This window comes from Ranitomeya imitator, chromosome 5 (assembly GCF_032444005.1).
Source record: "Ranitomeya imitator isolate aRanImi1 chromosome 5, aRanImi1.pri, whole genome shotgun sequence".
Lineage (NCBI taxonomy): Eukaryota > Metazoa > Chordata > Amphibia > Anura > Dendrobatidae > Ranitomeya > Ranitomeya imitator.
In genome coordinates, this window is record NC_091286.1 from 113,122,709 (window position 1) to 113,411,066 (window position 288,358).

Genomic DNA, 288,358 nt, shown 5'->3' on the forward strand with positions numbered 1-288,358 from the left:
TTTGTAACAATTACACTTGTGGATGAAACAGAATGGTGAGATACTCACTCATATATATCTCACCATTCTGTTTCATCCACAAGTGTAATTGTTACAAAGAGCGCACATTTCCTTTATCCTTTATTTTTTATAAGACTCTACTTGTAACTGGTATTGAATAGGATCTGCAACTTACTCACATTATCACCAACGATATCCAACAGTAAGTGCCTTTGAATTCATATTCACTTTAATATCCAGATTCATTCCGCATTGCTCAGTTTAATGTAGACAGCGCACCTGATACAATACTTATTTCCCAGTGCTTGGTACAGTAGCATTGATATCAATTGGGAATGTCACTTATGTCTTTACAATTTCAGCAATTTCCAGATCCATGATAAGAGTCCATATGGTGAAACAACATAAAAAATAAACATCTGTTCGATCTGTATATTGATGTACTTGGCTCTGGAGCACATCTAGAAGAAAAAAAACATGTATTTTTAAAATTAACATTTTTCTAGCAATTAGCTAAATGTAAATTTAACAAAAAAAACTATATATTATATTTCTTAAATTCAGCAACATCAAGTATCCAAACTCTAAAACCATCAACCATTTCAAAATGAAAAATCTAATCATGACTAACTTCTCTGCAAACGCTAAGGGAGTTTTCCTGCTATGCAGGAAAATCAGACAATGATGTCTGTCAATAAGGGATATACATGTACAGTGGTGCTTGAAAGTCTGTGAACCCTTCAGAATTTTCCATACAGTCCTGAGCAGAAGATATGTCGCTTATCCATGTTACGTAAATAAAGGCTTATGACCTGACATTAAATTCATCCATTGGTTGAATAACTTATTCTTTTGAAAGCTGAAACCCTCCGAAATGTGGTTTAGGTTAAGAAAATAAATTGTCATCCATGCAGAAATATTGATCAGTTAATGGACACAGAATGGTCAGATTTTGGCAAGACAAAAGTTTTGTCGCCCACAGAAAGTAATGTGATATTCAAACAAATAATTAACTTAAAATACAAATATTTGTTGCATAACATTGGTAAATGAAGTTGTGGTGCTATTAGTCATATTTAATTTTTTGTGTGACTTCCATGAGCTTGAAGGACTGCATACATGCGGTTCAACAATACAATTTATTAATCAAGTAATCAGGAATAGCAAAGAATGCAGTCTTACATGCCTCCCAGAGTTCATCTAGATTCTTTGGTTTTGTCTTCCAAGCTTCCTCTTTCATCCTACCCCAAACATGCTCAATGGTGTTCATGTCTTATGACAGGGCTGGCCAGTCCTTGAGCACCTTGATCTTTTTTGCCCGGAGGAACTTTGTTGTAGAGATGGATGTATGAGATGGAGCACCATCCTGCTGCAGAATTTGACCCCTTTTATGATTTGGAATATAAGAGGTAGCTAATACTTCTTGATATTTTAGGCTATTGATATTGCCTTCCACCTTGCAAATGTTTCGCACATCTCCATACTGGATGGAACCCCAGACCATGATCTTTTCACCACCAAATTTAACTTTTCTGGGTGTATTTTGGATCCAGTAGGTCTCCTGCAGTATTTGCGGCAGCTGTGGTGTAATTCTGAAGATTCATCAGAGAAATCCACCTTCTTCCACTTTTCCAGCGTCCATCTGTTTAGCAGGCTGTGGGACTTTGCAAATGCCACACGGTTTTTTATTTGCCTTTTGTTTAGTGCTGGCTTCTGGGTATTGATTCGACCATGGAGGCCATTTCGAGACAGAATCCTACAAACTGTTCTAGTTGACACAGGGACTTGGGTGACCAGGCCTGTTGGAGCTCTGCTGCAGTGGAAGAGGGTCTTGCTTTGGATTATTTAACCAACAAATATTCCTCCTGAGCAGTTGTCTTGCGGGGTTGCCTGACCTGGGCTTGTCTAACATCTCCAGTCTCTTCAAATCTTTTTTTTAATTCTTTGTACTTGACGCTGAGACACATTAAAGGTGCCAGCCACCACTGCAGTGGATCTGGTGTTCAGCCTCTTGATATACCAGGATTTGGTCGCAGGGTGGATTTTTGGCATGTTGTCAGAGCTCAAGTTGCAGTTCAAGTGAAGGTCTGGGGTGCTGGGTTTCTTTTTATACACACACACTAATTCACTGATCATTTACTGAGCACAGGTAAGGATGTAAACTAGGACTGGGTGCATTATATGGCCAGGCAACAAAACTTTTGTCTTGCCAAAATCTGACCATTCTGTGTCCATTAACTGATCAATATTTCTGCATTGATGCTAATTTATTTTCTTAACCTAAACCACATTTCGGAGGGTTTCAGCTTTCAAAAGAATAATTTATAGAACCAATGGATGAATTTAACATCAGGTTATAAGCTTTTATTTACATAACATGGATAAGTGACAACTTCTGTCAGAGTGTATTTCTACATAAATTAGAGTTAAACTACATCAGATTTTTACATAAGTTCTAAAAGTAGATAAAGAGGATCAAATAAATGAGTCTTATTATAGTGCTTTGGAACAAAGCACTATATTGTAATCCGAATGTGGTTAACTTCTTCTTATTAGGCTTTTTTCAGCAATTAATGTGGCCCGAACCGCTGCACGCACAGACTCCAGTGAGGCGTCATTTCGAAGCCAGCGTCCACGAGAGGTGTGCTAAGTATTTTTCGTGTCGATCCAATTTGTAGTTTTTTTTAAAAATCACATTTTTTAAAAAAAATTTCCCATAGGAAATAATGGCGAACTTTCCATTACCCCCAACTTGACCTTCCAAAGATAGCAGCTATGCAAATGTACGGTGTCCATTTTAGGACATGATCATTTATCAAAGTCAAACATCAGAGTGACTATGACACCCTCTTGTCCCGTGTGTGAAAAGTAAGTGCACCCCCGGTCCCGTGTGTGAAAAGTGAACCCCCGTTCCCGTGTGTGAAAAGTAAGTGCACCCTCGGTCCCGTGTGTGAAAAGTAAGTGCAACCCCGGTCCCGTGTGTGAAAAGTAAGTGCAACCCCGGTCCCGTGTGTGAAAAGTAAGTGCAACCCCGGTCCCGCGTGTGAAAAGTGAAACCCCGATCCCGTGTGTGAAAAGTAAGTGCACCCCCGGTCCCGTGAGTGAAAAGTAAGTGCACCCCCGGTCCCGTGGGTTAAAAGTGCACCCCGGTCCCGTGGGTGAAAAGTAAGTGCACCCCGGCCCCGAGTGTGCAAAAGTAAGTGCGCCCCCGGCCCCCAAATCGGACCCCGAGTGACCCCGCCCCCCAAATCGGACCCCGAGTGACTCCACCCCCCAAATCGGACCCCGAGTGGCCCCGCCCCCCAAATCGGACCTTGAGTGGCCCCGCCCCCCAAATCGGACCCTGAGTGGCCCCGCCCCCCAAATCGGACCCCGAGTGGCCCCGCCCCCCAAATCGGATTCCGAGTGACCCCCGCCCCCCAAATCGGACCCTGAGTGGCCCCGCCCCCCAAATCGGACCCCGAGTGACCCCGCCCCCCAAATCGGACCCTGAGGTTCCCCGCCCACTAAAACGGCACCTGAGGTTCCCCGCCCACCAAATTGGCACCTGAGGTTCCCCGCCCCCCAAATCGGATCCTGAGGTTCCCCGCCCACCAAATTGGCACCTGAGGTTTCCCGCCCACCAAATTAGCACCTGAGGTTCCCCGCCCACCAAACAGCACCTGAGGTGCCCCGCCCACCAAATCGGTCCTGAGAGGCATCCAAGTGTAAAACTCTTGCAGGGGCAGCCTGGGCACCATTCCAAAGCACTATCTGTAGTTCCTTCAGGAAATACCAATCTAGTTAGAATTTATAATTTCCTATAATGGAAAATGATCCAATATCACATCTGTGAATGGAAAATTATATGATCCTTTTCTTTCAACATCTGTGACCTACATGTGCGGTAATAATCATCTGAATGTTTCCAGTAATTGTTGACTACTGCTGCACACCGGCTTGGAGGAATTTTAGGCCATTCCGCCCTACAAAACAGCTTCAAATCTGTGAGTTTTCTCCCATGAACTGCTCAATTTAGGTCCTTCTACAAGGATTAAGGTCAGGATTTTGACTTGGTCATTCCAAAACTTTAATTCTTCTTTAAAGGGAATCTGGCATCAGGTTTTTACCATCATATCTGAAAGCAGCATGATGAAAGGGCAGAGAGAGGTCCTGATTTCAGTGATGTATCATTTACTGGGCTGCTGTTACTGACATACCACTGGAATCAAGATCTCTGTCTTTACTTTATGCTGTTCTTAGATTAGATAGTAAAAATTTGTTGACAAATTCCCTTTAACCCCTTAAGCCCCGAGGGTGGTTTGCACGTTAATGACCGGGCCAATTTTTACAATTCTGACCACTGTCCCTTTATGAGGTTATAACTCTGGAACGCTTCAACGGATCTTGGCGATTCTGACATTGTTTTCTCGTGACATATTGTACTTCATTTTAGTGGTAACATTTATTCGATATAACTTGCGTTTATTTGTGAAAAAAAACGGAAATTTGGCGAAAATTTAGAAAATTTCGCAATTTTCCAACTTTAAATTTTTATGCCCTTAAATCACAGAGATATGTCACGCAAAATACTTAATAAGTAACATTTCCCACATGTCTACTTTACCAAAATTTTTTTTTGTTAGGGAGTTATAAGGGTTAAAAGTTGACCAGCAATTTCTCATTTTTACAACACCATTTTTTTTTAGGGACCACATCTCATTTGAAGTCATTTTGAGGGGTCTATATGATAGAAAATACCTAAGTGTGACACCATTCTAAAAACTGCACCCCTCAAGGTGCTCAAAACCACGTTCAAGAAGTTTATTAACCCTTCAGGGGTTTCACAGGAATTTTTGGAATGTTTAAATAAAAATGAATATTTAACTTTTTTTCACACAAAATTTATTTCAGCTCCAATTTGTTTTATTTTACCAAGGGTAACATGATAAAATGGATGCCAAACGTTGTTGTACAATCTGTACTGAGTACGCTGATACCCCATATGTGGGGGTAAACCACTGTTTGGGCGCATTGCAGAGCTCGGAAGGAAAGGAGCGCCATTTGACTTTTCAATGCAAAATTGACAGGAATTGAGATGGGACGCCATGTTGCGTTTGGAGAGCCCCTCGTGCCTAAACATTGAAACCCCCCACAAGTGACACCATTTTGGAAAGTAGACACCCTAATGAACTTATCTAGATGTGTGGTGACCACTTTGACCCACCAATTGCTTCACAGAAGTTTATAATGCAGAGCCGTAAAAATAAAAAATCATATTTTTTCACAAAAATGATCTTTTCGCCCCCAATTTTTTATTTTCCCAAGAGTAAGAGAAGAAATTGGACCTCAAAAATTGTTGTCCAATTTGTCCTGAGTACGCTGATACCTCATATATGGGTGTAAACCATTGTTTGGGCGTATGGCAGAGCTCGGAAGGGAAGGAGCGCCATTTTACTTTTCAATGCAAAATTGACTGGAATTGAGATGGGATGCCATGTTGCGTTTGGAGAGCCCCTGATGTGCCTAAACATTGAAATCCCCACAAGTGACACCATTTTGGAAAGTAGACCCCTTAAGGAACTTATCTAGAGGTGTGGTGAGCACTTTGACCCAACAAGTGCTTCACAGAAGTTTATAATGCAGAGCCGTAAAAATAAAAAATCATATTTTTTCACAAAAATGATCTTTTCGCCACCAATTTTTTATTTTCCCAAGGGTAAGAGAAGAAATTAGACCACAAAAGTTGTTGTGCAATTTGTCCTGAGTGCGACGATACCCCATATGTAGGGGTAAACCACTTTTTGGGCGCATAGCAGAGCTCGGAAGGGAAGGAGCGCCATTTGACTTTTCAATGCAAAATTGACTGGAATTAAGATGGGACGCCATGTTGGTTTGGAGAGCCCCTGATGTGCCTAAACATTAAAACCCCCCACAAGTGACACCATTTTGGAAACTAGACCCCCTAAGGAACTTATCTAGATGTGTTTTGAGAGCTTTGAACCCCCAAGTGTTTCACTACAGTTTATAACGCAGAGCCGTTAAAATAATTTTTTTTTTTTTTTCGCAAAAATTATTTTTTATCCCCCAGTTTTGTATTTTCACAAGGGTAACAGAATAAATTGGACCCCAAAAGTTGTTGTCCAATTTGTCCTGAGTACGCTGATACCCAATATGTGGGGGGGAACCACTGTTTGGGCGCATGGCAGAGCTCGGAAGGGAAGGAGCGCCATTTGGAATGCAGACTTAGATGGATTGGTCTGCAGGAGTCACGTTGCATTTGCAGAGCCCCTGATGTACCCAAACAGTACAAACCCCCCACAAGTGACCCCATATTAGAAACTAGACCTCCCAAGGAACTTATCTAGATGTGTTGTGAGAACTTTGAACCCCTAAGTGTTTCACTACAGTTTATAACGCAGAGCCGTGAAAATAAAAATTCTTTTTTTTTTTCACAAAAATGATTTTTTAGCCCCCAGCTTTGTATTTTTACAAGGGTAACAGAATAAATTGGACCCCAAAAGTTGTTGTCCAATTTGTCCTGAGTACGCTGATACCCAATATGTGGGGGGGAACCACTGTTTGGGCGCATGGCAGAGCTCGGGAGGGAAGGAGCGCCATTTGGAATGCAGACTTAGATGGATTGGTCTGCAGGCGTCACGTTCCATTTGCAGAGCCCCTGATGTACCCAAACAGTACAAACCCCCCACAAGTGACCTCATAATGGAAAATAGACCTCCCACGGAACTTATCTAGATGTGTTGTGAAAACTTTGAACCCCCAAGTGTTTCACTACAGTTTACAACGCAGAGCCGTGAAAATAAAAAATCCTTTTTTTCCCCACAAAAATGATTTTTAGCCCCCCAAATTTTTATTTTCCCAAGGATAACAAGAGAACTTGGACCCAAAAAGTTGTTGTCCAATTTGTCTCGAGTACGATGATACCCCATATGTTGGGGTAAACCCCTGTTTGGGCGCACGGGAGAGCTCAGAAGTGAAGGAGCGCTGTTTTACTTTATCAATGCAGAATTGGCTGGAATTGAGATCGGACGCCATGTCGCGTTTGGAGAGCCCCTGATGTGCCTGAACAGTGGAAACCCCCCAATTATAAATGAAACCCTAATCCAAACGCACCCCTAACCCTAATCCCAACTGTAACCCTAACTACACACCTAACCCTGGCACACCCCTAATTCTAATCCCAACCCTAATCCCAACTGTAAATGTAATCCAAACCCTAGCCCTAACCCTAATGGGAAAATGGAAATAAATACATTTTTTTTAATTTTATTATTTTTCCCTAAGGCTAGGTTCACATTGCGTTAGGGAAATCCGTTTAGCGCTAGCGGATTGCGCTAACGCAATGTCTTTTTAGGTGTCGTGTTTAGTGGTCACGTTAACGTCCCCGCTCTGGAAGATCGGGGATCGGACCTCGGGCGCGCAAGCAGCGTCCGAGGCGCGCCACAAAAGAACGGCACCTTGCTAGCGCGAGCCGAAAATGACACGCTCTAGCGATGCGCTACACCCGAAAATCACATTGCTGTCAATGGGTGTGCTAACGGACCCGTTGCACGGCGTTGTGACATTTTCGCCGTGCAACGCTGTCCGTTAGCGTTAACCCATTAACGCAATGTGAACCTAGCCTAACTAAGGGGGTGATGAAGGGGGGTTTGATTTACTTTTATAGCGTTTTTTATATCGGATTTTTATGATTGGCAGCCGTCACACACTAAAAGACGCTTTTTATAGCAAAAAAGTTTTTGCGTCTCCACATTTTGAGACCTATAATTTTTCCATATTTTGGTCCACAGAGTCATGTGAAGTCTTGTTTTTTGCAGGACGAGTTGACGTTTTTATCGGTAACATTTTCGGACACGTGACAGTTTTTGATCGCTTTTTATTCCGATTTTTTGTGAGGCAGAATGACCAAAAACCAGCTATTCATGAATTTCTTTTGGGGGAGGCGTTTATACCGTTCCGCGTTTGGTAAAATTGATGAAGCAGTTTTATTCTTCGGGTCAGTACGATTACAGCGATAGGTCATTTATATCATTTTTTTATGTTTTGGCGCTTTTATACGATAAAAGCTATTTTATAGAAAAAATAATTATTTTGGCATCGCTTTATTCTGAGGACTATAACTTTTTTATTTTTTTGGTTATGATGATTGTGGCGGCTCGTTTTTTGCGGGACAAGATGACGTTTTCAGAGGTACCATGGTTATTTATATTCGTCTTTTTGATCGCGTGTTATTCCACTTTTTGTTCAGCGTTATGATAATAAAGCGTTGTTTTTTGGCTCGTTTTTTTTTTCTTACGGTGTTCACTGAAGGGGTTAACTAGTGGGCCAGTTTTATAGGTCGGGTCGTTACGGACGCGGCGATACTAAATATGTGTACTTTTATTGTTTTTTTTTTTTTTTAGATAAAGAAATGTATTTATGGGAATAATATTTATTTTCTTCTTTATTTAGGAATTTTTTTTTTTTTTTACACGTGTGGAAATTTTTTTTTTTACATTTTCACTTTGTCCCAGGGGGGGACATCACAGATCACCGATCTGACAGTGTGCTCTGACATACAGCCGGGCAGGATTAGAGCTGCAGCTGCAGCCTGATCCTGACCCGGAAGTGCTCCCTGCAGGACCCGGATGCAGCCCCGCGGCCATTTTGGATCCGGGGACTGCAGGGAGAAGACACTCGGTACACGGTGAGTACATCACCGTGTACCGATCGTCTCAGGGAAGCCCGCAGGGAGCCCCCTCCCTGCGCGATGCTTCCCTGCACCGCCGGCACACCGCGATCATCTTTGATCGCGGTGTGTCGGGGGTTAATGTGCCGGTAGCGGTCCGTGACCGCTCCTGGCACATAGTGCCGGATGTCAGCTGCGATAGGCAGCTGACACCCGGCAGCGATCGGCCGCGCTCCCCCCGTGAGTGCGGCCGATCGCATATGACGTACTATCCCGTCACTGGGAATTAAGTCCCAGGTCACCTGGATAGTACGTCATATGGGATTAAGGGGTTAACCAATTTTTTGAAGAATTACTTTAGTGTCATGGTCTTTCTGTATGATCCACATTCTCTTGAGATTCTTCAGCTTATGGACGGATATCCTGACATTTACCCTTAGAATTTGCTGATGAAAGAATTCATTGTTCCATCAATGATGGCAAATCACGCTAGCCCAGCAGCAAAGAACAAGCCCAAATCACAATGTTACTATCACTGTGCCATGATACAATTTCACAAACCAGTGCTGTGAAGATCAGACTTTGATGGATCCCTGTTATTTAAAGGGAATATGTCACTTCCTGGGACACTTTTAAGCTATTACTATGGGCATACAGATGAAATAATGGTTAAAATACCTGTATGCCTGATAACTGCGGTCTATTTGTTGAGAAATTTAATTTTAAATATTTTATGTTAAAGTGAACCTGTCAGCAGGACTTTGCTAAATAAACTACAGACACTGTCTTGTTGCCGCTGCTATACAGGTTAAAATGATACCTGTGGTGATGAAATCCGTCTTGTGGTTCTTGCGTAATCAGTGTTAGAATTTTTCAGTTAATGAGATGCTCATGCTCCGGCGAGGGACTATAGACAGAGTCATCTTCCTGTTCTAAGCCAGATAAACCCGCGGGCCTGCACACGCCATATAAGACGACACCCGGTGTATAAGATGACCCCCGAAAAGTTGGGGGTCGTTTTATACGCCAAAAAATACGGTAATTAATGGATGGAGCTAGTTCATGGTGGTGTTAAATCATTCTTTATTAAGAAATACCTCAGATTTACTGACATTTAATTAATCATTTAACATGTTGGTTTTCCACCGACAGGGGCACTTCCCCTTTATTTCAGTTTATTGTACTCTGTACTTGTGGCTCCTTTCAGTTTCTGTATTTGTTCTTTTTATTGACTTCTGGAAAATGTTCACAGTGTAATTACTGGGTTTTTGTTTTCAAATGCTGTAATATAAAATTTTATAAAAATTTACAGTTAAAAAAAATAAAATTATGCCACTTTAGTGTCGTAAATTTTATCATTCCGTTTTTTTTTCCAAAATTAAATATTTAAAAATATACGGTAAACAGTTCACACAATGTCTTGTCAACAGAACTTGCAGAGAATAAAAAATGCAACTGATTGTCAAAAAACAGACATACAAGAAAGACAAGAGGGAAGAGAAAGGAGTGGAGGGAGAAGAAAAGAGCAAGCGAGTCAGAAAGAAACCAAGTTAGGTTTAGACATGGGGAACTAATATAAGGTGGGAAGTCAGTAGTGAGGACCAAAGTTTTTGATAAATGTAAGTGGGACAAGTAATGAGACAGAGGAGACGGGAATAAGGAAAGCAAGCGATGTGACTTGCGCCATTCCAAAATACTTCTGTAGAGGGGGTAGGAGAGAAAGGCCTCCCAGTGAAACCATTTAGAAGCAGTGGTGGTCTTTACTAATTGAGTCTGGGCAATCAGAGATTGCATACAGTGGATTGTGGCTATTTCAGCAGACCACTCTTCCAGAGAGGTGGGGTTTGTTGACTTCCAGTGACGTGGAATTATTATTCTGCCAGCCTGAAGTAGATGCTGCATCAGCCCCTGAAATTTCTGATGGAAGTACACGCCATTTGCAAAGATACGCCTAAATCAGGAGTGTTGCTACAGTCCTAAAAGATCAGGGGCCCAAGCCCCAAAGTACGTGTTTCCCTATACAACCTCCCCGCCACTTAAAAGAGGATCTATACATATATAATTACAGTATACCACTGTCGCTAATCTAAAATACTACAAACAAAATACCAATATTACCAAAATCACTACTATACAAGGACAAAATAATACTGTTACACAATGTCCACTACCATCACCACTACACAGTGACTACAGCACATATTATAATATGACCATTGCAGCTACATAACACACACTGTACAAAGACCAATAATCCTGCCATACACCTACCACTGCATGACCAAAATGTATTAAGCTATTAATAAAAGAAGAAAAAAGCGATATCGCCATATGGTAAACATGTCAGGTAGTGGTGGATTCCAGTCCTGCCAACAATACTACAGAGATTACTGTACAGATATATACAGTACAGGGACTTACAGATGACGTTCTTTCTGGTGGAGTCATTTTTCTCTACTTTTTAATTTTACCCAGACAGACATGACAACCTCTTCCAGCCAGGACTCGGCTGCACATATTACAGCAAAAACACTTTTGACTTCTCAAATTTCCAGCACCGTCCCCATCTATTCTCAACCTGTACAACCTCCCCATCCTGCCTGCTCTTCCAGCATGGAGGAGTGACCCCAATACTTAAAACATTATGTAATATCTAGGAATACTACTACTATTACCCTTCCATAAATTAATGCTGCAATCACAACTTGCCAGATAGAGGGGACCTATAAAATAGCGCCCTATAGAAAGTAGTAAAGCCCCCAATGTGCTACCTAGCAAGTAATAAAGCTAAATATGCTCTTCTGAAAGTTATAATACCCGAAGTGTCCCCTCCAAGCAATAAATACCCTTGAGTATCCCCTTTAAGTAATAATGCCCCCTGAAATCCACAATTAAGACGAATAATGCACTCATTTAAAAGAAATGATGTCGTGAGTGCTCCCTACACACTGCATGATGCCCCCAACAGATCCCTTCACACTGCATGATGGTCACCACAGTTCCTTATACACTGTATGATGGTCACAACAGCTCTCTATATACTGTATATTGGTCCCCACAGCTCTCTATATACTGTATGATGGTCCAGATAGTTCCCTACATTCTGTATGATGGTCCCCACAGCTCCCTACGCTCTGTATTGTCCCCAGAGGTCCCTACAGCTCCCTACGCTATGTATGATGCTCCCCACAGATCCCTATACACTGTATGATGTCCCCATAGTTCCCTACACGCTGTATGATGGTCCCCACAGCTCCCAACGTGCAGTATGGTCCCCAGAGGTCCCTACGCTCTGTATGGTTCCCACAGCTCCCTACGCTCTGTATGATGCTCCCCACAGATCCCTATACACTGTATGATGTCCAGATAGTTCCCTACATTCTGTATGATGGTCCCCACAGCTCCCTACGCTCTGTATTGTCCCCAGAGGTCCCAACAGCTCCCTACGCTATGTATGATGCTCCCCACAGATCCCTATACACTGTATGATGTCCCCATAGTTCCCTACACTCTGTATGATGGTCCCCACAGCTCCCAACGTGCAGTATGGTCTCCAGAGGTCCCTACGCTCTGTATGGTCCCCACAGCTCCCTACGCTCTGTATGATGGTCTCCACAGCTCACTAAGTTTTGTATGATAGTCCCCACAGATCCCTATGCACTGTAAGATGGTCCCTACAGCTCTCTACACTACGTATGATGCTCCCCACAGATCCCTATACACTGTATGATGTCCCCATAGTTCCCTACACTCTGTATGATGCTCCCCACAGATCCCTATACACTGTATGATGTCCCCATAGTTCCCTACACTCTGTATGATGGTCCCCATAGCTCCCTATGCACTGTATAATGGTCCCCACAGCTCCCTATGCACTGTATGATGGCCCCTACAACTCACTATATCCTGTATAATGGCCCCCGAAGCCTGATATATACTGTAAGATGGCCTCCCTTGTACACTATATTATGGCCCCCACCCCCTATAAGTAGTATGATGGCTCCACTGCCCCTATCTCATCAGTAGTGGCATGTTTTTATTTTTCAGTCGATGGAGCTGTGTGATTCCATATTTTCCGTGGAGCAAGACTATGTTTATTTTCATACAATTTTGGAATAGATGACATTTTGCTCACTCCTTACTGTATTTTTTTGCAGCTTTTCTTTGCATTTTTTTATAATTTATTATTAGAAATTATAATATTAAATAATATACATTATTCATTATGTAAAATAGGGGGCAGGTCAGTGAGGGATCAGTGACCTATTATAAGCCATACAGAGTAATATGTAAGCATAGCACATGAAGACCCCCCACAGGTCACCTGGGGGCACAAGCATATCATTAACTCAAAACTGAAAATAAACCCAGGTATCATCAGTATACCGGCGCTGACATGACAGTGTCTGCAGTTTACTGAGCAAAATCTTGCTGACAGGTTCCCTTTAAATAGACATCACATGTGAGGGCAGCACTTGTCTCTGCAGACCAGGTATTCTTACAATGTGCACTGACAATGCATTCTCTTGGCAGCTCATTAATTCTGATCAGAACCGGCGAGGAGCGCACTGTCACTTGTGAGGATTGTACAATGACAAGAATCTATTGAGCATCCATTGGAATTCACAAAACTCATGCTCAGTGAAGCATGGACTAGCCCAGGTCTCTGAAATGAGCATCATTGATGATGCTTCGTTTCAGGGAGAGGGCAGGGTCTGTGGTAGTGACCGCATCCTCTGTCCCTGATGACATTATGTTTGAGTATTTATTTATTTAATAGCTGCAAGCACTGGGATTCTCCAAATAAGTGTCATCAAAATAGAAGTAAAGTAGTAAAAGAAATAAAGCAGTTCGATAGTGTAGTGAGGTAATGCTAGGGAATTATTAAAGTATACTAGAAAATAGATTACAGTATATTTTGGTATTACATAGATAGGCATTTAGGATGAAAATTAATTTGTGCTTCAGACCACCCCTTTAAGTGACAGCACTTGTAGTGGCACAAATGTGGCAAAATTCACAATTTTAAAGGGAACCTGTCACCTGAATTTGGCGGGACTGGTTTTGGGTCATATGGGCGGAGTTTTGGGGTGTTTGATTCACCCTTTCCTTACCTGCTGGCTGCATGCTGGCCGCAATATTGGATTGAAGTTCATTCTCTGTCCTCCGTAGTACACCCCTGCGCAAAGTAATCTTACCTTGCGCAGGCGTGTACTATGGAAGACAGAGAATGAACTTCAATCCAATATTTCGGCCAGCATGCAGCCAGCAGGTAAGGAAAGGGTGAATCAAACACCCGAAAACTCCGCCCATATGACCCAAAACCAGTCCCGCCAAATTCAGGTGACAGGTTCCCTTTAAACAATACATCTGTAGAATTAAAAATGCTTAAAAACATATGATCAACATGGGGTTAACTGGTTTCCGCAATTATCCCCCAAACTATGCAACTAACACAAAAGTTTGTAAGGAGATGACAATGGCTGGAGTGAGCGCTGCCTGACCTGAATCTGGCCCTGTACTACACACTCCAAAAATACCCCCCCCCCCCCCAAAAAAAAAAAAAAAAAATCTGCACATGAATATACCCTGAAATTGGCCTAATACGGCAGTGTCCAGTAGAGCAATGTTTCTCAAACTGTGAGGCGCCCCCTAGTTATTAGTCAGGTACAGCAAGAGGATGTGGGGGCAGTTTTCACAGTAGTGATGTCTGTCTGTTTTTGGGTTTCGTGCTAATTATGCAGTAAAAACGACATGGCGACATGATTCTTCAGGTTAGTACGACTACAGTAATAGCAAATATGCATACTTTTTAAAAAACATTTTTTACTTTGATTTTTATTTTAATCCTCATAGTGGACTTGAGCCTGCAATCATTTGACTGTTTGTACTCTATACCATAGCAGCCCATCGGCCATCCGCGATGGATTCAGGGGGTTGATGGGTGCCTGGCAAGGCTCGTGTCAGCACCCGGGCAATTGTTGGGGCCTTGAGCAGGCGGAGGGGCCCACTCGCCGTCAGAGACACGGGCGCACTATGGGGGCCCGGCACCCGCGAGTGGGCCTACCCCCTTGCTCAGGACCCAGGCACTTGCAATAGTTACCTCTCCCTGTTCCACCGCTGTGACGTCTTCCGCGTCCTCTGACCGTGATGTTTCAGGTCAGAGGGCGCGATGACATCACTACAGTGCAACCTGTGCCTGATCAATCACAGTGCAGAGAGCTGGAAGTTGTCAATGCTGAGAAGTCTGGAGCAGAGCAGCGGCCAGCGAGAAGAGGTGAGTATGCCATTTTTTTTTTATTTCTTAATGTTCGGAGCATGTTATGGGGCTCATTATTCTGTATGGAGATCTATGTGGTGCCCATAATACTGTATGGAGGACTATACTGTCCAGTTTCTGAGCTATTGTAGAATTGATATCTACAATAGATATCACTCATGTAATGTAAGTAGTAAGTGAAATCTTTGGCATTTTACTATACCTGGATATCTCTGCTGTATCTGTGCATCATGAATTGTAGTATGTGTTAATGGGGCCCACTGAGACTTTCGCCCGGGGCCCACGAAAACCTGGAGCTGGCCCTGGTGCCAGGCACAGTCACCTGGACAGAATCGTATGATTTCAATGCTGCGGTAAATGATTGACAGTGATATTTAACAGGCTAACAGCAGCCACCGGACCTGGTAGTAGCTGCTGGAGGCAGATGTTGGCTGTGTAATACAGTCAGTATTTGCCTTACGGGGAACAGAGCTCAATCCATACACCAGCATCCGCTCAAATAAAAGTATGTCATTGGGTAGAAAGGGGTTAAACAGGCTGTTTGATGACATCACAATGCACATGACCATCATAGACATCATATGACATTACAATTGGCATAGAATGGGCAAAGTGTAACACCTGAGCCATCTTGTTTCATTAGAGCCTGACAGCTTGAAGGGAACAAGTTGAGGTAGGTAACTCTTCACTTATGTCCTGACTCACAAATTGTATAGATGGGGGGTTAGTAGTGGGATTAAGAGCTGCATCACTCACATTAAAATCGCTGTATCATGTGTCCCTTGTTGTGATTCTTAGAATGATTCTATGATTAAAAAAAAATGTTATTAATGAGATTCCAAGGAAAATATGCACACTTGGGCTCTTTAGTAAGTCAGTGTGAGCCCGGCCTGACAGGAGTTACCAATGTGAACATCCCCTCCCTTAATGTGGACTTGCTGGCGATCTACTGATCATGTGTCACTGGTGTTGAAGACCCTCAGCAATCGGCTGGTTTTTCCATCTATGACACCCATGTGCTCTAATAAAAGCATATAGAAAGGGATGGGGACCTGTGTAGACAACTCCATGTGGCTCCATTTTTGGGTAGCTTTGCCATTAATGTTGTCAAAACATAGCATTTTCATAATAAAAATGTAACTGCAGACTGCTACAGTTCTCCATTGTCAGCTGTCTGGGTCCTGTCGGATCAGGGGTGATCGGGACCTGACGGTTTGTCGTGGAATTGCAGTATGGGGTCCTGTGGTTTCCATTAGTTCGTAGAGCAGCAGGTGATATGGATTAGAATAAAAGGGTGGAAACGTTTAGGCTATATTCACACTTAGCGGTTTTTACCGCGGAACCGCCGCGATTTTGATGCTGCGGGTCCGCAGCAGTTTCCATAGCGTTTACAGTAACATGTAAACCCTATGGAAACCGCAAACCGCTGTGCACATGCTGCGGGAAAAACCGCGCGGGAACGCAGCGGTTTACAACCCGCAGCATGTCACTTCTTTGTGCAGAATCGCTGCGATTCTGCACCCATAGGAATACATTGAACCGCTTACTTCCCGCATGGGGCTGTGCCCATGTTGCGGGAAGTAAGCGGATAATGTGCGGGTGGTACCCCGGGTGGAGGAGAGGAGACTCTCCTCCAGGCCCTGGGAACCATATTTGGGGTTAAAAAATAAAAAATCTGGTTATACTCACCCTCTGATGTCCGGAGCTCCTGGGCGCTGCACGCGGCTGTCCGGTCAGAGTTGCTGTGCGACCAGGACCTGCGGTGACGTCGCGGTCACATGACCGTGACGTCACGAAGGGTCCTTCTCCCACAGCATCTTAGGAACCGGACCGCCGGGTGCAGCGCCCAGGAGATCCGGACATCAGAGGGTGAGTATAACCAATTTTTATTATTTTTAACATTACTACTGATGCTGCATATTGCTGCATATGCAGCATCAATAGTATAGGCGGAAACCCGCAGCGGAAAACGCGGAACAAACCGCGATAAATCTGCAGGGAGAACCGCAGTTGTTTTGCCCTGCAGATTTATCAAATCCGCTGCGGGAGAACCCGCAGGGACCCGACGCAAGGTGTGAACATAGCCTTAGGTTTTAACATGCGACTCAATTAACAATGAGGCTGGTGGTTATTTGCAGCCTGTGATTTTGATTCCTTGATGTTGGAAACTTGATACATAACAGCAGTGGATATTATTATGACATCACTGGGGGCATGACATCACAATTGGTACAGAATGCATGAAGGTCTAATCCTCAACCATCTTGTGTCCCCAGGGGGAGTAGCTTGAGGAAGTCCCGGTAGGTAGCTGTTCACTTAACACTAAGGCCCCAATCTCACATTGTGTAGCTGTAGGGTGTTTGTGGTAAAGTTCAGAACTGAACCATTTACCCCTAAAAAATCTTAGCAAACATCTCTGAGTGACATGTTCTCTCTTGTGTATCAGGATGATTCCTTAAATAGGTTCTATAATATCATTTTCTTTTTTGTAATGTGGTGTTATGCTTCATTTAGTTCAGATGAGCAGCTGTAAAGAAGCACGGACAGATGACGGTGGCGCAGCAGGATGGCCGAGCAGAAACTACGGAAAATGTTGGAGCTTTATGGCAGCAGGAAGACAAGAACTGGAACCACAGGATATCATGAGGAGAATTGGGGCAACGGAAACTAGCGCAATAGAGTTACAGACTCTAATCAGACTTTCATGAGAGAGGCATCAGTTTTTCTCAGATGTGCAGATGGAAAAAAAAAAAGGTTTCTCCACCTTCTCCATTCTCTCAGTCTATGAAAATCGGACCGGTAATGTCCAATATTTTCATGGCCCCATAGACTTGCATGACAGATTTTGATAGAACCCTCAGAGGAAAATTGGACTTATCTCCAATTTTTTTGGCAGACCACTCTGTCTGAGGAAAAAAGTCTGATGGAGCCCCAAAGAATATCATGGGTAGGAGTGCTAATCGTCAAAACCACGGTTAGCACTTGTACGAGAAAATCGTTATGTGCACGAGCCCTTATGTGAAGTGCATCAGTGGGGTACTGGGTCCTGGGAAATCCACTGATTGCTCAAAACAGCTGCTCTATAGCATGCTACGCAACAGACAGAAGCACAGAGCTTCAGCCTGAGAGGGCTCAGATCTATGTACGGGCTCAGGAGAAAGTCTATAGGCCTGAATTCCGCTCTGTGTGCAGGCCTATGTACTTGCTCAAATAAGCACATTATATGTATATATATATATATATATATATATATATATACACATACACACATATATATATATATATATATATATATATATATATATATATATATATATATATTACGATTTTCACAGACTGACAGAATGGAGTGGGTTGAGAGACTTATATCCTTCCCTTTCCATGTAAGAGAAAAACTGATGGCACGCTCATCAAACTCTGATCAAAGTCTGATCAGAGTCTACAACACTATTATATACAGTGGGGCAAAAAAGTATTTAGTCAGTCAGCAATAGTGCAAGTTCCACCACTTAAAAAGATGAGAGGCGTCTGTAATTTACATCACAGGTAGACCTCAACTATGGGAGACAAACTGAGACAAAAAAATCCAGAAAATCACATTGTCTGTTTTTTTATTATTTTATTTGCATATTATGGTGGAAAATAAGTATTTGGTCAGAAACAAAATTTCATCTCAATACTTTGTAATATATCCTTTGTTGGCAATGACAGAGGTCAAACGTTTTCTGTAAGTCTTCACAAGGTTGCCACACACTGTTGTTGGTATGTTGGCCCATTCCTCCATGCAGATCTCCTCTAGAGCAGTGATGTTTTTGGCTTTTCGCTTGGCAACACGGACTTCCAACTCCCTCCAAAGGTTTTCTATAGGGTTGAGATCTGGAGACTGGCTAGGCCACTCCAGGACCTTGAAATGCTTCTTACGAAGCCACTCCTTCGTTGCCCTGGCGGTGTGCTTTGGATCATTGTCATGTTGAAAGACCCAGCGACGTTTCATCTTCAATGCCCTTGCTGATGGAAGAAGGTTTGCACTCAAAATCTCACGATACATGGCCCCATTCATTCTTTCATGTACCCGGATCAGTCGTCCTGGCCCCTTTGCAGAGAAACAGCCCCAAAGCATGATGTTTCCACCACCATGCTTTACAGTAGGTATGGTGTTTGATGGATGCAACTCAGTATTCTTTTTCCTCCAAACACGACAAGTTGTGTTTCTAACAAACAGTTCCAGTTTGGTTTCATCAGACCATAGGACATTCTCCCAAAACTCCTCTGGATCATCCAAATGCTCTCTAGCAAACTTCAGACGGGCCCGGACATGTACTGGCTTAAGCAGTGGGACACGTCTGGCACTGCAGGATCTGAGTCCATGGTGGCGTAGTGTGTTACTTATGGTAGGCCTTGTTACATTGGTCCCAGCTCTCTGCAGTTCATTCACTAGGTCCCCCCGCGTGGTTCTGGGATTTTTGCTCACCGTTCTTGTGATCATTCTGACCCCACGGGGTGGGATTTTGCGTGGAGCCCCAGATCGAGGGAGATAATCAGTGGTCTTGTATGTCTTCCATTTTCTAATTATTGCTCCCACTGTTGATTTCTTCACTCCAAGCTGGTTGGCTATTGCAGATTCAGTCCTCCCAGCCTGGTGCAGGGCTACAATTTTGTTTCTGGTGTCCTTTGACAGCTCTTTGGTCTTCACCATAGTGGAGTTTGGAGTCAGACTGTTTGAGGGTGTGCACAGGTGTCTTTTTGTACTGATAACAAGTTTAAACAGGTGCCATTACTACAGGTAATGAGTGGAGGAAAGAGGAGACTCTTAAAGAAGAAGTTACAGGTCTGTGAGAGCCAGAAATCTTGATTGTTTGTTTCTGACCAAATACTTATTTTCCACCATAATATGCAAAAAAAATGATAAAAAAACAGACAATGTGATTTTCTGGATTTTTTTTTCTCAGTTTGTCTCCCATAGTTGAGGTCTACCTATGATGTAAATTACAGACGCCTCTCATCTTTTTAAGTGGTGGAACTTGCACTATTGCTGACTGACTAAATACTTTTTTGCCCCACTGTACGTGGCTGCTGAACAGAGGCATACCTAAGGGGCAGCAGCCGGGGCACATTCCCCAGGCGCAGCCTACAGTGGGGCGCAGTCGGGCCGCCTAATGTGGCAGTGTCTCCCTCGGCGGCTGAATTCTGCAGCCCCCCGGACTGGGAGTCAGCCGTTTTCCGAGCTGGATGTCAAGCTGACAGCCGCCTAACAGAAGCTGCAGTGCATCGGCTCCCAGAGAACAATTGTGCGCGGGTCTTACATACGCAAAACAGAGTACAACTGAGGCTCTGACCGCCGCGTCAGAGCGACGCCAGCAGTGATCAGGTCATGTGATCACACTGCCGATGTGGGGGTCATATTTTGTGCAGGGAATATAGTGAGGGGCAATTATGTATTCAAGGTCTGAGCATAGGGCAGATATTTTTATTCAGGAGCTTTATACTGACACTGCGGTGGATGGATACCATGCTTGGCATAGGTGGCTTTCCTTCATAGGATGCTGCCCTTCCCGTGGTTGTTCCTTCCCGGGGAAAGGCCTGGCTATTCACTGCTTGCGTCGAGAAACACGTGATGGTGTCTCCGCAGCTTCTTTACATGCATCTGCATATTTCCCATAAGAGATGAGGGCAGTGTTCTGGAATCACTGCGTTGAGAAACACGTGATGGTGTCTCCGCGGTGTTGGATGTTTTGGTCTCCCCGAGGCCAATCATCTGTGCCTTTACTGCGGTATTTAAGGGCATTGTGTGGGGAAGTCTACAGAAATGAGCTGTGGATGAGAAAAGTCATCATGGGGTCTGGACATAATGAAGATGAAAGGAAAGAGACGTTGTCTCTGTAGTTGTTCATCTAAAAAGGTACCTGGATGTTAAAAATGTTTGTGATACTAATTCTCAATTTTATTTCTGTTACAAACATTAAAGGGGTTGTCCAAGTTTGCAATGAGACTGCAGGCTTCTGAATTCTCACAGTGCGCACTGCACGCTGTCAGGATTCTCTTGTGCCGGCGATTTGCATACATGCGGTCACGTGCTGACTAGATATGAGTGGTCTCACTCAATGAAAATTAATTGAGCGAGGCCGGACATGTTTAGTCAGAATGCGGCCAGAACTATACAAATCACACACACATGCTCATTGCTCACATGACTGTCCACTCATGCCATCGGCAAGGAAGAGTCCTAAAAGTGTGCAGTGCATGTGCTGTAAGTATTCAAAAGCCTGCAGTCACATAGTGACTGCAGACTTTCATCTCAAACCTGGACAAGCTCTTTAATTATAAACTGAAGCCCTGTACAATGCCAATCCTAACAGCGAGTCATATAGTCACTGTCAGGATTCAGCTCTTTTTGCATGTTCCAGCCACTTCACTCATTGGTGATTTTCATGCTTAGAGTCACATGACAACGAGCGTTTCTTCCTGCTTCTTTCAGTTTTTCACTGAACATTGAATCAGGGTGAGCAGCTCGTTAGCACGTGACTGACTGCAAATCGCATATGTGCTTGGGGGGGGCACTAAACTTAACTCTTGCCCTGGGTGCCAGAAAACCTAGATACACGTCTGCTGCAGAAGCAGGGGACCGCTTTGTGAATTTGTGCCCTTAACTCCTGCCTTTCATAGGTGTTTAGCAGCCTTGTGGTGCAATAAATTACCCGAAGTGCAGCCTATCCACACTGGTAGACTTGGCTTCGGATATTCAATGAACGATTTGTTATAAATCACTCAGTGTGCATAGGCTGACAATATTCTTGGCAGCACATGTCCTGTTTACACAGTATTATGTGGAGTCAAGAACAATGATCTTTTTGAGCAGCACAAAAGATAATTTCACCTGATGAAAGAGTGTTTTGCTCATTGATTGGATGATCGACACCCTATTTAGACGGCCCAATTTTCTCTATCGCCTCATTGGGGGACACAGGAACCATGGGTGTATGCTGCTGCCACTAGGAGGCTGACACTATGCAAATAAAAAAGTTAGCTCCTCCTCTGCAGTATACACCCTACTGACAGGAAGTAGGATATTCAGTTTAGCTTAGTGTCAGTAGGAGGTGGACACGGGTCTTTTATTAGACCCATATCTACCTCCGTGTGCGTCGTTCCTTTTCAGGTACCACGGAGGGATACAGGGTGAGCAGTCACACCTGTACTCCCACAAAGAGACTATGAGTATGGCGTGTACTGCCACCCCGTATCCTCATACATCTAGTCGGCAGGACCCCAGCCCCTAACACAGAAGCGTGTTCAGGTGATTCGGACCCGGGCCTGCCTCCGTCTCCCACCCACTCGCCCACCAGAGCCTGTCGGTTCGAGGAGACACGGACGTCCCACTATGCTGGATTATCGGACGTCCGATCTTGGATGGGGAGGTACTCTCTCTCTCTCCCCCCAGGTACAGAGATAAGAAGATCACAGAAGATAGAAGATCGGGAAAGAATAATAGTGGGCCCCTTAATTCAGGTTACCTTTGCAGCAGTTTTAGGGCTCTCCTCAACACTTCCCCCGCGCTCCGGTGGTCATAATAATAATAATAATAATAATCTTTATTTTTATATAGCGCTAACATATTCCGCAGCGCTTTACAGTTTTGCACACATTATCATCTGATGTAATCTAGGTCCCGGCCTCTTCCAGGCCTAGCTGCAGAGTGGGGCATCAGGGGTCTTTTCCCCTTTAATTCTGGGGGTATTTGGGGCTGCAGGCATTGTTTTGCAGCGTTTTTCTATCCTCCGCGCCGCTCCCCCATCCTCCGGCGGTCACCAGCTCTAATTTAGGTCCCAACTTCACTCGGGCCTAGCTGCAGGGCTGGCTCCGCCCCTCTTCCTGCTTTTCGGGCGGGCTTTTTACTCACCTATCTCTTAGTCAGCTCCTTCCTGCCGGAACTTAGCTCCGCCCCCGGCACTTGGCTCCGTCCCTGGCCCAGCGGTTTAGCTCCGCCCCTTTCCCCTGTCTCAGAGCAGGCTTTTCAGCATGTGTCCCTGCAGTGTGCGCTTTTTCACTCCTGGACCTGGACACCCTCTTGTGACTGCCATTTTTCCTAATGATCCAGATTGTACTTGTTTCCTGTGGAGCCTTCTCTTCCTGGCACAGCAGCCCTACAGTCTGGAGCTGAATACAGGATGACTGCACCTACTGCGAGTAGCTGCTCTGCAGCCTGACACTCTCCTCGGCTCTCCTGTCCCCTAATGTTCTGGCATCAGTTAATGGGTCTGCTCATCATGAACCCACCGTCCAGGAGTTCCTACCCCGGGTGAGACCGAGGCCCCTATCCCTGGGTGGGCTTTCCTTCTGTCTCGGTCTGTGGCGGACCTCACCAGGATGTCACGACCCTGGTGTCCGTGCTTGACAGAATGTCCCTCCCAGCCCCCCGCAGTTGCCAGTGGGTCACAGGATTCTCCGTCCGGCCTTTTCAACACAGGTTACAAGAGATCCAGACAGGAGCGAAATTCTAAGTCCTTTTCCCGCTCCATCTCGCCCTCCGGTCTGGCACGGTGAGATCGCTCTACCAGATCCTCCTCTCCTGAGTCAGACGGGCGTCCTCGGTCATGTTTTCAGAGGAAGATTCAGACTTGGTTTCACTACAGGACTCTAGCATGAGTGATGGGGTACAAAGCCTTATTGTTGCAGTCAACCAGACCTTAGGCATCATGGATACCTCTACGGAACCCGCAGAAAAGACGGTTTCGTTTAGACGGTCAAAACTTCCAAGGTCTTTGCTCCACACACTGAATTTGTTGTGGTACTTGCCAGGGGAAAGGTGAACCATACCAGATGCTTTCAGACAGGGAAACGTCTCGGCATCCTGTATCCCTTCTCCCCTGAGCTCATCGCTAACTGGACTTATTCCTCGGCAGCGGACTCGTCAATCCCCAGACTGTCCGCCAGCATGGTCCTTCCACTTTCTAATGCACATGGATTCCAAGGATACAATTATAGAATTGCTGGAAAAATCAGCCTTTTGAAGTGGCTGCTTCTGCTTTGCGCCTCGGCCATTGCCTCTACCTGGGTCTCAAGGACCACAGCTAGATGGACCAAACAGCCTTGAAAGGGCACCACGGCTGGACCTCTTCCGGGGGAGCTGGCCGACCTGACGGACCAGATTTCCTATGCAGGGAAATATTTGGTAGCGGTCTCCCTAGATGCGCGTCTTGTGCAGCTCAGGTGTCCAGCAATATGGTGACCATCTGGCGGAATATTTGGCTCAAGACATGGCAGGTGGACTTGTTTTCAAAGAAGTCCCTTACCAGCCTCCCTTTCCAGGGGGCCCGTCTTTGACTACATGCTGAAACAAATTATTAAGGACGCCACGGGAAGCACGAGCGTCGTCGGCTTCCCCTGATATGGCAGTTCAGCTCCCTTTTTGTCCTTTCGCTGTTTCGCGGCGTCGGAATATTCCTCTGGCTAGCACAGACCGCGGTCTCGCCTGGCTAGAGAAAAGGCTTCCTTCAAGCCTACCCTTTCCTGGCGTTCCCGCAATACCCATGGTAGGTCCACCAGGCCCAGACCTGGCAGATCTTCCTTGGCATAACTCGTGGTAAGGGCCCAGCGTTCCTCCCAGTTTGGGCGGGTGTCTGTTTTTTTTTCCAGGGACGTTTGGCTTGCCTCGGTGGAGGTCAGGGAGGTGGTATCCTCTGGATACAAGATAGGGTTCGCTTCGCGGCCCCGGAATCGCTTCTTCGAATCCCACCCTCTAAAAAATCCTAATCTGATCCCAGGTTTCTTTGCGCCCATTGCCTTTCTTCTTTGTTCGGAGGTTATCGTTTCCATCCCAGAGTAGGAACGCTTCACAGGTTTCTATTCAAACCTGCTTGTAGTGCCGAAGAAGAACGGCGCAGTTCGACCCATCTGGTTCCTAAGTTAGAGAACAAAAGGTTCCGCCTGCGGCATTTCAGGATGGAGTCACTCTGTTCAGTATTGGCTTCCATGGAACCACAGGAATTCCTGTGCTCCATAGATATCCAAGAAGCCTATCTCCATGTTCTGATTTTCCCAGCACACCTGAGTCTCCTGCATTTCGTGGCGCAGAAGAGTCATTTCCAGTTCATCGCCCTGCCACTCGGTCTTGCGACCGCACCCAGTGTATTCATAAAGATCATGGCTACATTTATGGCCATTTTGAGGATCAGGGGCCTAGTGCTCATTCCGTACCTCGAAGACATCATCAAGGCTCCGCCCCTCTCTCAGGCACAGGAGAGTCTGACCATCGTCCTCGACTCCCTGTCCCGTTTCTGGTGGCTGGTCAGCAGAACAAAGTCTTGTCTTGTTCTTAGGCATGCTGTTCGACACCCGTCAGTCGAGGGTTTTTTTGTTAGTTTTTCTTCTCAAGGAGAAACGAGCAATTCTCCAGGACGGAGTTCTCTGTAAGGCCCTCGGCTGCCTTCCTTCCGTTCAGCAATGAAGGTCCTGGGACAATTGGTGGCAGCATCGGAAGCGTTCCTTTTTGTGCTGTTCCACTTCAGCAGGCCATCCTTTCTCAGTGGGACAGGTCTGTGCTGTCTCTGGATCGTCCGATTCGGCCTTCCGTCTGATTCTAATGGTCTCTCAGCTGGTGGCTGTCATCCCCTCTCATTCCCCAGGTCCGATCCTTCCTTCTCGCCCATGGCAGGTGGTGATGACGGTCACCAGCCTTCCCGGCTGGGGCGCGGTTTCCCGCAATCCATCAGTGAAAGGGGCGTTGGTCCGAGCAAGATTCTCCTCTGCCGATCGACATCCTTGAGATAGGGGCCATTCTTCTGTCCCTGAGTGTCTGGGAAAGGGTTCTCAGAGGTCTGCCAGTCAGATTCCAGACGCCCATTGCCACGGCTGTGGCATATGTCAATCACCAGGGAGGGAATCAGTCTCTTGGAAATGGCGGAGGTATCCAAGATCCTCTTCTGGGCAGAGGCGACGGTTCTGGCACTATCCGCAGTGCATATTCCCGGCGTTGGCAACTAGGCCGCGGTTTTTTTCTCTGCCATGAGGGCCTTTCTGCAGGAGAGTGGTCCCTGCATCAGGAGGTCTTCCTTCAAACTTGCCTTTGATGGGGATCTCCGGACTCGTATCTCTTGGCGTCGCGACTGCTTAGGAAGGTTCCACCGTTTGTTTCCGGGTCTGCGATCCGTTTGTAGTGGAGACCGATGCTTTGGCCATTCCTGGGTCGCATTTTGTATTTCCCTATCTGTTTCCTCCCCTTCCCTTCTTCCCAGGCTGTTGAAGATCATTGCGGAGGGGGTGCCGGTCTTTCTGATCGCACCAGATTGGCCCAGAAGGTTCTGGTTTGCTGGGATCGTCAATCTCCTCGCGGACTTCCACTGGAGGCCCCAGACAGGCCAGATCTTCTGTCCTAAGGACCGATCTGCCACCAGAGTTCTTGGTTGCTCAATTTAACATCTTGGCTGTTGAAACCTTCTATTTGGCCTTTTCTCAAGGTGGGACGTGATGCTGGCCTTGCCCTTAGTTCTCTAAAGGGTCAGGTAGCAACGCTTTCCATTCTCTTTCTGAAGTCCCATTTCAGAAGTCCTTGGCTTCCCGTTCTCAGGTCAGATATTTAGATCTGAGAGACCTCGGTGGTTGATACCTCTTAATGACTAACTGAAAAGATGGTAGCAAATTGCAAACCTTCGAGACTTCTCAGGCCTCTTCATCAGGCATAGACTAATTCAATTCCAAATATTTGTCTAACTACTGGCTATCACGGTACAAGGATATATATCCGTCCCGTTCTCAGGTCAGAACTTTTCTTCAAGGAGTGGTGCATGCAGCTCTCTTGTACCGGACTCTCGTGGATCCCAGGGACCTCAATCTTGCTCTGGAGGCTCAGTGGGGTTCCCCCCCTTGAACCTCCCCATGAGGCCTCACTGTCTGTTCTGTCCTGCAAGGTGTCGTTTCTGGTGGCAATCACCTCCATTAGGCGCGTCTCGGAGTTGCTGGCTCTCTCCTGTCGCCCCATTTCTTGGTTCTTCACCAAGATAAGGTAGTTTTACAGCCATCGTCGCCTTTTCTTCCCAGGGTGGTGTCCTCCTTTTTACTTCAATAAGATCATCCTTCCCACCTTTTGTTCTGCTCCGACCTATTCTCTGGAGCGTTCGGTGAACAGGCTAGACCTGGTCAGGGCAGTGAGGGTCTATTTGTCTAGGACCGCCTTCTTTAGGAAGACGGACCGTCTATTTGTCACTCCAGACGGTGCGCCAAGAGACCTGCCGGCCTCCAAGGTTATGATTGTTCTCTGGATCAGAACTAGTATTCTGGAGGCTTACCGGGTCAGGAATAGAGTGACTCCTCCTGGGATTAAGTCTCACTCTGCCCCGGGCAGTGGGCGCCTCCTGGGCGGTACACCATGGGGCATCCGCCCTACAACTTTGCAAGACAACCTGGTGTTCCATTCACTCATTTGCCAAATGTTATAAGCTCCATACCTACGCTTCGGCAGTTGCCAGCCTAGGCGGAAGGATCTTGCAGGCGGCAGTGGTGAGTTCTCCGACCTGAATGGAGTTTTTCTGCTGTTCCCACCCCAGGGACTGCTTTGGGACGTCCCATGGTTCCTGTGTCCCCCAATGAGGCGATAGAGAAAACAGGATTTTTGGTTGCTTACCGTAAAATCTGTTTCTCAGAGCCTTCATTGGGGGACACAGCATCCTCCCAAGTTGAACAGCTCTGTTTTATTGTGTTATATTGTCACAGTTTGACTTTCTATCTTTAACATGTTGCTTCTCCTACTGCTTTCTCACTAACAATATCCTACTTCCTGTCGGTAGGGTGTACACTGCAGAGGAGGAGCTAACTTATTTATTTGCATAGTGTCAGCCTGCTAGTGGCAGCAGCATACACCCATGGTTCCTGTGTCCCTCAATGAAGGCTTCGAGAAACAGATTTTACGGTAAGCAACCAAAAATCCTGTTATTGTGAACGAGCGTCCCTAGGAAACTTGTTTGCAATAATCATGCAGTGTAAATGCACCTTTGGCAGCAGAATATCTATTGCTTATTAGATCATCAAAGTATTCATGGCATTATATTGTAAACTCCTAGGAGCAGGGTGTAGATTAGTCTGTAAACTCTCAGGAGCATCCTATATATTGTATATTAGATTGTAAGCTCCTAGGAGCAGAGTGTAGATTAGTCTGTAAGCTCTCAGGAGCAGCCTGTATAGTGTATATTAGACTGTAAGCTCCCAGGAGCACGGTGTAGGTTAGTGTGTAAGCTCAACAGTAGCCTGTATAGTGTAAATTAGACTATAAGCTCCTAGAATCCTTATAATCCGTCACAATGCGTCGTTTTGGGGAAAAAAACGCATCCTGCAAATTTGCCCGCAGGATACGTTTTTTTTCCCATAGACTTGTATTACCGATGGATCGCGACGTTTGGCCACGCGTTTCGCGGTTATGCACTGGTTGCGTCGGATTTTGGCGGCCCGTCGTCTGGAAAAAACATTCAAGGGAACGTTTTTCTGTGCGTTGTATCCTGTTTTTCCGTCTGCGCATGGCTGGCAGTAAATCTCTCTTTGTCTCTTTCCTCCCCGGGACTGCAGATGGAAATGTGAAAGGACACACTTCCGTCGGTAAGTCGCGCCGACGCTTTGTGAAGGGCGACTATCGATGGAAATGTGAAAGTAGCCTTAAGGTACCTTCACACATAACGATATCGTTGCTTTTTGTGACGTAGCAACGATATCGTTAAGGAAATCGTTCTGTGTGACAGCGACCAACGATCAGGCCCCTGCTGGGAGATCGTTGGTCGCTGAGGAAAGTCCAGAACTTTATTTCGTCGCTGGACTCCCTGCAGACATCGCTGGATCGGCGTGTGTGACACCGATCCAGCGATGTCTTCACTGGTAACCAGGGTAAACATCGGGTTACTAAGCGCAGGGCCGCGCTTAGTAACCCGATGTTTACCCTGGTTACCAGCGTAAAAGTAAAAAAAACAAACACTACATACTTACCTACCGCTGTCTGTCCCCGGCGCTCTGCTTCTCTGTACTCCTCCTGCACTGGCTGTGAGCGTCGGTCAGCCGGAAAGCAGAGCGGTGACGTCACCGCTCTGCTTTCCGGCCGCTGTGCTCAGTCAGTGCAGGAGGAGTGCAGAGAAGCAGAGCGCCGGGGACAGACAGCGGTAGGTAAGTATGTAGTGTTTGTTTTTTTTTACTTTTACGCTGCTAACCAGGGTAAACATCGGGTTACTAAGCGCGGCCCTGCGCTTAGTAACCCGATGTTTACCCTGGTTACCCGGGGACCTCGGGATCGTTGGTCGCTGGAGAGTTGTCTGTGTGACAGCTCTCCAGCGACCAAACAGCGACGCTGCAACGATCGACATCGTTGTCGGTATCGCTGCAGCGTCGCTGAGTGTGAAGGTACCTTTAGTCTGTAAGCTCTCAGGAGCAGCCTGTATAGTGTATATTAGACTGTAAACTCCTAGGAGCAGGGTGTAGATTAGTCTGTAAGCTCCCAGGAGCAGCCTGTATAGTGTATGTTAGACTATTAGCTCCTTTGAGGAGGGTGTATAATAGTCTGTAAGCTACCAAATGTAGCCTGTATAGTATATATTAGACTGTAAACTCCTAGGAGAAAGGTGTAAATTAGTCTGTAATCTCTTTGCCTTTTCCTTCCTAGGGTTGGTTCTACTGATCTTATAACTACATGCAGATATACAGCAATATGCAGTAGGACTGACATGATCCAGGGAAATATCCGATCGCCACAAGTGGGGTCAGGAAGGAATTTCCCCCCCCCCTGAGGCAGAACTCTCCGGGGGGGTTTCTTTGCCTTCCTCTGGATCTTTGGATCCAGTGGCTCTCAGCTGGTTCTCAATTACCACAGCTAGTTCTGTGGTCTCCATGGGGCCTGACCTGAGAGTCATTGTGATCATGGATTTATATCTTAAAAGGCCGGTAATATTTTTATTACAATGTTGCTTATTGCTATTCCAATAAAAAAAAGAAAGAAAACAAAAGTGTCATGTGAGTTTTTTCTCTTGACTTTTTTTTTTTTTTACACAGTTACAATGATGGGAATGATCATTACTACTCTCATTATTCCACAAGTAGAGCCAGGAATTATGGGGGTGTCATTTACAGAAGGCAGATCACATACAGTATAACTCCACCGATTGTGGTAACAATGTCAACTCCTGTCCCAAGTTACATTATAAGTGTTATAGGGGCCAATCTCTATGAAGGAGCAGGGTCCTAAAATAGTATATATCCTACACAACAACAAACTACATGAGAGAACACTGAGGACCGAGACACAGAGACGCTGAATACAAGAGACACAAGGTTCTTGTATAAAAGTAGGAAACAGATTAAAGAGGTCTGGAACAAATGGTCATCGGGGTTCATGATGTTTACCTTTCAGGTTACTTAAAGCACCACTCCAGCATTTTGTTTTCTTTCAGCGCTGAAGTGGTGCTGCTAATATAAGTTCCCTGCCTCTAGTCTTATATACTTACCAGCCGCCGTCTTCAGCTCTTCCCGCTGCCGCTCCTGTCCACTACCTTGTGACCACACCTTCTGACTGACCGTAAGTCTGAGGTGACAGTCACAAGGGCTCAATGTGAGGCTACGAGAGTCTCGTTCTGGCCTCGTCCTGCCTCTCAGACTTACATTGAGTTGTAACCTCCGGATCGGCCATCAAACACTGCACGGATCCGGCAGGTCACAAAATGCTGGAGACCGACTGGAGCGGTGCTGGGAACAGATGATAGCAGCAGCTGTTAAGTATAAGGCCACGTTCTGAATTTGGTGAGGTTTTTTACCTCAGTATTTATAAGCCAAAACCAGGAGTGGAACAATTAGAGGAAAAGTATAATAGAAACATATGCACCACTTCTGCATTTATCACCACTCCTGGTTTTGGCTTACACATACTGAGGTAAAATACTGACCAAATACTGCTAGTGTGACCGTGGCCTAAGACTAGAGGCAGGGAATTGAGATTAGTGGCTCTACTCCAGCACTGCACTAAAAAAGAAATGCTGGAGAGGGGCTTTAAGTTGTTACATTGACAGATTGGACTTTCATGGATGCGGCGTTATCACAGATGTGGATATTTTTCCTTTTTTTAATATCTTTTCTTTAATGGAGAAATAATTTTAATTTTTTTCATTTTTTTAAACTTGTTTTTTGTACTTTATTTATTTATTTTTTTTACTGTATTTATTAGGTCGCTTAGGTGACCAAAACCTGTGCTTGTCTGATCGCTTGTGCGAAGAAGTCATCTTTGAAGCCCAGACGCACCCGAGTTTCAGCAAAACTCTGTTATGGCAGGCATGGGGGTCTTCAACAGACTCCACGCTGTCATAGCAAATTATTACAGCCCCGCGAGCACGACGCAGGGACCCTGATGCGCATACATTGTTAAAGGGGTTGTTCAGTGTTTTTGCTAAAACTCATTGTATGTGTCTGCGACTGCTGAATCATTTTATCACGTGCATCACGTGTGAGGATTCTCTGGTATTGACAGTAAGAGAGGGCTGTCATGAGACCACAAATATTTGATTTCTACATTTCTGGCCATATTCAGACTAGACGTGCCTTGCTCAATACACATCTAGATGGAATGTGGCTGGAAGTATAGAAATCTCATACTTATGGTCACATGACCGCCCACTCTTACAGTCAACACCAGAAAATCCTCACAGCATGTGAAGCTCGCTGTGAGGATTCAGAAGTCTAAAGACACAGAGTGACAGCAGATCTTTAGAATAAGACTGGACAACATCTATAACTGGACCGAGCCTGCACTATAATGCTGCACTATAATGCTGGCTCAGCCTGTGAGACCGCTCAATGTACCTGCTCCCGACTTGCACCGTACATGTATGATGAATGTCAGGAAGGGGTTAAAGTGACCATGATGCTTGATAACAGATATGAGTGGGGGCTAGTTTTGTGCAGGATAAATTTGGGTTTTTATTGGTAACATTTTGGGGTACCTAATATTTTTCAATCACTTCCAGAATAAGGTGGGGATCACATTCTTATGTTCTACGCTTTCCGTGTAAATCACACAAAAATGTGATTCAGGCAAAAGCCCCAACAGAACCAGCCATCATGAGGCAGATGGAGACACTTCGTACTCCATTGGGTGTCTGCTCTGGTGGTCTCCATCTTTCTAGACGTGCACAGATCTGTGATCGCCCACACTTGTGCTCTAAAAAGACGCCTAAAATAATGGGACACCGCTGGAACAGAGACCAGTCCAAAGTGACTCCATCTGCATCTGCATCATAAGTGAGTGGTTCCATTGGAGGTTTTGTCTGAATCGTGGTTTGGGGGAATTGACATGGAAACCCCAACGTACGAGATAAGCGGAGAGCGGAGGATAAATGGGAGGTAAAATGAACAAATAGACAGCAGTACAAGAGTAGTTCTTTTTATTTTTGCGCAGTTCACTGTGCGGTATAAGTGATAAGGCGGATTTATTCTTCGGATTAGTGCGATTATAGTGAAAATACTTTTTTTTATAAAAATTATAATTTTTGTTACCATATTCTGAGAGCTGAAACTTTTTTATTTTTTTGGTGAATCGAGCTGTATAAGGGCTTATTTGTCGCACTACTTGAAGATTTTTTTAGTACCATAGTGACTCTGAAAAATATGAATAAAAAGCTACGTTACATTTTTTGATCACTTTTTATCAAGTTTTTTCAGACTCACAATGAATAAAGACCAGCTGAATTGCTGTCATTGTTTTTATATTTATTTTTTTGTGTGGTTCACCGTGCGGTAAAAGTTATTAGACGACTCTATTCTTCAGTTCAGCGCAATTACAGTAAAGCCAGATATATATATATATATATATATATATATATATATATATATATATATATATATATATACTAGACTGTGGCCCGATTCTAACGCATCGGGTATTCTAGAATATGCATGTCCCCGTAGTATATGGACAATGATGATTCCAGAATTCGCGGCAGACTGTGTCCGTCGCTGATTGGTCGAGGCAACCATTATGACATCATCGTCGCTGTGCCCGTTGCTGATTGGTCGAGGCCTGGCGGCCTCGACCAATCAGAGACGCGGGATTTCTACGTCGATGCTGTGCCAGGCCTCGACCAATCAGAGAGCCGGGATTTCCAGGACAGACAGACAGACAGACAGACGGAAAAACCCTTAGGCAATTATATATATAGATATATATATATATATATATATATATATATAATTATGCTAAAAATTAATTTGTTTTTCCATTGCCATATTCTGACAACTAACCTTTTTTTATTTTTTTGCTGAATGAGCCATACAGGGCTTGGTTTTTGGAAGACGATGTGGTGTTTTCATTTGTACCATTTTTTTTCTTTTACATATGACGTTTTGATTACTTTTTATTCCAGTTTTTGTGACAGTATAATAAAAAAGTGACATTTTTGGCATTTTTTTAATTACCGTAACTTTTTCATGAATGGAATATATAACATCACGTTTCATAGATTGGATCGTTCCGGATGTGTAGATACCAATTATGGGTACTTTTTTTTGTTTATATTCATTTTAACACAAACGCTGCATTCTTCGTGGTGAAACAGCTTTTTGTGATTTTTGTGCAGATTTTTTAACTTTTTTTTTCCATCTTATTTAACTTCTTTTTACTTTTTCACTTAGTTCCACTGTGGGATATTAATATTTTTTACTTTGATAGTCGGTCTCATACACTGCAGGACTTACAGTCATGGCCAAAAGTATTCACATCCCTGCAATTCTGTCAGATAATACTCAGTTTCTTCCTGAAAATCATTGCAAACACAAATTATTTGGTATTATTATCTTCATTTAACCCCTTCCCGACCTTTGACGCCACGTAGGCGTCATGAAAGTCGGTGCCAATCCGACCCATGACGCCTATGTGGCGTCATGGAAAGATCGCGTCCCTGCAGATCGGGTGAAAGGGTTAACTCCCATTTCACCCGATCTGCAGGGACAGGGAGTGGTAGTTTAGCCCAGGGGGGGTGGCTTCACCCCCCCGTGGCTACGATCGCTCTGATTGACTGTTGAAAGTGAAACTGCCAATCAGAGCGATTTGTAATATTTCACCTATTAAAACTGGTGAAATATTACAATCCAGCCATGGCCGATGCTGCAATATCATCGGCCATGGCTGGAAACACTAATGTGCCCCCACCTCACCGATCGCCCCCCCAGTCCACCGATCAGTCCTATGCACCGCTCCGTCCTGTGCTCCGCTCCCCCCGTGCTCTTGTCCGCTCCCCCCGTGCTCCAATCACCCCCCCGTGCTCCGATCCACCCCCCCGTGCTCCGATCCACCCCCACCATGCTCCGATCCACCCCCGTGCTCCGATCCACCCCCCGCTCTCCGATCCACCCCCCCATGCTCCGATCCCCCCCCCGTGCTCCCCCCCACCCCATCATACTTACCGATCCTCCCGAGGTCCGTCCGTCTTCTCCATGGGCGCCGCCATCTTCCAAAATGGCGGGCGCATGCGCAGTGCGCCCGCCGAATTTGCCGGCCGGCAGATTCGTTCCAAAGTGCATTTTGATCACTGAGATATAACCTATCACAGTGATCAAAATAAAAAAAATAGTAAATGACCCCCCCTTTGCCACCCCCATAGGTAGGGACAATAAAAAAATAAAGAATTTTTTTTTTCCCACTAAGGTTAGAATAGGGTTAGGGTTTCGGTATGTGCACACGTATTCTGGTCCTCTGCGGATTTCATAAATCCGCAGTGTTAAACCGCTGCGGATTTATGGCAGATTTACCGAGGTTTTTCTGCGCATTTCACTGCAGTTTTACAACGGCGATTTTCTATTGGAGCAGTTGTAAAACCGCTGCGGAATCCGCAGAAAGAAGTGAATGCTGCGGAATGTAAACCGCTGCGTTTCCGTGCAGTTTTTCTGCAGCATGTGTACAGCAATTTTTGTTTCCCATAGGTTTACATTGAACTGTAAACTCATGGGAAACTGCTGCGAATCCGCAGCATTTTCCACAGCGTGTGCACATACCTTTAGAATTAGGCTATGTGCACACAGTGCGGATTTGGCTGCGGATCCGCAGCGGATTGGTCGCTGCGGATTCGCAGCAGTGTTCCATCAGGTTTACAGTATCATGTAAACCTATGGAAAACCAAATCCGCTGTGCACATGGTGCGGAAAATACCGCGCGGAAACGCTACGTTGTATTTTTCGCAGCATGTCAATTCTTTGTGCGGATTCCGCAGCGTTTTACACCTGTTCCTCATTAGGAATCCGCAGGTGAAATCCGCACAAAAAACACTGGAAATCCGCAGGTAAAAAGCAGTGCCTTTTACCCGCGGATTTTTCAAAAATGGTGCGGAAAAATCTCACACGAATCCGCAACGTGGGCATATAGCCTTAGGGTTAGGGTTGGAATTAGGGTTGTGGTTAGGGTTATGGCTACAGTTGGGATTAGGGATAGGGGTGTGGGGGGGTTAGTGTTGGAGTTAGAATTGATGGGTTTCCACTGTTTAGGCACATCAGGGGTCTCCAAACGCAACATGGCGCCACAATTGATTCCAGCCAATCTTATATTCAAAAAGTCAAATGGTGCTCCCTCACTTCCGAGCTCCGACGTGCGCCCAAACAGTGGTTTACCCCCACATATGGGGTACCAGCATACTCAGGACAAACTGCGCAACAATTACTGGGGTCCAATTTCTCCTGTTACCCTTGTGAAAATAAAAAAATGCTTGCTAAAACATCATTTTTGAGGAAAGAAAAATGATTTTTTATTTTCACGGCTCTGCGTTGTAAACGTCTGTGAAGCACTTAGGGGTTCAAAGTGCTCACCACATATCTAGATAAGTTCCTTGGGGGGTCTAGTTTCTAAAATGGGGTCACTTGTGGGGGGTTTCTACTGTTTAGGCACACCAGGGGCTCTGCAAACGCAACGTGACGCCCGCAGACCATTCCATCAAAGTCTGCATTTCAAAAGTCACTACTTCCCTTCTGAGCCCCGATGTGTGCCCAAACAGTGGTTTACCCCCACACATGGGGTATCAGCGTACTCAAGAGAAACTGGACAACAAATTTTGGGGTCCAATTTCTCCTGTAACCCTTGGGAAAATAAAAAATTCTGGGCTAAATAATTATTTTTGAGGAAAGAAAACGTATTTATTATTTTCACGGCTCTGCGTTATAAACTTCTGTGAAGCACTTGGGGGTTCGAAGTGCTCACCACACATCTAGATAAGTTCCTTTTGGGGTCTAGTTTCCAAAATGTGGTCACTTATGGGGGGTTTCTACTGTTTAGCCACATCAGGGTCTCTGCAAACGCAACGTGACTAGGATAAAAGCTCAAGGCAAGGGATATAAAGATTCATAATATTCTTAGTAAACATAAGGTATGCAATTTGTGTATATAAGATATTATATATATCCCATAATGGACGAAATAACGGACAAATCGGAAAGAGATATATGCAAAAGAAAGAGAACAAAAAAACCGAACAAATGTCCAAATAAATTAAATAGATTTATTAGAAATAAATATACCAAATGGTAGAGGGGAAGGAAAACCAAAAAGAAGGCACAATACCAAGAAGACGGGGGCAAATATATATATATATATACATATAATCACATTGTAATCATCACTACATGATATAAAAAATCTGTTCAAAAGAAGCCCTACAACACTGAAAATTATTGAATACAAAAGATTGCACAAAAAATAAGAAAATAATTTATCATATATGTCCATGCACCTTTTTATTAAAAAAAGAGAGAGAGAAAAATGGCCCAGAGTACTGAATTGTGTATATGTAATTTATACTCACTTAGAGTGCAACTAGTGCTTGATACATGCCATAAAAAATATATATACAATAGTATGCTGGCATAAGGTGCAACTAGTGTTAAGAATGTGCAGTCACATGACCTGGAGTACTAAGTTATCTATGTGTAATTTTTTCTGACTTAAAGTGCAATTAGTGCTTAATATATGCCATGTGAAGGTACTTATAAACATAGGCATGGGCCACACATAATATTAAATATTAAATGATCACTGTTGAAAAGAAATATTAGGCCAGGAGCATATGTTACCTATAGTGCTGCCGTCTCTTGGATGTGCCACTCCCCGACGCGCGTTTCGGCGTCAGCCTTCGTCAGGGAAACAAAACGCGCGTCGGGGAGTGGCACATCCAAGAGACGGCAGCACTATAGGTAACATATGCTCCTGGCCTAATATTTCTTTTCAACAGTGATCATTTAATATTATGTGTGGCCCATGCCTATGTTTATAAGTACCTTCACATGGCATATATTAAGCACTAATTGCACTTTAAGTCAGAAAAAATTACACATAGATAACTTAGTACTCCAGGTCATGTGACTGCACATTCTTAACACTAGTTGCACCTTATGCCAGCATACTATTGTATATATATTTTTTATGGCATGTATCAAGCACTAGTTGCACTCTAAGTGAGTATAAATTACATATACACAATTCAGTACTCTGGGCCATTTTTCTCTCTCTCTTTTTTTAATAAAAAGGTGCATGGACATATATGATAAATTATTTTCTTATTTTTTGTGCAATCTTTTGTATTCAATAATTTTCAGTGTTGTAGGGCTTCTTTTGAACAGATTTTTTATATCATGTACTGATGATTACAATGTGATTATATGTATATATATATATATATTTTTGCCCCCGTCTTCTTGGTATTGTGCCTTCTTTTTGGTTTTCCTTCCCCTCTACCATTTGGTATATTTATTTCTAATAAATCTATTTAATTTATTTGGACATTTGTTCGGTTTTTTTGTTCTCTTTCTTTTGCAAACGCAACGTGACGCCCACAGAGCATTCCATCAAAGTCTGCATTTCAAAACGTCACTACTTCACTTCCGAGCCCCGACATGTGCCCAAACAGTGGTTTACCCCCACATATGGGGTATCAACGTACTCAGGACAAACTGGACAACAACATTTGGGGTCCAATTTCTCCTATTACCCTTGGCAAAATAGGAAATTCCAGGCTAAAAAAAATCATTTTTTGAGGAAAGAAAATTTTTTTTTTATTTTCATGGCTCTGCGTTCTAAACGTCTGTGAAGCACCTGGGGGTTAAAAGTGCTCAATATGCATCTAGATAAGTTCCTTGGGGGGTCTAGTTTCCAAAATGGGGTCACTTGTGGGGGAGCTCCAATGTTTAGGCACACAGGGGCTCTCCAAACGCGACATGGTGTCCGCTAACAATTGGAGCTAATTTTCCATTCAAAAAGTCAAATGGCGCTCCTTCCCTTCCGAGCCTTACCATGTGCCCAAAAAGTGGTTTACCCCCACATGTGAGGTATCGGTGTACTCAGGAGAAATTGCCCAAGAAATTTTAGGATCCATTTTATCCTGTTGCCCATGTGAAAATGAAACAAATTGAGGCTAAAAGAATTTTTTTGTGAAAAAAAGTACTTTTTCATTTTTACGGATCAATTTGTGAAGCACCTGGGGGTTCAAAGTGCTCACTATGCATCTAGATAAGTTCCTTGGGGCGTCTAGTTTCCAAAATGGGGTCACTTGTGGGGGAGCTCCAATTTTTAGGCACACGGGGGCTCTCCAAACGTGACATGGTGTCCGCTAAAGAGTGGAGCCAATTTTTCATTCAAAAAGTCAAATGGCGCTCCTTCCCTTCCAAGCCCTGCCGTGCACCCAAACAGTGGTTTACCCCCACATATGAGGTATCAGCGTACTCAGGACAAATTGGACAACAACTTTCGTGGTTCAGTTTCTCCTTTTACCATTGGGAAAATAAAAAAATTGTTGCTAAAAGATAATTTTTGTGACTAAAAAGTTAAATGTTCATTTTTTCCTTCCATGTTGCTTCTGCTGCTGTGAAGCACCTGAAGGGTTAATAAACTTCTTGAATGTGGTTTTGAGCAGCTTGAGGGGTGCATTTTTTAGAATGGTGTCACTTTTGGGTATTTTCAGCCATATAGACCCCTCAAACTGACTTCAAATGTGAGGTGGTCCCTAAAAAAAATGGTTTTGTAAATTTCGTTGTAAAAATGAGAAATCGCTGGTCAAATTTTAACCCTTATAACTTCCTAGCAAAAAAAAATTTTGCTTCCAAAATTGTGCTGATGTAAAGTAGACATGTGGGAAATGTTATTTATTATCTATTTTGTGTCACATAACTCTCTGGTTTAACAGAATAAAAATTCAAAATGTGAAAATTGCGAAATGTTCAAAATTTTCGCCAAATTTCCATTTTTATCACAAATAAACACAGAATTTGTTGACCTAAATTTACCACTAACATGAAGCCCAATATGTCACGAAAAAACAATCTCAGAACCGCTAGGATCCGTTGAAGCGTTCCTGAGTTATTACCTCATAAAGGGACACTGGTCAGAATTGCAAAAAACGGCCAGGTCATTAAGGTCAAAATAGGCTGGGTCATGAAGGGGTTAATTTGTCTTAAATGAAAAAAAACACAAAAAGAATTGTTCTAAAGCTAAATTGGGTATAATTTCACACCAAATATAAAGGGGGTGGACAAAAGTATTGGCACCCTTCGAAAAATCATGTGATGCTTCTCTAATTTGTGTAATTAACAGCACCTGTAACTTACCTGTGGCACCTAACAGGTGTTGGCAATAACTAAATCACACTTGCAGCCAGTTGACATGGATTAAAGTTGACTCAACCTCTGTCCTGTGTCCTTGTGTGTACCACATTGAGCATGGAGAAAAGAAAGAAGACCAAAGAACTGTCTGAGGACTTGAGATACCAAATTGTGAGGAAGCATGAGCAACCTCAAGGCTACAGGTCCATCTCCAAAGACCTGAATGTTCCTGTGTCTACCGTGCGCAGTGTCATCAAGAAGTTTACAGCCCATGTCACTGTGGCTAACCTCCCTAGAATTGGACGGAAAAGAAAAATTGACAAGAGATTTCAATGCAAGATTGTGCGGATGTTGGATAAAGAACCTCGACTAACATCCAAACAAGTTCAAGCTGCCCTGCAGTCCGAGGGTACAACAGTGTCAACCCGTACTATCCGTCAACGTCTGAATGATAAGGGACTGTATGGTAGGAGACCCAGGAAGACCCCACTTCTTACCCCGAGACATAAAAAAGCCAGGCTGGAGTTTGCCAAAACTTACCTGAAAAAGCCTAAAACGTTTTGGAAGAATGTTCTCTGGTCAGATGAGACAAAAGTAGAGCTTTTTGGGCAAAGGCATCAACATAGAGTTTACAGGAGAAAAAAAAGAGGCATTCAAAGAAAAGAACATGGTCCCTACAGTCAAACATGGCGGAGGTTCCCTGATGTTTTGGGGTTGCTTTGCTGCCTCTGGCATTGGACTGCTTGACCGTGTGCATGGCGTTATGAAGTCTGAAGACTACCAACAAATGTTTCAGCATAATGCAGGGCCCAGTGTGAGAAAGCTGATTCTCTCTCAGAGGTCATGGGTCTTCCAGCAGGACAATGACCCAAAACACACTTCAAAAAGCACTAGAAAATGGTTTGAGAGAAAGCACTGGAGGCTTAAGGTGGCCAGCAATGAGTCCAGACCTGAATCCCATAGAACACCTGTGGAGAGATCTAAAAATGGCAGTTTGGAGAAGGCACCTTTCAAATATCAGGGAACTGGAGCAGTTTGCCAAAGAAGAATGGTCTAAATTTCCAACAGAGCATTGTAAGAAACTCATTGATGGTTACCGGAAGCGGTTTTTCACAGTTTTTTTGGCTAAAGGTTGTGCAACCAAGTATTAGGCTAAGGGTGCCAATACTTTTGTCTGGCCCATTTTTGGAGTTTTGTGTGAAATGATCAATGTTTTGCTTTTTGCTTCATTCTCTTTTGTGCTTTTTCATTTAAGACAAATTAAATGAAGATAATAATACCAAATAATTTGTGTTTGCAATCATTTTCAGGAAGAAAATGAGATTTGACAGAATTGCAGGGGTGTGAATACTTTTGGCCATGACTGTATGTACTGCAATGCCTGAGACCTGTCAATTCTTTACTGATTCAGCCTGTTAGAACTGGCTTATAGCTGGGTCTAACAAGCCACCATCAGATGACTTCGGGGTACCATGACAATGATCACGATTAAGATTGCGGAGGAACTATGGTGTTAAAGGAGGTGTTTTAACCACTTCGATGTTGCTTTCGCAATTGACAGAAAGGTTTAAGGGTTTGCTGCAGGGTGTCAGTTGTCATATATAGCTGTCACCGAGGGATTTTCGCCCACTGGGGACACGTTACACTTAATCCTCGGCGCCGTGAGAAAGCAATGCTAAGGATTAAGGTCCCTTAATAACCTCTGTCATAAGATGTATCGGTGGTTGTTAAGGGCTGGTGCTTACACATATTACATGTGCAACTACTCATTACATGCTACCATAAATCCACACACTCACACATAGAAACACACATTCACATATAAAACACACTCATATACACAGACAATGATATACACACACACACACACATCTATAAACACAATGATACACACACACACTAGTTTATACACTCATATACAAAGAGAACAAGACCAGCACATCCAAGCTAGTGTGAACAGGCGCCAACCAACAAGCTCCCAGTGTTCCAGTTTGTCATACTGATAAAATAGATATTATCTACTAAAATAGATATTTCCACGTACAGATTGCATGGTGGCCATGACAGATGAACACGAGTATATTGCCTTCCTGGAGTCCGGTGTTCGCAGGTGTTGTCTTTGGACAGATATGAAGAGTTTGTATGTTCAACCTGTGTTTGTGTTAATTTTACAATGGCACAAGCCTTGGAAAATAAATATATAGATCTACACAAATCTGTATACTGTACAAGGTAAGGCAAATACGGTATATAACTTACCATTTCTTCTTGGTTTCCCATGTTACAGCATCTCGCTCCCGGACTCCCTGGACGCCGGCCCATTCATTGGATTTGTAGTAAACTATTCACAAACCAAAGAAATGTGCAAACAGTCCGTTACAGCTTCTGTACTGATCTGCATCAATGAAAATTTTGCTCTGCAGGGAAATATTCCAGGAAACGGCATACACATAGAAAATGACTAGCTGTGGGCAGTGCTATTTTCCAACTCCAGCTTAGAGATCACCCCTTCACTCCCAGGCGAATTTTAGTTTTTGTGCTTCCGCTTTTTTCCTCCCTTAGTTGGAAAGCCATGATTTTTTATGTTTCCACCTACAGAGCTGTATCAGGGCTTGTCTTTTGCAGGACGAATTGTAGTCTTGAACGCCACCATTCATTTTGTTATACAATGTACTGGAAAAAGGAAAAAAAATTTCGAAGTGCGGTGAAATGGTAATAAGAAGATCTCTCAATTCCAACCCTTTTTTTCTTTCACGGTGTTCATTGGGCAAGATTATTTTCCATGTTAGTACGCTTACATAGATACCAAAAGAGTAACGGTGTTCTTGGGGAGGCGGCAAGCTGACATTTTCATCGATACTTTTTTAGGTCACGTTCAGTATTTGATCAGTATTTTTCATCAGTATTTGTAAGACAAAACCAGGAGTGGGACAATTAGAGGAAAAGTATAATAGAAACACGTCACCGCTTCTGTATTTATCACCCTCTCCATATGTTTCTATTATACTTTTCCTATAATTGTTCAACTCCTGGTTTTAGTTTACAAATGCTGATGTAAAACACTGACCAAATACTGAATGTGTGAACATGGTCTTCTTCAGATACAAAGTTTTGATCGCTTTTTCTTGCAATTTCATTTACAGATGCTTGGTGAACAATAAAAACGAGATAAGGAGCCAAGTCTGCTCCTAAAATGCCGACATCTACAGTGCCTTGCGAAAGTATTCGGCTCCTTGGAACTTTTCAACCTTTCCCCACATATCATGCTTCAAACATAAAGATACCAAATATAAATTTTTGGTGAAGAATCAACAAGTGGAACACAATTGTTAAGTTAAACGAAAATTATTGGTTACTTTAAATTTTTGTGGAAATTCAAAAACTGAAAAGTGGGGCGTGCAATATTATACGTCCTTTACTTTCAGTGCAGCAAACTCACTCCAGAAGTTCATTGTGGATCTCTGATTGATCCAATGCTGTCCTAAATGCCTAATGATGATAATATAATCCACTTGTGTGTAATCAAGTCTCCGTATAAATGCACCTGCTCTGTGATAGTCTCAGGGTTCTGTTTGAAGCACAGAGAGCATCATGAAAACCAAGGAACACAACAGCCAGGTCCGTGATACTGTTGTGGAGAAGTTTAAAGCCGGATTTGGATACAAAATGATTTCCAAAACTTTAAACATCCCAAGGAGCACTGTGCAAGCGATCATATTGAAATGGAAGGAGTATCATATGACTGCACATTTACCAAGACCCGGCCGTCCCTCTAAATTTTAATCTCAAACAAGGAGAAGACTGATCAGAGATGCAGCCAAGAGGACCATGATCACTCTGGATGAACTGCAGAGATCTACAGCTGAGGTGGGACAGTCTGTCCATAGGACAACAATCAGTCGTACACTGCACAAATCAGGCCTTTATGGAAGAGTGGCAAGAAAAAAGCCATTTCTCAAAGATATCCATAAAAAGTGTTGTTTTAAGTTTGCAACAAGCCACCTGGGAGACACACCAAAACGTGTGGAAGAAGGTGCTCTGGTCAGATGAAACCAAAATAGAACTTTTTGGCAACAATGCCAAACTATATGTTTGGCGTCAAGGCAACACAGTTCATCACCCTGAACACACCATCCCCACTGTCAAACATGGTGGTGGCAGCATCATGGTTTGGGCCTGCTTTTCTTCAGCAGGGACAGGGAAGATGGTTAAAATTGATGGGAAGATGGATGGAGCCAAATACAGGACCATTCTTGAAGAAAACCTGTTGGAGTCTGCAAAAGACCTGAGACTGGGACGGAGATTTGTCTTCCAACAAGACAATGATCCCAAACATAAAGCAAAATCTACAATGGAATGGTTCACAAATAAATGTATCCAGGTGTTAGAATGGCCAAGTCAAAGTCCAGACCTCAATCCAATCGAGAATCTGTGGAAAGAGCTGAAAACTGCTGTTCACAAACGATCTCCATCAAACCTCACTGAGCTCGAGCCGTTTGCCAAGGAAGAATGGGCAAGAATTTCAGTCTCTCAATGTACAAAACTGATAGAGACATACCCCAAGCGACTTGCAGCTGTAATCGCAGCAAAAGGTGGCGCAACAAATTATTAAGTTAATGGGGCCAAATAATATTGCACGCCCCACTTTTCAGTTTTTGATTTTCCACAAAAATGTAAAATAACCAATAAATTTCGTTCAACTTCACAGTTGTGTTCCACTTGTTGATTCTTCACCAAAAATTAACATTTGGTATCTTTAGGTTTGAAGCATGATATGTGGGAAAAGGTTGAAAAGTTCCAGGGGGCAGAATACTTTCGCAAGGCACTGTACATCTAACTGGGGCAGATCGCTGCTGTTAATCCATTAAATAACCAGGCATCCATTAAAATGCTGCTGTCAATTATGGATTTAAACCATGTAATTCTTTCTGGGCGCCAATACTGCGTCTGTTCTGGGCACTCTTGCCCCCAGAAAGACAATTGCAGGGTGCCGATGGCTTTCCATAGAATTAAAGTTTTTTTGTTCCCTGCAGTGCTGCAAAAATGCAATATTAAACTATTACAATGTATCTACTCCAAAATGGTATCCACAGAAAAATCAGCCCCTCCATGCAAAAAAACAAGCCCTGACATAGCTCAATCAACGGAAAAATAAAACAGTTATGGATCTCAGAAAATAGTGGCACAAACCTAACATATATATATTTTTTTCTACAAATGTGTGATTTTTTTTACCACTTAAAGTAGAAAAATATAGGGATTTTTGTGTACTCACCATAAAATCCTTTTCTCTGAGCCAATCATTGGAGGACACAGGACCATGGGTGTTATGCTGCTGCCACTAGAAAAACACTAAGTGAATATAGAAAGACACTAACGTCCACCCACTGCCGCGCCTCTTCCTTCAGCTCCGCCTACGTCTGCATGTGTCCTGCGCACCCTATCTTTAACATTGGGAACGCATGCCATGCGGATGCCTCGGCATGCGTCATCTTGACGCTGCAGTGACCTGTGTCAAACGCAATGTTGCATTTTGCTGCGTTCAGCGCAGCTTCAAAACGACGCGTGCGGAGGCTTCCGCATACATCTGCATGGCCTGCGTACCAAATGTTAAGAATAGGGTATGCAGGACGCATGCAGACGTAGGCGGAGCTGAAGGAAGAGGTTCGGCAGTGGGCGGGGCTTCACGAAGGAAGAATGCTTTTGTCCGCAGCCCTGTCGAACGCTAGTGTGAAACTAGCCTAACTCCTTCTCTGCAGTATACACCCTCCTGCTGGCTCTAAGTGAACCAGTTTAGTAACCAAGCAGTAGTAGCTTAAAACCATTAACAAGAATAAACTACGACCCCTGGCAAAAATTATGAAATCACTGGCCTTGGAGGATGTTCATTCAGTTGTTTAATTTTGTAGAAAAAAAGCAGATACCAGACATGGCACAAAACTAAAGTCATTTCAAATGGCAACTTTCTGGCTTTAAGAAACACTAAAAGAAATCAAGAACTAAAAATGTGGTAGTCAGTAATGATTACTTTCTATAACCAAGCATAGGGGAAAAATTATGGAATCACTCAAGTCTGAGGAAAAATTTATGGAATCATGAAAACCAACCAAACAAAAAAAACACTCCAAAACCTCACTAGTATTTTGTTTCACCACCTCTGGCCTTTATAACAGCTTGCAGTGTCTGAGGCATGGACTTAATGAGTGTGAAACAGTACTCTTCATCAATCTGGCTCCAACTTTCTCTGATTGCTGTTGCCAGATCAGCTTTGCAGGTTGGAGCCTTGTCATGGACCATTTTCTTCAACTTCCACCAAAGATTTTCAATTGGATTGAGATCCGGACTATTTGCAGGCCATGACATTGACCTTATGTGTCTTTTTTCAAGGAATGTTTCCACAGTTTTTGCTCTATGGCAGGATGCATTATCATCTTGAAAAGTGATTTCATCCCCAAACATCCTTTCAATTGATGAGATAAGAAATATCTCATCAATTGTTGAGTGAGCTAAGAGCGAGACCTGACTCCAATCCGGTCTGTTGAAATTCCAAAATGGAAGGAATGGGAAAGTCAAGAGGAGAGCGTCCACGGTCTTTGCACCATGAGAAGGTCTTCCAGGTGCGGTGATAAATGCGCATAGATGCGGGCTTCCTAGCACTTAACATGGTGGAAATCACTTGACGAGAGAATCCTGCTTGAGCTAGAACCCAGGATTCATTTGCCACGCCGTTAAACACAGGGCCTCAGAATTCTGATGGTAAATAGGGCCCTGGGACAGCAGATCTGTGCGATCTGGCAGTCGCCAGGGAACGTCGGCGATGAGTTGAACTAGTTCCGCATACCACGCCCAGCGCGGACAATCCAGCGCAACCAGGATCACTGGTGCCCCCTCCGCTCTGATCTTCTTCTGATCAGAAGTAAGGGGAGTGGGGGGAATACGTACGGAAGCCGAAATTGATGCCATGGAAGGACCAATGCGTCTGCTCCGATGGCAACTGGGTCGAGGGACAAAGCTATGAACTTGGGAACTTTGGCGTTTAGTCTTGAGGTCATCAGATCCACATCCGGAGTCCCCCAGAAACAGAAGATCTGCTGAAAGCCCTCCGGATACAGAGACCACTCTCCCGAGGTGAGACCCTGGCGACTGAGATTGTCTGCCGCCCAATTCTCTACGCCCAGGATGTAGACTGCCGAGATCACCGAGCGGTTCCTCTTGGCCCATCGGAAAACGTGACCTAATTCGATCCTAGCTACCCTGCTGCGGGGTGCCTCCATGACGGTTGATGTACGCCACAGCTGTAGCGTTGTCGGACTGAATCCTGATGGGTCGACCTGCCAGTAGTTGATGAAACCACAGAAGGGCTAACTTGATTGTTCATATCTCCAAAATGTTGATCGGCAGACTCGAATTTCAAGAAGACCAGTGTCCCTGTGCCGTTGATGGCGGAGCACTGCCCCCCAGCCAAGAAGGCTGGCGTCTGTGGTCACCACTAGCCAATGTACTGGAAAGAAGGACTTCCCCTGATCCAGCGATGACTTCAGCGTCCACCACCTGAGGGTCTGTGTCATGATGTGACTGACCTGGTATGAAACGACCCAACCGTAGGTCTGTCACAAACAACACAACAAACAAGGGAACACCGGGGACACAATTACAACGGTGGGCCCTGTCGGTAGGGACTTGGGGAATGGGCACCTCCTGCACTGGCCTGCAGATATGCCCTGATCTTGCTACCGTCCTTATACGGGTTCTTTCACTCCGTCGCCGACCAGGATACCTAGTTCCTCACTTGTCCTGCACCTATCCCTACACAGGGAACTGGCAGGTGAGAGCACTGGTCCCACCGCTGCACTAATACAACAAGGGGTAAGGAAAGACAGGCAAGGTATAGGGAAACAAACATTTAGCTTAATGCTGCAAAGCACAACACAGCGGGAAGAAACACCAGATACACCGGACTCAACATTCGAACAACTGCTCCCAGCAAGCTCCTTCTCCCAGCTTGGTCGCTGCAGAATCAACCAACACCGACAGTCAGCTGATGCATCAGGTGACCTCTTAAAGGATGGTGGGTTAGTGGTCACCACCAACATCAGCTGACCCAGCAGCAATGAAATAACACCATCGGCCACCGGGGGGCGGGGCGGAAAGTGCATTAACCCCCGATGACCAGAAAGGAAAAAACGTCTTAGGCTGCCGTCACACTAGCAGTATTTGGTCAGTATTTTACATCAGTATTTGTAAGCCAAAACCAGGAGTGGGTGATAAATGCAGAAGTGGTGCATATGTTTCTATTATACTTTTCCTCTAATTGTTCCACTCCTGGTTTTGGCTTACAAATACTGATGTAAAATACTGACCAAATACTGCTAGTGTGACGGCAGCCTTAAACTGAGGGAAACCAGATGTGCCACAAATCCAGAAGTGGATCGTGACAGTCTGCTTGACCCGCGGAGAGAGCTGGAATCGATGGTCGAGAGAGAACGGATTCCTGTCCCAAGCCGCAGGAAGGGCATGTTACAAGGGGCAGAGGTGTAGCTGTGCGAATGGAACGGCCTCTATAGCTGCCACCATCTTGCCAAGTACTCTTATACTGAAACGCAGAGAGTGAGAAAAGAGCGAGAGAGCATCTGTGTTCATCTGTGTTCCCCGCTGTAAGGCCAAGACTTTTTCTGGAGGAAGGATCACCAACCCTCGGGAAGTGTCCAGAATCATTTCCAAGAAAGGAATTATCTGAGCTGGTACTGGCAAGGACTTTTTGAGGATCTGTGTGATCTGGCTCCCTTAGGTCCAGGCTGTCTAGGCCTGCTCTTCCAGGAATGGGTTGGTCTGTATGAGACCTGGGAACCTCTATCCATGCGCGGGGCCCGCCCTGGTCCCAAAGAGACGGTTGTAGAGGACCAGCTGGGGTTGTTACAAAAATATCGGGTCCAAACTTGTTGCTGTTGGTTCCGAAATGGTCAAATAGGCCTCTACTGGGGAAGAAACTTACTGTTCCCTCCAGTAGCGTCGGAGATTAGTTGATCACGCTTTTCTCCAAATAAGTGACCGCTCTGATAGGGCAGAGAGGTTAAGGACTTTTTGGTAGCAAAATTCGCACACAAGTCTCTGAGCCATAGCGCCCTCCTATTGGTGATGGTGTTTGCTGCTTGTGAAGTGCAGTTAGCCGCATCTAAAGAAGAGGACACTACGAAATCCCCAGCCCAAGATATCTGGATAGCGAGGCATGCCACCTCAGGCGGGAGGTTAGTTTCCTGAATGGCTGTGGACAAGGCCTCAGCCCAATAGACCATAGCCTTAGCCACCCAGGTTGCAGCAAAGGATGGAAAGAGCGCAGCTCCAGAGGCCTCAAAGTCTGACCGAGCAAGATTGTAAATTTGGTGGTCACCAGCATTTTTGACTGCTGAGCTATCGGACAAGGGTAAAAGAGTTTTAGATGTTTAGCTGCGATACGGGAGGATCCACTGGGGGGGGGGACTGTAACCAATCCTTTCTTAAAGAAGGAGCAAAGGGATATTTAGACTCTTCTGCCCTGTGAGGCGCTTGTCCGGTCGATCCCCATGTCTCTCAACGATGTCCTTAAACTCGGGGTGGTTGGCAAGACACGGCGTGATCTGGGATAGATATGGGTTCCTCGTCCACCCTCAGAGCCTTGTTGACTGACTCAATAAGGGAATCAACTGTCTCCTGATAATTCTGCGAGTCCTGATCTGAGGACGCATCAGATTCATATTCTGAATCATGTTCGCTACCAACCCCTGGAGAGGGGAAGCGAGAAGCCAAACTTAAGGAGGCTGAAGCACGAGAATGGTCGGGGGACGTGCCATGTGTCCTTTTTCTAGAAGCATGAGCACTTTTTGATAAAGCAAGACCCCTGCTGGATGATGAATCTTGTCTGTTGGAAGGGTTTTTCGCAACTGACACCCTGACTTGAGGAGGGGTCCCGGAGAGAGTCTATTGCCTTAGCCAGAGAAGCCATAGACCGTGAAAGGGAAGTAGCCCACTCAGGGGGACTAGGTTTGCTAGGGTCGGTAGCAGTGGCGGGTGGCTCCTGGGCAGATACCGGGTCACAGGCTGTGCAGAATGCAGTATTCGGGGCAAAGATACCTTGCAAGTGGTACATGAGGCAAGAAACACAGTATGTCTTTTGTTAGCCTTTTTTGGATGCTTTAGGTTGAGACATAGTGTACCCTGGCGTCCCTTGGAAAAGAGAGAGAGAGGGAGGATGTACATGGAGAGAAAGGGTTAAGCTATGATTCTGCAGCTTACCCAGGTCCTGTGTCTTGAGCACCCAGGGGAAATGTCCCTGCCGGTGACCAGGCTCCCAGAGGTGCAGAAAGATGGCCGCCGACTTAAGGAAGGTGCTTCTTGTTTGGAACAAGAAGCGCCAGAATTCAAGCACGGCGCCACCACCGGTAGGCGGGGCCATAAAAAATGCGGCCTATCCCGGCTAGAAGCCGGGGACTAAATTTCTGGAGCCGGGTTAAATTGCGGGCCGTGGTCGTTCACGGCAGCGCCCGCCGAGCCTGCAGCCTATCCCGGCTAGAAGCCGGGGACTAAATTTTTGGAGCCGAGTGAAAGTGCGGGCCGCAGTTGTTCACTGCAGCGCCGGCAAGCCTGCCAGAAGCTGGGGAGGAACCGGAACCCCGGCGCCGCTGGGGGGGGCAAACTAAGAGGGGCTGTAACGGTGTACAAAACACCACCGGACACAGACACCTCCCCCTCCCCGGGACCCCCCTTCTCTGTACCCAGATGGAGCCTCTTCTACCAGCTGCAGTCTTACTCACGGAGTGCCAGGAGATGTAGCAGAGCTGAAACTGAGGTTCACTCTCAATCCACCACCCCCATAGACAAAGGAGGTGGAGAGAGCCTTTCTGCAACCTTCCATCATCCACTTAATATAAGTGGTGATGCAGTGGGGGCTGTACGGACGCCAATGGAGGGCCTCTGTACATCCAGTGGGTTCACTCCCATAGGATGGGACAGGGCAAGTTGTCCAGCTATAGGCCTGGTTCCAGGAGAGGGTACATAGAGGCGACACTATGTGCTCGCCCGTTGCTGGTGTAGGGAGATCGGGACCCGAAGGAACCGTTGCCCCTAAAGAGAGCTCAAGTATGGCATCCCACGTCGCAGGAGAGGGTACGGGGAGGCCACACTCCGTGTTCTCGCCTGTTGATGAGTCGGGGGGGAGAGTAGAACCTTGAAAGGATCCATCGCCTCCTTCACTCCATTAAGCAAAAATAAAAAAGGAAAATAAAAACATTGGGGTCTGAAAACCAGACCCAAGTGCCTCCTATAGACACTAAGCAAGAACTGGTTCACTTAGAGCCAGCAGGAGGGTGTTTACTGCAGGGGAGGAGTTAATCTTTCTATATTCACTTAGCGTCCTCCTAGTGGCAGCAGCATAACACCCATGGTCCTGTGTCCCCCAATGAAGTGTAGGAGAAAAGCAAATTTTTTTTTATAATATATATATATATATATATATATATATATATATATATATATACACACACACACACAGTACAGACCCAAAGTCTGGACACACCTTCTCATTTAAAGATTTTTCTGTATTTTCATGACTATGAAACTTGTAAATTCACACTGAAGGCATCAAAACTATGAATTAACACATGTGGAATTGTATACTTAACAAAAAAGTGTGACACAACTGAAATTATGTCTCATATTCTAGGCTCTTCAAAGTAGCCACCCCAAACCATCTCGATTGGGTTCAGGTCTGGTGACTGTGGAGGCCAGGTCATCTGGCGTAGCACCCCATCACTCTCCTTCCTGGTCAAATAGCCCTTACACAGCCTGGAGGTGTGTTTGGGGTCATTGTCCTGTTGAAAAATAAATGATGGTCCAACTAAACGCAAACCGGATGGAATAGCATGCCGCTGCAAGATGCTGTGGTAGCCATGCTGGTTCAGTATGCCTTCAATTTGGAATAAATCCCCAACAGTGTCACCAGCAAAGCCCCCCCACACCATCACACCTCCTCCTCCATGCTTCACGGTGGGAACCAGGCATTTAGAGTCCATCCATTCACCTTTTCTGCGTCGCACAAAGACACGGTGGTTGAAACCAAAGATCTCAAATTTGGACTCATCAGCCAAAGCACAGATTTCAACTGGTCTAATGTCCATTACTTGTGTTCTTTAGCCCAAATAAGTCTCTTCTGCTTGTTTCCTGTCCTTAGCAGTGGTTTCCTAGCAGCTATTTTACCATGAAGGCCTGCTGCACAAAGTCTCCTCTTAACAGTTGTTGTAGAGATGTGTCTGCTGCTAGAACTCTGTGTGGCATTGACCTGGTCTCTAATCTGAGCTGCTGTTAACCTGCGATTTCTGAGGATGGTGACTCGGATAAACTTATCCTCAGAAGCAGAGGTGACTCTTGGTCTTCCTTTCCTGGGGCGGTCCTCATGTGAGCCAGTTTCTTTGTAGCGCTTGATAGTTTTTGCAACTGCACTTGGGGACACTTTCAAAGTTTTCCCAATTTTTTGGACTGACTGACCTTCATTTCTTAAAGTAATCATGGCCACTCGTTTTTCTTTACTTAGCTGCTTTTTTCTTGCCATAATACAAATTCTAACAGTCTATTCAGTAGGACTATCAGCTGTGTATCCACCAGACTTCTGCACAACACAACTGATGGTCCCAACCCCATTTATAAGGCAAGAAATCCCACTTATTAAACCTGACAGGGCACACCTGTGAAGTGAAAACCATTTCTGGTAACTACCTCTTGAAGCTCATCAAGAGAATGCCAAGAGTGTGCAAAGCAGTCATCAGAGGAAAAGGTGGCTACTTTGAAGAACCTAGAATATAAGACATGTTTTCAGTTGTTTCACACTTTTTTGTTATTTATATAATTCCAAATGGTTTACTTTGTAGACTTGATGCCTTCAGTGTGAACTTACCATTTTCATAGTCATGAAAATACAGAAAAAACTTTAAATGAGAAGGTGTGTCCAAACTTTTGCTCTTTACTGTATATATATATATATATATATATATATATATATATAATATGACTGTAATGAAATTAAGCAACAATTGGAAAAACAGGATTTTTGGTTGCTTACCGTAAAATCTGTTTCTCTGAGCCTTCATTGGGGGACACAGGAACCATAGGGTGTATGCTGCTGCCACTAGGAGGCTGACACTATGCAAATAAAAAAGTTAGCTCCTCCTCTGCAGTGTACACCCCACCGACAGGAAGTAGGATCTTCAGTTAGTGAGAAAGCAGTAGGAGAAGCAACGTGTAAAAGAGAAATAATAATAATAATAATACACTTTATATAGCGCCAACAAATGCCGCAGCGCTCCACAGATTAACAGTTTCAAACACTCAAAGAGTGTTCAAAGAACTCAAACGTAAACAGTATAACACAATAAACAGAGCTGTTCAACTTGGGAGGGTGCTGTGTCCCCCAATGAAGGCTCAGAGAAACAGATTTTACGGTAAGCAACCAAAAATCCTGTTTTCTCCATCGCCTTTCATTGGGGACACAGGAACCATGGGACGTCCTAAAGCAGTCCCTGGGGTGGGAAAAACAGGCTTCCATCAGGTCAGAGGACTCACCACTGCCGCCTGCAGGATCCTTCTGCCCAGGCTGGCGTCCGCCGAAGCATAGGTATGCACCTTGTAAAATTTGGCGAACATGTGGATGGAAGACAAAGTTGCCGCTTTGCAAAGCTGTAGGACGGAAGCCCTGTGGTGCACCACCCAGGAGGCGCCGACTGCCCGGGTAGAGTGAGCCTTGATCCCAGGAGGGGGCACTCTGTTCTTGACCCGGTAAGCCTCCAGAATTGCCGTTCTGATCCAGCGGGCAATAGTCACCTTAGAAGCCAGTTGGCCTCTGCGCGTGCCATCAGGAATGACGAAGAGAGAACCTGTCTTCCGGAAAGTGGACGTTCTATCCAGGTAGATCCTCACTGCCGTGACGAGTTCCAGCTTTTTCAACGATCGCTCCAGAGGATGAGTCGGAGCTGGGCAAAAGGAAGGTAGAACGACGTCCTCGTTGGAGGTGGAAACCACCTTAGGAAGGAAAGAAGGAGGAGGTCTGAGGACCACCTTGTCCTGGTGAATGACCAAGAACGGAGGTCGGCAAGAAAGGGCCGCCAATTCGGAAACGCGCGGATAGAAGTGATGGCCACAAAAAAAGGCCACCTTCCAAGATAGGGAGATTCCCCTGTCAGTTCTGAGAGGCTCAAATGGGGAAACCTCAGAACGTCCAGTACCATGTTTAAAACCCCATGAATCCACAGGGGCCCTATACGGAGGGACAGCATGGGCTGCTCCTTGAAGGCAGGTCTTAACCTGTGGCCGAGAAGCTAAAGTCTTCTGAAAAAGGATGGGAAGCTCAGAAATCTGGCCCTTGAGGGAACTCCGGGCAAGGCCCAAATCCAGTCCTGCCTAGAGGAAGGCCAAGATGGAAGGCAGGGAAAAGGACATAGATGGGTACGATAGTAGAGTCTGGGAAAACGAAGGCTTCCGAGCCTGGATCATGGTGAGAATCACCTAGTCCGAAAGGCCAGACGCTCTTAGAACAGCGGACTCAACAGCCACGCCGTTAAACTGAACGACCGAGAATTTGGGTGGCAGATCGGACCCCGAGACAGCAGATCGGGACTGTCTGGAAGGCACCAGGGGGCGTCCGCGAGAAGATTGACGATCTCCGCAAACCAAGCTCTCCTGGGCCAATCCGGGGCGATCAGAATGACCGGCACCCCTCCGCCTTGATCCCTTTCAACGGCTTGGGAAGCAAGGGAAGAATGGGAATAGATAGGGGAGCACGAACTGCGACCAAGGAATGGCCAGAGCGTCGATGCCCACTGCGAGAGGGTCGCGAGACCAGGAAACGAACACCATGTTCATTCGGGACGCCATGAGGTCCACGTCCGGAGTCCCCCATCGAAGACCAGGCTGATGTAAGAACCCCTGATGCAAGGACCATTTCCTTGCCGAGAGGCCCTCGCGGTTGAGGAAGTTGGCGGCTCAATTGTCGACACCGGGGATAAGCACTGCGGATATCACCGGAACCATTGCCTCTGCCCGGAGGAGGATTTTGGATACCTCGGCCAAGGAACTCAGTGTCTCCCCCGATGGTTGATATGCCACCTCCGTGGCGGTGTCCGCCGAGATTCGGATAGGTAGACCCCTGAGAATCCTTTCCCAGTGGCGAAGGGAGAGAAAGATGGCCCGAATCTCAAGCACATTGATCGGCCAAGAAGACTCCTGCGCCGACCAACGACCCTGAACAGTCAGGTGGCGAAACACCACGCCTTAGCCGAGCAGGCTGACGTCCATCTTCACCACCTTGCCAGAAAACTGGAAGGAAGGACCTGCCCTGGGAGATGAGAGGTGACGTCAGCCACCAGTTGAGGGACCGATTGACCCGGGGAGAGAGATGGATTGGTCGATCCAGGGACAAGACAGACCTGTCCCACTGTGACAGGATGGCCTGCTGAAGAGGACGTGAATGAAATAGGGCAAAGGGTGTCGCTTCCAATGTTGCTACCATCCTCCCCAGGACCTTCATGGCCGATCGGAAAGAGGGAAGCCGAGGACCCTGGAGCAAGTGTACGTCCCGACGAAGGACGGATCTCTTACCCTCGGGAAAGGAAGACTTTGAACTGACGAGTGTCGAAGAGCATGCCCAGAAAAAAAGGAGGCGCTGCGAGGGAACAAGACAGGATTTCTTCTTGTCGACAAACCACCCTAAACGGCTAGTGTCGAGGACGATGGAGGCTCTCGCGAGCCTGAGAAAAAGGACGGAGCCTTGATGAGGATGCCGTCGAGGTACGGAAAAGGTACCAGTCCCCTGACCCTCAAGATGGCTATCAGTGCCGCCCTGATCTTCGTGAAAACCCTGGGAGCAGTTGCGAGACCGAACGGCAGGGCGACAAACTGAAAAGGGTCCTGGAGCACCGCAAAGCCCAGGAATCCATGATGTCCTGGAATATCGGGACATGGAGGTAGGCGTCTTGAATATCTATGGAACACAGAAATTCTTGAGCCTCCATGGAAGCAATTACTGAATGAAAGGATTCCATCCTGAGGAGTCTCAGATGAATTCTCCTGTTCAGCAATTTGAGATCCAGAATGGGATGAACCTTGCCTTCTTTTATCGGTCACACAAAGGATTAGAGTAGAAACCTGTGAACCGTGCTTCTTCTGGGACGGGAAAAATTACCCCCGGCTTTGAGAAGAGAAGCAATGGTTGCGAAGAAACCCGGAACTAGAGCGGGGTCTCTTGGAGGTCGGGATTCAAAGAAACGATCCCAGGGTCGTGAAACGAACTCTATCTTGTATCCCGAGGATACAACTTCCCTGACCCCTGTGCCCTCTACTGAGGAGATCCAGAAGTCCCTGAGGAAGAGGAGACAGCCGCCCAGCCTGGGAAGTGGGCTGAGGTCTAGACGAGAGTTATGCCGAGGTGGATCTTCCAGTCCTAGACCTGGAGGATATACCTTGGGAGTAGCGAGAACGCCAGGAAGGAGTGGGTCTAAAAAAATACCCTGTTCTTCTCTGGACGTGCCTGTGGCCTTTGCTGCGTGAACCCTGAAAAAGGTCGGCTGGTAAGTGACTTTTTGGAAGACAAATCCGCCTGCCGGGCCTTGAGCCAATGGTCCGACGGGAGGGAACAGCATTGCTGGAAGCCTGAGTCGCACAAGACGCGGCATCCAGGGAAGCGGAGGCCAGGTATTCACCTACAAGAGAAATCTGGCTAGCAAGCTCAGCTAGCTGTCCGGGTGGAGCCCCGTCCGGGATGCCCTGACGGAGCTGTTTGGCCCATTTGGATACTTCGCAAAGGATTCTATGATTATCATTAGAATCCTTCAGAGATGCTCCGCCAGCTAGAGAAAGGACAGTGTTGGTCTCTCGACAGCCTGGAAACCCGAGGATCCACCGAGGGGGAAGTCCAATTAGCGGTGAGCTCCGGAGAAAAGAGATAAAACGCCAGGGCGCTTTCCTCTCTGAAAGCGTCTGGCCGGATTCTCTCCTTCTCTCGTCATGATTTCCTCTAAATCAGGGTGAGGAGCGAAAACCTTTGAAGGTGGTTTAGCCCGTCTAAACGAAACCGCCTGGTCTGCGGGTTCCGTAGCGGAATCTTTGATGCCACAGGTCTGATTTATCGCTCCAATGAGGTACTCAACCATATCCCTCATGGATTTGGTTCAAATCCAGCGCCGAAATATCCTACGAAGGCGCATCAGAGAAAGCCTCGCCTGACGCAGGGGAGGACCGTGGGGAAGCCGACCGCAGGAAGGACCGTGGGGCGAAATGGAATGGGAAAAGGACTCAGACCAGCGTTCCTGTCTGGACCTTTTGCGACCTATAACGGAAGGCTCAGACGGAGTCTCCTGCGACCCGTTGGCTACTGCGGGAGTCTGCAGGGGCAACCTATCAACCACAGACACAAGGGTTTTAGACACCCGTGTTAGATCCGCTATGGATTGTGATAGAGAGGACACCCAGGCTGGAGTGGAGTTTTCGCTCTGTAGCGGAACAGCGGGAGGGTCCTGGGAGGGGGTTGCTACACGTCTGACAGAGAGCAGAAATACCAGAAGGTTAGGGGCCAGAAGGGCAGAGGAGTGTCGGTCTGCAGAGCAGAGCTACTCACGACAGGCGGAGCGATCTTCGGACGGAAAAGCTGCATAGCTGCCCAGAGGAGGATCTTGATAAGGATCATCGCTGATGTGCATCTTCTAACACAGAAAAGCAAACAGACAGCAGACTTCTGGGACACTGCTGTTTGGCCCCTTCAGTCCGGGACCAGCTGCAGCCGCAAGAAGTGGGGCAAGGCGTTCCTGGCGCCGAAAAACAAACTTGGGGGCACAGGAGAAAGTGGGCGGGGCTAACCGCCGTGTCAGTACCGCCTGCTGTGTCCCCCAATGCACCGAAATGAACCAGTCGGGCGGGAGAAAAGCCCGCCCGATGGAGAGAAGGAAGTGGGCGGAGTCGCGGCCGGAAGTAGGCCCCGGGAGAAGCCGGGGCCTAAAATAGAAGTCGGCGACCGCCGGAGAGGGCCGCGGCGACGGTGGAAGTGCAGCCAGGAAGCGGCGCGGCCGCCCACAGACAGAAAGGAGCGCAGCCGCAGGAAAAGGCAGCGCGGCTGCCTGCAGGCCCCACAGAAAAGCGCGGTCGCCGGTGGAAAACGGCGCGGCTGTGTGCGCGCCAGAAAGGGAGAAGCGGCCGCTGCAAAAAGACAGCGCGGGTGCCAGTAGGGCCACCGCGCCACCCAGAGCAAGGAGCAGCCGCAGCAAAAAGGGGGCTGTGCGGCTGCCTAGACAGTGCAGCGCGGCCGCCAACAGAGTTGAGCGGCCGCAGTAAAATTAAGCGCGGCTGCCAGAAGGGCCGCCGCGCCACTCGGGTACAGGAGCGGCCGCAGCAAAAAGGGGCTGTGCGGCTGCAGAGACGGTGCGGGGGAAGCAGCGCGGCCGCCATGCGAAGGGGCGGCCGCCGTAAAAATCAGCGCGGCGGCCAGAAGGGCCTCCGCGCCACACGGGAACAGGAGCGGCCGCAGCAAAAAGGGTAATGCGGTCGCCCAGATAGTGGGACCCAAAGGGCCGCCACGTGAAGGAGAAACGACTTCTCCCATGTCACCCCGAGAAGGACCCAGAGGAAGGGGAGCAGGAATACTCACCTAAACATCCCACGCCGTCTGTTACTAACCTCAAACCGGTGAAGGTATCAGACGTCCAGGGAGCTGATGGACGTCCTCGTCTCCTCCAACCGACAGGCTCTGGTGGGCGAGTGGGTGGGGGACGGAGCCAGGGCCGGACTTCTAAGCACGCTTGTGTGCTAGGATCTTGGTCCTGGTGTGGGATCTATGAGGATACGGGGTGGCAGTACACGCCGTACTCATAGTCCGCTTGTGGGACTACAGGTGTGACTGCTCACCCTGTATCCCTCCGGAAAAACCTGAAAGAAAACGACGCACATTGAGGTAGATAAGGGTCTAATGAAAGACCCGTGTCCACCTCCTACTGACACTAAGCTAAACTGGAGATCCTACTTCCTGTCGGTGGGGTGTACACTGCAGAGGAGGAGCTAACTTTTTTATTTGCATAGTGTCAGCCTCCTAGTGGCAGCAGCATACACCCTATGGTTCCTGTGTCCCCCAATGAAAGGCGATGGAGAAATTGTATTTCTTTCCCCCCAGAATTAATGATAACCGAATGTGCTCGGATAAGGAGTTATCAGAGCATGCTCATGTGCTACCTGATTGTCTTCGGCATCCTCAATAAGTATGTTCCAGCGGCTGCATGTTTCAGTTAGCACACAAGGATGCTTGGATAACACCTTATCTGAGCATGTTCGCTCATCGCTATTCAGAATCACTGGACTTGGAATATTTTACCATAGTTCAGTACACTTTATGTGAACATGAATGGCGTCAGTTAAAACTAAAACTCGTCCCGCAGAATGCTGACCCTCACATGTATACTGCAATACAATAAAATATAGTCAAAATGACACTTCTATGAAGCCCAGCCACAGAATGACAAAGACGACATGAATAACAACCCATCAGCTGCTCTGTGATCAGGTAGCAGGCGGGCCAGTGGTAGCTGGTGCACCCAAGAGTGTGTCATTCATCAGTAATTGACAACAGAATTTAAATGGTTAAACAGCTGTGATCAGAGCTAGCTCCAGTTGCTTCAGTTACACCAAGATGCTGGCTACATACCACAGCCGGAATTTCCAAGGACGATGCCACTTTACATACCGGCAACAGACATGTGATGTACTGTTACATGTTGTTAAAGGGTTAACCCATAAAGGGTTAATCCATACCTGCATTAACTTGTGCTCTCTGTCTTTTAAAGGAGGTTGTGTGACCACTGCAGCCAATCACTGTGCCACCACCGATACCAATATATAACTGCAGTGGTCACGTACCGCCCAAGTAGGAAAATGTGAAGCTGCCTACTTTTCGCCCTGCCAGGAGACTGAAGGAGGAAGCAAGCAGCAATACAGAGGAATAGCCGGGGTCCCTCTGGTGAAGACATGTCTGTATTTTTCCTTTTGGGACCACCATGGGTCCATTTTTGAAATAAGAAAGGGTGTCTAATTCCCTTAATATTATTTAGTATATTACTGGATAGTATTTATTCTAAAAAATATATATATAAATAATAGTTACCTTCTAAAACGGAAGGAAATCTTCTGTTCATTGTATGCCGGAAATCTGACAGAGGAGAACACAAGATTAAATAGATGGTATAAAATCTGCAGAAATACATGAAGACCCTCAGTCATATGGCCGTATATAAATGTCTGCAGAAGGTGGCATAAACGATGATTTTATGAAAAATAATAGTTTTCTTTTTTTAAATCTATTATATAATTTGTATATTTGACTAGTCTTTCTAGTCTGTTTCTTGGGCAGCATGGTGGCTCAGTGGTCCTGGATTCAAATCCCACCAAGGACAACATCTGCAAGGAGTTTGTATGTTCTCCCCATGTTTGTGTGGGTTTCCTCCGGGTTCTCCGGTTTCCTCCCACATTCCAAAGACATACTGATAGGGAGTCTAGATTGTGAGCCCCAATGGAAAGAGTAATGATAATGTCTGTAAAGCGCTGTGAAATATGATGGCGTTATATAAATATATTATAAATACATTTTCATATATGCCAAAGTAGCACAAAATAGTCCACTGTATTCAGGAGGTTAAATGTGGGGAGAGGTAGGAACACACCAGACACTCAGGTATGGGTCCATTGAATTCTTTCATCTCTCCTATTAACCAAAGGCATAAAATGGTTTTGTGTAGGTTTTAGGCCACGTGCATACATTCAGTATTTGGTCAGAATTTTACCTCAGCATTTGTAAGCCAAAACCAGGAGAGGAACAGTATAATAGAAACATGTCACCACTTCTGTATATTTCACCCACTGGTTTTGGCTTACAAATACTGAGGTAAAAAACTGACCAAATACTGATAGTGTGCTTAGGCTGGAGTCATACTAGCATTTAAAATTTTTTGTCATGCTAGTACAATGCGATTTTTAGCAAGTACCACTCGTCTGAGATGAGTATGCAATGCGTTAACATCTGCTTTTATATACAGTAATTCTCTGTCATGTCAAGCTAGTTTACTAACTAATAAAAAAATATTATATACAGGTATAGATAGATGATAGAGGTCATTGAGATATACAGCTCTGGCAAAAATTAAGTGACCACCAAACCCTGCCATCGACAGCCCAATCTCCAGATCTGAACCCCATTGAAAACCTCAGGAGTGTAATCAAGAGGATGATGGATAGTCACAAGCCATCAAAGAAGAACTGCTTACATTTTTGCACCAGAATCAGTGTGAAAGACTGGTGGAAAGAATGCCAAGACGCATGAAAGCTGTGATTAAGAATCATGGTTATTCCACAAAATATTGATTTCTGAACTCTCCCTGAGTTAAAACATTAGTATTGTTCTTTCTAAATGATTATGAACTTGCTTTCTTTGCATTATGTGAGGTCTGAAAGCACTTTTTTTTGTTTTGTTTTTTTAAATTTTGACCATTTCTCCTTTTCAGAAAAAACCCCCAAAATATATTGCTTGGAAATTCGGAGACGTGTTGTCAGAAGTTTGTAGACTAAAAGAACAATTTACATTTTACTCAAAAATATACCTATAAAGAGAAAAATCAGACAAACTGAACATTTTACAGTGGTCTCAAGTTTTACCAGAGCTGTATATTGTGTAGCTTACTGTACATGTATTTAGCGAATAATGAAATAAATAAAAGAAAAAAAATGGCGTGGGGTCCCCCATACTTTTCTTAACTAGCTGAGGGAAGGCAGACAGTTGGGGGTTGAAGTTTATGCTCTGGGAAAAGGATAATAAACATGGAGCTTCCCAGGCTATTAATATCAGCTCACAGTTAGCCTTTACCGGTTCTTAACAATGGGGTGACCCCCCCCCCCAAAAAAAAAAAAAAAAATGACGTGCGGTCGGCAGGCACGTCAAAACGATACATGCGGACGAATTTGCATACAACGCATGTCCCTGTGTACCCAATGTTAACCCCTTAGCGACCGCCAATACGCCTTTTAACGGCGGCCGCTAAGGGTACTTAAACCACAGCGCCGTTAATTAACGGCGCTGTGGAAAAAGTGAATAGCGCCCCCCAGAGTCGGATTTTCTCCGGGGTCTCGGCTGCCGGGGGTAGCCGAGACCCCAGAGAACATGATTCTGGGTTTTTTTTACCCACCCCGCATTTGCGATCGCCGGTAATTAACCGTTTACCGGCGATCGCAAAAAAAAACAAAAAACGCGATCTCTTTTTAATTTCTCTGTCCTCCGATGTGATCGCACATCGGAGGACAGAGAAAAGGGGTCCCAGGTAGCCCCCCAATACTCACCTAGCTCCCCCGGTGCTCCTCGTGTCTCCCGGTGGGCGCCGCCATCTTCAAAATGGCGGGCGCATGCGCAGTGCGCCCGCCGGCCGGCCCCGCGAGAATCTTTGGGGTCTCGGCTGCCGGGGGTAGCCGAGACCCCAAAGAGCATGATCGGGGTCGGTTTTACCGACCCCTGTTTTGCGATCGCCGGTAATTAACTGTTTACCGGCGACCGCAAAAAAAAAAAAAAAAGTAAAGTGTAATTCTCTGTCCTCTGATGTGATCGCACATCAGAGGACAGAGAAATAGGGGGATTCGGGGACCCTATCATACTCACCTGTGTCCCTGGATCCTCTTGCTGCTCCTCCTGGCCGCCGGCAGAAGAAAATGGCGGGCGCATGCGCAGTGCGCCCGCCATCTGTCTCCATCTGCCGGCCGGCAGGAGAACAGCAGTTGGGGCTAAAAGTAGGGTTAGGGTTAGGGTTAGGGTTAGGGGTAGGGTTAGGGGTAGGGTTAGAGCTAGGGTTAGGGCTAGGGTTAGGGCTAGGGCTAGGGTTAGGGCTGAATTTAGGGTTAGGCTTCTTTCACACTTACGTCGGTACGGGGCAATGCGTCGGCCCGACATACCGATGCACGTTGTGAAAATTGTGCACAACGTGGGCAGCAGCTGCAGTTTTTCAACGCATCCGCTGCCCAATCTATGTCCTGGGGAGGAGAGGGCGGAGTTACGGCCACGCATGCGCGGTCAGAAATGGCGGATGCGACGTACAAAAAAACGTTTCATTGAACGTTTTTTTTGTGCCGACGGTCCGCCAAAACACAACTGATCCAGTGCACGACGGACGCGACGTGTGGCCATCCGTCACGATCCGTCGGCAATACAAGTCTATGGGCAAAAAACGCATCCTGCAGGCACATTTGCAGGATCCGTTTCTTGTCCAAAACGATGGATTGCGATGGAATGCCAAACGACGCAAGTGTGAAAGTAGCCTTAGGGCTAGGGTTAGGGTCGGGGCTAAAGTTAGGGCTAGGGTTAGGGCTAAAGTTAGGGTTAGAGTTGGGATTAGGATTAGGGTTGGTATTAGGGTTAGGGTTGGCATTAGGGTTACGCTTGGGATTAGGGTTAGGTTTGGGATTAGGGGTGTGTTGGATTTAGGGTTTTGATTAGGGTTATGGTTAGGGTTGACATTAGGGTTGTTTTGGGGTAAGGGTTGTGATTATGGTTAGGGTTAGTGATTAGGATTATGGATCAGGTTGGGATTAGGGTTAGGGGTGTGTTAGGGTTAGGGTTGGAGCTAGAATTGGGGGGTTTCCACTGTTTAGGTACATCAAGGGGTCTCCAAACACGACAGCCAATTTTGCGCTCAAAAAGTCAAATGGTGCTCCCTCCCTTCTGAGCTCTGCCGTGCGCCCAAACAGTGGGTTACCCCCACATATGGGGCATCAGCGTACTCGGGATAATATGGGGCATCAGCGTACTCGGGATAAATTGGACAACAACTTCTGGGGTCCAATTTCTCTTGTTACCCTTGTGAAAATAAAAACTTGGGGGCTACAAAATCTTTTTTGTGGAAAAATATATATATATTTTTTTTTATGACTCTGCATTATAAACTTCTGTGAAGCACTTGGGCATTCAAAGTTCTCACCACACATCTAGATAAGTTCCTTGGGGGGTCTAGTTTCCAAAATGGGGTCACTTGTGGAGGGTTTCTACTGGTTAGGTACATCAGGGGCTCTGCAAACGCAACATAATGCCCGCAGACCATTCTATCAAAGTCTGCATTCCAAAACGGCGCACCTTCCCTTCCGAGCTCTGCCGTGCGCCCAAACAGTGGTTTACCCCCCACATATGGGGTACCAGCATACTCAGGACAAATTGGACAACAACTTTTGGGGTCCAATTTCTCTTGTTACCCTTGTGAAAATAAAAACTTGGGGGCTAAAAAATCTTTTTTGTGGAAAAAAAAATATTTTTTATTTTCACGACTCTGCATTATAAACTTCTGTGAAGCACTTGGACATTCAAGGTTCTCACCACACATCTAGATAAGTTCCATGGGGGGTCTAGTTTCCAAAATGGGGTCACTTGTGGGGGATTTCTACTGTTTAGGCACATCAGGGGCTCTCCAAACGCGACATGGCGTCCGATCTCAATTCCAGCCAATTCTACACTGAAAAAGTAAAACGGCACTCTTTCTCTTCCAAGCTCTGTGGTGCGCCCAAACAGTGGTTTACCCCCACATATTGGGTATCGACGTACTCAGGAGAAATTGCACAACAACTTTAGTGGTCTAATTTCTCCTGTTACCCTTGTGAAAATAAAAATTTGTGGGCAAAAAGATCATTTTTGTAGAAAAAATGCAATTTTCTTTTTTCACGGCTCTACATTATAAACTTCTGTGAAGCACATGGGGGTTCAAAGTGCTCACCACACATCTAGATATGTTCCTTAAGGGGTCTAGTTTCCAAAATGGGGTCACTTGTGGGGGGTTTCCACTGTTTAGGCACATCAGAGGCTCTCCAAACGCGACATGGCGTCCAATCTCAATTCCAGCCAATTCTACATTGAAAAAGTAAAACGGCGCTCCTTCACTTCTAAGTTCTGCGGTGCGCCCAAAAAGTGGTTTACCCCCACATATGGGGTATTGGCGTATTCAGGAGAAATTGCATAACAAAATTTATGGTTACATTTCTGTTTTTACACTTGTGAAAATAAAAAAAATGGTTCTGAATTAAGATGTTTGCAAAAAAAAGTTAAATGTTCATTTTTTCCTTCCACATTGTTTCAGTTCCTGTGACGCACGTAAAGGGTTAATAAACTTCTTGAATGTGGTTTTGAGAACCTTGAGGGGTGTAGTTTTTAGAATGGTGTCACACCATTATTTTCTATCATATAGACCCCTCAAAATGACTTCAAATGTGATGTGGTCCCTATAAAAAAATGGTGTTGTAAAAATGAGAAATTGCTGGTCAACTTTTAACCCTTATAACACTCCCTAACAAAAAAAAACTTTGTTTCCAAAATTGTGCTGATGTAAAGTAGACATGTGGGAAATGTTATTTATTAACTATTTTTCGTGACATATCTCTCTGATTTAAGGGCATAAAAATACAAAGTTTGAAAATTGCAAAATTTTAAAAATTTTCGCCATATTTCCGGTTTTTTCATAAATAATCGCAAGTAATATCGAAGAAATGTTACCACTAACATGAAGTACAATATGTCACGAAAAAACAATCTCAGAATCAGCGGGATCCGTTGAAGCGTTCCAGAGTTATAACCTCATAAAGTGACAGTGGTCAGAATTGCAAAAATTGGCCTGGTCATTAAGTACCAAATTGGCTCTGTCACTAAGGGGTTAAAGATAGGTATGCAGGACGCATGCAGAAGTAGACGGAGCATAAGGGAAGTGCGGAAGTAGACGGAATTTAAGGGAGGAAGTATGCAGTCCTACGCACTCTATGCAGTCCTACGCACTCTACCCAAACGCAAGTGTGAAACCGGCCTAACTGTCCCCATCATTTTTGTGTCACACATGGAGCAGTCCCTTTGGTGTTTTTTCCTTTATATGTTTCAAATGCAAGCAGAGGGGCTCATTGATTACTATGGGGTCAGTCTGTTTTCCTTTTGCTTATTTATAAAATGAAAAAAAAAAAAAAAAAAAGTGAATGCAGAATGATGGAAAGAAGAGTGACACCATAGAAATCAATGGGCCCCTCTGCTTTAGTTTTAAACAAGGTTGCACAGGATAACAAAAGGAACAAAACGGAAAACAAACCGATGTGAATTCAGATTTATATATATTTGGAAATTAAGAAAAACTTAAAGGGACTCTGTCACCTGAATTTGGCGGGACTGGTTTTGGGTCATATGGGCGGAGTTTTCGGGTGTTTGATTCACCCTTTCCTTACCCGCTGGCTGCATGCTGGCTGCAATATTGGATTGAAGTTCATTCTCTGTCCTCCATAGTACACGCCTGCGCAAAGCAATCTTGCCTTGTGCAGGCGTGTACTATGGAGGACAGAGAATGAACTTCAATCCAATATTGCAGCCAGCATGCAGCCAGCGGGTAAGGAAAGGGTGAATCAAACACCCGAAAACTCCGCCCATATGACCCAAAACCAGTCCCGCCAAATTCAGGTGACAGGTTCCTTTTAAGGGACCCGACCTTGGCTTGAATCCATCTTGAAGTATAGCAGGTAGGCGCCAACTACACCAGCCAGTTCCAGTACCAGCACACCCTTCACAAGCCTGCTGTTAATCTTCACCTGTTGGCAAGAAAACAGTACACGATTATATGCTTTACTTGTATTATCATTCTTCTGAAAATCACTGAAAAAAAACAAAATTTCAAATCTCTTTTCAGATGCCAAGAGTTTTTATTTTTGTAAATCTTTAAAAATCAAATAGATGTGGGGTGAGGGAGGAGGAGGCATCTTATAGCCTTGTAAGAGCTACAAACATACAGTGGCATGTAAAAGTTTGGGCACCCCTGGTCAAAATTACTGTTATTGTGAACAGTTAAGCAAGATGAAGATGAAATGATCTCTAAGGGTAAGTGAAAAAAAAACAAGTATGTGCACACGATCAGAAATTGCTGCGGAGTTGACACTGTGTATTTATGCAGAGTCAAAAATGCTGCAGCTATGGAGAATCTGTGGTGGTCACACACTGCTACGGGTTATCTGTGGTGGCCATTCACTGCTACAGGGCATCTGTGGTGGGCACGCACTTCTATGGGGACATATGTGGTGGGCATTTACTGCTACAGGGCATCTGTGGTGGGCATTCACTGCTACAGGGCATCTGTGGTGGGCATTCACTGCTACAGGGCATCTGTGGTGGGCACATCTGTGGTGGACATACACTGCTACAAGGCATCTATGGTGGCCATGAACTTCTATGGGGACATCTGTGGAAGGCACACATTGCTACTGGGAACCTATGAAGGGCACGCATTGCTACGAGGGAGTCTGTAAAGGGCACATATTGCTACGAGGGAGTCTGTAATGGGCACGTATTGCTCCGGGGGAGTCTATGAAGGGACGCATTGCTACGGGGGAGTCTATGAAGGGACGCATTGCTCCGGGGGAGTCTATGAAGGGACGCATTGCTCCGGGGGAGTCTATGAAGGGACGCATTGCTCCGGGGGAGTCTATGAAGGGACGCATTGCTACGGGGGAGTCTATGAAGGGACGCATTGCTACGGGGGAGTCTATGAAGGGACGCATTGCTACGGGGGAGTCTATGAAGGGACGCATTGCTACGGGGGAGTCTATGAAGGGACGCATTGCTACGGGGGAGTCTATGAAGGGACGCATTGCTACGGGGGAGTCTATGAAGGGACGCATTGCTACGGGGGAGTCTATGAAGGGACGCATTGCTACGGGGGAGTCTATGAAGGGACGCATTGCTACGGGGGAGTCTATGAAGGGACGCATTGCTACGGGGGAGTCTATGAAGGGACGCATTGCTACGGGGGAGTCTATGAAGGGACGCATTGCTACGGGGGAGTCTATGAAGGGACGCATTGCTACGGGGGAGTCTATGAAGGGACGCATTGCTACGGGGGAGTCTATGAAGGGACGCATTGCTACGGTGGAGTCTATGAAGGGACGCATTGCTACAGGGGAGTCTATGAAGGGCATGCACTGCTATGGGAAATCCGTGAAGGGCATGCATTGCTACGGGATAATGTGTCGCGGGCATGCACATCTATGGGGGCACCTGTGGCAGCTCTAATCCCTGCAACTATATTTCTTTGTTATTGACAGTGGATTATTGAAACCATTCACGAGATCAATGAAAAGTCTGCGATCCTCATTACCCTAATACCCCCTGGGGGCAGTTAGAGGACTGGGGTGCAGTGAGGAGACATTACTTTTTGGGGAGTCAGTCTATGTAAAAACGTGCAGTTCCCCCGGTGATCCGTCCCTGCACACTCACCATTGTACAGCAGAGGCTCATCCACTAGGGGGCGCACCGGGTCACATTAGCTGTTATCCTCTCCTGCACACACCATTACAGCTTCTGGCAATTACACTCATTTTGAGAATTGCAGGAAATTCATATCTGCAGTGCAGGCAAGTGATGTTCTAGCTGTCGTCAATATGGGCTAACTGATGGTTACACCTCGTAGTTTTCAGCCAGACAGATCTAGTCTCCGGCTTTGCCCCAATCTAAGATGGTTGCTGTGAGCACTAACGCAGAGTTTGGGGCTGCGTGTCGCGATCTATTGACGTCATCAAGTGCCTGGAAACGCTGCTTCCGGGAGGCGGGGCTATGTGTGACAGCAGAAGTGTAAGCAGAGGCTGAGGAGCTTGTAGACGTGTATCCAGGTAACGATCCCCCCACCATGGTGGTTGGGGCACACGGGGCGAGCAGTAATGTGGGCACCAGGTCTGTCAGGTCTCACTGACCCCAGGTATAATGACGCTGAGACCTGGTGAGATGTGTCAGCACCATTATACATGGTCCACTATATTACATGGGGTCAGAGGGGGTTCTCCAAGTACAACACATCCCCAGTCTGCAGGACAATGATAAATGGGCGACTGCTGGGACTGATCATGAGAACGGAGGTCCCATCCACCTCTATGTGTGACCACCACTCCATTCACTTCTATGTGTGACCACCACTCCATTCACTTCTATGTGTGACCACCACTCCATTCACTTCTATGTGTGACCACCACTCCATTCACTTCTATGTGTGACCACCACTCCATTCACTTCTATGTGTGACCACCACTCCATTCACTTCTATGTGTGACCACCACTCCATTCACTTCTATGTGTGACCACCACTCCATTCACTTCTATGTGTGACCACCACTCCATTCACTTCTATGTGTGACCACCACTCCATTCACTTCTATGTGTGACCACCACTCCATTCACTTCTATGTGTGACCACCACTCCATTCACTTCTATGTGTGACCACCACTCCATTCACTTCTATGTGTGACCACCACTCCATTCACTTCTATGTGTGACCACCACTCCATTCACTTCTATGTGTGACCACCACTCCATTCACTTCTATGTGTGACCACCACTCCATTCACTTCTATGTGTGACCACCACTCCACTCATTTCTGTGTGACCGCTGCTCCATTCACTTCTATGTGTGACCGCTGCTCCATTCACTTCTATGTGTAATCGTTGCTCCATTCACTTCTATATGTAACTGTTGCTCCATTCACTTCTATGTGTGACCGCTGCTCCATTCACTTCTATGTGTGACCGCTGCTCCATTCACTTCTATATGTGACCGCTGCTCCATTCATTTCTATGTGTGGCCGTTGCTCCATTCACTTCTATGTGTAACCGTTGCTCCATTCACTTCTATGTGTGACCGCTGCTCCATTCACTTCTATGTGTAACCGTTGCTCCATTCACTTCTATATGTGACCGCTGCTCCATTCACTTCTATGTGTAACCGTTGCTCCATTCACTTCTATATGTGACCGCTGCTCCATTCATTTCTATGTGTGGCCGTTGCTCCATTCACTTCTATGTGTGACCGTTGCTCCATTCACTTCTATGTGTGACCGTTGCTCCATTCACTTCTATGTGTGACCGTTGCTCCATTCACTTCTATGTGTGACCGCTGCTCCATTCACTTCTATGTGTGACCGCTACTCCATTCACTTCTATGTGTGCTTCTGCGCCATTCACTTCTCTTGGATGTATGTGTGACCACAGCTTCCATAGAAGTATATTTTGTGGTGGTCATACATGGGTAAGAACATTCAATTTGCACGGACACAGGACCCTATTCTGATGATTGGTGGGGGCCAAATGGTTGGACCGGTTTGTACGTGACAAATGTTTGTGGGATAACCCCTTTAAAGGGAATCTGTCACCAGGTTTTTGCCACCTGATCTGACAGCAGCAAAATGTAGAGACAGAGACCCTGATTCCAGCGATGTGTAACTTACTGAGCTTCTTGCTGTAATATTCATAAAATGATTGTTTTGTCAGCAGGAGATGATCACTAGAGGACTAGTAAACCTGCTGCCATGTAGTCTTCCATATCTAAGAGCTTTGTATAACCTCACTCCCACCACTGATTGGCAGCTTTCTGCCTATGCACATTGTACATAGGAAGCTGTCAATTTGGTGCAAATAAAATCAGCCTATACCACTAGACAAAAAAAAAGAAAAGAGACTTAATAAAACCTCACAAAAAAGTATTAATGGCGTCCGTCCAGTGTGGTCAGGACTGTCCTGACCAAAGTACGGGACTATAGTATTACATTAGACTATACTGTAATAGTAAATGGGACCAGCGTCAGACCTCATGTTGACACACAGCTGTGATCAGGCTCTGCAGCCTAGTGGACCTGTTTAAAGGGGTTGTCCACTAGTTGGATATTGATAGCCTATCCTTAGGCTTGGTCATCAATGTAAGATCTGTGGGGGTCCAACACCCAGAACTCCCACTACTGGATGTAAGAAATGTACGAAGTAGAAAACAGCAGCTCCATACAATGATTAGAGGATTTTGGCCGTTATTCTGCATATGTGGAGCACGGGTGGCCATTATTCTGCACATGTGGAGCACGGGTGGCCATTATTCCACACGTGTAGCACGGATGGCCATTATTCTGCACATGTGGAGTACGGATGGCCATTATTCTGCACACGTGGAGCACGGATGGCCATTATTCCCCACACGTGGAGCACGGATGGCCATTATTCCGCACATGTGGAGCACGGATGGCCATTATTTCGCACATGTGGAGCACGGATGGCCGTTATTCCGCACACGTGGAGCACGGATGGCCATTATTCTGTAAATATGGAGCACGGATGGCCATTATTCTCCACATGTGGAGCACGGATGGCCGTTATTTTGCACACGTGGAGCACGGATGGCCATTCTGTAAATGTGGAGCACGGATGGCCATTATTCTGCACATGTGGAGCTCGGATGGCCGTTATTCTGCACATGTGGAGCACGGATGGCCATTATTCCGCACATGTGGAGCACGGATGGGCATTATTCCGCACATGTGGAGCACGGATGGCCATTATTCTGCACATGTGGAGCACGGATGGCCATTATTCCGCACATGTGGAGCACGGATGGCCATTATTCTGCACATGTGGAGCACGGATGGCCGTTATTCTGCACACGTGGAGCACGGATGGCCATTATTCTGCACATGTGGAGCACGGATGGCCATTATTCTGCACATGTGGAGCACGGATGGCCATTATTCTGCACACGTGGAGCACGGATGGCCATTATTCTGTAAATGTGGAGCACGGATGGCCATTACTCTCCACATGTGGAGCACGGATGGCCATTATTCCGCACATGTGGAGCACGGATGGCCGTTATTCTGCACACGTGGAGCACGGATGGCCATTATTCTGTAAATGTGGAGCACGGATGGCCATTATTCTGTAAATGTGGAGCACGGATGGCCATTATTCCGCACATGTGGAGCACGGATGGCCATTATTCCGCACATGTGGAGCACGGATGGCCATTATTCCGCACATGTGGAGCACGAATGGCCATTATAATGCACATGTGGAGCACGGATGGCCATTATTCCGCACATGTGGAGCACGGATGGCCTTTATTACAGCACATGTGGAGCACGGATGGCCATTATTCCGCACATGTGGAGCACGGATGGGCATTATTCCGCACATGTGGAGCACGGATGGCCATTATTCTGCACATGTGGAGCACGGATGGCCATTATTCCGCACATGTGGAGCACGGATGGCCATTATTCTGCACATGTGGAGCACGGATGGCCGTTATTCTGCACACGTGGAGCACGGATGGCCATTATTCTGCACATGTGGAGCACGGATGGCCGTTATTTTGCACACGTGGAGCACGGATGGCCATTCTGTAAATGTGGAGCACGGATGGCCATTATTCTGCACATGTGGAGCTCGGATGGCCGTTATTCTGCACATGTGGAGCACGGATGGCCATTATTCCGCACATATGGAGCACGGATGGGCATTATTCCGCACATGTGGAGCACGGATGGCCATTATTCTGCACATGTGGAGCACGGATGGCCATTATTCCGCACATGTGGAGCACGGATGGCCATTATTCTGCACATGTGGAGCACGGATGGCCGTTATTCTGCACACGTGGAGCACGGATGGCCATTATTCTGCACATGTGGAGCACAGATGGCCATTATTCTGCACACGTGGAGCACGGATGGCCATTATTCTGTAAATGTGGAGCACGGATGGCCATTACTCTCCACATGTGGAGCACGGATGGCCATTATTCCGCACATGTGGAGCACGGATGGCCGTTATTCTGCATACGTGGAGCACGGATGGCCATTATTCTGTAAATGTGGAGCACGGATGGCCATTATTCTGTAAATGTGGAGCACGGATGGCCATTATTCCGCACATGTGGAGCACGGATGGCCATTATTCCGCACATGTGGAGCACGGATGGCCATTATTCCGCACATGTGGAGCACGAATGGCCATTATAATGCACATGTGGAGCACGGATGGCCATTATTCCGCACATGTGGAGCACGGATGGCCTTTATTACAGCACATGTGGAGCACGGATGGCCATTATTCCGCACATGTGGAGCACGGATGGGCATTATTCCGCACATGTGGAGCACGGATGGCCATTATTCTGCACATGTGGAGCACGGATGGCCATTATTCCGCACATGTGGAGCACGGATGGCCATTATTCTGCACATGTGGAGCACGGATGGCCGTTATTCTGCACACGTGGAGCACGGATGGCCATTATTCTGCACATGTGGAGCACGGATGGCCATTATTCTGCACACGTGGAGCACGGATGGCCATTATTCTGTAAATGTGGAGCACGGATGGCCATTACTCTGTAAATGTGGAGCACGGATGACCATTATTCCGCACATGTGGAGCACGGATGGCCATTATTCCGCACATGTGGAGCACGGATGGCCATTATTCCGCACATGTGGAGCACGAATGGCCATTATAATGCACATGTGGAGCACGGATGGCCATTATTCCGCACATGTGGAGCACGGATGGCCTTTATTACAGCACATGTGGAGCACGGATGGCCATTATTCCGCACATATGGAGCACGGATGGCCGTTATTCCGCACATGTGGAGCACGGATGGCCGTTATTCCGCACATGTGGAGCACGAATGGCCATTATAATGCACATGTGGAGCACGGATGGCCATTATAATGCACATGTGGAGCACGGATGACCATTATTCTGCACATGTGGAGCACGGATGGCCTTTATTCCCCACATGTGGAGCACGGATAGCCATTATTCCGCACATGTGGAGCACGGATGGCCTTTATTCTGCACATGTGGAGCACGGATCTCATGAGGGTCTTACTAATTCTCTTAGTAATTTCTCCTTCCAGTTGTCAGCACCTATTAATCGACAGACATGGAGCTCGCCCACAGTTTGCTACTGAAAGAAGATGCTCTGGCTCAGGTTACAGAGGCTAAGAAACCAGTCTTTATCTTTGAATGGCTGCGCTTCCTGGACAAAGTGCTCATCACGGCAAACAAGGTAAAAGTACAATCAGCACATGGTCACATTTATGTGGTGACCAGAAAATTGCCCACAGGAAAATTGCCCACAGGAAAATTGCCCACAGGAAAATTGCCCACAGGAAAAATGCCCACAGGAAAATTCCCCACACGGAAAATTCCCCACACGGAAAATTCCCCACATGGAAAATTCCCCACACGGAAAATTCCTAGACTAGATCTATCTATTGCTGATAATGACAGACTGCTGCAAACCACAGATCATCATTTTTGCAGTTTTGCACTAGGTCAACTGTAAATCACAAGTTGATCACATATTATGTGAACATCCTCACCTTGCACCTGAAATATCATAGATCTGAAACTTTTGTGATGCTTTAATTGGCAATTTTCCGTGTGGGGAATTTTCCATGTGGGGAAGTTTCCGTGTGGGGAATTTTCCATGTGGGGAATTTTCCATGTGGGGAATTTTCCTGTGGGCATTTTTCCTGTGGGCAATTTTCCTGTGTGCAATTTTCAGGGAACCTTCAGAATAATGCAATTTATACACAGGATTCGGCCGGCCAGGTATATTGCCCAGCCACGTATATTGTACAGCCACGTAGTATATAGCACAGCCCACGTGGTATATAGCACAGCCACGTAGTATATAGCACAGCCATGTAGTATATTGCACATCCACGTAGTTTATAGCACAGCCCACGTAGTATATAGCACAGGCCACATAGTATATAGCACAGCCCACGCAGTGTATAATACAGCCCACGTAGTATATAGCACAGCCACGTAGTATATTGCACAGCCCACGCAGTATATAACACAGCCACGTAGTATATAACACAGCCACGTAGTATTTAGCACAGCCCACGTAGTATACAGCACAGCCCACGCGGTATATACCACAGCCACGTAGGATATAACACAGGCCACGTAGCATATAACAGCCCACGCAGCATATAACACAGCCACGTGGTATATAGCATGGCCCACGTAGTATATAACACGGGCCACGTAGTATATAACACAGCCCACGTAGTATATAACACAGCCACGTAGTATATAGCACAGCCACGTAGTATATAGCACAGCCATGTAGTAAATTGCCCAGCCACGTTTATTGCACAGCCACGTTGTATATAGCACAGCCCACGTAGTATATAACACAGCCATGTAGTATATAGCACAGCCCACATAGTATATAGCACAGCCCACATAGTATATAGCACAGCCCATGCAGTATATAGCCCAGCCACGTAGTATATTGCACAGCCACGTAGTATATAACACAGAGACGTAGTATATTGCCCAGCCATGTAATATATTGCAAAACCATGTAGTATATAGCACAGCCCACGTAGTATATTGCCCAGCCACGTAATATATTGCACAGCCATGTAGTATATAACTCAGCCCACACAGTATATAACACAGCCCATGCAGTATATAACACAGTCTACGTAGTACCTAACACAGCCCACATAGTATATAGCAATGTGGGCACCATATCCCTGTTAAAAATAATAATTAAAATAAAAAATAGTTATATACTCGCCTTCCCGCGACCCTCGGATCCAGGCCAGGGGTGTAGCGATGCTCCTCGCGATGCTGTGGTCCCAAGAATGCATTGCGGTCTCGTGAGATGATGACGTAGCGGTCTCACGAGACCGCTACGTCATCATCTCGCAAGACTGCAATGCATTCTTGGGACCACAGCATCGCGAGGAGCGGGAAAGGCGCCGGAAGGTGAGAATATAATGATTTTTTATTTTTTTTATTATTTTTAACTTTTGATCTTTTAACTATTGATGCTGCATAGGCAGCATCAATAGTAAAAAGTTGGTCACACAGGGTTAATAGCAGCGTTAACGGACTGCGTTACACCGCGGCATAACGCGGTGTATTGCAGTCATTAACCCTGTGTGAGTGCTGACTGGAGGGGGCACTGACGGAGAGTAGGAAGGTGCAAATTCGCGGCCAGACGGTGCCCGTCGCCTGCCGGCCGCGACAAATCAGTGACACGGGATTTCCGTCACAGACAAACAGATGGAAGTGACCCCTATACGATTATATAGATAGATTGGTCCGACACCCCGCACCCCCACTGATCAGCTGTTTGCACAGCCAGAGGCAGTTTTGGGTATTGTCGATCAAATACTACTAGAGGTCACTAAGCAGTGAACGGAGTCATGTGGTTCCAGCATGGTGCGCTGTATACATCGGGCTGAGGCTGCAAGAGCTGATCAATATGGAAATGTAGAAATGGTGACAACCCCTTTTACACTGCTTTGCAGACAATCTCATTTTTTTTATTTTGCTTTTGTTTGCTCTAACTTGTATGGATAATATTGTGCTTGTGTGCTGAGTGACCTCTGCGGTGCGATGGGCTGAGATGTCACCTACCAGTCTATTACAGGTGCTTCTCGCAAAATTAGAATATCATCAAAAAGTTAATTTATTTCAGTTCTTCAATACAAAAAGTGATACTCATATAGAGTCATTACAAACAGAGTGATCTATTTCAAGCAGTCCACTCCTTGTGAATCTCCCCCAAATGTTTGGATGGCCTTTTCTTAACAATCCTTTCATGGCTGCGGTTATCCCAGTTGCTTGTGCACCTTTTTCTACCACACTTTTTCCTTCCACTCAACTTCCCATTAATATGCTTGGATACAGCACTCTGTGAACAGCCAGCTTCTTTAGCAATGACATTTTGTGGCTTACCCTCCCTGTGGAGTGTGTCAATGACTGCCTTCTAGACATCTGTCAAGTCAGCAGTCTTCCCCATGATTGTGGAGCCTACTGAAACAGACTAAGGGTACCGTTACACTATACGATTTACCAACAATTACGACCAGCTATACGACCTGGCCGTGATCGTTGGTAAGTCGTTGTGTGGTCGCTGGAGAGCTGTCACACAGACAGCTCTCCAGCGACCAACGATGCCGAGGTCCCCGGGTAACCAGGGTAAACATTGGGTTACTAAGCGCAGGGCTGCGCTTAGTAACCCGATGTTTACCCTGGTTACCAGCGTAAAAAAAAAAAAACACTACATACTTACATTCCGGTGTCTGTCCCTTGCCGTCTGCTTCCCGCACTGACTGACTGATGGCCGTAAAGTGAAAGCACAGCACAGCGGTGACGTCACCGCTGTGCTCTGCTTTCACTTTACGGCCGGCAGTCAGTCAGTGCGGGAAGCAGACGGCAAGGGACCTGACGGACACCGGAATGTAAGTATGTAGTGTTTGTTTTTTTTTACATTTACGATGGTAACCAGGATAAACATCGGGTTACTAAGCGCGGCCCTGCGCTTAGTAACCCGATGTTTACCCTGGTTACAAGCGAAGGCATCGCTGGATCGGTGTTACACACACCGATCCAGCGATGACAGCGGGAGATCCAGCGACGAAAGAAAGTTCCAAACGATCTGCTACGACGTACGATTCTCAGTAGGGTCCCTGATCGCTGCTGCGTGTCAGACACAGCGATATCGTATGGATATCACTGGAACGTCACGGATCATACCGTCGTAGCGACAAAAGTGCCACTGTGAGACGGTACCCTAAGGGGCCATTTTAAAAGCTTAGTAAGTCTTTGCAGGTGTTATTTGTTAATCATTCTAAGTTACTAGGATAACGACTTTTGGCTTTTCATTGGCTGTAAGCCAAAATCGTCAACATTAACAGAAATAAACACTTGAAATAGACCACTCTGCTTGTAATTGACTCTATATAATGAGTTTCACTTTTTGTATTGAAAAACTGAAATAAATTAACTTTTTGATGATATTCTAATTTTATAAGAACTTGCATATTTATGTCATTGAGTTCAGTGCATCGGAGCTGCAGTATAGTCATCATGGTGGTGGAGCCTGTTTGGCCCGAGATGTTACTGGAGGGGAACACAAGCCAGGAGCATCAGTGGAATCCATTCCCCCGTCAGGACATAATAGTGGCATGAGAGGTTAATAGACGGGTGGTCTTGCGCTAGAGAGAAATGTTGGAGCCTACGTATTACATTGCACACTAAATGTATTAGGCTACTTTCTTCTACAAGTAGACCTTTCATGCTACACTCCTGTAGTCACTGTCTTATCCCCTTTAAATATGGTTTTCCTGTATATTAAAAATAATTGAAAAAATATATAAAAATATTGTAAAAATTAGATTCACCTATGATTAACATCAGTGGGCTAAAGTTGAAAGTAACTAAACATTCATACCAAAAGACTGTTTGATGGCAGGATTGGTGGCCTATTGAAAACACATAATATTGACTCTTGTATACGTGTATTGGTTCTATAGCAGAAATACTGTACGGATCGGTCCTGTAATTACACACAATGTATTCTATACAATGACTATTTTTCTTGCAGACCGACATCAAGGAAAACCAGAAAAAACTTGTGGAGCAGCTGACTGGGCTCATAAGTAGTTCCCCTGGGCCACCTACACGCAAACTACTGGCCAAGAATCTCGCCACCCTCTACAGCATCGGAGACACCTACACCGTGTTCCAAACACTTGACAAGTGCAATGAAATGATAAAGAGCAAGGATGACACGGCTGCCTATCTGCCAACCAAACTGTAAGCCTCCCTCCATTGGACGCGCCTATAGCAATCCGTAGAAATCCAGTGTTGTGCAACATGGCACAAATGTACATCCAGTACATGGTGGTTTATTGGGGGTTTCCTTCCTTTTTTCTTTTTTGGTTTGTGTCTGATATTGTGGCCCAGGTCTATGGATGTGAATGAGGCTGCAGTACCACATACAACCTGTGGACAGGTGTGGCATTAGTTTCCAAAGAAAGAGGACATGTTTTTTAATCCCGTCCCATCGTTTTTTAATGTTTTTTTGGGGAGATTCTAAGAAAGTTTTCTATAAACTGAAAAAAACAACAACTCCTGCTCAGTTGTTAAATGTCCCACCAGTCTTGCTGGCCAACGTTACAGCTGACCCTGCAGCCGCTCCCTGTCCTCAATAGTAATAATTGCATGTTCAGCATGTGGCCACATTGGTCATGTAATTGATGCACATGGCATCATCGCTGCAAAGTTGTCAGGGGCCACCAGAGTGGCAGTGATCGAGCAGCATAGGAGTTAATAAGTCTGCATAGTGTAAGATTGTAGTAGCATCGTACACAGTGAAGAGGCAGTGACCCACAAAGTTCAAACACAAAAGTCTCTTTTAATGTGTTTCTTCACAGCATTAAAGTCCAGTTCACATAAATGCATATAACTTCAGTGTATATTATCATTATTCAGTTCACACCAGTTCATTGCAATACAAATCATATGGCTTTAGATTGCGGTCCCTAAACAGGGCAGACTTTGCTTGTCCAGTTTCCCTGGGCGACCGCACACCATATTACAGTCTCCATACACACAGCTTCATATGTTGCAGACACCACACACGCCAGCCCCCTCCGACTAGTTCCCGTGGGTGTCCTGCATTACTGTATCACAGTCTCTTACAGTCTCTTTACTCACACAGTAGTACACAGTCCAGGATATCCTCCGGATAGCAGCCGGGCACCATATCCACCTGTTTGCAATTGTTACACATTCTAGTCCTCTTTTCGGCACAGGCCATCCACCTCCGGGCACAGGACTGTTCACATCCGACTCCTTTGGGCACAGGACATCCACCTCCGTGCACATGACTGTCCACATCTATCTCTTTCGGGCACAGGACATCCACCTCTGGGCACAGGATTGTCCACATCCGACTCCTTCGGGCACAGGACATCCACCTCCGGGCACAGGACTGTCCACATCCGACTCCTTCGGGCACAGGACATCCACCTCCAGGCACAGGACTGACCACATCCGACTCCTTCGGGCACAGGACATCCACCTCCAGGCACAGGACTGTCCACATCCGACTCCTTCGGGCACAGGACATCCACCTCCAAGCACAGGACTGACCACATCCGACTCCTTCGGGCACAGGACATCCACCTCCGGGCACAGGACTGTCCACATCCGACTCCTTCAGGCACAGGACATCCACCTCCAGGCACAGGACTGACCACATCCGACTCCTTCGGGCACAGGACATCCACCTCTGGGCACAGGACTGTCCACATCCGACTTCTTCTGGCCCAGGACATACACCTCCGAGCACAGGACTGTCCACATCCAACTCGTTCAGGCACAGGACATCCACCTCCAAGCACAGAACTGTCCACATCTGACTTTTTCGGGCACAGGACATCCACCTCCTGGCACTTGACTGTCCACATCCGTCTCTTTTGGGCACAGGACATCCACCTCCGGGCACAGGACTGTCCACATCCGACTCCTTCGGGCACAGGACAGCCACCTCCGGGCGCATGACTGTCCACATCCGTCTCAGGCACAGGACATCCACCTCTGGTCACAGGACTTGTCCACATCCGAGACCAGTACCATGGATGACTTGCATCGCTGTATACGCTGCGGGTGCCAGGCTATTCAGCTGCCCTGGGTGCTGGTTCCGCTGGCCTGTGCCTCCATGCACTCAGCCAGCGCTCTGCAGGCCTCTGCTCTGCACACCAGCACACACCACCTACGTGCACCTCGCACACCTGACACACCCTTACCTCTTACTGCACGGCTCTCATGCACACCTATGGACTTCATCCGTCTGCATGCACAACCTGGGGAGAACACACAGCGACCCCTACTTGTGACACAAGTCACTGCCTCACATTGCAATCACAGCTACACCTGCGACTGCCATGCACACCTATAGATTTCATCCGTCTGCATGCACATTCTGGGGAGCACAAACAGCGCTCCCTAGCTGTAACAGAGGCCACAGCCTCACAATAGTTATTGCTTAAAGGGAACCTGTTACCTAGAAATATGCTATTTATATGAAGATATAAGTTTAATATGAAGGTAAATAGCGTTATAATGCTACCTGACCACCTTACTGAAAGGGTGGCTACCGGGAGAAAATGTACTTATTTCCTCCTGGGAGCCAGCGGCTTTCAGTCATGGGGGCGTATAACATTTTCTACTACTTTCTTAAAGGGGTTGGTCCAAAATCCAAATTCCTTTTCATCCTAAATCCCTGTCTATTTAGTGCCATAATTTAAACTATTTTCTAATATACTTGAATAAAAAATTCGCTATCCTTCCCTAACTACACTATGTACCATAACTGATTTTTTTTCCCCCTACTTCCTTTTTTATAACGCTTTGTTTGAGAATCTCAGTGAAAATGAAGCGTCATCAGGGGTTAGAGGCTGTGGTCACTGCCACAGCCTCTGCCCCCTCCCTCAAAACAAAGTGTTATCAATGAGGATTGTTTCAGGGGCTGGGCTAGTCCCAATGCGGTGTGCACAATGACAGTGCACCCTTGGTTCGGGGCTCAGATCAGCAGTAACAAGTCAGCAGCAGAGCTCATTGTCAGAATGCCTGGCTTGGAGAGACCAGTGCTGCCCTCGCAAGTGGTGGTCAGTGCCGCAGCCTCTTTTCCCTGATGATGCTTTGTTTGCGTATCCCAACATGCACTAGGATTCTCAAATGAAGCATCATCAAAAAGGAATTAGGAAAATAAAAAGAAATCGCACCAAGGACAACATCTGCAAGGAGTTTGTATGTTCTCCCCGTGTTTGCGTGGGTTTCCTCCGGGTTCTCCGGTTTCCTCACACACTCCAAAGACATACTGATAGGGAATCTAGATTGTGAGCTCCAATGGGGACAGCGATGATAATGTCTGTAAAGCACTGCGGAATAAGATAGCACTATATAAGCAAATCATAATAAATAAATAAGAGCCGTTAAATAATGTACTGATGGAAGGATAGGGAATTTTTAATTCAAGTATATTAGAAAATAGTTTAGATTATTGCATTAAATGGACAGGGATTTAGGATGAAAAGTAATTTTGGATTTCGGACCCCCCCTTTAGCATCTCAGCCAACCCTTTTTAATCCTATTTCAAAGTCAGAGCTAATATTATGAGAGAGCTTGTTCTAAATTTCCTTTATTTAAATGGGGACAGTGTGTTTTTTCAGTAGGAGGGACCGTGCCCTCATCAGATGCTAATCACCCTGCATTCTCCTGCTGGGAGCTCTGTAACAAACCCCCATCACTGAAGGGGAGCATCAGCATTACATGGTATCTATTGAGATCAGCTTTGTCATTCAGCAGCACAGAAAATTCCCATTTGAGAAAAGGGAAATAAAACTTTAACAATGAGTCTTTAACCCATTGAAGTCACAAAAATTATTCTAAATCAGCATGGACGTATTTGAGCTAAAGCCGTGGTGGTTCCATATGTCTGCCTCCGGAGTTACTCAGTATTTAGAATATCAGCTATTTAGTATGAAAATCCAGAGGTATCATACAAATCGCTAACTTGGTAGTTATTTTTCCAATGCATTATCAACATAACAAAACCCAAAGAAATGGAAACGCAGGATAAATATTTATCCAAAATATAAAAACTTATTTAATTCAAATTTAAATAAAACAATTCCCAAAAAATCCATGAGAACATCAGAGGTAAAAAGAACACAGGGGTGAGGGAAATATACAAAATATTGCAAAGATGCTGAAGAAAAGTCACATTTAAGTAGGTAGGCACCCACCCGAGCAGAGAGTATAAATACATGTATTTAATAATCAGAAAAGTCAATGCATAGATGGAATCCATAAAGAAAATTAGGCAGAAATTAAGAGATAAAATAGTCATAGCGAATAGAATAAGAATTCTCACCTAGTCAGTGTAAACCCGACAAGCGTTTCGCAGATGCTTCATCTGGGGCATTATTCTTTATATCATTTTGTGGCATGTGTTTAAATTTTGGATAAATATTTGTTCTGCTTTTCCATTTTTTTCTTTGTGTTAGTCGTGGGTTACCAAGGCATGGCACTAATCGTAGCTGATGAGGAAAGTAAAATGATGATCCCTAGCATAGTTTGTTACAGTGTAGATGCAGTAATCCTTTTTACATCATGTATACTTTTTAGTAATGTTTTATGTCTACTGTAGGGCTGCAGTTGCTTGTGTGGGAGCCTTTTATGAAAAGATGGGAAGGATGCTGGGAAGCTCATTCCATGAAACTGTGAATAATCTCCTAAAATCTCTAAAAAGCGCAGAGGTAAGTGCTGTGCACCTGTTCAGCTGTTTAGTAATCTAATATCCTTAGTTATGAAAGCGTAAGCTCAGTACATTCCCGTGTGGGCAAATTCCTCATCATCCTTCTGTGGAGGTACCATTCTCAATAGTGATGGATGATGCATGAGATTTCAGACGGCCGGAGGGATGACGGAACCCGGAAAATATGTCAGTCGAGGACAGGAGGGGAGTACCGAAGAAGAAGGGGCAGGGTTGCCAATTGCATCAATGATTTTTTTGCGTTCTGGTTTTCCAAAGGTTTCCTAAAAAAATTGTTGGCTGTCTAAGTTGTCCAGGAAAAATAAATATGCTTCTTCTTCAGCACAAAAAAAATCATGACTGCAACCTTAGGGTGAGAACATATGGTGTGGCTTGCTGTGCTGACGAAACTCTATCCAGGAAAGGGGACCAAAGGCATCACAGTTTTGCTACAAAATTGGCCACCACAGGCGTTGGGCATAGCTACGGTTGTGTGTGGTCAGCCCCACAATGCGGTCTCGCCTTTACAATAAGCTAAAAAAATATGTGGCCTTCTACATGCTCGGAAACGGTTTTAAGAAATCTGTGTTTAACTCTTATTTTGGCAATTCACAGGGGCGAAGTGAAATCCTAATGAGCCTTCAAAAAGTTCTTAGTGGTCTTGGAGGGGCTGCAGCTTCCAGTCACAGAGACATTTACAAAAATACTCGATCCCTTTTGACAGACAGATCCATGGCTGTTAGATGCGCAGTCGCCAAGGTAAGTCAGTGTGTATTCTTTTCTTGTATCGCCACGTACAGTCCTGGGTTCTCTGTAGATATAAGTGAATATTGATCTCCGGAGCGCGCTTTGGTGACAAGGGCACTAAATAAAAACAAACCACATAGGCTTTAAATGGGTCTGGCTAAGCCACAAACACAGTTAACAGGACTGGTCAGTTATTGGCATTTAGAGATGAGCGAATATGTTCTGAAAACGATCGTCGAATCCAAATTTGCCATATTCGTGCCATATTGGTACCCTATTCGTACTGAATTTATGTTTGACGATTGTTTCCGAACATATTGGCTCATCTCTACTCCCATTGACTCCAATGGCGTTCGGCTATGTTTGGCAAATACGGCGATCGTAATCTGAACCGAAGATTGAATAATTTGCTCGTCTGTAATTGGCACTCTAAGGGTATGTGCACCTGATATATTTTTCAGATGGGTCCGCTTTGAAACAGTCCTGAAAAAATACCCTAAAAATGATCAAAATAATAAATACATACATTTTTATGTCAAAACAACTTGCGTCTCATATTTTCAGGCTTTTAATAGTTTTTTAACCACTTTAGGTTTCTAAAGATGCCAAACTGCTAAAAGAAGTGACATGTCCGTTCTTCCGGCATCTTCCGCTTGGAAGATGCCACAAACTATGAAGAGCCCAAAAAGACAGACAGAAGATGCCTGGCTTTCATTCTACAGTTAAAAACAGCACGGGTTCCGCATAAAAACTCTGTAAATGACAGTTCAACTTAAAAATTTAGTAAAAGATTAGCATCATAGTGATTACCGGCTGTAGAGAAAAAAAATCACTCTGAGGCCACGTTCACACGTTCAGTAATTGGTCAGTATTTTACCTCAGTATCACAGAAACATGTCACCACTTCTGTATTTATCACTCACTCCTGGTTTTGGCTTACAAATACTGAGGTAAAATACTGACCAAATACTAAACGTGTGAACATGGCCTTATTGCGACCTTCTGTCACATGTAGGTGTCATGTCTTAGGTGGATTTGCACGAACTATGTGAAGTAATAACACATGGCATGTTTCTGCAGTGTTTGCTGGAGCTTCAGAGTGAGGCCGTGTTCATGTGGACAGCGGAGCTGGAGAATGTAGCCACATTGTGCTTCAAAGCACTAGAGGGCTCTAACTATGGGGTCCGGGTCGCAGTATCAAAACTCCTGGGAACAGTAATGGCTACTGCTCTAATGCCAAAACAGGCAGCAGGTAGGTTTAGCAATAAGAATTTGATGCCATATCATTGTGACTGTTGTAAACTCCATTCTCTTTGGTAAGTCTTGTTTATTGGCTGCTGGAACATAAAGACGTGGATTATAAGGGGTCTTCCAGCCTGTTTAAAAATCGTACAGCAGGAAAACCAAAAGCTGTTTGCTCTTCCCTTCTGTGCTGCAGTCCCAACAATCTCCGCTTTTGTAGCAGTGATGACGTCGTGATTACCAACCTCCTGATCCTGCAGCCAATCAGTGGTCAGGTGGCTGGCGGTAGTGATGCCATCTGGCGTAGACCATCAGAACGGCAGCACTGGAGCGTGAACTGGATTCCTAGGGCGAATATATCTTCTTTTTTCTCTAAACACGATGGCAGATTTATATAAAAGTCAGAAACCCACTTTACCAACCTTAAAACTTACAAATCCTTGTATGATATTTAATAAATTAGCAGCATACATGATCCTGAACATTTTAATACACTTGACTGTAAGGCTGGTTTCACATTTGCGTTTTTTTTGCCGCTGCGTTTTAGCGCAAAAAAAGCATGCGTTTTTTTCCTATACTTAACACTAAAAACGCATGCGTTTTTTTGCATGCGTTTTGCCAACGCATGCGTCGTTTCTATGTATGCGTTTTGTTGCAGAAATGCAACATGTAGTAATTTCTAGCGGCGTTTTTTTTGCCGCAAAAAAAGTATTGCTGTCTATGTAAACGCATGCGTTTTTTAAGCACATGCGTTTGCATGCGTTTTAAAACGCATGCGTTTTAATAGAAAAACACAAGAATACACACTGATAAGCCACCCCCCACAACCCTAACCCTAGGGATCCTAACCCTAACCCCTAGGGTTAGGGTTAGGATCCCTACGGTTAGGATCCCTAGGGTTAGGATCCCTAGGGTTAGGGTTAGGATCCCTAGGGTTACTAGGGATCCTAACCCTAGCTATTTCTGTTTATAGTGGGTTTTCTAGTTGATTTTGATGATTGGCAGCTGTCCCACACTTCTCATCATGCATTTCAAAAATGCAAACGCAGGAAAAAACACATGTAAATGCGTCAAAACGCCGCATTTGTTTTAAAACATGCAAAAACGCATGCGTCTAAAAAACGCAGCGTTTAAACGCGTTTTTTCACCACATGCGTTTGCGTTTAAAACGCTGCGTTTTTAAACACAAATGTGAAACCAGCCTTACTTCTTTAGTACAGAGCCTCATTTTTCTGCTACCCCACAAAATCTTGGTTACCACTATGGCTCCACTTTGCGTATGTAGTAAGGTGTTGTGTATAAGGGGGGTACAATATGGAATGGAATAACCGTATCAAAGTGTGATACTAAAATATTCATGATTTTATCCTGCTGGTTTCTGGTATTTTGCATCTATTAGGGATGATAATAATTGCTGTGTAATCTACTAATAGATGAGAATGCAGCCTCTTTGGTATGATGGTATCCATACACAATTAACATTGAGGTTACCTTCTAATTTATTGCGAATATTCACACCATATTTATATATGTCTTTACATGTTATATGCCCAATCTACTATGGTATTATCTGCAGGTATAACAGTTGTCTTTCTCCCTCGATTTTCTATTACCCTTTGTTACTGTTCCTATTTTTGGGTGTCTGTCCTCTCTTCTTCCTTTGTAAAACCACCCTCCACCATTGATTTGAACTTTAATAAAGCACGTTATTTAGCAATACGTATTATGGACTCTTATGGCCAGCTTTCTTCTATTCTAGTTTCATTAGCATTGTAGATAACCAATTTTCAGCTTTCATGTAAGGTTTGTGTGATGACCCAGGCCTTCATCTGTGGTTTCGTGATAGGTTTCACCATTGAACACACTGACATTTGAGTCCACCTTATATTTATTAACTGTTTTATTTTAATTACTAAAGTGATGCGTCAGAATGTGAAAAAAGCCACATTAGAGGAGGTACTGGAGCTGTTGGCAACCGGATTTCTGCGTGGAGGTTCTGGATTCCTTAAAAGTGGCGGAGAAATGCTGAAGGGTGGAGGATCTATTAGTAGAGAAGTCCGAGTTGGCGTTACACAGGTTAGTAAATTAGTAAATGGCTTCCACGTGCATGGCTATTTCTTTGTTAGGAGTCGGACTCATGTGGTAGATGTTTGAGCCTTTACACCATGGATACACAACCTTTTTAGCTGAGATGGCCACATTGTCAAATGAATTTTTCCCAAAGGCCACAAAAAACCCCTAAATGGATAATACCACGTGAGACACTTATGGCAATGTACAATGTATCAAATGTACAAGCTATAAATATCTGATAGTTGGAACTCCACAAAAGGAACCGGGATCTATCGGTAGAATTGGGGTCCTCTTCTTCTCCTGTCATTACTGCAGAAAGAAGGGTGGCCATGCATGCACGTCTCTCACCGTTACGCTGTGTCCACACGTTCAGGATTTTTTGCAGTTTTTCACTATAAAAACGTGGGAAAAAACGCATACATTGAGCATCCTATTATTAGAATGCACTCTGCACATTTTTTTTCCGCGGCGGAATCGCATTCCAGGAAAAAACGCAGCATGTTCATTCTTTGTGCGGAATCGCGGGGATTCCACACACATAGGAATGCATTGATCCGCTTAATTTCCGCAAGGGGCTGTGCCCACCATGCAGGAAGTAAGCGGATCATGTGCGGTTGGTACCCAGGGTGGAGGAGAGGAGACTCTCCACGGACTGGGCACCAGATCCCTGTTAAAAAAAGAAAAAAACATATTAAAATAAAAAATCGTGATATTCTCACCTTCCTGCGTCCTCGGCAGCCTTCCCGCTCCTCGCGATGCTTCCGTTCCCAGGGATGCTTTGCAGCAATGACCTGTGATGACGTAGCGGTCTCTCGAGACCGCTACGTCATCTGGGGTCATTGCCGCGAGGCATTACTGGGAACGAAAGCTTCCGGGAGCATCGCGAAGAGCGGGAAGGCTGCAGGGGACGCCGGAAGGTGAGAATATCATGATTTTTTTATTTTTTTTAATTATTTTTAACATTCGATCTTTTTACTATTGATACTGCATAGGCAGCATTAATAGTAAAAAGTTGGTCACACTTGTCAAACACTATGTTTGACAAGTGTGACCAACCTGTCAATCGGTTTTCCAAGCGATGCTACAGATCGCTTGGAAATGCTAGTTCTGCAAGCTAATTATGCTTGTAAAACGCTAGTGTTTAGTGGGAAAATGCATGCCAATTCCGCTTGCGTTTTACCTGCAGCACAGTTGCGGAACTGCCACGGAAATTTCCGCGGCAATTCCAGACATGTGCACATAGCTTAAAGTTTTCACAGCCACTAGAAGCTATGATGGAGACTGCCACTAACTCATATACTCATTTATTGGGAACTAAACACCCCTAATTTATAGGTGGCCCAGAAATTGCTACAAAGTGCACCATTAATGCTTGCCTGTCACGACTTGTGAGCTGTGAAGAATCACGCACAGAAACATTATCATGGCAAGATTGTCGGGGGCCATACAGAATGGCAAAGCGGATGTGCGCATTCACATTTGGAAAACATTTTAACTATTCGACTGTTATGTGATATCCACTTGATGAAAAGGAAGTGGACAGTAAAGAATATGAAAAGACTAAAATGTGAGAGTATTTGCTTCCTTTGCTGATATTCTCTCCTTTTGTCATAGGCATATGTGGTGTTTGTCACATCATTAGGAGGGCAATGGCTGGAACGCAATTTTGCCACGTTTCTCTCCCATGTACTTGACCTCGTGTCACATCCTCGGGCTACACAGACACACGTGGAGGCCGTCTACTCCAGGAGATGCGTGTCCTTTATCCTAAGAGCCACAGTTGGCAGTTTGTTAGGAGAAAAAGCTCAAAATGCAGCAGCTAAAGAAATTTGTCAGGCTATCGCCAAGCAAATGAAGTCTGTCGGTAAGAAATCTACAGTTGTTTTTCTGTAATGCAGGCTTTCTCATATGGAGCAACCAGAAATGCGTCAACCCTTTCAGCACAGTGTTTCATCCAATATATCTTATAAAACTTCACAGCAGACATAGAACATTCATTTTTTTAATATTTGCCTGTTTTGCAGAGGCTGTTGTAAATGATGCCAACAATGAGAATAAAATTGGTACTGCGGATGTTTCTGCCAGTCAGCATGTAATGGTGTGTGCTCTTCAGGAGCTGGGAAGCCTTGTCCAAAGTCTGAACTCTACAGCATCTCCTCTGATACAGGAGCCGTCCATAGGTAACTGCTCAGCCCTGTGGCATGCATATGTTCTTAATACCTTGCATGCATAACCACTTTTGCTCCATCTCTGTTTTATACGTAGGGCTCCTGGATACTGTCACCTCAGTGCTGCTTCACCCCAGCATGGCGGCAAGGCTGGCAGCTGCATGGTGCTTGCGGTGTGTTGCAGTGGCACTACCCTTCCAGCTCACTCCACTCTTGGACAGATGTGCAGAGAGACTTAATAACCTTAAAAATTCACCTGAAGCCGTCAGTGGGTACAGCTTTGCTATGGCTGCTCTGCTTGGAGGGGTACATCAGTGCCCCTTGGGTATTCCTCACTCCAAAGGAAAGGTAAGAAAAAATTACATCTTACCCTATTGTGGAGATAAAAGGATACTTAAATATGCTTTGTTCTCTATTTCAACAGTCTGGGTTCTAATTTCTTGTTAGGATAATTAATACTGTAATTTCAGTTAATTGATCCCTTGACCATGTTAGAAGTTTTCATATAATACTATGAGATCAGTGGGGCATCTCTTCTCCCATTTGTGGCCCTATTTGCCAATAAACTCCCCAACCTTGAATAAACAAGCGTTTTTGATTGATATGATTGTGCCTGGTTATGACATGGTCTGGATTTGTTGTCCAGCCAACATTTTGTTTTGTATGACCAGCTTATTAATAAAGCCTTAAATAATGCTCACGATTTATGGACTGAATACACTGACTAGAAGCTCATTACAGTCCTTATGAAAGGAAAGAAAAATGCTTCCATCTCAAGTAATTCTGCTCTACCTGATCAGGTGGATTCATTGAAATGAGTGCAGGGGAAAAGAGATTGAATCTAATTGATATGGACAACAGCCCCAGGGTTCTTTGCCCAAGCTATGATGTCTCCTACATTGTATCTTAACACTGGTGCCAGGTTGTCTGCAGTTTAATATATATATATACAGTGTATATCAATACATTCCGATAGATGAGATTGAAGACCACCTTATATGAGAGCATTTTTTTCTCCTCCCTTTATAGATGGTGGTGAGTATAGCTGAGGACCTGCTCCGCACAGCATCGCAGAACAGCAGGCTTTCTCTCCAGCGCACACAGGCCGGCTGGTTGCTCCTTGGCGCTCTGATGACCTTGGGTAAACACACTTCTATGCCATCAACACTTGTATGCCAACTAAAGTGACCCTCCACCCTGGGACTGAAAGGTGACCATACATCTCATGTATAGTTGCCCTACCTTGGTGCCATTTGCTTCCCGCTATTTCCTCTGCCCAGGTTGGCGCTTCATATTTCCTGCCTCCGAGGTGGCCACAGCAGTGGCAGTGGTCAGTGTAAACCACAATTTCAGTGTCTGTCTTATCCCGTATAACAGGACATGCAGGTGAAGTGTGCTTTAGACTCAGAACTGTGCCTAATGACGCTGCGGTGGCCATGCTGGAAGCAGGTGGAACAGAACGCCGATCTGAGCAGAGAAACAGCAGGAGGCAGATGGAGGTGATCAGATAGTGTGACTATACATGAGAAAGGCATGGTCACTTTCAGTGCCAGGATATTGGGTCACTTTAAGGGCACAGCTAGATGGCCTTATAAATTGGACGCGTCGCAACCAGTTCGAACATTGCTGTCCGATTTATATGGCTGGCTGACTGTCCACTAATACTACATCAGATTTAAAAAATGACTAATACAGTATGGTTTTTATTTATGTGAACAAACGTTTCCTTAATTTTTATCCAAAATGTATGCTTTATTATACTGGCTCTGCAGTTTGCAATAACAGAACACCTTATTCTCCAGGCCCCTCTGTTGTACGATACCATCTCCCTAAAATGCTTCTGCTATGGAGAAATGTCTTCCCTCGTTCCTTGAAAGAGTTGGAGGCTGAAAAAGCACGAGGAGACTCTTTTACGTGGCAGGTGACCCTTGAAGGCCGTGCTGGAGCACTTTGTGGTAAAAATCTCTTCTTAAATGGCTGATTTCTTTATGAAAACTAGGAAAAACAATTTCTGTGGAGCAATTAAATGTTTCTTAGATTTCCCCAGTTCATATCTCAATATCCTCTGCTGCTTCATATCTTCAGGTTCAGGCCAATGGGTGTGTTGGGAGTCATACCCACACCAGTGTGATATTAATGGCCTAATCAAATCATATACACTGCTCAAAAAGCAGACATCACTGACTGAAATATTCTAGTTGCAAATCTTTATTCATTACATAGCGGAATACGTTGAGAACAATAACATAGAAAAATGATCAATGTAAATCAAAATTAAAATCCCATGGAGGTCTGGATTTGGAGTGATGCTCAAAATCAAAGTGGAAAATCAAGTTTCAGGCTGATCCAACGTCAGTGGAAATGGCTCAAGACAAGGAAATGATGCTCAGTAGTGTGTGTGGCCTCCGTAAGCCTGTATGACCGCCGTACAACACCTGGGCATGCTCTTGCTGAGATGCTGATGTTTATTAAAGCATCAATCACTTCCTGGACAGTCTGTTGCGACGTGGCGTTGGTGGATGGAATGTGCTCGATTGGATTCAGGTCAGTAAACAGGCAGGCCAGTCCATAGCATCAATGACTTTGTCATACAGGCACTTCTGACACGCATCAGCCACATAAGGTCTAGCATTGTCAAGCATCAGAAGGAACCCAGGGCCCAGTGTACCTGCATATAGTCTGAGGATCTCATCCTGGTATCTAATGGCAGTCAGGGTACCTTTGGATAGCATATGGAGGGCTCTGTGGCCCTCCAAAGAAATTCCTTCCCACACCATTACTGACCCACTGCCAAACCTGTCAAGCTGGATGATGTTGCAGACAGAAGAATGTTCCCAACGGCGTCTCCAGACTCTCTTACGTTTGTCACATGTGCTCAGTGTGAACCTGCTCTCATCCATGAAGAACACGGGTCGCTAATATCTAATCTGCCAATCTTGGTGTTCTCTGGCAAATGCCAGTTGCCCTGAATGGTGTTGGGCTGTAAGCTCAACACGCACCTGTGGACATCGGGCTGTCATACCACCCTGATGGAGTCTGTTTCTGACAGTTTAAGTAGACACATGGAAGTTAGTGGCTTCTAGAGGTCATTATGCAAGGCTCTGGCACTGCTCTTCCTGTTCCTCCTTGCACAAAGGAAGAGATAGCGGTCCTCCTGCTGGGTTGTTGCCCTCCTACGGCCTCCTCTATGTCTCCTGGTGTACTTGCCTGCCTCCTGGTGACGTAACTGCTCCATGTGTTGGACACTGTGCTGACAGACAAAGCTACCTTTCTTGTCACAGCTCGCATTGATGTGCCATCCTGGATGAGCTGCACTACCTGAGCAATTTTTGTGGGTTGTAGACACCGCCTAATTCTACTGTACCTCTAGGGGTGAGAGCAATGCAAAATGCAAAAGTGACCAAAACAACAGCCCAAAAGGATGAGAACAGAGAAATTGTCTGTGGTCACCACCTGCAGAACCTTTCCTTTATAGAGGTTGTCTTGCTAATTGCTTATCATTTCAGGTATATATATAAAAATAATCCGCGCTGGGTTCTCCAGTTTTGTGACTTCTAAATACCTCCAAAAAACAATAAATATTTGCACCTTTTATTTGACAATAAAAAACTATTAAAAATAATAAGTTTGTGCTGTGTTTTAAAATAGCTCCACCGTGGAGCACAACATTACCATAAGGAAATTCTGAGCGAGATAAATTGATTTTTTACCTTGTGCGGTATAGTCGATAATATCCACAGTTCCCTTTAGTCGGTCTTTGTAAAAGTCCAAATGTGGAAAAATGCGGCTTCGGTGGAGTTTTTTTTCCTCTTTTGCTTTCACGTGAGCAGGCTCCAGGCAGTGCCCCGGCCGGCGGCAAACAGCCCTATGCTCGCTCACTGCTAGTAGCGACTAAGCGCTGTTGTGCAGCTCTCGGTTCTCTGCCTCTGCAGGACCTTGCGTGACGTCACGGTCATGTGATTGCTCACGTGACTTGCTACAGATAGCACGGTGGACCAATTTCCTACTAGTTTCGGAATAGGACGTATTCCTTCATCAGGGATCAGGAATACGTCCTATTCTGAAACTAGTAGAGCTGCACAACAGCGCTTAGTCGCTACTAGCAGTGAGCGAGCATAGGGCTGTTTGCCGCCGGCCGGGGCACTGCCTGGAGCCCGCTCACGTGAAAGCAAAAGAGGGAAAAAAACTCCACCGAAGCCGCATTTTTCCACATTTGGACTTTTACAAAGACCGACTAAAGGGAACTGTGGATATTATCGACTATACCGCATAAGGTAAAAAATCAATTTATTATCTCGCTCAGAATTTCCTTATGGTAATGTTGTGCTCCACGGTGGAGCTATTTTAAAACACAGCACAAACTTATTATTTTTAATAGTTTTTTATTGTCATATAAAAGGTGCAAATATTTATTGTTTTTTGGAGGTATTTAGTGGTCACAAAACTGGAGAACCCAGCGCGGATTATTTTTATATATATACCTGTTTATAGCTACTAATACAGAAGGGTGGCACTGTATTTGTATCCGCTGCAGGATTCACAGTTTCTGAAGCGCTACTGGTGTGCTTAATTATATCCCCTGCTTATCATTTCTACCTGTTATATTTGCACAACTGCAGGAGAAATTGAGTCACAATGAGTGTTTTTTCATAACTGGACAGATTGATTTCACAGAAGTGTGATTGACTTGAAGTTACAATGTTGTTTAAGTGTTCCCTTTATTTCTTTGAGCAGTATATATAGATCTAGTATATATAGATCTAGCTGTCTTTTTGACTGTTTACCTATGTATATATCTGTATGCACAGTAACTAACTTTGGAGAACTTTTTTCTTGCCAGCCATGCGCAGTTTTGTTGCTCATTGCCCGGAGCTTCTTACAGAGGACGTGATCAGGAAGCTAATGACTCCCATTGAGTGTGCTATGACCATGATGTCTCAGTAAGTAGCATATTGACTAGTGGGCTGTTCACTATTGTTTTAGATTTTGGGTATAGAACTTTAAATATCTTTAAATATTGGTTTTCCTATTCCACGCTTATGTGATTTTCCCTACCAGTTTCACTCAATGGCTGATGTCGTGACTACCTTTTCTATATAAGGCTGCATTTTGTTTGTTGTGTTCACATGCCTAAATTTTAACAAAATCCCCCTATGTTCCACCTGTGATTCATGTAAATAGGGTGTTATATACTCCATATATGCTCTCACACTCATGAATATGCATAAAGGTCACACCAAGGATTTACAAGTGAGAATCTGCAAATGAGCTCCATTACAATGGATAATCTACGTGTAAATCCACTAGCCAATCTGCATCAGAAATTCAATTTTCCACTCTGGATTTCTAAAAAATCCATCTTCGGCATATCTAAATGTTCTGTTCTCCTTAGATTATAAGGTGGTTTTTAACGTGTGTGTTTCTGATATTCTACCACTGTTCTGGCTTTCAGCATCTTGACTGTGATTAAAGCTCATGGTGCACACCTAAAGGCGAGTGCTGCTATGGTCCGTCTCCGACTGTATGACATTTTGGCTTTGTTACCTCCAAAGACATATGAAGGTGAGGACATTTTAATGGTTCTTTTGGCCTGTTTATAGGTAATGGCCCAAATGAATCAAAGTGTTTTTTGTTATAAAAAGCAAAGTTCAATCAATCGATGTGCTTTTGGTTTGGATTTTTTTGAAAAAGTGTGAACAATTTGGTCTACAACATTTTAAAATTAAGAAACTTTATTAATCGGAGAAAGGGAAGATGGCACTAATTTTATAGCTTCTGCTTTATGGAAATCTGCTTTTGCTTATGACAGATGGAGAGGAACGATTGTTTTGCCTGTTACAGTATAAAATATTGCTATAGAAGTCTGAGAAAATGTTGTGATGCCATGTGATTACATGTTTCTGATGCCATTAGATTGTGTTTAGTGTAAATCCTGGTTCTTGTCCTGGGGTTCAGCTCTAACATGGCAATTTCAGACCCTAAGAACTGTAACTAAACATCAGCATATTTTTTAATACGGTATATTGCTGCCCTTTACATTGAATCTGTCAGTGGGATCAAAAGCCATCTATATGGGTATGTAAGTCATAGCAAGTTGAATATAATGATACCTTGAGATCTGCGATACCATGTCACGTTTTTTATATGTAAATGAGCTGTTAAAATGTAAAGCGCCATGGAATAAATGGCGCTATAATAATAAATAATAATAATAATGTATGGGCCGGACACTGATATACATGAGAATCTGCCTCCAGGGATTATGTAAAATTAAAATGGGGGTTACCATTGTGAGAGATGTAATGATTGTCTGCTCACATAATCACATGCAGCTCGGCAGTTAGATCAAAGCTAAGACAGCGGCAGCAGAGCTAAGACAGCGGCAGCAGAGCTAAGACAGCCGCAGCAGAGCTAAGACAGCCGCAGCATAGCTAAGACAGCCGCATCAGAGCTAGCACAGTACGGCAGAGCTAACAGAGTACGGCAGAGCTAACAGTGTGCGGCAGAGCTAACAGAGTACGGCAGAGCTAACAGAATACGGCAGAGCTAACAGAGTACGGCAGAGCTAACAGTGTGCGGCAGAGCTAACAGAGTACGGCAGAGCTAACAGTGTGCGGCAGAGCTAACAGAGTACGGCAGAGCTAACAGAATACGGCAGAGCTAATAGAGTACAGTAGAGCTAACATAGTACAGTAGAGCTTAACACATTACAGCATAAGTGAAACTTGTCTCTGTAGTGAGGGTCTACTGATCAGGTACCTGCCAATATATAAAAAAAATATACAAAATCTAGTTACACTTGAAATTCTAAAACTTATTCTATGATAGTTGGAATCATTTGGGAATAGTTAGATATCCTACAGTGTCTTTGGTTGGGGTCTGTAAAACATGTAGATCCAAATAAGACTTGCAATATAGTTTTCTACTTCTCTATTTCTATCTTTCTGATTGTAACTTTTAGGAAACTTTAATGTGCTTCTCCGGGAACTTGTGGCTGAATTTACCTTGACAGACAACTCTTCTAACACTACCACGTCTTTACTGCGCTCCCTCTGTCACTACGATGACAGCGTTCTGCTGGGCTCTTGGCTGCAGGAGACAGACCACAAGTCAATTGAAGACCAGGTAAGGGAATGTATCTTTTTAATAGTTGTAAATTCTCAAAACCCCAAAATAACAGAAAACTAATGCTTCAAATATAGAAAATTCAATCTCTTTGTAAATCAATGACATTACTTACTTATACATATGGTATGATGGCGCCGAGTCTCAGAACTCTTTATCAGTACATAGGAATACATGTACTGGTGTTGTTTTGGGGGAACTACTATAAAGAGGGCTGATTACATTGTAATTGTCGATACCATTTATAATGTGCATTATGTTTGAAATTCTGAAGTTTCTGGAATCCCTTTGTGCAGCTACAACCCAACAGTGCGTCTGGAAGTGGCGCTCTGGAGCATGACCCCTCCTCTATCTACCTCCGGATCCCAGCCGGTGAGGCTGTGCCAGGACCACTGCCCCTTGGTGTTTCGGTCATTGACGCCTCAGTAGCTCTTTTTGGTGTTGTTTTCCCTCATGTGTCATTCAAGCACAGGTTAGTATGGCAATAGTCGGCTGCTTTATTTCAATCCTGTATGTAGTGTGTACTAATTTTAAAGGGGTCGTCCAGTGAAAGCAAGTGATCATTGGATCATTGATAACCTACTGATATTTGGGTGTCCCACACCAGTCAGTAGGTCGGGGAACTTTTATTCCCAACCAGAGAACTTTTATCCGTGTTACGAAATGGCAGAGATTGTTGGATTCCCGACTGCCGCTCTATTCATTCTCTGTGGGGCCGCTGGAAAAAGACGAGTGCAGCTCTTGACAGCCCCATAGGCAATGTACCCGCAATCGGGCATGTGCACTGCTGCTCCATTATAATGGGGATGTAGGTGCGCTGTTCTTTGATGATGGGCCTGATTCGCGGTGTCCACCTAACACAATTTGAACGTTACGGTACATATTTCTTAACTGGAGAGTGCACAAAAATATTACTCTGTCTCTTTATAGCGTTTGTGTTCTGTTACATTTTGTAGAATAAAAAATATATTGAAATGGTTTTTCAATAAAATTTATCAGATTTTTTTTTTTTTTTTTTTTAAAGTGCCCATTTCGGCTGATCTGTGCAGGTCCGAACAGTTGGAGCCCCACAGATCAACAAGTTATAACCTATCCAATGGATTGGTGATGACCTTTTTTCACTGGACAACTTACTCTTTGCAGTTTGCACTGTTTGGAAAGTTCCGACATACCCTCATTTTGTGAATGATGAGTGCAATGTGCCCACAATTGTACCGCACCCCGATCTGGCACTGTTTACACTATGTGGGTATCTAAATGCAGTTATGTAAGAAAATGACTTGTACTTATATGTGGCTGATGTCGGCAAGCGCTGCACTTTTATTAGTGAGTTATAGCCTGCTATAATCTGTGATTTGACTTTTGTGAATATCCAATGTTTTTTTTGCCCTGAGCCACTTACACCTAGATACAGATGTAGGAGAGCTGGTCGCCCTTTTTTCACCACTATTCGCGACATCACAACTTAACGCGTTTTCCATACCTTTGTAGGTAAACTTACCATGGTGTGGCAATACTACAGACTTAGGAGGCCATAGATACGAAGCCACGCACTGAGGTCCTGTTCCCACAGCTGTAATATTGCTCTGTGCATAAATTGTATATTGGGTGTAAGGAATGGGATTGGACTCATCAAACAAAGCAGGAAAACTTTTTTGGCACCTTGAAGAACTGTATTACTGCTATGTGAATGCAGCTTTACTCGGATACTCTTCATGTCCTGATGGCATCAGTGAGTCTGTACATAGGAAATAAAATGTTTGATTCTGATTCTAAGAAATGTTGGCCTTGCTTTCTAGATTACAAATGCTGGACCATTTTGCAGAGTGTGTGAAGCAGGCGAAGGGAGTCCGCCAGCAGTCCGTGCAGCTCAACATCTTTACAGCAGTGCTCAGTGCTCTCAAGGTATAGACTTGTGCAGTGGAGAACTGGATTAAATACCCTAATTGTCTTTCAAAAATGATTTGTTGCACTTTGCTGTCTTAGTCCACATTCACACTAGCAGTATTTGGTCAGTATTTTACCTCAGTATTTGTAAGCCAAACCCAGGAGAGGAACAATCAGAACAAAAGTATAATAGAAACACGTCACCGCTTCTGCATTTATCACCCACTCCAGGTTTTGGCTTACCGATACTGAGGTAAAATACTGACCAAATACTGAACATGCGAACGTGGCCATATAATGAACTGAAAGGGATTGTTCATTCCAAGTGTAGGTGCTTTCCACACTCTTGGTATGGCCAAACAATTTGGTGCACCTTCCCACATACTTGTTTTGGAGATAGATGGAAAATAAGTTGTTGGGAAGGTGCAATTAACTATCAGGTATGAACAGTCGTTTTGTGATGACAGACTCACTTTAATGCAGGTAACGCTCTGTGGTGTGTAATTTGAGGTTTAATGTAGCCTAAAATCTTATTGGATATTTACTTACTATGGATTCTTATCCTTTATTACGGTACCTACCTTACCTTAAGTCTTCTTTCAATGCATCTATAAAATGTTCTTCTCTTCGTTGTTTTTTAATTTGTTTTTTTAAATCCAGACCCCATTTTATATTTGGTCCTTATTGCCACTTATCGTTTTTCTCTATCACTTCATTGGGGGACTCGGGAAACCATGGGTGTATACTGCTGGCACTAGGCAAGAAAAAAAAAAAAGTTAGCTCCTCTTCAGTATTGTATACCCACCTACCGAAGTCAAGCCGATCAGTTTTAGCTTGGTGCCAGAAGGAGGCAGACATGGGCAGCACTCACCCCTTTTCTAATTCTTAGGTTGTGTTGTGTTTTATTAATGAATCATTTTCTCTTTCAGATACAGTTTACAAAGCAGCCTTCTAGGCTGCTTCGGACGACAGAGTGGATTGTGTCACTCTGATCACCCCCCATCCCCAGAGACCGACAGCACAGTGTGGGGTTGCGTCACTACTGTGCCCTCTCGTGTCTATCATGCAGGACTCTATCCCCCCAACACATCAAGAGTGTTTGGGGCATACGCACAATCCTTGGCCTGCTTGCCCCCCGGAGCCTGACGTGCAGGGAAAGGAAGACGGAACCTGTACTTTCTTTCTAGCCACTTGGCAGACAGCCTCCAGGATCCGCTTACTGACTGTCTTCCTTATCGTGTTGCGAAGATGGGCTCTGGGATCTTCAGGACAGGTATTTCCCCTTGTCCCCAGGTCCCGGCTCACAGTAGCTCTCCTGTTTTGTTTTTGTTTTTTTAAAGTAGAAGAGTTTTTTATTTATATATTTATGTTCAGGTAAAACTAGGGGTTCCTGACAGGAGTTAGTATCCTTTCACTGCTGGTTCACCCTTCCCTTGGCGTTTTTCCCAGGCTCCGCCGTGACCTCTGCGCCTCCCTGGCTTTGATGATCGCTTCACCTTAAAATGATCTTCCCAGCTCTTGCCAACACCCACTTCTCAAGTTAGACACGCCCCCAGCTGCCCGGCCAATTATACTTGCGCAGGCTTATTGCGCGCCCTTTCCCTGGCACCGCCCACCGCTCTCAGGAATTTTGCGTGCGCTCCCAGCTCCGCCCCCTTTGCTTCAGCACCATTACTATAGACGCTGGCACCATGCGACGCACTACACAACCAACCTTCAGATCTGTTTCCCTGTTCTGGGATCATGTGCAGACTCCAGCAGACCTTTAGAGACCTTAGCGCTTTTGCCCTCAGCAGCACTCTCGCCCTATCCTGTTTGGCTTTTATCTGCCCTCCCCTTCATCCCTTAATAAGAGCACCCCCTCTTATCTCTTCCTGGGTGGATAAGAGCATGTTAATTGTCCAGGGCAGATTCCTATCGGTTCTCTTAACCTACTCAAGATATCCCGCAGGCCTTACTATATGTTCCCTGTTACCGCTCCTAGTGCACAGGGAACATATAGCCGGTCATTAAAGTTTGTCATTCCTTTGCGAGCCACTATCCAATTCAGATCCGATGTTTAAATCCCTACTGGCAGATGGAGCATTTTCCCGCCACTAATCACTGGGTACACTGTCCACTGCTCCTGGTAATTTAGGCGCACCATCTCCTATGTACAATATGGCCGCAGTGGGACTTGGGTGCTATCTAGTGATTCAGACCCACCACGAACCAAATCACCGCAGCAGTCTGAGTGTTCTGTCCACCATACAGTTTGTCAGTCCAACCATTTACCCAGGACCACATAGCAAACCGCAGCTGTGGTCCAAGTGCTTCTAGAGGGTCTCACCTGGACAACCCATACCAGCATACAAAATCAGTAACCTTATGCCCTGCAGTTCACAGGGTTAGCACTCGTGTCCAATTTTTTCTCTGGCTGTGTAGACAAAGCTGTCTCTCCTTGTCCGGTTTTCTGTGCCACTCATACTTCTGGGCTCCCCTCCATGAGTTGTCTGACCTCACGGAGCAGATTGTCCATATGTGTGGGTATTTTGTTCTCGCCTTACAGCTGCTAACAGTTCTCAAAATCATTGCTGAAATCAGTCGCGCTGTGGATCATGTCAAGATATTTGGCTCTGCAATCGGAGGGGACCCAATGTCCTTCCCTTTTCAGGGCCTATCTGAGATCAAAACAGACAAAGTCCCTCATCGGTGTCGTCTTTTGCCTCTTCTCTCCCACACGTCAGAAGTAACCTAGTTTCTACAGGAAAGAAGCCTTTCTAGTATGGAACCTTTGCTATTGGGTTTTCGTCCATAGAACCTGCAGCTGCTTCTGTTCCGTGTTGAAGACATATCATCGCACAGCTGTAAGTGGTGCACAAGTAGGAACCCAACCCGTGAATAATATGAATATATAACTTGGCACTCAACTTTGTTTAGATATGAAGATTTTTAATGCAGTCCAGAAAAAATAATAAACAACGTTTTGGTCCCCAACTGGACCTTCATCAGGTACTGCAATGAATACATAATAAAATAAAAATCCATAACAATATCAAATCTGACATATAGAGTAATAATGGAAACACCATAATTTAAACAAATACTACAAATGAACAATGACAGTTGCCGTACTGGCATGATCTCCGTGCTCAGAAACAAAGAAAGTTTGGATGAAGAAAAGATCAAAAGGGAGCCTACCCGACTGCTAGGTGCTGTGAAAATCTCAGTGTTAGGCCGGGATCACACATACGCGAGATACGGCCGAGTCTCGCAGGTGAAAACCCAGCTCTGGCGCCGGCACTCCGGAGCGAAGCGTGCAGCTCCATGTATTGCTGTGTGGCTGCACGCTCAGCTCCGGAGTGCCGGCGCCAGAGGAGGGATTTCACCTGCGAGACTCGGCCGTATCTCGCGTATGTGTGATCCCAGCCTGAGGAAGATAAAAAACATCTTATGAAAAAATGGTGGGAAAAGGTGGGGCTGTGAGAAATAATAATATGGTGACTAGAATAAATTAAATGATAGGAATAAAGAAACATACCGTTGTTGCAATAACTATAGTACTTGCGAGTACCAAATGGGTGTATGACCCTGCATGAAATGAAATAAAACTGTTGTTTGTATGAAACGCCAACAATATATAAGGCTATAATACATGGACTTGATCAGGCCTGCGCTCACCTAACCTTTCTTGACCACTAAGAGTTCTCACTATCAGTTCACTGTGTTGCCCTTCAGCCTAGGCATCTCTCCAGTGTCTTTACGAGGTTCAAGCCAGCGGCATAGCCATACTATGCCATAGAAGAATTTCAGTCTTTCTCATCCGTATCACACAGGTTTCATGGCTTTTCTCCTCATCACATTGTGAGGGTCCTGAAGTTCCTCAGAGCATACTTTTTCATTTCGGATCAATCTCAACAGGTCAAGTAGTCCTCTATTTCAACCCTGCGTATTGTATGGTGCACACTGTAATCCACACGTGCAAGAGTTTTCTAGGCTTTTGAGCATTTTTACTTCTGTCTTTTATTTTTACTCTGTCTGCTCTCGAAGATATTCTGTCCTGTTCAGAGTGCGCTTCCCATTCTCTTCCCGTTTTGTACAGCCTTTAGATGCTCAAATAGATGAACGAATTGTTCATGTTTGAGAGAGTCCTCAGATGCTTATTAGACAAGGGATAAGACGTCCTCACGGTCGTTCCAGATTTCTCCACCTCTGCTTAGGGCCTCCTAGCCCATTCATCGTCAGGCCTCTGTCCAACAGCTTTCTAGGCTGTTTCCTTGCTATCTGCACTTGCCTTCGCAGGGTCTACTAAGAACACACCTCTCCTTTCCCGTCTCCCATGACAGCACACCTGAGAGGGGATCCGCCCAGTCAGGACAGGAAACCTACTGAAATAAAAGGGCGGTACCTCTCCCTCGCTTCAGTTGGGTTTCCTGCCCTGATAGGAGCCCTAGTTCTGGGTTGCCCGCTCTCTTATTGTCTGGCTGCAACAAATAGAGGATCAGTTGAAATCTAAAGTGCCGAGAGAAGAGGTCCTAGCCAATATGGCAATGGCACAAGGAGCGGCAGCTTTCATAGCAGATTCCTCAGCAGACTCTGTAAGACTAGCAGCTAGGGCAGCGGGATTGTCTAACGCGGCAAGACGTGCCTTGTGGTTAAAGGGGTGCCCAGGGGACTTACCCTCAAAAAATAGACTTTGTTCAATTCCGTGCGACGGCAAATTCCTCTTTGGTCAGAAGCTGGAGGACATTTTAGAAAAAGCAGGCGACAAGAAAAAAGGTTTTCCTCGCTTTCTGGTGGATATCAGAAGGCCTTATTTTCGGAGAGGAAAATTTAATAGGGGTCGCCCTCCGGGAGATAGAAGGAACTGGGACTATAGAGATAGAAAAGGATCTGGGTACATGTTTAAGGGCCCCTCCACATCGACAAAAAAGCCCTCCCAATGACGCCAAACCAGAAGTAGGGGGAAGGCTCTCTTTCTTTCTTCACGCCTGGTTAAGTATTTCCCCCAGCCATTGGGCGTTAAGTGTTGTCAGCGACGGACTAAAAATAGAATTTATTCATCCACCTCGACAGACTTTTGTGTTGACACCACACAGAAAACTTCCGGAGGAACAGCTAGCTCTGGAAACAGAGGTATTGGGGCTAATTCTAAAATGGGTCCTAGTAGAAGTTCCAAGGGAAGAGGAGGGAGAATGTTTTTATTCCCCTCTCTTTTTCATAAGTAATCCAGATGGCTCGCTAAGGACTATTATCAACTTAAGAAAACTCAATCGGTCAATAATAAATTACTCCTTCAAGATGGAGTCGGTAAACTCAGCGATAAAGATGCTGTTCCCGGACTGCTTCATGGCAGCTATAGACTTAAAAGACTCTTACTACCATGTCCCAATTCATCGGGACTATCAAAAATTTCTGAGGGTAGCAGTGTTTGTCCAAGGGCAACTCAAACACTACCAGTATGCTGCCTTTCCATTTGGTCTATCGATAGCGCCAAGAATATTTACAAAATTAATGTCAGAGGTCATGTCCTTCCTCCGTTCCCGGGACATAGTCATCGTTCCATACCTAGACTTCCTTGTAATAGGCAGGTCAGTGGATCACTGTCTTGCACAAATAGAAGAGGTGACTACGACCCTAGCAGTATTAGGTTGGGAAATAAATGTCGCCAAGTCGAGATTAACACCTGAGAAAGTTCAGTCCTTCCTGGGGTTGGTTCTGGACTCCACGCGCCAACTCTGTCTCCTGCCAGAGAGCAAGGTATCCAAAATACAAAGTCTTGTAAAATTGGCGATACATCAGCCTGTAATGACACTGAGGAAAGCGATGTCCCTGCTAGGGTAACTAATATCCTGTATTCCCGCTGTAAAATGGGCACAGTTTCACCTAAGGCAATTATAGTGGGAGGTCCTGTCAACACAAAGATTGTTAGAAGGGCGTTTGGAGGGAAAAATTCACCTTTCAGTAGGCGTCAGAGATTCCCTAGTCTGGTGGTCAGTAAGGGATCACTTGAGCTCAGGGGTTCAGTGGCTAACTACGATAGAAAACGTGATCACAACGGACGCGAGTGGTACAGGATGGGGTGCACATCTAGGGACCCTTTCGATACAGGGATCCTGGTCCCATACAGAAACACATCAGACATCCAATATAAAAGAGTTATGGGCTGTAGAAATGGCAGTAAAACATTTCCTTCCTATCCTTCAGGGTCGTCATACCAGAGTTATGTCCGACAATTACGCAGTAGTAGCCTATATCAACCATCATGGGGGAACGAGGTCCCTTTCACTTATGGGGGCAACATCTGTGCTTCTTCAATTAGCAGAATCTCACCTACTGTCCCTCACAGCTCTGCACATAAAGGGGGTCAAAAACACGAAAGCGGACTACTTAAGTCGCAAAAAGCTAAGACAGGGAGAATGGTCGCTGAATCCCAGGGTATTCCAACAAATAGTGCAGGCCTGGGGCAAACCGGTAATAGACTTATTTGCCACGCTTCACAACAGGAAGGTGAAGAGGTTCTGCTCGTTAGACCCGAGGGGGAACCCGGTTGCAGTAGATGCCCTTCAAATACCGTGGAAGTTCAGCCCCGCTTACGTGTTTCCAGCGATAGCATTAATTCCGGTAGTAGTAAGGAAGATCAGAATGGAGCAGGCAAGAGTGATTCTGATTGCTCCATTTTGGCCGAAAAGACCATGGTTTTCTCTCCTAAGACAAATGTCGGTAACTGATCCATGGATCCTACCAGAGCTTCCGGACCTGCTTACCTAGGGACCAGTATACCACTCTCAAGTGAAGGGCTTCCATCTGGAAGCCTGGAATTTGAGAGGGCATTACTAAGCGGATAGGGATTCTCGTCAGGGCTAGTCTCCACCCTGTTGAGAAGTAGGAAGCCGATTACATTGAGAATTTATGGTAGGACATGGAAGAGGTTTCTAGAGTTTTTAGGACAACCTTTGTCGGATGAGGCTCCTGTGGGTGCTATTTTAGAGTTTCTACAAGCAGGCTTACAACTAGGGTTGGCAACCAATACGCTTAAGGTTCAAGTATCAGTGTTAGGAGCTTTATATCATTGTAATTTAGCCTCCATTAAGTGGGTAGCCCGTTTCATTAAATCATGTCGTAGGTGTAGACCTGTAGTAATTCAGAAAATTCCTCCCTGGGATTTAAATCTCGTTTTAGATGCTCTAACTAAAAGTCCTTTTGAGCCTTTGCAAGAGTTATCGGTAAAATTTCTCACTCTAAAAACAGTGCTATTGGTAGCTTTAACATCCGCACGTAGGGTGAGTGACTTGCAAGCCCTATCCCTTTGTCCTCCATACACTCAGATATATGACGACAGGGTGGTTCTAAGACCAGATCCGGCTTATCTACCTAAGATAGTTCTTAAATTTCATAGGAGTCAGGAGATTGTATTACCCTCATTTTGTGTTAATCCTAGAAATCCAGGTGAGGAAAGGTTTCATACTCTTGATGTAAGGAGGTCTATGTTACAGTACATATCCTTAACCAATCAGTGGAGGAAAGCTCAGTCTCTGTTTGTAGCTTTCCAGCGTAGCAGGAAAGGTCATGGGGTGTCCAAAGGTACTATTGCCAGATGGATTAGGGAGGCCATTAGCTTATCCTATGCTGCATGTGGCGTTCCGATCCCTGAAGGCATCAAGGCTCACTCCACCAGGGCCTTGGCTACTTCCTGGGCTGAAAAAGCAGAGGTATCGATTGATCAGATATGTAAGGCCGCTACCTGGTCCTCACCGTCTACCTTCTTTAAACACTACCGACTGAATTTATCTTCCTCTACTGACCTTACCTTTGGTAGAAGGGTGCTGCAAGCGGTGGTCCCTCCCTAAGGTGTTCCTTTCTCCAAAAATCTCTCAGGTGTGCTGTCATGGGAGACGGGAAAACACCAAGGTTACTTACCGGTAGCCGGTTTTTCCAGAGCCCATGACAGCACCTGTATATTCCCTCCCTTCTTTTTCACCCTTTGGTGCGCACTTTTAATTGGGTGTTTTTTGTTGTTATTATTATAATGTGGTGGTAGATTGCCATGTGAACTAACCAAGGGGGCCTCTCATGCTCTGAAAACCAACTGAAGTGAGGGAGAGGTACCGCCCTTTTATTTCAGTAGGTTTCCTGTCCTGACTGGGCGGATCCCCTCTCTCAGGTGTGCTGTCATGGGCTCCGGAAAAACCGGCTACCGGTAAGTAACCTTGGTGTTTCCCTGCCAATCTTCCATTTTTTCTTAGTCTTTCTCTCCCCTCTCTAGGGTACTGCTTTAGGATGTTCCATGGTTTCCTGTGTCCCCCAATGAAGCGATGGAGAAAAGAAGATTTTTGGTATTTACTGTAAAATTGTTTTCTCTGAGCCTTCATTGGGGGACCCAGCACCCACCTTCTTAGCTTTTTCTGTTGGAGCAATCTATTTTCATTTTAGGTCGTGTCTCCTACTGCTTTCACACTAACTGATCGGCTTGGCTCCGGTCGGTGGGTGTACACTACTGAGGAGGAGCTCACTTTTCTTTCTTGCCTGTTGTCAACCTCCTAGTGGCAGCAGCATACACCCATGGTTTCCTGTGCCCTCCAATGAAGGCTCTGAGAGAAAGATTTTACAGTAAGAACCCAAATCTTTTTTTTAATTAGCCCAAGTATTTTTTTATAGTTTCCACCAGAATTATATATCATGGAGTATCCACTGATTCTATTATTTCTTAGTAAAGGTTTTAATACTAGATGTTATAACAATATTGAATCGTAAAGCTTGTATATGCCTTTTTCTCTTATGATTAGGGTCTGGCAGAAAACAAAAGCTCACTGGGTCCAGAAGAAGTCCGAAAATCTGCTTTGACTTTGGTCATGGGTGCCTTGGATAATCCTAATCCTATCCTGAGATGTGCCGCTGGAGAGGCCTTGGGCCGAATGGCTCAAGTGGTTGGAGAGGCTTCATTTATTGCCAGGATGGCTCAATTTAGCTTTGACAAGTGAGTCTGTGAGGTCTGGGGGATCTGCAGTGAGCGATAGAACTGACTCTGGGTTTTATTCGAGCAATTATTGCAACTGCATTGCCTTTCATATGGTAAAGGGCATACATTTATTTCATATTATAAGGACCCGCACCATCATTACAATCAAATTACAAGGACCCACATTGTTATTATGACATATTGGCATTATCTTTATTGAAGTGGTCCGTAATCTGTGTTTTTCTACTAAATGTCTTATCTTTTATTTTAGAGTTTAGAGTTTTTTAGAGTTTATTATACTCAAAAGTATGATTGTTAATACCGTCCATCTTGGTTTCTTGTTTTACTAATCTAGGCTGAAGTCGGCTCGGGATGTGGTATCCAGAACGGGCCATTCGCTTGCGCTCGGCTGCTTGCATCGGTATGTTGGAGGTATTGGATCAGGGCAGCATCTGAAGACCAGCGTCAGCATTCTCCTGGCACTTGCTCAGGATGGCACTTCACCAGAAGTTCAGGTAAGAAAATATCATTTTCAAGTTCTTGATTATGTGACTTGATGTTTTCATTGTATCCATTGTGTTAATAATAAGAAATTTGCAGATCTTCAGCTTAGAAACTTTTTTTCAATTTTGTGCCCAGACTTGGTCTCTCCATTCACTTGCACTAATCGTGGATTCTAGTGGTCCGATGTATCGGGGTTATGTGGAGCCAACACTTTCTTTAGTGCTTACATTGCTGCTGACGGTCCCTCCCTCACATACAGAAGTGCATCAGTGCCTGGGTCGATGTTTGGGCGCAATCATAACAACTGTGGGTCCGGAGCTGCAAGGTAACTGTGGTATAGGAGGTCTGCAGATCGCCCAGTCACATAGGGGAATTTTCATTTTAAATAGTAATGCATTACTCCATGGTTGGTGGGGGTACAACATCTGGGACCCCACCGATCCAGAGAATGAAAGGCCACAGCATTGATGTAGTACTGCGGCCACTTCACTATTTTACTTTTCAGCCCTCAGCCACAAAGCTTTATTGGAAACTGTTCCCTCCTTCAAGCCGTGCAGGGACATTTAAAAAGGGCATATGATGTGACAACAGCGCTGTGGCCCCAGTCACTGGATCGGTTGAGGACTTTGGTTCCCTCATCCTAGCAATACACCATCACTTTATAATTTGAGAATACCTTTTGGGATGTCATGATCGTAACAGGTAATGGGATGTAAATGAAGAGGTAATACATTTCTTGCTTATAGTTTTTTGGGTTTTTTTCCCATCCAGAATCCAAACAAAAGTTTTATGATAATTGGTTGTACTTTTTGCAGCTACTATATAATAGAATAATAATAAGGGATATTCCTTTATAGGCAACGGACCAACAATATCTACCATTCGATCGTCGTGTCTTGTGGGCTGTGCAATCATGCAGGATCACTCAGACTCACTAGTCCAGGCTGCTGCCATCTCCTGCCTTCAGCAGCTTCATATGTTTGCCCCTCGTCACGTCAACTTGTCAAGTCTGGTCCCTTGTCTCTGTGTAAGTTTACATTTTCATAGCATGATAATTTAATAAGGGTATTTATAGAAATAGAAGCTGTGCTTAGATATAATCTAAGTTGTTTTGTTCATTTTTTTTTTTTTATAAAATTGGAATAACTTTCCATACCATGACTCAAAATAGAGGAAATAATGCATTAAAGTGGTTGTGGGGGAAAATACTTTATTGTAAAGGTGTCTACTTGAACAACCCTTTCTGAATCTCTATGTTTCCCCTCAGTAAGTAATAAGACCTATACTCACTGCCAGCACCATTCCAACAGCATCGGCACTGGGTCTCCCATGGATTGCATGACATTGTCACGCGATCCCTGCTGCCAATCCGCAACTGCTTCACTGCCCTCTTCTTCGGACAAATCAAGACATGTGGAGGAAGTGAGAGAGCAGGCGCAGTTCTCAATTCCACTGTATATCAATTATGTTCATAGGAGAGGAGAGTGAAGATTGGTCACAGGGATTACGTGAAATAACAATGTCATGCTATCCCTGGGAGAGCCAGTTCTGGTGCTGCTGGAAGGACATCCGCACCAGATGTGAGTATAAGTGTTATTATTTTATTGGGGTCAAACAGAGGGATTCAGAAGGGGTTGTCTGAGTAGTGACAGCCCCTTTAACGTATTTCAGTTAAACTAGGACAACAAATGTACAACAAATGCAATTTTTTATACAGTTTTGCAAAAATCTAAGTCCAACCACTGTATGTGAATTCACCCTTAAATATAATAATTTCTGTTTTAGGTTCACTTGGGCAGTTCTCATCTGCTCTTGAGACGTGCGGCTGTAGCTTGTCTCAGGCAGCTGGCCCAGAGAGAAGCAGCAGAAGTATGCGAATATGCTATGAATCTTGCTAAAAATGCAGGAGACAAGGAAAGTAGTGGCATCAGTAAGTAGAAATGTGATAAATTATCACGTATCTGTTTTACTTTAATTTAAAATCGTACTTAATATTAAAATATAAGTTAGGCTTCATTCAGACATTCATTGTTTTTGTACTTGAAAAAAACAAAGATTGTCATCAGTATTTTTGATCTGTGTTTCATTTGAGTTTGGTCAGTGTATCAGTTTTTATCATCTGTGTTTTATCAGTTTTTCTCATGCACAAAAAAGAAAACGAATGGAATTTCATCAAGGCTCAAGGGGGCGCCGATAGGTTATCCTGACAGTCAGGGGTCTGTAGAGGGTCCCCGTGCCTGTCGTTACAGTACCCTTACAGCCGCCCTTACTAGGTAATAAGCTGACTGATATGGCGGTAGATGAGGGGATGGTGAACTGGATAAGCGACTACCTGACGGACAGGCCGCAGGTTGTAAGGGTGGGGGAGGTGGTATCTGGCAGTGTACAGAGCAGTGTTGGAGCCCCTCAGGGTACAGTGCTGTCGCCCTTCCTCTTCACATTGTATACAGCTGACTTTCAGTATAAATTAGATTTTTGTCACCTCCAAAAATTCTCAGATGACTCAGTGATTATAGGGGGCATTTTGGGGGGCCGGGGGGAGGAGGAATATAGAAGGGTGGTTTCTGACTTTGTGAATTGGTGCCGGACTAACTGTCTAGAACTAAATGTAAAGGAAACCAAGGGGTTGGTGGTGAGTTCTAGAAAGAAAAAGGAGGATTACTTACCGATCAATATTGCTGGCCAGGAAGTTGAGATTGTTGAGAGCTTCAAATATTTGGGGGTTCACCTTCACAGTAAACTCGATTGGAGGTGTCATACAGAAAAAGGTTTACAAGAAGGGAATGAGCAGACTGTACTTTCTTCAGAAGCTCAGGTCATTCAATGTGTGCAGTAAAATGCTGGAAATGTTCTACCAGTCCGTTGTGGCAAGCGCCATCTTTTTTGCTATCATATGCTGGGGCAGTAGAGTGCGAGTAGCTGACGCTAAGAAGCTCAACAAACTTATCAAGAAGGCAAGCGCGGCTGTTGGCCTCCATCTGGACTCTTTTGAGGAGGTATTGGAGGATAGTATTCAGAAGAAGTGTAGGGCTATAATGATCAATAATAATACACACCCACTATACGAGCTGTTCTTGAAGCAGAAGAGCACATTCAGCAGCCGTCTAATCCTAGTAAGGTGTAAGAAGGAGAAATTCAGGAAATCGTTTGTACCTACTGCTATGGGGATGTATAATAGTTTCCCAAGGGTGGTAGACAACGACTGATTGCTGGTGTACTAATGTCAATTAACAGTGACTTATATACCTGAACTACCCACATTTATTTGTTATGTAATGTTGGTATACCTGTGCAAGATTTGTGTCCTAATAGTTTATGTACTGCTGTTTGTATTGCTGCTGTAATACCGTCATTTCCCCCGGGATTAATAAAGTGCATCGTATCGTATATACACATATGTGGTGTCACTGCATTCAAGCACAGCGTATTGAGAATAAAAAATGTACTCACCAGAATCCTGTTTTTTTGTCCGCCGAACCATTGCAATAAAATGCAATAAGCGGCTGTGAAAACATCGAATCTGCACCAAAATGGTATCAATAAAAACGACAACTCAAGGCGCAAAATTAAGCCCTTGCCAAGCCCTATATCTCAAAAAATGACAACATTACCGGTCTTGGAAAATGTCAACAAACACACATACTTTTTGTCATACATATTTTTTTATTTTTTTCACCACTTTAATAAAAAGAATAAACTAGACATGTTTGGTAACTCTGTACTCTTACAATATGATTCCCCCGGTTCAGTTTACAATATACTGAACGTGGTAAATAAAAAACCTCAAAAACAATTGTGGAATCGCACTTTTTTTCTAGTACACTATATGGTGAAATCAATAGTGTCATTCAAAAGTACAACTCATCCTGCAAAAAACAAGCCATCATATGGCCATATTGCCGGAAAAATAAAAAGGTTATGACTCTGGGAAGAAGGGAAGGAAAAACGAAACAAAAAAATGGCCATGGCGTGAAGGGGTTAATCTTACCTATAGTCTGTTCAAATCCATTGAAAAATAGAATAAAATCAGTGCCGATTGTTTCTGCCATATATCCAGTCCCCTGAACTCATCCTAAATCAAGTCAGGTAGAAGCTTTGGTTGCTGCCAAGCTCCTTTGTCACTGACACTGATGAGCTCAGAGTACTGGCGATGCGGCAGAAACACTTGCTCCTGTGATAAAACAGGCAGGGAGAAAAAATGTGTTTCTTCACAGAAAGGATCGGCTTTAATCCTGTCTGTATACTCTTTTGCTTTCTCCCAGGCCCAGGAGCTTTGGTATGATTAGATCCTGCACGTTCAGACGCATCCATTACACAGTACATAGCAGGGACTCATTTAAAAAATTCTCAAGACAAGAACATTTTTTAATACATCCAATTGTGGAACAAGTTTTTGCAAGATCTATTTATTAACATGTACTTTGTGTGGGACAAACCTCCTATATTTCCCTGCAGATATCAACATAACAGACACGGGCTTGGAAGGAGTGTTGTTTGGAATGCTGGATCGGGAAACTGACCGCAAACTGTGCTCAGATATACACGACACATTGGGTCACATGTTGTCTTCCTTGGCAGTGGACAAATTGTCTCATTGGTTGCTGCTGTGCAAAGATGTACTGGCAGCCACCAGCGGTATGTATCTGTATCTGTACTTGTTTTATGAATTGATTCTGGATTTCAGATGATTGCCATTATTCAGTGATGAAGACTACTTATTCCTCATAGATAATACTAAAAGGCTCATGGTTATGAGAACTGTGCAGAATTTCCATACTTTATTTAATCTTTTATTTAAAAACCTGTAATACATCTTCAGGTTGTTTTATACTTTTATATTGTTTTTTTTTAAGTATTTTTCTATCTGTTTTAACATTGTTGTTGTTATTTTTTCTCTTAGACGTAGGCACTACCAGCTTAGTAGCTGGAGTAAGGGACGAAGATACTGAAAAAAAGGATGAAATGGATGATGACACCATGTTCACCACTCTGGGAGATGATGACAAATCCAAACCATTTGTAGCCCCTCGTTGGGCCACTCGTGTATTTGCAGCAGATTGTCTTTGCCGGATTATCATGCTTTGTGAAAATGCTAATAACCCACACTTTGATTTAGCTGCTGCTCGGATCTTAAAAATGAAAAATCCTAAAAGTAAGATTTCATTTTATAGTTTTTATTTTCATTTTTAACATCAAATAGGATCTGTCCCATAATCTGTATACATCACGGAATTTATCACCGAGCCCTGATGAGCATGGTGTACTTACGGTACCTTGCAAATCAAACCTAGAATGACTTTGAGTCCAGCTATACACTGCCAGTTTTTATGAGTCCGCGTGTCTTCAGGCTGCATTCTCTATCCCCACCCACCTAGATTGATTGACAAGCTTGTTTCACTGTCCTCCCTGCTCCTGCTGCAGAAATCTTGCACCTGCTTCTAAGAAGCTGCAGTCTACAGGAGGATATCGCCCGTCTTCCAGCAGCACTTTCAGTGTGTAATATATGTCTCTAACACAATTTACCGCACAACCAAGTACAGTACAGCGTAAGATACTGTATGATAGTATCGCGTTCTTTAGGCATCACAGAGAACACTTGATTCATGGATGTCCATGCTGGGACCCACATTTGCTCTTACTGCGGAAAGATCCAATCCGTGCTCCTTGTAACTGCTGTGGCAGCTCCATCATGTGCAGAATGTCCCATTAGAATCACTATTTGCAGGATGCACAGCATAAATAGAAAAATATCTATGCCAGCTTTACTTGTAGCCCTAGCCCTTACCCAGTTACCCTACATTGACCCTACATTGGCTAAATATGCTGCTGAAACCCACACCATCGCTGATCTTCTAAAGGTCAGGACGCATTGGAAGGTGGGAGGCTAAGACTGAGCATTGCGGAATTGCAGCTCTGTCCCAGTGAGCTTCCTGGGGATGTGGTTTGGCGTGTATTGCTGTGAGTACGGCGGCCACATTAGTGCTGGATCTGGTTCTGCAGGGAGAGAGTGCACTAGGAACAACTCCCTGCCATACTTGCGAGTCCTGCCGAGTCTGCACGTGCTTCTGATGGTCATTAGCCTCTTATCCGGGCGCAAATCTGCTTCTCTTTTTTTTCCCGATGGAGCCACATTAAACCGGGAGTGCTTCCCTGGGTCTTAGTGCCATTTTGCTGATCCTGTAAAATAAGGATTGCACTAGTGTGAAGGGGCCTATACGGGAGCAGAAGTCTTCTGGGGGCTGGGAGTGAGGAATCCGGACCATAGTGATATAATGACCTGCAGTAATATGCTGGGGAAGAAGGACTGTTAGTCACTGGCCGACTTCCAACATTCAGGAAATTACTTCCATAAGTCATCATGGTGTGCAAAAAATTATGGCCGCGAAGGTCCAGAAGGTTCCTTGTGAGTGAGGTGGAGGATGCTCTTCTTCTGGTCCGTAGAGACATTAAAAACCATACACAACCTGTGGTGGCTTTGGTAGCTAAGGCGGATGACCTGGAGAATTGCCAAAGATGTAATAACATCAAACTGGTTGGGGTAACTGAGAATGTGGAAGGGAGAACCATGACAGTTTTTTGGAAAAATGGTTAATGGACATCTTCAGTAAAAAGGTAATCACTCCCTTGTTTGCAATGGAGGTCTACAAGACCTGAGCTGGCGGACAAACCGCCTCAGCCTGTACTGATCAAAATCCTCCCTCCACTATAAAACATAGGGACATTTTAGTAAGGAAAGCACGTGAGAAGCAAGATATTAGACTGGGAGTGCAAAAGATTTATTTTTCCTGGACTTCTAAGTAGAGTTCCAGCCCAAAAGATCTAATTTTCTGGGCATTGACAGTTATCCCAAGGCTGTGATCATAAAATTTCCTGTGCATCAAGGCAAAATTGCATGTTTTATCTTTGTCAAATTATCCACAAGGTTGGCAAACTAGGGCTTTGAAATAAACTGTATCAGTCTCAAAAAAGGAACTGAATAGATTTCATTTGAGGGAAAACTGTAATAATCACTAAAGCGGCCCAGCAGAAATCTGTGGACCTTGTCTGGTCATTAAGGTTGAAAATTACCCACATATGAACCAGTTAAGTTAAACCTCTTGTTTTTGGCTTATTTCATAGGTGACTCTTTGGTGTTACATCTTTCTGACCTTATTCGGATGGCTTTTATGGCCGCTACAGATCACAGTAATCAGCTGAGGATGGCTGGTTTGCAAGCCCTGGAGGATATTATTAAGAGGTTTGCTGCCGTTCCGGAGCCGGAGTTTCCGGGACATGTAATCTTGGAACAGTATCAGGCCAATGTAAGTCAGGATTGAAGTGTGTGATGCCCTTGCTCTCATCTTTAATCATTCTTCTATTTTGCTCATACCGAACACTACATCAAATCTCATTACTGAGAAATAGTAAGGCTACTTTCACACTAGCGTCGGTACGGACCCGTCGCAGTGCGTCGGGCAGACGTACCGACGCATGCTGTGAAGTAAAATCACAACGGGGGCAGCAGATGCAGTTTTACAACTCATCCGCTGCCCCATTGTAAGTTCCGGGGAGGAGGGGGCGGAGTTCCGGCCCCGCATGCGCGGTCGGAAAAAGCGGACCCGACGGACAAAAAAACGTTGCAAGCAACGTTTTTTTGTCCTGATTGACTGCAAAAACATGTCGCATGCGCTCTCTAACATGGTGATTGTTTTATCCTCAGGTGGGGGCTGCGTTACGTCCAGCATTTTCACAGGACACTCCCTCAGACATCGTAGCGAAAGCCTGCCAGGTATGGAGATGCATTCTGCTTGCATACAGTCATGGCCAAAAGTATTGACACCCCTGCAATTCTGTAAGATAATACTCATTTTCTTCCTGAAAATGATTGCAAACACAAATTCTTTGGTATTATTATCTTCAATTAATTTGTCTTGAATGAAAAAAACACAAAAGAGAATGAAGCAAAAAGCAAAACATTGATCATTTCACACAAAACTCCAAAAATGGGCCAGACAAAAGTATTGGCACCCTCAGCCTAATACTTGGTTGCACAACCTTTAGCCAAAATAACTGCGACCAACCGCTTCCGGTAACCATCAATTAGTTTCTTATAATGCTCTGCTGGAATTTTAGACCATTCTTCTTTGGCAAACTGCTCCAGGTTCCTGATATTTGAAGGGTGCCTTCTCCAAACTGCCATTTTTAGATCTCTACACAGGTGTTCTATGGGATTGAGGTCTGGACTCATTGCTGGGCCACCATAGAAGTCTCCAGTGCTTTCTCTCAAACCATTTTCTAGTGCTCTTTGAAGTGTGTTTTGGGTCATTGTCCTGCTGGAAGACCCATGACCTCTGAGGGAGACCCAGCTTTCTCAGACTGGGCCCTACATTATGCTGCAAAATTTGTTGGTAGTCTTCAGACTTCATAATGCCATGCACACGGTCAAGCAGTCCAGTGCCAGAGGCAGCAAAGCAACCCCAAAACATCAGGGAACCTCCGCCATGTTTGACTGTAGGGACCGTGTTCTTTTCTTTGAATGCCTCTTTTATTCTCCTGTAAAACTGTATGTTGATGCTTTTGCCCAAAAAGCTCTACTTTTCTCTCATCTGACCAGAGAACATTCTTCCAAAACGTTTTAGGCTTTTTCAGGTAAGTTTTGGCAAACTCCAGCCTGGCTTTTTTATGTCTCGGGGTAAGAAGTGGGGTCTTCCTGGGTCTCCTACCATACAGTCCCTTTTTATTCAGATGCCGACGGATAGTACGGGTTGACACTGTTGTACCCTCGGACTGCAGGGCAGCTTGAACTTGTTTGGATGTTAGTCGAGGTTCTTTATCCAACATCCGCACAATCTTGCGTTGAAATCTCTTGTCAATTTTTCTTTTGCGTCCACATCTAGGGAGGTTAGCCACAGTGCCATGGGCTTTACACTTCTTGATGACACTGCGCACGGTAGACACAGGAACATTCAGGTCTTTGGAGATGGACTTGTAGCTTGAGATTGCTCATGCTTCCTCACAATTTGGTTTCTCAAGTCCTCAGACAGTTCTTTGGTCTTCTTTCTTTTCTCCATGCTCAATGTGGTACTCACAAGGACACAGGACAGAGGTTGAGTCAGCTTTAATCCATGTCAACTGGCTCCAAGTGTGATTTAGTTATTACCAACACCTGTTAGGTGCCACAGGTAAGTTACAGGTGCTGTTAATTACACAAATTAGAGAAGCAGCACATGATTTTTCGAACAGTGCCAATACTTTTGTCCACCTCCTTTTTTATGTTTGGTGTGGAATTATATCCAATTTGGCTTTAGCACAATTCTTTTTGTGTTTTTTCATTTAAGACAAATTAAATGAAGATAATAATACCAAATAATTTGCGTTTGCAATCATTTTCAGGAAGAAACTGAGTATTATCTGACAGAATTGCAGGGGTGTCAATACATTTGGCCATGACTGTATGTATATGGAGGACTAGATCTTTTTGGAATTACTGCAGCAGCATTTGTGCTCTTTTTGTCAGGTGTGCAGTGCCTGGATAGGGAGCAAAGTGGTCAGTGACCTGAATGATCTTCGTAGAGTGCACAACCTTTTAGTTTCTTCGTTGGATAAAGCACAAGCTGGGAAAGGCTCGTCCAGCCAGCTATACCGGGAGAGCGCCATAACTATGGAGAAACTTGCTGTATTAAAAGCTTGGGCAGAGGTCTGTACTTCCTCTTTAACCAGTTTATGACATAAGATGTCTTGGATTTTTTTTTTTTTTACCGTCTTTTGGGACATAGTGATTTTTTTTTACATTTAAAATTAAAGAATATTTAACATCTGATATATGCTGCAAATCCATGGCAGCAGATATCCATGGCAGCAGATATCAGACACAAGTTGTACAATCTCAGCCATGTTTAACTCATATTTTTAATAGACATCCGCTGCTAGGGCAGTGGGCGAGGGAAATCCAGGGGCCCACCTTTCTGACTAGTTTCTTGTGCTGCTGAGTCCCCAGCGGTTATAAAAAAAATGTGTCTTTCTCTGAAACGCTGCTGCGTTGAGGTCGTATAGCCAATACCTGACATATGATGTGCAATCCATGAGCAGCATGTATTAAGTTCACCACTTTAAATCACATATCAGTTATTTTGAAGATCTTATTTAGGGGAAAAATAAATAGTTTTGCTAATAATTGTATGTTCTGGTTTAACGAAGTTTGTTCATTGAATATTTGTGTCCCAAAGTGAATCCTCTAATTCCCTCATGTGTATATGCACAATTCACATATATGGCATTCATTATAAACTGAGCAGTAGTTCTCAGCAATGACCAATAAACCGTGTATGGAGCTGTGCTGTTCCGCTCCGCACACTTCTTACATCTGACTACCTACACAGCTAATAAAAGCAGATCAATTGGGGTGCTGGATGTTGGACCCCTACCGAACTGATATTGATTACCTTACCTTTGATAGATCATCAGTATCAAAGTAGTGGGCAAGCCCTTCAAAAATAATATTTTTATGTTCCCTTTATGATAAATATTTTTAAAAAGGATTAAATTGCTTTAAAAAATATAGAAATAATACTTACACTCACTGATCTACCACATGTCCTGTTCAGACTCTTACCCACTCCCCTGCGGTCTCCACCTCCTCGTCCTTACTCCCCACCGGTCTCCACCTCCTTGTCCTTACTCCCCACTAGTCTCCACCTCCTTGTCCTTACTCGCCACTGGTCTCCACCTCCTCGTCCTTACTCCCCACTGGTCTCCACATCCTCTTCCTTACTCCCCACTGGTCTACACATCCTCTTCCTTACTCCCCACTGGTCTCCACCTCCTCGTCCTTACTCCCCACTGGTCTCCACTTCCTCGTCCTTACTCCCCACCGGTCTTCACTTCCTCGTCCCTACTCCCCACCAGTCTCCACCGCCTCGTCCTTACTCCCCACCGGTCTCCACCTCCTCGTCCTTACTCCCCACTGGTCTCCACCTCCTCGTCCTTACTCCCCACCGGTCTTCACCTCCTCGTCCTTACTCCCCGCTGGTCTCCACCTCCTCGTCCTTACTCCCCACCGGTCTTCACCTCCTCGTCCTTACTCCCCGCTGGTCTCCACATCCTTTTCCTTACTCCCCACCGGTCTCCACCTCCTCGTCCTTACTCCCCGCTGGTTTCCACATCCTTTTCCTTACTCCCCACCGGTCTCCACCTCCTCGTCCTTACTCCCCACTGGTCTCCACCTCCTCGTCCTTACTCCCCACCGGTCTTCACCTCCTCGTCCTTACTCCCCGCTGGTCTCCACATCCTTTTCCTTACTCCCCACCGGTCTCCACCTCCTCGTCCTTACTCCCCACTGGTCTCCACCTCCTCGTCCTTACTCCCCACTGGTCTCCACCTCCTCGTCCTTACTCCCCACCGGTCTCCACCTCCTCGTCCTTACTCCCCACCGGTCTCCACCTCCTCATCCTTGCCTGAGTGGCCATTTCTGTGTTCAGACCAGAGGGAAATCGGCAAACGTCAACACAGGAGCCACTAGGGATTGATGAAGACGAGTATCACATCTCCTTTATTATTTTGTTTTAAGTAGTCTGAGTCCATGAAACAATAATTTGTAATCACTGGACAAGCCCCTTTTAATCAAATAACCGAAACTTAGGATATTAACGCCATGTCAATTTCTGACCTGTGTGAGCAACATAATGAAAATCCCTTTTTAACTCTGAATCCTAGGTCTATGTTGTGGCCATGACTATTAAAAATGAAGGTGACATTAAACCTAGCAAAGCCATGAAGACAAATGATGATGAAGATGACGATTATGTTACGGCAGATGAGCTTCCTCCAGATAGCCTGATCTCATTGGTTGAATCCGCTCTGCCTTCTCTTAGTCGGTTGTGGCTGGCGGTGTTGAAAGACTACGCGCTGCTCACGCTGCCTCCAGAGTTTGCCAGCCAGCTTCCTCCTGATGGTGAGTACAATGCACACATTGTAATTTAGTGTAAATGTGGAGAGGGCGTAGACATTTCTATTAATTGGGTATATGAAGAATCCCACTGCAGTAAGGGTATGTACAAATTTGCAACATGTCAATTTATTTCACTGCGGATTTAACCTTTTGAAAAAAATGTGGATTTTGCTGTGCATTTGTGGTGAATTTTACACTGTGCACACATCCTCATGGATAACTCGTATGTATGTTTTTATTATTTTGCCTTGTTCTTTACCTTGCTTTGTTGAGGATACTGTAGCTAAAACTGAATTTCTTTATGTTAATATGCAGGAGGAGCATTTTACACCCCTGAAACTATTGACACAGCGAGGCTCCATTACCGTAACTCCTGGGCACCCATACTCCATGCTGTGACCCTCTGGCTCAACTCCACCGGCTTTAACCATTCACAGACTGCAGAAGATGCAACCGTGACGGGCTCTCAGAAACGTAACCCTACCCTAGCGCTAAACCAGCCACCGGGTACACCGCCCAGCCCTAAGTCACTTATGGAGCTTAACAAAGATAGAATGCATCTGATTTTGGGTGGGTGAAAATAAAGACCTGAAATTTAAGTGCTGGATCGTGTTTATTGTTGCAATTTTTGTAATCGCTGCAAAACTAAATTTTTTTTCCAAAATAAATGAGGGAAAATCACCATAAAAAACAAAGTAACGCCAAATAATGGCTCAGTGGATAAAAATATTTAAATATGATTAATAATGTGCTACGTGTCTCATCAGGTATCAGCATTCAGTTCTTTTGTGCACCTCGACCTGAGGAACCTGTTGAACATGTCACAGCTAGTCTTCAGGCTCTGCATATTCTTTTGGAGTCTTCTTTTGCCAGAAGTCACATAGCAGAAGATCAGGTACATTTTAATAATTTCCAAATCAATGTGCTTTACCCAATATTTTGTGTCCATCATGTCAGAAGCTGAACGTAGGCCTAGTTAACACTTTCGGCATTCAGGGACTGAGTAACACCGATGTCCAGACTGACCAGGGTCTCGTGACTCAAACTCAACAACCTCATAGGCCATAAAGAGGACCTATCAGCACTATTTTGCCTGTTAAAGTAAAAGCATGGCAATAATGGCGCTGTTATACAGATGAAATAGATACCTTTAGTGAAGAAATTCCCATGGTGGTTGTTCTTTAATCAACATCTAAAGTTTTAGTGTAATAAGCTTTAGGTGCATAAGGGCAGGATTGCGGGTAGAGAATTGGGCTCCTGCCCGGCCCCTCCTCCAATATCTTATGTCTGTATTACAAGTCACCACTTTGTGAATGACCTGCCTCCTGTTTGAAAGTTTGTGGCGGCAACATCCATGCTGCAGGCAGCGCTTGCGCAGATAGATCTCACGGCAGTCTTCAGTAAAATGGCGCCAGTGGCGGCACATGCCCAGATTGAGATTGAGGCTCCATTTAATCTCTCAAGGACATCACTGAGCCGAGATCTCAATCTGCGCATGCGCTGCCACCTACGGAGCTTTACTGATGACTGTCGGGAGGTCAATCTGCGCCGCTGCTGGCAACCTTTTTTTTTAAGACTGCAGAGAGATCAATCTGCTCAAATGCCACCTGTGTCCCCAGTGCAATTTTTTTTACACATGAGGCAGATACAGATACCATTGGCAGGCAAAGAGGCTGGAAAGGAGCTGAAGACCCTACCCACAATCTCACCCCTAAATCTTATTACATCAAACTTCAAATGCTGATTAAAGAACAACCACCATGTGGTATCTATTTAATCTGTATAACAGCGCCATTATGGCCATGCCTTTACTTCAACATGCAAAATCGTGCTGGTTCTCTTTTACTTGATTTTTTTTGAGTGGGGTTCTTTTTTTTTTAATTTAAATAGATTTTTATTAACAGTATAAAAAAAAAAGGAGAACAACAGAATGCCATTTACATTGCATTATATCAGATACACATTTTCTTACTTTTAATAAACCCCAACATTACCCCAACTACCCCCCTCCCCCATAAGACAGCTCAGTCTCAATCTCCACCCCACCGAGGCATTATCTGCCTCTTGTAATTTATCCTCTTCCAGGTCTTAGGAAACACGACGCCTATACTCCTCAATCCAAATCAAGCCAAGGAGACCATATTTTATTAAAGAGTTCTATTTTCCCCCTTTTACTGTACACCCCCTTTTCCAATTTTAGACCATGTTGAACATATTGGAGAAATTCCCTTCTCACAGGTGGTTCCGCGTTTATCCAGTTTCGTGCTATTACTTTCCTGGCCATGTAGAGTAGCCTAGCAATTGCAATCTTCCAAGTATTGTCAACTCCAATTTCTTCCACATATCCCAGCACACATACTATCGGGTCTCTAACAACTCTGCACTTATACGCTGCTTCAACTCTGCTCAAAACCACCACCCAAAAGGCAGCCAGTCTCGGACACGTCCACATCATGTGATATATTCCTGCCTTCTCACTCGCACACCTCGGACACCCAGAATTGGCACGCAATCCCGCTTTGTATAACACTTCCGGAGATTTATATACCCTATGCAAAATGTATAGCTGCGAGAGCCTATATGGTTCACTCAAGGATAGTCGCGGAACCCACTCCATCACCGATTCCCAGGTTTCATTTTCCATCGGCCCCACTTCTCTCTCCCACTTAGCTCTCGCCTTTATAGGGAAATCTAGCAGAAATGTGTGCATAAGGTCCTTATACAGAGTGGAAATAACTCCCCTTGTAGTACCCTCACCACACACATACTCCAACACTATATCATCTTGAACCCTGATATCAGCCTTCTTATTCTGAGCTCTAAAGGCATGTCTCATCTGCGCATACTGATATTCCCCTGTGGATCGCAAACCAAATTCTTCCTGCAATTGGGAAAAGGACTTCAGCTCCTGCTGCTGGATTATCTGGTGAACAAAGCAAATTCCCTTATTCTGCCATTCCATCAATCCTCCCAGGGCCTCAAAATCCTTTAAGTTGTGGTTAGACCATATCGGTGTGAATTTAGTCAACCCTGTAACCCCACGAATCTGCCTTAATCTATTCCATAATTTACGAATCAGGAACAGGGTTGGGTATATTTTCCCCAGCGCGCCCAATGAGCCATCCTCCAAACACCTGGCCATCGGTCGTCGGTCCGTCACCTCTTCCAATAGCTGTTGTACTGCACTGGATGACGCCCCTCGCGCCCAGCCCTTCAAATGCTGGCTCTGGGCCGCAAGGAAGTATATTTCCGGGTTGGGCAAAGCCAAACCACCATCTTCCTTGGGTCGTTGAAGCGTCTCCAAGCTAATACGTGGATATTGTCTACCCCATATCAAACTTCTAAAGAGGGCATTAATCTGCCTGAACTTCCCCCGAGGGATCCAAATTGGTGCGTTATGCAGAACATAAAGAATTTTGGGCATAAGGACCATTTTAATAAGGTTTACCCTACCGACGACCGATAGATGTAGCTTATTCCAGGCGTCTACCTTTGCCTTGAGTACCCCCATAACAGGAGTCAAATTTCTTTGCAGAAACTCCGCCACCGGCACCGAAATCCATATTCCAAGATATTTAAATTGGGAAACCACCTTCAGCCTCTCATCCCCAACATCCTCACTCACATTCTCTCCTACGTCATCCACTCTAAAAAGAACCGTCTTATCCCAATTAATTGTTAGTCCCGACACAGTACCAAATCTCTCAACAATTTCAACGGCCCCTCTTAGTGAATTGTCTGGATCCTCCAGGAACAGCAAAACATCATCCGCATATAACGCTATTTTTTCCTCTACTTTGCCATACCTAAACCCAGGGACCCCATCCGACTGCCGAATCTTAGCAGCAAGAGGTTCTACAGCCAACGCGAACAGGAGGGGTGAAAGCGGGCATCCCTGCCTAGTACCCCTAGCCAGCCCTATAGGACGAGATAGCTCCCCATTTACTCTAATTCTGGCGGATGGTAATGAGTACAACAGCTGTATCCAGGCCACAAACTGCGGGCCAAACCCCATACATTCCAGCACCTGCCAGAGGTACCCCCATTCGACGCTGTCAAACGCCTTGTGTGCATCTAGCGATACAATCACTCTTCGACCACAGTTATCAGACTCTACCTGCAAATTTACATATAACCTCCGCAAATTGATCGCCGTTGATCTATCCGGCATAAAGCCAGATTGGTCCGAATGCACCAGACTCGCAATAACACTAGAGAGGCGGAGAGCCAACACCTTGGCCAGAAGCTTGACATCAATTGTTAGTAAAGAAATTGGGCGGTACGACTCCGGTTTCCCCAAGTCCTTATCCTCCTTTGGAATGACCACTATTATGGCCTCTCTCATAGAGGCTGGCAAGCGCCCACAAGACCTAGCTTCCTCCAATACCATTTTTAATCTAGGAATCAACACTTCTGCCAACCCTTTATAGATCTCAGCGGGTAACCCATCGACCCCAGGCGCCTTCCCATTGGCCATAGACATCAATGCCCGACTCAATTCCTCCTCAGTGATAGGGGCCTCAAGGCTCTCCCTATCTGCCTCACTCAGTCTCGGCAAATCCAGACCTTCCAAGAAAGTCAGTGCATCCTCGACCGATTCACCAACCCGAGAGGAATACAAATCTGCATAGAAGTCCGCAAAGGCTCTCAAAATTTCAGGTGTTTCCGTTATTTTACCTCCACTAGCAGAATCCAAAGAGTGTATATATGAAGAACCTCTCTGAGCAGCAGCCACTACCGACAGCATATGTCCCACTGTTTCTCCCTCCTGATAGAACAATACCCTTTGGAAATCTCGTTTCCTCTCAGCTTTACCTAGCAGAATTTTTTCCAAATGATTTTGTGCGTTTTTCATTCTTCTCTCTGCCTCAGGGGTTCCCAGTGTGGCCATCCCATCCTCTGCTTCCTTCAACTCCTCAACTGCCGCTTTTTCTACCTCTCTCGTCCTCCGCTTACACCTACTAATGTCCCTAAACAGTAGTCCCCTCAGGTACGCCTTCATTGCATCCCAAATTGTAAGAGCGTCGGCGCTTCCATCATTTAAGAGAAAGAATTCCGCCACCTCCCGTCCTATACTTTCCAACTCAATACTCTGTAACCAATTAGGATGAATCTTCCATTCTCTCCCACTTAGCGAGCGAGCCCCCTCCAATCTAACCTCTACTTCAATTGGACTATGGTCCGACAAGGCCCTTGGCAGATATCTCACCTCCCCAACCAGTGTGTCCAAGATCCTGTTACCCAGAGCCATATCAATCCTAGAGAGTGTGGCATGTGCCGGTGAATAACATGAGTACCCTCTCTCCCCCACATGTCTAACCCTCCACAGATCAATCAAACCTATCTCCTGTATATAGGTGCCAAATGTTGTTATGTGTCCCTCCGACCTATTCTGAGTATTTTTATTTTTATCCCAATATTCATCACAGATGTTATTTAGATCTCCGATAATTATTAACGGTGTCGGTCCCCATTTTTCCACTCGCTCCATTACTTCTCTAATCTTCCTGCTAGAGTAGGGAGGCGGAATATACATCGCGGCAACACACAGCATCACTCCATACAGTATACACCGTAATAGTACATACTGTCCCTCCACGTCCACATATACCTTCACCTCCTCATACTGAACTCCCGCTGGAACCAAGATTGAGACTCCTCTTGCATACGTGGAGAAGGTAGAATGATATCCCCTCTGGATCCATCGTCTATTCAAAACATCCACTTTTTCCCTTACCAAATGCGTCTCCAGCAAGCATATCATTGAGGCCCTTTGGTCTCTTGCATATTGCAAACACGCAGCACGTCTAGATTTCTCCCCTAGGCCTCTCACATTCCAGCACAAAATCTTAAAACGGGTCCCCATCACTTGGCTCATCTTCACTATAAGTATCATCAATTTTGAGCTCAGGCTGTCTAACTACCCTCCCCCCCCCCCCCCCCTCCCAACTCCCCCTCCCACCCTTCCCCCCTCATATCTAACCATTCCACCTCTTTCCAAGAGTGGGGCATCATCGCCCATAGCGAACACTCCGTTTGGCATTACCTTCCCAACCCTCCTCCCACCACTGTACATAACAGGATTTCAGACATTTTGAAAAATAACGTTCTCAAAACATTTTAACTTAGAATTATTTGCACACACAAGAAGTCTGCATAAACTTAAAATATGTCGCAAACCCTTCCTCCCCCTTTCCCAGCAGCCATTACACCATCCCTTTCCCTTCTTCCCCCCCCATACCCCTTGGCTTGTCAATCACATGACTCTTTTCCAACTGACAGATAAGTAAACAACTTCAGACTCTTCCCACAGTTTCAGTCTCCTTTTCCTTTAAGCTTTTTAGCATTAATATCGATCCACTGGGTAGCGTCCTCCGGCTTCTGGAAAAAATGAATTTTATCAAACGCCACCACCCTCAGTCTTGCTGGGAACATCATGGAATACTGCACACCCAATTCCCTCAGCCGTCTCTTGATACCCGTGAACATCATCCGTTGTTTCTGCACCAGAGTAGAATAGTCTGGGTATATAGCAATCTTTTGACCTTCAACTGTCAGATCCGTCATGTCTCTGGCCTTCCTCAGGATAATGTCTCTGTCTCTATAGTTTAGAATTTTGGCGAGCATGGTACGGGGATTCGCTCCAGGGACAGGTGGTTTCGGCGGGACCCTATGCGCTCTTTCTACCGCGAACACTTTTGTTAGCGCCATATCTCCAAATGTCTCTAACAGCCATTTTTCAATATATTCCGTTGGATTCCTCCCTTCAGCTTTTTCAGGGATGCCCACTATGCGAATATTATTTCTTCTGGACCTGTTCTCAAGGTCCTCATTTTTCGCAGCCAATTCAGCTATTGCTTGAGTGAACTTTTTCTCTGCTTTTTGCAGCTGCACTATATGGTCTTCTGCAGTGCTCACTCTCTCCTCTACCTCCCCCACACGTTTGTCAATCTTCTGCATGGCTGCGTTTATCTGGGCTGTGTCCCCCTTAACCTCCTGTATTTGTATGGTCAGAGATTGTTTACATGAAGAGACTAGCGCAAAAACGTCTCTTAGGGTAGGCTCAGCTTCTGGCGCCATTTCCTCGGGTCCCCCTTCTGCCACCGCCATTTTACTCTCCTTTCTCCCCTGTTGTACCTCATGTTCTCCTGCTGGGCTCTCCTCCTCCTCCTCCTCTTCGGTATCAGCTCCGGCTCCCTCCTCTGCGGCCTCCGCTCTCGCAAACTGCTGGAGCTTTGCCGCTACCTCCATGCGCTTTCTGCATGCGGCGTTCTCCTTGTCTGCCTTTTCCCTCAAGTCGGCGCCATCTTGGATTGCGCCTGCATCCCCGGCTCCCGCGTCCTTCTGCCGTCTCCTGGTCATGTTCGTCGGTTCCAGCGCTACCGAACAGCACCGCCGGCCTCTCCAAGTCTCCCCGCAGCCAGTAAGCCCCCGCAGGGACCAAACAGCAGCGGCTCTGCAGGATTTTACAATATACAGCGGCGGGAGCTCACAGCCGCACGTCCGCTCACATGGACTCTCAGGCCACGCCCCTGAGTGGGGTTCTTACCGTTAGGTGACAAGATCCACCACTATAATGACAATATCTACCGCCAGACCAGTGTATAAAACGCCGCTCCTGATAAATTCTCACATGGTCTCATATTAGTAACCACACTAATGGTATGTATAAATGTGGCATAAATATGCTTCTGTCTTCTATTCCAGGTCATTGGAGTGGAGCTTCTAAATGTCCTACATCGTTTACTACTGACCTGCAATCCAACCTCTGTGCAATTGCTTGTTACTAGTGTGGTGCAGCAAATTGTGCGAGCTGCGCATGACAAACTACAGGAGCAAAGAAATACTCAAAGTAAGACAAAAAAACATTAGTTTTACGTGATTTTCATGTTATACGGATTGTTACTCGGCATTGACTAGTCCAGTCCGTTATTATAATAATCATTAGTACTAGAATAATTTCTGATATTTCTCTACAGATAAAGATGACACAAGTGAAAAGGAAACGCAGATACTCTTGGGTGAAGGTGAAGAAAGTGGTGGCTTGATCCCAGGAAAGTCTCTGGTCTTTGCTGCCATGGAGCTGCTAATGTTCATCCTGGTACGACACATACCGCAGCTTAGTTCCAAGGTTTCAGACTCTCCGAGTCATGTCCTCAACAGACATCAGCAGCTTTCAGAAGAGAGTGCTCGCCTCGTGGCATCTACAGTGACCATCATAGCTGACCTTCCTACTTTGTGCTCACCTGCAGGTTTGTCTTCCAAAATAATTGACCTTAAAACCAGTTTGGAGACGCATCAAATAGTTTAAAGCTTGTCTGAACCTGACAATCTTTGGTCATGAGCAATCACACACTGGTATGTTTCTGTCTCCAGCTCTGACATTTGGTAGTAAAATGCAGTGGCTAATAACAGTCTGCAGTAGATTAAGGGGGATAGTCAGTATCCTTTAAAACCAACCTACAAAATGATGAGCTAATGCAAATAATTAAATTTTCTCCTTCGCCACATTGGGGGACACAGAACCATGGGTGTTATGCTGCTGTCACTAGGCGGCTGACACTAAGTTGAGACAAAAATGGTTAGCTTCTCCCCTGCAGTATACACCCTCATGCTGGCTTCCAGAGACCCAGTTCAAGTTTAGTGTCCGTAGGAGGCACACAGGGTCTGCTATTCAGACCAGGATTTGTTTTCTCAATTTAACCTTTCTACCTGGACGAAGGGGCGACGGAACCTTTCAAGGCTCCGATCTCCCCAAACCAACAACAGGCGAGCACAGGAGTGTTACCTCTCTGTATCCTCTCCTGCGACTTGGGATGCCACTGCCTGGGCTGATTTTAGGGGCGACGGGCCCCTTCAAGGGCACCGATCTCCCCCTCCCTTATCAGACGAGCACTGGAGTTTACCTCCACGTATCCTCTTCTGCAGCCAGGCCATATTGCCGGACGACTTGCCCTGCCCACCAGGTCTCACCCTCGGCTGTTCAGAGGCTCTCTCCATTGTGGCGTCCGTGCAGCCCTCACTGCATCACCACTGAAAAAAGCGGATGATGGAAGGAGGCGGACGGTTCCTCTCCGCCCCCCTTTCAAGGGGATGGAGGCTCCCCCAACCCTGCACCATCCTGACTATCCCGGGCACAGCTCTGACCTGTTCCCCTTCATATCGGGGTAAGTGTCACTGGGAGGGGGTCGGTTTTTCGACGATTAGGAGGTCTCCTTAGCGGCAGGGTCCCCACAGAGCTCCGCGGCACGTTTTCCCAGCGGTCCGCAGGTGCGTGCCGGCCGAAGCCATAAACTTAGTCCCCGGCTTCGGCGTAGTATAGGCCGCATCCCGGTAAGCCCTGACCACCGCTCGCATCATTCCAGCGGCTCCGCCCACAGGCCTGGCGTTTCTCACTCTGTGCGAGAATCTCTCCCAAATCTCTGCGGCTATCTTTCCTGCACAGCACCGCTCTGCTCCGGCCGTCTGTTATCCTGCACATCTGCACCCCGGGATGCCTGTCTTCTTCCAGTGCGCAGCCTCATCTGATTGCAGGACACAGGACCTGGGTACGGAGACTGCACCAGGTGCTTCCCTACAGCTTTACCCCACATCGCTTCCATAGCAGTGTTTTTTCACTTATATTTGGGTACATCATGTCGCAGTCAAAGGCTAAAAAGGCTACAAAGGTACATACCACCTTTTTCACTGCGTGTTCCACCTGCCAGGCTCCTCGGCCTCAAAGCTCCCCTTTCTGCTCAGCCTGTGATACCCAATGTGCCCAGGAGCCCTCTGCCGCTACCGACCCCAGTGTATCTAGCCCCCCTGAGTGGGCCGCGTCACTGTCACAATCCATGGCTTCGCTGGCCTAAGCGATTGAATTCCTTCATGACCTCTCTGGGGAGCGGGGCTCTCGTATACTTTGGTTAAAAGACCCCTCCATTACAGGGGAATCATCGGCCAGCAGGGGCCGCTCTCACCTGAAGGAGGTACGGACATCCAAAAAACGGATCCGCACTACCTCTCCTGAGCATTCACGCCATTCAGCCTCTGGTAGCTCCACTTCTCGCTCACCCTCTCCAGGGGTTCGTAGCGATCATGACTGAGTATGAGTCTGAGGCATCCTTAGACCTGGATTCTCCGGAGTTTCAATCGACTGTGGATTCCCTCATTGAAGCAGTCAATCATTATTATTATTATTTATTATTATAGCGCCATTTATTCCATGGCGCTTTACATGTGAGGAGGGGTATACATAATAAAAACAAGTACAATAATCTTGAACAATACAAGTCACAACTGGTACAGGAGGAGAGAGGACCCTGCCCGCGAGGGCTCACAATCTACAGGGGATGGGTGAGGATACAGTAGGTGAGGGTAGAGCTGGTCGTGCAGCGGTTTGGTCAATCGGTGGTTACTGCAGGTTGTAGGCTTGTCGGAAGAGGTAGGTCTTCAGCTTCTTTTTGAAGGTTTCGATGGTAGGCGAGAGCCTGATATGTTGTGGTAGAGAGTTCCAGAGTAGGGGGGATGCACGAGAGAAATCTTGTATGCGATTGTGGGAAGAGGAGATAAGAGAGGAGTAGAGAAGGAGATCTTGTGAGGATCGGAGGTTGCGTGCAGGAAAGTACCGGGAGACGAGGTCACAGATGTATGGAGGAGACAGGTTGTGGATGGCTTTGTATGTCATGGTTAGGCTTTTGTACTGGAGTCTCTGGGTGATGGGGAGCTAATGCAGGGATTGACAGAGGGGAGAGGCCGGGGAATAGCGGAGGGACAGGTGGATTAGTCGGGCAGCTGAGTTTAGAATAGATTGGAGGGGTGCAAGAGTGTTAGAGGGGAGGCCACAGAGCAGGAGGTTACAGTAGTCGAGGCGGGAGATGAGAGCATGGACTAGCGTTTTTGCAGATTCTTGGTTTAGGAATGTACGGATCCGTGAAATATTTTTGAGTTGGAGGCGGCAGGAAGTGGAAAGGGTTTGGATATGTGGTTTGAAGGAGAGATCAGTGTCAAGGATTACCCCAAGACAGCGGGCTTGTGGGACTGGGGAGAGTGGGCAGCCGTTTACTGTAATGGATAGGTTCGTTGGAGAGGTCGTGTGAGATGGGGGAAAGATGATGAATTCTGTTTTGTCCATGTTAAGTTTTAGAAATCTAGCGGAGAAGAAGGATGGAATAGCGGATAGAGATTGAGGGATTCTGGTTAGTAGGGTGGTGATATCTGGTCCAGAGATGTAGATCTGTGTGTCGTCAGCATAGAGATGATACTGAAAGCCGTGAGATTCTATGTGCTGTCCCAGGCCAAAGGTGTAAATGGAGAAGAGCAGGGGCCCTAGAACTGAACCTTGCGGGACTCCGACAGATAGGGGGCGAGGTGAGGAGGTGGTGTGTGAGTGGGAGACCCTGAATGTCCGGTCAGTTAGGTATGACGAGATCCAGGATAGGGCCAAGTCTGTGATGCCAAGGGATGAGAGGCTCTGCAGCAGCAGGGAATGGTCCACTGTGTCAAAGGCAGAGGACAGGTCCAGGAGGAGGAGTATAGAGTAGTGTCGCTTGCTCTTGGCGGTTAATAGTTCATTGGTGACCTTAGTTAGGGCAGTTTCAGTGGAGTGGTGTGACCGGAAGCCTGATTGAAAGCGGTCGAAGAAGGAGCAGGAAGATAGATGGGAGGACAGTTCAAGATGGACATGTTGTTCCAGTAGTTTTGAGGCAAAGGGGAGAAGTGATACAGGGCGATAGATAGATACAGAAGATGGGTCAAGAGAGGGCTTTTTGAGGATAGGTGGGATTGAGGCATGTTTAAAGCTTGAGGGGAAAACACCAGTTGTTAGTGATAGGTTGAAGAGATGGGTTAGGGTTGGGATGAAGACTGTGGTGAGGTTTGGGATGGGAGTGGGTCAAGTGCACAGGTGGTGAGATGCGATCTTGAGAGTAGAGTGGAGAGTCCGTCTTCTGTAATGGTGGAGAAGTTGGTTTTGGAGGTGGAGGGCTGGGTAGTTGGGAGGAAGGGTTCTGGGGGTTGTTTACTAAAACTGTCTCTGATGTTCTCAATCTTCTGCTTGAAAAATGAGGCAAAGTCTTCAGCTGAGATGGGTGGGGAGGGAGAAGGTGCTGGGGGGCGGAGGAGAGAATTGAAGGTGTTGAATAACTGTTTGGGGTTGTGAGACAGGGAGGATATGAGAGATGAGAAGTAGGTTTGTTTTGCTGTGGTGAGTGTGGTCTTGAAAGTAGTAAGGGACTGTTTGAATGCGATGAAGTGCTCGTTAGAGTGGGATCTTTTCTATCTGCGCTCAGCAGCCCTGGAAGCTCGCCTCAGTTGTTTGGTCAGATGGGTGTGCCAGGGCTGTCTGTTGATTTTGCGAGCTTTGGTATGTGTGAGAGGGGCAAGAGATTCCAAGGCTACAGCTATTGTGGTGTTATATAGAGCGGCAGCGTCATCCGCATTGTGTAGGGAGCTTATGTCTGTGAGAGGGAGGAGGGATTCAGAGAGTGAGTGAAGATCAAGGTGTTTAAGATTTCTGCGAGGGTGTGAAAGTTTGTGGGGTGGGGATTGTAGACAAGGAGTGGAGAGGGAAGAGAATGTGAGTAGGTTGTGGTCAGAAAGAGGAAGAGGTGAGTTCGAGAGGTTAGATAGGGAGCAGAGGCGGGTGAAGATGAGGTCCAGTGTGTGACCATCTTTGTGGGTGGCTGTAGAAGACCATTGAGCAAGGCCAAAGGAGGAAGTGAGGGATAGAAGTTTAGTGGCAGCTGAGAGGGAAATGTCAATGGGGATGTTGAAGTCGCCCATGATGATAGTGGGGATGTCAGCGGCGAGGAAATGGAGTAGCCAGGTGGTGAAGTGGTCAAAGAAGGTGGTGGCTGGCCCTGGGGGACGATAGATGACAGCCAGTTGGAGGTTGGAGGGGGAGTAGATGCGCACGGAATGCACCTCAAAGGAAGGGAGGGTAACAGAGGGCGGAAGTGGGATTGGGGTGAAGGAGCAGTTATCTAACAGGAGAAAACCAACTCCTCCGCCATGCTTGCCGCTGGGGCGAGGGGTGTGAGAGAGGTGGAATCCACCATAGGAAAGTGCGGCTGGAGAGACTGAGTCAGAGGGGGTAAGCCAGGTTTCAGTGATGCCGAGGAAGGAGAGTTTGTTATTGATAAAGAGGTCGTGGATAAATGACAGTTTATTGGAGACAGAGTGTGCGTTCCATAGTGCTCCAGATAGGGAAATTGGGGGAGTGGGGGCTGGATGAATGGGTATGAGGTTACTGTGGTTGCGAGGACGTGTAGAGGATCGTGGCAGGGGATTAGAAATGAGTGTGGGGAAGTGATGAGGAGGGCCAGGATTTGGGGATATGTCGCCAGCAATGAGGAGCAGCAGACTGAGCGTTAGAAGGTGTGAGCTGGATAGGTCATGATGTGGCTGTGTGTGCCTGGAGAGAAAAGATTGTATGTGGAGGAATAGTTCTGTGGATGCGCTAAAGGTTGATGATTGCCCTAATTCTGCTCCGGATCATGCGGTTTCTTTTACAAGAACCAAGCGATCCCATAAGGTGTTCGCCTCTCATCCGCATTTTTTGGAGATAGTCCGACGACACAGGCAGCGGCCGGATAAGCGCTTTAAGGGTAAAAAGACCCTTGGAACTAAGTATCCCTTTTCCGCAGATCTTGTCAAAGATTGGACGGAACCTCCACTAGTAGATCCTCCGGTATCGCGTTTGGCTAGCAAAATGCTCTTATCCGTACCTGATGGGACTTCAATTAAAAATCCCACATAACGCCAGATAGATTCCCTAGCTCGCTCAGTGTATGAAGCCTCAGGTTCCTCTCTATTCCCTTCCTTCGCTGCGGCATGGGTCGCAAAAGCAATGGTTTTCTGGGCAGATGCCCTTGCAAAATCTATTAGGGACCAGGCTCTTCCGACTGAGGCGGTGGATCTCGCCAAACAAATCGCTATGGCTGGAGACTATGTGATGTACGCGTCCTTAGGCGCAGCAGACTGTGCAGCAATTGCTGCCTCAAACGCAATCACCATTAGGAGAGCACTATGGCTTAGAGAGTGGCGCACGGATTCATCTTCTAAAAAGTCTCTAATTTCTCTACCTTTCCAGAGCGGACGTCTGTTTGGAGAAAAACTAGACCAGCTTATTTCCGACGCTACGGGAGGGAAAAGCAAATTCCTCCCGCAGCACAGGCATAAAACTACTTTTCAGCGTCAACAACATTTTTGCTTTCGGCCCTTTCACAGTAGCCCATTCTGATCCTCCTCCACAGCCTCGTCCAGATCAGAACGATCTCCACGTACAGACAGAGAGTCTCGACCCTCATACAGGCCGAATCAGTCCTGGCGAGGTAAGCCTAGGCAACCCAGAACTAGGGGATCCATGCCCTCCAGATTTCCTTCACAATGACTCGGGGAGTCTTCCGGTCGACACCACCAAAGTAGGCGGATGCCTACTTCTCTTTCAACAGGTCTGGCTTTCCAACATTCACGAGGAATGGGTCAAAGACCTGGTGTCTTCTGGTTACAAAATAGAATTTTCCGCCTCCCCTCCAGCACGGTTTTTTACCTCTCGTCTTCCAAGTTCAGGAGCTCAGTCTCGCGTGCATCACCGCACCATCCAGTCTCTCCGCTGAAACGGGATCATTGTTCCGGTTCCAGAACACGAGAGATTCAGAGGTTTTTACCCAAACCTCTTCGTCGTTCCACAACTGCATCTCCGCCCCTTACAACAGGCTCTGCTGGACAATTGATTAAACCAAAACGAATGGCCAAAAAGTATATAATAGCTCTATCACATCAAAACTGAAATATTTACCCAAAACAAGAAAAAATTGAGTCTCAGGGCAAAATCTCATAAAATGAAATTATTTTAATAATAGATAATTCATAGCAAAAGTCATCCTCTATATTTATGTAAAAAACAGTAGCAGGGATAGTGGCACCTAGAAACCACGCCTGGCAATGGCTAGAATATAATTACTACAATGATGTCCCACTGATGTTTATTCAAATAATTCCTATACACAAGCATACGCTAGGGCTTTGTTAAGTTAACTGGGCATTACACGGAGGCTCATACTCATATGCAAGTGCAATACAGGGTAAAAAGATCAAATCCATACAGTATAAAACAGAGATCCACAACTAGCCATAAAGAGTCAAGTGAAAAAAAATGCCACAGATTAAGCCCATTCACGTATAACAATGCATATGGTAAAGAAGGTCAGGAATGGGGGACACAGAGTGAGTGTGAAATGATACCAACCTATTAGCCAGACGCCGACAGAGGCCCCACCGCGCGTTTCGCTGATAGTGCTTCCTCGCAGGGCGTGCTGGACAATTGGGACAGGAGTCCCTTATCCCTCAATCGGCCGTTTCCTCTGCCCCCGCGGATCAGGCAAGCGCTCAAATGGTGGACTTTGGAGTCATCTCTCAGCCAGGGAAGGTCTTTTCTCCCAATTCACTGGCTGGTGGTAACTACCAACGCCAGTCTCCTCGGTTGGGGAGCAGTATTTCGCCACCACACTGCCTAGGGACGTTGGACGATTCGGGAGTCGAGACTTCCGATAAACATCTTGGAGATTTGAGTGATCAGATTTGCCCTGAGACATTTCCACTTCCTCCTTGCGGGTCACCCAATTCGAATTCAATCAGACAACGTAACAGCTGTGGCGTACATAAACGATCAGGGCGGTACCCGCAGCAGGGCGGCGATGCGGCAGGTCTCTCACATTCTCCGCTGGGACAAGCACAACCGCTCCACAATTTCTGCAGTGCACATTCCAGGCGTCGAGAACTGGGCGGCGGATTTTCTCAGTCGTCAAGGTCTCACCTCGTGAGAGTGGGAACTCCATCCGGAGGTCTTCCAACAGATTTGTCTTCGCTGGGGGACTCCGGACGTGGATCTGATGGCGTCCAGACTGAACGCAAAGGTTCCCAACTTCATAGCGCGTTCCCGGGATCCCCAGGCCATCGGGGTGGACGCACTGATATTCCCATGGCATCAGTTCCATCTCCCGTACGTGTTTCCTCCGCTTCCTTTACTACCGAAAGTAATCCGAAAAATCAAGATGGAGAGGGTCCCCTTGATCCTAGTCGCCCCAGACTGGCCACGTTGCGCGTGGTACGTGGAGCTCGTTCAACTCGTATCCAACGTTCCCTAGTGGCTACCAGATCGCCCAGATCTGCTTCGCCTAGGGCCGATGTACCACCAGAGCTGGGGGGCCCTACGTTTAACGGCATGGCTGTTGAAACCTGGATCCTAACTCAATCTGGTTTCTCCCAGCAAGTCATTGCCACCATGATAAGCGCTCGCAAGATGTCTTCCGCTCGCATTTATCACTGCACCTGGAAAGCCTTCTTCTCATGGTGCAGGCTCCGTGGACGTCCTTCTCTCGCCTTTTCTATTCCCTCCATCCTGGAATTTCTCCAGTCCGGCTTGGATTCCGGTCTGGTGCTCAGCTCTCTCCAGGGTTAGATCTCGGCATTATCCGCGTTGTTCCAACGTAAGATTGCTGCTAACCTGCAAGTCAGGACTTTCGTTCAGGGGGTCTCCCACGTAGTACCCCCTATAGAATGCCGTCAGAGACCTGGGATCTCAAATTGGTCCTGAGTGTTCTTCAGGAGTCCCCTTTTGAACCTCTGCAGGATGTCTCGCTGATTGTCCTCTCCTGGAAGGTCGCCTTCCTTGTGGCAGTTACCTCTATCAGGCGAGTCTCAGAGTTGGCCGCCCTCTCCTGCCGTGCACCCTTCCTTTCCTTCCACCAGGACAAAGTAGTCCTACGTCCATCTCCGTCTTTTCTTCCCAAGGTGGTTTAATCCTTCCACCTTAATGAAGATGTCGTTCTTCCCTCCTTCTGACCACAGCCAAGACATAGGGTTGAAAAGGCCCTTCACACTTTGGATGTGGTAAGGGCCCTCAGGAGGTACGTTTCTAGAACTGCCCCCTTCTGCAAATCAGACTCCCTCTTTGTGCTCCCGGAGGGTCACAGAAAGGGTTTAGCCACTTCTAAAGCCACGATAGCCAGATGGATCCGATCAGCTATTCAAGAATCTTATCGGGTCAGTGGCAGACCTATCCCGGCGGGGATTAGGGCACACTCAACACGGTCGGTGGGTGCTTCCTGGGCCATTCGGCACCAGGCTTCGGCAGAGCAGGTTTGCAAGGCCGCAACATGGTCCAGCCTGCATACCTTCACGAAGCACTACAATGTCCACACTCAATCTTCTGCGGATGCGGCCCTTGGCAGACGTGTTCTTCAAGCGGCTGTTGCACATTTATAGTCAGTTGGTACACGGAGTTATTTGGTTGTATTGTTCCCCATCCAGGGACTCCTTTGGGACGTCCTATGGTTCTGTGTCCCCCAATGTGGCGAAGAAGAAATAGGGATTTTTGTGTACTCACCGTAAAATCCTTTTCTCCAAGCCACTCATTGGGGGACACAGCTCCCACCCTGTTAGCCTTATGGCTTGTTTTCTTTTGGGCTGTTTGCTTACTCTGTCATGTTGTACTCTAATATTATGTTATATGTTGTTAATAATCTCCTACTGCTTTTACACTGAACTGGGTCTCTGGAAGCCAGCATGAGGGTGTATACTGCAGGGGAGGAGCTAACCTTTTTTGTCTCAACTTAGTGTCAGCCTCCTAGCGACAGCAGCATATCACCCATAGTTCTGTGTCCCCCAGTGAGTGGCTCGGAGAAAAGGATTTTACGGTGAGTACACAATAATCCCTATTTGAGTTTGGAACAGTGAATGTCTAGACTACTACTAAAGCTCTAATTAGAAAACTTTAATAATTTTAGCCTTATAATTTATGTATACATACATACATACATGCATATAATGTGTTTATTCGTTTTTTTAATCATTTTTTTCAGGCTGTATGACAATCCTGCCTACCATCCTTTACTTGGTAACTAAAGTTTTGAAAGAGACTGCTATAAAATCTTCAGATAACCAGATGCCATTGCCGGTTAGTGCTTGCTTGCAAGCAATAAAAACCATTGTGACGTCATCACTGGCCAAGACCGAAAAAACTCAGAAGAAGTGGACCGACCTGATCCGTAGCACTTTAGCATCTGTGCTTGAGTATCCACAGACAGGTAAGAAAAGAGGGTCACCAGGAAAGGGAATGAAGCATCTTGATAGATCACGTAATCGTTCCAGAGTTATTCTTATTGTGGCATTCAACTTAACTATGCGATCAATTTATCTCCAGGGGAGTCCGCCCTCTGAAAGTCCCACTAGTCCCTAGAATGATGGATCAAGGCTCTGAATTCCCTCTTTTGCCCTACAAAGCGCCTCCTCAGCACTTGTTATACAGGTTCCAATTAAGTGAATAGGGTCGGCTGTAATTCTGTGTAGAGCCACGTGGCCGAGAGTACCATAGTGCAGGGTTACCAATTAGATGGGGACACAGTACTACAGCTCTTTAGTCTCAGAATTTATTGGGTTTCAAAGGGATCACAGAGCTATGGCATAGCCAAGCAACATCTATTACTTTACTAGGTAGGAAATGCTCCTTTAATAAGTAGCATCCCTAATTTTGTGTATGTCTCTTTTGTGCTTTTTTTTCGTTATGTTTTTCTCCAAGGCTTTTTGTGCAAGTGTAATTTTTTTTCCCTGTTTTGTGCATTGTAGGTGACTCCAGTCATACACTAGATGAGGTCAGCATCCTGACGGCTGTTGTACTTTTCCTGTTGTCTGCCAGCACTGAGATTATAGGTGTGCAGGCATTACAGACCGGGTGTATAAACAAGTTCAAAGCAGCCATTACATCCAGTGATCCGTGGGTGAGTTTATAGGGCTTGAATCCTTCATTTTTCACTATTTTGCACATACTAAATCTTAACTTAGGGGCTGTTTGAAATTATATGCAGTTTATTGATGACCTGTCATCCCCTGGAAAAGGAGACCAAATTATTCCAAATATTAAAACACTCTATAATCACGCTCCTTGACTGAATTCCTGCTCTGAAGCCTGTGTGCAAGAGCCGGTTGTCAATCAAGGTGCTAGGGGAGTGATTACCGAGTGCTGACTGGTACAGCTCACTGCACCGCCCCGATTACTGGAAGCAAGTGGCTGTAGGGAGAATATATTAATTTTCTCCCTGTAGCCGCTCTTAGGGTAAGTTCACACAGGGCGTTTTTGCTGCATTTTTTTATGCTAATTTTCAGCTGCTTTTTACAATTCCAGCAAAGCCTATGAGATTTCAGAAATCTCATGCACACACATTGTTTTTTTGTTTGATCAGTATTTTGTGCTTTGCTGCGTTTTTTGGACATAGAGCATGTCGCTTCTTTCAGCGTTTTTGCTGCGTTTTTTGACCCATTGCCTTGAATGGGTGCTTAAAAAAACGCAGCAAAAACGCAGGTATTATTATTTGCTGCGTTTTTGCTGCTGAAAATCCAAGGACTTTAGTATGGACAAAGAGAGGAAAAAAACGCAACAAAAAACGCACTAAATACGCAACAAAAAACCACCTAAACCTGCGTTTTTGACGCAGCTTTTTTCCTGCCAAGAAGGTCAGGTTTTGCTGCAAAAAGCCCTCTGTGAACTTACCCTTATAATTTGACTGCTGAACATACTTAAGGGATTCTGTCAGTGGGATCAACCCTCCTAAGTTATCTATATGTGCACATGGGTCATAGGAAGCTGAATTAAATGATACATTGAGATCTGCGATCTGATGTCTTTTTCCAGAAAAATCCATGTTTTTCTTATATGTAAATAAGTTGTTCCAGGTTATGGGGAGGGCACTGATGTGCATTAGACTCTGCCTCCAAATATTACTTTAATAAAAAGGAAAGTTAAGAGTGTGAGACATGTCTCTAACACAGGACCGTAAAACTGAACTTTGTCTTATACTAAGGCTTCTTTCACACATCCGTCGGTACGGAGCTGTCGCTAAGCGTCGGCGCGACGTACCGACGGACGTTATGAAAATTCGGCACAACTTGGGCAGCGGATGCAGTTTTTCAACACATCCGCTGCCCATTCTAAAGTCCCGGGGAGGAGGGGGCGGACTTGACGTATGAAAAAACGTTCCCTTGACGGTCCACCAAAACACGATGATCAAAAAATTAAAAAGGTAAAGAACTATGCAAGTAGGGATATGTTCCTAATTATTTAATTTTTTTATTTTTTGATCAGGTGACCCTGACCTGTCCTTTTAGGTCTGTATATACATACAGGCACTTCCCAGCCCCCGTTTTAATAAAGGCATGGTTTTAAAACACCCTCCATATAATTCGCATTTTTGGATACGTTCTTTTTATTTTTATTTGTATTGTTATTTTTAGCAAACACACCCAAGAAGCAGCAATACTTATCAATACCCAAATAACCAGTCCACCAACAATTCGTATAATCGCGCTACACATACTAATCTTCAATATATGCAATAGATGTTATGTATTCAAGAGTGGTTTTTCTCCTTATCTGAATGTTAATTTCTGCCTGCTTTATACATTTGATCTCCAAAAAACTATCCAAAAAATGGTCTAATGTAACCACTGCCTTTAGATCCAGGTAATGGACTTTCTGTCTGATCCCCTCTGCAGGTCACTTAAACAGGCGAGGAAGGGGTTAATGACTTAGTGCTATATAAGAATGGGCCCCACAGGGAACTGCAGCCCTGACGAAGAAGGATCGCATCCTTCGAAACGCGTTGGTTAGCATTGTCCCTCTCACGCGCTTGTCAATCTAAGCTGTCCATCTAGCTCTGTGACGTCACATTCCTTTCACGCACCTTCTACACTCCGCCACTGCTTCGGCGTCGCTTCCGGCCGGGGCACGCCTGAGGCTGGCAGCTCAGCCTAACTCTCTGTGACCAGTGAGGAGGAATTCAACAGGAGAGAGCGCTCCTGCACTAATCTCCAGCACCATAGCCCCGCAGCGTGGGAGTGAACAGACACCAACCATCGGGAGTCTGACCGGGAGGTAAAGGTACCTTCACACTGAACAACATTACAACGATAACGATAGCGATCCGTGACATTGCAGCGTCCTGGATAGCGATATCGTTGTGTTTGACACGCAGCAGCGATCTGGATCCTGCTGTGACATCGCTGGTCGGAGCTAGAAGGCCAGAACTTTATTTCGTCGCTGGATCACCCGCTGACATCGCTGAATCGGTGTGTGTGACGCCGATCCAGCGATGTGTTCACTGGTAACCAGGGTAAATATCGGGTTACTAAGCGCAGGGCCGCGCTTAGTAACCCGATGTTTACCCTGGTTACCATTGTAAATGTAAAAAAAAAAAAAAAACCACATACTCACATTCCGGTGCCTGTCACGTCCCCCGGCGTCCGCTTCCCTGCACTCCTCCTGCATCCTGTGTTAGCGCCGGCCGGCTGTAAAGCAGAGCACAGCGGTGACGTCACCGCTCTGCTTTACGGCCGGCGCTTACACAGGATGCAGGAGGAGTGCAGGGAAGCGGACGCTGGGGATGTGACAGACACCGGAATGTGAGTATGTGTTTTTTTTTACATTTACAATGGTAACCAGGGTAAACATCGGGATACTAAGCGCAGCCCTGCGCTTAGTAACCCAATGTTTACCCTGGTTACCCGGGGACTTCGGCATCGTTGGTCGCTGGAGAGCTGTCTGTGTGACAGCTCTCCAGCGACCACACAAGGACTTTCCGACGATCACGGCCAGGTCGTATCGCTGTTCGTGATCGTTGGAAAGTTGCTGAGTGTGACGGTACTTTTACCCTAAGGCATCACTTCAGACCAATCTAGTAAGTGTACATGCAAATTATCCCTCTAATTAAGGTGTAACAAAAGGACAAATCACCAGCGATGCCTCTATACTGCTCCCTGATTATCAAAGCAGCATAACCCTCTTTTCCATAGTGCAGATATACAAATCTCCCTGTGTCCATTCTGTACCTATCAACGCACTTTACCAGCGCAGGTGACACTCTATATATACAATTTCATGTTTTATTTCAAACAGGGCTTTACACAGACCCTGTTGCATCACCAGCAGCTTTGTTCTTAAAACCCCCTTTGCCCCTTTTTAAGTTGGTGTAGTGCCAGTGTGCATATATTTTATCTTTTATTGATTAAAAAATGAATTCAAACTTGAAAACATTCATTGTTTTTACTTTGTGACAAATACTGTGTGTAAAATAAAAAATTCTAAAAAAAAAATAAATAAATAACATTTAAAAATTAAAAACGTATATCGCAAGAAAAAAAAGGATGCATATGGTCTAGTTTGAAGAGGTTACCCAGCCTGTTAAATTAAGAGCAGTGGTAGGTCGGGTGCTAAGACACGGACTACCTGCTGTTTGAGCGTTGCTGCCATTTCAACGCTTACATTGGCTTACATTCCGAGCCATACTTGCCTGCATTTTTCACAATCAGTACAACTACTCCTTAGTGTTTTACTTTGTATATACTAAAGCTATAGTAAATTAATGTGCTTTCCATTTCCCAGGTTCAGGCTAAAAGTTATCAGCTCCTTTTATCAGTGTTTCAACATTCCAATCGAGTGATTTCTACTCCATACATTCATGCTCTGGCGCCCATCATGGTGGAGAATCTGAAATCTGTTGAAAAGAAGAGACCAAACAGCAGTTCTGAGCTGCTGGCAGTTCAGGAAGGGATAAAGGTCCTGGAAAGATTGGTCTCTTTGGGAGAAGAGAAAAACCGTGAGTGAATAATTTTACTTAATGAAAATTGAGGGACAAACATCCACTTGTTCATCATTTTTTACCAATAGTGACCACATCACATTGGGAGTTTAACAGAGGGAGAGCGCTCCATCTGTCCGCCTATCACCCCACACATCCCCATTGAGATTGTGCGGTGCTACGGCAAATGGAGGCCTAAATATGTACCCCGGGTCAGTCATATGCTGATGATTATTATACCATGCCAAAGGAAGGAACTAATGTCAAAGAAAGCTCATCTAAACCGTAACAAATACTAATTGGGTGAAACTTGACCCCTTAACGACCGTCGATGCGCCTTTTAATGGTGGCAGTTAAGGGTACTTATTCCTCAGCACCGCTTTTTAACAGCGCTGAGAAATAAGGTTATAGCGCCACCCAGTGTCGGAAAATCTCTGGGGTCTCAGCTACCGGGGGTACCTGAGACCCCGGAGAACATGGTAGGGTCGGTTTTTACCAACATCAGTGTTGCAACTACCATTATTCACGGAAAGGAAAAAGGAGAGAGAAATGGGGTCCCACGGTACCTCAGGTGTCCCCCGGTCCCTCCGGCTGTGTCCCCCAGCCCTCTGCGTCTTCTTCCGGGAAGAAGGCACCATAGTAGATTTTTCCTATTGGTTCATTTTGATCACTGTGATAGCCCCTATCACCCCCTTAGTTAGGTAAAAAATAATGATAAAAATATGAATAATAATAATTAAAAAATTTATTTATTTCCATTAGGGTTGGGATTTGAGCTAGGGTTAGGGTTGGGGTTGGGCTAGGGTTAGGGTTGGGGATAGGGTGGTGTTGGGGTTAGGGTTGTGGTTAGGGTTATGGTTGGAATTAGGGTTAGGTGAGTGTTGTGGTTAGGGCTGTGTTAGAGATGGAGTTAAAATTGGGGGGTTTCCACTGTTTAGGTACATCAGGGGGTCTCTAAAAGCGTCATGGCGCCCACCATTGATTCCAGCCAATTTTGGATTCAAAAAGTCAAACGGTGCTCCCTCCATTCTGAGCCCTTCCATGCGCCCAAATAGTGTCTTTCTCCCACATATGGGGTAGCGACATACTCAGGAGAAATTTCACAACAAATTTTATGGTCCATTTTCTCCTGATACCCTTGTGAAAATAAAAAAGCTTGGTTTCAAAGTAAATTTTTTGTAAAATAAGTAAAACGTTCATTTTTTTTCCTTCCACATTGCTTTAGTTCTCGTGAAGCACCAGAAGGGTTAATAAACTTCTTGAATGTGGTGTTGCGCACCTTGAGGTTTGAAGTTTTTAGAATGGTGTCACGTTTGGGTATTTTCCCTCATATAGACCCCTCAAAGTCACTTCAAATGTGAAGTGGTCCCTAAACAAAAATGGAATTGAAAATTTTGTTGTAAAAATGAGAAATCGCTGGTCAACCTTTAACTCTTATAACTTCCTAACAAAAAAAAATTATGTATCCAAAATTGTGCTGATGTAAAGTAGACAAGTGGGAAATGTTATTTATTAACTATTTTGTGCAATATAACTCTCTGATTTAAGGGCAAAAAATTAATGGTTCGAAAATTGATACGTTTCCAAAATTTTAGCCAAGTTTCCATTTTTTTCCATAAATAAACGCAATTCATATCAAAGAAATTTTACCACTAACATGAAGTACAATATGTCACAAAAAAACTTAGAATTAGCGGGATTCATTGAAGCGTTCCAAAGTTATAACCTCATAAAGTGACAGTTGTCAGAATTGTAAACATTGGCCCGGTCATTAAGTACAAAATTGGCTCTGTCACTAAGGGGTTAAAGGGTTATTCACAACTGAGGAGCAAATTGTTACCTTTCAGCAGGACACTGATACTATAACTCACCATCTGCTGGGATCCCCACATATTCCAAGATGGGGCCCTGATTAGATTGGAACATGCATGGCTGTTTTGAGCCGCTAATGGCCAATATAAGCTAACATGTTTATGGCTGCATCAATTCAACAAGTATTTTCCAGACAGATGTTTGCTAACTGATTGATCAATCATTAACAACTTGGATCTAATATGTATGGCTAGCTTAGATTTTTTGGGGTTTGTTATTAATGCTTTTATTTATTACTTTCCTTCCAGGAGTCCAGCTTCTCGCTCTTCTTGTTCCTACACTAATTTCTTACTTGCTTGATGTCAACACATTTAGCTCTGCATCCCCCTCATCAAAGGATCTCCATGAGTTTGCACTGCAGGACTTGATGCGTATTGGGCCTCTTTATCCACACGCCTTTAAGACTGTAATGGGGGCTGCTCCCGAACTGAAGGCCCGGCTAGAAACTGCAATCAGAGCTAACCAAGCGAGCAAAGCCAAGGCTGCCTCTCGACAGCCTGCTCCCACCATCCAGACTGCTCCCACCATCAAACTCAAGACCAGCTTTTTCTGATCAAGTTTCCCTTGTGAACAGGAGCATATGCTAATTCCCCAGGAGCGTGGACAGTTTTTTTCCCCAGCAGAAAGCTGGTCAACTTGTTTTAACATTTTCATGAAAAAAATCTAAGATCTATTCTAATTGTACCCTGCTTGGTTTACGTTAGTGCAAGGATGGCATAGAAGAGGCTGGCATCAATGACCGACTTCCTAGAAGGGCTTTCTGAGGGTGCCTCACTCATGGGATTGGCTTAATGTTGTATTTATGCTTTTTTTCCATTCGGATCCACATAAAAGATATAAATTATTGCGGTACGACTCTACAGTAAAGTGGTTCTGCTATTTCCATAACTCCCATAGAGGAGAATGGAGAGAGACACACAATTTCTTTTACATCTCTCGATTCCTTCTTTGCGTGGATGTTGCAACAAGTGTGGTCCACGTTTTCCCTATATTTGGAGGTGTCAGAGATGGAACCCCACCTATCACGATATTTAAGTCATACCCTATGGTTATACCATAACATTTTCATGGGAAGACACATTTAGTGTGTTTGTGCAGTATGGATATGTTGCAGATTTTCTGTCCTTATTCTCTTGCACACTGCATAACAAATCCACCTGGAGACTGACCTGCATTGCAGATTTCAGGCTCAGTATGTCAGTATATATTATGGACTATGGGATTTGCAAAGGTTAAATCTGCAGCAAATCCAAAGCAAAATCTCCATTTACCGTATTTTTTGGACTATAAGACGCACCGGACTATAAGACGCACCCAGGATTTAGAGGTGGAAAATAGGGGAAAAAAATATTTGAAGCAAAAAAATGTGGTAAAATATTTAGTAACATAAATAACATACTATTATATGTGGTGTTACTATATATAATAGTATGTTATGTTGGAAGCTACGGGTAGAAGATGGTGCTGCGGGACCAGTGTGGTGTCTGTAAAGTACTATATGAAGGGAGGGTGAGTATAAGAATGGGGGCACAGAGCTTATATTGAAAGCACCACTCCAGCACTAAAAAATAACACTGGAGTGCTGCTTTAAGAACCCATGGGAGAACTATAACTCCCAGCATGTCCTGCAGATGCTATGGCATGCTGGGAGTTATAGTTCACCACAGGAGTGGCAGAGTTCTTTATTGTGTGTTATAAAGACTAACCTTTTAAATGTGGCAGCCAGCCACACTGTGGTGAGGTAAAAAGCTGGAGCATCCCATGACTGCACACACAGAGCCCTCCCTCTTGTTGCCTCTCCACAGCACAGATCATAACAGGAAGCCTGCAGATTCCAGTGCAGTGTCTGAAGGACCTGTGATGACATCAGAAGAGGGAGGGCTCTGTGCTGTCCTGTGATGCTCCAGCCCGCCCACTTCATGACTTCACACAGGTCCTTATGCCTCAGCATCCAGCACAGCCAGGCAGGTATGCAGCGATCTTGTCTCCCCCGCCCCTGCTGCTGCCCCCTCCTCCACTGGACACACAGATCTCCCCAGCTGCTGCAGGAATCCAGCACTGGGGAAACCATGTGTGTCACTGTGTAAGTGAAGGACTATTCATTTGCTGCTCCCAGCTCACTGCTCAGCTGACAGGTGGGCGGGAAGCAGCTAATGAATATTCACTGCACTTTAATCATTGGGACCATGTGGTTTCCCCAGCCAATTCCTGCAGCCAACCAGGCAGGGGGACACTTTTCTTCCACAGTGGATCCCACTCGCTGGCCCCTCCCCTGTTACATCCAGACCATAAGACGCACCCACACTTTCCTCCCAAATTTGGAGGAAAAAAGGTGCGTCTTATGGTCAGAAAATCATGCTGATTGTTTCTTCTCTATTTACTGTTTGCCTTTGGAGGATGTATCTTATAAGAAGAAATCCTGCCCAAATTATTTTATCATTTGTCAGAAACTAAAATTGGTTTGCGTCCAGAATTTCAGACCTGCAGCTTCTCGTTATGGTCCTTGAATTTTTGGCTTTTCCCATAACACCACAGTGCAGCTTTAGACATGCACCTTGTTTTGTGACCTGTTTGTAGGGTGAAGGCCACCATAAACGTTGGCTGAACATCTAATGTACATGTGGCTCTTCTGACTTTTTACTGACAGATGATGATTTTGTAGCTTGATCTTTTTGTTTGGTGAGGAGATTAGTCCCTGACGGAGGAGTCTGGCAGCGGCTCTCATAGAGACCACAGGAGCGCTCAACCAAGCTGGGTGTGACTGTGTATGGGGGAGTCCGGAGGGATAGCTGACAGCCGATCGGTTGGTCGGACCACAGTATGTAATGTGTCTGGCCAGCGTAAGACTAGATACGTTTATTAGGGTGCAATAACGTATTTCTTTCTACACTTTAACATTAGAGTGAGCAAATGCAATGCAGTGAAGGGTTATCCTATCTCTAGAATATACGATATCATCACATGTTGCTCGGCTATCCCTGCACAGCGTCTCTCCTGGTTGTGCTAGGGACTACAATAGCAATCATTCTCAGGATCACTAGGGGTCCTAGAGGTTCGGTGATGGGAATATTAAATTACAACAGTCACCCGAGGTGTGAGTGTGTGTGTGTATATATAGTATGTATACTGTCCTGCCAGCACAATGCTATACTGCCTATAGAGGCTACGTATGACTGCACATTTCTGTTGTTTATGATAAATTAATAAATCTGAACATCTCATGTAAAAAGTAAGGATTGGCAGGTACTTAGATGGCACTACTTAGGAGATCTGGGGCCTAAGTGACAGAAGTCACTGTGGTCTATCTGTTACAGTCTGAATGTAGAAGGCATATATTGCCAGCTTTTGGTTACTTCAGTCACGTGTGATTAGTTATTTTACTGTGTATTATGGATTTTTGTTAGGAACTTTCGATTACTGTAAATTGCAACATGAATTCATTTTAAAATATATTTTCTGCTTTAATGTCCACTGTAGATATACAATTTATGTTTAATTTCAGATTTTATGCACAAATGACACAGTATAAACAATACTTAACACTAAACCTTCCACTTACTGTATTCTGATTGAACTCCATCATAAAGATATCTGCTCTCCTGCAAACCAGCAATATTAATAAAGTAACCCTCCACAGTATTTCTACCTGTAATAAACATTTAAAGGTTTTTTTTAATAAAACATTCTCTGCTTTACTCCCCCCTCCCCGGATTCAGTGCTTGGTCTATACCGCATCTCCCAGTGTCTGTTAATTTCTGCAGCGCTGACTTCATGTCAACAGCGCTGCAGCCAATCACTAAACTCAGCGGCTCTACTTAAGAAGATAGCACGAGCCGCTGAGCTCACTGATTGGTTTCAGCACTCTTGATGCGACGTCAGTCCTGCAGATAAAAACAGGCACCAGAAGCAGCGGTGGAGACTCTGAGATGGACCAGGGTAGGACAAATAGGCCAGTTTATATTTTGAAAACAAGCTCTGGCTTTGTGAAGGGGTTTATTGAAAGTGGAAAATCCCTTTAAGGTATGAGATGGGAACAGGATCTATTTAGCCATTATGCAAGCTTTGCTTTTCTCCTCTTTTAGGCTGGTTTCACACATTTGACTTTCATGGTCGAAGGACGAATTGTGACGTCTGAACGGTCTGCAGGTCTCATGACTCAAACTCAACAGCCTCATATACATGTACGAGTGCGAGTCATAGAATCATAGAATGGTAGATTTGTAAGGGACCTCCTGGGTCATCTGGTCAGGGGACCTGTGGCTAGTGCGGTATGGCCTCTGTAGCCTGTACTCAGACTGTGAAAGGCAGATGTGAAAAACCAACCTCACACACAATTAATAATTGTGTGTGCACAGAAGGTTTCTTCTGAGGATTCTTAAGGTACCTTCACACATAACGATTTCGTTAACGATATCGTTGCTTTTTGTGACGTAGCAACGATATCGTTAACGAAATCGTTATGCGTGACAGCGACCAACGATCAGGCCCCTGCTGGGAGATCGTTGGTCGCTGGGGAATGATCAGGACCTTTTTTTGGTCGCTGATCACCCGCTGTCATCACTGAATCGGCGTTTGTGACGCCGAACCAGCGATGTGGTCACTGGTAACCAGGGTAAATATCGGGTTACTAAGTGCAGGGCCGCGCTTAGTAACCCGATATTTACCCTGGTTACCATTGTAAAAGTTAAAAAAAAAAAAAAAAAACAGTACACACTCACATTCCGGCGTCAGCTTCCCGCACTGACTGTGTCAGCGCCGGCCGGCCGTAAAGCAGAGCACAGCGGTGACATCACCGCTCTGCTTTACGGCCGGCGCTTACACAGTGCAGGAAAGCTGACGCCGGGGGACGTGAAAGACATGAGAATGTGAGTATGTAGTGTTTTTTTTTACTTTTACAATCTCTAAAAAGCCTGGTAGCATGAAGTGCTCTAAAACTTCCTGGTAGACAGCTGCGCTGACTTTGGTCTTGATAACACAGTGGACCTACACCAGCAGATGACATGGCTCCCCAAACCATCACTGATCGTGGAAACTTCACACTAGATCTCAAGCAGCTGGGAATGTGGCCTCTCCACTCTTCCTCCAGATTCTGGGACCTTGATTTCTAAATGAAATGCAAAACGTACTTTCATCTGAAAACAACACCTTGGACCACTGAGTAGCAGTCCAGTTCTTTTTCTCCTTGGCCCAGGTAAGAGGCTTCGGGCATTATCTATTGGTCATGAGTGGCTTGACACAAGGAATGCGACACTTGTAGCCCATGTTCTAGATATTTCTGTGTGTGGTGGCTCTTGAAGCAATGACTCCAGCAGCAGACCCTTCCTTGTGAATCTCCCCCCAAATTTTTCATTGTTTTTTTTCTTAACAATCCTTTCAAGGCTGCGGTTATCCCAGTTGCTTGTGCACCTTTTTCTACCACACTTTTTCCTTCCACTCAACTTTCCATTAATGTGCTTGGATACAGCCAATGTGCTGTGAACAGCCAACTTCTTTAGCAATTACCTTTTGTGGCTTACCCTCCTTGTAGAGTGTGTCAATGACTGCCTTCTGGACATCTGTCAGGTCAGCAGTCTTCCCCATGATTGTGGAGCCTAATGAAACAGACTAAGGAACCTTTTTAAATGCTTAGGAAGCCTATTATTCTAATTTACTGAGTTAATGACTTTTTGGGTTTTCATTGGCTGTAAGCCATAATTATCAACATAAACAGAAATAAAGACTTGAAATAGATGACTGTTTGTAATGACACTATGCAATATATGAGTTTCACTTTTTGTAAAGAACTGAACTGAACTGAAAAAACTTAATCTTTTTATGTTATTCTAATTTTGTGAGAAGCACCTGTTCCTCCAATACCAGACAGAACCTATGGACAGGGATGGAGCTGTTTATTAGAGATGATTGAGTTTGCCTAGGGTATGCACCGAGTATCGCAAGTGCTTGAGTGACATTTTCGAGTCCCCACTCCAGCATGTTTTGCGGCTTTTAGGCCGGCACAAAAGATGAGTGGATTGCCCGTGTATGTCAGGCAATTCCCGCATCTTTTGTGGCTGTCTAACCGCCGCAAAACATGCCGGCACCCTCAATGCATACCCGAGCAACCCTAGGCAAACTGTACTTGGACTCATCCCTACTGTCTATAGATGAAGGCTTCTGTGTTTTACTGATCCAGGACAGCCCCTTTATTGACACCAAAATATTCAAACTCCTATGTACATCATAAGAGTTACCCGCCCTCTTGATTTATCAAGAAAACACTGGACAGCCAATTAAAGGGTTTATCTGCCCTGTAAAGGGCAGCAAATGCTATAACATTATAAATGAAGCTGTACTCACTGGCTCTACCCTAGTCGCTCCACCTGGAGGACATCCTGTTCCTCTATCATCTGACCACTGCAGCCAAACACAGGCCTTTGGTGACCAAAGAACGAGACTGCAGCCCTTCTGGAAGATTGGAGACCACCCGGGCACCTGTGCTGGTAAACAAGTATAGCTTTTATTAATGACTAGATGGTGGCCCGATTCTAACGCATCGGGTATTCTAGAATATGTATGTGTATGTATATAGCAGCCACATAGTATATAGCACAGGCCACGTAGTATATAGGAGCCATGTAGTATATAGCAGACAAATACTACGTGGCCTGTGCTATATACTATGTGGCTGCTATATACATACATATTGTAGAATACCCGATACGTTAATACAGGCCACGCTATGTATAACAGTGGCCACGCAGTATATAACAGCCACGTACTATATAACAGCCCACGCAGTATATAGCAACCACGCAGTATATAACACAGGCGACGTAGTATATAACAGGCCACGTAGTATATAACACTGCCCACACAGTATATAGCAGACACGTAGTATATAACACTGCCCACGCAGTATATAACAGTGGCCACGTGATATATAGCAAAGCCCACGCAGTATATGACACTGCCTATGTAGTATATAAGAAAACTCTTAGGCTGTACTGACAGCCAAATAAAGGTCACCGAAATCAATAATTGAATTACCAACAAACCCTTATATTCTTATGATGACACAGATAAAATATCACTATTTATTTATATACCAATTAAAACCATACCACAACTACAACCAGATAATCACATAGAACACACAACCGTGCACTCTGGATAACCCTGCCAAACAAATCCTATTTATACTGCCTACCTATCAGTGGAGGTTAGCATCCTAAACACAGATACGAGAATGGCGCCCCCACTTACCGTCGGCTGACCCTATTTCTCCTAGTATGAATCCTAGTACAGGTGTCACATTTGGAACAGAACATATACTGGACAGGAAAAGATAGGCAGGTTTAATGGCTGAATGTGTGTGTGTGTATATATATATATATATATATATGTATATATCCATATATATAGGCTAGGTTTGTGGCAGGGTGAGACACACGGACAAAAAACCAACAATGTGCATAACAAAAAAAAGTGCTCGTGTATTAAAAATGGGCCTCACTACCTCTGTACCCTGCTGCTGTGCACCCTGCCTGGCTGTGGAGGTTGGCACCCTACTTGTCAGCGGAAGTGGCGCCCCCACTCAGCGACGACTGACCCTGGGAAGCCCTAATAATAAAACCCCAGACTGGTAGTGGTCAGAATTAAATGTGTACATACACAATGCAGGCAAGGCACAAAAAATTACCACAGCAGACAAAAATGCTTATCTTCAGCCGAAGATAGCATATAATTAGATACTGTACATGATAAACAGAGGGTGGGACCAATACTTATCAGCATTGATATTTCATACGCCTCTACGCGTTTCACCCCAGCGGATCATCAGGAGGCCTTGATATGCAGATGCTGCATGGAATCACACTTGGTCCACTTATATACATGAGTTAATGAGCTAACTAGCAATGGGGTGGTATGTAAATTCTAAACACTAGAGCCTGGAGCAGAGCCATATTGAAATAGCCCTCATGTAGTATCAAAAAGGTGCACAAAGCCTATGGACCGCATAATAGCCACTGCCTGCTATTGCAGACATGCTTAGTCAGGCAATATAGTGGATGGTTAGCCCCCTACCTTTTGGTGCCGCACTGTTCTGATAGGAAGTCCCAGCGTGCATTACAATGTAAGACACATAGTTACCGCGCATGTCCCACATAATGCACTCAATATCGCAGGGGGATGTGTGTCTATTGACTAGTATGCCGCCGGCGCCTGCGTATAAAGACGACATCGCTTATCACATTGTGCCCATCTGCGCTCGTCTATGACGTCAGCAGATTCTCCGGCTGCGACCCTGCGAGCGTGCTAATGCGCAGATGGGAGCCGCCTGCAGAGACACGTACTACTGTAGCGCCGGCGTGCGTGTCAGCTGGACCGCATAAACAGCGCATGCGCCAGCACGTCTGTACCACAGCATCGCGCCGATGCAATAGATCAGCCGGTACCACGCGTGCGCGGCAGATACAACGCCGGCATGCGTGTCAGCTACACCGCATAAACTGCGCATGCGCCAGCACGTCTGTACCACAGCATAGTGCCGATGCAATGCATCAGCTCCACAGAGTGTCACCACGCGTGCGCGGACACGCTCAATATCCAGAGACTCTGCACTGTGAAACAATGGGACCAATCACAGTGCAGTGATCAGTGTCACATTACCCACAGGGGGGGGGTCAAAGAAGTCATGCCCCTTGTACCCAGGACTTTATTATATATAGACATATCGCTTACCAAATTTATAATTATGCAGCCTGTCTACCCAAATGATTTATCTGTAAGGCAGTATATTATTAATAAAAACCGCCGAAGTTCGGACCACTGGATGATAGAGATATTGCGTCCTTTAAATCAAAACCATGTATATAGTGTATACTAGAATTCAACAAAAGACATATCATGTAAAGTACCCATGTATATGTCTACACATGGGACCTGATATATTAAATACCCACAGTCAATACCGTGAAACCCTATGAAAACACAGGGAATATTATGGTGGCATGGTCAGCCATGATTTATCTATACCGGTGACCAAATGACAGACTAGTCTGTTGTGAATTCTGCTCTTGGGTTCCCTCCAGTGGTTGTAGGTGGGAATGCAGTTTGTTGTGAATTCTGTTGTCAAGCTCCCTCCTGTGGTCATGAATGGTACTTCGGCTGGTTCTGTCCATGGGCTTCCTCTGGTGGTTGTGAGTGGGGCTGCGGCTTCTGAGGTTCCTTCCACAGGTGACGAGGTTAATTCGTTAGCTGGCTGCTCTATTTAACTCCACTTAGATCATTGCTCCATGCCACCTGTCAATGTTCCAGTATTGGTCTAGTTCGCTCCTGGATCGTTCTTGTGACCTGTCTTCCCAGCAGAAGCTAAGTTCCTACTTGTTTTTCTCTGGTTTGCTATTTTTCTGTCCAGCTTGCTATTTTGATTTTGTCTTGCTTGCTGGAAGCTCTGGGACGCAGAGGGAGCGCCTCCGCACCGTGAGTCGGTGCGGAGGGTCTTTTTGCGCCCTCTGCGTGGTCTTTTTGTAGTTTTTTGTGCTGACCGCAAAGTTACCTTTCCTATCCTCTGTCTGTTCAGTAAGTCGGGCCTCACTTTGCTAAATCTATTTCATCTCTGTGTTTGTAATTTTCATCTTTACTCACAGTCATTATATGTGGGGGGCTGCCTTTTCCTTTGGGGAATTTCTCTGAGGCAAGGTAGGCTTTATTTTTCTATCTCTAGGGCTAGCTAGTTCCTTAGGTTGTGACGAGTTGCATAGGGAGCGTTAGGAGCAATCCACGGCTATTTCTAGTGTGTGTTATAGGATTAGGGATTGCGGTCAGCAGAGTTCCCACGTCTCAGAGCTTGTCCTGTATTATTAGTAACTATCAGGTCATTCCGTGTGCTCTTAACCACTAGGTCCATTATTGTCCTAACCACCAGGTCATAACAGCAGTTGTCTCTGAGTCACAGTCTTGGCCAGGTGTATCTGCTAATTGCTGTTCGGACTGGGATATTTAAGTGTGCAGGATTCATTAGCCCTTGCCAGTTGTCAATGTTCCTTGTGAAGTGTTGGATCACTTTCTGGCTTCTCCTGCCTGCTGCTAAATTCTGCAAAGATAAGTGTTTGGTTTTTGTATCTGTGGCACACTGCTGTGTGCTGGTTTCAGTTTTATTCCTGCTCTGATTGTAGGATTCACTGGAGTTGCAGATTTACGCTCTTACATCTGTTATTTAGATGTAGGTAATTTTTGTTATTTCTGCAGTGGATGTTTTGAAGGGTTTTTTACTGACCACACAGAACTCTGTCCTATTCTGTCCTATTTAGCTAGTGTGACCTCCTGTGCTAAATTCTGTTTTCTGCCTGTGTGTGTTTTCTCCTCTCCGACTCACCGCCAATATTTGTGGGGGGCTGTCTATCCTTTGGGGATTTTCTCTGAGGCAAGATAGTATTCCGCTTTGCATCTTTAGGGGTAATTAGTCCTCAGGCTGTGACGAGGTGTCTAGGTGTGTTAGGTACACTCCATGGCTACTTCTAGTTGCGTTGTTAAGTTCAGGATTGCGGTCAGTACAGTGGCCACCATCTCCAGTGAAAGTTCTCATGCAGCTCCAAAGTCACCGGATCATAACAGTACAACTGGCCCACAATGAGTTAAATGCATCTCAGAAGAAGGGAAGGAAGCTCTTGAGCCATTTTTTTTCTCCAGTCTATTTTGTGTTCTCCTCCCTCATAATATCTGGGTGACTGAGGAACCTGGTGCAAGCATGAATGTTCAGGATTTAGCTTCTCGTGTAGACCAGATTGCTGCTAAGGTGCAAGGTATTTGTGAGTATATTTTTCAGACTCCTGCTTTAGAACCAAAGATTCCTATTCTGAATCCGTTAAAGATGTTATGGTGGGTTATGGTTTCCCACGCCTTCCGGTCTGAGTGAATCTATGTCTCTGGCCATTCAGATTGACCGACGCCTGCGGGAGCGCAGAACTGTGCGCGCTGTGGCGTTATCTTCAGAGCAAATTCCTGAGCCTATGCAATGTGATAGATTTCTGTCTAGAACGGAACGACAAGGTTTCAGATGTCAAAATAGGTTGTGTTATTATTGTGGCGATGCTTCTCATGTCATTTCTGTCTGCCCTAAGCGGACTAAGAGGATCGCCAGTTCAATTACCATCAGTACTGTACAACCTAAATTTTTATTATCTGTGTCCTTGATCTGCTCATTGTCATCATTTTCTGTCATGGCGTTTGTGGATTCAGGCGCCGCCTTGAATTTAATGGATTTTGAATTTGCCAAGCGTTGTGGTTTTCCCTTGCAGCCTTTGCAGAACCCTATTCCTTTAAGGGGCATTGATGCTACAGCCTTGGCTAAAAATAAGCCCCAGTTTTGGACACAGGTGACCATGCGCATGGCGCCAGCCCATCAGGAAGATTGTCGATTTCTGGTGTTGCATAACTTGCATTATGTTGTCGTGCTGGGTTTTCCGTGGTTGCAGGTACATAATCCTGTGTTGGACTGGAAATCCATGTCTGTGACTAGTTGGGGTTGTCAGGGGGTTCATAATGATGTTCCTTTGATGTCAATCTCCTCTTCTTCACCTTCTGAGCTTCCAGAGTTTTTGTCTGATTTTCAGGATGTATTCGATGAGCCCAAGTCCAGTTTTCTTCCACCGCACAGGGATTGTGATTGTGCTATTGACTTGATTCCAGGCTGTAAGTTTCCTAAGGGTCGACTTTTCAACCTATCTGTGCCTGAACATACCGCCATGCGGAGCTATATTAAAGAGTCTTTGGAGAAAGGGCATATTCGACCATCTTCTTCACCGTTGGGAGCAGGGTTCTTTTTTGTTGCTAAAAAAGATGGTTCCTTGAGACCCTGTATAGATTATCGCCTCTTGAATAAAATCACGGTCAAGTTTCAATACCCTTTACCTTTGCTTTCCGATTTGTTTGCTAGGATTAAGGGAGCTAGTTGGTTTACTAAGATTGACCTTCGAGGGGCATATAATCTTGTTCGTATTAAGCAGGGTGATGAATGGAAAACTGCGTTTAACACGCCCGAAGGCCATTTTGAATACCTTGTGATGCCATTCGGACTCTCTAATGCTCCATCTGTTTTTCAGTCCTTTATGCATTATATTTTTCGGACTTATCTTGATAAATTCTTGATTGTATATTTGGACGATATTTTGATTTTTTCCGATGACTGGGAGTCTCATGTGGAACAGGTCAGGATGGTATTTCAGATCCTTCGTGACAATGCCCTGTTTGTGAAGGGTTCTAAGTGTATCTTTGGGGTGCAGAAAGTCTCTTTTTTGGGCTTCATTTTTTCTCCCTTGTCTATAGAGATGGATCCGGTTAAGGTTCAGGCCATTCATGATTGGATTCAGCCCACATCCGTGAAGAGCCTTCAGAAATTTTTGGGTTTTGCAAATTTTTATCACCGTTTCATTGCTAATTTTTCTAGCGTGGTTAAACCCTTGACAGATTTGACGAAGAAAGGTGCTGATGTGGCTAATTGGTCCTCTGCGGCTCTCTGCCTTTCAGGAGCTTAAACGTCGATTTACTTCTGCTCCTGTGTTGCGCCAACAGGATGTTTCTCTTCCGTTTCAGGTTGAGGTTGACGCTTCTGAGATTGGGGCAGGGGCCGTTTTGTCTCAGAGGGATCCTGTTGGTTCCTTAATGAAACCGTGTGCCTTCTTTTCCCATAAATTTTCACCTGCTGAACGCAATTATGTCGGCAATCGGGAGTTGTTGGCTATGAAGTGGGCGTTTGAGGAGTGGCGACATTGGCTTGAAGGAGCTAAGCACCGTATTGTGGTCTTGACCGATCATAAGAATTTGATTTACCTCGAGTCTGCTAGACCAGGGGTCCCAAACTCCAGTCCTCAAGGCCCACCAACGGGTCATGTTTTCAGGATTTCCTTTGCATTGCACAGGTGATGCAATTATTACCTGGGCAAGACTAAGGAAATCCTGAAAACATGACATGTTGGTGGGCCTTGAGGACTGGAGTTGGGGAACCCTGTGCTAGACGGCTGAATCCTAGACAGGCTCGATGGTCCTTGTTTTTTTCCCGTTTTGATTTCGTGGTCTCGTACCTTCCGGGTTCTAAGAATATTAAGGCTGATGCCCTCTCTAGGAGTTTTTTGCCTGATTCTCCTGAGGTCTTGGAGCCGGTCGGTATTCTGAAAGAAGGGGTGGTCCTTTCTGCCATTTCCCCTGATTTATGAAGGGTTCTTCAGGAATTTCAAGCTGATAAACCTGACCGCTGTCCTGTGGGGAAACTGTTTGTTCCTGACAGGTGGACTAGTAGAGTGATTTCTGAGGTTCACTGTTCCATGTTGGCTGGTCATCCTGGCATTTTTGGTACCAGAGATTTGGTTGGTAGGTCCTTTTGGTGGCCTTCATTGTCACGTGATGTGCGTTCTTTTGTGCAGTCCTGTGGGACTTGTGCGCGGGCTAAGCCTTGTTGTTCCCGTGCTAGTGGGTTGCTTTTGCCATTGCCTATTCCTGAGAGGCCCTGGATGCATATTTCGATGGATTTTATTTCTGATCTTCCGGTCTCCCAGAAGATGTCTGTTATCTGGGTTGTTTGTGACCGGTTCTCTAAGATGGTTCATTTGGTGCCCTTGCCTAAATTGCCTTCCTCTTCAGATTTGGTTCCGTTGTTTTTTCAGCATGTGGTTCGTTTGCATGGTATTCCGGAGAATATTGTGTCCGACAGAGGTTCCCAGTTTGTTTCTAGGTTTTGGCGGGCCTTTTGTGCCAGGCTGGGCATTGATTTGTCTTTTTCCTCTGCATTTCATCCTCAGACAAACGGCCAGACCGAGCGAACTAATCAGACTTTGGAGACTTATTTGAGATGCTTTGTGTCTGCTGATCAGGATGATTGGGTGGCTTTTTTGCCATTGGCCGAGTTTGCCCTTAATAATCGGGCTAGTTCGGCTACTTTGGTTTCGCCTTTCTTTTGTAATTTTGGTTTTCATCCTCGTTTTTCTTCTGGGCAGGTTGAGCCTTCTGACTGTCCTGGTGTGGATTCTGTGGTTGACAGGTTGCAGCAGATTTGGGCTCATGTGGTGGACAATTTGGTGTTGTGTCAGGAGGAGGCTCAGCGTTTTGCTAACCGTCGTCGGTGTGTTGGTTCCCGGCTTCGGGTTGGGGATCTGGTCTGGTTGTTTTCCCGTCATGTTCCTATGAAGGTTTCTTCTCCTAAGTTTAAGCCTCGGTTTATTGGTCCTTATAGGATTTCTGAGATTATTAATCCGGTGTCTTTTCGACTGGCGCTTCCGGCCTCTTTTGCTATCCATAATGTCTTCCATAGATCTTTGTTGCGGAAATATGTGGAGCCCGTTGTTCCCTCTGTTGATCCTCCGGCCCCTGTGTTGGTTGATGGGGAGTTGGAATATGTTGTTGAGAAGATTTTGCATTCCCGTTTTTCGAGGCGGAAGCTTCAGTACCTTGTCAAACAGAAGGGTTATGGCCAGGAGGATAATTCTTGGGGTTTTGCCTCTGATGTCCATGCTGCTGATTTGGTCCGTGCCCTTCATCGGGCTCATCCTGATCATCCTGGAGGTCCTGGTGAGGGTTCGGTGACCCCTCCTCAAGGGGGGGGGCACTGTTGTGAATTCTGCTCTTGGGTTCCCTCCAGTGGTTGTAGGTGGGAATGCAGTTGTCTCTGAGTCACAGTCTTGGCCAGGTGTATCTGCTAATTGCTGTTCGGACTGGGATATTTAAGTGTGCAGGATTCATTAGCCCTTGCCAGTTGTCAATGTTCCTTGTGAAGTGTTGGATCATTTTCTGGCTTCTCCTGCCTGCTGCCAAATTCTGCAAAGATAAGTGTTTGGTTCTTTGTATCTGTGGCACACTGCTGTGTGCTGGTTTCAGTTTTATTCCTGCTCTGATTGTAGGATTCACTGGAGTTGCAGATTTACGCTCTTACATCTATTAGTTAGATGTAGGTAATTTTTGTTATTTCTGCAGTGGATGTTTTTGAAGGGTTTTTTACTGACCGCACAGAACTCTGTCCTATTCTGTCCTATTTAGCTAGTGTGGCCTCCTGTGCTAAATTGTTTTCTGCCTGTGTGTGATTTTTCCTCTCCGACTCACCGCCAATATTTCTGGGGGGCTGTCTATCCTTTGGGGATTTTCTCTGAGGCAAGATAGTATTCCTCTTTCCATCTTTAGGGGTAATTAGTCCTCCGGCTGTGACGAGGTGTCTAGGTGTGTTAGGTACACTCCACGGCTACTTCTAGTTGCGGTGTTAAGTTCAGGATTGCGGTCAGTACATTGGCCACCATCTCCAGTGAAAGTTCTCATGCAGCTCCAAAGTCACCGGATCATAACGCTAGGCACAAAAACGGAGGACGCCACTCGTTTGACGGCACATAGATGAAGGGGAGGAGAGCATTGATGTGACAAGTCATAGGAAGCATGCATAGGAGACATATTCATTGAGGCCTAGTGGGGCCATACAGTTAACCCGGTAGATCAAGGCACACTTTTTCTGTAGTAGCAATTGATCGAAATAACCACCCCTAGGATTCGGCGTGTAGACCTCAATGATGCTAAAAGCTATTTCATGAACATTACCCCCATGTTGGTCATTCATATGTCTCGCAACCGGGGTATCACATTTGTGCTTAATGTCACCTATGTGTTCCCCTACACGCCTCCTAAACTCCCTCCTGGTCTTCCCAACGTAGTCATTGGGACAACTGCATGTAGCCATGTAGATAAGACCACTTGTCTTACAGTTATCAAAATTGCGTAAATAGAATTTTTTACCAGTTGCAGAACTTGTAACAAATTTTCCTGGTCTCATAAATCTGCAATTCACACATCCTCCACATCTAAAGAAGCCACACGTCCTACGGTCCAGGCAAGTGCCTGCTGGGGTAGATCTCTTAAAGTGGCTATGAACCAGATCATCTTTCAGAGACCTACCTTTCCTGTAAGTAATCAAGGGCCTGGGACCTACCCATTTGTTCAAGTCAGGGTCAGACGTCAGAATATCCCAGTATTTAGACAACACTTTAACAACTCTCTCATTTGACTGTCAAAGGTCCCTATGATTCTAGTCTGATCAGAATTAGTAGCTGCGGGTCTGTTACGTGATTGTAAAAGAGTACTTATGTCTTGTGAAAGAGCATGTTTGTATGACGCTTCAATCACCACTCTGGGGTACCCCTTTTTTAGAAATCTCTTCCTCATATCCCCTGATTGTTAAATAAATGTTCCTATGTCCGAGCAGTTCCTTCTCAGCCTTATAAATTGCCCCTTGGGGATGCCACGTTTTAGGGCTCTGGGGTGATGGCTGTCCCATCTCAACAGGCTGTTGGTACTAGTAGGTTTGCGATAAATTTGTGTACTCAGATATCCATCTTCATTTTTTTGGATACATACATCAAGAAATGGCAGGGTCTTTTCGTTGATGTCAAAAGTAAACATCATACTAATATTGTTTGCATACGATGGGGAACAGGGACTCCCCATCGCGGTGCCCCTGAGCTGGTGGAAGTACTTCCTGTCAAAGAGAGAGAAATTTTTTGTAAGTGTAAATCGCAAAAGGTCCAGTACAAACCTACTGTGGGCCTTATGTTGGATTGATCTTGAGCACACTAAGAGGTTAATTTCTAAAAATGCAACGCATGGAGCGGTCACCGGGGCGTCGCGAGGAGCGTCGGTAAACGCTTCGATCCGGGGGGCCACCGGAGGGTGAGTATATAACTATTTTTTATTTTCTTTTATTATTTTTAACATTAGATCTTTTTACTATTCATGCTGCATAGGCAGCATGAATAGTAAAAAGTTGGTCACACAGGGTTAATAGCCGCGTTAACCGAGTGCGTTACACCGCGGTCAACGCTGCCATTAGCCCTGTGTGAGCGCTGACCGGAGGGGAGTATGCGGGCGCCGGGCACTGACTGCGGGGAGGGAGGAGCGGCCATTTTCTTCCGGACTGTGGCCATCGCTGATTGGTCGTGGCTGTTTTGCCGCGACCAATCAGCGACTTGGATTTCCATGACAGACAGAGGCCGCGACCAATGAATATCCGTGACAGAAGGACAGACAAACAGACGGAAGTGACCCTTAGACAATTATATAGTAGATGGGCAATCCTTTCTAGCAATGAGATAAGCACACCAAACAATTCTGTTCCCTGAATTCGCAGCAGTCTTCCTCTCCTAAGGTGTGACGTTATCTCCCATGTAGGCAGATATAATAGACCTATTCCATCCAATACGGACAATTTTACTGTTCTCATCTAACAAAACCCCTGTGCTTGTAAATGCAGAGCCGTAACCAGTGTCCAAATAATAACTATCGTAAAGCTGTTGGAAGAGGCCACAATTTTTACTCTGCGGGCTCATTTTATTAATGACCTCTAGTATATCCGCACATTGCAGTGCTTTAGCAACGTGCTTTTTATTGGGTGCGTAATCGAAGTACACTGTTTACATAAAGAGGGAAACATCTTAGAATGCTCATTTTGTCTTTATAAGGACAAATAAAATCCCTTGAGCACAACACGGAGGATATGGAAGACAAGCGTGTATCATGACTATGTGACATTTATGGTGTTCATCACAGTTTTACTGTAATCTTTTGTGTCAAGCAACAAAGTGCAAATAAAACAAGCATGAGCCAGGCATCCGGTGTTCACTGTGTGCGTCTGTAGTGCGGGATGTTGTCGTTTCTGTGTAGTCGTGATCAGATGGGTCCACACCTCATTGAATGACACTTGGATATTACTTTACACAGGCAGCAGTAATGTGTAGGTTCCACAGTAAGATTATTAAAGGGAACCTGTCACCCAAACTCCCCCCGGCATTTTTAACGCAGCACTAATGCTGCATTCTGTGAAGGCGGCTCTTCTATTTGTGGTCCCTTCCAACGCTGCAATATTACTTTTTATAATTTGCACGCCAAAGCACAGCGCAGGCGCCGGGTACGTTACTGAAGACAGAGGAGGTGGCGCCCAAAGGGGCTGAGGGATGGCTGGGAGGCGTTTGTGTCTGGGGGAAAAGACATGCCCCCTCCCTCCTCCCCCCCCCCAGACAGACTACAGGTATGGCGTGCAAACTATAAAAAGTAATATTGCAGCATTGGAAGGGACCACTAAAAGAAGAGCCACCTTGACAGAATGCAGCCTTAGTGCTGCACAAGGTGGCTATTTTAGTTAAAAGCGCGCGGGGCGGGGGGGGGGGGCAGGGGTGTGTGACAGGTTCCCTTTAAAACACACAACTGCTCCATAGACTTAAGCATACTATAACCCCCCCTCCCAAAAAAAAGAAAGAATAGAATCAAGGATTGCACCTGCCTGACATAGCTTCTGTCTGCCCAGTAAGGCTATGTTTCCACTGTCCAGATTCCTTTAGTATTTGCTGCGGATTGGATGCTGCGTATTTCAGCAGCATCCAGATGTTACAGCATAGTGAAGGGCATTTCATGAAATCCCGTCTACACTATGTGTTAAAACACACAGGCGGCAGACCAACGTAAACGGACATGCAGCGCGTCTTTTCAGAACGCAGCATGTCTGTTTACAATGCGGCGACACTCCCGTCGCCGCGCCGTAAATTTACCATAGACTATCATTAGATGCGGTAAAACCACATCTAATGATTAGTCACATGTATAGTAACTGCGTAAATGCAGCTTACTACGCATGTCTCCTAATTCACATGTCGGCTCACCTGTCCCGCCGCCGGAAGTCCCTCGTCCACTGCAGTTCTCGCGATAACTTAGCTTAGCTTAGATGTCAGGCATCCACATGTAGCAGAGCTGGACTCGTCTAGACTGTATGCACATACAACATTGAACATACACCATACAACCTGCAACATACACCATGCAACATACAACATGTGACATACATGCACCATGTGACATACAACATGCACCATGTGACGTGCAACATACATATGACATACAACATGCACCATGTGACATACAACATGCAGCATGTGACATGCAACATACACCATGTGACATACAACATGCGCCATACAACATGCACCATTCAACATGCACCGTGCGACAGACAGCATGTGACATGCAACATACAACATGCAGCATGTGACATACAACATGCGACATACAACATGCACCATGTGACATGCAACATACAACATGCACCATGTGACATACAACATGCGACATGCACTGTTGTGAATTCTGTGGCCAAGCTCCCTCCTGTGGTCGTGAGTGGTACTGCGACTGGTTCTGTCTATAAGCTTCCTTTGGTGGATGAGAGTGGTACTGCGGCTTCTGAGTTTCCTTCCTCAGGTGATGAGGTTAAGTCGTTAGGTGCTGCTCTATTTAACTCCACCTGGTGCTTTGATCCTGGCCTCCAGTCAATGTTCTAGTATTGGTCTTGCTTCCTCCTGGATCGTTCCTGTGGCCTCTCTATCCTGCATAAGCTAAGTTCTGCTTGTGTTATTTTTGCTTGCTATATTTTCTGTCCAGCTTGCTATATTGGTTTTTTCTTGCTTGCTGGAAGCTCTGAGACGAAAAGGCAGCCCCCCACATATAATGACTGTGAGTAAAGGTGAAATACAAACACAGAGATGAAATAGATTTAGCAAAGTGAGGCCCGACTTACTGAATAGACCGAGGATAGGAAAGATAGCTTTGTGGTCAACACAAAAACCTACAAACAACCACGCAGAGGGGCAAAAAGACCCTTCGCACCGACTAACGGTACGGAGGTGCTCCCTCTGCGTCTCAGAGCTTCCAGCAAGCAAGAAAAAACCAATATAGCAAGCTGGACAGAAAATATAGCAAGCAAAAATAACACAAGCAGAACTTAGCTTATGCAGGATAGAGAGGCCACAGGAACGATCCAGGAGGAAGCAAGACCAATACTAGAACATTGACTGGAGGCCAGGATCAAAGCACCAGGTGGAGTTAAATAGAGCAGCACCTAACGACTTAACCTCATCACCTGAGGAAGGAAACTCAGAAGCCGCAGTACCACTCTCATCCACCAAAGGAAGCTTATAGACAGAACCAGCCGCAGTACCACTCACGACCACAGGAGGGAGCTTGGCCACAGAATTCACAACAATGCACCATGCGACATACAACATTCACCATGCAACATACAACATGCACCATACAATGTGCACCATGCGACATACAACACATACATACACTACACACAACATAGACATACAGTACATACAACATAGAGTACATATTCACCATCACCTTGATCCCAGAAGCCATTGTTGTCACCTGTAAAAAATATTAAAATAATAAACAAACACTATACTCCCTGATCTGCAGAAATCCAATTAAAACGAGTGTCCCACGACGATCTCCTGTGGAGAGCAGCCACATCAGCTGATGCGACCGCTCTCCAGGGGCTCCAGGAATACAATGACAGAAGGTATTGTTAAGTCCTTCTCAGTCCCTGGCTTACTAAAGGTAGGGATCCTGAGTAAATGACACGCAAACAAGGTATTAACATAGTAACATAGTAACATAGTTAGTAAGGCCGAAAAAAGACATTTGTCCATCCAGTTCAGCCTATATTCCATCATAATAAATACCCAGATCTACGTCCTTCTACAGAACCTAATAATTGTATGATACAATATTGTTCTGCTCCAGGAAGACATCCAGGCCTCTCTTGAACCCCTCGACTGAGTTCGCCATCACCACCTCCTCAGGCAAGCAATTCCAGATTCTCACTGCCCTAACAGTAAAGAATCCTCTTCTATGTTGGTGGAAAAACCTTCTCTCCTCCAGACGCAAAGAATGCCCCCTTGTGCCCGTCACCTTCCTTGGTATAAACAGATCCTCAGCGAGATATTTGTATTGTCCCCTTATATACTTATACATGGTTATTAGATCGCCCCTCAGTCGTCTTTTTTCTAGACTAAATAATCCTAATTTCGCTAATCTAGCTGGGTATTGTAGTTCTCCCATCCCCTTTATTAATTTTGTTGCCCTCCTTTGTACTCTCTCTAGTTCCATTATATCCTTCCTGAGCACCGGTGCCCAAAACTGGACACAGTACTCCATGTGCGGTCTAACTAGGGATTTGTACAGAGGCAGTATAATGCTCTCATCATGTGTATCCAGACCTCTTTTAATGCACCCCATGATCCTGTTTGCCTTGGCAGCTGCTGCCTGGCACTGGCTGCTCCAGGTAAGTTTATCATTAACTAGGATCCCCAAGTCCTTCTCCCTGTCAGATTTACCCAGTGGTTTCCCGTTCAGTGTGTAATGGTGATATTGATTCCTTCTTCCCATGTGTATAACCTTACATTTATCATTGTTAAACCTCATCTGCCACCTTTCAGCCCAAGTTTCCAACTTATCCAGATCCATCTGTAGCAGAATACTATCTTCTCTTGTATTAACTGCTTTACATAGTTTTGTATCATCTGCAAATATCGATATTTTACTGTGTAAACCTTCTACCAGATCATTAATGAATATGTTGAAGAGAACAGGTCCCAATACTGACCCCTGCGGTACCCCACTGGTCACAGCGACCCAGTTAGAGACTATACCATTTATAACCACCCTCTGCTTTCTATCACTAAGCCAGTTACTAACCCATTTACACACATTTTCCCCCAGACCAAGCATTCTCATTTTGTGTACCAACCTCTTGTGCGGCACGGTATCAAACGCTTTGGAAAAATCGAGATATACCACGTCCAATGACTCACCGTGGTCCAGCCTATAGCTTACCTCTTCATAAAAACTGATTAGATTGGTTTGACAGGAGCGATTTCTCATAAACCCATGCTGATATGGAGTTAAACAGTTATTCTCATTGAGATAATCCAGAATAACATCCCTCAGAAACCCTTCAAATATTTTACCAACAATAGAGGTTAGACTTACTGGCCTATAATTTCCAGGTTCACTTTTAGAGCCCTTTTTGAATATTGGCACCACATTTGCTATGCGCCAGTCCTGCGGAACAGACCCTGTCGCTATAGAGTCACTAAAAATAAGAAATAATGGTTTATCTATTACATTACTTAGTTCTCTTAGTACTCGTGGGTGTATGCCATCCGGACCCGGAGATTTATCTATTGTGTGATCATATACAAGGGAAGCCCAGGAGCACATCTCCCTCTCTGGGCTTTGCCCTCCCTTTATATAGAAAAGAATTATTCTTTTACAGACATGCGCACAAGCGCTCATATTTCACTATCTCTTACATAAACAATCTATACCAGTCTTTATCAGTAGAAAGTTACATCATCTGGAAGGTGAATGAAAGGCTGCTATTGAAAGAAGGAATGCACACATGATTACTTCCATAAAAGGAAATGTCAAGTCAGCAGAAATGTATCTTGTTGTAAGCGAGATTTCTCAGGAAGAAGACAAGACGGATTCCTTTAGTTCAGTCTGATCTCCACAATTCCCCCCTTTGACATTTTCTTTTATTTATTTTATTACCACAGGGCCAAAGACAAAGCCTTTATTTGGTATTACACATGTACATGCTTGTATTCAATAAGAGAATCAAATCTAGTATTAATTCTTCAGTTTAACTCTCGCAACCTTTTCTTTGTTTTGCAATAAGTACAGATATTACAAAGGGATAGCAAAATAAGCGCAATAATCAGTATTAGCAAAGGATAACATAAGAGAAGAAGGAAAAAAAACTTTATACTCTTGCATCTATTACACAAAGTTTATCTGTGCATACTGAGATACTCTTGAGCACAATCTGGAATAGTACGTATATGACTACAATAATCATAACTATATGTATTATGCTCTGCATAATCCCAGCAACCCACCCACCGATTCCTCTGAACCAGTTGGCTGGGTTAAGAAAAGAAAAGGTATCTGACCACCAGCTATCCTTATTCTGGTCATTGTCTTTGTCATACTGATCTCTGAGTCGTTGTACGTCCTTTAATTTAAATGTCATACTCATAGTACTATTCGGGTCTATATAATGACAGCAGGTGGGTCCGATGATTTGACACATACCCCCTTGTGAGGCAGTTAGGTAATCCAATACCAGGGTATGTTGGTTAGTGACTATTATAAGCTGATTCTGTACAGCTATACTAGTGTTTAGTATAGCCAATATATCCCAGATCTGATCATCTAGATAATCCGTGGCTCTAACTAATTTATCCCACATCTGTGTTAACATAGGATAAATAAAAATGGTACTAGCAATTTTGTTAGGAATTCCCATTTGTACTATATGTGGCCTCCCCGAGGGACGTGGTGAGTTATCTGCAGCTCTTTTATACAGTGTGTGCTTGGGCACGGCTTGCATATTCACTTGTTTATTTGAAATTATGAATGTAGCCGGGGTTAGGCGTCCTAATGTACAAGTACCCTTTATACCTACGGGAAGCCATTTATATGCTCCTTCTCCGCATATCCAAAATGTACCTTCAGGCAGATCCCATAGAGCTGAGTGCTGCAATACCAATCTGTGAGCCAAGTCCACAAATCTAGATACATTCTGAAGCATACACCAAGAGGGTTTTTGTCCCAAGGGGCTACAGTACCCGGCTGCGGGATTCCCACATACAGGCATTCCTTTGATATACTCATTGGATTCATTACAAACCAGGTTCCCCAGCTTACTTGTACAACTGTTTGCATCACCTTGGGGGAACAATTTAGAATGTTTCCATTTTCTATTATGTATGTATCTTTCCAATACTACAGGTTTGAAAGCATCAGAGGGGGGGACGGTTGTACTGAAACTAAGCTGTAGATTTTCTGTGGGGACCTGTCCTAAATTAGTTAATCCAGTCTTATTTCTAGGTACCCATTTTCCTCCCCTAAATGCTAAATATTGTAGATGTGTGTTACTCCCTGAGAGATTACCCTGCCACCAAGGAAATTCTACCCATCCCACAATTGGTATGGCGATTGTAGTATTCCACAGCCTAGCATTACCAATTTGGTTGTTGGCCAGGTTGTCTGAACAATTAGGCCAAGCGAATATTTCTTCTGCTAATACGGGAACTGCTAGAAAAGGTATACTTGTGGCTGATACCGGCGAATGGGTACAGATCCAACAATCTGTCAGGGTTTGTGTATTGTTTAACAAGTCATGCACTAATTTTCTATGATGTTGTACGAATCTATTGTTCAAAGGGGCTAGAGAATTCAGTCTATCCCACGCCTCCGTTGAGGTTATCATTATTAACATCAATATCATGAGTTTATACTGCTTTTCTTGCAATGGCTTGCATGTATCCATGATGCCTTTCCTTCAAGCTTGACTGATGTAGGTGTTGTCAACAGGACTTGGAAGGGTCCGTCAAACCTTGGTTCTAGAGCCTTTCTGGTGTGTCTTTTTACATAGACTTGATCACCTGGTTCCAACTTGTGACTTCCTTCTGTGTTGTCAGGATCTGGAAGGGAAGCAAAAACTTGTGCATGCACCTTAGTTAATTGTTTCTGAAGATTTTGCACATAAGAAGTCAATGACTCAATATTTAACACAAGTTGCTGTGGAAAATAACATCCTAAATTGGCAGTCCTGCCAAACAAAATTTCATATGGAGACAGTTTAGTCTTACCCCTTGGGGTATTGCGTATTGAGTAAAGGGCCAGTGGAAGGCATTCTGTCCAAGGCTTTCCTGTTTCAGCCATGGCTTTCTGTATTTTTAATTTTAAAGTTCCATTCATGCGTTCTACCTTACCAGAACTTTGAGGATGGTACGGAGTGTGTAACTGACTTTCAACACCCAACATTTTCAGTACATTTTGAAATATTTCTCCAGTGAAATGAGTACCCCTATCTGACTCGATCACTTCAGGGAGACCGTAACGGGGTATCAGTTCGGCAACTAGCTTTACAGCAGTGTTTTTAGCTGAAGCCTTCCGAACTGGATAGGCCTCTGGCCACCCCGAGAACATGTCCACACATACCAACACATACTCATACCCATTACTTTTTGGCAGCTGGATAAAGTCTATTTGTAATCGCTGAAACGGGTAGAGAGGTCGGACGTGGTGCTTCATAGGGGTCTTTGCTGTCTGTCCGGGATTATGTGTCAGGCATATAGCGCATGCAGCACAATAGTCTCTTGCATAGTTGCCAAAACCTGGAGCCAACCAGACTTGCTTTGCCAGTAGTGTCATTGCATTTGCAGACACATGAGTAGGGTGGTGCAGTCCACCAACTACAATCGGATACCAGGCTCTAGGTAGACATATTAGTCCATCTTTCTTCCAAATTCCCGCTTGTTCTTCTGCCCCTTCCTTTTTCCACCTGTCCCTCTCCTCTTCTCCTGCATCTTCCTGTGCTTGTCTCAGTCTATCTTCAGTATTTTCTGTGGGGTTTACAGTATGAACCTGTTGTAAGGGTTTGACAGCTGCTGCTTTGGCTGCTTTATCAGCCCTATCATTTCCCCTAGATTCCCTAGTGTCGAGTCTCACATGTGCAGCTACCTTGATTACTGCTACTTCTTTTGTTTCTTGTGCAGCCTCTAAGATCTGTTTGATCAGAGAAGCATGTTTTACAGGTTGTCCTGACGCTGTCATGTAACCTCTAGCTCTCCAGATTACTCCAAAATCAAACACAATACCATGTGCATACCTAGAATCAGTGTATATATTAGCTGTCTGATTCTCAGCTATTTTTAGAGCTTCAATCAATGCTGTTAGTTCTGCTTCTTGTGCAGATTGTTTCGGTGGAAGCGGTTCTGCTTTGAGAGTTTCAGATTCTGACACAACTGCATACCCTGTATGGAAGTTACCTGTGTCATCTGCAAACCTACTACCATCTATAAACAGCTCTAAATCTGGATTTTGAAGTGGTGTTTCGGATACATTGGGTAAGCCTACCGTTTCTTGTAAAATGAGCTCTGTACAATCATGTGTGTCTGTAGGGAAAAAATTTGCGTGTGGATCAGTGTCCTTATTCCCCCCTTCAGACTCGAGAGGTAGCAGTGTAGCTATATTGAGAGTCTGAAGCCTAGCAAATGTGATAGTAGAGGGGAGCAACAAAGAACACTGCAGCCGCAAATGTCTGGCCATGGAAATGTGTTTTGGTTGGACCTGGTTTAATATCCCATAAACATCATGTGTAGTTTGAACTGTGAGTGGATACTCTAGGACAATTTCTGATGCTTTGTCCAACAATAGTGAGACAGCAACAACTACACGTACACAGGTTGGCGCTGCTCTAGCTACGGGATCTAACCTTGCTGAAAGATATGCAATTGGTCTTTGTTTCCCTGCATGCTTCTGGGTAAGAACTCCTGTAGCATGGGAATCAACTTCTGCAGCCATAAGCTGAAACGGTTTGGTGTAGTCTGGTAGCCCTAACGCTGGAGCTGAAACAAGGGCATCTTTTAATTGTTGGAACGAAATCTGACCTTCTTTTGTCAACAAATAAGGTTCACTTTTTACACAGTCATACAGTGGTTGCATTAGTTGACTGGCATGTATAATCCATTGTCTACAATGAAACACTATTCCTAAAAATGCTCGTAGCTGTTTATGATTTCTAGGCTCATTCATCTGTCTTATTGCTTCAGTTCTTTGTGGTGTAAGATGCTTTTTACCTTGAGAAATGCAATGACCTAGAAAGACCACTTTGGTCTGACAAACTTGTAGCTTTTGTCTATTCACTTTACACCCTTCTTTTTCTAGAAAACATAGTAAACTCACAGTGGACCTTTCTGCAGTTTCTAGATCTGGGCAGCAAAGTAGTAGGTCATCCACATACTGCAAAATTACTACCTGTGGTTCGGGTTCAAACCTCTGAAGGACTGTTTGTAGGGCATTTGAATAAAGAGTAGGGGAGTGTATCATTCCCTGTGGAAGGCGTGTCCACGCCAACTGTTTGCCCTTAAATGTAAATGCAAACAAATGCCAACTGTCTTGGTGTAAAGGAACCGAGAAAAATGCATTTGAAAGATCTATTACAGTAAACACTTGAGAACTGGCTGGTATCTGTGATAGTAACGTATGAGGATTGGGTACAACTGGGGTGATTGGATCTAGAACTTTGTTTATTTCTCTTAAATCATGTACCATACGATATTTGGGCATAGAACTCTTATCAAGAGTTCTCTTTTTGACTGGATACAGAGGAGTGTTAGCAGGTGATTGTATCTCTACCAAAACCCCTTTCTCTTTATATCCCTCTATCTGTTTTGTAATCGCTAGTTCCTGCTGGGCACTCACAGGGTATTGTCTGAGCTGTGGGAGAACAGTTCCTGGTTGCACAGATAGTTTTACAGGAGAGATATGCAATAGTCCCACATCGGTGTCACCCTGTGCCCACAGTGTTTCTGGGACCATTGAGAGGTCTAGATCTGTGGTGTACTCTTTTTCTTCAGCATAATCCTCAAAAGCCTGAATTCTGACATATTGTTCTAATGTTTCCGCATCATCAGGGATAGTCAGTATAACTGTGCCATCTTCCCTAAAATTGATGTTAGCTTCTAATTTCTTTAGGACATCAGTTCCTAACAAACATGTTGGGGCACCTCTGGCATACAAAAATCTGGATGCAAAACATTTAGGTCCTAATGAGACCTCTAGGGGCACAGTATATGGCAGTGTTCGAATTACCCCATCATAACCCTCAGCAAAAGTTGTTTGTTCTGAAATATCTTCCGGATTCGGAAGAAAATCTTGATTCAAAATTGAGGAAGTTGCACCTGTATCTATCAAAAATGGAATCTCTCTCCCCCCCACATTCACCTGTATCATAGGTCTTCTAGCTGGTAGGGAAGTTTGTAACACATCGAGTCAATCTGAATCTGGTATGGGACCATCTATGATGGTAGATTTCTGCTGGTTGTCCGTTTGGGGAGGGTTATTTCTGGGAACAAATTTGCCTGACTTTATATCTGCCAACTTCTTCCTGCACTCTCTTTGGAAATGACCTGGCTTTTTACAGTAGTGGCAAGGAAAGTTGTGTCTCACTCTTCCTCCTGTATTAGCTTGTGCTATTCTAACAGGCTTACGATTCTCTCTCATATCCATGACTATTCCTAAACATCGTTGTTTCACAATATTTGGTTGTTCAATTGTTCTCCAATCTGGAGTAGAGGATTTAAATTTTTCTCTGATTTTCGGATCTAGCCCCTCTATTAATTGTTTTGTAAAAAGTCTCCTTACTGAAGCATCAGTCAAATCCAATCCTTCATCCCTAAAGCTATTTTCTAATTCTTGACTATATTCTTCAATACTTTGCCCAAATTTCTGCATAATCACACCCGTAGATCCCCTTTCCCTCTGTTTTTCTCTCATGAAAATTATTAATGCCTCTGTGAACTGGGTACCTGATGCTTCTGTCTGTAAGGCACCCCCTTCTGCCACTGGTCTATTGGGCTGTAGGTGTGTCAATAATTCCTGAAAAAGTCCGGGGGACATTTTCATTCTACATAATTCTTCCCCGTCCGCCCAGACCCCAGCATGAGTCTGCATGATTTGTTGTATGTATTGTGCAAATCGGATGGGATATTGAGTGGGATCAGGCGCATTATGCAGGAGGGACATACCTTCAGCAGGGGACCAAGGAAAATACTGTCGGGTCTGGTGATATCTAGTTCCCATTACCCCGTCAGCACCAGGTTCCCTAAAGGGTCTTGGTACTACCCTAACAGGGGCAAGTACAGCGCCATGTCTAGGTGTACCACAGACTAGGCAATCATTTCTCCAATCTGGATTTTGTTGTCCACAGTGTGAACATACCCATCCTCCTACCCCACCAAGATTGGGATACAAGGCTGGAAATTGTTTTCCTCCTTCTGCTCCTCCAGATGGTACAAATGATTGGGCTTTTGGATCTAGGTAAGGTGGTGGGATTATGTCACAACTTTTTCCCTTCCCCATAATCCATTTGGAAGTGTCTGGATCATACTTCCAATTCTCCTCTTTAGCTGTTTTTGAGACCTCTATCATACAGTGTATGATTTCTTCCCACCCATTGTCTTTGATAATTCCACCTCGTTCTTTACTCAGTCTTTCCCATTCAGTGCTAAACATAAGTGCTTCTGAAATTCCCAATTTTTCTCTTACCCTTCTAATCTGACTTCTGACTGTCTTCCCACATCTTTCCTGTATGATATCTGCTGCTTCCACTTGTCCTAAGACGGTTTTTGTCTGTTTATTTCCCATTTTTCTTTTTTTTCAATATTAGCTATTTCTACCCCAGGTGACGTTTGGACAATCACTTATCCTAGGTGATGTCTCGTTGCCTTCTCTCCTAGGGAGCTAAAATATTGAAGGGCTGATCTGCTCCATTCTTTCTAATGTGCAGAATGTACTTAAGTGCTATTATGCACGCAAACAGGATCAGCAACACCAAACAGATCACAAAACTTTCTGTGTCAGTTAGCATACTTGTCCCAGGCTCATGGACCCGCGTCCTGGGCTCATTCTATCAAACCTTATCCAGAAATGAAGGAGGTTAAGCACTTAAATGAGAGTCAAGCATGGGCGGAGGTCTCCCCGAAAGGACGCAACCACATGACCCAGTTAGTCTGACTTCCGTGTATAAGGCTTATACCCCAACTATTTCGGCTTATTTTTCTACGCACTTTTGCTCTTCTTTCACAACATACCACAACCTTCACTCTGTTCACACACTGCCAGGGACAGGACTCATAAATCTATACAATATAGTAACCCGAGTTTTATAGGTATCTACTCACTACTAGACTAACCCAGCGTGACACGGCTCATAGAGATCTTTCGGATAATACAAGGCAGATAAAAGAGAACTAATAATGTCTCTTACCTGGCCAGGTTTTTCAGTTCATTTGCCGTCCATTATCCCAGATCTCCATTGTCCGTATCTGCAGGTGAATCTCGAGCAAATACTCTCATCTCGGGTCCCTGTTCGGTGCGCCAAAGAAATGTTAAGTCCTTCTCAGTCCCTGGCTTACTAAAGGTAGGGATCCTGAGTAAATGACACGCAAACAAGGTATTGTGTGATCATATACAAGGGAAGCCCAGGAGCACATCTCCCTCTCTGGGCTTTGCCCTCCCTTTATATAGAAAAGAATTATTCTTTTACAGACATGCGCACAAGCGCTCATATTTCACTATCTCTTACATAAACAATCTATACCAGTCTTTATCAGTAGAAAGTTACATCATCTGGAAGGTGAATGAAAGGCTGCTATTGAAAGAAGGAATGCACACATGATTATTTCCATAAAAGGAAATGTCAAGTCAGCAGAAATGTATCTTGTTGTAAGCGAGATTTCTCAGGAAGAAGACAAGACGGATTCCTTTAGTTCAGTCTGATCTCCACAGTATCCTTCAGCAATGTATTCCTCCGCCTCTGTGAGAAATAGTCCCTACTCTCACTTGTGGCATTGCTGTGGGAAAATTCCCACGCAGCTTTGCCATAAAGTGAGACCCTGAACTCAGGTAACCTCTTCAGTGATGCACTGCAGGAGCCATTGTCTCCTGTCAGTGTGTCACTGGAGGGCCTATAGAGCGGTGACATCACCCAATGTCACTGTTCTATAGGGGAGATCATCGTGGGACACTCGTTATTAATTGGACTACGGCAGAAAGGTAGTATACGGTTGGTTTATTTTTAATTTTTTGCAGGCGATCGAGTATGGTATGGTGAAATTAAGAATATTAAAATACTTTTTTCTGGCTGTCTTTTTTTTTAACCCTTTCACTACTATAGGATTAGTAATGGATAGGTGTCTTATTGACGCCTCTCCATTATTAACCCCTTATTACCCCATATCCCACCGCTACTCAGGAGTGGGAAGAGAGGGGCCAAGTGCCGTAATTGGCGCATCTTTCAGATGCGCCATTTCTGGGTCGGCTGGTATTTGTAGCCGGGGGAGGGGGCAATTATAATGGCCCCTCTCCAGGCTATAAATATCAGCCTGCAGCTGTCTGCATAGCCTTTCTGGCTATAAAATATAGGGGACCCCACGTCACTTTGGGGGGATCCCCCTAATTTAATAGCCAGTAAAGGCTATGCAGACAGCTGTGGTCTGATATTCATAGCCTAGAGAGGGGCTATGGTTATTGATCCCCCCCCCCTCCCGCTACAAATATTGGCCCCCGGCCGTCGGCTTTCCCCCTCTGGCGCAGAAAAATGGGCAAGAGCCCACGCCATTTTTTTCCCCGTTTTTTTTGTAATTAAACGTTCATTAATAAACATCGGCCTTGTTATTACATATCTACTAGATGGTGGCCCGATTCTAACGCATCAGCTATTCTAGAATATGTATGTAGTTTATTTAAGAAGCGGTGTTTAAATCCCACTGCAATATCGCTGATTGGTCGCGGCCGGCCAAGCTCGACCAATCAGCGAAGCGTGGTTTAAATCCCGCGCCTGTTGCTGATTGGTCACGGGCGGCTGGCGCGACCAATCAGCGACGCGGGATTTCCGTTACAAACAAACAGACCCTTAGATGAATATATATATAGATGGATAATCTATCTATAGATATATCTATATATAGATATATATATTTATATATAGATATATTTATAGACATATCTATAAACTCAAAATTATGCTGTTCCAATTTTTTCACTAGATATATCTATAGATACATAGATATACTAAACATTGGGCTTGGTATTATCTATCATCTATCTTCCATTATCTATCTACTATCATCTATCTATTATGAATCTTCTATCTATTATCTATCGTATTTATTATCTATCGATATATATTTATCGATAGATTTATCAATAGATTTCTAGATAATAGATACGATAGATCTATTATCTATCTATCTCTGTGTGTGTAAACATTATTCTTCAATGGAGTATGCAAATGAAGAGGTTGGACAAGAAATGACATCACCATTCTTTTTTTGTATATCTTTATTGAGCTTACAAAAACAAACAAATCCGCATGAAAAACGCAGGTGACCTGCCAGTGAGCTGAGATGCAGATTTGGTGCAGCTTTTACCTGCATCAAATCCTGAGCCATTCCGGACAGTGGAAACACCCTAATATGGAGCCATTAGCGTCTGCCCATGGAGTTTTGCCTTCCTCTGGAACAGCATGTTCGGTTATAAGTTGGATTCACATTTCTCCAGCCTGACGGAGCCGGGTGCGGAGCTGCGATCCCGGCCGGCTCCTGCCTCTGCTGCTGAGGCCCCACAGCTCCTTACACTGCCCATTGGTGCAGAGGGCACAGCCCGGGGCCTGCTTATTCACCACAGGGACCTGATACTGCTGGAAGCACGCAATCCTGATGGTACGGGGTTACTCGGTACAACTCCTGTCACAGGAGGCGTCTTGCAAATTATTTGCAGCATAACGGCAGACCAACATGTCACCGCGTATCACAGCGCCAGTAGTAAATATGGCGGAAATGAGAGCTGGTTCCGGTGGGAAGGAAATCCAAAGAGAACACCCGGTGCATCCTTATTAAGTTCCGGGTGACTTCCGGTATTCAGATTAGACAGTTTTTGCGCATCAACAATGAGTAATACCGTGGAAGAAGAAGAGGAGGATTATATGTCCGATGCCTTCCTCCGCTCCATGTACGTAGTGTGGTGCGTCTGCTGCTCTGTGCAGGTTATGTCGTGTTTTAGCGATCATTGTGGGCAATACTCACCTTAGGGATGGCGGGGTACTAGTGTTTTGAAGCACTGTAGTGGGATATTGGTGTTGGGCACCACCGGGGGTGATTCTGGTGAGGGGGATACTTGTGTTTGGGGACCACTGTGGGAAAAGATAATGGTGTTGGGGACCACTGCGGCGCCGGCGATGGGGATACTGGTGTTTGGGACAACTGTGAGGGTGGGGATACTTGTGTTGGCGACCACTGCGGGGGGTGGGGATACTTGCGTTGGCGATCACTGCGGGGGATGGGGATACTTGTGTTGGCGACCACTGCGGGGGGGTGGAGATACTTGTGTTGGCGATCACTGCGGGGGGTGGGGATGCTTGTGTTGGCGACCACTGCGGGGGGTGGGGATACTTGTGTTGGCGACCACTGCGGGGGGTGGGGATACTTGTGTTGGCGACCACTGCGGGGGGGTGGAGATACTTGTGTTGGCGATCACTGCGGGGGGTGGGGATGCTTGTGTTGGCGACCACTGCGGGGGGGTGGAGATACTTGTGTTGGCGACCACTGCGGGGGGGAGGGGGGTGGAGATACTTGTGTTGGCGACCACTGCGGGGGGGTGGAGATACTTGTGTTGGTGACCACTGCGGGGGGGTGGTGGGGATGCTTGTGTTGGCGACCACAGCGGGGGGTGTGGGGATACTTGTGTTGGCGACCACTGTGGGGGGTGTGGGGATACTTGTGTTGGCGACCACTGCGGGGGGTGTGGGGATACTTGTGTTGGCGACCACTGCGGGGGGGTGGGGATGCTTGTGTTGGCGACCACTGCGGGGGGTGGGGATACTTGTGTTGGCGACCACTGCGGGGGGGGGGGGGGGGGTTTGTGGTGGAGATGCTTGTGTTGATGACCACTGCAGGGGGGGGTGGGGATGCTTGTGTTGGCGACCACTGCGGGGGGTGGGGATGCTTGTGTTGGCGACCACTGCGGGGGGTGGGGATGCTTGTGCTGGCGACCACTGCGGGGGGTGGGGATGCTTGTGTGGGCGACCACTGCGGGTCGTTTTGCACCGTTTTTGAAAAATCCGCAGGCAAAACGCCCTGCATTGTACTTGCTGATTACCCGCAGATTTCGTGTGGATTTCACCTGCGTTTTTACACCTGCGGATTCCTATTGAGGAGCTGTTGTAAAACGCTGCGGAATCCACACAAAGAATTGACATGCTGCGGAAAATACAACGCAGCGTTTCCTCGCTGTATTTTCCACACTATGTGCACAGCGGATTTGGTTTTCCATAGGTTTACACTGTACAGTAAACCTGATGGAAAACTGCTGCGAATCCGCAGCTGCCAATCTGCTGCGGATCCGCAGCCAAATCCACAACGTGTGCACATACCCTTGCAGTCGTGATGATCGCCCAAATGCAGCTTAACATGCCTGATCTAACAGACTTCTGTTTGCCTGCATAGAAGTCAAAATGTGGACTATAAAATCCTATAATCTGAATGTACTCAAAGGGCTTGGTCAGACAAGTGTGTTGTTCGGACATGTGTTGTCCGTGATAATATCTGACAGTACTCGGAACAATGTTATTCAGTGGAGCTGTTCAGTTGAGTTCCATCAAATGTACCAAATATGCGTGTGAAAAAAAACAGCATGAACTAATGTCTTCTCTTTTTTCGGAGTTACTCACCCATTCAAGTGTACGAGTGCACAAAAATCCCAGATCCCATACGACTCATCCTTACTGCATCTATTTTTATGGCTACTGTACAGTTAACTTAAGAAACTATTTGGTTTTATAATTTTTTTTATCTGTTCATGCAAATGACACACGATGGCATACTCTTGGCAAGGAATGAAAATCATTCTTTTTCTGGATGAACTAACAGTATGTGTCCACGGTCCGGGTTGCCGGCGCTTTGGACGGAGCGAAAAACCTGCTCCGCCCAAAGCGCCGCCCCCTTCTGTGTGCGCTGTGTGTTCATTGCACACATCCGGATCGCCGCACCCTATACATAGACTGTGTTATTTGTCTTCAGGAGACAGAGCGTCGCCCCAAGGTAAATAGACATGCTGCGTTCTAAAACGATGCCCAACATGTCTGTAAACAAAGGGCCAGCGGATGCATGCTTTCATAAAATCCCCTCTACTATGCTGTAACATCTGGATGCTGCGGTTGTACGCAGCGTTCAATCCACAGCTAATCAGGATGTAATCCGGTCCGTGGACACATACCCTAATAATATTAAGTACTCCTGTCTGATCTCGGGTTAAAGGGAACCTATCACCCACAAAATGGAAGTTGAGCTAAGCTGACCAGCATCAGGGGCTTATCTACAGCATTCTGTAATGCTGTAGATAAGCCCCCCGATGTATCCTGAAAGATGAGAAAAGGAGGTTAGATTATACTCACCCAGGGGCGGTCCCGCTGCAGTCTGGTCCGGCGCCTCCTATCTTCATAGGATGACGTCCTCTTCTTGTCTTCACACAGCAGCTCCAGCGCAGGCGTAATTTGTCTGCCCTGTTGAGGGCAGAGCAAAGTACTGCAGTGCGCAGGCGCCGGGCCTCTCTGACCTTTCCCGCCGCCTCCGCACTGCAGTACTTTGCTCTGCCCTCAACAGGGCAGACAAATTGCGCCTGCGCCTGAGCTGCGGCGTGAAGAAGAGGACGTGATCGTAAGAAGATGGGAGGCCCCGGAACAGACTGCGACGCCCACCGCAGCGGGACCGCCCCTGGGTGAGTATAATCTAACCTCTTTTTCTCATCTTTCAGGATACACACAGAATGCTGTAGATAAGCCCCTGATGCCGGTGGGCTTAGCTCAACTTCCATTTTGGGGGTGACAGGTTCCCTTTAAGGCTAAATCCACACTATTTTGTAGCAATATATGTTTCATGTGGATTTTGCTGTGGATTTCACCCCTGTTAAGCCATGTTCATAATTTTTACATCAATATTTGTAAGCTAAAACCAGGATTGGAGCAATCAGTGGAAAAGTATAATAGAAACCCGTCACCACTTCTGCATTTATCACCCACTCCTGGTTTTGGCTTACAGATACTGATGTAAAATACTGACCAAATACTGCTAGTGTGAATCGGGCCTTATGTTGAAATCTGCAATGAAAATCCATTGCATATTTATGTTATAACATAAGAATGCTCATCTGTGTTCAATTCATTTTCTACAGGACTTCCAGAAAAAGCAGAATAACTTAAAAGGTTGGCAGAACCCTGTAACTACTTAAAAGGCAATCTGTCACAGATTTTTGCTACCTCGTCTGAGAGCAACAGATGATAGAGAAAGATACCGTGATTCCAGCGATGTGTCACTCAGTTTACTGGATGCAGCAGTTGTGATGCAATCAGTGTTTTTGATGTAGCAGTGCTCAGAAAGCTAACCCTGTCCCCACCACAGCTTTCTGTGTATATTGATAGCTGCTAATCAGTGCTGGGGACCTGGTCTGACCAGGATGTAGATGAGCACCAGTGCGGCAGTGATAATCTGCTGCTGAAAAGATACTTGTAATTAAATAACAGCAAACAGCCTAATAAGAGACACATCCCTCGTATCTGTGTTTCTACCCCTACCTCATGCTGCCCTCAGAAAATATACCAAAAACCTGTTTACAAGTTTAAGAAAAAAAACTGTCAGTTCAAGAAAACTAGTTCCAGTTGCCACTTTCTAAGAGTAGTAACGTTTTATAGTTCAGGCAGTAGCATTGCATAAAGGCTTGGTTTTTTTTTTGCTAGGTGAGCATTACTTTTTTATTAGTACTATTTTGGGGTCCATACGACTTTCTGACCTCTTTGTATTACATTATTATATTTTGCGGACGTAGAGTGACTAAAAACAACGATTAATCTACATATTTTAACCATTTGTTAGTTTGGACAATTATGCACACAGTAATGTCAAATATATAATTTCTTCTTATACTTTAGGTTTCGCGTTTGATGTTTTTGGGTGATTTAAAATTTTTAGATAATTTTGAAAAAAATATATATTTATTTCCCATTTTTAATTAGTTTGCTTCCAGAACTTGAACATGTGATCTCCTAATTGCCTATTTCATGCCCTGCAATATTGTAGCAGTGCAGTTGAGTTTTGGGGGGGAAAACTGATCGCCGTCAGAACAGATGCTTGTTCCGATTCTATCCTTTTAAATGCCGCTGTCAGGATTACCAGCAACATCTAAGAGGTTAAACTGCGCCAATCACAGCATTACAGTGTGGTTCCAGCTGCACCTGTTCTATACAAATCTGTGCACATCAGCTCTATATGTATGGCAGATGATGCCAAGGGGTTAAAAAAAAATTTCATTAAAAAACCCTATTGATGATCAATATCTTATGTTCCTTATTAAAATAATTGTGTATTTTATTTTCCAGGCAGGATGTTAGACCAGGAATCTCTGTGCCAAGGAGAGTCAAAGAATCTTACCAGAAGGAAGAGAAGCATAAGGAAAGTAATATTAAGAACAGACAAAAGAGCCTGAAAGAGGTGGAAAAAGAGAGAAGAGATACAGTGCTGAGTGAGTGTCTGAGCGGAGAAAACAAGGGCTTTGCCTTACTTCAGAAGATGGGGTATATAAAAGGTCAAGCACTTGGCAAGAAAGGTAAAAGTCTCATTTTATTTTTATTACTATTAGGTGATTATTACATACATGATGTAATATCGCACCTGGAAAGAACCACAAAAGAGAACCCCTTGATCCAATGATGCATGTGATACCCAGATCTTTATCCTTGGCTTTTACACTTATCTAGCAGTCTTATAAGTTCACCATTCGTAATTCCTTGCTTATTAAAGTATCGCGCGGTGAAATGGAACTAAATGCCTCCTAAGTAAATGGGTCGTCGAGATAAAATAAGTATTGCCTATCTGCACTGATCGAGGAACTTTTATCCCCAATAGAGGGGACTAGTCACAGCACAAAAAAAGATAACTTGGGAGTACACAACATTTGACAAAATCACAGAAAAATACCCCAATAAACCTATATTAACCCCTTCATGACCGGGGGATTTTTCGTTTTTCCGTGTTCGTTTTTCGCTCCCCTCCTTCCCAGAGCCATAACTTTTTTATTTTTCCGTCAATTTGGCCATGTGAGGGCTTATTTTTTGCGGGACGAGTTGTACTTTTGAACGACATCATTGGTTTTAGCATGTCGTGTACTAGAAAACGGGAAAAAAATTCCAAGTGCGGTGAAATTGCAAACAAAGTGCAATCCCACATTGGTTTTTTGTTTGGCTTTTTTGCTAGGTTCACTAAATGCTAAAAATGACCTGCCATTATGATTCTCCAGGTCATTACGGGTTCATAGACACCAAACATGACTAGGTTATTTTTTATCTAAGTGGTGAAAAAAAAATCCAAACTTTGCTAAAAAAAAAAAAATAAAAATTTGCGCCATTTTCCGATACTCGTAGCGTCTCCATTTTTCGTGATCTGGGGTCGGTTGAGGGCTTATTTTTTGCGTGCCGAGATGACGTTTTTAATGATAGCATTTCGGTGCAGATACGTTCTTTTGATCGCCCGTTATTGCATTTTAATGCAATGTCGCGGCGACCAAAAAAACGTAATTCTGGCGTTTCGAGTTTTTTTCCCGCTACGCTGTTTAGCGATCAGGTTAATACTTTTTTTTATTTGATAGATCGGGCAATTCTGAGCGCGGCGATACCAAATATGCGTAGATTTGATATTTTTTTATTGATTTATTTTGATTGGGGCGAAAGGGGGGTGATTTAAACTTTTATGTTTTTTTTATTTTTTTCACATTTTTTTAAACTTTTTTTTTTAACTTTTGCCATGCTTCAATAGCCTCCATGGGAGGCACAGCACGATCGGCTCTGCTACATAGCAGCGATCTGGTGATCGCTGCTATGTAGCAGAATTGCACGTGTGCTGTGAGCGCCGACCACAGGGTGGCGCTCACAGCGACGGGCAATCAGTAACCATAGAGGTCTCAAGGACCTCTATGGCTACAATGGAGACGCATCGCCGACCCCCGGACATGTGACGGGGGTCGGCGATGACGTCATTTCCGGCCGCCCGGCCAGAAGCGGTAGTTAAATGCCGCTGTCTGTGTTTGACAGCGGCATTTAACTAGTTAATAGGTGCGGGCAGATCGCGATTCTGCCCGCGCCTATTACGGGCACATGTCAGCTGTTCAAAACAGCTGACATGTCCCGGCTTTGGTGCGGGCTCACCGCGGAGCCCTGCATCAAAGCAGGGGAGCCGGCATCGGACGGTATAGTACGTCCGATGCCGGTAAGGGGTTAAAAGATACATTTTATTGATAAATCTAAAATTACCAACTAGTGCAAAACAAACCAGCACTATCGCCAAGTATTGAGAAGACACTAAATAGAAAAGGCCAAACGGGATGCCTGGCCCTATTCTAAAAATAACATGTGCGCTACCTGTCAGCGGAGATTGGCACCTTGAGCCAGCGAAGCTCTGGGCAAAAGGCTTGCTTACATGAGAAAAAAAAAAGCCCCCAAAAATAAATAAAATATAACTTTTAATATAACCTTTACAAACGGGTTATACAACAATTACAAACACCACACATATAATGGTGCAACCTAAAAAAACCATATAGATGAACTCTGGTCTGTATACCTGCCTATCAGTGGAGGTTGGCACCCTATATACCCCCACGAGTTATATTTCTCCTTTGCCTCATTGGGGGACACAGACAGTAGGTGCATGCTGCTGCCACTAGGAGGCTGACACTAAGTGATACAAAGAAAGTTGGCTCCTCCTCTGCAGTATACACCCTCCTGCTGGCTCCCAGCTAACCAGTTCTTGCTTAGTGTCCGTAGGAGGCACACGGACCCAAAACTCTTTATCATTTTATTTTTATCTTTTTACCTTTTACAACAGACAAATGGGCGACGGAACCTTTCAAGGCTCCGATCTCCCCGAACCATCAACAAGCGAGCACGGAGAGTGTCGCCTCTCCGTATCCTCTCCTGCGACGTGGGATGCCACTGCCTGAGCTGATTCTAGGGGCGACAGGCCCCTTCCAGGGCACCGATCTCCCCGCATCTTTTAACAGACAAGCACATGGAGTGTCGCCTCCACGTATCCTCTTCTGCAGCCAGGCCTTATTGCCGGACACTCTGCCCTGCCCACCAGGTTTTACCCTCGACTGTTCAGCGCCACTATCCAGCGTGGCGTCCGAGCAGCCCCCACTGCACCACCACTGTTGAAAGCGGATGGTACAAGGAGGCGGACGGTACCTCTCCACCTCCCTGCTAAAGGGACGATGGTTTGAGGTTTTTTTCTCTTTATCTCTGCACTGTCCAAAACAGCGGCGACAGCAGAGGATCTCTCCTTATTGACCTGCTGAACAGAGCTGCATACTCTGCCTTGCGGCAGTTTTCCTAGGTAAGTGCCGGGGCTACGAGCGGCTGGAGGGCTCTGCGCTACCGGCGGTTTTCCCCCTTACTACTTTTTTGCAGCTTCGGGTCATTTCCCTTTGTTTCCCGCTCGGCACCGAAAATTTAGCCCCCGGGTTAGTGTAGGCCGCAACCCGGAGCCTCCGCCCATGCTAGGCCGCGCGTTATCACTCCGCCCCCTATTCAGGCACTTCTCATTCAGGACGAGAACACAGCATATTTTCGGCGGCCATATTCACCCTCCTGCCGTTTCCGGACACGAGCGGTGTACATCCGGAAGTGGCTGCTACAGGGGGATAATCGGACCCGGTGGTATTCAGCGCTGGAGAGACTAATCCAACGCAGACAGGGGACTCAGGAACCGGGTAGGGAGACGCCGCTCCATCCCTCCCCTGCTCTCCTTTCCCCACACACCTCCTCCGGCAGCATGCTGAGGGAGATAATGGATTGGAAAACTCTGCCCAGTATTCCCTGGTCTTTAAACTGGTCTTAAAGGCACACAACCAGCATACAGGCTATGTCCAGTATTCCCTGGCCCTAAAGCTACTCTTAAAGGCACACAACCAGCATAAACGCACGACCAGCACAAATGCTATGTCCAGTATTCCCTGGTCCTAAAGCTAGTCTTAAAGGCTTCCGACCAGCAATCCCTGGTCTTATAGGTACATGACCAGCATTCCGCTGGTCTTAAAGGTACGTGACCAGCATTCACTGGTCTTAAATGTACACGACCAGCATACCCTGGTCTGAAAGGCACATAACCAGCCCAAAGCCGGTCACCTTTCCCAGAGTACCTAGTTCAAATGAGCGCAGGAGCCTTCCGCCACCGCCGATCCCAGCTTTTTTCCCCATAGTACCTAGTTCCCCTCAGTGGGCTTCGTCATCCCTATGTGAACCCGCTGTGGTTCGGAGTGCTTGCAGGACTAATTCAGATGGATCCTCTCCTACACGGGGGCCGTCTGCTAGCAAGGGCCGCAAGTATTCTAGAAACGTACAGGCGTCTAAAAAACGGGAGCTTCATTTCTTGATCTCCCTCGCCAATGATTTTCTGAGAACTAGACTCCACATCTGAATCGGCAGTGACCTTGGATCTGGACTCTCCAAAGCCTCAGATCAAGCTGGATTCGCCTATTTTGGCCGTCAACCAATCTCTGTCGGTCGACAAGGACTACGGTTCTGCTCTAGGTCTAGGTCACGCAGGTTTTTCTCCAAACGGAGATAAACCCCATAGTGCATTTGCCATTTTCCTGGACAGCGAGCATCCGGATAAGCGATTCACTGGCAAGCACCATGGTAGCGCAGTGGAAAACACTGGTGTTTTATACGGCATGGGAGTCCAGGGTTCCGCCCTTACCATGAGCAATTGAAAATGGTCTTGCTCTAGAAACGGGAGCCTCTTGAAGATTATGCAAACACAGCGACACCAGATGCCATGCCTGGTTTAATTGTTTTTAAGGGCGACGGGTCCTTCAAAGGACACCGATCTCCTCACACCATCATCAAATGAGCACATGGAGTGTCACCTCCACATATACTCTTCTACAGCTGGGCCTGATGCCATCCCGGTCCACCCGGGGACTTGATCTCCGTAGATGTACAGATGCCTGCCTTTTGACATCTGATCAGTTCCCCTCTGCATCGCCACTATTTAACAAATGATGCGAGCAGGCGGACAATTCCTCTCCACCTCCCTGTTAAGCGGAGGGTTGATTGAGAGTTCATCCTTTTATCTCTGCACGTTCAATGACGGCAGCAACTCAAGAGATGGTTTCTTCCTCACCTGGCGGATGCAGCCGCGCACTTTGCTACCTGGCAGCTTGACTCCTGTGGTATACCTACCAGTATCCCTTCTCGATGGATCATCCTTCAAAAATACCATGGACTGTCAGACAATGACTCGTTCCATCTTGCGGCCTCAAGTTAAGCGCTTTACCTTTCCTTAGCCCCGCACGGGTTGCCAAACCAATGGTCTACTGACCAGAGACCTTAGCTACTTTGTTTCACAATAACAGAAAAAATTGGTGTAGTGTCCGCAACACATAGGAGTGTACTATGTAAATGTGCTATACACCTCATCACAGGGTGTTTGGTCTATGTAGCTTTTATTTCTGATGGTTCCAGTGTTGGTCTATATTTATTTGATTCAGAACAGTTCTCTCTCTTTCCGGAGACGGTACAGCTGGCCAATCAAATCACTTGAGCGGGAGACTTTGTGGTGCACGCCTCTTAGAATGCGGCTAGTTGCGCAGCGCTGTCTGCAGCTAATGCCTTTTCATTCAGAAGGATTCTCTGCGTTCATAAAAAAAAAACTCTGACATCACTCCCTTAGAGTGGTCGCTTATTTGATGAGTAGTTGGGCGTGTTCCCCACGTAGGAACAAAAGATCGCAGGTGTCCTATAGATCCAACCAACAGTGGATGGTTATCCAGGACAGTCTAGAGCTAAGGGATCTTGGTTCCAAAAAGGGGACCGAAAAGTAAGACCGATCCGGGACCTCTAACCCCTAACCAGCTTGAAAGGTCCTCCTTCTTTGAATGGAGTTCCTCCACTCGGCCATCACTTCAATGGGAGAGGGTGAAGGTTTTTTTTCTGGCATCCATCGACATTCAGGATGCTTACCTTCACAAGTCACGACCTTGCCCTTCGGCTCTGCTACCGCTCCCAGAGTATTCGCCATTATCATGACAGCTATCATGTCCCTATCTGGTCGACTTCCAGCCATTCTTCCAGGATTACGCTGAGCCTGGGCTGGCGGATAGACTTAGACAGGTCTTCCTCATTTCCAGCCCAGCAGATATCTCTTTTAAGGATGATCCTGGACACCTCCAGAGAGTTGGAATCCTCCCTTGAGACAAGGCCATGGTCCTTAAACAGGGAGCCCCCCCCGCACTTGGTCACTCATCCCCTCATTCTGGGCCGGAATGACCATCCGACATTTCTGGCAAATGCCGGAACGGCCTGTCTGGTCGTGGGCTATCTCTTCTGCTACGTCATTAAAAGAAGTGAGTTCTCAAGACAGGGCTAAATTTCAGCCCCGGTCCGTACCTGCCCTCATTCCATCCGATTTGCTATGAGGATCCTTGGGTAGAATAATGCTAATGGAGGCAGTTCCCTTTGCTCCGCTTGTTATTTCTGCAGGTCAAACAGGTTTCCAGAGGGTAATCTATGAGCATCTTTCTCATCCGGGGGAGATCTTTTTCTCCCGGTTCAATGGTTGCTAGTGACTATGGAGCGTCACCACACTGCTCAAGGCCTCTGGTTATCTCGAGAATCCAGTCTCCCGATCAGTTTTTTTTTTTCTGGGGATCCCAACGGTACCTCTGCTCCTACAGCAGGCCCAATACCCTCTGGCAGGTCTCCCCATCCCAATTTAGCAGGTACCCGCGGTCTGGCACCTTGACCTACGTACCTCACACTCTCTGGTGGGCCGAGATCTATCATTCGGTGATCTCGGCACTACTCACCCCAGGAGTAGAACTCGGGGCGGCAGTTTTTCCTCAGCCGCCAGGGTCTCGCCTCAAGTGAGTGGGAACTTCATCCGGAAGTCTTCCAACATATCTGCCTTCACCGGAGAAATCCAGATGTAGATCGGATGGCGTCCACACTAAACGCCAATGTACTCGAGTTCATGGTTCAGCCTCGAGATCCAAAAGCCATCGCAGTGCATGCTCTTGCTCTTCTGTGATACCAGCTCCATCATGCCTCTTCCACTAGTTCCGTGGGTCTTTAGGAAGCCGGAAGACCCCGGTGATCCTGGGAGATCCGCACTGTCCAAGTGAATTCAGATGAGTCTTCGGAGCTGGCCGCTCTTTTCCTTCAGACCTAGTTTCCTTATTACCATCAAGGCGAGGTTGTTCTCAGGCCGTCCCCGTCCCTTGTTACCAGGGAGGTATCGTACTTCCACTGTTACGAGGGCATCGTTTCTTCCCTCTTCTCTTTCGGCTCCAGTCCACAAAACGGAATGGGTTCCCCTTACCCTGGTCAATGTGAGTGCCCTGAGTAGGTACGTGTCTCGTTAACAGACCAGGCTTGTATCTAACAATCAACTGGTGGCAGTATTACCGGGCTGACCAGGTGCTGTTTCACTGGTGCTAGTGAAAGGGGACTCTGTTCGTCAAGGTTGTCAGTGGGTGTGGTGCCACGAGCGTGGGCCACATTTTCTCACTCCCTGTGCCTCCCTGGACCCGTGTGGACAGGGGTTATCTGTGTATAACTGTGCCAAGGTGACCTCAGGTGTCCCTAGGGGGTGTGGAGCATCACGTTGGTGCGGAGAGCGTATTTCGTGATTCCGCGGATTTAATAGTGACGTCAGGCAAGGTGCCCTCCTTCACATGTGATAGTGGTAGGATTCTGAATGATCTCTCTGGTGCCATCCTTCACACAGACCATAAAACATCTTGATCTGACTACCCTTGTGTTGGATCGGGTATAAAATGGACTTGGGTAAGTAGTAATAAGAGTCATAACATTAGATGCAGGATTCATATCGTTAGCTGTGGGATACTTCTAGCATACCCAAAGTAAAATACTATTATTTAGTATTATAGCGCCATTTATTCCATGGCGCTTTACATGTGAGGAGGGGTATACATAATAAACACAAGTACAATAATCTTAAACAATACAAGTCACGACTGACACATGAGAAGAGAGGCCCCTTCCTGTGAGGGCTCACAATCTACAAGGGATGGGTGAGGATTCAGTAGGTGAGGGGAGAGCTGGTCGTGCAGCGGTTTGGTTGATCAGTGGTTCTTTTTGAAGGTTTCGATGGTAGACGAGAGTCTGATATGTCTGATAAGATCTTGTATAAAACAATACTTTATTTGCCTGTTAAAATTCCACTTATTAGTAACATATATTTCCTTAGATGTTGTTTATAGTTTGAACTTAGTTTTAATACCTCCTAGAGCAGTCCACATACTGTTTGGCGCCCCTTTTGAACACTGTATATATGTTTGCACACTAATAATATTTGTACACCTGTCTTTTTATCTGATGAAGGGGATTCCCTTGTGAAACATTTTTAAGCAATAGATACAATACTGACCTTAAGTGCAGAAACCTAGGTTGTTTTTTTTTACGTAACCACTCTTTTCATACCCATTTGATTCTGCATCTGCCAGTTAAATGCACTACATGGCAAGCTGCAGAATGCTGTTCTGTGATACAAACAAATGCCCTAGTCAAAGTTGAATCATGACCATTTGTTCCCTCCTGGCTGAGTGCTCTGATGGCAAAAACTTTCCAACCTGCTGGTACACCTGTGAGGCTGTAAGGCTGTAATGTGCCACATGGGCAATTACTGACAGTTTTACGAAAAATTGCTGGGTTGTGATGCAATTTTTCTTAGTGTTTTTTGCCAGCAAAAAGGTACTTGAAAAAACAGTTTTTGCCTGTTCTGTGACCAATAGTCAAGTACAGTTTTGCCACAGTAACTGGCTGAACAACTCGCAACACACCGCTACGGGTACACACAATTTGATTGACCTCCCTTAACGCTTCGTTTTTTATAGAGAACATGTCATTAGATTAATGCTGCCTAAACCACAGCAGCATGAATAGCCTGGCCATGTGACTGCAGCCAGGTCTATTATACTCGGGAATAACCCAAGATTTCAGAGAAGACAGTGTTGGAGAGCCGGCTGGAGATTATAGGGAAAGATGTGACTAGTCTGTTGCTTCTCCCCACCGTGTTCCAGGTGATTGCCACTTCTCTTCCTATGTACACACATAGGAGAGACCTGTCAATCACCTGTGGTATTTCAAAGTAAGTCCTACCTGCTTGTATGAATGTAGTGACAGTTTCCCTTTTATAAAGGGGTTGTCTGGTCAAAACTGATTGTCTACAGTAACTCTGTGTGACTGCAGACTTATGAATCCCCCATCACTGTGCACTGCAGGGATTTGCAGGTTTCCGGCCCGGGAGCGGAGGCTATGTATGAGCTATACACATGAATGCAGCGAGGCTGCGCCCTCTAGTCGGCCACTCCCACTGGACTTCTGTTTCACTGGTTGGGGTGCCGCACCCACTGGCTGTAAGTATGTATAACTCATACACACTCTTTATTCCCGAGTCTGAAACAGGCAAATCCCCGCAGCGCACAGTGCTCCCCTAGTCAGTGACTGCAGACTTATTGGTCTTGACCAGACAACCCCTGTTATTGTATAAGCTACCTTTTTTATGATTTTTTTTTTCCCCCAAATATCTAAGGCATTGCATTGTTTTTTTTTTTTGTTTGTTTTTTTCACCCTTTAGCGACCGCTAACACACATCAAAACGGCTGCCGCTAAGGGTACTTATTCCCTACGGCGATTGGTGAATAAGACTGTAGCACCCCCCTAGAGTCAGAAAATCTCTAGGGTCTCGGCATTTCTGCTGTATACAGGCAATCAGACAACTGCAGCTTCTAGTTTCCCATGGAGAGCATTGAAGCATGCAAAAAGTAAAAAAAAACGGTTTTTAAAAATATAAAATTTCAAATCGCCTCACTTTCACCCCATTCAAAATAAAACAAAAAATATCAAACATACACATATTTGGTATCGCCACGTTCAGAATCGACCGATCTACCAATATAGAAAAAGAATTAACCCGATCGGTAAAAGACATAACGAGAAATAAATTAATAACGTCAGAATTAAGTTTTTTTGTTTGTTGCCGCTACATTGCAATAAAATGCAATAATTGGCGATCAAAAGATTGTATCTGCACCAAAATGGTATCACTAAGAACGTCAGCTCAGCGTGAAAAAAATAAGCCCTCACCCAGCCCCAAATCACAAAAATTGTAGACGCTACAGGTCTCGGAAAATGGCGCTGCTTTTTTTTATTTTACTTAACAAAGTTTGGATTTTTTTTTCACCACGTAACTAAAAAAAGAATCTAGACATGTTTGGTGCCTATGAACTAATGACCTGGGGAATTATAATGGCAGGTCAGTTTTAGCATTTAGTGAACATGGTAAAAAAATTTAATAAAAATAACTGGAATTGAACTTTTTTTGCAATTTCACCACACTTGGAATTTTTTCCAGTTTTCCAGTACACTGTATGTTAAAATTAGTGTTGGTCAAATAGCTTTGGATAAGCACTTATCCGCATAGCTATAGAGCTTTCACAACGCATGCATGGAGAACCCAACAAACTGGCTGTCCATGCGTGTGTTGTGACTGACACATGCAGCTGTGGCACTGAACAGCTGATTATCGGGAGCGCTCCAGGTATGCAGGTTCCCGAGGCAGCTATTCAGATAAGTGCTTATCCGAAGCTATTTGATTAACACTAGTTAAAACCAATTGTGTCGTTCAAAAGTACAACTTGTGTCGCAAAAAACAAGCCCTCATATGGCCATTTTGACGGAAAAATAAAAAATGTTATGGCTCTGGAAAGAAGGGGAGCAAAAAACGAAAATGCCTCTGGTCGTTGTGAGGGTTCAGGTCAAAATTGGCACAGTCATTAAGGGGTTAATGGAGGCGAGCGATAAACATAGCTCACATGCATCAGTGGCCATGTGTAGGACTGAATTTCTGCAGAGGAAACTTTACTGTACTAAACGAGGGATTGGCTATTTACAAATGAAGACAGCACTATGTATTATTCAGAAATTTTATTAAGTAAAATAACCCCCTTAAGAACCAGGTCTAATATGGTCTTAAGGTACCGTCACATTTAGCGACGCTCCAGCGATATAGACAACGATCCGACCTAAACTAGATCGCTGGAGCGCCGCTGTTTAGGTCGCTGTAGAGATGTCAAACACGGCAACAGCTGAACGATGCAGGAGCGATCCAGTGACGTACTTATCGTTCTCGCTGGTTGTTAGCTCTGTGAAAAAACATTGCTGGCATCGTTGCTTTTGCTGTCAAACATGACGAATCACGCCGACCTGACGACCAAATAAAGTTCTGGACTTTCTGCTCTGACCAGCGATGTCACAGCGGGATCCTGATCGCTGCTGCGTGGCAAACACAACGAGATTGCTATTCAGGACGCTGCAACGTCACGGATCGTTGTCATTCTCGTTGTAAAGTTGCTCAGTGTGAAGGTACCTTTAGGCTCCGTTCTCATGATGAGCGTGAGATTTTGATGTTACAGATATATCTGCACCTATAAAGTATGTGCACACATTCATTATTTGCAGCAGATTTTTCTGCGTCAAACAGCAGTATGTTGGCAGGAAATATCTGCATAAAATCAGCACTTTTTTTATGCGTTTTTACGTTTTTTACTCCCATTCATTTGAACAGGTAGAAAAATGTTGCAAACCATTAAAAGAATAGATGCGCTGTAGATTAAAAAAAAAATTGGTTTACATCCGAAAAGAAAAAATAAGTAGTATCCTTGAGCTTTCCGAAGTCTGATTCATTTTGCTTGTATTTAAAATGCAGCGTTTTTTTACCTGTGAAAAATGTTCAAAAAATGCTGTTTTTTTTTTTTTTTTTTCTATAGCTTTATTACTGTTGTATACTTCTATTGGATAAAAATTGTTTCTTTGTCACCTTATTCTGAGAGCCCGAAGTTTAATATTATTTGTTAACAGAGCTATATAAGGCTTATTTTTTGCCCTGACATAATCTATTTGTATTTGTCGGGTGATAGGACGCATCGGACCATAAGACGCACCTAGGTTTTAGAGGAGGAAATTAGAAAAAAAAATTGAAGTTAAAAATGTGGTCAACTCTGTACTTAATGTCCCTTATCCTGGTATACAGGTGCCTCTCACAAAATTATGAAAAAGTTAATTTATTTCAGTTCTTTAATACATGAAGTGAATCTCATATATTATATAGAGACATTATAAACAGAGTGATCTATTTCAAGTGTTTATTTTTGTTTATTTTGATGATTATGGCTTACAGTAAATTAGAATAATTAACATGAACACCTGCAAAGGCTTCCTAAGCATTTAAAGTGGACTGCTGCTGGAGTCATTGCTTGAAGAGACACTACACACAGACATATCCAGCACATGGGCTACATGTGTCACATTCCTTGTGTCAAGCAACTCATGACCAATAGACAAATCCAGAAGCCTCTTACCTGGGCCAAGAAGAAAAAGAACTGGACTGATGCTCCGTGGTCCAAGGTGTTTTCAGATGAAAGTAAATTTTGCATTTCATTTGAAAATCAAGGTACCATAGTATTGAGGAAGAGTGGAGAGGCACACAATCCAAGCTGCTTAAGGTCTAGTGTGAAGTTTCCACAATCAGTGATGGTTTGGGGAGCCATGTTATCTGCTGGTGTAGGTCCACTGTGTTTTATCAAGACCAAAGTAAGCGCAGCCGTTTTCCAGGAAGTTTTGGAGCACTTCATGCTTCCTTCTGCCAACAAACTTTTTGGAGACTGAAATTTCATTCTCCAGCAGGGCTTGGCATCTGTCCACACTGCCAAACGTACCAATACCTGGTTTAAAAACAACAGTATCACTGTGCTTGATTGGCCAGCAAACATGCCTGACCTTAACCCCATAGAGAATCTATGGGGTATTGCCAAGAGGAAGATGAGACACCATACCCAACAATGCAGATGAGCTGAATGCTGCTATCAAAGCAACCTGGGCTTCCATAACACCTCAGCAGTGCCACAGACTGATCGCATCTATGCCACGCCACATTGATGCAGTAATTGATGCAAAAGGTGCCCCGACCAAGTATTGAGTGCATTTACTGAACATACCTTTCAATAGATCAACATTTCAGATTTTAACCCCTTTACCCCCAAGGGTGGTTTGCACGTCAATGACCAGGCCAATTTTTACAATTCTGACCACTGTCCCTTTATGAGGTTATAACTCTGGAACGCTTCAACGGATCCTGGTGATTCTGACATTGTTTTCTCGTGACATATTGTACTTCATTATAGTGGTAAAATTTCTTTGATAGTACCTGCGTTTATTTGTGAAAAAAAACGGAAATTTGGCGAAAATTTTGAAAATGTCGCAATTTTCAAACTTTGAATTTTTATGCAATTAAATCACAGAGATATGTCACACAAAATACTTAATAAGTAACATTTCCCACATGTCTTCTTTACATCAGCATAATTTTGGAACCAAATTTTTTTTTTGTTAGGGAGTTATAAGGGTTAAAAGTTGACCAGCAATTTCTCATTTTTACAACACCATTTTTTTTTTAGGGACCACATCTCATTTGAAGTCATTTTGAGGGGTCTATATGATGGAAAATACCCAAGTGTGACACCATTCTAAAAACTGCACCCCTCAAGGTGCTCAAAACCACATTCAAGAAGTTTATTAACCCTTCAGGTGTTTAATAGGAATTTTTGGAATGTTTAAATAAAAATGAACATTTAACTTTTGTACACAAAAAATTTACTTCAGCTCCAATTTATTTTATTTTACCAAGGGTAACAGGAGAAAATGGACCCCAAAAGTTGTTGTCCAATTTGTCCTGAGTTCGCTGATACCCCATATGTGGCAGTAAACCACTGTTTGGGCGCATGGGAGAGCTCGGAAGGGAAGGAGCGCCGTTTGACTTTTCAATGCAAAATTGACAGGAATTGAGATGGGACGCCATGTTGCGTTTGCAGAGCCACTGATGTGCCTAAACATTGAAACCCCCCACAAGTGACACCATTTTGGAAAGTAGACCCCCTAAGGAATTCATCTTGATGTGTTGTGAGAGCTTTGAACCCCCAAGTATTTCACTACAGTTTATAACGCAGAGCCGTGCAAATAAAAAATATTTTTTTTCCACAAAAATTATATTTTAGCCCCCAGTTTTGTATTTTTCCAAGGTTAGCAGGAGAAATTGGACCCTAAATGTTGTTGTCCAATTTGTCCTGAGTACGCTGATACCCGATATGTGGGGGGGAACCACCGTCTGGGCGCATGGGAGGGCTCGGAAGGGAAGGAGCATCATTTGGAATGCAGACTTAGATGGATTGGTCTGCAGGCGTCACATTGCGTTTGCAGAACCCCTAATGTACCTAAACAGTAGAAACCCCCCACAAGTGACCGCATTTTGGAAACTAGACCCCTCAATGAACTTATCTAGATTTGCTGTGAGAACTTTGAACCTCCAAGTGTTTCACTACAGTTTATAACGCAGAGCCGTGAAAATAAAAAATCTTTTTGTTTTCCCACAACAATTATTTTTTAGCCCCCAGTTTTGTATTTTCCCAAGGGTAACAGGAGAAATTGGACCCCAAAAGTTGTTGTCCTATTTGTCCTGAGTACGCTGATACCCCATATGTTGGGGTAAACCCCTGTTTGGGCACACGGGAGAGCTCGGAAGGGAAGGAGCACTGTTTTACTTTTTCAACGCAGAATTGGCTGGAATTGAGATCGGACGCCATGTCGTGTTTGGAGAGCCCCTGATGTGCCTAAACAGTGGAAACCCCCCAATTATAACTGAAACCCTAATCTAAACACACCCCTAACCCTAATTCCAACGGTAACCCTAACCACACCTCTAACCCTGACACACCCCTAACCCTAATCCCAACCCTATTCCCAACCGTAAATGTAATCTAAACCCTAACCCTAACTTTAGCCCCAACCCGAACCCTAACTGTAGCCCCAACCCTAGCCCTAACCCTAGCCCTAACCCTAGCCCTAACCCTAGCCCTAACCCTAACCCTAGCCCTAATCCTAGCCCTAATCCTAGCCCTAATCCTAGCCCTAATCCTAGCCCTAATCCTAGCCCTAACCCTAGCCCTAGCCCTAACCCTAGCCCTAACCCTAGCCCTAACCCTAATCCTAACCCTAGCCCTAACCCTAGCCCTAATGGGAAAATGGAAATAAATAATTTTTTTTTATTTTTCCCTAACTAAGGGGGTGATGAAGGGGGGTTTGATTTACTCTTATAGCGGGTTTTTTAGCGGATTTTTATGATTTGCAGCCGTCACACACTGAAAGACGCTTTTTATTGCAAAAAATATTTTTTGCAATACCACATTTTGAGAGCTATAATTTTTCCATATTTTGGTCCACAGAGTCATGTGAGGTCTTATTTTTTGCGGGACGAGTTGACGTTTTTATTGAAAACATTTTCGGGCACGTGACATTTTTTGATCGCTTTTTATTCCGATTTTTGTGAGGAAGAATGACCAAAAACCAGCTATTCATGAATTTCTATTGGGGGAGGCGTTAATACCATTCCGCATTTGGTAAAGTTGATAAAGCAGTTTTATTCTTCGGGTCAGTACGATTACAGCGATACCTCATTTATATCATTTTTTTATGTTTTGGCGCTTTTATACGATAAAAACTATTTTACAGAAAAAATAATTATTTTGGCATCGCTTTATTCTCAGGACTATAACTTTTTTATTTTTTTGCTGATGATGCTGTATGGCGGCTCGTTTTTTGTGGGACAAGATGACGTTTTCATCGGTACCATGGTTATTTATATCTGTCTTTTTGATCGCGTGTTATTCCACTTTTTGTTCGGCGGTATGATAATAAAGCGTTGTTTTTTGCCTCTTTTTTTTTTTTTTTTCTTACGGTGTTTACTGAAGGGGTTAACTAGTGGGACAGTTTTATAGGTCGGGTCGTTACGGACGCGGCGATACTAAACGTGCACTTTTATTGTTTTGTTTTTTTTTATTTAGATGAAGAAATGTATTTATGGGAATAATATTTTTTTTTTTTTCATTATTTTGGAATTTTTTTTTTTTTTTTACACATTTGGAAAAAATTTTTTTAACTTTTTTACTTTGTCCCAGGGGGGGACATCACAGATCAGTGATCTGACAGTTTGCACAGCACTCTGTCAGATCACTGATCTGACTAGCAGCGCTGCAGGCTTCACAGTGCCTGCTCTGAGCAGGCTCTGTGAAGCCACCTCCCTCCCTGCAGGACCCGGATCCGCGGCCATCTTGGATCCGGGGCTAGAGCAGGGAGGGAGGGAGGTAAGACCCCCGCAGCAACGCGATCACATCGCGTTGCTGCGGGGGGCTCAGGGAAGCCCGCAGGGAGCCCCCTCCCTGCGCGGTGCTTCCCTGCACCGCCGGCACATCGCGATCATGTTTGATCGCGGTGTGCCAGGGGTTAATGTGCCGGGGGCGGTCCGTGACCGCTCCTGGCACATAGTGCCGGATGTCAGCTGCGATAAGCAGCAGACACCCGGCCGCGATCGGCGGCGCTCCCCCCGTGAGCGCTGCCGATCGCTATGACGTACTATCCCGTCCAGGGTCAGATAAGCCCAGGGCACCTCGACGGGATAGTACGTCTAAGGTCACAGAGGGGTTAAAATAATTTTTCAAGCTGGTGTTATAAGTTATTCTAATTTACTGAGATAATGACTTTTGGGCTTTGATTGGCTGTAAGCCATAATCATCAACATAAACAGAAATAAACAGTTAAAATAGATCACTCTGTTTGTAATGACGCTATATGAGTATCACTTTTATATTGAAGAACTGAAATTAACTTTTTGATGATATTCTAATTTTGGTGTGCACGGCCCCCATCAGGCAGACCTAAAAAATCCCTTAAACTTTTCCTTGCCTTCCCTGCTCTCCCTCGCAGCGTTTTGTTCCGATGCCAGCAGCTGATTTAAGCTGATAAGCAGCGCATGGCAGGAATGCCAAGGACAGCTGTCGGAATACTCACTCCTCTCCACGCTGGGACTATGTGTGTGGAGAGCAGTGAATATTCATTCTTCTTTAATAGCAAGCACAGTGTTAGCCGCAGCCGCCAGCTTCCTGCAGCTGCCGGGCGTTCACGTGTGCCACTACTAAAGGAAATGAATACAATAATAATAATTTTAATTCTATAGCGCCAACATATTCTGCTGCACTTTACATTTTAGAGGGGACTTGTACAGACAAAAAAAAGACATTAAAGAATAACAATAATCACATAAAACAGATACCAAGAGGAATGAGGGCCCTTCTCGCAAGCATTAACTGCATTCCATGCCTATTCATTGTCTGAAGTAGCGGACACACGCAAACGGCTGCTGCGGTTAACAGCGTGTCTATTAAACAGAAATGAATATTCACTGCCCTCCACACCCATGGGCATGGAATGCAGTGAATATTCATTTCTCTTTAGCTGCATCAGCCGACTCCTGCCTCATGTGACCCCTCTGTTCCGCCGTTGCTGCTCCCCCACCTCCCCACCACAGCCAGAGCAGGCACATCCGGACTATAAGATGCACCTCCCCCTCTCTCCCCCATTTTCCTCCACGTTTTTGGAGGAAAAAAGTGCACATTTTCCACACAGATCATCTTTCAGTATAAATGATAGGCTTATTTATTTTTTTTCAGCAGGTTGATACGATAATGACAAGAAAGCGATTTAAGGGGTTATTCTGGTTTGTAACGAAAGTCTGCAGTCATTCAATCAATCTGACTACAAACTTTTTAAATTCTCAGTGTGCGAACCGTGCGTTGTCGGGCTTCTTCAATGTCGGTGGCGAGAGTGAGCGGCCGTGTGACTGTAAGTATGCGATGTGCATACTTCCAGCCACATCTTCACTAAACTGTGTGGCCTCACTAAACAACTGTTTTGTTAGAATGTGTCCGGAAGTATTCATATTGCATACTTGCAGTCACATGACCGCTTTCTGTCGCTGCCCTCACGGTATATAATCCTGACAGCAAGTAGTTCGCACCCTGTGAGGATTTAAAAGTCTGCAGTCATATTGAGTGACTGCAGACTTTCGTTAAAAACCTGGATAAAGGGAACCTGTCAGCAGGATTGTACACAGTAACCTACAGACAGTGTCAGGTCGGCGCCGTTATTCTGACTACAATGTCAGACCGACTTCCGGTCATCGGGCCGGAAATGCGCACACCAGTGACCCCCATCACAGGGCCGTACTGTAGTGTCACAATTCTGGTTGTACAATAGTTCATATAAAGTTTTTAGGAATGAAGAAGGGAAAAAGCTGAACTTACTGTAACATTTTATTGCTCTGTTATAGTTTGCCTTCACAGAGAAAACTGTCTGAACCACCAATCTGTCACACGTCTGGCACTGCTCCGTTTTGCCAAGTAGTAAACATCATACTTTTCCTATTTTGCCCTTTCTGTAGATTTTCTTTGGGGCTTTCTGGGCACTGAAAGCAGCAGTTACGGTTGTTAAGGTTAAGCTGAGCAAGTGTTATTTATGTTCTTGATGTTTTCTATTGATCACTGCGGCGGGTCCTCAGTGCATTATAGCTATTATTTATTGCTCAGAGGCTGCAATATTTTTTACTTTATGTCCATTTATATAAAGACAGATAAAAAGGTGCTTTGCCGTTCCAACAGACAATGTCCAATACATTCCACAAAGAGGCAAATAAAGATTGCTGTCTAATTAGTATGGGGAAGGCGCTGTGCTGCTGTACACCTAGCAAAATGTAAAATAAGAACGGAGCCAGCCAAGATATTTCACCGGTAACGCAGACCAATACTTGGATGAACAGCCTGTCCTGCATATTTCTCCATCTATAAATTTGGATCTCCAGAAAGCGAGGAAGGTGGATTTTCTCTAGTCCCGAGTCTGCTGTCTCGTGATACTTCATTGTTTATTCAGAGCCATATATTGGCAAGAAATATAGGACAGTGGCATGGAAAAGTCAGAGTATTCTAGTTAAAGGGGATGTCTAGGACTAAACAATTGATGACCTATCCATAGGTGATTCAACGATTATTCCCATCACAAGTGAATGTGAGATAAGTGCAGCGCTCTTATCTGCGGCCACCATCAATCTGGGCCTGCTCTGTTCATCCCTTACATTATAATCACAGAAGAAAAATAACCTCTGGGGTACAGTTTATGACAAATTCACAGAAAAAACCCCCAGTGTAAATGTTGATAGTTAAAAAATACCTTTTATTGAATTAATCTAAAAATCTTAACTGATGCAACAACCAAAACCATCACAATTTAAAAATGTACCCTACCTACCAGCGGAGGTTGGCACCCTAAGCCTGCGCAATTGATGCCCCCGCTCACCGTCGACTGTTCCTTCTACCCCTATGTAACCCTATGGGATGGGATAGGAAAACAAGTTACATACATACGGTGTACCCAATAATGTAGGTAGAGTCTTATCTCTTGCAAACAGGGGGCCAATAATAGGCTATCCCTGCTTTGACCCTACCTGCCAGCGGAGGTTGGCACCCTATTATTAAAGTTTTCGCAAATGGCGCCCCCGTACCTCGACGACTGTCCCCAATATGTCCCTAATCAAACAAATGTCTAAAGGACTTTTTTTTTTTTTAGGAAGGGGCTATAGTGCTTCAATGTGCAAAATAAATACGATGTAGGGCCAGGCACTTCCTTGGCCTTTTCTATTGTATGTATTTTTAAATGGTGATGGTTTTGGTTGTTGCACCGGTTAAGATTCTTAGATTAAAAGGTATTTTTTAACAATCAACATTTACACTGGGGTTTTTTTCTGTGAACTTTCATCCCTTTCATTGCTTACACCTGAGTGCCGGAGGAGAATTTGGCTGTTCAGTGGGGGTGCTGGGTGTCGGACCCCCACCAATCTCATAATTTACAAAGGATAGGTCATCAGTTGCCAATTCCTGGACAAACCCTTTCCCTCCTGTAGCCTTAGGTACTGTATTGTCATTTAGAAAAACAATACCTATTTTTTTTTTTTTTTAATGGGTTTTGCTAGACTTAAAAAAAAAAGATTTGTAACTTGTCGTAAACGTGAACTTTTTTCATTCCCTTTTTTTGTTTCTTACTGTGCCTCTCCGATCCTGAAATTTGGTGTCATCTTCCCATTTTGCGTTCTGTCTAGGCAATCTAGGCTTGTTATCCAACTTCAGCTCTTCTCTATGGGCGTCTTCAGGATCCTTGAAACCAGTCTTGCTATGAGTCAATGCTACACTCCTACTTTTGTTGATAACGTGAGATTTTTACCCAGTAAGTGACTGGAATCAGAACCTCTGCTGTCATTGCTTTATGCTGTCCTTAGATCGGGCAGCTTGATCTTCATAGAAGATTCTCTTTAATGGCCATTTTGTATTTGCTTACATTTGCTTACATTTGTTCATGGTGACTAGATTTTGTCCCATGCCCCAGTGACAGTAGTCACATGGTCTTTCATTTCTTTGCAGTTGTCTTGATTTTTCCATCGGTCGGCTCTTTCCTGTGTCAGTTGATCCTCGCAAGCACTGTGAACATGATTTGGTTATTGGCTCAATGTGTATTTGTTCACTTTAACGTAGCACAGTATAAACTTAAAAAACTACTTTTAAAGTTCCAATAACACTTTTATATTTATTCCATTTTTACGTAGGTGACGGTATTGTTGAACCAATTCCCCTGAATATTAAGACAGGTAAGTTTAATCTTTCCTATTGTTTTCCAGCTGAATTTGGTATGGTATGTTGTATAATGTATCTTTTTGTTCGCTTTCACTTTTGTTTGTTTTGTTTTTTTTAATTAAATATATTTTTAGTTAATGTCATTTACCTGGCCAAGAATGAGATCAAAATGTCACCAGATATCAATATACAGACTATTTCTGTAAAATCATGAGATGAGAAGGATTAAAGAAAACCTGTCAACCCCCCCCCCCCAGGCGTTTGTAACTAAAAGAGCCACCTTGTGCAGCACTAATGCTGCATTCTGCCAAGGTGGCTCTTTTAGTTCGTGGTGCTGTAACTGCAGAAATAATCGATTTTGCAATCTGTACAAAATACCTTGAAACAGTCCTGGGGGCAGGTCTTTCCCCTCAAATGCAGACGCAGCACCGCCGTCACTCATGCCCTCTTGGCGCCTGGCGCCGCCTCCTCAGCGTTGTTTTCAACTGTCCCCGGTGCCTGTGCTGTTATCTTATGCCTTGGGCATGCACAGTTAGCGCTGCCCGTCTTCTGACATCATTTGATGTCTTGCTGACTTGCCTGTGCAGCCGCCCTGCCCGAGATCCCGCTCCGCAGTGTCTTCTGATTTATTCACACTGCGGGGCGGTATCTCGGGCATCACGGCCGCACAGGTGCAGTCAGCAAGACATCAAATGATGTCAGAAGACGGGCAGCGCTAATTGCGCAGTAGACATATTAAGGTGCTGCGTGTATGTAATTTATTTACTATGTACAGATCTGCGTCTCTAGGTTTACGCTTATATTTATATACATGTGCTGCCGAGAGATACATATGCCATTATACCGGGTGCCTGCACGCTAATTCAGTATACCTCTTTTTGTGGGGCATCAATGAAGTGTATTTGCAGCTACTGATTGTATACGTTGCTTAGAAACCTCGTAACGTCACATCCGGTGCCTGAACGTCAATTCAGTATACCTCTGAATTGGGCATCAGTGTAGCTGCAGCAACGGTTTGTATACGTTGCCTAGAAACCTGGTAACGTCACATCCGGTACGCACGGGCTAGAGTTTTGGACCGTGAACCGGTAGTGAAAGCACAGCCTTTTGCCAGCACCTGTTAGCCCATGGGGTGCCGCATGCGTACTTGCATGCGGCCCAGGGAACGTGAGTCAGAAGTATTATCACACTCGTGCCTCTCACATAGCGGTCACGGTTCCTTGGCCATCTGCATCAGGTGTGATATTCATTGGTGACACGCTGACAAGTGGATTTCCCTGCCTAGTTCTACATACTAGCAAACGGACATCTCTTGAGAAAGGCTTGTTAGCCGAAACGTTGAAAAATTATATATGTCCTATTCAAGTGTACAGAACGATCTTCTTTACTTTTGGAAATCCCATTTTTGAATAATAAAAATATATGAAATAGTTAAATTCTTTTTGGACTCTTAGTGTGCCGGAGTTTTTTGTATATAGAAGTATTATCACAACCGGCAGAACATTTTCTACTTACCACACTAGGGGCCGCATGCGCAATAGTAAGTGTCCCAGATACCGGCAATAACACATTTCTCAAAGGGAAGCATAATAGCGACACAGCGCCATTACCGCTGATGACAGCAGCGGTCATTCAAAGCACGTGTTTGGGCGGAAATGAGGTAGGACGCTGTGCATATCTTGGAAACTATTTAAGTGGTAGTCTATTGTCCCGCATCTCACCCTACCATAGTCTGTGCCCACAACTAGGAGCATCGGACACGGGAGTTACCTTCCGACGCAGGGACTCCCTTCTTCAAAGAAAAAACATCCCACAATTCTTATACTCTTTTCCCCTGATGAATCTCCCCTATGGGAGACGAAACGCGTAGGGAAGGTTACATGGTCATGGTGGGTTCAACTTATTAGCCTGACTTGTCAGGGCGGGAGCAACACAGGGGCACGACTGGGGTAGTATAGAGACTATTTCCACCTCCCCCTCAAAACATACATGGATGCTCCCGCGAAGGAAACTACATATCTGGTGGGATAAAACCATTTTTTTTTATGGAGTACTGGTTACATGAGCACTAGTTTTGCACTTTATCACTTTTGTTGGTTGTATTATCCAATTGATCTTTTAGACTTTGTCCATTAAAGGTTATGTTTTAGTATATTATATATATATGTGAGATGTTCTCCTAGTGAGCTTGTATATTTGTTATCAGAGGACCTCTAGGGGTATCATATTTGGATACACCCTATATTTGGCTTATTTTGGGCCTCCCTTAAATGTGCCTGGAGTTGTGTGGCATTCATCATCCGATTCCGAAGGGCATTGTTCACAATGAAGCGGTCATTAGTGTGGGATATGGCCAAAGGATGTTCACTTTTCTGCCATTCTGGGACCCTTTCAGTCTCTCTGTATCGCTGTTGCAACCTGCTGATGACAGTCTGTGGCACTCTAAGCTCAGTGGCCACTTCCGTCTGAGAACATCTTGCCTGAAGCTTCGCAATGGCGAGGTACTGGTGATCAATTGTTAGGTGTCGTCTTGGTCTCATGACGGACTGTTTAACTACTAAGTCTAAGTGAACTCGAAATGTATTGGCCGTTTCATGGACCAAACACCTGTTGTGAATTTTGCCATCGAGCTCCTTGGAGAATAGCAAGTTATGCAAAAAATACTGAAATATTGAACAGTTGGAAGTGTGCATTCAAAAGTTTAAAGGTCACATTAAGTTTGGATGAAAAAGTTAGAATGCATGTTAAGTGTTTGGCTTACCGACTCCACAGCGCTGCTTGTAAAGAGGTAACCTGTCTGTATTTCATGCATCCCACTTTAGTTAAACCTGAATCTCCTGACAAGCTTCTGTTATGGTGACCATTTTAGAAAAAATAAATAAATAAAATGTACCACAAGCATTTTTTTCTTTTACCTTTTTTTTTTTTTTTTTTTTACCTCTTTCCATTTTCGGTATTAACAGAACATTTCAGGAGGATTTCTTACATGTGAATACGGTAGTTTGTACATTAAAATGTAGTATCTGTTTTCATAAAAATCCTGCTTTCCCTTTATGTAAAGGACGCAGCGGTATTGGCCATGAGGAGATGAAGAAGCGGAAAGCTGAGGAAAGTCTTGAAAACTTAAGACGAAAAATTCAGATGACCAAACAAGCTGAAGAGCGAGCAGCTGATGACTTTAGGTAGCCGTCCATGACATTTTCCACATGCAAAAGTATTGTATGAAAATATGTACTGTATGTTATTCCTTCTGTTTGCGAGTAAAATCACATTTAGGCTGTCCTCGCCACCAGAAGGCATTTTCCTAATGGAAGGTTTACAGATCTCTAGCAGGTAAAGGTAGGTGTGTGAAGAATGATGACCTATAGTATTAAAGACTTGTCTTGTTTTCCACTGAAGAGGTCATTTTTTTTGTCTTAGTTGAAAAACATCTGGATAAGGAAAATGCTAACATTATCAAGCCTAAAAAGTGACAAGGACTAAAAAAAAATAGCGGATAAATGGGGCCAAAGCCATAATGTATTTGGTGCAAACGTAAAAATTTCTATAAAAAAAAAAATACAAACTTATTCTTTAAAAAAAACGCAAAAGGATTACTAAATCTAGGACATCATGTTTGACACAGTTGTAAGTATTGTAATTCCACCCATGAGCCTAAAGGGTTTTCTCTAAGGGTACCGTCACACTGAAACGACGCTGCAGCGATACGACAACGATGTCGATCGCTGCAGCGTCGCTGTTTGGTCGCTGGAGAGCTGTCACACAGACAGCTCTCCAGCGACCAACGATGCAGAGGTCCCTGGGTAACCAGGGTAAACATCGGGTTACTAAACGCAGGGCCGCGCTTAGTAGCCCGATGTTTACCCTGGTTACCAGCGTAAACGTAAAAAAAACAAACATTACATACTTACATTCCGTGTCTGTCCTCCGGCGCTGTGCTTTCCTGCACTGTCAGCGCCGGTCAGCCGTAAAGCAGAGCGGTGACGTCACCGCTGTGCTTTCTGGCTGGCCGGCGCTGACACAGGATGCAGGAGGAGTGCAGAGAAGCAGAGCGCCGGGGACAGACAGCTGAAGGTAAGTATGTAATGTTTGGTTTTTTTACGTTTACACTGGTAACCAGGGTAAACATCGGGTTACTAAGCGCGGCCCTGTGCTTAGTAACCCGATGTTCACCCTGGTTACCAGTGAAGACATCGCTGAATCGGCGTCACACACGCCGATTCAGCGATGTCAGCGGGAGATCCAGCGACGAAATAAAGTTTCAGACGATCTGCTACGACGTACGATTCTCAGCGGGGTCCCTGATCGCAGTAGCGTGTCAGACACAGCGAGATCGTAACGATATCGCTGGAACGTCACGTATCGTGCTGTCCTAGCGATCAAAGTGCCACTGTGTGACGGTACCCTAAGAAATCCACATGAAGGCTTCTGACTAACTGGCAAATCTGTGCTGCCATTCATTATTTTGTGGCAGTGAATTTGACGTGGTTTACACTCCAATTTCGCTAGATAACAATGCAAGTGGACACACTTTATATGGGACCAATCCTCATTAGGACTCGCATCAGGTCAAACTGCTTCAGATTTTTGAGAAATACCTCCACGATGTTAAAAAAAAAAAAAAAAAAAAACCTGAAGTGAATATACTCTTTGTTAAAGGGAGGGTGCCGTGATTTTAGTTTTTGTATTAATAATTATTGATTATATAATCAATTATTTTTAATACAAAAGTAAATGTACTACTTTAATACTTATTTATTCATTTTTACTTTTGCCACTGGAGGCCGCCATTTTCATTAGTGTGGGTGTAAGTGTCTGGGCACGACACTTGCACACCTCACTTACGGCAGCCATGGGCATAGGAGCCAACAGTCGGGCTCCGACCGCTCCTCCTGCCTCTCAGCTGTGACTTGGGCACGCCCACTGGGCTGCTACGTCACAGCTGTGAGAGGAGATCGCGGCCATTTTGTTTTTTTCCTCTGTCATCGCACACACAGCTCAGTGTGTGCGATCATAGCAGGAGCTGCCAGGGAGAAGCTGCTGCTGGGAGCGAGGTTCAGGGTGAGTATCTGCAGCCAGGAGCTGTGATTGCAGCCTGTACTTAGTATTACAGCACAGGCTGCAATCACTGCTCACTGCCGACCTGTTCAGAGCAGAGCAGGGAGATCGTCACACTGCTCTGCCCTGAACATGACTCAGCACTTCCTGGGAGAGGACTGAAGGTAAGTACAGAGTTTTTATTTTCTTATGCATCTGCTACCTGTCCCTATATACCACTGCTACCTGCCCCTATATACCACTGCTACCTGCCCCTATATACCACTGCTACCTGCCCCTATATACCACTGCTACCTGCCCCTATATACCACTGCTACCTGCCCCTATATACCACTGCTACCTTACCCTATATACCACTGCTACCTGCCCCTATATACCACTGCTACCTGCCCCTATATACTACTGCTACCTGCTCCTATATACCACTGCTACCTGCCCCTATATACCACTGCTACCTGCTCCTATATACCACTGCTACCTGCCCCTATATACCACTGCTACCTGCCCCTATATACCACTGCTACCTGCTCCTATATACCACTGCTATCTGCTCCTATATACCACTGCTACCTGCTCCTATATACCACTGCTACCTGCCCCTATATACCACTGCTACCTGCTCCTATATACCACTACTACCAGCCCCTATATACCACTGCTACCTGCCCCTATATACCACTGCTACCTGCTCCTATATACCACTGCTACCTGCCCCTATATACCACTGCTACCTGCTCCTATATACCACTGCTACCAGCCCCTATATACCACTGCTACCAGCCCCTAAATACCACTGCTGCCTGCTCCTATATACCACTGCTGCCTGCCTCTATATACCACTGCTACCTGCCCCTATATACCACTGCTACCTGCTCCTATATACCACTGCTACCTGCCCCTATATACCACTGCTACCTGCTCCTATATACCACTGCTACCTGCCCCTATATACCACTGCTACCTGCTCCTATATACCACTGCTACCAGCCCCTATATACCACTGCTACCAGCCCCTAAATACCACTGCTACCTGCTCCTATATACCACTGCTGCCTGCCTCTATATACCACTGCTACCTGCCCCTATATACCACTGCTACCTGCTCCTATATACCACTGCTACCTGCTCCTATATACCACTGCTACCTGCTCCTATATACCACTGCTGCCTGCCTCTATATACCACTGCTACCTGCCCCTATATACCACTGCTACCTGCCCCTATATACCACTGCTACCTGCCCCTATATACCACTGCTACCTGCCCCTATATACCACTGCTACCTTACCCCATATACCACTGCTACCTGCCCCTATATACCACTGCTACCTGCCCCTATATACTACTGCTACCTGCTCCTATATACCACTGCTACCTGCCCCTATATACCACTTCTACCTGCTCCTATATACCACTGCTACCTGCCCCTATATACCACTGCTACCTGCCCCTATATACCACTGCTACCTGCCCCTATATACCACTGCTACCTGCTCCTATATACCACTGCTATCTGCTCCTATATACCACTGCTACCTGCTCCTATATACCACTGCTACCTGCCCCTATATACCACTGCTACCTGCTCCTATATACCACTACTACCAGCCCCTATATACCACTGCTACCTGCCCCTATATACCACTGCTACCTGCTCCTATATACCACTGCTACCTGCCCCTATATACCACTGCTACCTGCTCCTATATACCACTGCTACCAGCCCCTATATACCACTGCTACCAGCCCCTAAATACCACTGCTACCTGCTCCTATATACCACTGCTGCCTGCCTCTATATACCACTGCTACCTGCCCCTATATACCACTGCTACCTGCTCCTATATACCACTGCTACCTGCCCCTATATACCACTGCTACCTGCTCCTATATACCACTGCTACCTGCCCCTATATACCACTGCTACCTGCTCCTATATACCACTGCTACCAGCCCCTATATACCACTGCTACCAGCCCCTAAATACCACTGCTACCTGCTCCTATATACCACTGCTGCCTGCCTCTATATACCACTGCTACCTGCCCCTATATACCACTGCTACCTGCTCCTATATACCACTGCTACCTGCTCCTATATACCACTGCTACCTGCTCCTATATACCACTGCTGCCTGCCTCTATATACCACTGCTACCTGCCCCTATATACCACTGCTACCTGCCCCTATATACCACTGCTACCTGCCCCTATATACCACTGCTACCTGCCCTTATATACCACTGCTACCTGCCCCTATATACCACTGCTACCTGCTCCTATATACCACTTCCACCTGCCCCTATATACCACTGCTACCTGCTCCTATATAACACTGCTACCTGCTCCTATATACCACTGCTACCAGCCCCTATATACCACCTACCACTGCTACCAGCCTCTATATACCACCTACCACCGCTACCTGCCTCTATACCACTGCTACCTGCCTCTGTATACCACCGCTACCTGCCTCTGTATGCCACCTAACACTGCTGCCTGCCTCTATATACCATCTACCACTGCTGCCTGCCTCTGTATAGCACCGCTACCTGCTTCTGTATAGCACCGCTACCTGCCTCTGTATAGCACCGCTACCTGCCTCTGTATAGCACCGCCACCTGCCTCTGTATACCACCTACCACTGCTGCCTGCCTCTATATACCATCTACCACTGCTGCCTGCCTCTATATACCATCTAGCACTGCTGCCTGCCTCTATATACCATCTACCACTGCTACCTCTGTCCTGTGTAGCTAATCTAGTCCTGTGTAGCTAATCCTGTCCTGTGTACAGTATCACACAAGATAGGATTAGATACACGGCGCAGCACAGTATCACACAGGACAGGATTAGATACACGGCTCAGCAGTCAGTATCTAATCCTCTCCTATGCACTTCTCTCCCCCTGCGTGTCTTTCCCCATTGTGGTTTATTATTTTTGTTGTGGGAGATGAGGGAGTCGAGGATTATGCGTTCGGTATGGTATAAAAAAGATTAATAAAGGACTTTATTCTGGCCGAGTCTTTATTTACAATACATGTGAGATCTATGTGGCGGCATTATGGGTGATCTATATGGCGGTATTATGTGAGAAGCATATGGTGGTATGTGAGAACACTGGCGGTATTATGTGTGATCTATATGGTGGTATGTGAGAACACTGGCGGTATTATGTGTGATCTATATGGCGGTATTATGTGAGAACACTATGGCAGTATTATGTGTGATCTATATGGCGGTATGTGAGAACACTGGCAGTATTATGTGTGATCTATATGGCGGTATGTGAGAACACTGGCGGTATTATGTGTGATCTATATGGCGGTATGTGAGAACACTGGTGGTTTTATGTGTGATCTATATGGTGGTATTATGTGAGAACTGTATGACAGTATTGTGTGATCTATTTGATAGTATTGTGTGTGTGATCTATATGGCGGTATTATGTGAGAACACTATGGCAGTATTATCTTCAGAAAGCGGACCCATTCTATGGTGGTTCTGGCTGAGCACCTGTACGCGGGTCTGGGGTAATAGAGGGGACAGCGTGACCTCCAGTTAGGTGCAGTCAGGGGAAGGCTGGTGAGGCAGCTGAAGAGAGGGGTCTCATTTTTATCGTTACTATATGGCTACATTTCCTTCCCAGCGTCACCCCGTACTTTGCCTGTCGCCTCGCTTTCACTCATCGCCAGGACAGGATGGAGAAGACAGGATCTGAGGAGGGGAATGGGGTCTGCATGCAAAGTCTCGATCAGAACAGGCCATCAATCCGCAGAAATGTTTCCTGGATTTCTGTGGAGCAGACAGTCCATCCATGTGTATAAAAGACAGTGCTCTATGTACAATCCCTGGCTGCTCCGCGCACCAAACAGGGGGCCCCCATAGACCAGCACACTGCTCTCCTGAAATACTCTGTGCTGCTGTCACCCTGCTCCCTCCACCACATATCTCCCAGAATCCTTGCTGATTGCCATCCTCGGTGACTGTCTACTTGTCAGTATAAGGCTGCCTTCACACTATCATTATTTGGTTTGTATTTTACCTCAGTATTTGTAAGCCAAAACCAGGAGTGGGTGATAAATACAGAAGTGGTGCATATGTTTCTATTATACTTTTCCTCTATTTGTTCCACTCCTGGTTTTTGCTTACAAATACTGAGGTAAAATACTGACCAAATACTGATAGTGTGACGGCAGCCATACTCTGCAGTCACCAACAAAATGGCTGCTCACTGGGTTCCTGAATATCATCCTCTCTAATCCCTTAGCAAACACCCATAAGGGGAGGAGAGGAGACATCACACACGTCAGCAGACTCCGCCCATAATTACTGCAGTGCAGTAATGTGAGCTAGTTGTACACTAGGTTTTTCTGAAATTTCAGCAGCTGCTCCCCCTAGTGTTTAAAAGTGGAAATTCCAAAACTTTTCAAATTATTTTTCATATTTTACTAAATTATAAACAAATTATAATATTTTTTAAGAAAATGTAATCATTAATTCTTTACATTTTTACAATTTCTGAAAAAAAATTTTTTTGATGGCACCTTCCCTTTAAGGCATTTCATATGCTTATAATAAAATTGAAGTTGTAGTAAGCTGTCCCTGTTATAATAAATTCGCCACATTATTGCCCTTCCTTGTGTCAGACGGTTAAATCTGCCATTTTATTGCTGGTATAAAATGGTGCAAATAATTTTTAATGAATTGGTTGAGCTGTGGGAGAAAATAGTAAAAAGTTAAACTATGGTGTTGTGGTACAAATATAGTGTGCACTATAGTTTGCTTCTATTTTTAATAAAAAAATTGGTGACCCTGATTAATAAACTTTTCCGTAGCTGTAATATCCTGTCCTTACATAGGGCAGCATATTGGGCCAATAGATTCACTTAATCTGATAACTACACCAGCTGAAAGTTCCTGCTCCAGCAATCTAACAGGAGCAATTCTGGGCTCTTGTTGTTTGCCAGGGACCCTCTGGAGAAGGCAGAATCGATAATTAACTGCTTCTGTCTTCATTTTTGAGAATCTATGTAGTTATTTAGGTTGAGAAAAAAGACATGCATTCATCAAATTCAACCTTTTTCCGCAAGTCATACATTTTTTTATTGCTAGATTATTTATAACTCGCTATGCCATTTGTTGTGAGAAATGCATCTAGTCCATTTTTAAATACTGTTACAGTACGTGCCATTACTAAATCTTGCAGTAGGCCATTTCACAATCTGACTGCTCTAACTGTAAAGAGTCCCTTCCTATTTAGCTGCTTGCATCGCCTTTTGGTTGCGTTCACATTTTCAGTATTTGGTCAGAATTTCACATCAGTATTTGTAAGCCAAAATCAGCAGTAGGTAAAAAATACTTAATATAATATTATACTTTCCTCTGATTGTTCCATTCCTGATTTTGGCTTACAAATATTGATGTAGTATACTGACCAAATATTGACCGTGTGAGTGTGGCCTCCCTTCACACATAATGATTGACCCTGGTCCTTTGTAAGGTCTCTGGAAGGAATAAGTCAGTCTTTTGTATTGACCACACGCATTTCTACATATAAATGAGATCTCCATTGAGGCGTCTTTTTTTCTGAAGGAAACAAGCCCATCTTTTCCAACCTCTTATCATAGGAAAAGCCTTCTATCCCATATAATAATCTGACGGGTTCTAGCATACGAGATCAGCTCTGCCAGTGACTTCTATCAGTGTAATGAGCTGTTTTCCCCTGTATCTGGGGTTTCCATGGATGCTTATTGTTACATCGGAAAACAAATATGTTACCCAAAGACATCTCTTGGGGGACAAATTTTTGTAGAAAATCTGTATTTAAAACATTTTCAAAGAAATAAAAATAATACTAGAAAAAAGTCCCCACTGCAGAATAATTTTTTTTTATATATAAAATTACTTGCAAAAACAAACCTTCCAGCGGTGTCGCCACTCTCCCGGGGCTCTTGTGCGGTTATGACACGTGGTGCCCAATCAGCGCTGGCGTCACTATACCACCTTCGGAATCTGATAGGTGATTCATGCTGCCCGACCTACAGAGACAATGAATCTCAGTCCGGCTTAGTCTTTTCTCAATAAAATTCTGCGGTGTTACAGAGAAAACATAAATTTAAAAGCTGGGAACCATTTAGCTTGGTTTACTCGTTCAAGAGGAAGGTCCCCAAGGTCTTCACTCCATTCCGCTCCTCTTGAGTGACGGTATCTTCCCGATACACACATGGAGAGGCCTGTCTCCTTGAGTGGGGCATACAAAAGCCGCCGGGGACCTCCCTCATGGACTAGTCACCTGAGCTGCATGGTTCCCAACATTTAAATGTATGTTTTCTCTGAAACGCTGCATCATTACAGAGTAAAACTTACCTGATATGATGCAACTGCACTCTGTGGTTCGGGAAACATGAATTGTCAGGTTTGCTTTAAGACCCCTTGGGGCCTGGTCACTAGGGCCATGTGCACACGTTAAGTATTTGATCAGTATTTTACCTCAGTATTTGTAATCCAAAACCCGGAGTGGGTGATAAATATAGAAGTAGTGACGTGTTTCTATTATACTTTTCCTCTGATTGTTTCACTCTTGGTTTTGACTTTCAAATACTGAGGTAAAATACTGAATGTGTGAACACGGCCTGGAATCATACACAAGACTTTGTGCTGCAGATTCTTACATAATGTACGAGGATGGATATCGGTAATTGCTGTTTTATTGCGAAAGTTGCATGGATTAAATACCTAGTGAAGATTTTGAGCAAATGTCGCCATTATGCTAAATTTATGAAGTAAATAATTTGGCTCTTATGCTGATTATGGAGTATTTACTGTGTGCTGAGTAATGCACATTAACAAATGAATTATAATTCCCAGTTTCCGTGGTGTATAGTGCTGGGGCAAGATGAAAAACACTGGATTTATACACCCTGTGAAAAGCACAAAATTGGCTATAAAACCGGCCTGACGTTTGACAGTAAATGCATTGTTTATTTACCGAAGTGTCCCTGTGGTAAATTGCATGTGTGTGAGACGCCCAGACAATTCAAGGTGAGCCATTTAGAAGACTGAGGTAATAAAAGCTTCCAAAAAACTGATCTTCGTATCTCCCGTAGCAACAATCTTTTTCAATCCTGTCCCAGAATCAGTCAATGTGCCGCTCTGACAACGAAGACGAGGGATAAAAAACTGTGCACATTACACTTGTAGAAAATGCTGAGGTAACCGCAAAATAATTCTACAGTGTTTTACTACATTACTGTGGCCTTTTAACCCACCAGCAAAGAAAATCAACAGCCCAGCTCTTTTGTTTCAGCTTATCTGTGTCTTTGAGGGATTAAGTCACCAGGCTGATCATAAAAGTCTATCAATCATGTGTCTAGTAAATGTATCTGCACAGGCTTATGGAGGAGATAGGGATAATATATTACTGCAAGCATCATGTGCAAGAAATGCTCAGAAGACTAGAGGAAATAACACTTAAAATACTGCAGAATTTATACACATAGACAGTAATATCTAGGTTTTATATAGTCCAGATATATCCCGAGGGTACTATTCATGAATATGCATCAGGTTTATTAAAGGTGTATAATACTGTGAAAACTGATCACATATAGGGTGTATACAGTATGTATACTTACCCGATTACAAAACAACCTTTTTGTAGGTTTTTTGTTTCAGAATTTTTTTTCTGAATACTCTATTTAACTTCAGGAGCAGCTTTTTTTTTTTTATTAACCTTTCTAGTACTCCAGGTTGTCCAGAAATATATATGTTAACTATTTTATATTTTTTGCAAAGCAGTATCTACATAATGTTATTATATTCTATGATCTTGAACTATCCTGTAATTTTGTATGCACGTACGCCTGTCTTCTACTGCTTTAAAGGGGTATTCTTAGAATTGAATGTTTTCCCCTGTCCAAAGATTAGAGCAAGGGTGCAGACACAATGCCATACTGAACCAAAACAAAGGGCCCCAAAAATTTTTACATGAATACGTCACCAGAATCACCAACAGTACATTAACCCATTATCTACCAATGTCCTTTTTTTGGGACGCCTAATCTTTAGCTTCTAGCAACTAAGATTTTATAATTTTTATAACTAGGTCCAATTTTTTGTGTTCTGTTTGTAAAATGAATGTTTTCAAAATAGGAAATCATGTCATTGTCATTTTTAATTGAATATTGGGACGCCCTTTTCTGAAAAATCCGTACTTGTAAAAAATTTAATTTGGCAAGTAATGGGTTAATATATCACCAGAACCAAGTTTTGAGTATTTGACTAGGATTTGGAGAGTTTCTGCTCCAAAAAATTACTGTGAAAATACTCTAACTTATTTGAAGCAAAAATTGAGCAGAATCTCACCAAATCCTCATCAGAATCTCAAAACTCTTTAATTTTTGAGAATTATTTTTTTTTAAACAGTAGTTCGTATTCATTTTTCTAATATTAACATTAGAAAACAAAAGTCCAACAGTTATAATCAGACAGGTCTTTAAGAACAACTTTAAGAAGCTTCATAGGAAGGAAAAAAGGAGAGAGCTTCAAGAAAGAAAGAAGCATGACAAGATAAAATGTAAGTAAAGGTACCGTCACACATAACGATATCGTTAACGATATCGTTGCTTTTTGTGACGTAGCAACGATATCGTTAAGGAAATCGTTCTGTGTGACAGCGACCAACGATCAGGCCCCTGCTGGGAGATCGTTGGTCGCTGAGGAAAGTCCAGAACTTTATTTTGTCGCTGGATCTCCCGCTGACATCGCTGGATCGGCGTGTGTGACGCCGATCCAGCGATGTCTTCACTGGTAACCAGGGTAAATATCGGGTTACTAAGCGCAGGGCCGGGCTTAGTAACCCGATATTTACCCTGGTTACCAGCGTAAACGTTAAAAAAACAAACACTACATACTTACATTTCGTGTCTGTTTCCCGGCGCTCTGCTTCTCATAGTAACATACTAACATAGTTATTAAGGTTGAAGGAAGACTTTAAGTCCATCTTGTTCAACCCATAGCCTAACCTAACATGTTGATCCAGAGGAAGGCAAAAAAAAACCATGTGGCAAAGAGTAAGCTCCACATTGGGGAAAAAAATTCCTTCCCGACTCCACATACGGCAATCAGACTAGTTCCCTGGATCAACGCCCTATCAAGGAATCTAGTGTATATACCCTGTAACATTATACTTTTCCAGAAAGGTATCCAGTCCCCTCTTAAATTTAAGTAATGAATCACTCATTACAACATCATACGGCAGAGAGTTCCATAGTCTCACTGCTCTTACAGTAAAGAATCCACGTCTGTTATTATGCTTAAACCTTTTTTCCTCCAAACGCAGAGGATGCCCCCTTGTCCCTGTTTCAGGTCTATGATTAAAAAAATCATCAGAAAGGTCTTTGTACTGTCCCCTCATATATTTATACATTAAAATAAGATCACCCCTTAGTCTTCGTTTTTCCAAACTAAATAGCCCCAAGTGTAATAACCTATCTTGGTATTGCAGACCCCCCAGTCCTCTAATAACCTTGGTCGCTCTTCTCTGCACCCGCTCCAGTTCAGCTATGTCTTTCTTAAACACCGGAGACCAGAACTGTGCACAGTATTCTAAGTGTGGTCGAACTAGTGACTTGTATAGAGGTAAAATTATATTCTCCTCATGAGCATCTATGCCTCTTTTAATGCATCCCATTATTTTATTTGTCTTTGTAGCAGCTGCCTGACACTGGCCACTGAATATGAGTTTGTCATCCACCCATACACCCAGGTCTTTTTCATTGACGGTTTTGCCCAGAGTTTTAGAATTAAGCACATAATTATACATCTTATTACTTCTACCCAAGTGCATGACCTTACATTTATCCCCATTAAAGCTCATTTGCCATTTATCAGCCCAAGCTTCTAGTTTACATAAATCATCCTGTAATATAAAATTGTCCTCCTCTGTATTGATTACCCTGCAGAGTTTAGTGTCATCTGCAAATATTGAAATTCTACTCTGAATGCCCCCTACAAGGTCATTAATAAATATGTTAAAAAGAAGAGGGCCCAATACTGACCCCTGCGGTACCCCCACTGCTAACCGCTACCCAGTCCGAGTGTGCTCCATTAATAACCACCCTTTGTTTCCTATCCCTGAGCCAGCTCTCAACCCACTTGCACATATTTTCCCCTATCCCCATTATTCTCATTTTATGTATCAACCTTTTGTGTGGCACCGTATCAAAAGCTTTTGAAAAGTCCATATACACTACATCCACTGGGTTCCCTTGGTCCAATCCGGAACTTACCTCTTCACAGAAACTGATCAAATTAGTCTGACATGAACATGCACTGGCTGTGAGCGCCGGCCAGCCGGAAAGCACAGCGGTGACGTCACCGCTCTGCTTTCCGGCTGACCGGCGCTGACAGTGCAGAGGAAAGCAGAGCACCGGAGGACAGACACGGAAGGTAAGTATGTAGTGTTTGTTTTTTTACGTTTACGCTGGTAACCAGGGTAAACATCGGGTTACTAAGCGCGGCCCTGCGCTTAGTAACCCGATGTTTACCCTGGTTACCAGGGGACTTCGGGATCGTTGGTCGCTGGAGAGCTGTCTGTGTGACAGCTCTCCAGCGACCAAACAGCGACGCTGCAGCGATCGACATCGTTGTCGGTATCGCTGCAGCGTCGCTTAGGCTACGTTCACATTTGCGTTGTGCGCCGCTGCGTCGGCGACGCAACGCACAACGCAAATAAAAACGCACCAAAACGCATGCAAAAATGCTGCGTTTTGCGACGCATGCGTCGTTTTTTGCCGAAATTTGGACGCAAGAAAAATGCAACTTGTTGCCTTTTCTTGGCCCGACGCTTGCGGCAAAAAAAACGCATGCGTCGCACAACGCAGCACACAAAAACGCATGTGTCCCCCATGTTAAATATAGGGGCGCATGACGCATGCGTCGCCCGACGCAAACCTGACGCAAACACGCATAACGCTAATGTGAACGTAGCCTTAGTGTGACGGTACCTTTAGTGCTCTGCCCCATAAAATGACAAACCTCAATGCGTAGAAAAACAATAAGCTCTACATTTCATGTAGATATCTAAAGAGGTTATATTTGGCAACACTTTCATCAAGCTCCTTCCCAGAGTCTACAAACCAGAACTAAGCTATTGGACCACCATTATATATAAAGACAAGACACAAAGAGAGGAAGGGGAGGGAGGGCACATGGATCTGTAAAGGCATACTATCTAGCAATAATTTTTAGCCCAGTAATAGCCAGTAATAGCCCAAGGGAGTCCATACAGCTTCAAAGCTGTCCACTCTCGCTCCCATCAAAGCCGTCATATATTCCATCCTACGAATATCGGCCATTCTATTCAATAAACGTTGATGAGAAGGAAGGGAGTTCCACGTCCAATTGAGAGCAAACAAATATCTTGCTGCAGTTAAAATATGTAGCAGTAATCTAACTGAGTTCTTACCCAAGCCTTTAGGAGGAACGTTTAGCAAATAAGTAGCAGGGTCTAGGTCTACCTCTGTCCAAAAACCAAATATCTCTAGGCAAGACCAGAAGCCCACCGCTGAGCCGCAGCATCAACATAGATTTGAAATATGAGGGTTCAACCTGTGGAGAAGATCGGGAGTATGATGCCAAAACATCAGTATTTTATACTGATTTTCCAAGAGAGTGCAGCTGAAAGACTTGGCTGCCTTTTCCCGGATGCCCTGCCAGCATTGAGGTGACAACCCCCTCCCAAGAATAGACTCACATTTACTCATGTAAGGATGTTTTAACTTTTTCCCCCCCTGAGGGTAGTTGATAACCCTATAAATATCTGATATTAATCCTTGGTCGACGGGCCCCTTTTTGCATAGTCTTTCGAAATCAGTCGGCAAAGACACCTTCAAAGGGCCATAGAATAAGGAGGAAAGATGTCTAAGTTGCATAAACTGAAATAACTATTTGAAATTGGAAATTTAGACTTGATAGCGTCAAACGAAAGGACCTCCAGTGTGTCCCCAGTTTTGAGAATTTTTAAGCTTTTACATAGCCATTAATCATGTTTTGGATTGCGACGTGTCTACAAGATCAAAACCATCACCAGTAAATGAAGGCCGCGCCAAAACTACCATCAATACATGAGTGCAGCTCCAGAACCACTATCAGTACATGAATAAATCACCAAGCTTAGTACAGCGATCAATTGCAATGAAAGGTCAGCCCCATATACAGTTGTATCGCCTGAACCTACAACTCCCAGTATGTCTTTAAAGGGAACCTGTCACCCCCAAAATCGAAGGTGAGCTAAGCCCACCAGCATCAGGGGCTTATCTACAGCATTCTGTAATGCTGTAGATAAGCCCCCGATGTATCCTGAAAGATGAGAAAAAAAGGTTAGATTATACTCACCCAGGGGCGGTCCCGGTCTGCTTCTGGTCCGGCGTCGCGGTCCGGGGCCTCCCATCGTCTTACGATGATGTCCTCTTCTTGTATTCACGCTGCGGCACCGGCGCAGGCGTACTTTGTCTTCCCTGTTGAGGGCAGAGTAAAGTACTGCAGTGCACAGGCGCCTGGAAAGGTCAGAGAGGCCCGGCGCCTGCGCTCTGCAGTACTTTGCTCTGCCCTCAACAGAGCAGACAAAGTACGCCTGCACCGGAACCGCAGCGTGAATACAAGAAGAGGACATCATCGTAAGACGATGAGAGGCCCCAGACTGGACCGCGACTCCCATCGGACCAGAAGCGGACCGGGACCGCCCCTGGGTGCGTATAATCTAACCTCTTTTTCTCATCTTTCAAGATACATCAGGGGCTTATCTACAGCATTCCAGAATGCTGTAGATAAGCCCCTGATGCTGGTGGGCTTATCTCACCTTCAATTTTGGGGGTGACAGGTTCCCTTTAACAATGGCAAAGAAATACTGGGAATTGTTAAGTCGTCATCAGAATGAGGAACATACAGGGACCACAGTATTGTTTAGACTCGGGTAGTATCAAAAATAAACATTTACACCCAGGTACGTTTTGTAGGTGACATCTTCTCTTATTGAAGTTGTTCCCATCCCTTTTATCACCATGTAACACAGGTGCCATGATGAGATTTCATTCCCAGAGCTAGTCCCTGCAGACTTCTTTCTTCTGTCTTCAGCAGCACTATCTGACACGGTGGCCTTTAAAAATAAAAGTATCATTACACTGCCCCATATGTAAAAATATTTCCCATGCGGCACCCTTGAATAAATAATTGCCTGCAGTTTCTGCTCAAAATATCCCTCCCATGCACACTGCCCCTCTGCAAAATATCCCCCCCTGCACACTGCCCCGCTCCAAAATATCCCCCTGCACACTGTTCCTCTGCAAAATATCCTTGACGCACACTTCTCCTCTGAAAAATATCCCCCATACACTGCCCCTCTGCATAAAATGCCCCCATACTGAACCCCTCCAAAATATTCCCCCAAAAGACACTACCCCCACCACCTTTCACAATTGCCATTTCCCATTATGTACCCTCACTGTAACCTTTAAACCCTCCCCTCTCATCCACAATAATAATGCTTTTGATTTTCAGCTCCTCCATGCAGTGCTTACTATTGGCCTCGCCGTCTCTTCTTCACTACGTTGCTTCGGGGCCGAGGTGCCGTCGGCAGCGTGCTGACCTCATCACACCTCTGCACGTGTAGGCTGGCACTGACAGGCAGTCCATTGACTCCATCCCGGCACCACAGTGTTCAAATATATTTGCACCTGAAAGATGGGCTGCACAACATCCTTCAGCGGGCCATGTGTTGTGTGGGCCTACATTAGAGGCTAATCCACTGATCAATGAGGGTCTGACTGCTGGAACCCCCATCCTACAATGTTCTGCTATTTCTGGATATCTCAGAGCTCCATTCTTGGGATAATTGAGTGCTCCAGCAGTTGGATCCAGTAATATCAGTATCTTCTCCTATCCTAACGTATTCAATTCTGGGAATTGCCCTTAATCCACATCAAACGCTGGCAAATACCAAGGCACAATATAGAAGAGTAAAGCATTATTCTGGTCTTTGGGCTCTATGAACCTTCAGACTTCATGCAGATCTTGCCATATTTTCCTCTGAATTTAGCACATGTAAGGAACAGCCAGTTGGAGGTTTGGATTTTCTACACAGTAGAGTAGCTGCAGACGAGCATATCAGAAATTGTCCAATTGTTTGTGTGATCCGTTTTCATACAACTACATAAAAATTGTTGATGATCAAATACAGTTTCCTAGGTTTAGAATAGAAAAATATTTAGAATTGAATCCTCAGTGGTTGATACCTTTTAATGGCTAGGCTAGCCATTAAAAGTTATCAACCACTGAGGACTCTCAATTCTAACCATTTGTCTATCTACTGGCTAACACGGTAAAAAGATATTTGCCTTTTCTGTATCAAAATGTAGGTTTATAATAGAAATGTGTTCTTAAAAGTCAGATGACACTTGGATGTTCTGTGAGGGATCTCTCTTTTTTTTTTTTTTTTTTTACGAACTATTGACTGGAATGGGTGAGTTTCACCCAAAACTCGGAGAAAAGTAGTGCATTCTGTGAATTTTTTTCTGACGGACTGTTGGACCGAGAAAAAAAATTGTTCATCTGAACAGCACTATTGAATAACATGTTAGGGGCACATGTCAACTGTTCAAATCGGCTGACATGTGCCAGTAAAGATGTGGGCTCATTGCTGGAGCCCACATCAAAGGGAGAGAGACGACATGCGCCGTACATGTACGGCGCATGTTGTGAAGGGGTTAAGGGCTTTTTCCACCAGAGGAAGTGCTAAATTATGCCAAATTTCCAAACTGTTAGGGGTGGCATCAGAAATCTCAGCTATGACTAATTAACCTTAATGTTTAAAGAGAAATATCCCTGTATATATCCACTTGGCAATGGTACCTATGGTAGATAGTAATATTTGAGTGTAAATTTACTGTTTTTCACCTTAAATTCAAGGTTGAGGATGAGAAGTAAGAAAGAGGAGCAGAAGCTGGAAGGTGACCTTAGGAGAAGCCAAAGAGCGTGCCTGCAGCTAGATGAGCAGAAGGTAAGCTAATGGCTGTAGCAATGGTAATTGCTTTCCTCAAAATCCACATGATAGAAATGTACATGTGAATAATTAGAGAGATGTCACTAAATTGCAGTATTCTCAGTGGAGCTATCCTCCTTTAACCTTCCTGCCTAAAGGTCAGGAAATATATATTATTTTCTGTTCAGCAAAATTATCCTGTCTGTGTAAGAAATATTACAAAAAGATTGAGACGCCTTAGAGGGTCATTCCCCTTCTTTATAGATGAGATCGTTGCCTATTGCTTGTAGAAAAAGCACTTTGGCATTTTACTGCTTTATTAAAATTTGCAGCCATTCTTGAGATATTTAAAAAAAAAAAAACTAGTCAAGTTTTGTGTCAACTTAGACGTTGTGACCTGGAGAATTATGTTGTCAGGTATTTATTACTGCACTTTTTTTCACCATTTAGCTGCACTTGGATCTTTGTCCTGTTTCCAGGACATTATATGGTGTAATGAACGGAGTCATTCAAAACTAAACCTTGTCTCACAAAAAATAAGCTCTCATATGGATATGCTGGCAGAAAGAATAGGTTACAGCTCTTGAAAGGGACAGAAGGAAAAAACAAAAGTGCAGAAACAGAAATTGACCTCGGTGGGAGTATCATGGGTAGTGTGTGCGTTATTGAGACGTGTGTGCTGTGAGTATTATTTAGTGTTCTAGCACATCTTCTCTAGTGGGTATCAGGTAGTGATTTTCTTGTCCCTGTGCATCTTGTTCTCAATAATCCAACAGGGGACGCATCTCTGTACAAAGAAGTGGTGCTGGTTTGGGAGGCAATGCCAATTTTTTTCTTTCTTTTTTTTCCCCACCTCATTGGGCCTTTTTAATAAGGGATTGTCAGCTGGTGGGTAACCCCTTCAAGTAGTCACATGACCGTAATAACCTGAAAATTAGCTCAGCAGGTTAATTAGTTAACATACATAAAAGTAAAAATTGATTAAAAAAAAATGGAAAACATTTTTTTTTCTCACAAAAATAGAAATAATTTAAATAATAAGGAATTTATTGAACTCCAAAAAGCACACGAAAGATGATGGATTTTCTCCTGCATAGAATAATAACATAATAGTGAAAATATAAAAGCGATGTGGCTGCTAAAATGTGGTGGGACAAAAACTGTTGGTTGTTCTTTTAACAGAGTATTCCCATCTCCAAGATCTCATCCCAATATGTACAGTCATGGCCAAAATTTTTGAGAATGACACCAAAATGATATTTTCACATGATCTGCTGCCCTCTGGTTTTTATTAGTGTTTGTCTGATGTTTATATCACATACAGAAATATAATTGCAATCATATTATGAGTACCAATAGGTTATATTGACAGTTAGAATGAGTTAATGCAGCAAGTCGATATTTGCAGTGTTGACCCTTCTTCTTCAAGACCTCTGCAATTCTCCCTGGCATGCTCTCAATCAACTTCTGGACCAAATCCTGGCTGATAGCAGTCCATTCTTGCATAATCAATGCTTGAATTTTGCCAGAATTTGTTGGTTTTTGTTTGTCCACCCGTCTCTTGATGATTGACCACAAGTTCTCAATGGGATTAAGATCTGGGGAGTTTCCAGGCCATGGACCCAAAATCTCTGTTTTGTTCCATGAGCCATTTAGTTATCATCTTTGCTTTATGGCAAGGTGCTCCATCATGCTGGAAAAGGCATTGTTGGGCGCCAAACTGCTCTTGGACGGTTGGGAGAAGTTGCTCTTGGAGGACATTCTGGTACCATTCTTTATTCATGGCTGTGTTTTTAGGCAAGACTGTGAGTGAGCCGATTCCCTTGGCTGAGAAGCAACCCCACTCATGAATGGTTTCAGGATGCTTTACAGTTGGCATGAGACAAGACTGGTGGTAGCGCTCACCTCTTCTTCTCCGAATAAGCTGTTTTCCAGATGTCCCAAACAATCGAATAGGGGATTCATCAGAGAAAATGACTTTGCCCCAGTCCTCAGCAGTACCTTTTGCAGAATATCAGTCGGTCCCTGATGTTTTTTCTGGAGAGAAGTGGCTTCTTTGCTGCCCTCCTTGAAACCAGGCCTTGCTCAAAGAGTCTCCGCCTCACAGTGCGTGCAGAAGCACTCACACCAGCCTGCTGCCATTCCTGAGCAAGCTCGGCACTGCTGGTAGTCTGATCCCGCAGCTGAAACAGTTTTAAGATACGGTCCTGGCGCTTGCTGGTCTTTCTTGGGCGCCCTGGAGCCTTTTTGACAACAATGGAAGCTCTCTCCTTGAATTTCTTGATGATGCGATAGATTATTGACTGAGGTGCAATCGTTGTAGCTGCGATACTCTTCCCTCTTAGGCCATTTTTGTGCAGTGCAATGATGGCTGCACGTGTTTCTTTAGAGATAACCATGGTTAACTGAAGAGAAACAATGATACCAAGCACCAGCCTCCTTTTAAAGTGTCCAGAGATGTCATTCTTACTTAATCATGACTGATTGATCGCCAGCCCTGTCCTCATCAACACCCACACCTGTGTTAATGGATCAATCACTAAAACGATGTTAGCTGCTCTTTTTAAGGCAGGACTTAAAAATGATGTTGAAATGTGTTTAGGTGGTTAAAGTAAATTTTCTGGGCAAATATTGACTTTGCAAGTACAGTAATTGCTGTTAAGCTGATCACTGACATTCAGGAGTATATGCAAATTGCCATTAGAAAAAATGAAGCAGTAGACTTTGGAAAAATTAATATTTGTCTCATTCTCAAAATTTTTGTCCTTGACTGTAGTAAGTGTAATAATAATATTAACAAATTCCTCCAATTGGGAATGTAGTATAGTTCTTCTGATTCGCTATGTCGCTTACCCCATGTGCAGGGCATTGCGCTTAGGTATTCATGGTTAAGACCACTAACAACTGACTGTCGCTATATGATTGGTCATAACCATGGATACCTAAATGACTGCAATGCATGCACATGGGGTAAGCAACATAGTGAATCTGAAGAACTATGCTAAATTTCTAGGTATTTCCTAATATTATTATTATTATTATAACACCTACTACATATAGGGATAGGGTCTTGGAGATGGGAATACCCCTTAAGACTCTTTCAGTGCTGGTAATTAAAATGTTAAGTTTGAAACTAGTAAATTGTTCAGTTATCTTTCTTTTTGTACTTGTATTTATAGAAAACAAAATTAGAAAGTTGCTTTACAGGCAGATATCTTGTTTTAGTTGGTTTGACCATAAATCTCCCCCTATTTCTCCATTTATTAGGGAGTAGGCTGTCCACGAGAGGCTTGGTATTGGCCTCCCAGCGATACACAAGATGATGTATCGGTAACAGAAGAGGAAGAGGATGAAGATGAAATAACGGACCAGGAGCTAAGTGTATGTTGTTACATATACGTAATATGTACCGATGGGAATTTTGGATTATATATAATTTTGTGTTTTTTATTTTATTTTTATTTTTTTTTATGTTTTCATTCAATGATACGATATTTAATTTTTCAATATGTACATTTACATTGCACAGGTATATCATTTTTAATTTCTATTTTTCAATAATAAATTAGATTCATAGTTCTGCCATTGAAATTATTGCGTGGACTGTATGCTTATGGTAACACCACAAACGCTTCTGAGCGGTGGGAATCTTTTCTGGTGACCTGCACCTAGAACAGTAAAGTCCTTTTCAACACTTCATGAAGTTCGTGAAAATGTTGTTTTTTCACCAATACTAGGCATAAGCCTATTCAATAATGTCAACTTTAAAGTGTTTTGGTTTTTTTACAGTCACTGGTTTACATCATTTACTGCCTTATCACTAGTGTTGAGCCACCTCCCTAGTGTTCGGGTTCGGTTCGTCGAACACGTCGAACCCCATTGAAACCAATGGCAGGCAAACACATACAAACACATGGAAAACACATAGAAAACACCTTAAAAGGTGTCCAAAATCTGACAAACTACTCAGAAGACACAACAAACACATGGAAAAGTCACAACTACATATAGTAATGTGAAAAGAAAAGAGGTGGAGGAGTAAAAGGAGGAGGAGACACAGATAAAGGCGTGTCATGCCCTTCTAAAATCAAGAAAGGCTGGAGTAAAAATCTAAAATCACTCTACCAACACCCAGACGTCTTGACAAAAAAATAAAAAAATAAATATCTTTAGGTAGAATGGCGGCGGGTCCATTCAGAACACTTTCCTTAGAAGACGTAGTGGTACCCCTGTTGGGAGTTGTGCCAAAAAATGAACCCAATACATTCAGACTAATCCACCATTTGTCATATCCAAGGGGCAGGTCAGTAAACGACAACATCGACGCGGAACCAAGTACAGTACTATGTACTGTACCTCCTTTGACGAGGCAATCAGGCGGGTCAAGAAGTTGGTAAGGGGCACCCTAATGGCCAAACAGACATTGAGGGGGCGTTCTGGTTACTACCTGTGCCTCCGAATAGTGTCCTCGAGTTGGGCTGCTTCTGTGAAGGAGCATACTACATAGATCGCTGTTTGCCCATGGGGAGCTCCATATCCTGCTCACTATTTGAGGCGTTTAGTTGCTTCCTCGAATGTGTCATCATGGACGTTTGTAAGACGGCACATATTATCCATTACCTCGACGACTTCTTATGCCTGGGCCCAAAAGATTTGCCACAGTGTGAAAACACGCGGTAGTCCACCTGTGAGGAGGAGAGCTGGAGGGAGACTGGATACTCCAGAGCCGAGGGGTTAGATTGAGAAAGATAGAAGGCTATGCAGCTTGCTTCATGGGTGGGGTACACTGCTGAGTAGCAGAAAATGCTACTAAGCCCAAAAGGATTTCCTGGGCCAGATGCCGTTAAAAAATAGTAGTTAGGTAAACAGGCGGTGTAGCTTGCTTCATGGGTGGGGTACGCTGCTGAGTAGCACTAAATTCTACTAGGCCCAAAAGGATTTTCTGGGCCAGTTGCCGTTAAAAATAGTACTTAGGTAAACAGGCGGTGCTTGGCTGGGCTACTCTGCTGACTAGCAGACACTGAAGCTTTGGAGCAGACCTCTGAATCCCAGGCCATAGTATGAGGAAATAACTCTGCAGACGACCCCTCCCACCTGGAATTGACGATGGCAACGTCATGTAAAACTCAGCAAGGGGACTAAATAAAAGAGTCTCCATTTTTTCCAAAAATTCAGCCACAGACACCACTTAAGTGGCATCAATTTCGCCAGAGTTTTTTTAAAACGGTTGGTGAGGTGATTTTCAAAAATCATCAAGCTTTTAGTCTCCCCAAGATGACACAGGGGTAGAAAAGTCCTTGCGGATCCAGGATTTGTTCATCTTGATGAATGTTAGTCTGTCTACATTGTCACTGGACAGCCGCATGCGCTTATCTGTCAGCACACCATCAGCAGCGCTGAACACACGTTCAGAGAGAACGCTGGCTGCAGGGCACGACAAGATCTCCAAGGCATGAGTGGCGAGTTCAGGCCATTTTTCAAGATTGGAAGCCCAAAATGAGCAAGGGTCCAGTTCCACAGTCATGGCATCGATGTTAACTTGGAGATACTCTTGTACCATCCTCTCTAGGCGTTGGCTGTGCATCAGACTTCTTGTCTCCTGTGGCCTTGCAAAGGATGGTCTAAAAAAATCGTGATTCCCAGGCTATAGTATGCGTAAACAGCTCTACAGACTCAACCATGTGTGTTACCCCATGCTCAGATGGGCGGCTGGAGACTTGGGAGCTGTGAGGAAGCAAGTGCGATGACAACTCTGAGAACTAGAGTAGTTGTGATGTTGAAGTTGACATGGAGGAGAGACCACTTGAACGAGCACTCGATATACGTTCAAGCACCTGCTGTTTTTGTGACTCATCTGGAATTTTTGGCAATGCTTGTAGCGATGGTCGTAAGAAAGGGATCATATCAGATTGTCCACGAAAAGAAGTAGACCTCTTACTTTGGCTGGAAGATGGTCTTTCTTCTGCAGATGTTACTGTTGCTTTACCACCTACCCCACGGACACAACCTTTTTTTCCCTTTCCAACACGCCTATTCCCCTTTCCACCAGCAGCAGGCCTTTTGCCACTCATTTTAGTGCTTCACTAATTGGCAACTCTGTATCTGTAGTTGTTGGCACAACAACCGATGGATGAAAAACGAGCAGAACTGAGTGGCCAAACTGTGGTACCAGGCCCTAAACTATTAACTGGATTAGATGCAGTGAAAATTGAGATACACAGGCGGTATAGTTAGTTTCACAGGCGGGCTACTCTGCTGATGTGCAGACACTGCTCCTAGGCCCAAAACTATTAACTGGGTTAGATGCAGTAAAAATTGAGATACACAGGCAGTGTAGCTAGCTTCAAAGGCGGGCTACTCAGATGACTATCAGACAATGCTACTAGCCCAGAAGGATTGGCTGAGCTAGATTACACCAAATGCTGTGACAAACACTTGCACAGCACTGGCACAGACCTGCCTGGCAAACAGTGCTATGAACTGCTGTAACCTACCCTGAAAAGGGCTGATATTACAACTAGTCCCGACTCCTCCCGATTCCCTAAACCTATTTCTCTTACAATTCGCTCCAAAAAAACACTCTTAGTTTGTATAACGCCCACAGCAGCAGCGGTGCCGTCTAACACTAAGCTGCAGCAGTGAGGAAATGGTGGCGACGGGGCAAATGGCTGGTTCTTATAGTGCAAGGACATGTGACATACACAGCCAATGACACATGCCCTTGCTTGTGTGCATCACATGCACATTGCTGTGTGTGTGCGCACTGCTGATAGGCTGAGAGACTGCACCGCCCCACTGTAAATGCGAGAAAGAAAAAAAAAATGGAGATCGGCGTTATTTTAGCACAGATCTATCCCCCGCCCACTATACACTGAAACAGTCTATTAACAATGATAAACAGTTTTAATGTGCAAATCAAGTTAGGCTTTTGCTGAACGAACAGTTATCGAACAGAAACTCGAACAGCCGAATTTTAAGCAAATTGTTCGAGTTCGTCGAACGACTCAAACACCGCCCGAAACAGCTCGAATTTGAAATTGGCGAACAGATCGACTCGAACACCACTCATCTCTACTTATCACCACTAAAAAAAATACTTGTCCTAACATAGTCATTTAGTTTACAGTAGATGTATTCTGCAGGCCTATGTTTGCTAGGCTTCATGCTACATGCTGCTGTAACCATTTTTATGTTATTCTCAGTAATATCTGTATATAGTTTTTTTCAAAAGTTGGTTTAAAAACATAGAGCGAGTAATTTATCAGTACACGATGTACGTTCTTGGAGGAGATTAAGGAAAAGTCGCTACATTTTCTTTTTGTGTGTAGAACTCACAATCCATTTCTCTAATAACCACCTGTATTTTATTCTGTATAGACATTGGAAAAGTTACAGATTCTCACGAGCTATTTAAGGGGACATCATTTGTATTGCATCTGGTGTGGCACTGCATATCAAGGTACTGTTAGTCCGCAATAATCAATTTTATCAAGTAAATTTGTTTAGAAATAAAGTACACCTATACTGCAAAGTCCTTCTAATTGATGAATGGTACTGTGTGACAAAGGCAAGTTCTTACTCTTGTATGAAGAAAAGATTGAGAGCTATATTTGCTGAATGACACCGACCTCGTCTCATACCGAGCGTGCATGTGTTCTCATTGGGAAAAATAGAGTAAGTTGTTGCCAAACACCTCTGGAGGTGGGTAATCTCCATAAGAACAAGTGGATCGGGCATTTAGGAGCCAACATGTATCCCAAACATCTATCTGGGAAGAGCCTGGATCTAAGGCTAGGGTCACATTGCGTTAGTGCAACCCGTTTAGCGCTAGCGGGTTGCGCTAACGCAATGTTTTTAATGTGGCCGCGTCCCGGGGTCGCAGTAACGTCCCCGCTTTCGCAGATCCCCGATCTGCGAGAGCGGGGAACGGACCGCGGGCGCGCCTCGGACGCTGCAAGCAGCGTCCGCGGCGCGCCAGGAAACACCGGCGCGTCGCTAGCGCGTGCTGAACATGGCACGCGCTAGTGCTGCGCGTTCCCATTGCCGTGAATGGGCGCGCTAACGGACGCGTTGCACGGCGTTAATTTCGCCGTGCAACGCTGTCCGTTAGCGCTTTCCCATTAACGCAATGGGAACCAAGCCTAATACGCATTGGAGCTCATTCAGGCTTCAATGATCTTTGTACTACACAAAAATTGTGCAAGTTTCAGCAGTGATTTTGATCAGAGTATCGTCACTTCGGTCAGTATCAGTTTTTACCCCAAGTTTCAGCAGTCTTTCTCTGATGAAATAACAGACGGTCTCTTCATCTTCTTCTATCACACAGTCAGTAAAAACTAGACACCACACAGATGGCATTTGAGTACTGCCTGAATTTTTTCCACAGACTCATAAACTTGAATCGGCGAGTTTGAGCCAAGACTCTGATAAAAATCAGGTATGTCTCCAATTTTGTGTGGACTACTTGGTTTGCAAAATACATGGACATGTGATCAGCTCCATAAACTATAATAGGTTCCAATGATATCCGTGAAAAATACGGATAGCGCTCAAGCCTCATATAAGAAAAATTGATGTCTGAATGAGCCCATAGGTGGTTAGCTGTTCCTGTCGAAACCAAAGCGTTCAGTTGATCTACTTCTAATGTGTATGACCAACTATAGTGTGTGTAGGATGCTTAACCCCTTCATGACATGATGTAAACCCACGTCATATGTCATGTCCGTGCCTTTGATGCAGGCTCGCAAGCTGAGCCCGCATCTTTCCCTCCACATGACTGTTGATTTAATTAGACATCATGTGTCTCTGGGCTAATGGTCCACTGCGGTTTTTCCCACTGCGGATTTGATAAATCTGCAGGGCAAAAACGCTGCATTTTTGCTGCTGATTTATCATGGATTTACTGTGGTTTTTCTGTGGATTTCACTGCGGTTTTACAACTGCGGTTTTCTATTGGAGCAGCTGTAAAACCGCTGCGGAATCCGTAGAAAGAAGTGACATGCTGCAGAATGTAAACCGCTCCGTTTCCACGCGTTTTTTTCCGCAGCATGTGCACAGCGTTTTTTGTTTCCCATAGGTTTACATTATAATGTAAACTCATGGGAAACTGCTGCAGACCCGCAACTGCGGAAACGCTGTGTATCCGCAGCGTTTTCCGCATCGTGTGCACATACCCTAAGAGTCGTGTGTGAAGTGGAGCTCTGCTCACTTCTGTTAACCTCGTTAATATCTAACATGCCCTGACAAGGGCACAACGTCGTTCCACGCACCCATCAGCGCACCCATGATGTGATTGCGGGGTGTGGATGGGTTGTAATGACAACTTGGGGGTCTGCTGCAGACCTCCATATCAGTCATTGCAATCCTCCAGTGAAAGTCAGTCTGTGGCCGACATTCCTATATAGATCTTGATTTTATACAGGTGCATCTCACAAAATTAGAATATCATCATAAAGTTAATTTATTTCAGTTCTTCAATACAAAAAGTTAAACTCGTATATTATATAGAGTCATTACAAACAGAGTGATCTATTTCAAGTGTTTATTTCCGTTAATGATGACTATGGCTTACAGCCAATGAAAATCCAAAAGTCATTATCTCAGTAAATTAGAATACTTTATAACACCAGCTTGAAAAAATGATTTTCAAATCCGAAATGTCGGCCTACTGAAATGTATGCTCAGTAAATGCTATCAGTACTTCGACGGGGCTCCTTTTGCATCAATTACTGCATCACTGCAGCATGGCATGGAGGTGATCAGCCTGTGGCACTGCTGCGGTGTTATGGAAGCCCAGGATGCTTTGATAGCAGCCTTCAGCTCATCTGCATTGTTGGGTCTGGTGTCTCATCTTCCTCTTTACAATATCACATAGATTCTCTATGGTGTTAAGATCAGGCGACTTTGCTGGCCAATCAAGCTCAGTGATACTGTTGTTTTTAAACCAGGAATTGGTACTTTTGGTAATGTCGACAGGTGCCAAGTCCTGCTGGAGAATGAAATTTACTGAGATAATGACTTTTCGGTTTTCATTGGCTGTAAACCATAATCAACATTAACAGAAATAAAGACTTGAAATAGATCACTCTGTTTGTAATGACTCTATATCATGAGTTTCACTTTTTGTATTGAAAAACTGAAATAAACTAACTTTTTGATGATATTCTAATTTTGTGAGATGCACCTGTACATAGCGGTGCTACTGCACTGCTGTGTATAGTACAAGTGATTGGATGATCGCAGCTTAAAGTTTCCTAAAGGGACTGTAAAATCCAGTAGTTAAAATCACCAGTTCAAATCAACCCGTTTTGCCCCATTAAATATAAAAATATTAAAAATACACATTTGTTACCGCTGAGTTCAAAAAAGTCCGATATATCAAAATATAAAATACGATCTGTAAATATAGTGTAACTAAAAAATAACCAAAAACTCCAAAATTAAGACGCAACATTCCAATAAAAGGCAACCAAAAAATCGTATCTACCCTAAAATGGTATAAGTAAAAACATCAGCTCAGGGCGCAAAAAATAAGCCAATACAAAACCCTATATCTTGAAAAATGACAACGTTGCGGGTCTGGGAATATGGCAACAAAAGCAACATATTTTTTTTTCCATACAAATTTCAGAATTTTTTTTTCACCACTTAAATAAAAATAAAGTATACTTGTTTGGTATCTGCATGCACGCAGTGGCCTGGAGAATCACACTGTTAGGTCTGTTTTACCATATAATGAACAAGGTACCGTAAATTTAAAAAAAATTAAAAAATTGTGAAATTGCACTTTTTTGCAAATAAAATTCACTTGAATTTTTCCCCGTTTCCAGTATGCTACTTGGTAGAAAGAACGGTGCCATTCAAAAGTATAACTCCTCAAATGAAAAACAAGCCCTCACACGGCTATATTGACCATGGCATGAAGGGGTTAAAAGATTCAGGGTGTATAGGTCTATGTTCTTTTGCCCATTTTAATCTTTCTGGATTTTTTTTTTGCCAGTATCAAATGTGACCTTTTCTTTATCTGCTTCTATTTAGATTTTTTCTGATTTTCTTGTATGGGGAAAAACTGACATTGTGTGACTTGTTGTCCGTTTGTAAGGATTACATCAGTGCCAGGAGCAAATCTAAACACAACATCAGAAATCCAGAAAAGGAGTTTAGCACCTTCACAAGTCTGTGTGACAAATGGTTACTGAATAATATATTTTATACATGATAATGTACATAAGGTACTGGAGATATATCCACATTTTCTAAAGTTTATGGTTTTTTGTTTTTACACAGATGAAGAAGACATTGAGTCAAATTGTCCTGGGGACACGTCCGAAGACCATGACTGAATAGACTGTGGATTCAAGAATTTACTGTTCATTGACACAAGGAGCAGTAAAGCGCTGCTTTACATCGACCTCTATTAACGTTAATGGACTTGTGCTCGCATAACAAATGATACAAGAACTTTAACATTTTTGTTTCCTTTTTTTTTTATACATCTTTTAAAAAAACTAAAGTGCAAGTCTAATCAAGAGACTGCATCATGCCTGGCAGATAGTTATTTTGTACAGAATTTTTCTGCGTCTTATTTATTACAATGGTACCATGCGAGACTATATTACAATAAAGATAACTATTAGTCTGCAGCTGCATTTCTATTATTAGTAGAAAATGTAAATTATAAATTGGGCGTCTTTGTATCACACTTTATTAGATATGGTCAAACATGTCTTTATTGGGTTCTGTGCAAACATTTTCTTTTTTTAAATAAAAACCATTGTAGAAGTAATATTTTGCGTTTCATTTTAGTATGTTTTTCTCATATTCTGTTAGTACCCTTTTATGCTCTCAATAATACTGTTACTTCGGGGTGCAGCAATGCACTGGTGCTGAGCAGTCGTGTGAAGCTGATCTCTTGCCATCCTGCATATTCTGCACTTACCAGGCTCCTGCCGGCTCTCCGTGTCCTGAAACACGTCTTAGGGAGAGCGATAATCACTTGACTTCAGAGGGGATGCTGCAGTCTGGGCTCTGGTCCGGCGTATCCCACAAAATCCCTCTGAGGAAAACTTCAGAGGAAGCAGCGGTCATCTTGTGCACCTCACCGGTGGCACTGTGGATGGGTGCCGCCAGAGGTATTTAACAGCAGACAGTCTCCTTTTGGGAGGGTTTGGGCTCTAGCTGGCTGTTCAAGGAGTACTGTGGCAAGAGCGCGGAATAGACTAGCCCCAAAACCTCCAGGGAGCTCTACAAATAAGGAAAGGACAGGAGCCATTTTAAGGCCTTGGGGGGGTGAGGCGAACACCCTGGAGTGACACATTTATCCACATGCCCTGCAGTTTCTGACATGCAGCTGGCAGAGGGGTTCACAGCATCTAAATCCACATGCTGAAGGGTACTTGGAGAAATTTGGGAAATCTTTATAAAGTGTGGGACTGGTGCATAGTTATATAAAAAAAAACAAGTTTTGGTGCTCAACACAGTGGGAACACTGTGACATATGAGACTCTAGGTAATTGCACATTATATTGATTGGTAATATAGCTCAGTGTATCAAGAGAGGAAAAAGCACCTGCATTCTTAAAATATACCCTGCCTATACTATATGCCAAGATGAGTCGGGAGAGGTGGGGAGCTCCAATATGGCTGAAAAGCTTCAGAAATTTGCCAGGGAAGATCTCCCAGAAATTTTCGCTAACGGAAAGGAACCACACTTTCAACTGCCAAACTGGCGGATTAGCGCAGGTGTCCTACTAGTGATGAGCGAACATGCTCTGGTGCTATCAGAGTATCTTGGGCATGCTTGGATAATATGTTCAAGTCCATGCGGCTGCATGTTCTGCGACTGTTAGACAGCCGCAACACGTAGGGATTATCAAGAAATGACTTTGAGGCAAGTCGCTGAGCAACTTTTAAGGTCCCCTCAAGTACAACAACTCTATAATCTCCATCCCGGACTTTTCAGTGGAATTACAAAAGCAGAACGCTCAATATATGGACATTAAAAGGAAACTTATACATAGGCATCACCTACCTGATGACTTCCCTGCTCGCCTATGAAAATTCGACCATACTTTTTGCCACCGTGGATGAGGCAATGGAATGGCTTCAGCTGCACCCAGAGCCAAGAAGACGATTGACATTCTTTCTACCATCTTGCATTGAATATTGAGCTTTGAATGGTTAGGTATACCTTTACAGTAGGGGTGCTCCAGTCTCTCATAACCAGAGACACAACTATACCTAACATCAGTGAAGGTATCCCCTGAGATGCAACATTACAAGGCGTGCCTAGTTTAATTCTTTTTTTTCAGTCATGTTGACTGTTGTTTACAGGTTAAATGCTGCCAGGATATCTAAATACCTTTATTTTCTTTCTTTGCAACATTATTGTAGACCTAATGAAATGACTTATTTTTTTAAGGGACCATGTAACTATGGGGCTGGATGGCTCTTTGCTTCTCCCTTTCTCCCGTAGGTACGATATATAGTGTCGCAACTGAAATGTATGACATGGAATGTAAGGTGCCTTAAATCTCCCCCATAAAAAGCTCAATGTATTTTCGCAGATCGAAGGTGGTCACCCACACAACACATTTTAATGTTAATAGAAACCCACATCACTAGGGATTCGGCAAAATGGTTAAACAAACTATGAGAATAGTGGTTCATACATTCCTTCCACACAAGCTACTTGAGGTGTCTTACTCCTATTCCATAAAGCTGCTAGGAGGGAGGTTAAGGTGGCTCGTAGAGATCCAGAAGGGCAATTTGTTTTTGTAAATGATATGATAAATTTTAAAGAATACGTGTTATGAATATATAATCCCCGCTAATTTACCAATTCTCAAAAATGCAGTGAGCTTTGCGCTTAATTACCCAGATGCTCATGTTTTGTTTAAGGGAGATTTTAATTTAATAATGGATATTAACCTAGCTATACTGCAAATGAACAATAATCCTCGAATGACAATCCCCTTATCCACTCTTTTGTCAACGTATATGTAGGGTAATGGCTAGATAGATTTGTGGAAATTACACCACCCAGGTGTTAAGGAATATACATGTCATTCATCAATCGGATGCACACTGTCGAGACTAGATCACATATTTGGTTCTAGCAATGTGGCAATTTGGATGGACAGAGTGGAACATGGGACTAGAGGAATCTCGGACCATAGCCCGGTGACGCACTGAAATCAGACCAAGTATTAGATAGACCACTATGGAAATTTAACCCATTTTGGTTGAAATTGATAGGCCCAAATATTTGGATTCCAGATCAACTAGAATATTTCATAGAGGCACACTCAGCCTCCAGGGATGCTTACTTTTTTTGGGATACGCTGAAAGCATTCCTTAGAGGTTACCTTTCCTCAACTATTTCATATATCAAAAGAACAGCTTCTCAAAAAGATACTGATTAGGTTAAAAGAAGCTGACCAAACGGATTTCCAATTCCTCAAATGAAAACAGAGTGGACTGGTTACACCCCCAAAGTCTATATACACAACATGCAGATTCCAAGTCAAAACACACACTATTTTTTACTCGGCAATCGTCAAGTTGGGGAATCAGTTGCATAAACTACTAGCCTTCATGGTTTGTAAGCACAACAATACTAATGCTATCTTTAGGATCCAGGCACCTGAGGGCCAAATGGTGACATCCGCGGAAGACATTCTTCATGGCTTTCATAGTTCTTACAAATTGTTGTATAGTTCCTGATGTGCTTTCAATTTATCAGATTGCCTTTCATGCCTGTCAGATCTTAAAGAGAACCTGTCAGGTCCCCCATGTCCCCAGAACAACCATCAGTTGTGTCTTCTTCGCTGACATGTGAGCACCACCATTGAATACAATATGTGTGTGTGTGTCTCCGTATTTGTGGCCCTTAATAAAGGGACCGCATACGGACACTGAAAATGGACGTATGAAGGGGCCTAGAGCACAGCATGTATAACCCATATCAGTTTAGTCTTTGGTAACCTGTAAACCAGCTTACATTTATAAAAGCTCATATTTATAGTAACACGGAGTGTATATAAATGTTATGTTACATGAAACCTTATGGCTAGCACGGTCCAAGTGTGAGATGTGTGTGTGTATATATATATATATATATATATATATATATACAGTTGGGTCCATATATATTTGGACAGAGACAACATTTTTCTAATTTTAGTTATAGACATTACCACAATGAATTTTAAACAAAACAAATCAGATGCAGTTGAAGTTCAGACTCTCAGCTTTCATGTGAGGGTATCCACGTTAAAATTTAATGAGGGGTTTAGGAGTTTCAGCTCCTTAACATGTGCCACCCTGTTTTTAAAGGGACCAAAAGTAATTGGACAGATTCAATAATTTTAAATAAAATGTTCATTTTTAGTACTTGGTTGAAAATCCTTTGTTGGCAATGACTGCCTGAAGTCTTGAACTCATGGACATCACCAGACGCTGTGTTTCCTCCTTTTTGATGCTCTGCCAGGCCTTCACTGCGGTGGTTTTCAGTTGCTGTCTGTTTGTGGGCCTTTCTGTCTGAAGTTTAGTCTTTAACAAGTGAAATGCATGCTCAATTGGGTTGAGATCAGGTGACTGATTTAGCCATTCAAGAATATTCCACTTGTTTGCTTTAATAAACTCCGGGGTTGCTTTGGCTTTATATTTTGGGTCATTGTCCATCTGTAGTGTGAAACGACGACCAATCAGTTTGGCTGCATTTGGCTGGATCTGAGCACACAATATGTCTCTGAATACCTCAGAATTCATTCGGCTGCTTCTGTCCTGTGTCACATTATCAATAAACACTAGTGACCCAGTGCCACTGGCAGCCATGCATGCCCAAGCCATCACACTGCCTCTGCTGTGTTTTATGCTTTCGATCATGAGCTGTACCACGCCTTCGCCATACTTTTCTCTTTCCATCATTCTGGTAGAGGTTGATCTTGGTTTCATCTGTCCAAAGAATGTTCTTCCAGAACTGTGCTGGCTTTTTTAGATGCTTTTTAGCAAAGTCCAGTCGAACCTTTTTATTCTTGATGCTTATGAGTGGCCTGCACCGTGCAGTGAACCCTCTATATTTACTTTCATGCAGTCTTCTCTTTATGGTAGATTTGGATATTGATACGCCGACCTCCTGGAGAGTGTTGGTCACTTGGTTGACTGATGTGAAGGGGTTTCTCTTCACCATGGAGATTATTCTGCGATCATCCACCACTGTTGTCTTCCGTGGGCGCCCAGGTCTTTTTGCATTGATGATTTCACCAGTGCTTTCTTTCTTTCTCAGGATGTACCAAATTGTAGATTTTGCCACTCCTAATATTGTAGCAATTTCTTGGATGGGTTTTTTCTGTTTTCGCAGCTTAAGGATGACTTGTTTCACCTGCATGGAGAGCTCCTTTGACCGCATGTTTACTTCACAGCAAAACCTTCCAAATGCAAGCACCACACCTCAAATCAACTCCAGGACTTTTATCTGCTTAATTGAGAATGACATAACGAAGGGATTGCCCACACCTGTCCTTGAAATAGCCTTGGAGTCAATTGTCCAATTACTTTTGGTCCCTTTAAAAACAGAGTGGCAAATGTTAAGGAGCTAAACCTCCTAAACCCTTCATCCAATTTTAATGTGGATACCCTCAAATGAAAGCTGAAAGTCTGAACTTCAACTGCATCTGAATTGTTTTGTTTAAAATTCATTGTGGTAATGTCTATAACCAAAATTAGAAAAATGTTGTCTCTGTCCAAATATATATGGGCCTAACTGTGTATATATGTGTATGTATGTATAAATATATATATATATATATATATATATATATATATATATACAGTACAGAGCAAACGTTTGGACACAGCTTCTCCTTTAAAGATTTTTCTGTATTTTCATGACTATGAAAATTGTAAATTCACACTGAAGGCATCAAAGCTATGAATTAACACATGTGGAATTATATACTTAACAAAAAAGTGTGAAACAACTGAAAATGTCTTATAATCTAGGTTCTTCAAAGTACCCACCTTTTGCTTTGATTACTGCTTTGCACACTCTTGGCATTCTCTTGATGAGCTTCAAGAGGTAGTCACCGGGAATGGTTTTCACTTCACAGGTGTGCCCTGTCAGGTTTAATAACTGGGATTTCTTGCCTTATAAATGGTGTTGGAACCATCAGTTGTGTTGTGCAGAAGTCTGGTGGATACACTGCTGATTGTCCTACTGAATAGACTGTTAGAATTTGTATTATGGCAAGAAAAAAGCAGCTATGTAAAGAAAAACGATTGGCCGTCATTACTTTAAGAAATGAAGGTCAGTCAGTCCGAAAAATTGGGAAAACTTTGAAAGTGTCCCCAAGTGCAGTGGCAAAAACCATCAAGCGCTACAAAGAAACTGGCTCACACGAGGACCACCCCAGGAAAGGAAGACCAAGAGTCACCTCTGCTTCTGAGGATTAGTTTATCTGAGTCACCAGCCTCAGAAATCGCAGGTTAACAGCAGCTCAGATTAGAGACTGGGTCAATGCCACGCAGAGTTCTAGCAGCAGACACATCTCTACAACAACTGTTAAGAAGAGACTTTGTGCAGCAGGCCTTCATGGTAAAATAGCTGCTAGGAAACCACTGCTGAGGACAGGCAACAAGCAGAAGAGACTTGTTTGGGCTAACGAACACAAGGGATGGACATTAGACAAGTGGAAATCTGTGCTTTGGTGTGATGAGTCCAAATTTGAGATCTTTGGTTCCAACCACCGTGTCTTTGTGCGACGCAGAAAAGGAGAACGGATGGACTCTACATGCCTGGTTCCCACCGTGAAGCATGGAGGTGTGATGGTGCTTTGCTGGTGACACTGTTGGGGATTTATTCAAAATTGAAGGCATACTGAACCAGCATGGCTACCACAGCATCTTGCAGCGGCTGTTATGAACTGGTGGTTTAGAAACACAATGGACCTGGTGGTTAAGAGCACACAAAGTGACCTGATAGGTACTAACAACATAGGACGAGCTCTGAGACGTGGGAACTCTGCTGACCGCAATCCCTAATCCTATCACACCACACTAGAAGTAGCCGTGGAGCGCTCCTGACCAGACCTAGGCGCCTCGGCACAGCCTAAGAAACTAGCTAGCCCTGAAGATAGAAAAATAAGCCTACCTTGCCTCAGAGAAATTCCCCAAAGGAAAAGGCAGCCCCCCACATATAATGACTGTGAGTAAAGATGAAAGTACAAACACAGAGATGAAATAGATTTTAGCAAAGCGAGGCCCGACTTACTGAATAGACCGAGGATAGGAAAGATAGCTTTGCGGTCAGCACAAAAACCTACAAACAACCACGCAGAGGGCGCAAAAAGACCCTCCGCACCGACTAACGGTACGGAGGTGCTTCCTCTGCGTCCCAGAGCTTCCAGCAAGCAAGATAAACCAAAATAGCAAGCTGGACAGAAAAAATAGCAAACCAAGAAACACAAGCAGAACTTAGCTTATGCAGGGAAGACAGGCCACAAGAACGATCCAGGAGAGAGCAAGACCAATACTGGAACATTGACTGGAGGCAAGGAACAAAGAACTAGGTGGAGTTAAATAGAGCAGCACCTAACGACTTAACCTCGTCACCTGAGGAAGGAAACTCAGAAGCCGCAGCCCCACTCACATCCACCAGAGGAAGCTCATGGACAGAACCAGCCGAAGTGCCACTCATGACCACAGGAGGGAGCTTGACCACAGAATTCACAACAGTACCCCCCCCTTGAGGAGGGGTCACCGAACCCTCACCAGAGCCCCCAGGCCGACTAGGATGAGCCAAATGAAAGGCACGAACCAGATCGGCAGCATGAACATCAGAGGCAAAGACCCAGGAATTATCGTCCTGACCATAACCCTTCCACTTAACCAGGTACTGGAGTTTCCGTCTCGAAATACGAGAATCCAAAATCTTCTCCACTATATACTCCAACTCCCCCTCAACCAAAACCGGGGCAGGAGGATCAACGGATGGAACCACAGGTGCCACGTATCTCCGCAACAATGACCTATGGAATACATTATGGATGGAAAAAGAAGCTGGAAGGGTCAAACGAAAAGACACAGGATTAAGAACCTCAGAAATCCTATACGGACCAATGAAACGAGGCTTAAACTTAGGAGAGGAAACTTTCATAGGAATATAACGAGACGACAACCAAACCAAATCCCCAACACGAAGTCGGGGACCCACACAGCGCCTGCGGTTAACGAAACGTTGAGCCTTCTCCTGGGACAATGTCAAATTGTCCACTACATGAGTCCAAATCTGCTGCAACCTATCCACCACAGTATCCACACCAGGACAGTCCGAAGACTCAACCTGCCCTGAAGAGAAACGAGGATGGAAACCAGAATTGCAGAAAAACGGGGAAACCAAAGTAGCCGAGCTGGCCTGATTATTAAGGGCGAACTCAGCCAAAGGCAAAAAGGACACCCAATCATCCTGATCAGCAGAAACAAAACATCTCAGATATGTTTCCAAGGTCTGATTGGTTCGTTCAGTTTGGCCATTTGTCTGAGGATGGAAAGCCGAGGAAAAAGACAAATCAATGCCCATCCTAGCACAAAAGGCTCGCCAAGACCTCGAAACAAACTGGGAACCTCTGTCAGAAACGATGTTCTCCGGAATGCCATGTAAACAAACCACATGCTGGAAAAACAATGGCACCAAATCAGAGGAGGAAGGCAATTTAGACAAGGGTACCAAATGGACCATCTTAGAGAAGCGATCACAAACCACCCAAATAACCGACATCTTTTGAGAGACAGGGAGATCCGAAATAAAATCCATAGAGATATGTGTCCAGGGCCTCTTCGGGACCGGCAAGGGCAAAAGCAACCCACTGGCACGAGAACAGCAGGGCTTAGCACGAGCACAAGTCCCACAGGACTGCACAAACGAACGCACATCCCGCGACAGACGGCCACCAAAAGGATCCAGCCACCAAATCTCTGGTACCAAAGATTCCAGGATGACCAGCCAACACAGAACAATGAACCTCAGAGATAACTCTACTCGTCCATTTATCAGGGACAAACAGTTTCTCCGCTGGGCAACGGTCAGGTCTATTAGCCTGAAATGTTTGCAGCACCCGCCGCAAATCAGGGGAGATGGCAGACAAAATTACCCCCTCATCGAGAATACCCGCCGGCTCAGGCAAACCCGGAGAGTCGGGCACAAAACTCCTAGACAGGGCATCCGCCTTCACATTCGTATAGCCCGAAAGGTACGAAACCACAAAGTCAAAACGGGAGAAAAACAGCGACCAACGAGCCTGTCTAGGATTCAACCGTTTGGCAGACTCGAGATAAGTCAAGTTCTTGTGATCTGTCAAGACCACCACGCGATGCTTAGCTCCTTCAAGCCAATGACGCCACTCCTCGAATGCCCACTTCATGGCCAGCAACTCTCGATTGCCAACATCATAATTACGCTCAGCAGGCGAAAACTTCCTGGAAAAGAAGGCACATGGTTTCATCATAAAGCAATCCGAGCGCCAGAAAAAAATGCATCAATATCACATAATGCAGGATCTCCTGGCGCAAGGGAAAATGCCCAGTCTTGAGGGTCGCCACGTAATAAAGAAATAATGATCTTAACTTGTTGAACTGGGTCACCAGAGGAGCGGGGTTTCAAAGCCAGAAACAGTTTACAATTATTTTTGAAACTCAGAAACTTAGCTCTATCTCCAGAAAACAAATCAGGAATAGGAATTCTAGGTTCTAACATAGAATTCTGAACCACAAAGTCTTGAATATTTTGTACTCTTGCAGTGAGATGATCCACACAAGAAGACAGACCTTTAATGTCCATCACTACACCTGTGTCCTGAGCCACCCAAATGTCTAGGGGAAAAGAAAGACAAAACACAGTGCAGAGAAAAAAAAATGGTCTCAGAACTTCTCTTTTCCCTCTATAGAGAAGCATTAGTACTTTGGGCCTCCAGTACTGTTATGAACTGGTGGTTTAGAAACACAATGGACCTGGTAGTTAAGAGCACACAAAGTGACCTGATACTTACTAATAACATAGGACAAGCTCTGAGACGTGGGAACTCTGCTGACCGCATTCCCTAATCCCTTCACACCACACTAGAAGTAGCCGTGGAGCGCTCCTGACCAGACCTAGGCGCCTTGGCACAGCCTAAGAAACTAGCTAGCCCTGAAGATAGAAAAATAAGCCTACCTTGCCTCAGAGAAATTCCCCAAAGGAAAAGGCAGCCCCCCACATATAATGACTGTGAGTAAAGATGAAAATACAAACACAGAGATGAAATAGATTTTAGCAAAGCGAGGCCCGACTTACTGAATAGACCGAGGATAGGAAAGATAGCTTTGCGGTCAGCACAAAAACCTACAAACAACCACGCAGAGGGCGCAAAAAGACCCTCCGCACCGACTAACGGTACGGAGGTGCTTCCTCTGCGTCCCAGAGCTTCCAGCAAGCAAAACAAACCAAAATAGCAAGCTGGACAGAAAAAATAGCAAACCAAGAAACACAAGCAGAACTTAGCTTATGCAGGGAAGACAGGCCACAAGAACGATCCAGGAGAGAGCAAGACCAATACTGGAACATTGACTGGAGGCAAGGAACAAAGAACTAGGTGGAGTTAAATAGAGCAGCACCTAACGACTTAACCTCGTCACCTGAGGAAGGAAACTCAGAAGCCGCAGCCCCACTCACATCCACCAGTGGAAGCTCATGGACAGAACCAGCCGAAGTACCACTCATGACCACAGGAGGGAGCTTGACCACAGAATTCACAACAAGCGGCATGCTATTCCATCCGGTTTACGTTTAGTTGGACCATCATTTATTTTTCAACAGGACAATGACCCCAAACACACCTCCAGGCTGTGTAAGGGCTATTTGACCAAGATGGAGAGTGATGGGGTGCTACGCCAGATGACCTGGCCTCCACAGTCACCAGACCTGAACCCAATCGAGATGGTTTGGGGTGAGCTGGACCGCAGAGTGAAGTTAAAAGGGCCAACAAGTGCTAAGCATCTCTGGGAATTCTTTCAAGATTGTTGGAAGACCATTCCTGGTGACTACTTCTTGAAGCTCATCAAGAGAATGCCAAGAGTGTGCAAAGCAGTCATCAAAGCAAAAGGTGGCTACTTTGAAGAACCTAGAATATAAGACATAATTTTAGTTGCTTCACACTTTTTTATTAAGTATATAATTCCACATGTGTTAATTCATAGTTCTGATGTCTTCAGTGTGAATGTACAAATTTCATAGTCATGAAAATACAGAAAAATCTTTAAATGAGAAGGTGTGTCCAAACTTTTAGTCTGTACTGTATATACAAACAAAATACACCCTACTCACCTTTCCCCGCTCCCCTGCAGCGCATCTTCTCTGTTAAATATTTAAATAAAATGACTATCCAGTGCCATTTTGTTGAAGATACTGTATGCAAATTTGTCTTCAAAAAAATGATGCCAGAGATCACGCTATGTGCAGGCGCTGACTCCGGCGGCATAGTCCTCCAGCGTCGCCAGAGATCTCGGTATGTCCTAATGGTGCCAGAGATTGTGGTATTCGATCAGTGCCTATGCATACCACGATCTCTAGCTCCATACTCCTCATCCAGCCTCGCCCTCCTGCTGGTCTATTCTCGCTGGATGTGTCCTTCTGACTCAAAAGGTGCAGTCTATACCAGCTTCGGACAGAAGGATGCATCCAGCGTTATATTATAGAGGCATACCATGATAATATGCAATATCTGTATGAAGGTAATCTTGGCAGCATGTTGTTGTTGTTTATTGTTGTAGGATTAACGTTAAGTTTAAGATTAGTTGCTCTCATACTGGATTATGTTATCACATATATTTCCAGGAGAAATGACACTCGCATAACAAATGGCACATGCACATTTTGTTTTTTTCCTTTATTGATGATATATGCTTTATTGGATAACAAACTTTATAAGACATTTAATATTGTGTTGTATCTTGGATTGTCTATAATGATGTGTACATGTTTACAATATTGTTCAGTAAAACAATATTGTTTACAGGTAAAAAATAAATAAATACGGTAAGTAAAAAATATAGTGACCAGGGTTAGGAATGAGAGCATATACTGTAGGCAAATGAGACATATCTGGCTGCATTACAAGGACATTATTCTGACTCTGACAATAATGTAAATGGTTTACTGCAGATTAGAAAAATAGGAGAAATAAATAGCAGAATTTGTAAGCATTTTAGAAGTCACCTTGGAGTTGCCAGACATCAGAGTACTTTCATTATAATTATTTCCTAATAGTTTACAACATTGTGGTACTTTTTCCTAAAAACCCTTTTCTAAAGAAGTGAGACTGTCATGTTAGTGACTGAGCAATAGGGTTCCTCTTCTTCTAGTTCAAAATGAGATTCTTCTACAGCAGCAATACATCAAAAACCAACAATGTAGCACCTCACAGTGCTCTGTAAAATATGGTATCCATAGTTGAGATCCTCGTACCAACCAGTGCAAAGCACAATGTGGCCCCACACAGTGTTGTGTAAAATATGGTATCCATAGTTGAGATCATCGTACTAACCAGTGCAAAGCACAATGTGGCCCCACACAGTGTTCTGTAAAATATGGTATCCATAGTTGAGATCCTCATACCAACCAGTGCAAAGAGCAATGTGGCCCCACACAGTGTTCTGTAAAATATAGTATCCATAGTGGAGATCCTCCTTAAAGAGGTATATTTGAAAATGTATTACATGCACAATAGTGAATAGAACATAATAAACATAGCTCCGCCTACTGCAAAGGATTCTGGGTAAACCTGCTATTCTTTGTATTATGCTGCTTGCAAGTACTTTCCGTTTCAGGAAAGCATCCACTATGTATTTCCTTTAAGTAGAGGGCTTTTCGGTCTCTTTCGTCCCGCTACATTTAGCCCAACTTGGGTCTCTCCGGTGGCTAGCATATATGTAGAACATAATAATGAATATAAACTCACCAAAGTTCAGCACATAATGTTTACATAAGTTCTATGTGTCCCCATTTTGTCACACGACACACATCTATGCGGTTATCCAGTTCGACCCAAACACGTTGCAGCATGTCCCCGTTAATGGTCAGTAATGCGATCCTGGAGCTCATCCAGTGCTGCTGGTAAAGGCGGCTTGTAGACAATGTCTTTGACGTACCCCCAAAGGAAGAAGTCACACATGGTCAGATCGTGAGACTGAGGGGCCATCTAAAGTCAACACCAGAACAAAGTCCAATTCATCAGTTTGGGAGTTCCTTGCTGAGATAGCGACACACCCCTGAATGCCAGTGAGGTGGAGCTGTCTTGTTAAAAAAATGAATATTCTGGAATTATTTGTCAATTGTGGAAGCAACCATAACTGTAACATATCAAAGTACGATGTACCATTCACAGTCTTTTCAACAAGAAAAAAGTACACATTTTGTTTTCGACAATCTTTCTCAATTTCCATAGTGGCATTGGGATTTTCTGTTTGCCATATTCGGACAATGTGACTCTTCACCGTTCCGCTCAAGTGGAAGGTTGCCTCATCACTAGAGGTGAGCGAACATAGTCGGCCCCCTCCTTATTCAGCAAGCTACAGCGCTTACCAAAGAAGCTGCAGTGGGAACCTGGATACCTAGAGCGCTCTCGGTAATCAGGTGTCCGGTGCCGCAGCTGCTTGTGTCAAGGCTGTTTGACAGTCACAGCACACAGGCTCATCATGCATGTGTTGTGACTGTCGCACAGCCGACTTTATTAGCTCGTGTCTACTCGTCACTGAACATTAGCAAATTTGTTATCTTTCAATGCTGCCTGAAAAAGTGCACAGAATCTGTATTGGGTGCCGTGGTCAGCTGGCTGTAAATGTTGCAATAGCTGTATGCGATATGGTTTCTGGCGCATACAGTTAGCTGAAGAATACCAAGTCCACGACTTGCGCGACGTGTTGATTTCTGTGGGCTACATGCAAAGGTCCCTCGAACCCTCTCCACTGCTTCATCTGTAACATTCAGTCGTGCAAGCTTTGACATTTACACAAGCATCCCATGTCCTTTAATTGTCGATACCATCGCAGAATGCTCTGGTGAACACGTCGGTCACTTTCATGTTGTTTTCGGAATGCTCACTGCACAATAACAATTGATTTACACTTCTCATGCTCTAAAACACAAAACGCTTTCTCTTGCATAGTCGCCATTTTGGGATCTGATGCCACCCTGCAAGTCCACACGCTCGAGCTGTAAGCTTTGAAATATGACCTTTCGATATGTTATTATTACAAACGGGTGAAATTTATATCTTTGCAGCAATATGAATGCAAAACCCGATGAATCTTGTATAAACACCCTGTAGATGAATTGTTAGCAAACAATAGGGAAATTGTTGAAATTAACCCCCTTGTAACATGTGACGTACTATACCGTCGAGGTGGGGTGGGCCCTTATGCCCACCGACGGGATAGTGCGTCATAGCGATCGGCTGTGCTCACGGGGGAGCGCGGCCAATCGTGGCCGGGTGTCAGCTGACTATCGCAGCTGACATCCGGCACTATGTGCCAGGAGCGGTTACGGACCACTCCTGGCTCATTAACCCCTGAAACACTGTGATCAAACATGATCGCAGTGTTCTGGGGGAATAGGGAAGCATCACGCAGGGAGGGGGCTCCCTGCGTGATTCCCTGAGACCCTCGGTACAACACGATGTGCTCGCGTTGTACCGAGTGTCTCCTCCCTGCAGGCCTCGGATCCAAAATGGCCGCAGGGCTGCATCTGGGTCCTGCAGGGAGGTGGCTTACCAGCGCCTGCTCAGAGCAGGCACCGGGAAGCCTCTGCAGTGCACGTCAGATCGCTGATCTGACATAGTGCATTGCAAAGTGTCAGATCAGCGATCTTACACTATAACATGATGCCCCCCCCCCCCCCCCCCAGGGCAATGTTATAGTGTGAAAAAAAATATTCAGATGTGTAAAAAAATATATATATACAGTATATATATATATTGTTCCCATAAATACATTTCTTTATCTAAATTAAAAAAACAATAAAAGTACACATATTTAGCATCGCCTCGTCCGTAATGACCTGACCTATAAAACTGTCCCACTAGTTAACCCTTTCAGTGAACACCGTAAAAAAAAAAACGAGGCAAAAAACAACGCTTTATTATCAAATCGTCAAACAAAAAGTGGAGTAACACGCGATCAAAAAGACGGATATAAATAACCATGGTACCGCTGAAAACGTTAAAAAAACGAGGCAAAAAACAACGCTTTATTATACCGTCGAACAAAAAGTAGAGTAACACGCGATCAAAAAGACGGATATAAATAACTATGGTACCGCTGAAAACGTCATATTGTCCCGCAAAAAAACAAGCCACCATTCAGCATCATCAGTGAAAAAGTTAAAAAGTTATAGTCCTACTAATAAAGCGATGCAAAAATAATTATTTTTTCTATAAAATTGTTTTTAGCGTATAAAAGCGCCAAAACATGAAAAAATTATATAAATGAGGTATCGCTGTAATCGTACTGACCCAAAGAATAAAACTGCTTTATCCATTATACCAAACAACCCCCCCCCCCCAAAAAAAAAAAAAGAAATTCATGAATAGCTGGTTTTTGGTCATTCTGCCTCACAAAAATCGGAATAATAAGTGATAAAAAAAGTCACGTGCCCGAAAATGTTACCAATGAAAACGGCAACTCGCCCCGCAAAAAACAAGACCTCACATGACTCTGTAGACCAAAATATGGAAAAATTATAGCTCTCAAAATGTGGTAACGCAAAAAATAATTTTTGCAATAAAAAGCGTCTTTTAGTGTGTGACGGCTGCCAATCATAAAAATCCGCTAAAAAAACCTCTATAAATAGTAAAGCAAAACCCCTTCATCACCCCCTTAGTTAGGGAAAAATTAAAAAATTTAAAAAATGTATTTATTTCCATTTTCCCATTAGGGTTAGGGCTAGGGTTAGGGTTTGGATTACATTTATGGTTGGGATTAGGGTTAGGGGTGTGTTGGAGTTAGGGGTGTGGTTAGGGTTGGGATTAAAGTTAGGGGTGTGTTGGGGTTATGGGTTTGGTTGGGGTTAGGGGTGTGGCTGGGATTAGGAATAGGGGTGTGTTTGGGTTAGGGTTTCAGTGAGAATTGGGGGTTTCCACTGTTTAGGCACATCAGTGGCTCTCGAAACGCAACATGGTGTCCCATCTCAATTCCAGTCAATTTTGCATTGAAAAGTCAAACGGCGCTCCTTCCCTTCCGAGCTCTGCCATGCACCCAAACAGTGGTTTACCCCCACATATGGGGTATCAGCATACTCAGGACAAATTGCACAACAACTTTTCGGGTCCGATTTCTTCTCTTACCCTTGGGAAAAAAATTGGGGGCGAAAAAATCATTTTGTGAAGAAATAGGATTTTTTATTTTTACAGCTCTGTGTCAGAACTCTGGATTCCCTGTTTTCATTTGTGGTACATTTTGCCCTTTTCCAAGATGGTGTCTGCTGCCTCACTTCTGCTCATGTGATCCGCCTTCCCTGTCTTTATAACCCTGGTTCACATCCAACTCCTTGCTTGTGTATTCTGCTGGAATAACTGGCTTGTGCTACAAGAGACTTTCCTCTTCAGATACCCTGGCTCCGCCTCCTCAGCAAACCTTCCCAGCTCTCAGTGGGTTCTGTGCTGCAAGCTGTTTTTGCCTCTGTCTATCTACAATCTTCTCCTGCCTGCTAGGACACATAAGCTCTGCCTGCTACAGCCAATATAGTTTTGGTATCTGCTGCCAGTTTGACTGTTTCTGGACTCGAAGCTCTGCACTGCTTCTGGACTCTTTTCTAGTGACTGCCAAATCTAGTATGAATTGTGTTTTCTTATCTGCTTCACCACAGAGGGTGCTACACCCATAAGACTTTGCCCACAGCAGAGCTGCAATTGATCTACTCCTAAGAAGGACCTTGTTTGCTATTTACTTGAACTGTTGTGCACATGCTGCATCCACGTTTGTGCATATAAACACCGACTCTGCCTGCAGCAGTGCTGCTAAGGCACTTCTCCTGATATCTTCTTGTTTGCTGTGTTTGAACTTGCTCACACCTTGCACCTGTGTTCATTTGAATAATACAAACTTTACACTGCACTTTGGTTCAGCTGATTTATTTGTCTCAAGCCAAGAGATTCCTGAGTGTACCACAATAATTGTTACACTCTGCATTATAAACTTCTGTGAAGCACTTTGTGGATCAAAGTGCTCACCACACATCTAGGGGGTCTAGTTTCCAAAATGGTGTCACTTGCGGGGCTTTCAATATTTAGGCACATCAGGGATTCTCCAAACGCAACATGGCGTCCCATCTCAATTCCAGTCAATTTTGCATTGAAAAAGTCAAATGGCGCTCCTTCCCTTCCGAGCTCTGCCATGCGCCCAAACAGTGGTTTACCCCCACATATGGGGTATCGGCGTACTCAGGACAAATTGTACAGCAACTTTTGGAGTTCAATTTCTCCTGTTACCCTTGATAAATTAAAACAAATTGGAGCTGAATTAAATTTTTTGTGAAAAAAGTTAAATGTTCATTTTTTTTTAAACATTCCAAAAATTCCCGTGAAACACCTGAAGGTTTAATTAACTTCTTGAATGTTGTTTTGAGCACCTTGAGGGGTGCAGTTTTTAGAATGGTGTCACACTTGGTTATTTTCTATCATATAGACCCCTCAAAATGACTTCAAATGTGATGTGATCCCTAAAAAACAATGGTGTTGTAAAAATGAGCAATTGCTGGTCAACTTTTAACCCTTATAACTCCCTAACAAAAAAAAATGTTGGTTCTAAAATTGTGCTGATGTAAAGTAGACATGTGGGAAATGTTCCTTACTATGTATTTTGTGTAACATATCTCTGTGATTTAATTGCATAAAAATTCAAAGTTGGAAAATTGCAAAATTTTCTAACTTCGCCAAATTTCCATTTTTTCACAAATAAACGCACATAATATCAAAGAAATTTTACCACTATCATGAAGTATAATATGTCTCGAGAAAACCTTGTCAGAATCACCAGGATCCGTTGAAGCGTTCCAGAGTTATAACCTCATAAAAGGACAGTGGTCAGAATTGTAAAAATTGGCCTGGCCATTAACGTGCAAACTACCCTTGGGGGTTAAGGGGTTAAATATCAATTTTTTTTTTTCAAAAATGGACACACAATTGTTGAGGCTATGTGTACATGGAATCTTTTTACAGAGATTTCAGGGCAGAAACGTCAAGCTTTTGAGGAGTTTTGAGATTTGAAGGCGGATTTGGCGAGTTTGCACTCAATTTACTCTCCAAAAGTTTCTAAAAAAAGTCTGTGTGCTCATAGCCTGACAAAGGAACTTAACTAAAGTTATTTATACTTTAGTTAAAATATGGAATCCAAATATATTATTGGTGCATAAGTTGTTCATTGATTAAATTCACTTAAAAGGGAATGTGACATCAGAAAATGACCTATTGTTTCAATCAGGTTTTTATGTTAAATTTATTTTTTGGAATTTTTTGTAACATTTTTTCTTTTCTTTTTCATATCTGTATTAAAAAAATAAAAAAAAACTTGTAACTTTCACACTAGCTATTGTATTTTTTTAAACTCATACTTCCATCTTCCAAGGAAATCAATATGTACATTAGAAGCAATAGACTTAATATGACCCAATGTTTGTACTGAGAAATCTAATGAGCGTGTGCAGTGGTCATTGTGTGGGGAGGGGAAACAGAGGAAGCTGTGACATCACCTACTGTGATTGGTTGATCCTGTGTTATCAGCTGTGTTTAGATGTTACCTCACATTGTAATCCTGCCTGTGATGATAATGAAACATCTAAAAAGTCTCCTGTAAAGAACAGAAAATAGAAGTCTAAAATGACCCCAGTGACAAGTGGGAAAATGCATGATTTCTACTTTTTTCTAATTAATACACATAAATAAAAATTAAAGCGATCTGAGAAAAACAAGGTTTTTTTAAATACATTTAGCGCCTGATTTAACCCCATTCATGACCTTTGACGTATAGGTATGTCAAAGGTCATGTATCTGCCCTTGATGAGGGCTCAGCACTGGAGCCTGCATTAAAAGCAGGGACACGGCCCTTGACGTACCTATACGTCAAAGGTAGTGAAGGGCTTAAATCAGGTACTAAATTTATTTTAAAAAAACTTGTTTTTCCCCACACATGACCGCTCACCTGATCAGCGATCATGTGCCCCTGAGGTTGTTAACCAGTTAAATGCCACCATCAATCACTGACAGCGACATCTAACATGCTGGGCTGAAGCACATCACAAGTCCAGCCCATCGTCATCCCTGTCACATGAGCGGGGGCGCCGATGGGTTGCCATGACAGCCGGTGGGTCTGCTGAAGACACCCTTGCCTGTCATTGTAAATCTCCTATGAACGCTGGCCTGTAGCGGGCATTCATGGGGGGTTGTCATTTTTGCTACACATATCTGAAGCCCTGCTATGTATAACAAAGGCAATCGGATAAAAGAAAAAAGAAAAGTTGATATCACACTGCCTTTTGCTCCATTGAACATAATACAATTAAATAAATACACATATTTGGTATTCCTGCATTCAGAAATGTCCGATCTATTGAGATATAAAGTGAAATAATCAGATTGTTAAACGGCTAAAACAGAATAGAAATTGAAATGCCAGAATTACTTTTATTTGACCGCCACAAGATTGCTTAAAATACAATAACGAGCGATCAAAACATTGTATCTACCCCAGAATGGTATCACTAAAAACTTCAGCTCAGGGCGCGAAAATTAAGCCCTCACCCAGTCCTGAAAAATGGAGACGGTACAGCAGGGGTGTCAAACTGCATTCCTCGAGGGCCGCAAACCATGCGTGTTTTCAAGATTTCCTTAGCTTTGCACAAGGTGCTATAATTGTTTTTTTCCACCACTTAAATAAAAAAAGAGAACAAGTACATGTTTGGTGTCTGTGCACCCGTACTGACCTGGGCAATCATATTGCCAGGTCAGTTTTAGCATTTAGTTAACATGGTAAATAAAAAAAAAACAATTGTGGAATTGCACTTTGTTTTGCAATTTCGCCACAGTGGGATTTTTTTTTTTACTATTTTCCACTACACTGTATGGCAAAATCAATGGTTTCGTTTAAAAGTGAAACTCGTCCCATAAAAATCAAGCCCTCATATGGCCATATTTATGGAAAAATAAAAAGGTTATGTCTCTGGGAAGAAGGGGAGCAAAAAACAAAAGAGCATAAATGGAAAATCGCAAGGTTGTGAAGGGGTTGAACAATTGAACATATCTGATGAAACTATCCCTTAGGCCGGGGTTACACTTGCGAGTACAATGCGAGAAACTCTCATGAGTCTCTCGCATCAATACCCGGCACTGCCTCCGGGACGAGAGAGAGAGAATCCATCATTTTATGGATCCGGTGCCATAGGCTTCCATTATAGCAAATGCCGGACACCGTTGGATCCGTCGCTGTCTGTGTTTTTTGACGGACGCAAAAAACGTTAGTATGTTGGTTTTCTCCGGCCACCGGAAAACCAACTTTTGACATTTTTTTCAAAATTCTCCGGATTGTGACTAACGGTAAAAAACTGATGTGTGAAAGCAGCTTAGGTTGAGCTTTTGACACTTTATTTTTTTATCACAGTAGTTATGATTTCTGGCATTTTGAAAGCTTTAACACTATAAATTACCATTACGTCAAGATAAACTTTAAATTACAAATTGCCACATTTGTTGGCTGAACATGGACATGTGTCTTGTATTTCTCACTGCAACACTTTGTCACAATATATGCTTATTAGTAGGTCGGAAATTTGCTGTTCATTATAGCTTCAACTTTAAAGGTTAGTAATGCAAGCAAATGCCATTATGATTAAATAATAACGTCGTTATGATGAGGTGAGTTAATAATATTTTATTCTAATTATTACGCAGATACAAGTGTAGTACAGGTACTTAAAAGCCTTGGTGATCTTGAGATCCGCCAGTGTTTTATAAGCTTTAATTGGTCCTAATAAACCTTTTTATACCAATAGAAGGACCTAGGTATTATTTATCAACATAAAATATTGTAATTATGGAACTAATAATTTACGGTAATTGTTAAAATCAATTTCAAGATTATTTCAAGATTCTTACTTATTGAGATTCTTGAGCTCTCAGCTCTTCTTCAGATTTGTGTGGAAATAGGATAATATCTAAAAAATTGATTCACAGACTTTATAAAATTCTTATGTAGCACTTGAGGCAATGTGGTAAACCCTAAATAAATATAAATAACATAGTCATCTTTAGTGCATGTCCTCTCTACCCAGCCAAGAGATGTGACATTTCTCCCAGCTCTCCAAAAGTCATCTCTGGTGGCTAAAAGACATTGTCCACTACTCAAACAACTCTTTCTGAAACCCTATAAATACAGTTGTGCTCAAAAGTTTACATACCCCGGCAGAATTGTCAACACTGGGTATGCTGAGTCCGGTTGGGACCTTGTCTTTGCAGGTGGCCCAGCTGATGGCAGGTGTAGCATCGCGCCCCAGGGGACTGTGGTAGGCTGGGTTTCTAGCTGGTCCCCCTACAATCTTCGATGATTTGGGGCCCTCCAGGTCCATTGGCGGACCCCTAGTGACCATCTTTGATCTGGACAACTGAGGCCTCTTGGCATCATGATGTTCATCGGCCAGATGAGCGGCTTCCTCAAAAGTCGTTGCCTGCCTGTCCCGAAGCCATTCCTGTGTCTCAGGGGTTAGTCCATTAAAGAATCATTCTAACAAGACGAACTGGAGGACTTCCTCCTTAGTGGTTGCTTGGCTCCCTTGTACCCACTGTAGCAGCGACCGCCGTAATTTACAGGCCCATTCAGCATTTTATAAGCCCACGCAACTTTTGGCAGTATGCCTCTGGAGTCAGCGCATACCGGGCCAAGATCACTTCTTTGATCCGCTCATAGTCCATACAGTCCTCATCAGGTACTGTGCGATAGGCGTCTGCTGCCCGGCCTGTCAGCTTGCTGGCCAGAATCTGAACCCGTTCCTCCGGCTTCACTTGATGAAGGGCACACTGCCGCTCAAAGTCCTGCAGAAAGCCATCAATGTCTTCCTCTGCCTCCCCCAACTGTCGGAAGGCATTATACTGGATCTTTTTGTGGCTTACTGTTGAAGGTACCTGGTCGGAGGCCAGAGCTCCCCCTGCTCGCAGACTCTCCTCTCTCCACTCTGCCATCTCCATCTTGGCTAGCTCTATCCTGGTCCGCTCGGCCATCTTTTCCTTCAGATCAGTACGCACATCAGCCATCACCTCTCATATGATCTCTACTGCAGGGTTTGGGCCATAAAACCCCAGTCTGTTCTTTACCTCCCTCTGAAATTCAGTCTCCTCCACGTTCACATTGGGGGGCGCTGCACTGTTGTGTTCCATGATGGCTGCTATCAAATCCGCTTTTGTTTTGTTGCTGGCGATTAACCCTCGGGTTTCCACCAGATCTTTTAATGTAGTCCTTTTTAACTTCTGGTAGTTTTTTTCCATTCATTCCTTTCCTCCTGTAGAAGGGGTATCATATCCCGCTGTCTGCCACCAGTGTAACGGGGTCTACCAAGCTGGGGTACCTTTTTCAGTACCACCCCATGTTTCAGGAGGTCCACTCTTCTTTGGCTGGAGTCTGGCTGGAATCCCTTGATTACATGGGCGCATATAAAATCTCACTGCTTCTCCACGTATTTCCAGTCTGACAACAGTTTATACACAGGACACAGAATATATCACACAGTTACAGAGGGCGGGCCAATTGAAAAGCGGCAGGCCAGACATACATTACAATAGCCGCAGGGGGCCGGAGCCTGCCGATATTTACTGTGGGAATTACAAAGGTGGGGGGAGGACAGAAGGGGAATATCTTGTCCCCTCTGCCCAGGGGCGCAGCCTGTGGGCTGATGCATCTCACATGGAACCTATTATACAGATATATAACTGCACAACATATTCTGGGTGCTGAGTGATTCCGTAACACGTAACAAATGATAACACCAAATCTTTTTCTCCACTCATAATTAGTGGTTGGGTGAAGCCATTTATTGCCAAACTACTGTGTTTTCTCTTTTTAATGACAACCCAAAACATCCAAATGACCCTGATCAAAAGTTCACATACCCCATTCCTTAATATCATGGATTGCCCCCTCTAACATCAATGACAGCTTGAAGTCTTTTGTGGTAGTTGTGGATGAGGTTCTTTATTTTCTCAAATGGTAAAGCTGCCCACTCTTCTTGGCAAAAAGCCTCCAGTTCCTGTAAATTCCTGGGCTGTCTAGCATGAAGTGTGTGCTTGATTTCTCCCCAGAGTGGCTCAACGATATTGAGGTCAGGAGACAGGGATGGCCGCTCCAGAACCTTCACTTTGTTCTGCTGTAGCCAATGACATGTCGACTTGGCCTTGTGTTTTGGATCATTGTCATGTTAGAATGTCCAAGTACGTCCCATGCGCAGCTTTCGGGCTGTTGATTGCAAATTTACCTCCAGTATTTGCTGACAACGTGCTGCACTCATCTTTTCTTCAACTTTGACCAAGTTTCCTGTGCCTTTCTAACTCACACATCCCCAAAACATCAGTGATCCACCTCTGTGCTCTACAGTAGGAATGGTGTTCCTGTCATCATAGCCCTTGTTGACCTCTCTCCAAATGTAACATTTATGGCTGTGGCCAAAAAGTTCAATTTTGGTCTCATCACACCAAATTACCTTGTTCCAAAAGTTTTGAGGCTTGTTTCTGTGCTGTTTTGCGCATTATAGGCAAGATACTTTGCGGCATTTGAGTACTAATGGCTTTCTTCTGGCAACTTGACCATGCAGCCTCTTTTTCTTCAAGTGCCTCCTTATTGTGTATCTTGAAACAGCCACACCGCTAGTTTTCAGAGAGTCCTGTATTTCAGTTGATGCTATTTGTGGGTTTTTCTTTGCATCCCGAACAATTTTCTTGGCAGTTGTGGACAATATTTTTGTTGGTCTACCTGACCGTGGATTTGTTTTTACAGAGCCCCTGATTTTCCAGTTGTTAATCACAGTTTGAACGCCTCTGACTGGCATTATCAATTCCTTTGATATCTTTTTGAATCCCTTTCCTGTTTTATACAGTTCAACTACACTGTATACTGTAGTGATATTACTGTATTAGAGTTGTAGTATCCGTATATTTGTATATATATAAATATATATATATATATATATATATATATATATATACAGTGGGGCAAAAAAGTATTTAGTCAGTCAGCAATAGTGCAAGTTCCACCACTTAAAAAGATGAGAGGCGTCTGTAATTTACATCATAGGTAGACCTCAACTATGGGAGACAAACTGAGAAAAAAAAATCCAGAAAATAACATTGTCTGTTTTTTTAACATTTTACTTGAATATTATGGTGGAAAATAAGTATTTGGTCAGAAACAAACAATCAAGATTTCTGTCTCTCACAGACCTGTAACTTCTTCTTTGAGAGTCTCCTCTTTCCTCCACTCATTACCTGTAGTAATGGCACCTGTTTAAACTTCTTATCAGTATAAAAAGACACCTGTGCACACCCTCAAACAGTCTGACTCCAAACTCCACTATGGTGAAGACCAAAGAGCTGTCAAAGGACACCAGAAACAAAATTGTAGCCCTGCACCAGGCTGGGAAGACTGAATCTGCAATAGCCAACCAGCTTGGAGTGAAGAAATCAACAGTGGGAGCAATCATTAGAAAATGGAAGACATACAAGACCACTGATAATCTCCCTCGATCTGGGGCTCCACGCAAAATCCCACCCCGTGGGGTCAGAATGATCACAAGAACGGTGAGCAAAAATCCCAGAACCACGCGGGGAGACCTAGTGAATGAACTGCAGAGAGCTGGGACCAATGTAACAAGGCCTACCATAAGTAACACACTACGCCACCATGGACTCAGATCCTGCAGTGCCAGACGTGTCCCACTGCTTAAGCCAGTACATGTCCGGGCCCGTCTGAAGTTTGCTAGAGAGCATTTGGGTGATCCAGAGGAGTTTTGGGAGAATGTCCTATGGTCTGATGAAACCAAACTGGAACTGTTTGGTAGAAACACAACTTGTCGTGTTTGGAGGAAAAAGAATACTGAGTTGCATCCATCAAACACCATACCTACTGCAAAGCATGGTGGTGGAAACATCATGCTTTGGGGTTGTTTCTCTGCAAAGGGGCCAGGACGACTGATCCGGGTACATGAAAGAATGAATGGGGCCATGTATCGTGAGATTTTGAGTGCAAACCTCCTTCCATCAGCAAGGGCATTGAAGATGAAACGTGGCTGGGTCTTTCAACATGACAATGATCCAAAGCACACCGCCAGGGCAACGAAGGAGTGGCTTCGTAAGAAGCATTTCAAGGTCCTGGAGTGGCCTAGCCAGTCTCCAGATCCCAACCCTATAGAAAACCTTTGGAGGGAGTTGAAAGTCCGTGTTGCCAAGCGAAAAGCCAAAAACATCACTGCTCTAGAGGAGATCTGCATGGAGGAATGGGCCAAAATACCAACAACAGTGTGTGGCAACCTTGTGAAGACTTACAGAAAACGTTTGACCTCTGTCATTGCCAACAAAGGATATATTACAAAGTATTGAGATGAAATTTTGTTTCTGACCAAATACTTATTTTCCACCATAATATGCAAATAAAATGATAAAAAAACAGACAATGTGATTTTCTGGATTTTTTTTTCTCAGTTTGTCTCCCATAGTTGAGGTCTACCTATGATGTAAATTACAGACGCCTCTCATCTTTTTAAGTGGTGGAACTTGCACTATTGCTGACTGACTAAATACTTTTTTGCCCCACTGTATATATATATACCGTATATACGAGTATATTCCTCCCGAGTATAAGCCGACCCCGCTAATTTTGTCACAAAAAACTGGGAAAACTTATTGACTCGAGTATAAGCCTAGGGTGGAAAATGCAGAAGCTAACGGTAAATGTCAAAAATAAAAATAGATACCAATAAAAGTAAAATTAATTGAGACATCAGTAGGTTAAGTGTTTTTGAATATCCATATTGAATCAGGAGCCCTATATAATGCTCCATACAGTTCATGATGGGCCCCATAAGATGCTCCATACAAAATACGCCCCATATTAAAATATGCCCCATATAATGCTGCACAAAGGTTAATAATGGCCCCATAAGATGCTCCATAGAAACAGTTGCCCCATACAATGCTGCATAAAGGTTAATGGCCCCATAAGATGCTCCACACATTATGCCCCATGAGATACTCCACACATTATGCCCCATAAGATGCTCCACACATTATGGCCCCATAAGATGATTATTATTATTATTTATTGTTATAGCGCCATTTATTCCATGGCGCTTTACATGTGAGGAGGGGTATACATAATAAAAACAAGTACAATAATCTTAAACAATGCAAGTCATAACTGGTACAGGAGGAGTGAGGACCCTGCCCGCGAAGGCTCACAATCTACAAGGGATGGGTGAGGATACAGTAGGTAAGGATAGAGCTGGTCATGCAGCGGTTTGGTCGATCGGTGGTTACTGCAGGTTGTAGGCTTGTCGGAAGAGGTGGGTCTTCAGGTTCTTTTTGAAGGTTTCGATGGTAGGCGAGAGTCTGATGTGTTGTGGTAGAGGGTTCCAGAGTAGGGGTGATACGCGAGAGAAATCTTGTATACGATTGCGGGAAGAGGAGATAAGAGGGGAGTAGAGAAGGAGATCTTGTGAGGATCGGAGGTTGCGTGTAGGTAAGTACCGGAAGATGAGGTCACAGATGTATGGAGGAGACAGGTTGTGGATGGCTTTGTACGTCATGGTTAGGGTTTTGTACTGGAGTCTCTGGGTGATGGGGAGCCAGTGAAGGGATTGACAGAGGGGAGAGGCCGGGGAATAGCAGGGGGAAAGGTGGATTAGTTGGGCAGCAGAGTTTAGAATAGATTGGAGGGGTGCGAGAGTGTTAGAGGGGAGGCCACAGAGCAGGAGGTTGCAGTAGTCAAGGCGAGAGATGATGAGGGCATGGACTAGGGTTTTTGCAGATTCTTAGTTGAGGAATGAACGGATTCGTGAAACATTTTTGAGTTGAAATCGGCAGGAAATGGAAAGGGCTTGGATATGTGGTTTGAAGGAGAGATCAGCGTCAAGGATTACCCCGAGGCAGCGAGCTTGTGGGACTGGGGAGAGTGGGCAGCCATTTACTGTAATGGATAGGTTCGTTTGGGGGGGGTCGCGTGAGATGAGGGAAAGATGATGAATTCTGTTTTGTCCATGTTAAGTTGGAGACATCTAGCGGAGAAGAAGGATGAAATAGTGGACAGACATTGAGGGATTCTGGTTAGTAGGGAGGTGATATCTGGTCCAGACATGTAGATCTGTGTGTCATCAGCATAGAGGTGATACTGAAAGCCATGAGATTCTATGAGCTGTCCCAGGCCAAAGGTGTAAATGGAGAAGAGCAGGGGCCCAAAGACTGAACCTTGTGGGACTCCAACAGATAGGGGGCGAGGTGAGGTGTGTGAGTGGGAGACGCTGAATGTCCTGTCTCCACACATTATAGCCCCATGAGATGCTCCACACATGGCCCCATGTGATGCTCCACACATTATGGCCCCATGAGATGCTCCACACATTATGGCCCCATGAGATGCTCCATACATTATGGCCCCATGAGATGCTCCACACTTTATGCCCCCATGAAATGCTCCACACATTATGGCCCCATGAGATGCTCCACACATTGTGGCTCCATGAGATGCTCCATACATTGTGGCCCCATACGATGATCCATACATTGTGGCCCCATGAGATGCTCCATACATTGTGGCTCCATGAGATGCTCCATACATTGTGGCCCCATAAAATGCTCCACATATTTGCCCCAATTGCTGTTGCTGTGATTAAAATAAAAAAAATCACATACTCACCTCTCTTTGCTCAAGCCCCCGGCACTTGCGATAGTCACCTTCCTCATTCCACGCGCCGCTCTGTCTTCCATCCTCTGCACTGACTGTTCAGGCAGAGGGCGGCGTGCACACTAATCACGTCATCGCGCCCTCTGACCTGAGCAGTAAGTGCAGAGGATGGAAGACAGAGTGGCGCGCAGCGGTGGAACGAGGATGGTGACTATCGCGCAATGCTCTCCTCCCCCAATATACTCACCTGCTCCCGACGCGGTCCCTGGCAGCGTCTCACTGTCAGATGGTCTCCGGGAGCCGGCGGCATCTCCCTGTGTTCAGCGGTCACGTACCACTCATTACAGTAATGAATATTCGTCCATATTCATTACTTTAATGAGCGGTAACTGTTATGGACCTAGTGGTTAGGAGCACCCGGAACGACCTGATGGTTAAACTCTCACAGGACAAGCTCTGGGAAGTGGGAACTCTGCTGACCACAACCCCTAATCCTATCACACAACTAGAAATAGCCGTGGAGCGTACCTAACTAGGCCTAGATGCCTCTTCACAGCCTAAGAGCTAACTAGCCCTAGAAATAGAAAATAAAGCCTACCTTGCCTCAGAGAAATTCCCCAAAGGAAAAGGCAGCCCCCCACATATATTGACTGTGAGTTAAGATGAAGTCACAAACACAGAAATGAAACAGGTTACAGCAAAGGGAGGCCCGACTTACTAAACAGACAGAGGATAGGAAAGGTATCTTTGCGGTCAGCACAAAAAACTACAAAAAACCACGCAGAGTGTGCAAAAAGACCTCCGCACCGACTCACGGTGCGGAGGTGCCACTCTGCAACCCAGAGCTTCCAGCTAGCAAGGCAAAATCATTATAGCAAGCTGGACAAGAAAACAATGAACAAATAATTAACTAGCAGGGACTTAGCTTCTGCTGGAGTAGACAGGTCACCAGAAAGATCCAAGAGCGAACTGAACCAGTACAAGAACATTGACAGCTGGCATGGAGTAACGATCTGAGTGGAGTTAAATAGAGCAGCCAGCCAACGAATAAACTCCATCACCTGTGGAAGGAACCTCAGAAGCAGCAGCTCCACTCACAGCCACCAGAGGGAGTCCATGGACCGAACTCGCCGAAGTACCATTCATGACCACAGGAGCAAGTTCGATAACAGAATTCACAACAGGTACCATGTGACCGCTGAACACAGAAAGAGCTGCCCAGAGACCATGGGACATGCAGGGACAGCAAAAGGAGCAGGTGAGTATGTCACCGCGCCGACTCCCCCCCCCCACTGACTATGACCCGCTGACAATGACTCGAGTATAAGCCGAGAGGGTCACTTTCAGCCCAAAAAAGTAGGCTGAAAATCTCAGCTTACACGCGAGTATATACGGTTGGGTATAAATATATATGTACATTATAGACTGCAGACTTGTGAGTGTGTAGTAAATATCCTTTATTGTTATACTGTTCTGTCTCAGTTAGTATATGGTATAAGAAAAAGATAACATTGAGGCATATTTAGTGGATATTAATTATTAATAGTCAAGTCTGGCGTTAATAGTTAATATTGGACCTCAATAGAGGTGTAAAGATAGTTCCTCCATTGACAACTGTAAGCTTCAGTATTTGTAGGAGGAAATCCTGTCCTTTTACAGCTACATTGTTATGTCTTGCGATGCTCGGAAGAGCCAGTGCCTACACTGCTGGACCGACGCCAGCACTGGAGGATAGTATGAGTGCTATTATTTTATTGGGGGATATTTATAGGGATTCAGAAGGGGTTGTCCGGGTTGTAGACAACCCCTGTAAGAAGAGAAAGGGCTAAACTTAGAGAGGTAACCATGGGAGTTTGATACCCCAATGACTAAGTAATCATGATAAGTTGGTGACTATATAAAAGAGTAGGAGGATTGTAGGAGATTGACCATAGATGACAGTAAAGATATTTTAGATGTTTAGAATTTTGATTAGAAATCAACCCAATGGTGACAGGGTATCCAATAAAGTCACAGAAAGGCATAATCTATGTGATACTAAAAGGAAATCTCTACCTTGATAGGATTGGAGCACACTCAGATAGCTATGGCATGGATACAGAGTATATTAGAGCATAACTATAATGGTAAGTGTATTTTCAGAATAAGTCATCGTGTGTATGTCCATGAGTAATAGTATGGTAAATCCAGCACTGAGATGAGGCAGAAGAATAACTAGAGGCTGCAGCAGTGTCTACGTGTGTATCTCCACCTCTGCCTCTGTGCAGCAGCTCCATCCTTCCCATTCCTGTCCAGTTGCGGGCAGCGTTAGGGAGACAGATCCGTCAGGGAGGGATAATCCCTATTCATGTCTGATTCAATGAAGACTGATTTTTCCAGTAATCCGAGAGTGAGTGACTACTCCATGAGACGAGGAGGGGAAAGAAAGGCATCTTACTACGAGTGAGTAGCTGATGTTTTTACCTTTTTCCATAAATCAATAGTAATATTTTTCCATGAAAATTAGTAATACAAACTATTGAACAAAACTTCTTCATTCACCACTGAAAAGGGTTTTCCACTTTCAAAACAGTGGTCCTGAAACAAGTGGATACTTGTAAAAAGACAAACACAAGTACTGATCCTTTCTCAGACTAGCGACGTCTCCCTGCTGCTCTGGTCTTTGGGCACATGACTGCTGCAGCCAATCACTGAGTTCAACAGCTCTGCCGATGTAGATGGTAGCAGTCGCTGAACTCAGTGATTGGCTGCAGTGGTGATATATGGTTTAGTCATGACGTCAGCTCTGCAGCTAAACCATAAAGACCAAAGCAGCAGCGGGGAGCCATCGCTGGACTGGGGAAGGATGAGTACCATCTGTGTTTGTTATTTCTTACTTTTTGGAAGTGGTAAACCCCTTTTTAGTAATTTAGATGTTTACTACAACTCAATGGGGTTGGTGCAGATTTCTTGGGGTTCGTCTGAGAGCGAATCTGACCTTGCTGTCACAGCTGTCTTATAAATGGAAGATATTAGCCTAAACTACAGTTAATATGCATAAAATTGCTGCTTTTTTTTTAACCGCATTACCTGAAAATAAGTGACACTCGCTATGTACAGCATTTCGTCCAGATTCACAACTGAACCAAAATCGATAACTGCTAGAGAATTACACGCCATTGCATCAAGCTTTAATGGGTTGTTTCAGCATCTTTCTAGAAGTGCTACTTTAAGCACAACATTAAAGCTGAAACAATCTTTTTATTTTTATATCAATAGTGACTTGGTTGTAGGATTTTATTCCCAGCTAATAATATAACATCTGTAGCAATTTCACAGGTCGACCACCAGAGGGCACTGTGTGAACGGTAATCCGCTTCCGGACGCCTTGCATTCTAATGATATGGAACATTACAGATGTACATTAGTGCTGAAAGCTTTGGTGTATAGGCTTTTATACATCGACGCTCATTAAACTCCGAAGCTGAACGGACACACAGTACTACAGAAACCGTTCCATCAACCATTCATTTTTATTTTTAAAACTAAGGTGATGGCATCAATTGGGACTAATGGAAGCTTTTATCAAGGTCAAGGGAGACTTTGACATTTCAACAAGATAGTAGGAAATAAAAATAATGTAGCTGTTTTGTTGACGTGCTAAACCAGTAGTCGCAGTAAAAGTGATTATTAGCTGCCTGAGTGGTTTTACAATACTAAATGCATTTACTTACTTTACTACTGTGGATATTATTGGAAAGAAAAAAATGGTTTCATCTACATACTGTACATCACACTTCCATTTTGGTGCCGTGTGTATCTTGGCCTCCTAACCATCAAACAGCCCTATAGTCAATTGCTATGAAATATTCCCAGACATCCTCCTTTACTATTCATTACTCTGAATTACTTTTGATCTTTACAGAGTATATCTTGCCACCAATTCTTATTGTCATAATACATCTAAAATGAAAAATGAAACAACTGTTTAATAAGTCTTTACTTAAAATGTCCCATCATTTTGTGTCCACATCTCCTATGCAGATCTAGGTGTCTCCATGGTAAAAAAAAACAACCTGTGTGGTCGGAATCTGCAGTCTCACACCCTTACCTGTCCCCTACTTTATACTAATATACATTCAGCAGGTTACATTTAGCACACATAACTCTCTTAAAGACAAGTCCAGCAATACCTTTACATGGCTGCTATCTTCATTCATTAATGAGAAATCAGTGTTTGGATTTATATGCAAATGAGACTGAAGGACTATGGTAGATCTGAAGCTTCTGTCACTCCAGCTCTGTTCCCCGCCCAGCGCCACCTCTTCCTGTTTGACTGACAGCCTCTATGTAATGTGATTTCAGTCAAAGGAGCTGTAGTCAAACAGTAGGCATTGGCACTGGTTTGGGAATAGAGCTGGAGTGACATAGGTTTCAGGTCTACCCTAGTACTTCAGCCTCACATATTAATTCAAACATTGATTTCTCAGATAAGATGTGTGCACATTTATTATTTGTTATAGACATTTTTGCATGAAAAAAGAGTCTTGGCAAGAAAAGCGCTGTATACGAAAACGGACTTTTTACCATAATTTTGATGCTTTGATACAGCATGGGGGCTACTAAAAGCCCATCATATAGTGTGGGGATAACTAAGGGGGCCTTTATACAGAGTGGGGGCTATTAAGTGGATCTTGATACAGCATGGGGGCTACTACGGAGGCCATCATAAAGTGTGAGAGCTACTGTGGAGGCCATCATGCAAAGTAACTGCCACTAAGAAGGCAGTGATACAGTGTGGGGACTAATAAAAGGGCCATCATACAACATGGCACGCACATATAAATTGTTTGGCGTGTGAAATGCTGCTGACAGATTCCCTTTAATATATAAGATACTTGGTTTTGGCAATATACTTCTGTAACATTAGAGGATTGTATCATAAAATAATACATAGCATACTATAAATATTCATAATATTAGGAGCCACCAAGGAGTTACAAGACCTGTAAATGTCTATTTTGCCTGTGGTCTCATGCTTTTATTTGGTAGCAGATTTCCTTGGTGACTCTTCCAATATTCTGATATTTCACAGTAGGTTGTACATTATTCAATGTATCACCTGCATTTTAGACATACTTTTATATTTCTTTTTTTGGAGTACCCCTGGGAATGCCAATCCTCAATACTTAAGATGTGCATTTTTTATTGATTGTTTTCTAATATAAATAATCATACTAACAGTGCATTACAAATGTAAAAACAAAAGCTTTTGCCCCGAGGTTTATGTAACTAGAATCCAATGAAAACTACAAAGGTAGGGCCATGTTTTCACACTTCAGTGCATACTCTGGACAAAAAATCCTCAACAAAGCAAATGCATACTTATTTCCCAATCCATAGCATGTTCTATTATTCAAAGGATTACCTATAGGAGCATCCCAGATTTCATCCATTGCATTTTGGTTTGAGAATCTGCAGCATTTGAATAATGATTAATGTAGTATTCACAAACCAGCAGATTTATCAGACACTTCATCCAGCAAGTAGGCCATGCTATTAAATGGCCAAAGTTTCAAAATAATGTATAAAAATCAATAGTATAATCAAATTTAAGAAACGTTGTTATATATAGCACTGTTTGGAAGTTTTAGTTGTGTGGATAAAGTTATGCAAAGTAAGAATGCTTCCAAATATAAAAGTGTTAATAGTTTATTTTTTATCAATTAGCATAATGCTAAGTGAATGAGCAAAAGAGAAACCTAAATCATTCAATACATCTTGTAACCACCCTTTGCTTTTAAAACAGCATCAAAGCAATAATTATTTTAGGTACACATGCACACAGTACTCAAAGGAACTCGGCAGGGTGGTTGTGCCAAACATCTTGAGGAAGTAAAGGTACCTTCACACTAAACGATATCGATAGCGATCCGTGACGTTGTAGCGTCCTGGCTAGCGATATCGTTCAGTTTGACACGCAGCAGCGATCTGGATCCTGCTGTGATGTCGTTGGTCGGAGCTAGAAGGCCAGAACTTTATTTGGTCGCTGGCTCTCCCGCTGACATCGCTGAATCGGCGTGTGTGACACCAATTCAGCGATGTCTTCGCTGGTAACCAGGGTAAACATCGGGTTACTAAGCGCAGGGCCGTGCTTAGTAACCCGATGTTTACCCTGGTTACCATCCTAAAAGTAAAAAAAACAAACGCTTCATACTTACCTTCCGCTGGCTGTCCTCCGGCGCTGTGCTTTCCTGCACTCACTGTGAGCACAGCGGCCGGAAAACAGAGCAGTGACGTCACCGCTGTGCTTTCCGGCCGCTGTGCTCACAGCCAGTACAGAGAAACAGAGCGCCGGGGACAGACAGCGGAAGGTAAGTATGAAGCGTTTGTTTTTTTTACTTTTAGGATGGTAACCAAGGTAAACATCCGGTTACTAAGCGTGGCCCTGCGCTTAGTAACCCGATGTTTACCCTGGTTACCGGCATCGTTGGTCGCTGGAGAGCTGTCTGTGTGACAGCTCTCCAGCGACCAAACAGCGGCGCTGCAGCGATCCGGATCGTTGTCTGGATCGCTGCAGCGTCGTTTAGTGTGAAGGTACCTTAACCCCAGATCTTCTGTGGATGTAAGCTTGTGGTGCAACTCCTTTTACTCTTAGGCCGGCGTCACACTGGCGCTTTAAACGGCTGAGTGCAATGCGATAAAAAAATCGCATTGCACTCGGACATGCTGCGATTGTCTCGGACTGAGGAAAACTCTCAGCTCACTCGCACCCATATAAGCCTATGGGTGCGAGTGAGACAGCACACTGTCATGATCCCAATGGCAGGGGATCACAAAAATGACAAGCACAGATACAAACAAGCTCTAGGGCGATGGAACCTGAGCTGACCGCGACCCTAAACCTAACACACAAATAAAAGTAGCCGGGGAACGTGCCTACGATGATCCTAGACGTCTCGCTCCAGCCGAAGATCTAACTTCCCCTATCAGAAGAAACACAGACCTCTCTTGCCTCCAGAGAAATACCCCACAGCAAATAGCAGCCCCCCACATATAATGACGGTGAAATGAGAGGAAAGCACATACGTAGTATGAAAACAGTTTCAGCAAAATGAGGCCCGCTAAAGCTAGATAGCAGAGGATACAAAAGTGAACTGCGCGGTCAGCGAAAAACCCTTCAAAAAACCATCCTGAAATTACTTGAACTCATGTGCCAACTCATGGTACATGAAAAGCAATTTCAGCCCACTAGAGCAACCAGCAGCAGAGAATCACATATCTGCAGGCTGGACTAAAAACCAAATTAAGCAAAACACAAAACAGGAAAATCCAAACTTAGCTTGTCCAGAAGGTTCTAGGAGCAGGGAGCAGAGGTAACAAGACACACTGGATACATTGATAACCGGCGAGGAAATGCCAGCAAAGCCAGGTTAAATAGGAAACTCCCATATGCTGATGGAACAGGTGGAACCCAGAAACCCAGGAAAGACAAGTCACCCAGTACCATCAGTAACCACCAGAGGGAGCCCAAAAACAGAACTCACAACAGCACACACCACTCGGATAACATCTGAGTGATGTGCGTTATAAGCGGACCCCAGCAATGGAGGAGATGGAGAAATTCATTTCTCCGCCTCCTCCGCAGCTGTGCTCCGATCCTCCATGTGCGAGAGAATCGGAGCACAGACGCATGACACTCGGCTCCTGCTCTGCTGCGAGCAGGAGCTGAGTGTCATTAGCATATTGCATCCGATGCTCTCGCATCGGATGCAATATGCCAGTGTGACGCCGGCCTTAGAATAATCCCAGACAGGCTCGATGATGTTGAGATCAGGGTTCTGTGGGTCCAAATCATCACTTCCAGGACTATTTGGTATAGTTGAATCACTTGGCCTTGTTTCCATGACAAAGATATTGGATTTTTGGCCAAACTTACTTTAGACCCAATTTTTATTTATTTTCTCAAGGGTAACAGGAAAAAATTGACCCCCAAGATATGTAGCGCAATTTCTCCTTAGTATACCAATACCCCATATGTGTGGAAAAACCACTGTTTGGGCACATGGCAGGGCTCAGAAGGGAAGCTTTTTCACAAGGGTAACAGAAGAAATTGCACCATACAATTTGTTAAGCAATTTTTCCTGATACCACATATGTGGGGGAAAACTACTTTCTGGGTGCACAGCAGGGCTTTGAATGCAAAATATGCTGGAATAATTAGCGGATGCCATGTTACGTTTGGAGAGCCCCTGATGTGCCTAAATAGTGGAAACCCCCCACATGTGACACCATTTTGGAAACTAGACTACTCAGGTAACTTATCAAAATATGTAATGAGTACCTTCAACCCCCAGACACTTCACAGAAGTATATAACATTGAGCCGTGAAAATAAAAAAAATCACATTTTCCCCACTGAGGCTATGTGCACACGTTGCAGAATTTGCTGCGGATCCGCAGCGGATTGGTCCCTGCAGATTCGCAGCAGTTTTCCATGCATTGTACAGTACCATGTAAACGTATGGAAAACGGAATCCGTAGTGCACATGTGGAAAGTACAGCGCGGAAACGCTGCGTTGTATTTTCCACAGCATGCCAATTCTTTGTGTGGATTCCTCAGCGGTTTACACCTGCTCCTCAATAGGAATTCACAGGTGTAAAACCGCAGGTGGAATCCGCACAAGAACTGCAGGAAATCCGCGGTAAATCTGCGTTTTACCTGTGGATTTTGCAAAAACGGTGCGGAAAAATCAGCACACGAATCCGCAACGTGTGCACATAGCCAAAAAGTTTTACATTTTCACAAGGGTAATAGGAGAAATTGCACAATAATAATAATAAATAATAATCTTTATTTTTATATAGCGCTAACATATTCCGCAGCGCTTTACAGTTTGCACACATCATCATCGCTGTCCCCAATGGGGCTCACAATCTAAATTCCCTATCAGTATGTCTTTGGAATGTGGGAGGAAACCGGAGTGCCCGGAGGAAACCCACGCAAACACGGAGAGAACATACAAACTCTTTGCAGATGTTGTCCTTGCTGGGGTTTGAACCCAGGACTCCAGCGCTGCAAGGCTGCAGTGCTAACCACTGAGCCACCGTGCACAATTTGTTGTGCAATTTCTCCTGAGTATGTTGATACCCTATATGTGGAGGAAAACTACTGTTTGTGCTAACAGTGGGGCTCAGAAAAGAAAGAGTGATGTTTTGAAACACAGACTTTGATGGAATGGTTTACTGGTGTCATGTCTTGTTGGAGAGCCCCTGAAGTACCTAAACAGTGAACAAAATCCACAAGTGTCACCATTTTGGAAGCTTGACCACTCTAGCAATGTATTTAGTTGTGTGGTGAGCATCTTGAACCCCCAGCTGCTTCACAGATGTTTATAATGTAGAGCTGTGAAAATAAAAAAAATCACATTTTTCCCACAATTTTTTTTTATTTTCACAAGGATAGCAAGAGAAAATGGACCCCAAAATTTGTTGTGCAATTTCTCCTGAGTATGCCAATACCCCATATGTGTTCAAAAACTACTTTTGAGGCACAGTGCAAAACTCAGAAGAGATGGGCCATATTGGAGTTCACATTTTGCTTGACTGATTTGAGGGTGCCATGTTACATTGGCAGAGCTCCTGAGGTGACAGAACAGAAGAACCCACCCATAATCAGGGCCGCCATCAGGGCATTACAGCCATCACTACAGTATGGGGCCCGATGAGCTGAAGCAAAAAGGGGGGCCCGCACACGCTGGCAGCCCGGTCTAGCGGGCCCCTCTCTCTTTGCTAATGCTCATCGGGCCCCTGGGATATTTTGTTTAAAGCTGCCGCAGACCAGATACATAACAACACTGTGGTGATTTATAGTTACACCGACAGCGTTGTTAATGTATCCGGCAGAGAGAAATGGGCACTGTACCTTTAATTTGCGGGCCCTGGTGCATCATGGTCCTGACGTCACGTTACACACTGAGCACTTCCTCATTCTGGAGTGTGGCGTGTGTTGTCGTCGGGCGGGCTGAGGCAGAGAGCAGGAGGAGTGAGGAGACTGCAGCCAGTGAGAAGAGGCTTCGGGTGGCTGCATCTGCCGGCGCTAACTCAGGTCTCTCCTCCTCCCCCCTGTCTGGCAGTTGTGCAGCTCTGTGCTCTTAGTCACGGAGAACTGTCACTCCAGTCCTGTTGGACACAGTGGGGGTAGAATGCTGGACACAGTGGGGCAGAATGCTGGACACAGTGGGGGCAGAACGCTGGACACAGTGGGGCAGAACGCTGGACACAGGGGGGCAGAACGCTGGACACAGGGGGGCAGAATGCTGGACACAGTGGGGGCAGAATGCTGGACACAGTGGGGCAGAATGCTGGATACAGTGGGGGCAGAAAGCTGGACTCAGTGGGGGCAGAATGCTGGATAGAGTGGGGGCAGAATGCTGGACAGAGTGGGGGCAGAATGCTGGACAGAGTGGGGGCAGAATGCTGGACACAGGGGGGCAGAACGCTGGACACAGTGGGGGCAGAATGCTGGACTCAGTGGGGGCAGAATGCTGGACACAGTGGGGGCAGAACGCTGGACACAGTGGGGCAGAACGCTGGACACAGGGGGGCAGAATGCTGGACACAGTGGGGGCAGAATGCTGGACACAGTGGGGCAGAATGCTGGACACAGTGGGGGCAGAAAGCTGGACTCAGTGGGGGCAGAATGCTGGATAGAGTGGGGGCAGAATGCTGGACAGAGTGGGGGCAGAATGCTGGACAGAGTGGGGGCAGAATGCTGGACACAGGGGGGCAGAACGCTGGACACAGTTGGGGCAGAATGCTGGACTCAGTGGGGGCAGAATGCTGGATAGAGTGGGGGCAGAATGCTGGACAGAGTGGGGGCAGAATGCTGGACACAGTGGGGGCAGAATGCTGGACACAGTGGGGCAGAATGCTGGACACAGTGGGGGCAGAATGCTGGACACAGTGGGGGCAGAATGCTGGACACAGTGGGGGCAGAATGCTGGACACAGTGGGGGCAGAATGCTGGACACAGTGGGGGCAGAATGCTGGATAGAGTGGGGGCAGAATGCTGGACAGAGTGGGGGCAGAATGCTGGACAGAGTGGGGGCAGAATGCTGGACAGAGTGGGGGCAGAATGCTGGACAGAGTGGGGGCAGAATGCTGGACAGAGTGGGGGCAGAATGCTGGACAGAGTGGGGGCAGAATGCTGGACACAGTGGGGGCAGAATGCTGGACACAGTGGGGGCAGAATGCTGAAAAAAGTGGGGGCAGAATGCTGGACACAGTGGGGGCAGAATGCTGGACAGAGTGGGGGCAGAATGCTGGACAGAGTGGGGGCAGAATGCTGGACACAGTGGGGGCAGAATGCTGGACACAGCGGGGGCAGAATGCTGAAAAAAGTGGGGGCAGAATGCTGGACAGAGTGGGGGCAGAATGCTGGACAGAGTGGGGGCGGAATGCTGGACAGAGTGGGGGCAGAATGCTGGACAGAGTGGGGGCAGAATGCTGGACAGAGTGGGGGCAGAATGCTGGACACAGTGGGGGCAGAATGCTGGACAGAGTGGGGGCAGAATGCTGGACACAGTGGGGGCAGAATGCTGGACACAGTGGGGGCAGAATGCTGGACACAGTGGAGGCAGGATGCTGGACACAGCGGGGGCAGAATGCTGAAAAAAGTGGGGGCAGAATGCTGGACACAGTGGGGGCAGAATGCTGGACACAGTGGGGGCAGAATGCTGGACAGAGTGGGGGCAGAATGCTGGACAGAGTGGGGGCAGAATGCTGGACAGAGTGGGGGCAGAATGCTGGATAGAGTGGGGGCAGAATGCTGGATAGAGTGGGGGCAGAATGCTGGACAGAGTGGGGGCAGAATGCTGGACAGAGTGGGGGCAGAATGCTGGACAGAGTGGGGGCAGAATGCTGGACACAGTGGGGGCAGAATGCTGAAAAAAGTGGGGGCAGAATGCTGGACACAGCGGGGGCAGAATGCTGGACACAGTGGGGGCAGAATGCTGGACACAGTGGGGCAGAATGCTGGACACAGTGGGGGCAGAATGCTGGACACAGTGGGGCAGAATGCTGGACACAGTGGGGCAGAATGCTGGACACAGTGGGGGCAGAACGCTGGACACAGTGGGGGCAGAATGCTGGACAGAGTGGGGGCAGAATGCTGGATAGAGTGGGGGCAGAATGCTGGACAGAGTGGGGGCAGAATGCTGGACAGAGTGGGGGCAGAATGCTGGACAGAGTGGGGGCAGAATGCTGGACAGAGTGGGGGCAGAATGCTGGACAGAGTGGGGGCAGAATGCTGGACACAGTGGGGGCAGAATGCTGGACAGAGTGGGGGCAGAATGCTGGACAGAGTGGGGGCAGAATGCTGGACACAGCGGGGGCAGAATGCTGAAAAAAGTGGGGGCAGAATGCTGGACACAGTGGGGGCAGAATGCTGGACACAGTGGGGGCAGAATGCTGGACACAGTGGGGCAGAATGCTGGACACAGTGGGGGCAGAATGCTGGACACAGAGGCAGACTGTAAGACCCGGGGGCAGAATGCTGGACACAGTGGGGGCAGAATGCTGGACACAGTGGGGGCAGAATGCTGGACACAGTGGGGCAGAATGCTGGACACAGTGGGGGCAGAATGCTGGACACAGTGGGGCAGAATGCTGGACACAGTGGGGCAGAATGCTGGACACAGTGGGGGCAGAACGCTGGACACAGTGGGGGCAGAATGCTGGACAGAGTGGGGGCAGAATGCTGGATAGAGTGGGGGCAGAATGCTGGACAGAGTGGGGGCAGAATGCTGGACAGAGTGGGGGCAGAATGCTGGACAGAGTGGGGGCAGAATGCTGGACAGAGTGGGGGCAGAATGCTGGACAGAGTGGGGGCAGAATGCTGGACACAGTGGGGGCAGAATGCTGGACACAGTGGGGGCAGAATGCTGGACACAGTGGGGGCAGAATGCTGGACACAGGGGCAGACTGTGAGACCTGGGGGCAGAATGCTGGACATGGGGGCATGGTTGGAGACATAGGGGATAGAATGGAGACACAGGGGGCATGATTGGAGACAAGTGGCAGGATTTCAGACATGGGGGCATGGTTGGAGACATAGGGGGCAGAATGGAGACATGGGGCATGATTGGAGACACTGGGGGCAGAATTGGAGACAGATCGTGCAGGATCATGGGGCAGGATGGATACGATGGAGACAGATGGGGCAGGATGGAGAGATCACATGGGGCGATCATATGGGGCAGGATGGGGAGATCATATGGGACAGAATGGATACTCATGAGGGCAGGATGGGAGAACATATGGCTGACGCCAGGAATGAGACACACGGTGGCCAGGATGGGGAATATTATTACCATAGGGGCTAATTTAGGGATATTATTACTGCAGTGATGTATTTTATTTTTTAAAGACACGGTTTTAAATGGGGGGGGGGTCCTGTTACTGTGTAGAGTGACACTAAGTCGCCTCTTTTTCTTCATGTGGTGTAATGTAGAGGTTGGGAAAAATTAAGTAACTTGTAGAAGCAGAGCTCGAGATAACTGTGTTATTTCCTGCAGAGATGAGTCCTGGCTGGATGAAGTGATGGCGGTCTGGGCTGGATGAAAGATGAAGGACTTCACCTAGAGACGTCACTGGTGAGTCAGTGTGTTACCTATACACTGACACTATACACTGTATACAGAGCTCCTGTGTATAATTTCACTAGTGATCACTGTATTATCTGTACACAGACACTGCATACTAAGTACAGATTTCCTGTGTATAATGGCACTTATGGTGATAGTATGGTGCTTTTTTTTTAATTACTGATCAGAATTGTAGTATTCAGTCACTATGTGGTGGTAATATGTGGTCTGGACATGGTGTTGCGGTATTTGTTCCTTGTATGTGATATTATTCGATCACTGTGGTGGTAATACTTTCCTGCACGCAACCTCCGATCCTCACAAGATCTCCTTCTCTACTCCCCTATTATCTCCTCTTCCCACAATCGCATACAAGATTTCTCTCGTGCATCCCCCCTACTCTGGAATGCTCTACCACAACATATCAGACTCTCGCCTACCATCGAAACCTTCAAAAAGAACCTGAAGACCCACCTCTTCCGACAAGCCTACAACCTGCAGTAACCACCGATTGACCAAACCGCTGCACGGCCAGCTCTACCCTCACCTACTGTATCCTCACCCATCCCTTGTAGATTGTGAGCCCTCGCGGGCAGGGTCCTCTCTCCTCCTGTACCAGTTGTGACTTGTATTTTTCAAGATTATTGTACTTGTTTTATTATGTATACCCCTCCTCACATGTAAAGCGCCATGGAATAAATGGCGCTATAATAATAAATAATAATAATAATAATAATAATATGCGGTCTGGACATGGTGTTGCGGTATTTGTTCCTTGTATGTGATATTATTCGATCACTGTGGTGGTAATATGCGGTCTGGTCATGGTGTAGCGGTATTTGTTCTTTGTATGTGATATTATTCGATCACTGTGGTGGTAATATGTCATCTGGTCATGGTGTAGCGGTATTTGTTCCTTGTATGTGATATTATTGGTCATTTTAAAAATTGAAAAATAAATAAAAATATACCTGAATTGTATTGCATATTTTAACAAATATTTAATAGGTTACAGCAGAGTAAGGCCCGACCAAAAGTGTCTACCGTGTTATGGTGGCGGCTTAAAAAATCTTTTGGCCAAAACAAAAGCTGCCGGCTATATGTGTGATCTGGTGATGGGAACTGTCAATGTGTGATAGGTGAGAAGTGGAGATTTTCCAAGAGAGAGTGGTGGGACTGTGGACAGTTCGAGGGGTGGAGCCTAGAGGCGGGGCTGGGGTGGAGCCTGGGCGGAGTCTCAAGGGGGCCCCGAAAATTTTGCCAGTATGGGGCCCCGAAATTTCTAGTGGCAGCCCTGCCCATAATAGACCTAATTTTACAAACTACATATCTCAATTAATTCACTGGGGTGCAGTGATCATATTTACACAACAGGTTGGTCACGGAATTATATACCATTGGGCAATGAAGAGAAAAACAATTACATTTTCATCACTAAAAATTTGTTTTAGCCCCATGTTTTACATTTTCACACTGGGAAATGAGTAAAATGGCACTAAAATTTGACTCACAATTTCTGCTGAATGTAGAAATACCCATATGTGGCTGTACTACTTAACCATACGGCGAGACTCGGAAGGGACTATTGGCAAATAGCGCTCCATTCCTCCCGAGTCTTGCCATATGGCTAAACAGTACTGTTATACAGTAGGCATCCTGGAGAGCAGAATTTTCTATAATAGTTTGCAGACGCCATATACAAAACCCCTAAGTGGTAGAAGAGCAGAAGACCCCCTGAAGTGGAGTCTTCTGGGAGGCAGAATAAACAAAAAACAACAATTCAGGTAATTTTTTTTTAATGCCATTTTGCATATGGTGAAATTGATAAAGCAGCATTATTCTTCTTGACAGTTCTATTACAGTGATACCACATTTATATATAGTATTTTACGTTTTGGCGTTCTTACACAATAAAAACTATTTTATAGAAAAAATAATAATTTTTGCATTGCTTGTTTTTTTGCAGGACAAGATGACGTTTTCAGCAATACCATTTTTATTTACTTTCGTCTTTATGATCACGTTTTATTTAACTTTTAGTTTGGCGGTAACTAGTGGGACAGTTTTATAGGTCAGGTCGTTACAGCTTTGGTGATACCAAATATGTGTTCCCCTATTTTTTTCATAATATTTGTTTATGGGTACTATATATATATATATATATACATATATATATATATATATATATATATATGTATATATATATATATATATATATACACACACACACTATCTATCTATCTATCTATCAACAAGAGTAAAAAGGAAGGCAGCACTCCATTGATTTAAAGGTAAAATAAAGTGGATTATATTCAGACTCACATAGCATGGTGATGTTTTGGCTCACACTGAGCATTTATCAGATGCATTGCTGAGGAGGCCTGGGCACCCTCCAACTGGTATTGTGCTGTTCCATTTTTTCAGTATTTATATATATATTATTTTGTGATTTTTACCCTTTTTTTTAACTTTTTTACTTTTTTTACTTAGTTTTTTTTTTACTTTCTGCAGTCTGATCGCAAATATAAAGTATAGCAATGCAGTATAACCTGTCAGTGCAGCAGATAGAAGTTAGTTAGATCATGCATCTAGCATGCTACTCTTCTCTCACCAGCTCAGAGACAAGTGATAAATAGGGTTGTTTCAAGTCAATAAATAGTTCAGTAGTAGTTGTAGCAATGGAACAAATGCACATTTGTGATTATTGAAAATGTTATCTCTTAACTATTTCAATTCAATTATCTTTGTACTATATTAATAGAAATGTTTGTACAATAATTTCTGAATTCTATATACCGTATATACTTGTGTATAAGCCGAGATTTTCAGCACATTTTTTAGTGCTGAAAACGCCCCCCCTCGGCTTATACACGAGTCATTGTCCAGAAAGCTGGCGGGGGAGGGGGAGCGGCGGAGCAGCGGCAGGAGCCGTAAGCTGTAGCACAGTGACAGCTGCAGCTGCTGGCCTCAAGAATGCATCATACTCACCCTCCTTGCGCCGCTGCTGCATCTCCGTCCCTGCATCTCTGTCCTAGCGCCTGCAGCTCTTCCCCTGTGCTGAGCGGTCACATGATATCGCTCATTAAGGTAATAAATATGCACGCGTATCCACTCCCATAGGCATGGAGCACATATTCATTACCTTAATGAGCGGTACCACGTGACCCCTGAGCACAGGAAGAGCTGCCGGTGCTGGGACAATGGAAATGCAGCGACGGCGCGAAGAGGATGAGTAGGACGGGGGGAATGCCAAGCCATGCGGGACTGAGGGAGCCAAGCCATGCAGGAACGGGGGAGCCAAGCCATGTGGGACCGAGGAGCCATGCATACAACAGAAGGAGCCACACATAGCAGGATAGGTCAGGGGGAGCCACACATAGCAGGACAGGGATAAGGGGACAATGCATACCCGGCTTATACTCGAGTCAATAAGCTTACCCAGTTTTCTGTGGCAAAATTAGGCGCCTCGGCTTATACTTGGGTCGGGATATACTCGAGTATATACGGTAAATAGTATCACTTATGGGATATGAATGTTGAAGACGCCTAAACTTCAGTTTATCTGTCTGTGTAAACACAGTACAAGATGTTCGGTGTAATGATCATCACTATTCCACCACTAGCCAACCACGATTCTGTATAAACACTTGTCTGATGTTGTTTGTTGGTCGCGAATTACGATCGCATTGTGTAAGCAATTATCTGCTCCAGTAAATGAACCCTGATGCCCCATAAGGTCAGGTGTGTATTGTCCCAGTTCTCTTTAGTGATTGGATTTGGGGCAATTATCATAAAATACATTGGTGACACTTGGACAGGAGCCCTTATACTTAGGAGTGGTAATTATGTGAAACAACGGCAACGTAGGAGTTACATTATAGCAATAATATCACATCATTTTAATGCTCTTTTGTATTACCTATATGGGAGTTCACATTTAATATCGCAGAAACTCCCTATTCTAAGATACACATTTAGGTTTAGAAGGAGTCACATAAATCAAAGGAGGCTTTTTGCAATATTCCAATGATGCTATGTGTTGCAGTGAAGCTGAAACCCTTGGGGGAGATTATATCAGCTCCTCTAAATGTTTGCAGTATTTATTCTAACCTTATGTCAAGTGTGTGAAAAAGATGCCAGCCCTATTTTTTTTTCATTGTAACCACGAAACAGACAACACCTTGCAGAATAAAACAGCAAACTGCGCACAAAGGAGAAGGATATTAAAAGATAAATCTAGTTACGCCTTCCTCCTAGACAAATATTACTTGTATAAAATATAGCATTTTGTTTTGTCTATTCTGCATTATACACTTGTAACTTTCACTATGGAAACTGGTGCTTTATTTCAATGAGCTTTTTTAGAAAGTTTTAACAATAAACATAGCAATATTACTTCACCCTACACTTTTGTATAATGTTGCACATGTTCTATGACAAATATATTTTTTTCCCAGTGAATGGCATTGATACAAAGCCAACATATAGTGCTGTGTGGTAGGCATCATATACTGCACATAGAGTTGCTTGGATAGCATATCACAGCACATAATAAAGGTGTAGTATGGAGGTAAATACACAGTAGTTGGCTTACAAATACTGATTTGAAATATTGACCAAATACTGAACGTGTGAACGTGGCCTTAGGTAATGTTTTATCAGGCGCTATGCATTTCCAGGTAAAAAACACTTGGGTACATCTTAGACTTCATTCACACGTCACTACAAAAAATTGCCAGTATGTAATTAGTGTTTTTCATGAAGGGACAAATAAATAAATAAATTACAAAGCTTCTCCTACACTTTGCAATGTTAGACATGGCCAGCACACGGATGTCATCAATGTGCTGTACGTGTTTTTCATGGACCCATAGGCTTATACTGGCCCTTGCCACCCACGCTGCTGGAAAAAAATTACATGTATCCATGAGTTTTACATGGACACATGGTTTGGATAAAAACACAGACATGTGAATAACAGCATAGTTTATACTGGGTTATGTGTGCTATCTGTTAAAAGCAGGAATAGGACATGTACAACCCCTGGCCAGAATTATGGAATCACCGGCCTTGGAGGATGTACATTCAGTTTTTTAATTTTGTAGAAAAAAAGCAGATCACAGACATGGCACAAAACTAAAGTCATTTCAAATGGCAACTTTCTGGCTTTAAGAAACAATAAAAGAAATCATGAACAAAAAATGTGTAGTCAGCAGGGCCGGACTGGCCATCGGGCATTTCTGGCAAATGCCAGAAGGGCCGGTCCTTGTAAAGGGCCGCTAGACATATCGCCACCTCCGCGTTGTCAGTGGGAGTTGCAGAGTTCACTTCAACAGCCAGCACGTCAGGCTGCATTTGCTTGCCTTGCGCACTTGATCGCGCCGCACTAGAAAGGAGGAAGTGGGTGGACTGATGCCCTGAGACCTTATCATTAGCGCTGCAGTGAGGTAACATAGAACAGGATGGGGGCCGCGCTGTGCTGTGCTGCGGCCATGCCTCCCACTGCAGCTTGTGATCAGACCGCCCACTTCTTCCTGTCTAGTGCGGGGATAGGGCATGAAAGTATTTACACTGAAGATGTCCCTGATGGCAGTGACAGAACATAGGGAGACTGCAGCAGTAAGTTTCTGTGTATTTTGGGACGGAGGACGGGTAGCTGCCTGCCCACGGTGCCACTGGTTGGGTGGGGGTGCAAACATTTTTCTATACACAGATTTTTTTTCTGCTCCGGGTTCAGCCATTCAAAAAAGGGGCGTGCCGTGCTGGAGAAGAACACTGGCCAATGAGCATCAGATTGATAGAAGAGCTGATTGGCCAGTGCTCCTGTCCCCCTGCACTGGGCGCCTCTGAGGGAGAGAGCCTGCAATCAAGCTGCAAGGTCAGGAATATCTACCTGTGTGTGCTCCCAGGGACAGATAGAGAAGCAGCTCAATTCCCCATGGTCACATCTCCTGCTCTGGTCCACAGCCCCGACAGAGAAGGAGAGAGTGAGGGAGGTGCTGAGAAAGTGCTTGCTGTGAGCAGAAGGAGCTGCACATGTATAGTGGCCTCTCCTGCAGCAGAGAGTGTGTGGGTGGGTGGTATCTGTAGTGTGTGTTTGTGTGTGTGTGTGTGGTATCTGTAGTGTGTGTGGGGTATCTGTAGTGTGTGTGGTATCTGTAGTGTGTGTGGTATCTGTAGTGTGTGTGTGGTATCTGTAGTGTGTGTGTGTGTGTGGTATCTAAAGTGTGTGTGTGGTATCTGTAGTGTGTGTGGTATCTGTAGTGTGTGTGTGGTATCTGTAGTGTGTGTGGTATCTGTAGTGTGTGTGGTATCTGTAGTGTGGGTGGGTGGTATCTGTAGTGTGTGTGTGGTATCTGTAGTGTGGGTGGGTGGTATCTGTAGTGTGTGTGGTATCTGTAGTGTGTGTGTGGTATCTGTAGTGTGGGTGGGTGGTATCTGTAGTGTGTGTGGTATCTGTAGTTTGTGTGTTACATGTGTGTGCGGTATCTGTAGTTTGTGTTACTTGTGCGTGAGGTATCTGCAGTATGTGTGTGTTACTTGTGTGTGAAGTATCTGTAGTGTGCGTTACTTGTGTGTGAAGTGTCTGTAGTGTGTGTCTGTTACTTGTGTGTGAAGTATCTAGTGTGTGTTACTTGTGTGTGAAGTATCTAGTGTGTGTGTTGTGTGTGAAGTATCTGTAGTGTGTGTGTTACTTGTGTGTGAAGTATCTGTAGTGTGTGTGTGTGTTACTTGTGTGTGAAATATCTGTAGTGTGTGTGTTACATGTGTGTGATCAGTGCTGTATTTTTTAGCATATTCTGCAGTGTAATAATAGTCTGCAGGCCATCTGGGTTGAACTGATGTCTATTCCCCCTATAGCCACTGCAGGTTACATATGTAAAGTGGTTTAACACATTTGATTGGTGTAACAAATAAAGCAAAAAAGTCGGCACAACCTGTCAGTGCTTTCCGATTTGATTCTACGACACTCGTATGTGGGCTGGTGAATTTTTATTTGTGCCAGGACTGCTTTTTGGTCCCAGTCCGGCCCTGGTAGTCAGTAATGGGTAATTTTTTTTAACCAAGCATAGGGGAAAAATTATGGAATCACTCAATTCTAAGGAAAAAATTATGGAATCACTCTGTAAATTTTCATACCCAAAAATAACACCTGCATCAAATTAGATCTGCTTGTTAGTCTGCATCTAAAAAGGAGTGATCACACCTTGAAGAGCTGTTGCACCAAGTGGACTGACATGAATCATGGCTACAACATGAGAGATGTCAATTGAAACAAAGGAGAGGATTATCAAACTCTTAAAAGAGGGTAAATGATCACACAATGTTGCAAAAAATGTTGGTTGTTCACAGTCAGCTGTGTCTAAAATGAACCAAATACAAACAACATGGGAGGTTGTTAAAGGCAAACATACTAGTAGACCAAGGAAGACATCAAAGCGTCAAGACCGGAAACTTAAAGCAATATGTGAAAACAGAAAATGTACAAAAAAACAAATGAGGAACGAATGGGTGGAAACTGGAGTCAATGTTTGTGACAGAACTGTAAGAAACCGCCTAAAGGAAATGGGATTTACATATAGAAAAGCTAAATGAAAGCCATCATTAACACCTAAACAGAAAAAAACAAGGTTACAATGTGCTAAGGAAAAGCAATCGTGGACTGTGGATAACTGGATGAAAGTCATATTCAGTGATGAATCACGAATCTGCATTGGGCAAGGTGATGATGCTGGAACTTTTGTTTGGTGCCATTCCAATGAGATTTATAAAGATGACTGCCTGAAGAGAACATGCAAATTTCCACAGTCATTGATGATATAGTCAGGTAAAGGCACTGGGGAGATGGCTATCATTACATCACTGTGAAAACATTCCTTGAAAATAGACACATAAGGTCAATGTCATGGCCTGCAAATAGTCCGGATCTCAATCCAATTGAAAATCTTTGGTGGAAGTTGAAGAAAATGGTCCATGACAAGGCTCCAACCTGCAAAGCTGATCTGGCAACAGCAATCAGAGAAAGTTGGAGCCAGATTGATGAAGAGTACTGTTTGACACTCATTAAGTCCATGCCTCAGAGACTGCAAGCTGTTATAAAAGCCAGAGGTGGTGCAACAAAATACTAGTGATGTTTTGGAGTGTTTTTTTTGTTTGTTTTTCATGATTCCCTATTTTTTTCCTCAGAATTGAGTGATTCCATAATTTTTCCCCTATGCTTGGTTAAAAAAGTAACCATTACTGACTAGCCATTTTTTGCTCTTGATTTCTTTTAGTATTTCTAGCCAGAAAGTTGCCATTTGAAATTACTTTAGTTTTGTGCCATGTCTGTGATCTGCTTTTTTTCTACAAAATTAAACAAATGAATGAACATCCTCCAAGGCCGGTGATTCCATAATTTTTGCCAGGGGTTGTATATGCAACGCGGTCATCTGAATGAGGATAAAATGCAGGTGTAAATTGGTGATGAAAGAAACCACAGTTTCAGCGATAACATAGCACAAACATTTGCCACACTTTTTTCACCATAGAGACTCTGTACTTTGTAGGATATAAATAAAATGTAAATTTTATTAACTAACCTAAAATTAGTATATCCAATGTGTGAATAAACTAGTAAGAACCACCATCACCAAAAATAATATTTATATAATACAGACAACACAATGAAAAGGCAAGGTGGCGGTGCCTCACCCTGCTCAGCTACTGTACTATCCCTGCCTTGCGGCGAAGGTTGGCACCATATAATTACAAAATGGTGCCCCTATCCACCGGTGGCTGACTCTTCTAGCCCTATTAGGCCCTAAGTAATGGAGTTAGGAAGAAGGTTGTCAGGCCAAAAATATTATCATAATTATATTTCCAAAACAGTTAAAGTGTTAAGTGCATCTGAGGAGATGAAACTATCCCATAAACTTTATGAGGACTGGTGCCTAAATGCATATATGGGAAACAATAACGTTCTCCATCAGCAGATATAGATACAGAGCTTAATACCATAACACTCTCATAGCAATACATTCTTTGCAAAAGCAATCCTCTTGCAAAATGGTAATAAAACTCATCAACAGAATTTAATGCTTTTTCCATAGAAAGGATTGCCATAGTATACAAAAATTGCCATAACAGTTGACGCGCTTTCCTTTTCCAAGGGCCACCAGGAGTGAAAGGAGTAATGTATTATAGAGAAAAAGACTACTTAGCTGTTGTCTATATATCTCACTGGATCACATGATTTAAGTGAAATCTTGAACGCACAGGGTTCCTTTACTTATGGTGGTCTGCTGAATGAGGGTATTATTGTTTCCCATATGTGTGTTTAGGCACCGGTGCTTACTAAGTATATGGGATAATATTGATCTTCTTAGATGCACTTAGTTTTTACTCAGCAAACCAAGTCCGAGCTATCAACTCTAGACCAATCTGACTAATATATGTACACACTAACTAGCATAGCCAGCTTATATATAAAACTTAACCTTTAATCCATATAATATTTAAAATACCAATGGCAAACAAACAAAATAAAGTGCTCATAAATACCAGTGCACGTAATAAAATGGTACAGTCTCACCCAGTTGTTGATTCCTGGTTTCAAAAGTTGGACCTGGATTGATGAGACCGAAACAAACAGAGAAACAAAAAAAGGGGGAGGGGAGAATTCTCGGGGGTCTGACTTCCTTGTCGTGCCCTCTGCAGGGAGAGTCCCGCCCTGACAAGGGCAGTACCCAAGTGTAAATCTACTTTCTGGTGCCCATGATAAATATAGCCTCCCTGGGTAATGTGTACTCTCTTCCCAATGCGTTTCTGCCCCTGTTTAGGGGGTTCATCAGGGGAAGTATTCCAGGTTCATTAAGGTCTCCTGCAGTGGCAGGTCGGACCTCCCTATGTGGTAAGTGCCTCTATATGAGGGTACACGATCTCTCTTAGATGCACTTAGCACTTTATCTGTTTTGGAAGCATTATGATAATAAACTTGGTCTGACAATTTGTTTCTTGACCCCATCGCTGAGGGCCTAACAGGGCTAGAAAGGTCAGCCACCGGTGAGTGGGGGCACCACTTGTGCAATTGTAGGGTGCCAACCTCTGTGGTAAGGCAGGGATAGTACCAGGTATGGACTGGGGCTGAAATTCAGCCCTGGCATTTGAAATCACACAAGCCCATGGTGTCCCCGTCCCCAAGCACTAGATGGGATATATTACTAATATTACCCTGGATAGAGGAAAGCAAGATTTACTACAACAAGACCAATATTTCTATACTGATACCCGTGGTCTGCTGGGGTAAGTGACTGAGTCAGCGACTTTGTGCTTCATCACAACTCTTAACAGTATGGGGGTCTTGAGAACACAGATTCTGCTAACAACATAGCAGACAAGGCGGCCCATGACCAGACAGGCCCTTCTGGCATTTGCCAGAATTGCCAGATGGCCAGTCTGGCCCTGGATAGTACAGTGGCTTAGCAGGGTGAGGCACTGCCACCTTGCCTTTTCTTTGTGTGGTCTGCTTTATGGTATCTAAAAAATACTTTTTGGTGATGATGGTTCTTACTATTTTATTCACATATTGGATGGCAACATTTTAGAATAACTAATAAAAATTACATTTTAGTTATATCCTACAAAGCACAGAGTACCTATGGTGAACAAAATATGAATAGGTGAAGAAAGCACTAAACCATCTATATAGGTCAGGCTTCATGTGTCAGACAACATTTTTTACAGACTATTTTTGATATATTACATTTCATAGTAAAAAGCATGGAGAATCTCCTGTTAATATTCTAAGGAATTTACTCATCTTGGTATATTTCATAGCCACCTCAATAAAAATAATACTTTGTGTGGAGATATACTGTCCTAGTCACGAAAAGTCTAGCATAGAAGCTCTGATGGCTGAAAAATGTCTTCTCCATGAAAAAAAAGTTAATCATGTATTTTACATTTTCTGCCGTCTCGGAGTATGTTTCTGGTACATGGATGGCCTAATGAGGTACCAAGCTAATTGAGAGGTATGCACCTCTTAACTAATTTGGTGTATATTATTCCAGCGGATTTTGTATCAAATCTGGTGTAGGAAACACATACAGTATGTTGATGAATCAGTCTGAGAGACTACTGTCACAACATCAAAATAAAACACAGCTTAGATTCAGGTTGATGAGTCCATCACAACAGAACACAGCATACTGTATATATAAAAATACAGGCTGTTGTTGAACTTTCAAAATAGAATATAGTCCAGTAATAAAAACAAATACTATTGTGTGATCAATCCTTACAATAGAAAACAATCTATCTGTTAAGATAAATACTATTGACGCCCACACAATACTATTTATCCCAATAACTAAGCTTTTTTTTAATTGCAATTATCACACAAAAGTGCCTGTCTTTTTTCCACAACTGTAAAAGTCTATTATTTTAGTGAGACACCAAAGTGACATCACCAGAACAGAACAAATCAGCATCCTGCATGTTTGGTAATGAAGCATGCCATTGGTGTGACATATTTATGCGGAAAAATGCCTAAAAAATATGTTAAACATTGCATGTATGAAAAAGTGTAACCCGAAAAAGCCTATTCACTCTGTAAGTGACACTGGAGATGGATGAGACATTTTAGCCAGTGCCTCAGATGTTGTCCAACCAGGGAATAGTATAGCTGGGACTTTTGGTGCCACCCAACCAGCTTATGGATGTGTGTGCTGTCTAAAAGGTCAATAGGAATAACTAGGTCTCTACTGTGGGCAGTACCACACCCTACTTAAACTCCGAGCAAAGTGCTGGAAATTGCCATTTATTGAGCTTAGTTAATACAGACATCTCTAGTATAATTCCATGTGTATATTCTGTTACGTATTCAGCTTTAGGCCGGGATCACACATGCGAGAAATACGTCCGAGTCTCGCATGGTAATACCCGGCATTGCCGCTGTCTCTCTGGAGCTATGCTATTGCTATGCTGCCTCACGCTCTGCTCCAGAGACACAGCGGCAATGCCGGGTATTACCATGCGAGACTCGGACGTATTTCTCGCATGTGTGATCCCGGCCTTAGCCTCACTTTGTCTTATTTGTTTTCCCTCCTATTTCTGACTTCGGTTGCCGAACTCTGCTCTTGACTGACCTGCTGATATCTGAACCCAGTAACCACTCTGACCTGGTTTTATCCACTCTGTGGATGCAACCCAGGAAGCCCTGTTGTAAGTCCAGATCCTTGTACAGAGCTTAAAGGGAACCTGTCAGCAGGACTGTGCACAGTAACCTACAGACATTGTCAGATTGGTGCCGTTATACTGATTAAAATGATATCTTGGTTGATGAAGTCCATCTTGTGGTTGTTGTGTAATCTTTATTTTCAATTTTGAGTTAATGACATTCTTGGGCCTCTGGGGCGGCCTGTAGGGGAGTCTTCATGTGGTGCTCTGCTTAGGCATTCTTACTGATGGCTTATGACAGGTCACTGATCCCTCACTGACCTACCCCATTTTACATACTGATTAAATATATTTAAAAAAAAATCACATTCAGCAGGTAGGCACAGATGGCGGCGCCTGTGCTGCAGCCTGATTGCATCTATAATGTGCATTAAATTGTTTTATTTAATCATATACGTTTATTCTGAAAAAATTTTTTTCTCAAAAGTGATCCAATAGATGCTACTGTGCAGGTGTCGCCTACGCAGTAGCATTTATCTTATCGCCGATAGATGCAACTGCGCAGGCGCTTGCGGGGCCCTTTTTAGAAAGATTTTATTTTCAGAATCAATGTATATGATATAAAACAATTTAATGCATATGAAAGATGTGATCAGGCTGCAGCGCAGGCGCCGCTGCCGGCTTCTGCCTGCTGAATGTGATTTTTTTCTTTTTCAATACATATAATAATCACTATGTAAAATAAGGGGCAGGTCTCTGAGGGATCAGTGACCTGTCAGAAGATGTACAGATGAATACCTAAGCAGAGCAAATTCCCCCACAGGCCACCCTGAAGCACGAGAATCTCATTAACTCAAAACTGAAAATAAAGATTAAACAACAACCACAAGACGGATTTAATCAACCAAGGTATTATTTTAATCAGTATAGCTGCTGATAGGTTCCCTTTAAAGGATAAAGGTTACGGTTTCTTTGGGATCTGTTAGATGGAATGGGTTTAGCCACGTTAGTTAGAGGTAGCCTTTATTGATAAGAGGGCTTCTTTCATAAATTATTATAGGAGGGAAATTGTCCAGTGTTAATTTTATTATCAGACAAAATAAAAATACAGAAAATAAATAGACATTTATAAATTACACATTTTTTTTTAAACAACTAAAAAAGCCTTATGCTCAAAAAAGTTAAGTTATTTTTGGCAAAGCGTGCATGTACATCTTTTTTATAGACCGAGTATACTGTATTTGCAACTGCTTAATGTCACTATGTAGATGGATTTTAGATCTTTTAAAATGTATAATTCCAAATAAAGATCCAGTTTATCTGGATAAACAAAGTTCGTTTGTCTGTCTGTATGGTCTGCTGTATGTCTATCTTCCACACTTGAGGGTTTTTCAGGGTGAGTCAGGGTGAGCCTATGTTGAGCGGGGGCGCCATTGCGCAGGATTTATAGGGTGCCAACCTCCGCAGCAAGGTAGGATATAAATAGGCATATATTAGGACCTGAGTGCACCCTGTATCTTTTTGTCAGCCAAACAGTGGACGTTTTTAGGTCGTGAGTGTTGTCATTTTTTATCTGTATTATTAGTAAATGTTACGTTTTATTGTGTATTGGATTTATTTGCTTATTTAGTGCTCAAGTCTACTGCAGCAGAGTCAGTCCACATCCCAACCCCTTGCACATAAAATGACAATTCTAGTCTCAGCCCAGGGCCACAGTGGGTTACCTCAGACATCTGGCTCCTCTCCATGCTGGAACGGCGGCACCACACATCACACGTTTTTGGCCCAACAGTAGCAACTTGTATAATAAAGGTGATGAAGAAAGGAAGGTACAATTCCTGAGCTGTCCTTATGCGGCGCCCCAGTGTCCTGGTCGTCGCAGTGGTATTGCTTTCCTCTCAGGAAGAGTGATGCTACGTTTGGAGGCAATGAAGGAGAACTCTTTGTCAGGTAACACAATGCATGCAACATGTTCCCACTCCAGACAAGAAGGGGGAGCTCTAAGCCTGTTTAAGGTGAATTCCCCTATAAGATCATCTTGATCTGGAGGGAAAGGCTTCAGTTCCTGTCAGGGAGACAGAGGGAAAGGAAGCATAGGAGCCATGTAGCCTAAAGTGCTTTAGCTCCTGGGAAACAGACTGATAGAAAGCCGAACAGATTGCAGAGAGAGTAAAGGAAGTCAGAGCAAAGGAGAGGATACCAGAAGGGGACCAGCCCTGCACAGGCTGCCTCCTTCTGAGGCACAGAATCCCGATAGCCGGAACACCGAGGGAGTAACGACCTTTATGCTTTGCTCCAGAGACCAGCAGGATAGCTAATTGTAAGTTACCTGTCCGCCCTACACCCAGGAGGCACGGTGGCACCCCTTAGAGGCTGAGGCATGATAGAGTCCCTATAAGCAGCCTCAAGCCACCAATCATACGGGTTTGTCCTATCCTATATGGGGGACAGAGAGAGAGAGACATTACATCTGTGAGGACCTTATGTGAAGCCTTAGGCAGTAAGGAACTACATCACTGCAGTGCAAGGGAAGGCTACTGATTTCCACCTGAACAAGGGGACTCTGGACTTGCCTCCAAACTGGCCAGTCTCTGCCTGCCTTGTGATCTGGTGCTCTGGGCTGTGGACGCTGAAGTCTTCAGTAAAGGTAAAGAGACTGCAACCTTATGTCCTCGATCTTCTCTGCGCCTCTCACCATCCACCATCTACACACCGGGAAGCCCTGGGGACATACTTCACCTGTGGGGAGGTATACATTCTAGCTGCCATAACATCACCCCAGCGGACCCCTTAAAGCAGCGTCGGTCACCCTGACGAATACCAC

The 288,358-nt window shown here is 44.5% G+C and overlaps 3 protein-coding genes across 6 annotated transcripts; 2 read left to right on the forward strand and 1 right to left on the reverse strand.

Annotated features, from left to right (window-relative positions):
- Positions 1–220: 220 nt before the first annotated feature.
- Positions 221–68,111, reverse strand: CEBPZOS (CEBPZ opposite strand). 4 transcript variants are annotated; one of them, XM_069769096.1, is made up of 6 exons: positions 67,831–68,111; positions 66,053–66,152; positions 59,683–59,727; positions 41,784–41,865; positions 15,705–15,753; positions 221–461 (listed from the first exon to the last, which is right to left on the reverse strand). In XM_069769096.1, coding segments are annotated over exons 1-5 (249 nt in total). In that variant the 5' UTR covers positions 67,852–68,111; the 3' UTR covers positions 221–461; positions 15,705–15,752. The 4 variants fall into 4 exon arrangements, with proteins under 4 accessions (XP_069625197.1, XP_069625195.1, XP_069625196.1 ...); XM_069769095.1 differs by lacking the exon at positions 221–461 and adding an exon at positions 9,728–9,949; XM_069769094.1 differs by lacking the exon at positions 15,705–15,753.
- Positions 68,112–68,147: 36 nt separating this feature from the next.
- HEATR5B (HEAT repeat containing 5B) lies at positions 68,148–147,298 on the forward strand. Its single transcript, XM_069769098.1, has 36 exons — positions 68,148–68,222; positions 73,288–73,439; positions 77,793–78,004; positions 82,407–82,515; positions 83,127–83,270; positions 84,339–84,510; positions 86,419–86,576; positions 88,188–88,437; positions 88,598–88,753; positions 88,839–89,089; positions 89,771–89,882; positions 90,544–90,696; positions 93,582–93,681; positions 94,194–94,303; positions 95,703–95,866; positions 96,163–96,338; positions 97,666–97,771; positions 106,519–106,709; positions 107,047–107,206; positions 107,331–107,520; positions 108,053–108,222; positions 108,981–109,125; positions 111,651–111,830; positions 112,096–112,347; positions 114,315–114,496; positions 114,895–114,963; positions 116,692–116,871; positions 118,887–119,124; positions 119,437–119,691; positions 119,889–120,016; positions 126,829–126,973; positions 127,101–127,373; positions 136,965–137,189; positions 137,728–137,879; positions 141,536–141,749; positions 143,852–147,298. Exons 2-36 carry the CDS (start codon positions 73,314–73,316, stop codon positions 144,154–144,156), a joined length of 6,153 nt encoding a protein of 2,050 aa, XP_069625199.1. The 5' UTR covers positions 68,148–68,222; positions 73,288–73,313; the 3' UTR covers positions 144,157–147,298.
- Positions 147,299–175,409: 28,111 nt separating this feature from the next.
- On the forward strand, positions 175,410–232,584 carry GPATCH11 (G-patch domain containing 11). The gene is made up of 8 exons (XM_069769099.1): positions 175,410–176,027; positions 180,445–180,671; positions 200,675–200,716; positions 203,764–203,884; positions 220,727–220,817; positions 224,067–224,180; positions 228,177–228,258; positions 232,086–232,584. The coding sequence occupies exons 1-8, from the start codon at positions 175,966–175,968 to the stop codon at positions 232,139–232,141; spliced, it is 795 nt and encodes a 264-aa protein (XP_069625200.1). The 5' UTR covers positions 175,410–175,965; the 3' UTR covers positions 232,142–232,584.
- Positions 232,585–288,358: the final 55,774 nt, after the last annotated feature.

Coding starts and splice junctions, on each gene's coding strand:
- CEBPZOS (XM_069769093.1), bottom strand. CDS start 67,851: ATGAGCCTCTGCTGTACAATG. Junction 59,728..66,052: donor CAAGATGGATTCAAGCCAAG/GTCGGGTCCCTT, acceptor CTCCTCTGTCAG/ATTTCCGGCATACAATGAAC. Junction 41,866..59,682: donor ATTTCCTTCCGTTTTAGAAG/GTAACTATTATT, acceptor GTTTGTGAATAG/TTTACTACAAATCCAATGAA.
- HEATR5B (XM_069769098.1), top strand. CDS start 73,314: ATGGAGCTCGCCCACAGTTTGCTACTGAAAGAAGATGCTCTGGCTCAG. Junction 111,831..112,095: donor TGTACTGGCAGCCACCAGCG/GTATGTATCTGT, acceptor TTTTTCTCTTAG/ACGTAGGCACTACCAGCTTA. Junction 114,497..114,894: donor TGGAACAGTATCAGGCCAAT/GTAAGTCAGGAT, acceptor TTTTATCCTCAG/GTGGGGGCTGCGTTACGTCC.
- GPATCH11 (XM_069769099.1), top strand. CDS start 175,966: ATGAGTAATACCGTGGAAGAAGAAGAGGAGGATTATATGTCCGATGCC. Junction 180,672..200,674: donor TCAAGCACTTGGCAAGAAAG/GTAAAAGTCTCA, acceptor ATTTTTACGTAG/GTGACGGTATTGTTGAACCA. Junction 228,259..232,085: donor GTGTGGCACTGCATATCAAG/GTACTGTTAGTC, acceptor GTTTTTACACAG/ATGAAGAAGACATTGAGTCA.